General features: G+C 39.4%; 8 protein-coding genes and 1 non-coding gene across 32 annotated transcripts in view; 4 read left to right on the forward strand and 5 right to left on the reverse strand.

The window, feature by feature from the left end:
• Nucleotides 1–7,369: 7,369 nt before the first annotated feature.
• ATOH7 (atonal bHLH transcription factor 7) lies at nucleotides 7,370–9,016 on the reverse strand. The gene has a single exon (XM_087965868.1). It carries the CDS (start codon nucleotides 8,570–8,572, stop codon nucleotides 8,141–8,143), a length of 432 nt encoding a protein of 143 aa, XP_087821994.1. The 5' UTR covers nucleotides 8,573–9,016; the 3' UTR covers nucleotides 7,370–8,140.
• Nucleotides 9,017–29,010: 19,994 nt separating this feature from the next.
• On the reverse strand, nucleotides 29,011–48,093 carry PBLD (phenazine biosynthesis like protein domain containing). The gene is made up of 9 exons (XM_026672811.2): nucleotides 47,315–48,093; nucleotides 39,314–39,413; nucleotides 35,742–35,837; nucleotides 35,544–35,653; nucleotides 35,425–35,454; nucleotides 33,380–33,468; nucleotides 32,521–32,699; nucleotides 30,422–30,484; nucleotides 29,011–29,151 (listed from the first exon to the last, which is right to left on the reverse strand). The coding sequence occupies exons 1-9, from the start codon at nucleotides 47,396–47,398 to the stop codon at nucleotides 29,039–29,041; spliced, it is 864 nt and encodes a 287-aa protein (XP_026528596.1). The 5' UTR covers nucleotides 47,399–48,093; the 3' UTR covers nucleotides 29,011–29,038.
• Nucleotides 48,094–51,071: 2,978 nt separating this feature from the next.
• HNRNPH3 (heterogeneous nuclear ribonucleoprotein H3) lies at nucleotides 51,072–63,828 on the forward strand. Of its 14 annotated transcripts, none has more exons than XM_087964051.1 (11): nucleotides 51,072–51,220; nucleotides 51,428–51,811; nucleotides 59,133–59,251; nucleotides 59,733–59,871; nucleotides 60,389–60,573; nucleotides 60,920–61,006; nucleotides 61,264–61,379; nucleotides 62,814–62,949; nucleotides 63,056–63,136; nucleotides 63,217–63,306; nucleotides 63,512–63,828. In XM_087964051.1, exons 3-11 carry the CDS (start codon nucleotides 59,137–59,139, stop codon nucleotides 63,586–63,588), a joined length of 1,026 nt encoding a protein of 341 aa, XP_087820177.1. In that variant the 5' UTR covers nucleotides 51,072–51,220; nucleotides 51,428–51,811; nucleotides 59,133–59,136; the 3' UTR covers nucleotides 63,589–63,828. The 14 variants fall into 14 exon arrangements, with proteins under 14 accessions (XP_087820177.1, XP_087820178.1, XP_026528586.1 ...); XM_087964052.1 differs by having other exon boundaries at nucleotides 60,389–60,528; XM_026672801.2 differs by lacking the exon at nucleotides 51,428–51,811.
• A 4,581-nt stretch (nucleotides 63,829–68,409) lies between these two features.
• Nucleotides 68,410–100,425, reverse strand: RUFY2 (RUN and FYVE domain containing 2). 4 transcript variants are annotated; one of them, XM_026672800.2, is made up of 18 exons: nucleotides 100,282–100,425; nucleotides 98,010–98,183; nucleotides 96,827–96,944; nucleotides 94,999–95,100; nucleotides 93,497–93,620; nucleotides 92,712–92,773; nucleotides 90,655–90,720; nucleotides 87,863–87,932; nucleotides 86,581–86,682; nucleotides 85,019–85,135; nucleotides 83,688–83,855; nucleotides 81,472–81,569; nucleotides 76,235–76,354; nucleotides 74,759–74,888; nucleotides 73,054–73,148; nucleotides 70,939–70,987; nucleotides 70,284–70,361; nucleotides 68,410–69,862 (listed from the first exon to the last, which is right to left on the reverse strand). In XM_026672800.2, the coding sequence occupies exons 1-18, from the start codon at nucleotides 100,376–100,378 to the stop codon at nucleotides 69,719–69,721; spliced, it is 1,914 nt and encodes a 637-aa protein (XP_026528585.2). In that variant the 5' UTR covers nucleotides 100,379–100,425; the 3' UTR covers nucleotides 68,410–69,718. The 4 variants fall into 4 exon arrangements, 3 of the variants coding, with proteins under 3 accessions (XP_026528585.2, XP_026528583.2, XP_087820174.1); XM_026672798.2 differs by lacking the exon at nucleotides 100,282–100,425 and adding an exon at nucleotides 100,065–100,166; XR_015749339.1 differs by lacking the exon at nucleotides 68,410–69,862 and having other exon boundaries at nucleotides 70,228–70,361; nucleotides 73,007–73,148; nucleotides 100,282–100,419.
• Nucleotides 100,426–102,859: 2,434 nt separating this feature from the next.
• On the reverse strand, nucleotides 102,860–125,103 carry DNA2 (DNA replication helicase/nuclease 2). 2 transcript variants are annotated; one of them, XM_087964059.1, is made up of 21 exons: nucleotides 124,952–125,103; nucleotides 124,061–124,228; nucleotides 121,250–121,433; nucleotides 119,953–120,095; nucleotides 118,837–118,959; nucleotides 117,763–117,970; nucleotides 117,100–117,217; nucleotides 116,352–116,514; nucleotides 115,679–115,870; nucleotides 115,290–115,520; nucleotides 114,765–114,881; nucleotides 114,563–114,672; nucleotides 112,972–113,081; nucleotides 110,532–110,756; nucleotides 108,970–109,163; nucleotides 108,797–108,886; nucleotides 108,518–108,707; nucleotides 107,870–107,959; nucleotides 106,299–106,481; nucleotides 105,042–105,190; nucleotides 102,860–103,038 (listed from the first exon to the last, which is right to left on the reverse strand). In XM_087964059.1, the coding sequence occupies exons 1-21, from the start codon at nucleotides 125,047–125,049 to the stop codon at nucleotides 102,984–102,986; spliced, it is 3,141 nt and encodes a 1,046-aa protein (XP_087820185.1). In that variant the 5' UTR covers nucleotides 125,050–125,103; the 3' UTR covers nucleotides 102,860–102,983. The 2 variants fall into 2 exon arrangements, with proteins under 2 accessions (XP_087820185.1, XP_087820186.1); XM_087964060.1 differs by having other exon boundaries at nucleotides 124,904–125,035.
• Nucleotides 125,104–131,169: 6,066 nt separating this feature from the next.
• Nucleotides 131,170–154,437, reverse strand: SLC25A16 (solute carrier family 25 member 16). 3 transcript variants are annotated; one of them, XM_026672812.2, is made up of 9 exons: nucleotides 154,143–154,437; nucleotides 151,604–151,696; nucleotides 144,556–144,689; nucleotides 143,466–143,529; nucleotides 141,424–141,545; nucleotides 139,359–139,425; nucleotides 137,427–137,589; nucleotides 135,534–135,602; nucleotides 131,170–133,348 (listed from the first exon to the last, which is right to left on the reverse strand). In XM_026672812.2, the coding sequence occupies exons 1-9, from the start codon at nucleotides 154,243–154,245 to the stop codon at nucleotides 133,192–133,194; spliced, it is 972 nt and encodes a 323-aa protein (XP_026528597.2). In that variant the 5' UTR covers nucleotides 154,246–154,437; the 3' UTR covers nucleotides 131,170–133,191. The 3 variants fall into 3 exon arrangements, with proteins under 3 accessions (XP_026528597.2, XP_087820164.1, XP_087820165.1); XM_087964038.1 differs by having other exon boundaries at nucleotides 154,108–154,409; XM_087964039.1 differs by lacking the exons at nucleotides 151,604–151,696; nucleotides 154,143–154,437 and adding an exon at nucleotides 150,306–150,326.
• Nucleotides 154,438–175,892: 21,455 nt separating this feature from the next.
• TET1 (tet methylcytosine dioxygenase 1) lies at nucleotides 175,893–255,530 on the forward strand. Of its 2 annotated transcripts, XM_026672814.2 has the most exons (11): nucleotides 175,893–177,895; nucleotides 196,931–196,981; nucleotides 214,960–217,483; nucleotides 218,720–218,810; nucleotides 225,497–225,590; nucleotides 238,371–238,579; nucleotides 240,481–240,631; nucleotides 245,567–245,656; nucleotides 246,972–247,109; nucleotides 249,590–249,911; nucleotides 250,592–255,530. In XM_026672814.2, exons 1-11 carry the CDS (start codon nucleotides 176,000–176,002, stop codon nucleotides 251,701–251,703), a joined length of 6,678 nt encoding a protein of 2,225 aa, XP_026528599.2. In that variant the 5' UTR covers nucleotides 175,893–175,999; the 3' UTR covers nucleotides 251,704–255,530. The 2 variants fall into 2 exon arrangements, with proteins under 2 accessions (XP_026528599.2, XP_087820187.1); XM_087964061.1 differs by lacking the exon at nucleotides 196,931–196,981.
• Nucleotides 255,531–268,492: 12,962 nt separating this feature from the next.
• Nucleotides 268,493–288,358, forward strand: part of CCAR1 (cell division cycle and apoptosis regulator 1) — a 25,039-nt gene continuing 5,173 nt past the window's right edge. The window contains exons 1-21 of one of the 4 annotated variants that reach the window (XM_087964062.1): nucleotides 268,493–268,554; nucleotides 269,238–269,265; nucleotides 270,649–270,755; nucleotides 273,429–273,598; nucleotides 274,249–274,293; nucleotides 275,497–275,529; nucleotides 276,620–276,813; nucleotides 277,125–277,239; nucleotides 277,377–277,563; nucleotides 278,240–278,369; nucleotides 278,573–278,734; nucleotides 279,101–279,326; nucleotides 279,982–280,095; nucleotides 280,777–280,943; nucleotides 281,624–281,834; nucleotides 282,673–282,756; nucleotides 283,220–283,405; nucleotides 284,655–284,846; nucleotides 285,528–285,761; nucleotides 286,065–286,176; nucleotides 288,320–288,358. The exon at nucleotides 288,320–288,358 is cut by the window's right edge and continues 44 nt beyond it. In XM_087964062.1, the coding sequence (XP_087820188.1) occupies nucleotides 270,683–270,755; nucleotides 273,429–273,598; nucleotides 274,249–274,293; nucleotides 275,497–275,529; nucleotides 276,620–276,813; nucleotides 277,125–277,239; nucleotides 277,377–277,563; nucleotides 278,240–278,369; nucleotides 278,573–278,734; nucleotides 279,101–279,326; nucleotides 279,982–280,095; nucleotides 280,777–280,943; nucleotides 281,624–281,834; nucleotides 282,673–282,756; nucleotides 283,220–283,405; nucleotides 284,655–284,846; nucleotides 285,528–285,761; nucleotides 286,065–286,176; nucleotides 288,320–288,358 (2,674 nt within the window). In that variant the 5' untranslated portion in view covers nucleotides 268,493–268,554; nucleotides 269,238–269,265; nucleotides 270,649–270,682. The remainder of the gene's footprint in view (nucleotides 268,555–269,237; nucleotides 269,266–270,648; nucleotides 270,756–273,428; nucleotides 273,599–274,248; nucleotides 274,294–275,496; nucleotides 275,530–276,619; nucleotides 276,814–277,124; nucleotides 277,240–277,376; nucleotides 277,564–278,239; nucleotides 278,370–278,572; nucleotides 278,735–279,100; nucleotides 279,327–279,981; nucleotides 280,096–280,776; nucleotides 280,944–281,623; nucleotides 281,835–282,672; nucleotides 282,757–283,219; nucleotides 283,406–284,654; nucleotides 284,847–285,527; nucleotides 285,762–286,064; nucleotides 286,177–288,319) is intronic. The other 3 variants (XM_087964063.1, XM_026672816.2, XM_026672817.2) reach the window with 3 other exon arrangements.
• On the forward strand, nucleotides 280,469–280,531 carry LOC113415432 (small nucleolar RNA SNORD98). Its single transcript, XR_003371306.1, has one exon. It is a non-coding gene; the product is annotated as a small nucleolar RNA SNORD98 (small nucleolar RNA).

Below are 288,358 nucleotides of genomic sequence, written 5' to 3' on the forward strand. Positions count from 1 at the left end.
CCTTGTCCCAAGGAAACAAACACGAAACAGAGGTAACAGCAAAACCTTTTAATGATTCTTTATGAATTCCGTTCTTTCATGGTTAAAAGGCTATTTCAAACTAATTGTCTCTGATAAAAATGAGCCTTGCCAAGGTTGGGCAAGACTGCCAAGAATACTATTACTAAGAAATATTTCAAACACAAAGAGTCTCCAACCACCAACCAAGATACTCCAAATATCCACAAGGCTTGAGTGCAAAAACTTCTTTGCTTCCTGCAAATAACTCCGGTTTCTCAGCTGGCTTTTATCTCTTAAGGGAGGGGCCATTACCTTGCAGCCTTACTCCCAAGTCACCCGTGCTGCTGCAGCTGCTCTTTCCTTCCAGCAGTCCTGCGCACACATGCACTGGGCACAGGCTCCTCGGGGACCTCTGCATCACTGCTGCCAGAATCATCACTGGCATAAATACTTGCCGGTTACCAAATGCCTAAACTTTCATTATGTCCACAAGCACACTGTGATGATCGTAAGTGCAAAAGTTAGCATAAGACAATTTTTTCAGCATCGTTATAATTTTGAATGGCCATTAAGCACATGGTCATAGGTCGAGAACTACCTATATGAGATTTCCAATAACTGTTGACCCTGGAAATAATGTTTCTGTGACTTCTGTCATTTTTTTCCTAGTTATCAGAGGTCAGTATCTTGTTCCTAGGAAGGCCCAGTGCCCTGGAAAGCATCCTCTCTGCTTTGTTATAAGTGAAGCCAGAATCTAAATCTGTATTACTCAACCTTGACAACTTGAAGATGTGTGGATATCAACTCCCAGAATTCCCCAGCCAGCATGCTGGGAGTTGGCATCCACACATCTTCATGTTTCCACAGTTGAGTAATTACAGCTCTAAATTAATGTGTGATTGCCATGAGATCAAGCTGTTTCACTAAAATCCCAAATGCTCTTATCGAAGCAATTGAATCTTCCCAAGTCAGCAGAACATGAGAAGGGTCTTCTAAACTTTGATCAAGAGAATAGTACCATGTTCCAAACAGAGTTGTAAAATCAAGGATCACTTTGGACAGTTCATATAAAGAAAGACTTGAAGACATCCCTTAAGTATTAAAAGAAATGCTCTTCTTGTATCCAGGTAGCTTAAACAGAAATACGATGGCGGAAAAAATAGAAGGCATTATGTGACAACAATAATGTATTTCAGCAGCATACGGATTCAATGAAGTCATGCAAATCTCAAAATTTGGTAATAAAACAGTCTACTTTCATAGGGGAAATGTTCCAGGAGAAAATTTGAGTATGCCTGAAAAATCAGATATAAATTAATGAATATCACTGATTAGGTAAATGTAATTGTCATGTATTAATGTTCATTTGTGAAAACATGTATATTTCCTGTAGTACAGGAAATGTTCGTGTGTGTGTTTTCAAATTTAATGACTGAAAATATTCAGAAAAACATGGATATTTACACAACAGCAATTCCTTGCAATTTGATCAGTGTTGACCCATCGGAATTTAGCCAAGACAAACTTTAATTCAGCTTATTTGGCATTTAGAAAGTAGCCCTTCCTTGATATGTGTAATTCATATCAAATCAACTGAATAGGTAGATTTATGTGAAAAAAAGGCCATTGTGGCTATTGATATTGCTGAAAACAGTATCTTTCAGAATTTCCAGAGTTTTCTTCTTTCAGAAGACTGTTTCATTTCTTTTTATTTATTTCATAAACTAGAACCTAAACTTTGCACTAGAAACAAATTCTTTCGTTCTATGCAGCCAAAGTCATTCCTACAAATTTCCACAAGGAAAGAAAGCTCATGGAAGCAAAATAAATCTATTTTCTTTTGAAATCCTTGCTGACTTAATAAGGATGCTAAGTAGCGGTGTGCTTCCAAACCAGGGAAGCTAGGATAAATGGGTATCAATCCCTGGAAGAATATTCACTATCATAATCAAATCATCTCTTTCATAAGCCATTCAGTCTGCTTCAAAGAGGTGGAGCGTTATAGGATGAAGGAGAAAGAGGAGGCGGTGACCAGAAATGGATGCAGGATTGGATAGAGCCCAATAGCTTCTCAACCATGGTAACTTAATTTAAGACAGATGGACTTCAACTCCCAGAATTCCTCAATCAGTCATGCTGGATGGGGAATTTTAGGAGTTGAAGTCCACACGTCTTAAAGTTGTTAAGGTTGGGAAACACTGTTGAAGAGCATGTCCACATTCTTCTATGAATATATTTATTGGGATTCTGCTTCCTTTTCTGAACCTGCTAAATTCCAATAAAAGATTAGAGAATCCAAAGGACTCTTAAAAACATTTTTTACTACAAAGCAAAGAAAATGCTTCTGTGTTTTGAGATTATTTCACATACAGTATACCAGCCTTTTTCAATGAAACCATGCAGTATCGCTGTGAAAGCACAACTTCAAAAATGTAACAAGGAGGATATTCTGTGGAAATGTTAGTGAAAATTTGAAAAATTGATTCATCATAAATAATACTGGGAAGTCACTTGGAATCTCATGTTTCTCATATAAGTCAGCAAAGCACAAATATAATAAATAATAGCATTGTTATCTTCTTATTTCTGATGTAAAAATGTTTTTTTAAAAGAATAGATCAATTGATACACAACTGCTTTGTTGTAAACTCTTGATTTGTGTCGTAGAAAGGTACAGTATAATATATATAGGAAACTGCTGTAAAATTCACAGCAAGGTACTGTTCTGTGAAAAAAACGACTTCACCTACCCAGTTTAATCAATACGTGAATTAATATAGCAGGAAAATCAAATGAAATTTCCTACCTGTTAAATGGAGTATGTATTGCACAAGCCAATGGCCTTATATTCTACCAATATGAAGTTGTTATTTTTCCATTAAAATGGGTTTTTAATCCCAGTAATATATAAGGTACGTATCTTTGATGGAAAGAGGGAGGGTAATGAACAGTATGTTCTAAAGTATATTTTAAATGCATATAAAGAAAAATGCCAAACTGTTCAGCAAATGTGTTTTTCCTCATCCATTGAATAAATGCTTCAGAGTGGCATTATACGAATATCTCTCTGCCTGTTGTCCCTGCAGAACTGTTATCCAAAATATTACAGAGCCAAAGGCTTTTTTCCAGTTTGTCTTTACACTGCACAGCGATGCTAACAGATTACATCTATTGAAGCTAGCATGGAACACCTATGTTCTCCCTTAATGACGATGACTCACACTCCAAAAATGGTTTCTGTGTGTAGTTCTGAAGACAATTCTGTTGTCCTCAAAAGTCACGTGCCTGGATTTGCTATCAAATGTGAATTTGGAGATATTCTGCAAGGAAGTCTCATCACTGACTTCTTGAAGAAGAAAAGCTGCACCCAAACACAAAAATATATACCATATTTTTCCGTGTATAAGATGATATTGTTTATTTAAAATGTTTACCTAAAACTGGAGCCGCGTCTTATACACGGGGAGGGAGGGGCAAGAGGAGAACCGTGGTCGCGAAACTACTGATACTTTATCTCTGCAAACTAACCTCACGGACAAAATTTCCAATTGCTTATAACAAGGCTCTTCAAACTTGACAGGTTTAAGACTTGCGGACTTCAACTCCCAGAATTCCTGAGCTAACATGACTGGAAGAGGAAATCTGGGAGTTGAAGTCCACAAGTCTTAAACCTGTCAAGCTTGAAAACCCCTGGCTTAAAATATTGATTTCTGAATTTTGGGTAAGAAAAGGAGGGGCATCCTATGCATGGGAGCATCTTATAGATGGAAAAAATACAGGGCTCTGTCTGTCTTGTCTGCTGCTGTCCTTAGCAAATCAGTAACTCCGCCTTCCTTTTTCCCAACAACATACAGCATGAGGATTTATGGCTGCATTACCTTGGCTCCGTCCAAGGTAGTCTTCTATCTTGTACAGAGCAGCCAAAGCTTCAATCAGTTTCCTGATGTAATTTCATAGTAAATGTAAGCATTCCCTTGAGTCTAGCACAACTCCTGGTAACAAGATGGATGCACCCAAATAAGTTTTGGGCCAATAGCACAGAAATGTTGTGTGATGTCCTACTCCAGAGATGATTTTCTGTTTCTCACTGTAACTTGTAGCCCTGGAATTTTGTGGTGGCCTCACCCATTCTTGTACTTACAGGAGCAAATCTCTTGAGCGTCAGAGTCCAAATATAGTCAGCTTAGGTACATCTGTTTTAAATAAACAATTGCCATTAGAGAAACAAATGTGTCTTTTTTTTCCCTATCAAAGTGTTGAAAGCACCCTATCAGAACTTTTGCTGTTCTTTACATGCAACTCATCTCACCACTCTCTCTGACAAAAATGCATGTCATGTTTACAGCAGTATAAGAAGATTAAATGCAGATGATGTGCTTGTGGTCTGAAATTCTTCCTTGATTCCTGGCAAATATGAATGGAGGGAGGGGGGGGGAAAAATTAATTTTTTTAATTTTTTTTTTGACACAAGTAGAGAGGGTGAACTTCCCCTGACCAGTTGAGATGACTCTTCTTAATCCAGATTCTACAAGCAGCCGAGGAAGGGCAGAAGGGATGAAATTGTTTGCTTTGTATAGTCCTGGCTGGGATGAAGGAGAGGATTAAATATTATTCCTGTAACTTCAGAGCAATTGCATTGTTCTGTCTCTAGCAACAGGAAGACTGGACAATCACTACTTTTGAGGGTGTTTGAGAATTTTCAGGGGGACTGGCATCAAAGCAAGTGAGTGACAAATTCAGGGCAACAGAGCCAACATCAGGGCTGGGATTCTACCAGTTTGGACTGGTTCTATAGAACCGGTTGTTATGATTCTGCGCAGTTCAGAGAACCAGCAAATTGTGCCACTAGCTGGCCCTTCCCTCCCCACCTGCCCCTCCCTGCCCAGTCACTCCTTAGCTTGCATGTGCGCCATCCAACTTGCTTGCATTGTGCCTTTGCCTAATTTTTGGTTAGTTGCTATTTTTCCTTTTTTCTCACCTGACGATCAGCTGTTCTATCAGCTGTGCCGCACGATTTAGATTAGCTAGAAATCAGGAAATTGTCGGATTTCTTGCTTTCTAGCCAATCTAAATTGCTGTTGTACTGCTTCACCTTCGTCCAGGAGGCTTTCCTGAGGCCCTGTCATGGGTGGTATTCAGGGGGTTGGGGTTGGTGGGGGACAAGTGGTCTGAGAGCAGAGCTGAACTTTCCTTAGGACTGAAGCTTCTATTTTTCAGTGCAGACTCTGGCAGCAGATTGCAGAAAGGTAAATCTGTGAGTAATCTATGATTCTGTGAGCAATTCAATCTGCCTGCCTGCTTTGCCTGATTTTGGATAAAAGTTGCTCCTTTTTATAAAAAAATTCAATATTTACATAAATATTTACAATATTTACATACAAATCACGCCTGGCTAGCCATGTGACCACCAAGCTATGCCCAGTCAGCAAGCCACGCTCACCCAGTCACATGACCACCAAGCCACACTCACAAATTACACCATGCCCACAGAACTGGTTGTTAAGAAATTTGAATCCCACCACTGGCCAACATCTTCACTGAACTTCGATTTGGGCACAGCAGCCAGTCAAAATTAAAGTTGAGTTTTCAGAAGGAAAAGGACATTTGGAAGAACAGCTTGCTAACTTGGATTGCTTAGCCCATTTTAACCCCTCTGCCTTGCCCAGCTGCTTCAGAACCCTTTTTGTGTCTTTTCCCATGTGTTTGTTCATAAAGCTTCACATTGAAAGGTTGTTGTGTAGCCTCACAAGAGTTATTTTTCAAAAGCATATTTTGCAAAGGGGAAGGAGGCGAGCCTCCATCTTAGCACCAACAGCTTTGGGCACTACTGCCAATCACCTGGTGCTGCCAGAGATGCCCTGATGGCTACCAGGGAAAAACAACTGCTTTTCCCTTTTCCTGGTTACAGACATGGACTGGGTGGGGTCATAATGTCACCCCCACACTGAACATTTTGTCCTGAGACGAAAAATCGGCTTCAACCTTTAAAAAAAATAATTCAATAATATTGTTGTTGTTTAATCTCCGGTATGAAATACTATACAACACAGTCAGGAATGTCCTTGGGGGAGGAGGGAAACTCATACAAAAACTAATACGGCATCTACAACCATGCTGTCAAAGCTCCTTTTTATGTGTGTCGTGACAGAATGGCGCAATACAGATAGTCTTGATGGATGACCACAATTAAGACTAAAATTTGTGTTGCTAAGCAAGATAGGTGTTGTTTTGCCCCATTTTACAACCTTTCTTACCACAGTTGTTACATGAATCACTGCAGTTGTTACGTTAGTAACACAGTTGTTAAGTGACACAATTGTTGAGTGAATCCAGCTTCCCCATTGACTTTGCTTTCTCAGAAGATCACAAAAAAGTGATCACATGACGCCAGGACAGGGCAACTGTTGTAAATATGAACCGGTTGCCAATTGTTCAAATTTTGATCACGTGACCATGGGGGGGAGGTGCTGCAACGGTCATAAAGTGTGAAAAAAACGGTCATAAGTCACTTTTTTCAATGCTGTTGTAATTTCAAATGGTCACTAAACGGACAGTTTAAATTGAGAACTACTTATATAAGGACTTCCCAGGATCATCTAGTCCAGGGTTCTCCAACCTTGGCAACTTTAAGACTTGGGTTAGGGTTTGGGTTTGGGTTTAGGGTTAGGGTTTGGGTTAGAGTTAGGGTTAGGGTTAGGGTTAGGGTTAGGGTTAGGGTTAGGGTTTAGGGTTAGGGTTAGGGTTAGGGTTTGGGTTAGGGTTTGGGTTAGGGTTTGGGTTTGGGTTAGGGTTAGGGTTAGGGTTAGGGTTAGGGTTAGGGTTAGGGTTAGGGTCAGGGATATCTGCAGAGAGAACCAGTCCTTTGCTTTTTTTGGCTGGCTGTAGCTCTATGATCAGGTTAGGGTTAGGTTTAGCCAGCCAAAAAAATCAAAGGACTGGTCCTCACTGCAGACATCCCTGACCCTAACCCTAACCCAAACCCTAACCCTAACCCTAACCCCTAACCCTAACCCTAACCCCTAACCATAACCCTAACCCCTAACCCTAACCCTAACCCCTAACCCCTCACCCTAACTCTAACCCTAAACCCTAATCCTAACCCTAACCCTAACCCCAAGTCTTCATCCACAGCTTTAATTATTTACACCATGATTCCTCCAAAAAAAATAGTGCATTCCTTTTTTATATATGTTATCCATTTAAAGGAATTCCTCTTGTAGAGTATATCTAAATCCAAAATAGGATTTAGTAACAGACTTTTAATAACAGACATTTTATATGTGAAAAATGAGTTTATTTATACTTTACAAAATGTTTTACACTGTAAAAGAAATGAAACAATGTAAACAAAATCAAGCTTATTATGAATCACAAAATGTAAAAATTTATTTTCATGCAAGCATCTTATATCATCACGTATCATTGATTAAATTTCATAGCAGCATACAGAATATTCAAACACTCTAAAGACTATAAGTGAAATTAGTTTCATTCTAGGTTTACACTCTGAGAAACTGTGAGTTGTAATTAAGTGAAACTTGCACAGTTAGGTTTAGAAGAACCTATAGGGACAAACTTACAAAGTTTAAGGAAGTTGCTTCTTTGAGGACTAAAGAATATCATTTCTATTTTCTGTTGTATAATATACCATTAATGAGGAAACAAAATAAAATACATTAATTTAAGAATTAATGGAGATTTGAATATCTAATCATTCTGATTAAAAATTCAATTACATTTTCCAATAACCAAATTTGTCCATGCCATATATAAAACTGTATTAATTTTGTTGCTGTTACTGTTACTATTAATCCTGCTTTGCTTTCTTCAACATATTGTGAAAACAGAGGCATGGTAGGTCGGACACGTATAACTACCAAAAAGAATTGCATAATGTCAAAATGATGCAGCCTGAAGATATTGTACATATTTCACAGGTAACCACTAGGAAGGGGGGAAATTATCTCCCCCAACAAGCAGCAGATGAATTAGGTCAATTTGTTCCAAAGATGAAATCAAATGAGATCAAGAGTGCCACAACTGATGATTACCTGAGGCGGCTCTTCAGTTCTGGATGCCAAGTTTTACAAGAGTGAGAAAATGAGCCTGTCCCAGATCCACAGCAATCTAGTTGATCAGCTTAGAAGTGATCAGGCTGGAAGTGGAAAAGTCTGGGAGCATAGGGCTCGGTCTCTGCAGCTGCCTTCTGACTCGTGCAAGCGTGGAAATGCCCCTCATGGAAGTTAATCCAGCCTTTCTGTGCACTGAACCTCTCGGCTTCGGCCAGGATCCTTGTCAGGGCCATGATGTAACTCAGCGCCATCTGAAGAGTCTCGTACTTGGAAAGCTTTTTGTCTTGACCCCACTGGGGGACCACTTTGCGCAGATGGTCAAAGGCCATGTTGAGCCCCTGCATTCTTCTCCTTTCCCTGGCGTTGGCAGCCAGCCTGCGCTTGGCGGCGTTCTCCAGCCGTTCAGAGCTGCCTTTCGCTGCACAGCCTGCCTCACTGCTGCAGGGGAAGCCAGCCTCTGCAGTGGGAGTCTCCTTAGGGTTTGGCTTGCAGGATTTCATGGGGGAAGCTTTTGCTGAAGCTATCAGGAAAAAAAACTGCTTGCAATAGGTGGCCTTTAAGAGGAAATACTTCCCTCAGCTTCAAGAGGATGGACTCACTGTGAAAAGTACCACCTTCCCCAAATTAACACAATTCAATAGGTATGAAGTTGTCCCTGTTTTGGACAAACCAAGAGGGAAACCTGGCATTCTTCCCACATTGGCTTGGATCTTGGTCCTCTTCATTTCCTCTCACTTTGGAAAGGAAGCCAGCAGCATCTTCGCCTTCAAAAGGTTCCAACTTAAGATGGGAAGAAAATTACAGGGAGTGCCAAAAGCTCACTGCATCTCAAAGAGTTTTGGCGCACCTCTGTCCCAAAGGACCGCTTGTGAAGGCAAGGCCAGGTGGGAGAAAGCTCTAACAGCAGCAGTCTTCCATAGCAATTGTCTCAGATCCGTGGTGACCTGAAGCAAAGAGCAACAGAGGAGAGAACTCTGCTGCCTCTTCCTCCTGGGCTCTGAGCCCAAGTCACAAGTCAGGGAAGATCTTTATAGAAGCAGCAGCGGGAGCTGAACAGGTTGCAGCAGGTGGGTGGGTGGCCCCCTGCTTCTCTCCCGGCACCTTGCTGCCCTGGGAACGGGATGCACATGCGCACGCCCAGGAAAATCCTGACATTGCAATCTGGGTCTCCCAAAGCCTGGCCTGTCTGACTTGACAAGTTGCCATCTGGAGCAGCGTCTGGCCTGACCCCACAAGAATCACCACAACTAAGCAAAGGTCTTTGCTTCCCAGCTCAGCAAAAAGCTTTCCTGACACATTGCTGGGTTGCTCACTTGCCATAAAGTGCTGGGGGAAGGGGGTGGATTTGCAGAAGGGGCTATTATGTGTGAACTCAAGAGGACACAAGAGAAGCAGGAAAAAAACACAAACATTAGAATCTGGAGATTCTCACAACTCGCTTAACATAGCAGAGAGACAGAAGTTGAGAGACGAATAGCTGGACAATAGTTTTAAGGAATATGCTTTTATGGTATTACAAAAGCATTAAAAACAAGATTTGTCAGCCTGCTTTTTAAATAGTAGACCAATACTGTTTATTTGTCACAGGTGGGTGTTGACGGCAAAAGGTATATGATTTTCTAAATAAGAAACAGAAGATATTATTTTGTCCTTTCACAGCATATATTGGTCTTCTTAATAGGGCTTTTTTTTTTTCATCTTTTTTCTTTCCCACTTGAAAATGTGATGTAAGTTTAAGGTGAAAGAATATAATTTCCGGAGTAATTAAATGATTACTGAGCATTTGTTCACAAGTCATGTTTTCATTCGGTTTTGTAACACAGTATTTTGATCTAAAACTGTGGGTCAATTGTTCCAGTTATGACTCCAAAACATCACGTGATTGCAAACAGTTGATTAAACCTTCACAATGACAATGAATGGAGTCGAATAATCTGAAAACAATAGGATTCAATTGAACATTAGTGATATGCAGCATGACAGATGTTGAGCCCAGCCTGTTAGGCGCAGTTATTCCACTGTTTATATTCTGCTTCCTAAATGGGCTTGTTAATGGGAAGAGAAGGCTGAGCATCTCCAACTTCCAGCAGCATTTGTCCTGTTTATGAATGGCACTGCCCTTGTTCCCACAAGATAATTCCCGTGTTATCTTTATTTTCCTTCTATCTGGTCCAAAAAAAAACCCACCCCACCTGCTTCTAGGTTCCATATTATTTTCTCAGTGAGATCTGTAGCTGTGGCTGGTCATGTTGGTTATATGTAAAGACATAAAGCTGTTGATTTTTGTGAAGCTTCAAACTCGTGTTTAAACTCCAGTCAATTTTCCATTTGAATCAGTATTGTGGCTAATCAAAGTAAAAATCTTACTGTATTTAACTCTGTCCTTTGTTTCAATCAGTTTTCAAGCCATACTATTTCTGAAGAAATGCAGAATATCAGAGTTAGAAGGGACCTTGGAGGTCTTCTAGTCCAACCCCTGTTCAAACAGGAGATCTTGGCTGTCCAATATCTTTTTAAAAACCTCCAGTGATGGAGCACAATTTCTCGAGGCAAGCTATTCCATTGATTAATTGTTCTGTCAGGAAATGTCTCCATATTTATAGGTTGGATCTCTCTTCAATTAGCTTCCATCTGTTATTTCTTATCCTGCCTTCAGGAGCTTTAGAGAATAGGTTAGCCTCCTTTTCTCTGTGGCAGCTCCTTAGATATTGGAAAACTGCTATTATGTCAACTCTAGCCCTTCTCTTCATCAAACTAAACATACACAATTTCTGCAACCGTTCATCATTTGTTTTAGCCTCCAGTCCTATAATAATCTTTGTTGCTCTTCTTTGAACCCTTTCTAGAGTCTCAGTGTATTTTTATATTGTGGCAACCAAAACTGGATACAATATTTCTTATAATATTTTCATAGAAACTCTGCACAGGTTGAATTACTGGATCAAATCCTAGCTTATTGGCAATTGGAAGTGTTGAGAAGATAGGCTGTAAACTTATTATTATGATTATTAATCACAAATAACTGGAACAATCTACGATATTGCTGTAGTTGACATGGATTTTAATTATCATAGGAAGAGACTTAAGGAAGCCAAGGAAGAAGAGGAGAAGTTGTGTTTAAGGACTGATTGAAATGGAAACAGATCGGAATATTGAAATTGAAACACTAGTCAAATTTACACTAGCTATAAATGCTGGAATTTGAACTTCAATACATTTGGCGAGCATCAGGTTGGAAAACATTGTGCTCTGAGATTCCTGGGTAACAATCCTACAAAATGTCTGTATTAATTGTCAAGGAAAGTCTTAAGGTAAGGAAAGGTTATAGATCAGAAATCAATTGGTACTTTGGACTAGTCACTTCACACACATCTTGTTATTGTAAAATAACAAAATGAAGGGAAAGCTATCTTGATTTTACCATAATCCCAACAGTGTGTGTATGTGTGGGGAGGGAATTATAGAATTAAACAACAAGAAGCTAACAGGTTAACAGAGTTGGAAGGGACCTTCTAGGGCCATCCAGTCCAACCCCCCCACCCACCCAAGCAGGAGACCCTACACCATTTCTGACAAATGGCAGTCCAATCTCTTCTTGAAAGCCTCCAATGCTGAAGCTCCCACAACTTCCAAGGGCAAGCTGTTCCATTGGTTGATTGTCCTCACTGTCAGAAAATTTTTCCTTCTTTCCATGTTGAATCTCTCCTTGTTCAGTTTCCATCCATTATTCCTTGTCTGGCCTACAGGCTCTTTAGAAAATAGCTTGACCCCTTCCTCCTCCCTGTGGCAGCCCCTCAAATACTGGAAGACTGCTATCATGTCTCCCCTGGTCCTTCTCTTCCCTAGACTAGCCAGGCCTAGTTCCTGCAACCATTCATGGTATGTTCCTGCAACCGTTCTTCATATGTTTTAGCCTCCAGTCCCCTCATCATCCTGGTTGCTCTTCTCTGCACTTTTTCTAGAGTCTGAACATCTTCTTTATAGTGTGGTGACCAAAACTGAATGCAGTCTTACTAAGGTTTATAGAATGGTATTAGTACCTCACTTGATCTTCATCGTATCCCTCTGTTAATGTAACTTAGGATTTAATTGGCTTTTTTGGCTGACGTCACACACTTCTGGTTCATATTTAGCTGGTTGTCCACTAAGACTCCAAGATCCCTCTCACAGTCACTGCTATTAAGCCTGGTTTCACCTAGTCTATATGTGTACTTTTGGTTTTTCTTGCCTTTGTAAGACTTTATTTTTCTCTACATTGAATTTCATTTTGTTAGATACAGCCCAGTGTTCAAGTCTGTCAAGATAAAAAATCAACAGCTTGGCAACTGGATATGTTTATGACAGTTGTAGTATTGTCATGCCCCTGGTGGAGACTGACTCTGAGGGAGAGGAGGAACAGCCGGACAGATGGACAGCCGGACGGACAGATGGACGGACGGACAGACGGACGGACGGACGGACAGACGGACAGACTGACGGATGGACAGACAGACAGACAGACGGATGGACAGACAGAGGGACAGACGGACGGACAGACGGATGGACGGACGGACAGATGGATGGACAGACGGACAGACGGACAGACGGACAGATGGACAGACGGACAGATGGACGGACGGACAGACGGACGGACAGACGGACGGACGGACGGACAGACAGACGGACGGACGGACAGACAGACAGACGGATGGACAGACAGACAGATAGAGGGACGGACGGATGAACCGACAGACAGACGGACGGACGGACAGACAGACAGATGGACAGAGGGACGGATGGACAGATGGACGGATGGACAGACGGATGGACAGACGGACGGATGGACGGAGGGACAGACGGATGGACAGACGGATCCATCTGGATCTTGAGACTATCGTCTTGGGTGTTAGCTATTCCTGCAAGCTTAGTATCATCTGCAAATTTGGTAAGTTCCCCTTCTATTTCCTCTATAGAATAAACTATAGAAATTAATTAAATATATAAGTAAATACATAAATAAAATTACAATCGCCAAGTATTATACTAATATACTATAATATAGGTTTCAGAGGGGAGATCTACATGTGGGAGAATGAAGATCCTAATCACAATAGCTGGTGAGAAATACAGAATTAAAACATGGTAAATTTAGAATTGATATGCTAGCAGATATATGAGAAAGATTGGTTATTTTAAGTTCGTAAACAATAATTTCAAGATGCACTTAACTGCCTTAAGGGCCAGAAAATGAAGGCATTCTACTATTAGAACCAAGTATTTGCCAAGAATTCAAGGATTCTACTGAATAACCCTCCAGCTGAGCCTGTAATGCAGAGGTCTCTAAACTTGGCAACTTGGCAGCATAGCTGGCTGGAGAATTCTGGGAGCTGAAGTTCACAAGTCTTAAAGTTGCCAAGTTTGGGGACCCTGCTATAATATTATTCATATTCACTCCAACTCATTACAGGAGTTAACAACATTTTATTTATTGCAAGATTTATGCCCTACAACAGGACTCCCTAACTTTTCAGGCTTTGCGGACTGGCAGCAGCAATGCCCGCAGCTGCCAAGGGGGACAGAGGATGGTTTGTGCGCGCACACCCACCATTTGTGGAAATAGAGATTCCCTCACTGGTGTGCTCACCCACAACTGGTGCGGCCCTGTTTCCAATGGGCTGCAGACTAATACTGGGCCGCAGACTGGAGGTTAGGGACCCCTGCCCTGCAATACATACACTACAGCGAGAAGTGCCTACAATGGTAGGCCCATTGAGCAGCACTCTACACCATTGCCCCATCGCCTTCCACTTCAATAAAGATGGCAAGCGCCTGTGTGGAAGGCCGAAGCAAAGATAGCAAGATAGAATAAATGCGGATGTGAAAAACGCCCAGTTAGACCCAGATGTTGCGTTTGATCGCACAAATGTGCTTTTGGGTCCCAAAAACTAACTCTGCACCAGCAGAAAAAAACCACAATGATGATGACGAAGACGATGTTGATATTTAGGTCCCATCTTTATTTTGTACAGCTCAAGGCAATACATGCAATGCTCCATCCTCTACTTTCTGCATAACACCCCTATAAGCTGGGTTGAGATGAGAGAAAGTGATTGATTTCATTATAATTTCTATAAATTGTACCCAGATGGAATCTCTTACAGTGCAGTATATATTGATTTACTTTGTATCAAATGTTTCCAAGGAGAAGATGATGCTTTGTCAGATTTTTACTTCCAGTTCTCAGTACATCTGCTTGACATACTTTAAAGAATATTTGGGGACTTCCGGTTTGTCGGCTTCGGAGGCGGTGGGGTTTCGCGATCTCTGCGATCCCCGCCGCGCTAGTCGCGCTTGGTTCCTCCGACCCAGACGGGTCCGGAGGATAAGGTTGCCCGTAGAGGCAACCGAAGATAGGGAGGATCCGGACAAGGGGTTGGGGTATTCGCAGACCCCTTCCCCACCCAGCACAACCTCCTTTTCTCAAGTCAGTCCAGCGGCGGTCAGCAATGGCCGCCACAAAGAAGTCAGCAACCGGATAAGATCGTGCTGGAGGAAGAAGGAGAAATTTTTGAAGCGAAAGTTATTTTGGCTGAACTGGGATTAGAGGATATATTTAACACCCTGAAATCTGAGATTTGGTTTTTGTTTGAAAGATACTTTGTTTCCAGAAGAGATTGGCAAGCAGCGAGTGAAAGTGTTTCAAGTGAAAGTTTACTCTCCTTCCACATGGAATTAACGAATGAATGCTGAAAATACTACTATTCTATAAAAGGTAAAAATCTAAAGCTTCTGGTTATAAATGGGAAGGAGAGGACAAAAGGAACATTTATACTAAGATTCTGTTGAAGGAGATGCCTGGAAGTTTTTAGAGATTGGAAGTTACTGCAATAAGAACTTAAAATACAGACTGGCTTTCTTTTTCTCCCTTTGCAACTGATTTTAACCCAGGAAGAAGGGAAGAACTTTGTGCTTTGTTTGGATTGTTTGGTGACTTTGGGACTTTGGGACTTGCTTTAAGCTTGGAAATATCTTTGGCTGTTTTAAGAAAAAGAAGAGGATTTACAATGATTTTATCTGCTGATGAACTGAGAGAGGAATATGGCAAAATAAAGAAAGATGATGCGGGCAAATTTTTTGCTTTTAGAAATGGCGCTTGCTACTTATCAGCAAATACAACAATTGATGGAAGAAGATGAAGAAGAAGAAGCCATCTTTAATGAACCCATAGAGGTGCTTAAGAAAGAAAGAAGAAAGAAAGGGGGAAAAAGGATATAAGACTTAAAAAAATATTTAAGAAAGAAGAAAATAAGATGCAAAATCAATATGAGGTTAGAAAGCAAAAGGAAGAGAAATGCAACAGAGAGGGGAAGTTAAGGTAAAAAGACCAGATGGGATAAGACAGGGGGAAGAAGGGGGGAAAGGCCACGAGGGCATTAAACAAGATGTGAAAAAGAAATGGTTTTTAGGGATAAAGGGTAATATAATTTGGTTTTAAAAGGATTCTGCAAGGTACATATGATAGTATTGTAGTATTTGTATTAAAAATAAAAAATTATAACTTTATAAGATCTGAGTAAAGACTAAAATATTAAAAGTTTAATAATGGCAGAATTTAAGATTTAATAAAATAAGGTTTAAAATATTTAGTTTAAATGTAGAGCTTAATTGATTATTGCGTGGATGTTAGTATGAATATATTATTGTGATACTTGCTTTTGAAATAGATAATTGAAATGTTATGAGATTTAATGTTTGATGATATATTTAATTATGTTATGGATTCACTATTTTTTTCTTTTTTCTTTTGTAAGTAGTATGTACTAAGCAGAATCAAATAGGGAATTTGGAGTTACCTTAAATGTTAATTTAGAGGTGTGATGGAAAGGCATCATACTTTGATTTGTGATTTCAGGAGAAATTTTTTTATTTTACTATGGGGAATGAAATATATAGATAATTGGAAAATAATGGACAAAGGATAGAAATATAATGATTTAAATTAAGTTAATAAACAAAATAGAATTAAGAAGAGAGGAAAGCGGGGAGAAGTTATAAAGAAATTACAGAATGGTAATTAAGATAGGTAATGGCATATAAGATGAATATGAATTTAATTGAAGTCCATACAAAGAGTGGTAATCCAGGGCCAAGCTACTTTTTTGAAAAAGAAGTTTTACTTTATGTGTTTTGTGTGTTTCTGTTTATGTGAGAGCTGGTAAAACCTTGGAGGAAAGCGGGAGGAGAATAATTGTAAATAAGACAGAGGGAAATATGAATATGATGATTAAATTTAATGAGAAGAAATATTAAAATCACATTGTATAAAATATTGTATTATCTGCCTTGTAAAAATTCACAAGGGAAAGAGGTTTAATGTGTATAAGGTTTATGTTTTGTTTGTCTTTAAAAGCTAATAAAAACTTGTTTAAAAAAAAAAAAGAATATTTGGTAGCCAACGCATATACAATTGCTCTCCCCTCCCTCCGTTACCTTACTTGTGAACAGTGATGGGATTCAATTTTTTTTTTACTACCAATTCTGTGGGCGTGGCAGGGGAAGGATCCTGCAAAATCCCCATTCCCTCCCCAACTAACCTGCTTTCCAGCTCTGTTCTCCTGTGCAGGGTAACCAAAGAAGACCAACCGATCAGCTGGGACTCCATGGGAGGCAGAGAATAGATGGGGGCGGGCCAGTCAAAGGTGGTATTTGCCAGTTCTCCAAACTACTACAAATTTCTGCTACTGGTTCTCCAGAACTGGTCAGAACCTGCTGAAGACCACCTCTGCTTGTGAGACTAGAATTGAAATCCGTCACAAGGACCTAGACTGGGCAGGTGCTTTTATCGTTCCCCAGCTTAACCTCCAGTTACTGGACCTCCTGATTCATGTAAAAACTAAAGTTAACCTGGGAATCAGAGTTTAGCATTATATTCAATGCCCTGGCCCAGTGTCTGGCTTGTCATTCAGAGATACGTGATCATAACAGTATTGTGCTGGCAGATGACACAGACCTATTATTTTTTAATTCCAATTCATCTCCTTGTGCAAACAGGCATAAAATTACAACCTTCCACCCAGCATGTCTTATTGATTTCCAATTGGCACAGTATGCCAGATGTTGTTTGGTTGTTTGCTTTGACCTCCACTAGTGACACGGAGAGCTTTTCAGCTTGGCCGCTTAGGGTTTTCTCAGCAGGGAAGCCCCACCTTTGGCTGGAGGCTTCTAAGTGGATCCCATATGTTGGGTGGTGGGAGGGCCTGGCTGATGGGAATTAACTCCGAAGGGGCTTCCTTGCGTTATGGCTTGAGCTGGCCCAGAAAGTATTATACATGCTTCCAATCTAATTAAATATTTTTGCCTTCTACTGATGAAAAAAAGAAAACAAAGACAAGGAAGGAAGGAAGGAAGGAAGGAAGGAAGGAAGGAAGGAAGGAAGGAAGGAAGGAAGGAAGGAAGGAAGGAAGGAAGGAAGGAAGGAAGGAAGCAGGGTACCCCATTTGCAAGTGGTTAGATAAAGTTGATCCTGAAGTCAAAAGGGCATGTTTAGTAAGCTTCTATTGGACCAAACCAGTTATCTAAATAATATTTGATTGCTTTATGAATTACACAGTTGGTCCAACTTTGAGTTATTTCATTTACAGAGAAGCTGTACAAATGGACATGTAAATATTAGTAAATAGAAAGTAAATATTGATTTTCAGCAGAAGAACAGCAATAACAATAACAATAACAATAACAATAACAATAACAATAACAATAACAATAACAATAATAATAATAATAATAATAATAATAATAATAATAATAATAATAATAATAATAATAGAATCATCAAGAAAGAAATGGAAGGTTTAATACTTGCTGCTCAAGAACTACAAACTAATGCCATGAAAGTGAAGATACAAAAATCTACTGACAATCCAAACTGCCAACTCTGCAATGACAAAAGTTGAAACTGTTTCACCCTTAATATGTGAGTGCAGCAAAATCGCACAAACTGACTACAAAGCTAGACAAGATCAAGTTGCTAAATTAATCCACTGGTCCTTATGTAAAAAATATGCCCTACCTGTATCTGAAAAGTCATGGGAACATAAAATGGAAAAAGTTGTCAAAAATGTAATGGTGAAGAATTTGTGAGACTTTCGAATACTGACAGATGGCCATTTGGAACACAACATGCCAGATATTACAGTTGTCAAGGGCCAAAGCATACAATTTATTGATATCGCTGTACCAGGAGACGCCAGAGTCAAAGACAAAGAACTGGAAAAAATAATGAAATATCACAACCTGGCCATTGAAACTACACGGTTATGGATGAAACATGTAACAGTGATAGCCATTGTCAACAGGGCACTTGGTACCATGTCCAAGAATTTTAGAAAACACATCAAGAAATTGCAGCTTCTTGCAATAACACCAGCGGAGCTGCAAAAGACTGTGCTTCTCGGAACAACATATGTTTTATTTAAGAAGATATTTGGTTGATACCTAAGACGCTGGCAGCAACTTGTATCAACCATCAGAGCCAGTCAGTGATATATGTGATGCATTTTTAAATGTTCAGTTGACTGAATTTCATGTTTAATGAATAAAAGTTAATAATAATAATGATGATGATGATGAAGATGATGATGAGTATCCTGACATTGCAAAAAAACCACTCTAGTCAGAACTGCCTATATACTCAGATGTTACCTTAACAGGTCTTAGTTCCTGGGCTAAGTCTTGAACTGTTTTTACCTGTCCCAGACTGTGAATCGAATTGAAAGTTAAATATTAAATAATAATAGAAATAAAGACCTGTCCATTGAACTGAGGGATGATGGCACTTTGTTGTTGAGAGATGAATGCAGCCTTTCTTAATGCAGCATCATTTTCAATATTTCTCCTTCGCATTCACGCACAATCGCAGCACTTCAGCCCAAGTTAAAACTTTTTAAGCAGCCCTGGTAAGTGCAGCAGGTGCTTAACTTATTCCTGTTTTGCTTTTAATGGTTTAATTGGTCTGGTTCTGAACCACAAAACACTGTCAGCACTGAGTCCCTGTTTAATTCTGCCTGGATTAAGCATGGTTTCTTTAACATAATTTAAAATTTTGCATGAAATTGCTATAAGGGAAACTAAAAAATTAATTCGGTGATTTGAACAATGTTTTGCTGGTTTCTATAAGGACCAAAGTTGCTATGTAAGAACAACTTGGTATTACTTGTGAATTCACAAAAATGCATGTAACCAATATATACTTAACCAAGTGTTGGCTCCTTAGTTCAAATCCACTTATGAAAGGTTCAGAATATACAGATTCCCATTATAGTATCTTGGTCAAAATTTCAATATACTAATCTAAAGAATCCATAAATCTTTATGCCAGGAGAGTTCCAGCAAGGCTTTACGGCAGTGCCCCCCAACCTTTTTTGTGCCACGGCCCGGTACCAGCATCACAAAATGATCCGCGGCCCGGTACCGGCATCAGCACGCATGACAAGGCAAGGCGAGCCGAGCGACTGGCCAGCCAGCCGTCCCCCGCTTCTCCCCGCCACCTTCAACTCCTCCTTTGTACCTTTGTCGATGGGCTTCGGGACGGCTTTGGGACGGTCGCTCGGCTCGCCTTGCCTTGGGTGCTGAAAGAATCCTCGCGCCTTAGTTTCATTCGAAGCCGCCTCCCCCTTTGATGAAACTAAGGCGCGAGGATTCCTTCAGGACCCAAACACCACTTTCCAACCGGAAAAGCTCACCCGGAAGCACTTTCTCATCGAAACACTTTCTCATCGCCCAGCAAACCGGCGGCCCGATAGAAAATGTTCCATGGACCGGTACCGGTCCGGGGCCCGGTGGTTGGGGACCCCTGCTTTACGGTATCACTTCTTTGGCCAGTGCAGCTAAGCAATGTTTTGGGCTGGCAGCCCTATGGACACTGAATTCCAGAAGAGGTTCTGGTATCTGGGATTAATTTAAACTTTGCATTGTTTGATCTATGTTGCCCTGCATTTTAACTCTGGGGAATTATCTGGATGATACCAACTAACCCTTCTGTGGTATTCTCAAAACCCACTAACCCCACTGTCAACCCAGTTAAGTATGTTTTGGGAACAGATCCACTGTATTGTTTTTCTTAGTGGATCTGATCTAGTGCTCCTTCTTGCTTTACTGCTTACAGGAGGAAGTTTTCATTCTAGAAATAGTCCCTTCGTTAGCCAAGTTTGTTCACTGTAGATATATTTTTGAGAATTTTGGAAGAGTTTGAAAAACTGGAAAGTAAAATCCCTAATTAATTATCTTTCTGGTTTGCAGCCATGTACGAAGATTGCAGCGCATTAGAACAGAATGCTGGCTGCTTCCTGAAGCATCGCTTGATTTAAGATTAATGAAGAGCTGTTGAGGTCAGGCTTACAAATGTAAAACCATCTGCAGCCTCTCTTGGGGTTTAGGACCTGCCGCAGAGTAATTTTATAAAAAAAAAAAAAAAACAGGTGCTCATTTGATTTATTTATTTATTTTTATATATTTTTTGCTGAAAACCTAACTTCCTCAAAAATGGCTTTGGCTAATTATTAGCATTATTGGATGGGTCCTTATTGGTATTTTAATTGTGCCATTTTGTTTTAAAAGGACATACATGAAAATGTGGGTAGAGCTACCTACACAGATACTTATTTTTCTGGCTATGGATGATATGAAGTCTAGCCAAACATACCTGAAGGGTGCTACCTTGGAGAATGTTGCGTTAGCCCAGTGATGTTTGAAGACAGAGAAAGAAAGAGAAATGATTAATGAATTGATAAGACAGACAGACAGATAAATATATGATTAATGAATTGATAAGACAGACAGACAGATAAATATCGTGTATCTCACATAATAAGGCCGGGCCTTATTTTTTTTTGAGCCCCGAAAAAACGGCTAGGCCGTCTTTTCGGGGTGACTTAATTCCCCCTTGCATCCTCGCCAACAGCCGCTCCTAACGGGTAATCATGGCGAAGCGCAGAGAGCTCCCTACTCCCACCTTGCTGCAGACACCTTTGGCACCCGCCGCTGTTGCTTTCCCTTCTGCCCATTCAGCCACCACGTTTGGAGCTCGCGCCCATGTTTGGAGTGCCGCCACCATTTGGAGCTCCAAACGCGGAAGTGGCAGCTCCAAACATGACGGCGGGCGATCTTTTTATTTTGGTCCGCGTGAAGTTCAGAGCGAGCAAGAGAGGGAGACTGCGATGCCTCCATCCGAGATGGCAACCTCACTAGTGGATCACAACGTGGCTGGAAGCCCGAATCGGCGGGATACGATGGCAATCTTTTGGAGCGAGAGGAAAGGGAGAGAAGAGTTGCGAGGCGTAATTTGCAGGAGGAAGTGGGTGTACCCCACGGCAGGGAGCCCAAGGAAGAAGGGCCGTAGGCAACGGAGAGCGTCCCGTAGCTCCAGAAGCAGCCTAGAGACACGCCCGGGAAGAGGCGCAGATGCTGCCTTGTAGTCCCCAAACCAACTCCAAACGCGAACGGGTTCCAAACGCGAAGCTGGTCGCTAAAGAGACAGAAAGCAGCAAGGGCGCCAGGTGGAAAGGACAGGGTCACGATCACACGGAGATGCCCAGAGAGCATAACTAAAGGCGGCGCACGCAGTTGGTTTGGGGACTACAAGATAGATGATAAATGGATGGAGAGAGAGAGAGAGAGAGAGAGAGAGAGAGAGAGAGAGATAAATAGTTGTAGAGTCCTTGGTATACTTTGAGCATGGTTATTTTCTTGCAGACTTTCATTATCAAACTAGGTAACATCATTTGTGCTAGAAGGGTGTGGGATTTGCTATCTATTTTTGTATACCAGTACTAGTGACTCAGAGGTGGGATTCAGCAGGTTCTGACCAGTTCTGGAGAACCGGTAGCGGAAATTTTGAGTAGTTCGGAGAACTGCAAATACCACCTCTGACTGGAGTGACTTGCTCTGCCAGTGTCGTTGGGAGTGTTCTTGGTGGTTCGTTGATCGGGCTGTTGTTTGCTGTTAGCTTGTTTGTCTGCGTTGGTAGTTGTTTGACTGGGGTAAAGTTTACTTTTTGACTTTTGATCCAGTGTTAATCTTGGTGATAATCTCTGCTCATCTGGGTGTTGATTGCTAGCGGGAGATGTTTTGATCTTTTTGTTTCCTTTTTGACTTTTTTGATTCTCTTTTGAATGGTATGTAGAAGCTGATTATCTCACTGTGCCTGTTGATGGCAGATTTGTCTGAGCGCCAGGAATTTGGTAACATTTTTGGAGTTGGCTTGGTCTAGGATGGTCACCCTTTCCAGTTAAAACTACAGTTAAGTCCGTCCATGTATTGTGAAATTAAGCAGTTTTCCTCATTCACTATGCTGATAGTTTGTGCTTTGCTAATCTTCTGCAGAGGGGAAACAGGAATTATCTGTTCTATAACATTCAGTATAAGGACTGAAATAACCTTACCAGACTTCTGTAAACTGTCCTGCATAGTGGCTGTTACACTGTATGCTGTAGATGCACAATCCATAACTCAAAACCTGCACTAGGAACAAAGCCTCGCCTTCAAAGATTTTTAGAATCCTTGTAGGGATGTCAATCATTAGGGGGAAATGCTATTCTGGAGGGCAGGCACCTCAACAGAGAAGGCATGCTTCTGGGGTCCCCCTAGGTGACCTGGTTTAAATGAGGAGATCCATGCGCCCCCACTCTGCCTGATCTCACTGGAAAGCCAGAAATGATTGGAGACAGGCAGTCCTTCAAACAACCAAGTCCTGTGCTATGCAAGGCTTTTCAGGTGGCAATACTTTAAATGCTAATTTGCCTAGGTAGACTGTGATGACTCTTTCCTTCCTACGTGCTTGAAAGACTCTATTCATTATTTTTGTTTTCTTTCATTCAATCATGTAAGATTCTCAAAGACCGCCTGGACAAGTTCCTGCATTTTTTTTCTGGCAAGTTTTTTAAAGAAGTGATTTGCCATTGCCTCCTTCCTAGGGCTTAGTGATAGTGACTGGCCCAAGGTTAGTCAGCTGGCTTTGTGCCTATCCGGATTAGAACTCACTATCTCTTAGCCTTAAAGACTGGTGCTTATTGTCCTCATTATTTAGCACTTTTCAATCCCTTTCCCCTTACTTCACAGTGGTCAAATTGATATCCACAGATTTTATTTATGTGTTTATTAAATTGATATGCCATCCATTTCCCAATAGAGCAACTCTGGGGTTTTCCAAATGGTCTCCCATTTGCTCATTAAATGTGACTGCCACTGATACACTGAAGCTGCACCATGCACCCATAAATATATCTTAGCTTATTGATCAAGGATGCTGCTATGGTAGCAATAAATAATTTGTAAATCTTATTCCATTAAAAAAAAAATCAGCTTCCTAGTGCTTTAATGAGTGAGAAATGTGTATGTGTGTGTGTATTCTTCTATGGAAGTCAACTTTAGAACTAAGGACAGCTGAAATGTTATAACAAGATTTCCTATAGTTATATTGACATGTGGAAAAAAAAAAGAGCTGGCAGATCATCAGTAGACTGAATTCCAGAGTTGCGATAATACATCCATTTAAAACAAGTCTCAGAAATTACTTGTTTCTCATTTTGGTTTTTCTGATCAAAGCCTTCTAACTTTTACATCGTCAAACTGGACAAAATGTACCCCTTGGTTGCAGTTGTGTTTTTTTCATTGCTGAAAGCCGGTGTGTGTGTGTGTGTGTGTGTGTGTGTGCTGGGGAAGAGTCCAAGGCATCGAAAGAACTCTTGGCAAATAACATGCTTGACTTGTTGGGTTGATATTGTAATATTTTCTGAAGAATAAAGTTTCACAGCTCAGAAAACAAGTCTTTTCATTCTTGCCATTCTCAGCAGCTGAGAACTCATTCTGCATAGGTTGCATGCTTAATTAGCAGTCCTTCTGTAAGTGTCTGCAATTAGCACCACAATGATTAATAAAAGAACATCTTTAAGGCTCCGTTTAGCCAGCAGAAATGCAAAATCAGGAATAACTAATGCATCATTAATAAATCATGGCTGATTAGCTAATCTGTTGATTACAAACACATTTAGAGCTCAGATTCCCACCTGTGTTGGGCATCTCCAGCCTCCTCCTCCTGGCCCATCTCTACCCCAGACCTCTGCTGTCTGGAACATAATTTGAGACAAACAAAATAAATAAATTATGCCAAAACAAAAATTGCACCAGAAAGGTGGGGGAAAGCTGCATTCAACAGCAAATATGTTAGTTTCATGATGAAATTTGTGATGGGAAAATACTTATTAGGCCTGGGTGATTATTTATTCCCATAGGAAACAAAATGCTACCACTTATTTGTTAGGTTTGGACAAATGAACAGAATAATTGCCTTCTTAATGCAGCTCCAGGAATCCTACACACCTTTCACATAGGTGAATTATAAGCAGAAACACACAGCCTCCAACAATGATTAATTTTACTAGCCACAATCTCTCAGGGATTTGGTTTTCTTTTTCCACTTCCTCCAAAGCAGATCTGCTCCTTGTCTTCACTGCCATCAACTAATAAGGATACAGCTGAGACAAGGATATTTGCAGGGTCTGGTCAAAAAAGTCAAGATGGCAGCTACAATGGTTCAACTGAAGCTCCACCTCTTCCATATAAAAAACAGGTAATGTTTCAGTCAAGCATCAGGGCCACCATTTTTATTTTTCAGAACACATCTTATGATTTCACTTGAGCTAGACACTCAGAAGTCAAACAGTGCTCCATCTAGTTGACAAATGGGATGGAAAAAGACATCATTGAATCAGTTCTGTCCTCTAACATCTGCAGGTCCTGGAGTTAAAATAAATAATCCCTTCACTTCCAAATTGCACAAAAAGGAAATGAAATAAATGGCTAAAATACCATCCTGCAATGCAGCAGTGGTTAGAATGCAGCACTGCAGGCTACTTCTGCTCACTGCTGGCTGCCAGCAATTTGGCAGTTCGGGTCTCACCGGCTCATGGTTGACTCAGCCTTCCATCCTTCCAAGGTCAGTAAAATGAGGATCCAAATTGTTAAGGGCCATATGCTGACTCTGTAAACCGCTTAGAGTGGGCTGTAAAGCACTGTGAAGCAATATATAAGTGCTATTGCTATTGCTATCCTAGCTTTTCAAAACGTGATGGATGCATGTCTCTGGCCTTTTTGTGTTTTGCCAAAAATGGTAAGAAGTTATAACTGTGAAATATTTGGCTAGCTAGAGTATGTACACAATGAGACAAGTTTGCAAGTTAGTAAAGTTCAATTCTATGTACAGTCCTTGTCTTTAGTTGGTTTGACACAGTTCTTAACAGACCCCCACATTCCTCATGGAAAACATTGTTTGTTACTTCTAAGAATTAGAAAAACCAATCAAAGATACTCTAATTACTGGAAATATTATTCAGAGAGTCCCTCCCTCCTTTTCCAAAAAGAGAGCCATCATTCTGCATTTATGACACTTAGTACTGGCACATTAACTTCTGCAGGCTGGTCTTTCTCCCACCATGTGTGGTTTATATAATTTTGTTGAATGAATGAATGAATGAATGAATGAATGAATGAATGAATGAATACTCATTGAGGTATCCAGGATATAGCGGAAGTGCTTTAGAAGGGGTTGTAAATAACATGTGAAACATGATTAGTGCAAAACAATAAAATACAATTGTAAAGGCCATTACCTCCACTTAACTGGAGTAGCTTAAGTCCCCTCAACACCACTACCATCACTCCAGGAAAAAAAAAAGAAATGTTTAAAAAAGGGAGGGAGGGGAGAAATCAGAAACGAGCTCACTAAGAGAGAACAGCCTGCTCTAAGCAAAGGTAGTGGTTCCATCTAGACCAGGAGTCTCAAACACAATTTACCTGGGGGCCACTGGAGGCAGAGTCTGGGTGAGGCTGGCCCGCATAATATTATACTTTATATTATACTTTATATTTATATTATACACTAATATTATACTTTCATATCATGGTGGGGGCCACAGGATATCGTCCTGCGGGCTGCAATTGGCCCGTGGGCCGCGAGAATGAGACCTCTGATCTAGACTAAGGATGAGCTGGATAGAACTTTGGTCAATTTCACTCCTGCATATAGCACTTGCAGCAGTTTTATCTGTACGTGTGGTGTTTCTTGACCTCAGCATCTTTAAGATATGTGGACTTCAACTGCCAGAATTCCCCAGTCAGCCATGGGGGGAAACACTAAGCTAATTACTATACGGGCAACCTTTTTTTCCTCTTAGAATGCAGTACTGCGGGCTAATTCTGCTGACTGCCGGCTGGCAGCATTTCGGCAGTTCCATCCTGACTGCCTCAAGCTTGATTCAGCCTTCCCGTCCTTTCCAAGATCGGTAAAACGAGGACCCAGATTGTTGGGGGCAACATGCTGATTCTGGAAACTACTCAGAAAGGGCTGTAATTAAAACACTGTGAAGCGGTATATACCTGTATGTCTGTTCTATTGCTATTCTTGCTCTCCTTGTCATACAATACGAGTTTTTAAAAGTTCCTTTCTACTATTGGTTGATCAGCCAACAGTTCAACATATCTACCACATGATGGCAGCAAAGTGTTAGAGTTGCTCCTCTTTCTTACATGCAAGCCCTAAAGTCCTTCTAAAGTGGGTGGGCTAAGGAGACTTGTGGACTTCAACTCCCAGAATTCCTCAGAGAATGGCTGAGGAATTCTGGGTGGCTGAGGAATTCTGGGAGTTGAAGTCCACAAGTCTTAAAGTTGCCGAGGTTGGAGACCCCTGGGCTAAGGCAAACAGGTGTTTCGTGTAGTCTTGTCCTCTAAAAACAGTGGGCCATCCTCACATTGGGACAAAGAGAATGTGTGTGTGTTTTCCCCCCAGAAACAGAGCAAAGAAACACATTGTCATTGTGTCATTGACACAAATATGATAATTGAACTGAAGGCAAGCAAGCAGAGAATTCAAAGACAAAATGAACAAAATAGAACTACAAAACCAAACCAGGGAATACTCACAAACCAAGGGACAAACAAAGACTTCTGTATAACCAAAAAAAGTGCAATTTAACCAAATAATAAATATAAGGTTGAAATGCAGTATTCTCAAATCCTAACAATCTTGAAAAAGTTGCACCAATAGTTTGCTTGAGCCAACAGCAGATCATGAACAATCCAACCCATACAGTGTCCAGGTTACATTTAATAATCTTGGACAAAAATGATAGATAAGACCTGGACAAAAGTAGAACAAACTGAACAACACAACGAAGTATTGTTGTTGTTTTAATGAGAAAGAGAGGCATATTTCAGAATCTGGAAAAATACTTACTGGAAGAGAGTGATTTAATATAGTAGCCTACTAATGAGAACAGAGAAGGAAGAAAAGATGCGTAAAGGAAAGAAGACGAAAAGATCCAAACAGTTTGTACCATAAACAGCTTCTTGAACCCATTTTGCCTCCTGGTAAGATTTTATTTACAGCAGCTGAAACTCAAGAGCCCATGGAACAGTATCTGGTAACTTTCTGCCAGTGGGAAAACAGGCTGTTCACAAGTTTTACAGAGTTTTTACTATTGCAAAATGATTGTTCTTTGTGTGATTAGGTTACGCTGCAAGTGAGTCAGAAATAAATAGACTCAACTGCCAGTTCTGTCAAATTAATGGGATAACACAGATCTAGAGCTGCTTTTAAACTGGTTCATAGTCCATTCATGGAATTATCTTAGGCTGGTGGTAAGGCTTTGGTGCAGGTTAGCCAGCCTAAGTATTAAGAAATTAAACCACTGTTTATTATTCTATCTTAATAAGACAAACTTTCTTGGCTATGTCCAAGAAACTAAAGTGTATTCTAGATAGCCATAAAAAGTGATCTTTATATATAGTTCTTCTACGGGCTTGGCCAGACAAAGTGTGAAAGAAAGCTACCAGACATAGATATTTCTCTGACTTTGTTCAATAGTCCTTTTATTGAAACTTAGCTAGAAACTGTAAAGAATACTGTTAAATTTTCTTGAATCACATATAAGCAACTCCTCATTAGCACAGAAACACTATTTGTGTGAAATAATGCACATGAGTTCTCAGATATTTGCTAGTCTACCTTCATAATCAACTGGCATAGGATTTTTTATGTTTTGTTTTTCTTGACTATTTCTATCAGGAATAACTTCAGAATATTTTCACAGCCTTGATCAAATGATAACAAATCTATCTATCTTGACAAAAATATGGCATCCACATTGGGTACCAAAATGGGCAGCCACTTGTCTGGAATGGTATAGGACAGTGATGGCTAAAGATTTTGGGCTCCTGTGCCAAAACTTGTGTGCATGCTGGCACTCACACACTCACGCGCTCACGTGCCAGCACCCAGAAGGCAAGCCACACACATCCCACACCCCCTGCGCATGCACGCGCAATCCCCACCACCACCGCTTCCTTACCTGCACTGTGCCTACAGCTGATTTTCAGCTGGTTTGAAGTCTTTTTCGGCCTCCCAGAGGCTTGAAAAAAGCCTCTGCAAGCTTTGCAGGACGAATAATAGGCCCGTTTCATCACTTCCGGTATTACAGGAAGTGATGAAATGGGCCTATTATTTGGTTATTATCAAGGTTGACTCAGCCTTCCAACCTTCTGAGGTTGTATGAAGACCCAGATTGTTGGGGGAAATATGCAAATAATGCTTCTACATTTTAAACTGCCCAGAGAGTAAAGTTCTATGGGGCAGTGTATATATAAGCCTAAACAATATTGCTTAAGGGATTTGAATTGCAATTGAGAAGACCCGAGTTCCAGTCCTCCCTTGGGCACAAAAGCCAAATGGGTGACTTTGGATCAGCCATTTTCTCTTGGCCCTAAGAAGCTAATGGCAACCTACTTCTGAAAATGTGGCCAGGAAAACTTGTCCATGTATCAGGATCAAGACTGACTTGAACGCCCAACCATAATATTCTATGCAAAACACAAATCCGTATCAGCAGTGGGTCCAAAGAAACGGAAGCACGTAATTATTGAGCGCTTTTAATTGTTTTTCAGAGAGACAAAAAACCCTCTAACACAAAGCATGCTTGTCCCCCGATGTCTACTCTTCCATCTTGCCGGAGCAGAATCTTCAACTCTCCCCCACGACTGGAGCACTGAAATGCTAACCAATGACAGAATTAGTTAGGTAGGCAGGAAATATGCTTCTCTCTCTATCCAAATTAACAATGCAGACTTGCTGATGACTGCTGAAGAGCAGATAGATAAGAGAATTGAACAAAATTACCTACAATGCAAACACAGGCCAGACTGGAATAAAATTCAGGGGTCTCCAATCTTGGCCACTTTAAGCCTGGAGGACTTCAACTCCCAGAATTCCCCAGCCAGCTGGTTGAGGAATTCTGGGAGTTGAAGTCCTCCAGGTTAAAGTGGCCAAGGTTGGAGACCCCCTGGAATAGATGAAATATATAAGCAACATACAAGAAGTCCTCAATGTGCGACCCCAACTGAGCCCAAAATTTCTGTTGCTAAGAGAGATAGTTGTTAAATGAGTGTTGACCCTTTTATTCCCTTTCTTGCCCAGTTGTTAAGTGGATCACTGCAGTTATTAAATTAGTGAACACACAATTGTAAAGTGATCCGGCTTCCCCCTTGACTTTGCTTCTCAAAAGGTCTCAAAAAGTGATCACATGACCTTAGGACATGGCAACCGTCATAAACAGGAATCAGTTACCACGCATAAAATTTTTGATCACGTGACCATGGAGATGCTGCAGTGGTCATATGTGCAAAAAATGTTTTTTATAACGTTGAACGGTCACTAAACAAATGTTTAAGTTGAGGACTACCTATGGCCACTGATTTAAGTGCCAATGATTTGCCATAATCCTTAACTTTAGAATTAAAGCTACAGTAATTTCATTGGGTGGGCAAACTAGAAGAAAAGATTATGCCTGAATTGTTGTTTTCGTTTTTGTTTTAAATCTTGATTAACTTTGGCTAAATTTGTACCAATTGTACAGTATCAGGGCCAAAGTGGTTCTGACCAGTTCTGGAGAATCAGTAGTGGAAATTTTGAGTAGTTTGGAGAACCGGCAAATACCACCTCTGACTGGCCCCCATCTATTCTCTGCCTCCCAAGTCCCAGCTGATCAGCTGGGTCTTCTTTTGTTGCCCTGCAGAGGGGAACGGAGCTGGAAAGCAGGTTAGTGGGGTGGGGAGGGAATGGGGATTTTGCAGTAACCTTCCCCTGCCAAGCCCACAGAACTGGTAGTAAAAAAAATTTGAATCCCACCACTGATCAGGGCTACCCAATGAAACAACCAGGATCCTTGTTTGAGTTCCAGCGTTCAGGAGGACATTGCAAATAAAATTGTGGCAGATTATACTCAGAGACCTAAAAAGGGAAACTGTAAAATCATGGGAATTCCTACCGCATAGTTTGTCTTTCCCCAGTTGCTCTGACCAGTAGCTGCTTAGTACAGCATGGGCAGACCCTTAAGGAAACATAAGATGTAATAGCTGTGATAACAATGTTATAGCAGATCAGCATTCAAAGCACTTTACAATATCTTAACTTTAATAGTAATTATTGCAAGAGTGTATGCTACTGTGGTTTCTGAAATAAATTTCCTATCAGGGGTTTTCAAGTCAATGTATAGAACGCGAAAGATGTGTGTTTGTGTTTATTTTCACAGTCATAATGTACACCGAAGATGGTATTTAATTTCATTGTACAGGGTGCAATGACAACAAAGTAAGTAAAATAAACTAGCAAACAAAAGACATACAATGGAAATGTTCTCTCAATTGTTTGCTGTATTTCTGAATGGTTAGTCTCCCATTCTGTGTTGTAATCCCACCATTCTCAATGGATCAAATCTGTTTCAAGGACACTTTCATGAATATGTGTTGGGTTATAACAGCATCATCCCTGACCAGGTAGACTTTTAATCTAACACTTTCAGAAGGCACCAGGCTGTTAAAGGCTACAAGACACATCAGTAGTATTGCCAATTTTCTGATACTCATTTTAAGAATTCCCAGACACCCACTTATTCATCAACTGTTCTGACCCAGGCTTTGTCAAACTTAATGAAACACAAACTTATTTTAAAAGCAAAACCTATTTTAATGCAATGCTGGGAATTACTTGCATTCTCTGCCAGAACTAATTATAAACAGTTCCCCCAGATAAGAGCACGCCTTTCAGTGCTGTAGGATGCTGCCAAAAAACAGAAGTCCAATTAATTATAACATAAACCAACCAAAGTCCCAGAAAAAAACCGACCAAAATACACAGAGCTTCAGAATCTATCGAACTACTTTGCTTCCTGCAAAGCGTTCGTCATTGAGGTCTAACGTTTATCCCTTACGGGAGGGGCAAATCACCTCCCAGCCTTACTCCCGAGTCGCCCCTTCTGCTTCAGCTGTTCTTGCCTTCTAGCAGCTCTGTGCACATGCTCACTGTGGAACAGGCTCCCCTGGGTCCTCTGCCTTGCTGCTGCCAGACTCCAAAGGCTCCAAAGGCAGCACCCCACTGCTAGATGGTCCTGGCCCCATCCCTGCATCAGACGCAAGACCCTCATCCAAGTCCTCACCTGACTCCCTGACTGGTCCCCTTTCATCCTCACTGTCGAATACCTCGGCCGTCTGCACTAGCTGCCGGCGAACCACAACATAGACTAAGCACTAGAGTTGCGCAATGCTTCAGATTCAGTTCCAAAATTGTGCTTTGGATGCCTGCAGCCCTCTCTCTGCAATTCATTAAAACTGCCATGTCTCTCTCCAGGATCGTGTGAATGCTCCACAGGGTACCATCATGGAAAACACATGATGGCTTTAAACAGTTGCAGGCAGGGGTTACATTCAAACTTCTGTGGGCTCCAAAATGCTTTTTCTGCATTATTCCCAAACTGCTGCACAACCTTACCATGTACATAGCAAAGAGGGGGGGAATCATATTACCTCAAAAATATGTCATCAAACACAGTGGCCCCCAACCTTTTTTGTACCACGGACCGGTACAAAATGTACAAAATGATCCACGGACCGGTACCGGCATCAGCACGCACGACCAAGGCAAGGCGAGCCGAGCGACCGGCCAGCCAGCCGTCCCCCGCTTCTCCCCGCCACCTTCAACTCCTCCTTTGTACCTTCTCGCGATCAATGGGCTTTTCGGGCTCTTTCTTAATCTCCTCCTGAGTAACGCGAGACTACACCGCCATCGGGACGGCTCTTCGTTCAAAGCCGCCCCCCCCCCTTCGATGAAACTAAGCACCCAAATGCCGCTTTCCAACCGACGTCCGACAAGCTCACCCGGAAGCACTTTCTCAAGCGCAGTCGAAACAAGATGGCGGCGCCCAAGCAAAATAGGCAGCCTGGTACAAAATGATCCACGGACCGGTACCGGTCCGGGGCCCGGTGGTTGGGGACCCCTGATCAAACAGTCCTAAGGCACCTTAACAATAACAGTGTAATTATCTAATAATATCTAATAAAAATAGGAAAAGCTTTCCATACACAAACTTACCTGTGACAGGATCTTCAGAAATGCCATTCCATGGTGCAAAATAACGAGAGTAAAAATCATAGCTGCCATGATTTTTATGATGATCTCCTTTAACTGTGATTATTACTCCTTTTATTTTTCCGGTCTTGTCGGCCAGCAAAAGACGTTGGGGATCCACTTTTAATTTCTCTAGATCATACCTTGGTAATAAACATTCACCATTAAGGACTCAAAACAGATGTCTATACTCTTGAAAATGCAAAACTAAAAATACCAATCAGAACGATGAACTGAAGAATATTGAATTTTAATTACTATAATACCAATGGTCACTGTAAGCTTTAGCTCTGACTCTTGGCCCATTTTACATGCAAAATATAGATCTGAAACCAAAATATTAAGCGTAGAAGAAAAGAAGGCCAGTAATAAGAAGATTGTCCAAAACAGGATTCCCCAGTGTGGTATCCATTAAATCAGGGGTGTCCAATGACTTGTGGACTTGTAAACTTCAACTCCTTGTGAACTTGAAGACTTGTGAATTTCAACTCCTAGAATTGGCTGGGGAATTCTGGGAATTGAAGTCCACAAGTCTGCAAGTTGCCAAAGTTGGGTACCCCTGCCCTAAATGGACTAGGAATCCTCAGAAAGTAGAATTCTCCACCAGTTGAGAAGGACCAGGTATAGTCCAGACATCTGGAGGGCCTCAAGCTGGAGCAAGGTGAGCAAAGCAAAAATTAACAGAGAGGTAAAAGGAATGTCCTTTCCCATAGCTTGTGCAAAATCAAAGAAATGAAGGAAATCAACTAAGGAAGGGAGATGACGAGACTGCATAAACTTTACAGCAATCATTTAAAGAAATGTGCAGTTGAAATGTACATACCTTTCATACACCTCACTGAGACAGATAAGTAGCTTTTTTGTGTCAGGAGAATAACGGACCTCTTGAATGTTCATATCCCCCACTGCTGCCTAGTGATAAAATGGGACAGAGTTAGCCAAAGAGAGCTACTATATTTTTCTCATGTCCACATAGCAAGCTTTTCTCCATTAGCTTTTTACTACACCTGGCAACACCAGTTTTTTAAAATAAATTTTTATTGTGTTTTCCACCAATACAGATCAAATCATATTCACATTTTCAACAGCGTTTTGACATCTACAAGTATTATTATCTTATAAGCCCTAATATAATTAATATAATATAATTAATCCACCAATAACTTATCTTCCAGCTACAGTTAGTTCTATCTTATATACTTATATACTTTACATATCTACAAATCTTTTTCTTAAGGTCTCTTACAGTTAATCTCCTCTTCTTATTTCTTATATCTATTCTATAGATATAGAATGGGTAATTCATACCATTTGTGCCAGATTGAATAGTACTCGGAGTCCTCCTTCTCTTTCATTTTTAACGTGAGATGTCCATTTCCACATATTCCATTATTTTTTGCGGGACTAAGTCCTCTTTAGGAGTGTTGGGGCTTTTCCACATTTGTGCGAAAACTATCCTGGCTGCTATTAGAACATGTAAGATAATATATTTTATCTTTTTTGGATATTGATCTTTAATTATTCCTAATAGGAAGAGTTCTGGTTTAGCTTCAATTTGGTATCCTGTAATTTCCTGCAACCAATTTTTAATTTTAGTTCAATAGGCCCTGGCCTCGGGGCATAACCACCACATATGATAGAAAGTACCATCAACTTGTTGACACTTCCAACATTTTGGGCTTGTATTAGGGTATATCTTAGCCAATCTTATTGGAGCTAGATGCCACCAGTAAAACATTTTATATAAATTTTCTTTATATGTCGAAGATGTTGTTAATTTATAGTTTGTGCTCCATAATTTTCCCATTCTTCTGAATCTATATTATATCCGAAATTCCACGCCCATGCTTGGCAACACCAGTTTTATCCCTGTTCCCTGAAGTCTGGACTTAACTCCAGTCCATGATTTAAGCTCTTTGCTAAACCTCCAACGGTCACCAATCAGAGACTCCCCAAGAACGTCAGGAGACTTTTTAATGCCAGCAGTAACAGAATAACAAAGCTGGAAGACTCTTGAGGTCTTCTAGTCCAACCCCCTGCTAAGGCAGGAAATACCACTTCAGACAAATGGTTGTCCATTCTCTTCTTAAAAGCCTCCAGTGTTGGAGCATTTACAACTTCTGAGAGCAAGTTGATCCACTGGTTAAGTGTTTTCGTTGTACGGAAATGTCTCCTTTGTCCTAGGTTGGTTCTCTCCTTGATTATTTTCTATCCACCTCTTCTTCTTCTGCCTTCAGGTGTTTTGTAGAATAGATTGACCCCCTCTTGTTTGTGGCAGCCCCTTAAATATTGGAACACTCACAACACGTCAACCCTAGTCCTTAGAACCGAATTCGGGGATATTTGTAGAGCATGTTTCAAAAGGCAAGATGGCGTTGAGATGATGTGATCAAGGCTTTATCTTGTTTTTTTTGTGTGTGGCATATGTATAGAGATACAATTGCCTTTTGGATATATCCTGCAGACACCCTTGGCTGACTTCTATTGCTAAGGAGAAAGGTTCCATGTAGAATTTCTATTCACTGTTTTATTAAAAGTGAAGTGCACTTTCTGGAATGTTACCCGATGCATTAAAAAGGGAGATCAATCACAGCCATAATATTTAAATTAATAGTATCATCCGCATGCAATACAAAAGGGTTGGGATTTAGATGCAATTCCTTACCCATCATCTTACAGCTTTTGAGGCTGAATTCAGATTTAGATTAGCTGTTTAATATTTAATTTCTCACTTCATTTGTAGCATACTTAGACGTTGTTTTCATTTAGCTTGGGGATTAAATTTCACAGGTAGGAAGAATTTGACAGTGAGAAAACCTAAGGAAGGGTGGTAAATACAATGGAGGGTGGGGAAGCTGTGTAAATTACCTTTACCAACTCTTCTACTTCCTGGAAATCCTAGATTTAAAAAAATGAAAGTAATATGAAAATCATGTGTGCCTTTTACTTTTCAAAGAAATTTTCAAAAGGTACCAAGTAAAGCTAACCTGTGGATAAGTGAAGTAAAGTGGCAAATCCAAGACAATCTCATCTCCTGCTTGCCTGGCCTTTAATTCTCCACTAAGAGTTATGAAAGTGAGGGTGGGATTCATATTTTCTGTTTTTAAAATCAGAAATGTATAACTATCAAGATGGTTAAAAAAACATGGATTGGGTCAAACTACGAACGGTCAAATAGCACTTACTCCTATGGAATAATACAGCAGCAGATGCAAGCGTAGCATGGCCACACAGAGGGACTTCATTTGTAGGTGTAAACCATCTTAATCCAAAACAGGAACCTGAAAGAGGATGCTCATGAATCACTCTTATTTGAAATGACATTTCAACAGCAGAATTTTTTTAAAAAAGGAAGCAAAATGGTACAAGGAACAGAAAACTCAAATGTTTTTTTTTTAAAGCAGAAAAATACAATGAAGAAAATTAAAGACTGGCTTCAAGGTCATTTCTTTGGGGACGACATTCTGAAAAAGCATCATATATTTGAAAAATGCCTCTAAAGATGATCAGATAATCCACAAGGTACACACAGGAAAAGATCGCCGCCGCCCCCCACAAGCGACCTATCCTAAGCTATTTAAGAGATCCAGAGTTAATTTTATAGACTTTAATTGGGCTGTATAAAAAGACATTCTACACTAATGGAATAGCTACCTTTTAAAAATCAAATTTATACACTGCCCATCTCACCTATGTGGCTCTGAGTGGTTTGTAACATGACAGGAGCCAGTCTCTGTGGAAAACCACAAGTTTTGTGGGGGAGGGGTCTTTGGGGCCAGGTTGGGTTTTGCATAAGTCATTGTTTGATATCTAGAGCATTGCCCTGAAATCTCCCACTGAATCCTATAATCGGTATAGTTTTCCTGTATAGTTTAATATCCATATGAATCTGCGGGGAGGGGGGGGGCGGTCATTTGGAGTTTTGTAGTAAGGGTGCAGTGAATCTTGTATTTCTTACCACCCAACACCAAGGAAACAACCAGTATCCTTCAAGACTGCCATATCTCAAAAATGGGCAGGATGAGGGAGAACAAGCTGAAGTTAAGCCTAAATAAGGGGGAGGTTCTGGTGATGTGGAGAAAACTAAAAGAATTATTTGATTAGGGTTCTCACACACAGCAAAAAAAGAGTAAATTTGCAGTTTCAGAGGGGTCTATTGACTGAATCTGCAGGTGGAAGGAGCATGTTGTACAATATGGTGAACGGGCCAGCTGCTGAGTAGATTTGGAGACCATCTGCCTGGATTACCACAGCATTCTCTCCAATGAACAACCCTTGAAAACTATGCAGAATTTCCAACCGGTGCAAACTGCAGTGGCCAGGCGGTTATCTAGTCCGAGGAACAGGAGTCATGTAATGTCTGGATGGAAAGGACTGACTTGGTCATCCAGAGAATCACTTCTCCTGCCGAGTTAATTATGTCAATAGCAAAGGCATTTCCAAGAGATCCTCCCTCTGCCTGTAACTTCTCTACATGGTATACGGGGGGAAAAAGCCCCCTCCCATGAGACCCTCCATAGAGACATGCATTTGAAGCTCAGTATTTAGGAAAATAGCAAAAATGCATTTCTTCCACAGCTTTAAACTATGCGTTAATTTTAATGATATTGAATAAAATATTAAATAAAAATAAATAAAATTGATACTTAGATTTCAGTTTTGATTTGTTTTATTTTGATTTGAATGTATTGATTGTACTCTTTTAAATGCTCCATTTTAATTATGGGAATTATTATTAATTATTAAATATTATTAATTACCCTCCCATACTACCACCTCTTACAATACTAGACAACACAGTATCAACAGTAGAGACCTTCACATTTCTAGGTTCTATCATATCACAAGACCTAAAATGGACACCTAACATCAAAAACATCATCAAAAAAGCACAACAAAGAATGTTCTTTCTGCGCCAACTCAGAAAGCTCAAACTGCCCAAGGAGCTGCTGATCCAGTTGTACAGAGGAATTATTGAGTCTGTCATCTGCACCTCTATAACTGTCTGGTTTGGTTCTGCAACCCAGCAGGACAGACACAGACTTCAGAGGATAATTAGGACTGCAGAAAAAACAATTACTACCCACCTGCCTTCAATCAACGACCTGTATACTGCACAAGTCAAAAAGAGGGCTGTGAAAATATTTACAGATCCCTCACATCCCAGACACAAACTGTTTCAATTCCTTCTCTCAAAACAATGCTATAGAGCACTGCACACCAGAACTAGACACAAGAACAGTTTTTTCCCCGAAAGCCATCACTCTGCTAAACAAATAATTCCCTCAACACTGTCCAACTATTTCCAAAGTGTACACTACTACTACTGTTAATCTTCTCATCACTCTTTATCACCCATCCTCCCCCACTTGTGATTGTAGGACTGTAACTTTGTCGCTTGTATCCTTACGATTTATATTGACTATTTCCTAGTATGATTTGATTGTTGATTGTACCCTATGACTATCATTAAGTGTTGTACACTATGATTCTTGATTCTTAACGAATGTACCTTTTCTTTATGTATACTGAGAGCATTTGCACCAAGACAAATTCTTTGTGTGTCCAATCACGCTTGGCCAATAAAGTATTCTATTCTATTCTATTCTATTCTATTCTATTCTATTCTATTCTATTCTATTCTATTCTATTCTATTCTATTCTATTCTATGCTGAAAGAAACAGAAAGGCTAAGTACAATTTTAATAATACGTTAAGAGCAGAGGTGGCATTCAAGCAGGTTCTGACCAGTTCTGGAGAACCGGTAGCGGAAATTTTGAGTAGTTCAGAGAACCAGCAAATCCCACCTCTGACTGGAGATTTTACAGTATCCTTCCCCTGCCACGCCCACCAAGCCACGCCCACAGAACCGGTAGTAAAAAAAATTGAATCCCACCACTGGTTAAGAGAGAAAAATCAGAATATTCAAAGGCATCTGGTAGAAGGAACTGCCCCAAGGAATTTTGGAAAGTGTAGATTAATCTCTTGGTATTCCAATAAGGAACAATTTTCAGAACAGAAAGTTGGGCAACTTTTTCTAATTTCAGTAGTTCATGAGTATAGCAGCAATGTCTACAGGGAAGAGGTATCAAAAAGAGATGACAGGCAGATTCCAGGTTCTTTTTGTACTTTTTGTATCAATATTTCAACCTGCCCTTTTTGTTATGTTATATTATATTATTATATTATATTATATTATATTATATTATATTATATTATATTATATTATATTATATATTATATTATATTATATTATATTATATTATATTATATTATATTATATTATTATTTATATTATATTATAATATTATAATATTATAATATTATATTATTATATTATATTATATTATTATATTATATTATATTATATTATATTATATTATATTATATTATATTATATTATATTATATTATATTATATTATATTATATTATATTATTATATTATTATTATTATATTATTATTATTGGTCAACTTGTGGCAGTGAACATACCTAATATCCCTATCTCCTATTTTCCCCACAACAACAAACCTATGAGTATGATGGCATATGAATATAAATTGGAGGGACTTTGATTTGATTTGACAGCTGTACCCACCATCTGCAATTTCTTGAACCTTCTATGGATGCCATTCAGCTACAGGATAGAATCTTCCCCTTCATCTCATAATCTATCACAATAACTTCTTTTTCAAAAGTGCCTCTAATAATTCATCTTTCAGCAAAGCTATATTTAAACACACAAACCATTATTTACTTTTGGTGAAGTCATCTGTGGGGTGCAGTTTTCTGATGAATGCTGTTTCTGAGAGGTTCATTTCTGCAGCAATTTTTTGATGCCAACTTTCCTCCAGCTCCTAAAATGAACAACAACCGACTTAAATAATGATCTACAAATGCATCCCATGTAATGTTTCACATTTTTAAATAAATATTCTGTGTTAAATGTATCTTGTAAACCAGGGGTCCCCAACCACCGGTCCGTGGACCGGGACCGGTCCGCGGAACAACTCCTACCGGGCAGCTGGTTGTTAAGCCGCCATCTTTTTTGATGAAAAGTGCTTCCGGTGAGCTTTTCCGGTAGAAAGCTCACCGGAAGCACTTTTTCATCAAAAAGATGGTGGCGCCCAGCTGATGCCGGTACCGGGCCGCGGCGCCCAGCTGATGCCGGTACCGGGCCGTGGCATAAAAAAGGTTGGGGATCACTGTTGTAAACAACACATTCCTCCCAAACGAGAGGACCATTTCTATCTCCAAATTCCTTATTCAGCAGAGGTACAGAAGACCCATGAATAACAACATGAAAAAAAAAATCACTCATGTTTCAGTTCCTATATGAGATGATGCTCTACCCAAAATACTAATTCAAGGTGAGGTGTCTTCTTGTATGTACGGTGACCACATCTTCTTGGAATAAAATAAAGGACCAACCTCAAAAACGGGCAAATCTGAAGGAGGCTCATAAGGAGCTTTAAAAATTAATTGTTTCTGTTTTAACTTTGTTATAGAAAGGAAAATTCAAGGAGAAAACCAAAAATAAATAAATCTAACAGACAGCTTTCTGAAATGAAGTATTGTTCTTTATAATCATTGAATTCTTTATTGTCATTGTAGACAGTATACATACAACGAAATTCATGTAACACCCAGAGACCAGACTCAACATGCACACACACATGACAATCCTCAAACACCTCCCCACCCACCAAAATTCCCTGCCTTCTAAAAACACACAAGCCTCCACACAACAGATCAAGTAATACTGCCCAACAGCTTACTGATGGTGATCCTTAAGCTCATTGTTAAGTGCAGTTATAGCTCTGGGATTAAAAACTATTCAGAAAACATGTGGTCCAAGTTTTAATTGTTCTGTATCTTCTGCCAGAAGGCAACAGTTCACAAAGATTGTAAGCAGGATGGGAAGAGTCTCTGAAAATGTTGTGCAACAACAAGATGCGAAGATGTCATCCAGGGCTGGTAGCTGGAGCCCAATGATATTCTGGGCAGTTTTAATGATTCTCTGTAGAGCTATTTTGTCCACTACAGAGCTGCTCCCATACCATACAACAATGCCGTATGTCAGGACACTCTCAATGGTGCTGCAGTAATAGGACAGAAGTAGATGCTGAGATATATTTATCAGCCTCTTTTGTGCCTTCTTTACAAGCATGTTAACATTCATAGTCCATGAGAGGTCCTCTGAGATATAAGTGCCCAGAAATTTAAAGCTACAACCCTCTCCACCTCCTCGCCAGTTATGTACAATGGTAAATGTACATCTCTTTACCTGCTGAAGTTAATTATAAGTTCTTTAGTTTTTTGGGTGACAAAAAACACAGTGACAATAAATACCACTATATTTGTATTTATATTTATGTGTGCAGCTCTGAGAACAAAACAAAAAAAAAATCTTATTTTTCCTGCCCTCTAGTAATTGTGCACATTTTTGCAGCCAAACTCTGGTAGCCAAATACAAATACAGTGACTCTCTATAGGTAATCCTCGACTTATGAACATTTGTTTAGCAATGGCACTGGAAAAACAAGTGACTTACAACAAGTCCTTGCACTTACAATTGTCACAGCATCCTTACAGTCACATAAATAAAATTTGGGTGGTTGACAACTGGCATGTCATTATGACAGATGCAACAACCTGAGTTCATGTGATTGCCATTTGCGACTTTCTCAGCCAGCCTCTGATAAACAAATTCAATGGGAGAAGCCGGATTCATTTAATGACAGCATAATTCACTTAACAACTGCAGTGATTTGCTTAATTGTGGCAAAAAGGATCTTAAAATCAGGCTTGACTCAATTAACAACCACCTTGCTTAGTAACAGAAATTCTGGTATGAGCTATGGTTGTAAGTCAAGTTCTTTAAACCAGGGGTCTCTAACTTTGGCAGCTTTAAGCCTTGGCGGACTGGGTGAAGAATTCTGGGAGTTGGAGTCTGCCAAGGCTTAAAGTTGCCATGGTTGGAGATCCCTGGTTGAACTTGAAAGTTTAAAGTTTTTAGGCTTTTGTGCAAGCCAGAATATTGCTGGCAAGATATGGAAGGCCTGACTTCCGGTTTGCAGCGCTTCGGCGGCAGGCAGGAATCCGCAATCGTGTGTGGTTTCTGCCTGGGCTCACCGCTGGAGTGCCCTGAGCCAGCTGGCTTCGGGGCTAAGCCACCCTGTAGAGGTGGTGAAGACAGGGGAGGTTGCCAGAAGGGTCGAGGAGAGCCGCATCTCTCCTCCTCAGCTGGCCAAACTCCCTTTTCCGAAGGTGGTAAGAGTGGCGGTCAGAGATGGCTGCCCCAAAGAAGCACTCAACCGGAAAAGAAAGTGCAGGAGGAAGTTAAGAAGTGAAAGTTTTGGCTGACCGGGATAAAAAGCAACAACTAAGGTACCCTGGAATTTACATTTTATAAAAAGATAACATCGCTCCCAAAGAAGAGTCGGAAGCAGCGAACGAAAGTGAAACGGGAAAGTTTTTTTTCTTCACTCTCCTTCCTCACGTTGACAACAAAGAGAGCTGAATAAGAAATCGAAAAAACCTGCTTTGGCACCAATAGGTAACTAAACTGGAAATATAATTAAATGCCAAAGGGACAATAAAGATTTCTGAATACTAAAAAAATCCTTTTTTTTTGTTATAAGTGGGAAGGGAGAGGAAAAGAATAAGGGCAGGATTTGGAAGGAGGAGTCTGCCTGGAATTTATAAGAATCTAAAGTTAAATCTTAACAAGACTTCTAAAAGATACATTTTAACTGGAACTTTGCAACTAAATAGTAACCCCAGGAAGAGAAAGTGAAAAAAGAAGAAAGTGTTAAAAGAAACAGCTGGTGTGTATTCGGATTGCTTGGTGACTTTGGGATTTCTGGAAACTATATTTGAATGACTAAAAACAATTGGGTGGTTGTTTAAAAAAAAAATCTACAATGGCATCACCTTTGGATGAACTGAAAATGGAATTTAAAAAATATAAAGAAGAGACACAAGAAGGGAAAGGCTCCTTTGGCTCCGTTTTTCAATTCTTAGAAATGGCGATTGGTGTCTACAAGAAACAACAAGAAAAGACTGTGCAACAAGAAGACTGGGACAAAGAAGAAGCCATCTTTAATGAACAAGAAACTCTATCTGGGGAAGAAAGGGGAAAGGGGGGAAAGAGAATGAAGAATTTAAGATTTAAAAATACAGCCAAAAAAGGGAAAAATAATGTGAAAAGTGGATATAATGTTGGAAAGCAACAGAAAAGGGGAATACAGAAGAGGGAAATGGAGGTGGAGAGACAGGGGGGTAAAAAGGGGAGAGAGAAGAAGAAAGGGAAGAAGGAAGGGAAGAGAAGTTACAAAGGTTTGGAGCAAGAGGTAAAGAAACAGGACTTATTCAGAGATAATGGGTGAAAATTTAATTGAAAAAGGGATTCTGTAAAGGTACATGAGATTGTACTGTTATATTTGTAATAGAAATAATGTTAGAAAATTGGAAACAACATATGATTAAAAAGTGGGGTAAAACAGTCAGTGAAATTCAGTGAAATTTTGATAACAAAATAAATGAAATGAAATAAATGAGAGAATTGAATTAGGAAGGAATGGGAACATTTTAATTACTCAATGTTTTATAAAATATAAGTCGGGGGGAAGTAACTATGGAAAGCTTATAAGTGTTCCCATAGATGTATGATACTTATTTGAAAAGTAATGTGTAAAATGTTTAAGATTTAGATGAATATTAATATTAATGATAGTATTGAATTGGTATGGATTGTTGTTTTAATTGTTATATATTTATAATCTTTTCTTCTTTTAAAATACAGTGCGTAGTTTTAGAATGTACCAAGCAGAATCCGAACAGAAGTTATGTATTATATCAAGTGTTATAATTTTAGGGGAAAGATATAAAGGCGTCATACTCCAATCAGTGATTACAGGAGAAATTTTGTTTAATGAGAAAAGATAATAGACAGTTGAAACAGGACAGACAAAGAATATAAGTACAATGATTTGAATTGAGATGAAATAAATAAAATAAAATTAAGAAAGTTAAAAGAGGGGAGAAGCTATATAGAAAATGTAGAATGGTAATAAGATATGGAATGGAATATAAAAATGAGCATGAACTTGAATTTGTGTCTGTACGAAGAGATGTAACCCAGGATCATGCTGCTTTCAAAAAATATGTTTTATGTTTTTATGTTTTATGTTCTGTTTGTTTATGTTTGTTTTTAAAAATCAATAAAATTTTCAAAAAAAAAAAGATATGGAAGGCCTGATAGCTCATTAGAGACAGCAAGAGAGGTTTTCTTTTACTACTGTTGGAAGAAATATCCTTCTGGGTTCAGTTCCAAGTGGGGAAAAAGACACTGGAAACATGGAGGCTGTTTGGAAGGTTTAATGGTAGACAGGACTACATGGCCTGGAGCTCCAGAGTGAAAAGGAAGGATGATCACATGCTTCAATGTGAAGGAAAAGATCAAGAAAAGGCTGAGGTGCTGAGAGTGCCTGGGTTTTATACCCTCTGTTGAGATTTGAATTTGAGCTTGTATTCTGATTGGTTGTCAGACTCCCATTGGGCCCTGCAGGGGCAACTCTGTAGGCTGTCCTGAGTTCCAGGCTTGGTTGAGCCTTGCTGGATGATGATGCATTGAAAAGGCTTTGGGCAATTGCTATAGTTTTACCTGGAGATATTTGTTATGTAAAGTATTCTGGCCCAGGCCTTAATGGCCCACCCATTAACAAAGGTGGGGGTGAGATTAAAAGGTGGGGGTGAGCTTCTGCTTCTGAGGTGAGTTTCTGCTTCTGAGTTTCTATTCTTTCTAGAAGAAATATTCTGCCTTTTTAATATTTCCCAGGATATTTCATTTTTCTAGGAGAGGTGTGGGTGCCAACTTCCTATACTACAGTGGGAGAGAGTGAAAATGAGTGATGTGCTGCTTCTTCATGCAGAGAGCAGAAAGACCCCTCTTTGAGTTGGGGGATGGCGCTGGAGAGCTAAAAAGACAAAATAAAACATCACTTGAAGCTGCAGCTCTAGAAGCAAGATATAAAGAAGCCCAATGGGTGTCCAGCAGCCAGAATCTTGTATGGCCCAGCAGGAGAAGGCCTAAGAAAACTCCATCGCTGGATTTGACAGGAAAGGCCAGGCATGACACGGTGGAGAAATCACATTAAAAGACCTATCAAAAAGCCACCAGTGGTAGACCAGTGTTCTGTCTATGCAGAGGGTGGCTGTCAATGGCAAACCAGGCAGAAAGTGGCTGGGACAGTTTTCCAGGAGAAGCTGGTGAGAGGTGGCCCTCATGGTGGGAGAAAACCCCCAGAATCAAGCATGTACCCAGCTTTACGAAAATAGTTAGCTTTGGCAAGCATTTAGTTGATCCAGAAGTAAATCCTAGGATAGAACTACAAGAGTCCTGTAGGAAGTTATCACCCACCCCTCTCCTAGAAAAATGAAATATCGTAGGAAATATTAAAAAGGCAGACTATTTCCCCTAAAAAGAGTAGAAACTCAGAAGCAGAAACTCACTTCAGAAGTAGAAGTTCACCCCCACTTTTGCTAATGGGCCATTACTCTGGCCTAGGCCAGCCTATTTTACATAACAAAGATCTCCAGGTAGAGGTATAGGAATTACCTAAAGCACTTTCATTACATCATCATCCAGCAAGGCTCAACCAAGCCTGGGACTAAGGACAACCTACAGAGTTAGCCCCATGGGAGTCTGACAACCAGTCAGAATACAAGATCAAATTCAAATCCCAACAAAAGGTATAAAACTCAGGCACTTTCAGAATCTCAGCCCTTCCTTCTTTGGAGCTCTAAGCCATGTAATCCTGTCTACCATTAAACCATCTTTCCAAACAGCCTCCATGTTTCCAGTGTCTTTTTCCCCACTTGGAACTGACCCCAGAAGGATAATTCTTCCAATAGTCCCTATAGTTAACAGGGGCAAGTGAGGCAGGCCTAGAACAGTGTTTCTGAAACGTGGCAACTTTAAGGAGCATGGACTTCAACTCCCAAAATTCCCTAGTCAGCATGGTGGGGCTGGGGAATTCTGGGAGTTAAAGTCCACATGCCTTAAAGTTGCCAAGGGTGAGAAATACTGCAACAGATGCAGTGAATGATTTTGGGGGCCTAGGTGCAGTGGTGGAATTCAATTTCTTTTACTGCAGGTTTTGTGGGCATGGCTTGGTGGGTGTGGCAGGGGAAGGATACTGTAAAATCTCCAGTCAGAGGTGGCATTTGCCGGTTCTCAAACTACTCAAAAGTTCCACTACCAGTTCTCCAGAACTGGTCAGAACCTGCTGAATAACACCTCTGCCTAGGTGCATATGTCATGGTGATTCCCCCTAAATCTCTCTGACAAGGATTTGATTGCCACCATCCAAACTGGAAACATACTGGTCAAAATAAGTTTTAGGCTATATTTCAGGAGATCTTTAAGTTTGGGAGGCACATTTGAAATGCTGAGAACACATGGTCTCTCTTAAAGAGACTGGACTTCCACCTGTCAGAAATGGTGTAGAGCAGGGGTGTCCAACCTTGGCAACTTTAAGACTTGTGGACTTCAACTCCCAGAATTCCTCAGCCAGTGGCTGAGGAATTCTGGGAGTTGAAGTCCACAAGTCTTAAAGTTGCCAAGGTTGGACACCCCTGGTGTAGAGTCTCCTGCTTGGACTAGATGACTAGATGACCTACAAGGTCCCTTCCAACTCTGCTAATCTGCAATCTGTAATCCTTTCTCACACATACACAAAATGGCTGCCAAAGGTTAGCTAGGAAATCTAGTGTGATCAAACACGATACACTTGTTATGTCCAAAGTTTTCCATTCTCCAGCTTCTTTTTGCTTTCTTCTGTTTCTGGGCAGGTGGACAGTTTCAACCAAATTTATTGAATTTACCAAATGTAATTAATTAAACAAATTTTAAAATATAAAACAGTCCCCATCATGTTGCGTTGCAAAAAATGGCTGTGAAGTTAGAGGCTGCTCAACTCCCATTTTTCTCCCCACCCCTCTTTTTTTTGTACAAATTTTTTTTTCTTTTTGTTTTCATTGTTAGGGTTGGATGATCGTTTTTCTGTTTTTCTGTTTTGTATTTTATTCTTGTTGACAAACAAAAATCTGTTGAAATAATAAAAGAATTCTGAACAATTCTGAACAATTGAGGCAGGGATCTTAGAAATGATACATGGGCATCCAAACATCATCTTAATGAATTTATCAACCTAATTTTCTATTTTCCAAGCCCAGCTAAACAAAAGGAATATCCTGGTAACCATGATGTATTATATGTTTTTAACCATCGCCATCTTGTGGTAACTTTGAAATATAATACTGTGGTCTTTGTTCTCTCAATTTTGTATAATCAGCTCACTGTTCATACAAAGTTGTGGCAATATTTTTGATTCAAAAGAAAGTAACATGAAACTAACCTGCAAAAAATTCCAGTTTTGAAAGAACTGTGTTCTACCTTTGCAAAGCTTGGTTACAGATCATGCCACACTAAATGCAAGGCTGTATTTCAGTTTCAATTGAAAACCTTCCCGGAATACACACAAAATCTTTGGCAATCTATACTGGCAAAAGATTTTCTTAAGGACAAACCTCCCACCCACACCTCCACTTGTAATTTAAATAAGCAATATAGTTAATCTTTGTATAAACAGTCAAGTAAATTCTAATAAAAGGAAATGGCACCTCTCACCTCTCAAATAGTAGACATTGCTAATTAATTTTTTTAAACTAAAGGAATTTGTTAGAAACTTACATCTTCAAGAAGACAAACAGCAGCAGGATTCCCACCAAAGGGTTGGTTGGTAAATGCATCAATTATGAAAACTGAAATCTGCATTTCTTCCTTACAGAATTTTACAAGGCTTTTTAAAATGGCCCTTTGGAAATTGTTGAGTCTCTCTTCTTGTTATTGCAGAAATATCCAAGTTAATATTAAACTCAGCAAATAGAAAGAAGCAGTAGTCTTTTATCTAAATTGATTTGTCTTCTTTACCTATTTCAGCAACTACACAAAGACTAAGCAATTTGTGGCATTATTATTTACTATGGGATTTGGAAGTTATTTTTGTTAGATTGAGTATGCAGTTGCCAGAACAATTATGATTCTGTAAATTCACTCAGAAGTAAAACCTACTACATTGTTTAACTTTTCCATTACTTTGGTATCTGTAGAATTAATTTTTGCCATTCTTTAAGTGCAAAACACAATTGTGTTGGCATCTGGCAGCACTTTCTACCATTTCAAAGAAACCTGTAAGGACTCAGCTAACAAAAACTAAAATAATTCATATTCCATCCCCAAACAACATTAAGACAGCTACAAAACATTGGAATCAAATATGGGGTTTGAGTCAGAAGATTTTAAAAATTAGCATACAATTGAAGCTAGAGATTTTCCTTTTGGGGTTAATGGATGGAAAGATCTTATGGAATTTTGTTTTTATGTATAAAACAACGTCAAGGCTCCTATATGCACAAAGCTAAAAGGGCTTACAGATACCCACAAAGGAAGAATGGATGGCTGAGCTGATGGAATTGACAGAAATGACGAAACTTTGATTAACGAAGACTTTGACCAATTGTATTTCTACCTAGAAACCACTTTTTGTCTTTTTGCAAGAGACTGGTAGAAATGATTTTTGGATTTGATGATTAGAAATAAGGGATTATAGAAATAATGTTGTGTAGACTATTAGGAACTTTAGAGTCTGAATTTGACATATTTTTTATTTATTTCCAGACAAAGAAAGTTGAAAGCTATTCCTTTTCCATTCTTGTTTTGTTTTGCACTTTTATTTTGCTCTTTTCTGAAATTTTCTTTTTTTCAATTAAGTTTTCCTCTTGCTCTTTTTTTAAAAAATTGAAATTCAAGGAAGGTACATAAAAAACAAACCAAATTCCATTCCCAAATACAGAAAAATACAGGCAGTTGTGGTTTTGTGAATAACCTTTCCCTCCTTTCATCATTGCTTTTTCTCCCCCTGTAACCATTGCCTCCCTAACATTACATTAGCAGCACACATAATTCACCTTTGAGATCCATAATATTCCCATCAGAAACCACATTGAAAAATGTGGATGAGGAACATAATTGTTGGAGGTAAAGAGCATGGAGTACCATTGGCTTCTTGGTTTTTAGCTTTCCCTTAGATTTGCAATCCCAGTTCATCTGCTATGCGAGATTTTATAACAAGAAATGCATGCAAGTTGAAGAAATTTTGTTTCCCCAATATAGACATTGATTGTACACCTATGACAGTGTTAGCAACACTACCTACACTAATATTGCCATGTTGGATTTACAATGTATTGTTTACTTCTGTGTTGTTTGAATATGGTACATATTTTTAAAACTGTTTCTTTTGTACTATAAGATACTATAAAAGGTATAATTATACTCTTTTACTGTGGAATATATATGCAGTCAAAATATATGTTTTCAAGTCTCTACATGTGAGCACGTATCCTACCTGGAAGACCAAGCACCATAATCGAACTTAATTATGACGTGAAATTTTTAATTTAAAATTCATGTTCACTACAAAGCTCCCTATGAAATTGCCAAATTAAAGAAAGGATATGTAATCATAAAAAAGAATTGATACGCTTTGTAATTTAATTCTCGGAATTATCTTCTGATGGTAAACATGAAATAAGACAGATGTTTAAATGTGCATGGGGTGGTAAATGCATACTTAGGATTTTTATTTTTATTCTAAGCTGATCTTGATGTGAAGCAGAGCTCCTAATCATTGAGTTGCATTTCAATAATAAAATGCATACCTTAAAAACGAACACACTTAAGTTTTCTATCATATTGGTAGTCTTCGACTTACAACTGGTCGCTTACCAACCATTTGAAGTTATAACAGACCACTCCAAAGGTAATTACAACCCAGTTCCAAAGTATCAATGGCTGCCCCCCATCCCACTCCACCCGACATGAGACCATATGTCAGGTGTTCAGCAACTGGCCCATATTTATGGCCATTTTCAGCATCCTGCTGTCAAATGATGTTTAATTGTTTTTGCTGAAGATTGGCATTAACTTCCATTTTTCAAGAAAAACGGTTTCCATAGAAAACAACGGGTTTACTTAATGACCATGGGTTCTCTTTACAACCATAGTGTTCCCTTTACAACTACTATGGTCTCTTAACGACCACTGCAAGAATGGTCATAAAATTGGGTCAGTGATGTGAGTGACTCACTTTATGACCATCAGGTCTTATAATCATAATGGTTGTATGCTCCATTATGGTTATATGTCAAAAACTATTTGTAAGTTTGGAACATTGTATGTAAAAGTGATTTACACACCAATTAAGTCCTAATTGCTAAAAGAAAGACATAATGAAATGATATGGCTTCTGAATATATGTGCTATACCATTTGATGATTGATAAATGACATACATACAGATAAATAGAATGGTAAACTTGTCTGGTCACATTTTATTAACTCTTTCATACACCCGATTGTATCATTTTTATTTGTCTTTATTGAAGGTTTGGAAACTGTAAACATCAAAATATTTAACTTCTCAGAAAATCAAATTGTAACAAAATTAAAACCAAGCAATTATTACAAAAATTAGACTAAACATAAAATATACTGAAACCAATAAGAAAAACAAAGCAAATCTGGGATGTTGTTTTGTGACTCTGTATAATAGAGCAAAATAATTTGCCACTAGTACTTTTATATTGATATTGATAAATAGGAAAATTTGTTCTAGTTCAAAGAATTGATGTGAGAATCAGAATAATAAAGTACTCCACAAGAACACTACATAAGGTATATTCTATGGCTTTTATTCTGCCTACCGTTACCCAAATAGCAGCCCAAAAAAAGGGAACTTAATCTGAGTCTTGAAAAATAGAAGGATTAATTACTTATACTTTTTTTCAGAAAACTGGCACCTCCTTTGTTCAGGAAATCAAAACAGACTTGCAATCATCTCTGTTGGGAGGATTCATTGAAAACAACACAAAAATAAAATCTAAAGAGCTGGTGCCTTACATGCTGGCAACAACAATAAAAGATTGGATGGCATTTTTACTCCTAGATTAGCGTTTCTCAACAGCTGCACCTTTAAGAAGTATGGACTTCAACTCCCATAATTCCACAGATAGCATGGCTAGCTCGAGAATTATGGGAGTTGAAGTCTACGCATCTTTAAAAGTTGCCGGCTTTTAAGAAACACTGCGCTAACGGAACGTTTGTTTTTTAACGCGCTTTCTAACGGAACGGAACGCTTGCTTGATCACCGAGACAAACATCTTAATGCGTGGTACTGCATTCTTTTTTCCTAAGTTGTGCGGAGGCGGGCAACCAACGGAAAACGGACCCACATTGGTTATCGCAGACTGCCGCGGTAGAAGCGTTGCGCATGCGTACCACCCCGCCTTCCTCGTCGACGGTTTCTTCCCCCGCGCGAAGCGTCCCCTCGTTCGCCAGCCATCCCGCCGCGCACGCGCCATTTCCGCCGCTAGGCGACGGGAGTCCTCGCGAGACGCGCGCCTACGACGCCATCCTGTCTGCCTCAGCTGCGTAGCTTGTTAGTCGGCCGTCGGTTAAGCGCTTCCTTGTTCTTTGTGGGGAGTTCCGCGCAGCCGTTTGGGGCCGATCGCCTGGGGAAGTGGGTGAGGTGTTGCCGGTGAGTGGGTGGTGGGAAGCGACCGGGCGGCTTGTCCGGGAGAAAGGAGAGCCGAGGGGGGCGTACCCGCCTTCTCGCTCCTGAGAAACGGGCGAACTCCTCGGGCGGGGGAGGGGGTAGAAGGGGGGGGAGGGGAGAAAGGAAAGGGTTAAACGGCGTCGTGCGCACGCGCGCGGGAACGTTCGGCAGGTTTTTTTTTCCTCTCAGCCGCCATTTTTAACGTGACGGCCACAGCGGGGTTGGGGGCGGCGACGGCGACGCCTCTGGTCCCTTCGGCCTGCTTATAACGGTGTCGCGGTGCCTCTCGCTGGCCGCTGCTTGAAGGGGCGAGGGCGGCTCTCGGTAGGGCAAGCCCCGAGCGGAGGGAAGACGGAAGACGGCGAAGCGAGTCCCCAGAGCGTGACAAAAGAAGCGTGTGCGCCTCCGCCATTGATACCCCCTCCTACGCCGAGGACCACCTCTCCGGCGCTACTCCTTCCCGGAGGGCTCGTGCGCCTGCGCGCTGAGGGTTCGGCGTTAGCGGAAGGTTCAAGACCCCGTTGGAAGAGTTGGTTTCTCTTGACAACCCTGAAGCATCGCAGCTCCTCGGAAGTAAGGTGGCTTGGAGTCCGTTGGGACGGACGAGATGGAAACGTGCCGTTGAGGTGGCAGGGCTTGGTCAGAAAATACCGTAGCGCCGAATCTAAAACGGGAAAAGGGACCGTTGAGGCCTCAGTTAGGACTAACGGCGGTGATTCGGGCCTTCCAAGCAATTGAGATTTAAGGTTCAAGAGCGCAAGGTCATGGTGACCAGCGGCCCGGGGGGGCTTGCCTGCTTTGTGTCTTGTTAATCGGATACAAGGCCCTGCTATTGCTTTGTGAATGGCCATTCAACGAGGGCGTTTGGCTCTGCTCAATCCACTTTTGAGACCAGGAAAAGAAGGAAAAGAGTAGTAACTCCCACCAAGGGCATAGATAGCTGCTGGGGTTGAATGTTGAATGGATTTCAGAAATGGCAGGAGTAAAGTTATACTTAGCTGCTGGGTTCGTTCCAGTAAATCAGGAAAAGGAACTTGAATTTGTCTCTCTCCCTTTAATCACATTGGTGATGTAAGTGAAGAGACACTTCCTTGATTTAGGGCAGAGGTCTCCAAACTTGGCAACTTTAAGACTTGTGGACTTCAACTCTCAGAATTCTCCAGCCAGCATAGAATTCTGAGAGTTGAAGTCCACAAGTCGTAAAGTTGCCAAGTTTGGGGACCCGATTCACAAGTCGTAAAGTTGCCAAGTTTGGGGACCCCTGATTCAAAAGTCATAAAGTTGCCAAGTTTGGGGACCCCTGATTCAAAAGTCATAAAGTTGCCAAGTTTGGGGACCCCTGATTCAAAAGTCTTAAAATTGCCAAGTTTGGGGACCCCTGATTCAAAAGTCTTGAAAGTTGCCAAGTTTGGGGACACCTGATTCACAAGTCTTGAAAGTTGCCAAGTTTGGGGACCCCTGATTCAAAAGTCGTAAAGTTGCCAAGTTTGGGGACCCCTGATTCAAAAGTCATAAAGTTGCCAAGTTTGGGGACCCCTGATTCAAAAGTCATAAAGTTGCCAAGTTTGGGGACCCCTGATTCAAAAGTCTTAAAATTGCCAAGTTTGGGGACCCCTGATTCAAAAGTCTTAAAATTGCCAACTTTGGGGACCCCTGATTCAAAAGTCTTAAAGTTGCCAAGTTTGGGGACACCTGATTCACAAGTTGTAAAGTTGCCAAGTTTGGGGACCCTGATTCAAAAGTCTTAAAGTTGCCAAGTTTGGGGAGCCCTGATCACTTAAAAGTGTGGTTGTTTTTAGCAGTCTCTCTGTGTGCAGTACATGTAAGCTGGAAGCCAGTTCAAGCAGAAATATTTGTATATTCTACTGAACACAAGAAGGTGATGCTTAAGCAGGGCTAGGGTGTCCGTAGCCTTGTATTATTAACCTGTAGGAATATTTACCAAAAGTATATGGTGCCTGGCTCTAGGCAGTTTACCCTATTTCAGAGTTATTTATTCATCAAATTTATATAGCCATGCAGTATACAATAATTAAATCAAGAGCAGCAAATATATAACAAACATTTAAAACGTCAATGTTAAAAGTTAAGTAAAGTTATAATTATACAAGCCCGAAGCGGAAAGAGAATGGGTAGAGATCCACCTCAATAGCGGAGCCATCTAAATATATCTCCGGCCTCGTGACAAAACCAAAACATCAAGAGGAGTGAAGCTAATCTAATTTCCAGTTTAATTTATTATTTAAAATAACATAATTGATTTATCTAAAATAATTGTGCCTATACTAGGAAAGTTTTAAGGCAGTTTGTTAAATAGTAAACTATTTTTCAAAGCCTGCATTGATTGCACAATGTCATTTCAGTAAAAGGCACACCAAGTGCCTTTAAATCTGTGAGGCACCTTCTCTGCTTACATGTATGGGAAAATTTAATTTATTTTCATAAACAATTTATATTATTCTGTGGTTCTATAGTGCTTTACATGTTTTAATCTGAAGTTCAAAATACTGATCAGTATATCAAGAATTTGATCTTAAGTGGTACTTTATAGATATAAGTTTGGCAGTACAAAAAAGCAGTTGTTTATTAATAAGTACAAGAAGTCTTTACAGGTAGTCCTTAGCTTACAAATGCAATTGACCCCAAAATTTTGATTCTAAGTTCAGATAGCTATTGACTGGACCAGTTTTTTTTTAAGAATCTTTGTAACCTTTGTTTATAGTGTCAAGCAAATTACATTTATAAGCCCAAATCCATTCTCCTGAATGGGTAATTTTTTTGCAGGAAACTACAGAAAATGATGGAAACTGAACATAAAAGCCACAAGTTCCAGTCATGTGACCACAGGATATTGCAGCCAGTCTTAAATGTGAGCCGGTTGCCAAGTGCCCGAAATGTGGCCATTTGATTGTGATGAGATTCTATGACTGCTCAAAGTGCTTTACAGGCCATAAAACACATTTTCCAAAGCTGTTGTACCTCAATAGTTGTTATATGACCTTTCGCAAGTTAAGGACTACCTATAAAGTTTAGTTGTTTAAAACAATATTAAACATGGAAATAAACTTCATTGAACAAACTGGAAATTATTTTTGAGTAATATAAGATCTTACTGAATTAGTAGATATAAAATAGGAGATCAGAATGGTGGCATTTGGTAAGTAAAACTAATTGTATATACTGTGTAAATAACAAATCTGTAGCAATCAAGTTTAGATAAACAATTACAGGAAAGATATAGTAAAGTCCATTTACAGAAGTGATATCCATTGAGTTCAGTATTGCTTACTTTCAGGTAAGTGAGCACAGATTTAGTGTAAATGTGGTTTTGACAACATCTGTATGTGTTGTTTAGTTGAGACTAATTCATTAGTAGTCAAAAAAGGCTTAAGTTCAACTCTTGACCAAGAATTTATATATCTTTACTGGCTTTGTGGCTTAGGAAAGAAAAGAGGGAGGGTCAGGATGGGTGTCTGGGTGTTTGTGGAACATTACAACTGATGAGACCTGAACATCTAAATGATGTCTTTGGTCATCACAATTAAAACTTCTTGGATGAGAAACAGTATGATTTTGTTCTTCCCACTCAAGGAAAAAACAGACCAGTTACCTTTTGAAAAAGCACTTTTGATGGTTGTCTGGAGGGTTCTTTTTTACTCTGGCCCCCACCATTGGCTTGTTCCCAACAGATTGTTCCAGAGGAATTGCAATCTTCAACAGGAAAACAACTGTTTGTTCCACATAAATAGAATATAACTCTGATGTTTTAATTCACATTTTTATATTAAGAAAAATATGAATGAATTGGAAATTGTAAATGTATTTATTTTACAATGCCTAAAATTCATGTGTGTGTTGTAGAGATAGTAAAAAAATAATAATTTCAGATTTGTTAAGTAACATGTTCTTGCTAGTCATTTTGATTTCTCTTTTGTTCATTATATTTCTAATTAATTTTGTGAAACAATTGGGGTTTTGAACATGTTTTCAATGTACATTGCTAATTAAATACAATAAAGATATTAGTCCCAAAAAGATTAAACCTATACAGCAGGAAAGAGGGAGTGACTTTCTTTAATGCTGCAGTTCTATATTAATTGTGAGAAATGTCTTCATTGGAGTATGAGAGCGTGTGTACAGTATATCAATAACTCATGATTTGATTGAAAAGAACTACTAAAAAACACAGTGAAAGCAAATATGATTATTCCATGCCCAGGGCTGGAGTAAAGTGTTCTGCTACCCTCCACAATGAAACTTCATAGTTATTTCAGATTTTCTTAATTGGTTGGTGGAATAGAGCAGTTTAATTTGGGTGATTTGAAATATATATATATATATTGGGGGGGTGTAGAATAATTACAATTCTTTCAGATAAGTATGCATGTTAAATTCTGTATATAATATACTTTATCATACAATTCAATTTTCTCAAGTGCTTTTAAATATTTTTCCTTTATTACAGTCTCTTAAAAGAAAGTCTACATCTATGGGTCATGTAAAAATAATCTAGGTTCCTTATTCTGATAAACAATGGATATGTTTTTATTAACTAAGATACTATATTGGAAAGCTACAAAGCTGGTCTAAGAATACATAACACATTGCATTACCCCAAAGTTCTATTAAGGCTGTATGTTCCAGTGAATGTTTAAGAACCAGTAATTTTCCTACTGTTGTAGAGTTAAAGATTCTGCTAATGATAAACAGTAGGAAAATAAGGAATGTTCTGTTATTTCCTACATTATCAACTGGAACCATGTTGATTGTGAAATAACATCCAGCCATACCTGTACATACCAAAGATCCTATTTTTTAGTTGGTTTAAAACTATTCTTGCTATTCTTTCTAAGCTTTGTATTGGAAATGGGAGATTGATATAAGGAAGAGGAAGTCTGTGGAAGTCATGTTGTGGCGAAAACACCTATGCCTTATATGAAAAAAACCTGGGGGGAAAATCTGTTGATTCAGCTGAGATTTGAATTTATTTTTGAGTGTGTAAACTGCCTGGAATAAAAGCCCAGCCTAAGAATAATTCTGCATATGTGTGTGACCTTTTTTTTTGTTGTGAAAGACTTGAAGATCTCACTTTCAGGAAGAGAAAATGAGACTGCAGCTCTGGAATAACTACTTGCATCATAATATGCATTTTCACGACTATGCACTGCATAATGACTTTCAGAAGACGGAAGATGGAGAACCACAATTTCCTTCTGGTATTACCAGTGGCATTTGCTCCTCCCAAGTTTCCCCCTTCTTTGACCATCCCTGGCTGTTTTAATTGATTCGGTTTATCAACTTTTTTAGAGATAATGTTTAGAATGCATTTTGCTCTGATGGTGAAGCTCCCATTCATGTTGAACAAATGGAAAACTTTCAACGCTTTATGACACAGTTTTAGTTGAACTTAAAGATATTGAGAATAAAAATTGGTGCAGTTGACTTAGTATGTATGGGCTGCTGGGAGAGACTTGGCCTACACAGAACTTTGGTGAAAAGGGGTCTCTAAACCAGGTAATGGGTTTATAAACCAGGGTTTGGTAACATGTTACTAGCTGTAGCTGTGCTTTATTGGGTTTGTTTTTTTTCAAGGCTGTAAAATCAGATTTTTTTAGCGTGCTGCCACCTCTGCTTTGGGCATTTGAGGAGAAATTAAACATGTAAAATAGGAGCTGTTTAAGGTAAGACACCATTGTAGGGAATCTTAAAGAAGCATTTGTAGTGAAGTCTGATAAAAACGAATTTTTCCATTGTGAACTTCCTAAGTAGTAGAAATGCAAGTAGCACTTTCATCTAATTTTTTCATAAACCATTGCACTAGAGAACAGTAAAACTGATATGAATGGGTAAGTTTGGTATCTTTTGATGCTAATTGCTGTCTTCCTAATTAAACACTGTTCCAGTTATAAAATAGAAACAGACAACTCCAGTCACAGAAAATCTATAAAAAATTTCCCTAAGAGTACTCCATTCCTATTTTAATAGAGTTTAAAATCTTTCTGGAAATTTGGGTTGAAATCTGAGAACATTTCTAAAGAGTCTCCTTTGTTATCTAAAGCTAAACAGTCTCCTGCCTTTGTAATCTGGAAAATACCTGATAATATGTGTTACTTTAGTATGGTGGCTTTAGAAGGTATGGGTAGTCATGGAGACTTTAGTTTCAAAATGTAAGCTGCTGAGATTGGCATTCCACTTAAGCTTTTACCTCAAACTAAAATTAATGCCTAAGTCTAGCATTTTGCTTTGTGGCTTGTTTGGGTGGATGGATATTTTAAAGAAATATAAAAATATTTAGGTGTAGTGTGGAACTTGGTAGGTGCAAAGAGAACCCAGGGCATAGAGCTTTATTTTAATACACTGGTCAAATTTTCCCCTTCTCCAAGAACTTGTGGGATTAACATTATGAGTAATATAAATGAGGCCCAAAGAACCAGACTTTAGCAGGCTCTGCAAAATCTGCTTTGTAGCGACAGTGTTATGAACTTCTTGTACTGCTACCTTTTCCTCCTTATTGTCATTATATCTTATGCTGTGTATTACGGTGGGATACTTTTTCTACAAGAAAATTCACTAAAGTGGCAATCTTATGAAATGTTTTTAGTATGTGTAGCAAATCCATTTTTCCTCATTTTGTGAAATCCCCAAATGTGTGCGCTAAGAATATAATTTTTTTTCCTGATATCTCTAGTCTACCTTAGCGTGGGAAAAAGTCAAACTCTATTACAAGCTGAGATCTAAAGCACAAATTATTCTGGGCAGAATATTTTTCCCATTATAACTTTTCTTTAATGTTAGAAAAATCTACTCTTTCCTGTAGTTGTAGGTGGAGCTTCAACTCAAAATAAATTGTTCTACCCCACCAACCAATACTTCATAAACAAAATTGTAAATACAGTATTTTTAGATAATTTATACTGGGAACTATAGTCCAAAACATTTGGAGGGACTCTACTTTGGGTAAGAGTAAAGTGGAAAGATGCTGGTCTAATTGTAGTGGAGGAAATGTCTGCAGGTATGTGAATTGTTCTTTGAACTTACTAGCCATTGTATCATTAAATGTACTTCCTGGCTCTCTCCACTTGTGCAGTTTTTACATTGTATGTACACACTATGCATAGACATACTCCCATACAGACTACCGAGTATTACTTTGCATTTGCACCTTACCATTTCAATGAATTAAAAAAAACATGAACGTTGCTTTTCTATTTTGCTGGTGTTTTATGTTGCTGGGATAATGCAGCCTCTTGTGCACACAATCAAATTCATTTCCCTTCCCCTGTTAGCTTAATGTTATCTTTTACCTGTCGACCTCTGCCCCTAGAATTAGTTGTTTGACTGTCTTTCCATTTATTTAATTGTGAGAATTCTAGTCCTAAGCCCTGTAGGACTGCTGCCTTGGCCCTTGTAGCTGGCATTGGAATGAACACCCATGAGATTTGTATGCAGATTGAGAAGCATGCATTTATTTCATATGTATTTTTGGGAAACAATTTGCTGTGGCTTCACTGGCCTGCATTAGTATGAATTTAAAAATAGTGCCCTTTGCAGTGATTGAATATGTGTATTGAAATGGCTGGGAAAATGTGAGAGGGAGGAACTAAGTATTCAGTAGTAGAATTTGTCTTCATAGGTAGATGCCTATCAGTCGAGGTCTTGAGAATAGCTATGTGGCAGGTTGCATGAGCAGGTCATGCTAGTTCTGTATGAGTTCAAGACAATGGTAGTTGTAAATTATCACAGCATTATACTCTGAGCAGTTGTTGCATTTTTTTAAAAGTTCAAGATGTTTCTAATGTATACAGTCCTGCTTAGGAAGGGGTTGGGGGTGAATCGTCATTCTCAAATGCTAAATTTGCTGTTTATGTTTTTTATGGTGTTTGATTTTAAACAGCAAAATGGACTGGGCTGGGAAACATAATGGTCCAAATGATTCATCTAGTGATGGAACAGTACGATTGCGTGGTCTGCCATTTGGCTGCAGCAAGGAGGAGATCGTTCAGTTCTTTCAAGGTAGCTCTAGTGTTAATGTCAAGTGACTTTCAGTGTTTCTATGTCTGCAAGATTGATATTTGAAACAGCTTAAAATTTTATTAGTATTCTTGGGGGAGGGGGAATCAGTCTTTAAAATTTAGATTACTAATGTTGGTATTCTTTGTTAAAACTCTACTAAAAAGTAAAGAGTTTGCATTGGCAGGATAAAAATGTACACATTTAGATAGCTTATTAGGAGTTAGAATTTGGAGTATGTAGTTATGACATCATGCAGTATAGGTGGGTTCTTTGTGATGTAGCTGTTGCTGTGTAATCTGAACAAAGAGACAGTAATACAATGTCTAAATGAAAACTCTTTAGCCTGTGTATTTGGGTTGGGGGGAAGCTAAGCTATTTTCTTGCATTTGTGTAGATTTGCTTTAAGTATTTTCTACAGATGGGAATGTTTCAGACTTTAACACTCTTCCCCTTGATGGGGTTATTTGTCCTTGGGTTAAAGGGTTGGAAATCGTGCCAAATGGGATAACATTGACGCTGGACTACCAGGGGAGAAGCACAGGGGAGGCCTTCGTGCAGTTTGCTTCAAAGGAGATAGCAGAAAAAGCTCTGGGGAAACACAAGGAAAGAATAGGGCACAGGTGGGGATGGAGAGTTTGGGATGGTAAATATTTTGTGGGGGTTGGGGGTCAGAATTGCTTTTGGGGGGCTGGGGTACGTAAATCAACTGGCTATTTTTTTTAACAAAAACACCCTAAGTAACTGGGAGTAAAATAGATATGGTGGGAGGGGGATTGATAATACTATGTAGCTTGTTAAAATTGGGCTAGTTTTGTTTGTTTGTTTATGGAGGGTGTTCTACAATAGCCAGATTTTTTTTCAAAGAACTTTTTACTGGGGCAGGGGGGAGTGTGGTTCAGAGATTTGCTGTATTTAATTTGCAGTTAGAATTTTTAGTCAGTAAAGTAAATCACAGAACTGCTTGCTTTTGCATTTAATATCCTAAAATCCTAAAAGTGACACTAGAAAAAAGTGCTCACTTGCCTTCAGTGCTATATCTAGATTTAAAATTTTTAAAATGTGCAGTTATTGTATTTTTTCCAAGTGTTATATATCTGTATTCTTACATTTGTACATTGTAAATCTTTTTTTACTCAGATATATTGAGATCTTCAAAAGTAGTAGGAGTGAAATCCGAGGATTCTATGATCCACCCCGAAGAATGATGGGACAGCGACCCGGACCATATGATAGACCAATGGGAGGAAGAGGGGGTTATTATGGAGCTGGGCGTGGAAGTATGTATGACAGAATCCATCGAGGAGATGGTGGATATGACGGTGGTATGTGTATCTAATGACCACAGGCTCTTGTCATTTTCATGTTCCTGACATTTTGTCAAGAAATACAGAAATGACAGTATAATAATAATATATATCAAGTGTGAAACCTGGTCATCTTTCACTTTGTTTATACCAGGCATATGACTTGAGATTGAAAAGATATGGAGAGGCATCTGAAATGAGATTTTAAGTACGAGTGAAACTTGGTTTGCATGTCTTTGAGCCTGTTATATCTACATAGAAATGTCTATTTCATATCAAATCAGTTTGGTTCTATGCACTAAGCTAACATCCCTTTTGGTGTTTAAAGACTCTTCACAGTCTGTCCCCCTCTTAAATCTCACAGGATATGGTGGCTTTGATGAGTATGGTGGCTATAACAATTATGCCTATGGAAATGATGGCTATGATGACAGAATGAGAGATGGGAGAGGTAAGAAAAAATGTTACCCTGTTGTTCAGCTGTCTGTTGTAGACTCAGCTAGAGAAGAGGGCTTTGATGTTTTCAGTATCCTGTTTATAAACAGTTGGATACAAGAAATGGTATACACTGTCTCTAGTTCTATCGTTAGTACAGGAACTGATTGGCTCGCTTACGGTACCGCAATTGTAGTTTACTTTTTTAGAGGAGGCAGCACATATCCTCAGTCAAGAGTCAGTTATGCCTTCATGGACCTGTTTTGCTTTTAGGAATGGGAGGCCATGGCTATGGCGGAGCAGGAGATGCAAGTTCAGGTTTCCAAGGTGGTCATTTTGTTCACATGAGAGGTTTGCCTTTTCGAGCCACTGAAAATGATATTGCTAATGTGAGTATTGTTGAAAATATTTGTAGCTGAAACAAGCGTGTTTGTGGGGGAGGAGGGTTTTCCCAAGAGATTAAAAGTTTCACATCTGGAATCAGATTCAACTGTTTTAAAGTATCAAGAAGTTCCAGGAGTAACCTTCCTCCCCCCCGCCTTTCTTTGGAGAATTTTTTAAAAACACATAAAGTTATTAAATGTGTGTGTGTGTGTTTGTTACTTTTAGTAATTGAATGACTAGTGGTATTTGAAAGTAACTGAAGTGCACATTTCATGTTAGAATTCCCCTTGGGGAGGGGAGATTTTATATAATTAAACAAGGAGAAAAAAAATGCAAAAGAAAACCCCCCAGTATTTGATTTATATCCCCATCTTCTGTGACAAAAATATTCAGAAAGGTTAGTAAATTTGATAATAAAAATTTTAAACAGCTGTTATTACAATTAAAATGATACGCATATAAAATTACAAATACTGTAGTCAAAATTAGAGAATTTCTAATAGCAAATATAAGAAATTATTATAATTGCTATTACTATTATTCAATTTCTTTTAGCCAGCCATGTATATCTATTAGTTTAAAAAGTTTAAGATCTCTAAGTTGTGTGATTCTTCAATGCTGATGAATTTGTATTTTTCTTGCCAATGGAGCAGGAAATCTTCAAATAAAGAAGGCAAGCTTATAAAAGGGGCGGCTGTAATATAAATCAGTATTTAGTGGCTTAGTGGGAAGGATATTAAATAGTAGCAACAGTAGAATAGATAGGTAAATCAGCGAGAAGACTTGGGATGGGACCTGCTAATTGTAGCCAGTATACTGATGGGATGCAAGTTACTGAAAAGAAGAATATTTTGATTTGAAAATTACTGCAGGTTAATGTAAAAATGTAAATATTATTGACATACTAACCAAATGTAATCATGAGAAGTATACTTGAGCTATACTGGGCCTATAGTGTTAATAGAAGAGAAAGTAAAGCTGAAACCAAAACATAGGCTTGCCCATAAGAATTTGTGCTCCAAATACTTAATCTATATCAGCTCAGTTACTTCTGCTTGATATTTCAACTTCATTCCAGTGTATGGTTTACAGATATACAACCCAAAGCAGTAGTACATTTTTACATTTTTCTGTACACAAAAAGCAACTAAGGGAATAATTGCATATACTGTTGCATATTAAAGAAGTTATATGCTTTAAAACTGTCATGTGCTCTAATCAATACTTTCCCAGTCAGTTTGTTTTAATTTATTGGCTAACCAACACTAAGGGATTTCATAATGATAACTAATGAATCCGCAAAATCAAGATTTTTTCTGTAAAACGCATATGCATGGTAGAAGTGTGATTTATTTTACACAACTGTGTGCATCTTGGATGTGACAGACTTAAAATAATGGGTTAAATGTGAGGAGTTTTAACTTACTGCTTTCTTTTAGTTTTTCTCACCACTGACTCCTATAAGGGTTCATATTGACATTGGAGCAGATGGAAGAGCAACTGGAGAGGCTGATGTGGAATTTATGACACATGAAGATGCAGTGGCTGCCATGTCTAAAGACAAAAACCATATGCGTAAGTTACAGTAAATATGTCTGAAGTTTTGTACGCTTTCCCTTGATTTTTTACAGGTAATTGTAAGACTTGCATTTATGGGAGTAAGCTTTTTATTCTTTTAAAGAGCATCGATACATCGAGCTATTCCTCAATTCAACTGCTGGAGGCGGTTCCGGAATGGGTGGCTATGGCAGAGATGCCATGGGTAGGTTTAATTTCAGGTTTTTAATTTGATTTCAGTTTGTATAGGATTTCTAGAGACTAATGGTAGCTGCTCTTTTCCAGAGCAAGGTGGTTATGGTTCCGTTGGAAGAATGGGAATGGGCAGCAGTTACACTGGAGGATATGGTACTCCTGATGGATTGGGTGGCTATGGTAAGGTTTGGTTATGTTTAATATTAAGATATTGGTTTTAATCTCCCCCAGTTCTTTGCATTGCATGAAGAACTAAAAATGCATTCATGCTCGGAAGGCATGAGTGGCATCATAAGGGTGGTAAGATTTCTTTCATTCATATAGGTGGATATAAAGTTTAAACGATACTAACTACAGGAATAAAAGTGTTGCGGTTATTTTGTAGGTCGTGGCAGCGGAAATAGTGGTGGATATTACGGGCAAGGCAACATGGGAGGAGGTGGCTGGCGTGGAATGTATTGAAGAGTGTCATTGTGTCTCCAAAGCGTGTTGGAAGGAAACAGTACCTGGTCTCCTAGGCTTTCTTACAAAACTTAAAATTTCTTTTGTATTGAAAACTTTATAATGACTGAAGGAATGTGTTTTCCCATTATTTGGTAAGCATCAGATGGGGAAATCTGTTTTCATGTGATGGGGAAATCTGTTTTCTGTAGGTTTTATTTGTTGCATACTCTGACTTTAAATAAATTTTTTATATTCAAACCACTGATGTTGATAGTTTTTATACTACTAGCTCCTCCTGAAGATAGTTGCGTATCCTAGGATTTTGTTTAAGAAATTTGGTTCATTAAAAGCAGTTGTACTGGAAGATTATATTATTGATTCTGCATCTATGAAATGAAATAACCATTACGTTCATGTTACATTTGTTGAGGCTTGGAATGAAAGTAAGTGTTAATAAATTGTTTGTTAATGAAAACTAATTCAATGAAAACTAATGGAAGAATGTCTGAAAATAGTGTGGGACATGAAGGCCATGTGTTAAAATTCTGGAATGACCTAATGCACAACTGCTACATATGCTGTCAGAGCTATGTGTATGTCAGAATTTTCATAATATTTAAAATATATTGACAGAAAACATGGTCTGAATCTTCACTTTGTTTTCTTGGCAATTAAAGTTTGAGATAAGCTATTAATAGATACTATATGAGAAAGATATGGGAGAAAAGCAGAAAGCTATGGACTATGATAACATTGATAGAGAAGTAACTATTACAGTTCTTAAAAATAAAATAATTGACTTAAGGATGCCATTTCTATTGCTGTGAAGATACCCATGTAAGGATTGTGTGGCCAATCTGGCAACCAATAACATTTCCAGCTAAAAGTTTGACGGATTACATAAGTAGTCCTCTTGCTTTGCATTTTTAACATGTAAGATTGTTTGGATGAAATACTGTTTAGTCACTTAAGCATTTTCTATGTTTTGAAGAAAAGGTACTAATATTCAAGGATAATTTTTGTTTTGATTGCTTGTCCTCCAGATTCTCCAGAATAATTTGTCAAATGTGATAAATTGAAAGTTTGTTGCCTGTTTTTGCTAGTAATGTATGTAATAAATGTCTTGTGGGAGATAGCAAAATAGATTTCATTCTAGGACGTGTTGTGTCAATTTATCTAATTGAAGGGCAAACAATGCAAATTTTAATCTTTTCTAATTTGTACAAAATTCTGTAAAAAAGAAACACTTTTTAAAGGTTTATACTAAAAATGCAAGTAATTTAGATCCATAAGGAATGCTCTTTTTTGATTGAGCATATTTGTATCAAGGCTTGAGGCTCAATTGAGAGGTAAGTATGAGGATTTTGTGGGTCATAGAAAAATAGAAAAGATACAAATTTATATTCAATACTATGATTCCAAGCTAAAAATGTTAATTTGTAGATAAGTTTTATTCTCAGTAAAGTTTATACAGACAGCAGCCACGTGTGTCAGAATAGCCATATTTGATTCTGAAGATAAACTTTCCTGTTTGCAAATCTTAGGATCCTAAACAGTTTTACAAAATAAATGAAATAGGCAAAACAAAGGTGAGATCCATGATTTTAGTGTGCTTTACTCAATGCACTGTGTTTTCTAAGAAATGTACTAGGTGTTTAGCAAAATTAATTTTAATATTTTAAAATTAATGTCTTCAGGGAGGCTATATATTGAAGTAGTGTAGTCCTTATATAGTAAACCATCCTTAGAGTATTAACATCACTAGTTTTATCCTAAAAACTAAATTATGCCTTTTTTCCTTGGATCCAAAGGAGGGTTAAAATAGTTTTGCTTGAATACAGTGAGCAAATAGGAGCCTTAATAAGGAGCCTCCCTTAGTAATAGTAGTGTTGAACACTCAAGTGTTAGAAAAAATCCTAATATTCAAGTGGCATCTGCCTCTGAATTACTAAGCTTGGCATACTCCATGAGGCACTTGAAAAACTCCCTTGACATCTCCTAAGGCTTCTTCCCAGTCCCTAATCCGCATTGTCCTGCCGTTCCAGTTGTTTTCTGAAAACGTTTTTTCAACTGTGCCCCAAAGTAGACACTGTTCAAGGCATATGTTACTACAAGGAATGTACAGAGGGTAGTGTGTATTTAACAGCATCATGCAATTAGTTTCATAATGATGTGGCCATCAAAGCAAGATTCATAATGATGTGGCTATCATTATGTAAGCCTCTGATATATTGATTTTTTGGCTCAAACGAGGCAAATGGGATGGATCATCTTAGCATCAGTTTCACTCTTCATTCTAAACAAGAGTGCATTCTAAGATTATGCAATTGAATCAGGTTTTCACACATTCAGAGTGTCAGTGTCTGTATGGCAGACTTATTTTCTACATCAAGATTTCTTACCATGTTGTGGCATTAGCATGATTTATAACAAAACTTAGTAAGTCTCTTAATAAGATTACTTTTTGTAAACATTAGTGCTATATATTTTCTGGTCACGTGGGACCAGTATAGCTGTTATAAATATTTCCTAAATTTACTGGGAAAAATGGCTTTTTATTTAATGGCAATATGTGTGCATCAGCTGCTATTACACAAGCAGTAACATGCGTACCAAGTGCATAACAACAAAGTGAATGATTTGACCATCACCAGGGCAAGCTGAAAAATGTTGAATATTTTTTCCAATGTTTACAAACACTTGTATTTTAAATTAACCAAATTTTATTTATGGTCATTGACCAAAATTTCATGTAAAATATCAAACATCAAATGCATAATAAAGTAAAATGCTTAAAAGACAAAAACTTTCTGACATGGAACAATATCAGAATTATTAGATAAAATTATATAGTTACCCAGTGTTTCTTTCAACAATTGTAACCGAACACTACTTTCTTTTGAGATTTATAAGAATTTAGTAGCTGATAGTATAATATGCTCCATGACACAATTTGAGTAAATTACAAGAAAAAGTGATATTAATTCAGAGCATCATGTCCATACTAGTATGTGTGCTGGTGAGTGAATGACACCCTCCAAGCAATTCTTCAAGAGAAGAAAAGGTTGCTAGGCCTCCTTTCCAGAAATCTTGATGACTTGGCATTAAGCCTAGAAAGCCTAAAACAACTACCTGTGAAGGACAGTTGAGAATGTGGTGTAAATAATACTCTTTTCCAAACACCAGCAAGAAATTCTGATCCCCACTGTAAGTCTAGACCCGGAATGCATTGCTTGATGTCTTTAGGGACTCAAGGATTTCCTGATACTGGATTGAGAACATGTAGTAGTCAACTCTGAAACACTGCTTTTAAAAAAAATATTAAAAAAACCCTTTCAAAATATGCAGTCAGTTTAAAATATTCGCATTTTCCACCACAGAAATTAACATCTTGGTCTTAGACAAAGTTTGTACATATGAAATAGGTAATAAAATGAAATTTGATGATTCTAAGTTCATATTTCTTCAGAGGTAGATGGACCAAATTTATCACCTGAAATTGAAGAGGAGTTGATTGTACAGCCAATAAAATTACTCATTTGGAATTAGTTCCCCAAATATTTCAGAGCCTGTCTGCAATTATTGAGAGTGTGTGTGTGTGTGTGTGTGTTTGTGTGTGTTAGGATTGTACCTACCTTACAGACTCATGAGAGAACATACTTTAATTGTGACAGGTGTCATATCCAAAGCACAATTTGGGAATTTAATCTGAACCACTTCACAGCCCTGCTGATTAAGCAATAAAATTCAACCATCTCACAGCTGACACAGAAGGGGACGGAAATGATAAAAGATCATGTGCTATTTAATAACTCATGAGCTTGTAATTATTAGAACTTTAGAAAATTGGTTGTATAGCTGTTAAGGCTTACTTTGACATTTTGACACAAGAATTTCAGAATTGTCAAGCTGGAAATTACCTTTCTCTGCTAAAAGAGTCCTGCTCACTGAATAATCCAGTAAAGTAGAGCTTCTCCGCCTCAGCAGCTAGGAAGTGTGGCCCAACTCCCAGAATTCTCCAGCCAGTGCTAAGAATCCAGCCTCTCATAACTGAGAGCTCAACAATTCATGTGGTTGCCTGGTTCTACCACCAACAGCTTTTTACAGACGGAGTTCCCCAGTAATTTCTTGTACTATATTAAAACTATAAAAGGTTATGTTTTGGATTAGGGGTGTCAAACTTGTGGCATGCGGGCTGGATGCGTCACGCATTGGCCACGCCCACCGTTTTAGCGAAGGGGGAGTTAAGATATGTCACGTGATGATGTGATGCCACAAGTTTGATGCTCCAGTTTTAGATAATATCCCTTAAATGCTGAAAATTAAAGTTACAGAACAGCACATCACTACCAAATTTTATTGACCTCAGTAGTTATGTTTGCCTTTCATGGATCCTGTACTGTTCTTATATTGCAACTCCATATTTTTTAAATACATTTGGAAGGCACCCAGTTGTGGAAGAAGAATCAAAAAGAGGAAGATTCAAAAATGGGTGGTTGGTTTAGATCAGGGGTGTCCAACCTTGGCAACTTTAAGACTTGTGGACTTCAACTCCCAGAATTCCTCAGCCAGCTTTGCTGGCTGAGGAATTCTGGGAGTTGAAGTCCACAAGTCTTAAAGTTGCCAAGGTTGGACACCCCTGGTTTAGATCAAGGGGTGTCAAACTCACGGTGTCACATGACATATCGGGACTCTTCCCTTCATTAAACCGGGCTGCGAGTTTGACAGCCCTGATTTAGATCAATCCAAAGGAAAAATGCATAAATTTTGAACAGGTAATAGTTTCACATTAAAAACTGTTCTCAACATCTCTTAGAAATGACCCACCAGTACAAGAAGTCTACCATTTCTTTTTATTACACCCTCTATTTTTCAAGTAAAATTGTTAATTAGATACAGTGGTTTTTCAAAAAGTAAAATAAGGAATCTTTTTCACTTTCCTACAAGACAAACAAAAGCAACACTATCCTGGACTATTTGTTAACAATTCATTTGGCAATCTGCTATTTTGTAATTTATATTCTTTATAGATCATTTTGAATAACTTAATTTTACATTATAAATAAGTGCAAATAGTTTGTGCGTAAGTATAAAAGCTCTATACAAAAATTCCAGCTAGGCTTGTCTCTAAAATGAGTTATTGGAGACAATTTTTAAGATACATTCTTTTTGCAAGTCTACCCCAACCAATCTTATACAATATATGGAGAAATCTAGTTACTACTCTGCCCATCTTCTCATGTGGCATCACTTGTCTAACAACCACTGAATAGGAAAGAGACATCCCTCAAGTGTGCCTGCTACCCTTCCTTGATATATAAAGGATTATTTTGCAACTGTTGTACATGCTGCGTGTTATCCAGTTGGGGAAGTTAACCAAGTATTTTGATTCCAGAGGTTTAACACTATAACACTAACCTATCTCATCTGAACATCCGAATGGAAATCTTTCAGCCCTGAGCTGTCTGTTCTAGATGGATCCTGAACATGAATCTCCCCATGAGAAGCAAACCCTTCCATCTTGCTAAACTAGATCCTCCAAGTCCTACCTACTACATTCAATATAAACCTGCATGAACTATTGCCCAGAAGCTGGAATCAGAGGCCAACTTATATTTGAAAAGATTGTGTAGAAACACCAGAGAAAATAACTGAGTTCTGCCCCCTGTACAAATATATATTTGTTTTATTATTTGCCTAATTCAACTTTGCTCACACATAAGCAACAATGCGTTTTCAGTGGAAGTGTCAGGGAGGACATCAAACTACACAAATAGTGCAGTCGATGTAAACATTATCCAGCTCCAATTTCAGCTTCTCAGCTTCCCTGTTCTCAGCGTAAAGCTTTCATTACAAGGTCAATTCTGCACCCCACACTAGAATAGCCCTCTGACAACATAAAACAGCAGAAACGACTGCAAAGCAGATGCATTTCAATCATTGCCTCAGCACAACTGTACAAAACAAGATTTTGATTGCAAGAACAATGGCACAAAGACATAGTGACAAGTGTTTCCATTATTTTGACATTAAGGGCATTAAGCTGGAATTGCAGTAACGTATATATATATACGTATATATATATAAAAGCAGCCAACACGACAGCACTCATAATCGGTGAGAATGTCTTATAACTTCTGTAGAAGACTTAGGGCATATTGGAAGAACACCTTTGTATGAGTAGTGCATGACAGGAGTCACAGACGCGAACCGGCTTTGGTGAAGATGGCAAAGGCAACTCGTTGTCAGAGCAGGCATTGCAGAAAATTTCACCACAATTTCTACAATGGTGCTAAAAAAAAAAGATTTTTATGCCAATATAATTTGTGTACTAAGAAATAAGTAACCAATGATAACTTAGGTCTACCAACCTCGATACCTATTTTTGTGGATAAAAATAAATGTTCTGTAACAAACCTTGAAGATATATTATTTGGAAAATCATTACAGGAATTCTCCCAATTTATTGATTGCTACGTGGAGAACTGGTAAAATAGTTACCCTAAAATTTCTATAGCATATTTTCAGAGAAAACTGAGCAAGCCAAATGACTGATAAAAATGTCCATCTGGTGAGTGAAAATATGTCTTTCATAGCAATTGATACAATTTACTGCACATAATGAGCAGTACATCTTCTGGCACTTGATACATTTCCATCATTTTATCATTTTTAATTAATAAAAGACAAGACAACATTTAATATAAACTCACCTTCCTCTTGGAAAGAGAAAATTCTTTTTCACATAATTTGCAGTGAGTAGCTTCTTTGTCCTTCAACCAGACCAGGCCCTAGTGAGGAGAAGAGATGCTATCTGAACTGAACCACTGCAGGTACAAAACTATTATTACACGCCATTCACAATTCATGGAGTAAAACTTTCCTAAATAGATCAGAAATATTTCAGTAGTAATTGCACTGTTTAAAACAAGAGTTCAGAGAAAGGGAATGGACTTAACTGCAAAAACTATGTGTGAATTTGTTGATGCTCATCTAGAATATACTGAAATAGCATTTTTAAAAATTAAAAAACGAAGCTAGGAACAGAATAAAGATACCAAAACATTTAAAATTTGGAATGGGTATTCCCATCTTAACTGAAAGTTAAGATACTCTTCTAGAAAAATTGAAACACCCACGTAAACCTCCCAACACTTCTGGAGTAGCACAGGAACATTTCTGGTAACAGACCAACATTTCAAATTGAAAACATTTTGTACACGCTGGAATAGTACCCAAATGCGTAGTAACAATAGACAATTTATGCTCCCATTTACAAAGGAAGCTGTAAGCTTAAGGCAGAAAAATTCTTGAAATTAATGAGAGAACCAACTCAGGATATCGGTTACCACCCAAAATATTACTAACCTGAAGTGTTTTGTTTGCTTCTTTTATGTCTTCTATTTTAAGCTTTGATCTAAAGAGAAGACACGATTTAGAAATTACGGGCAATATAATAAGAATATAATTACAAATATAATACATAAAAATGTAAATAAAATAAAAATATAAAACAAATAAGAGGCACATACATCAGTACTTTTGGAGATTCTAGTCTGAAATCAAAAGGCACAGAAGCTCATCCCTTTTCCTACTCAGTGTGTACCTGTGGATAATACATTCTCCATTGTGGAGATAGCACCCAATCCTGAATGCTATCTCCACACAAAGAGAAAGGTCGTATCAGGTTAGGACCAACGACCCTTCACTAAAACCTTTGCCATTTCTGGAATTAACTAACTTGTGTGTTATCATGGAGGTTTCATCCCCTAGGAGTTCCAACCTGATCACAATTTACAGGTATTGATAAGACACTTTAGAATAGTTTCTCCCAAGTAGCCCAGAAAGATACTTTTTCATTAACCAAAATCATCTCTCTTTAAGAAGGTCTTCCTTATTTCTGGATGGGTTTCTTCACTGTGAGACTCCTATTTATTTGCATGGTTCTATTTATATTGAACTACCTCACATCCAGACTTCAAATATTGAAAATAAAAGGGTAACTATATACCCCAACATTTAAACTCTTGGAGATTTACAATACTCGTGGCAATGGACATGCTACTGAGACATTAGTATCACACTAATGTTTGAAGAGACAGATCCTGAGCCTGTGGATGGTATCAAAGAGAAAAGCTATGATGTGGACACTTCCTACAAACAAACTGGAAACATCATTCTTAGCAGCTTAGGAATATAATGCAAGAAACAGAAAGCACTGAGCAACAACTGATGTTTTAGACATGAAGTTGGATGCTGCCTGTTGACAATCCAAATGACAAATGACTATAATTAAACAATATATCCTAACTAGAAAACTGGCTATATAAAAATGGTAGCTTAAAAATTGACACTTCCTCTGATCAGTAAAAAAAAGCTTAGAATATTTGGGTGGGGCGGGGCAGGGAAGAAACTTATTTTTCTTTTCTTGGGAAATCTTACAAAGAGATTCTGGATTTTGAAAGTGATGTATTTTTCTTGAGACCATAATACCTAATATAATTACCACACATAATTGATTGCTTTTATCGGATGTCAATTACAAGGTACTCTGAAACCTAGAATTCCTTTAAGTGACCTATTTCACTGGTAGCTTGATTTGAAGGCAAATGAAGAACCTGGCTTTGCTTTCAGAATTTGTATATTCATGATTCCTATAATACTTTATGAATTTATTGCTTTACCCATTTTGTTATTTAAATAAGTACTTGTTCATTTTTGTTATAACAAACTGCTGGAGGTTCTGGTCACTTTAATACTTAAATTGTAATTTAGGATTCAGACACACTAAAGAATTCAAAATGAAAGCTCAGTGACATCAAGATGTGAAATAAAAGTATCTTATTGTCTGTTTTAGAGCCCAATCTTAACTGTGGGACCATTCAGAAGTAAATCCCATTCAGACTAGATATCTTGCAAGTAGAAAAAAACTAAGCAAAGTTGGTTTGTTGTTTTCAAAATATTTTTTCCTTAGATCATCTTATTTTTACTGTTTCTTTATAATATGTATCAATAAACTAATTTATTTCAGTTCTGAAATTCTGAGGCTGAATTCTTTGCTACTTAAAATCACACTAATATTCTTCTTAAGGTTTGATGGGCTGTATAAACTGTACATTAAAGGCTTATCTTGAATTAAATTCATAGAAGGTCCAATAATACCTGGAAAACAATACTTCCTTCTCCCACACAAGTAAGTGTATATGTGACATCTACTGCCTGCCCATGGAAGCTTCTGAAGATCTGGCTACCTAGCAAGCTGACTTGGCTGTTAACATATACAACGGTCTGAATACATATTGTGTGCCAATGGAGCAGGAGTGGGCAACTATGGCTCGGGAATCTGGGATTCCACAGGTCATGAAGTTGCCCACCTCTGCAATAGAACATGAAATGCTTGAATTATAAATGATTAGTCCATTCCACATTGGGATACCTGGATAATTATGCCTCTTCCCTTAAAAAAAAAAAAAGGAAAATTACTCGCTAAGTTTGCCGGCTAGTTCTTGGAGAGCTTCTTCTTGATCGTGACAAAGATTTTTCAACTGCTTGTTTTTTCCCTGTAAGTTTAGGAATTCCTTAAATAGAAACAAACATAATTAATTGATATATAAAGACAATAATATTTGACATTGAGAAATGTACATCAGGCATTTGTTTGGTTCAAATAGGCATTCAATGAAAGCTGGATTATCAAGTATTGATACCCACAAACTATTATTCAGAGGCAGTGAAGGAATAAGGATTCATTTTATGTCAAACAGGATAAATCATGTTTTTCAATCTTGGTAAGTTTAAGATGTGTGGATTTCAACTCCCAGAACTCCCCAGGCACTATGCTGACTGCAAAATTCTGGGAATTGAAGTTCACATGTCAAATTTGCCAAGGTTGAAAAGCATTGGGCTAGATGAAAAGTGTCTCAACTAAGGCACAATTGTTTCTAGTGAGGGATGTGAAATAATATATCTTCAGCCAGCACCCTGAGACTTTAAATCCAGAAAAAAAGCATGTGATTTCATTGCAAGACAGAATGATTCTGGCTTATCAAATGTTGAGATAGATGGGTGGATGGACGGGCGTACGGACAGAGATAGATGGATGGATAGATAGATGATAGATAGATAGATAGATAGATGATAGATAGATAGATAGACTGACTTCCATATAACTCAACAAAAATGTTTACGTTGCATTGTGGACAGCTAAACATAAAATACATCTTTGAATAAGACCAATCTTCCACCATGCTTTTCAGAGACACATGTTCCTTGTATGTAGAAGCCTCTTCAGAGAGCCATTGTACTCTTAGTCATAACAGGTAAAAAGCAAGGTGGGTGAAGCAAAAAAAAACAAAAACAAATGGAAGGAAGGGAAAAAAAGGATAAAACGATGACAACTTTGCTCAAGCTAAGGAACAGAACATAAGAATTTTTAGAGGTAGATAAAGTAAGAATAAATAAAATAATAAAATAAAATAAATAAAATAAGAAGTTCCAGGAATGCATCCCTGTTCAAACAGTTAGCAAACTCCCAACAGAGAGCATCTCTGTTTGAGCAAACCCAGCTTCTGTGAATCACAGCCCAAAAGTAATGGACAGATAACAAGACTATATGCAAAACAAAAGTCAAGATGGCTCTCCTCACATGACTAGGCTTCAATCGTGCAGTTGCAGCCATCTTTGTTTTTAATGGCCCCCTGCACGATGCCAATATATGGAAATTAAGAACCCCACATTAATTCTGTAAAATATCTAAAACTAGAAGGAAATGCTAGTACGCACTGATTGTTAATGTTGAAAGTTGATAGGCTTAGAAAAGTATACTATTTCTGAATAGTCACATTTGATGAAAGCGATTTCATTTGCCTCTCTGGGTGAAACAAAGACCCCGACTCCTAAACAAAATTTATCAGCTCACCTTATAAATGGCCATATCCAGACCCAGTTTTCCACATTTCCCCGTTTACCATGCCTGCAGCCTCTATCAAGAAGCTTTCGGGCAAAAAAAACCCCTCTTCTTCCAGCTGCCACTCTGGAGGTCTCCCACAGCCCACCTGATTGTATGGCAGCCTTTTGGCCCTTCACCCAGACCCCCTCACACCCACCTCATAAAGTGTGCAAAGGCCCTTTGCTGGTCTGCCCTGTCCCTCTATTGTTTTTAATCAGGATTCAAGTTTTGAGAAATTACTTTTTTAAGTGTAATGATTTGCTGAGTCTCTGTTTGTAGAAAACAAGTAGTTTCTTTTTCCTTTTTAAGGTCCTCTTCCATGGTTTGTCTCCATTCTCTTTCTATTTTCAAATCTGTCTCCAACTGACACCTAAAAACATAGAATATTTAAAAATTCATTCAAGCTGGAAGAATGTTTTCAGAGCATTAGCTTCATTTTAATTTATGTCATATTTTAATCAGTGCCATAAACCAGGGGTCTCCAACCTTGGCAACTTTAAGACTTGTGGACTTCAACTCCCAGAATTCCTCGGCCAGCAAAGCAAAGCTGGCTGAGGAATTCTGGGAGTTGAAGTCCACAAGAAGTTGCCAAAGTTGGAGACCCCTGCCATAAACTACATGATAAATACTTCATCCCCTTTAAATCAGCATAAATCTAATTATAGGTACTTGATAAGCTCAATAGACTTCAGTCTGGTTGAGACGTGACAGCCCTCTTCCCATGCTTCTCAGGCTCTCACAGGAAAGAAGCTGTGGGTTTATTCTCAGTAAGGCCCAAAGGTTAGGACAGGAACCGCTGAATGGGAGTCTTATAGAGGAAGACCCAGACTTGAAATAAGGACTTTCTTGGCCGCGACAGTTATAATACAGTGGAGCATCCTGATTCCTGGAATCATGGTGTCCCCAAAGGTTTTCAAACCAAGGCTGGGCAACAATGGTCCAAAATTCTTGCTCTGAGTAGAGGTTGAACTAGAAGACCCCCCAAAGTCCCTTTTGGCTTCCCCATTGAATCATTCTATGACTGTTCCAAGATACGTTATCGATGTACTACAAGACAGCCAGTCTGGTGTAGTGATGAAAATGTTGGCCTAGAAACCAGGCATGAAAGCCAACCAAGTGACTTTGGGCCACTCTCTCTCCCTCTAACTCACTTCACAGGTTATTTATGAGGGAAAATAGAGCAGAATGGATTATTATGTAGGTCCACTGCCCTATGTTATTTATTTATAAAGTAGTAAAGGAGGGACAAAAATGAATAAGTAATTCACTGAGGAGTAGAAATCATGGTGTTCTTGGGGAATTCATTTGAGAAAGGAAAGTGATAAAAGACAATCCTTGAAATGCATGTATGGATGTATTTATTTATTAGAGTGGTACCTCACCTTTATTTTGTTTAATTCAAAACAGAGGGTGTAATTTTTCCAACAACAGCCCAGAGATGGGTTGGGCTGGGGGAGAGAGGTCGACCTAGAAACATTCTAAGGGATGACTAGAAATTACTGTCTCCTGTTCCTAATCCTGCACCTTACTAATTTCCATGAAATACCTTAAAAGTATACACAAATTTCTGCAAAGAAAAGTACTGTACGCTCAGGACAGGGTATTGTTCTAAATGGTTGATATAGCAAAAGTATATGCTGACATTATATAAATATTAAAATGTTTATAAAAAATATTAAAAGTACTCCAGTTTCCCCAAAAATCAATGTTACTTACACTTGGTTTTCCTTTTGGGCAATTTCTTTCTGAAGACTTTCAGATTTATTCATATAATCTTGTTTAACTTTCTTGTCCTCACTGTCTGCTTCCATGTGAGCCTTCTCTGCTTGCTGCAATCTGGTGTAATTCAAATCAACTTTGGGTAAAACTGAAGCTAGAATTTGAATGTAAAGGATGAAGACAAATAAAAGGAAAAAAATGGGGAAATAGAACATTTCTAAATGAAAACAAAGTTTGGGGATAAACTCACTAACTCAAATGAGAGACCCAGACAATGCCTACAAATTCAAATTATGCATCTCACTATCACCACAAAACATCCATAAATTTCTCCATTTTTTTTATTTGGGATCCATGATAAACAGGCACCATCATGGCAAAGTGATACATATGTTAGGTTTTATACATACAGAGTGCTGACTATTTCAACTCTTTTATGGATATGATTTCTTTTTTAAAAAGGAAAAACCAAAGTTCAAGTATCTTGGCCACTTGACTTCACGAAAGAAAGAAAGGGCACAGGGACATCCTCGGGGCAGTGAAAAGAACCATAATATTGGCCTGACCATGTGGTCACAACCATCATCTTGACTTTTTAACTACTGACACAGAACTCTGGATGACTGAACTTAGGACACAAATAATATATTTAAGGCTCAACACAATACGTGCCAAGGAAAGTCGCTGACTGTCTAATACAGTGTGTCTCAACCTTGGCAAGGTGAAGATGAGTGGACTTCATTTCCCAGAATTCCTCGGCCACAATTCCTTGCAGGGGAATTCTAGGAGTTGAAGTCCACACATCTTCGACTTGTCACGGATGACAAACACTGGTCTAATGTGGCTTGTCTGGCATCAGTTCTGAGTCATTAACACTAGTCTAATATAATATCTATGGTATTATATAAATCAGGGGTGTCAAATTCGAGGCCTGGAGGCTGGATCCAGACCACGGGGTGCTTAGATCTGCCCGCGGGACCGTCCTGGAAATGGTGAAGGACCAGCCCGCGGTGCCTCTGCCAGTGTGTGGCTCTCCCAAGCTCCATTTTCGCTACTAGAGAGTTGAAGGACACCGTCGCAGCCTAAAACGGAGTTTGCAAGGACTGCGCGTGGCCCCCCAACCTTTGTTTTCTCTGGCAGAGGGTTGCAGGAGGCCATTGTAGCCGAAAACAGAGCCCAGGAGCCTGTTTTCACTGGCAGAGCGCTCAGGCCACCACAGGTGCCCCCCCCCGACATGAGTGATGTCATGCTGACCACACCTACCCTGATCCTCCGAGGTCAAACTCAACCTTGATGCAGCCCTCAATAAAATTGAGTTTGACACCCCTGATGTAAATAGTTGGATTCCCACCCAATTTTGACAGCAGCTAAGAACAGAGATATATATATACTGCCTGGCAGAGCAATCCACCTAGACTTTTCCTGTCACGTCTCTTCCAATCTCATACACAACTTGCTCCAAAATTTGTTTCTAAGGAAAAGGGAAACAGATAACCTCCCTATCTTCCCATGGATTATCTACATTCCAAGGACAAAGTGTGAAACGACTCTGCAATGAATGAGCTGTTTTAGGCATGGCACTAGCCTCACTTTGGGGTGGATGTGTGTGAATCTTGCTTTTGAAAACACTGCCTATCCCTAGATCAGGGGTCCCCAAACTTGGCAACTTTAAGACTTGTGGACTTCAACTCCCAGAATTCATCAGGCAGCGAAGCTGAGGAATTCTGGGAGTTTAAGTCCACAGCTCTTAAAGTTGCCAAGTTTGGAGGCCTCTGCCCTAGAGAAATGTGTAAAAATCATCCAGTAAACCTTCAGTAAAGAAGGTTGAAAGGGGCTTTATCTTGATTTCTAATGCAAGGATGTCTGTTACAAGGGGTGGGGGTTAGTTAAAATCTCCAATTCCAGCAGCCACTGTGCCATCAATATCCCGACCGCATCCCATGCATTCCTCATAAAAAGGGGGCAGGGCTTCTGTTGCATGGCTGTGGCTGCCATCTTGACTTTTCTGACCACCCAACACTCCCGTTCTAATGCTAATATGTTCCTAAAGCTCCCTCATCTGTAAGGATGATTCCCCCTCAGCTTTAAAGGCAGGGGCATAGGAGAAAGCCCTTTTCCAAAAAATTAATTGTAAAGCCTTTCTACCCAGGCAGATATCCGACCACAAACAAATAATTTCCATTCCATGATTGAATCCTATCAACTATAAACAAAAATTATTTCCATAGTCCCTCTTTCTTCTGTACCACAAAGTAGATTCACACGCATACGTTCCACTAAAAGAGGTTTTATGCTTTACCAATGCCCACCAATGAATTTTCATTTCACTACTTCTTCGGTTCAAAGCATGGTGGATTTCCAATTTCATTCCTCTTTTTAAAGCAAAATATTCTCCCAGCACAATTGTGGAGCACATCTAACACTTCTTAAAAACAACGTTGTGCAAAGATTAATATATTTAAAGATAATCCGGAAGACCATGTTTAACTCTTGTCCTTATCAAAACACCAAGAAAAGATCTATGTAAACAGAGGTTGAATTACAATCTGTGAGATCTTTTCTGAACGTTTCCCTTCTACCAGCTTCACTGTCATAAAAATAGTGCTAGCTGAACTTGAAGTCAGTCTCTGTTTATCATTTGCTAGAAAATAACACTGCGATTTTGAAAAGATCAATTCCAACGGGAAACTGCTAAATTAAGATTTTCTATTGTCATTTCCTTTCGGAAAAACAAAGCAGGAAATCGGTGTCAGAAACATGGTCTGATGAGAATACTACACTGACATCCCAAGTAAACCAAAATACATGGACAAGAGACTCAAATCTAAGCAATCATAATTCAAAGCTCATTTTCCTTGTGTAAGCGCTGCTGTCTGTTTGCTCCATTACAAATTGTTTTGCAAGATCCATGGCTTCAAAATGATATATCTTTAACCAGCTTGTACTGGGGCTGCCCTTCACGACTGGAACATTTCACCAATGTCATGGCAATAGTCCTAGTCTGCGTTAACAATTCCTTGTCACTTCAGATGTGCAATGGATAGAAATCAAAGACAAAGGCAATAAAAACATCCAAAAATGTGGGATAAAGGAGAAAAGAAAAAGAAAGAGGAAAAACGATGTCAATAAAAGAATATTCATGCTTACTAACGTTTTAATACATAATCATGTTTTTGTTCAATAGACTGGATTGAAAAAGAAAACAATGATGAGACTATGGATGTTTACATTTTTAAGCAATTAGAAAATCAACCATTTTTAACATACTTTTGGGATTGTGATTCGACAACTGCAGTAGTGTGCAAATTCAAAGGGCAGGATGTCAGCTTTGAAAAAAAAAAGGAATAAGTATTTTTGTGTACCTGATTCTAGCCCTCTTCACTTTCCTTCTCCCAGAAATATGAATGGCTAGGCAAACTGGAAAGCTCATTCTATGATATGTTTAGCATTACAGTTGAATCAGAACAACAAGTGTCCACAAGGATGTGTTGGTCAAAAATTTGTAATCAAAGCCCTATTCCTTTTTCTGTGCAAGGCAATGAAAAAGATGTAGGGCAATGGTGTCAAACCTTGGCAACTTTGAGACATGGCTTCAACTTCATGGCTGGCTGGGTAATTCTGGGAGTTGGACACCTCCTGGTTTAAGGGTATTGATGAAGGCTGATAATTTTTTTGACACACAAACTTACAGACATTTCCAATCAGGATAGATGATTTATTTCGCTATAAGCCTAGATTTACTTTTGGCTTCTTAAGGGAGAAATAAGATTGGCTTAGATCTGAGGCTCTGAATCAACCATGGCTAGAAACATCATGAGTTCTCTACTAAAAATTTCTGCTATCGAATGAAACCAAGTGAGAAATAAAGGGTAACGTGCCCTCAGAATGCCACCATGGTACCAATTCTCTAATTTTAATATCTAGAGCAGGGGTGTCAAATTCACGGCGTCACAGCAGCATCACTTGATGTATCCGGACTATTTGCCCCATTACAAAATCGGGTGTGGGTGTGGCCAGTGTATCCAGCCTGTGGGCCAGGAGTTTGACAGACCTGATCTAGAGCCTCAACTCTAGGGTTATTTTACGAGCACTTTAACCTCTTACGTACATCCTGCCTTACGTTTGATCTCTTTTCATGGAACTAATATCAACAAAAATATAACCTTCTTCTGAAACTACTCCATTTTATATGCAACCTGCTGCATGGATGAGGAAACCAGTTAACAAAAACATTCTTTGAAAATTTGAATTCTACAGCAATCAGCCAATCACAAAATATATGTGCAATCTGAGCTTCCCAGGGTTTTCTGACGGCCTTATAGCTGCTGGTATCAGGAGGCTGTGCAGGCCACATCTAGCAGAAGAAAAAGGGAGTGGGGGGGAGAACCCCTGGCTTGGACTCAAAACATTCCCTCTGGCTTTTCTATCTTTCAACTCATCCTTCAATGCATCATCAGTCTACAGCTGCGTTTAAAAGGAGATCCAAGCCTCACACTTTGCTGCCCCCAGCACAGCCTATATTTAGGTCAAAGAGAGCTTGGAAGAATTGCTAACAATATGGAAAAGTTAAAAGAGAGGAAAGTTTTGGAATAGCTAACTGCAGTCTGCTAAATGGGCTATAATGTGATTTAGAGTGGAAAGGAAGAGGATTCCCGCAACTTGGGGAGGCATCTTCTGTGTTCACAGAAATATGTGAAAGCAGATCCATCTGAATTATGGCTGTTCTTGTATGAACATGTATTTAAAGTTAAGAGCAAGTTAAATGTGAACAATTATGTCCTATTTCTTTTGCCACAATATGCAGGTAACTGAGTCTAGAACCTGCCAAACTGGCATGTAATGCTAAGCCAAGGTCTGTACCATGTTACAACTTACGTTGTAGCATAGGTTGGATCAAACCCAGTTTCTACTTTCCTCCCGCCACCACCTTCATCATAAGTTAGCCACACAGACTTTTGAAGTGTTTGTTTTGATTTTATTTTTTTTGCAGACGCTCAGCTTGTCAATGCACATGAAATAAAAGATTGTGGTTTTTAACAAACTGATCTCAAGCCATGGATTATGAATCTGGGCATTAAACTGAGCATGAAAAATAGTGGTGATTATATAAAAATATTATTAAAATTTGCCAAAGTTTGTACCTCGGAGGAAGATATAAGCCAGGGGCTTCTTTTGCACTAACATGAGCAAGAGAAAATGAGTAAGAAAAAGCATAAAAGACTGTGATGTTGTACCTTTGTTCCAGATGCTTCATAGTTGCGGTAATCTCACTAGTTTTATCCTCCAAGCGACCAATTATTTCACTCTTTTCTTTCATGGCTTCATCTGAAAACTATTATTAGAGATTATTCTATTACAGTATAGTAATTTTCATGCAATATAGCTCTTTCTTCTGCTGCTTTCTTCTCTCTGAACCAACTCTGAATGCTGAAATCTCTGTAAAAAGTAGCAGTACTAGCGGCCCTGTAGTGTAGGCCATGCAGGAAAAAACAATTTCCAGCATTCATCAGTCCTGCAAAACTACTGCATGTTTTTCAGTTCCAAAAACACTTCCATGTACTCAATGGACTTGGAAGGACAAAGAAGAGGGGGAAATGCAGCTGATGTCAGAATCATTTCTGCATCTGATTAGATGGCATGAATAAAATTTTTACCTTCAAGACGGGCACTGTTTTATCCATGTGCATGAATAGGGAGGCCAGTGACCAGTGCTTTTTATTTTCCTTTAACCTTTCTGGAAGGGAGAATACAGGGAGTTCTTGCATAACTAGCATATTTGGAACTCCCTGTGGAGATTCTCAGTCATTCCAGGTCATGGTTGTCCCAAAGGTGCTTTTTCAAGAGGCAACTGGACTTTCTTTTGAAGACGTTTTGCTTCTCATCCAGGAAGCTTCTTCAACTCTGGAAGCTTCTTCAGTTCTTCAGAGCTGAAGAAGCTTCTTGGATGATAAGTGAAATGTCTTCAAAGAAAAATTAGAAAGTCCAGTTGCCTCTTAAAAAAGCACCTTTGGGATATTTGGAATTGGCAACTCTGTTCTAAGCCATGCAGTTATTAACTAAGCCATCATGTGCCATGAAGGACATGAATCTCACCTTCGGCAGGCAGACGCGGCAGGTAGTCGTGATCTTTAGCTGGGCTTTTTTTTTTTTTTTTTTCAGCCCAAGGGTGGAGGAGGAGGGGGAAGGTACGTAGGAAATCACCTTGTCTCTGCAGCATTGGTCATGTGACTGAGTGGGTGTGGCCAATTAGATGTCACTCACACCACCTTGCTGAGTTGGCCATGCCCACCCAGTCACATGACCACCAAGCCATGCCCACCAGACAAGCCACACCCACAGAACCGGTAGTAAAAAATGTTGAATCCCACCACTGGAATAAAGGTTCTCTTAAGTTTGTGGAGACTGACTGTGTTTCTTTGAATCCAGTCCACGATTCAAAGTGAGGCTAATGAAGAAACAGGGTCTGTAATTGTGGCTAGATTTTGGTTAGTTTGCTTTGGTCTGACAGAATGCCTGAACCTGAAGTAACAAAGAGAGGGAAATGAAACTTGGCTCGCTTCTGCAACCTCATTTTTGATGCTCCTGGATTTGTTTTTCTTTTTCCTGCTCCAACTTCACAGGAAAATATTTTAACAAAGCTAAGGTGTTTCAGAAAGGATTTGCATCCCTAGCCCTGCATGCAGAAGCCGATCAGCCGTGAAGCCCTTGTGTTTTGTTCAATTAGCAAAGGATTCTCTTATCAGCTGGCCAGTCACTAACAGCTAAGATACCGGCTGCACAGACATATCTGCAAAAAGGGCTTCCAAACAGTGGTGGCATTGTGCCCAGTTCTGGAGAGCCGGTAGGAGCGGAGACCGAACCAGGTCTCTCCGTTGCTTTAATGGTTCTGCTGTTGGGCCCACCTGCCCTCCCTGGTTCCCATACTCACTTTTATCTGCTGAATTTGAAGCGCAGCTGCTTTGCGCGGCACAAAATAGTGCCGCGCGGCAGCTGCTGAAGCGGCCGGGATCGTGCAGACTTGTAGGAGGCGAGTTAGAACGCCTCCTGTCTGCGCAAATGCTTCTTTGCCTGTGCAAAGTGCGCATTTGGCACACGCATGCATGCAAAGTGTGAGCACGTGCGCAAAGCGCGCCCACCAAGCCAAACCCACTGAACCAGTGGAAACAATATTTGAATCCCGCCACTGCTACCAAACTATTAATATACAGTAGGATCGTTCACATGTTTATTGATGGCTGATGCTAAGCAGGCATGGCTTAGCATATCATATAAACCAAGTCCATTCCATGACTCTTCTTAAATGGCACTGTCAGCCCAGATAGAGAAGATGCTTTGGATAACTGCCAACAGTTGACCCTGAAATTCTAGGGGGGAGAATTACACCCCCAAACACCACCAGACTCTACTGCATTACACTTATTTTGGTTTCAAAACATAAATAATGAACTACCTGCAGTTTTTGGTACATTTCTGTGTTTATCACTTTGACTTCCTCCAGCTGTTGCCGCAGATTTATAAGAGTGTCTTGCTTTTCATGTATATCTTTCTCCAATAGCTTCATTGCGAGTTCTATCTCATGCTTCATACCAACCTGGACCATCAATTCATTCTCTATATCCTACAAAAGATAAAAACAAACACGCCCACATCTTCCCAAAATCCTGTGTTTCGTTTCAGATTGAACATTTCTAGCAAAAAGAGCATGATTGATGATTGACAACTGTGTGCAGCTACCTAAGTACAGGCAGTCCTTGCAAGACAACTGTAATTGAGCCTACCCATTGCAGGCATAACAGTCCTAAAATGGGTCTGTCATGCCCCTGGTGGAGACTGACTCTGAGGGAGAGGAGGAACAGCCCACAGGGAGTGGAACTGTGGCTCTGGAGGTTGTGGAGGAGGCTGGGGAAGGGCAGAGGTCGGCTGAGCAGTCAGAGGAGGACCCAGGCCCATCCCCTCTCCATCCTAGGGCATGCAGAGAGGAGAGGATAAGGGAGAGATGTGGTCTACTGGGAAGGAGAAGGCCTTGATCCTCTTCATGGGCTGCAGCTGTGACAACTGGATAAGAGGACAGACATGCGTACAGGCCAGTGCTGGAAACAAAGTGTGGAAATATCTCTAGTGTATTGTTCCTCTGCGAGTTTAGCACCCTTCCCAGTGTGTGTTCTGATATCTGTGGACGTCTTCAAGCCCTTATCTTGCCTAGTTTGTGTCGTTTTTTTACTCTTTATAATTTATAGGCATTTTCCTCTAAACGGCATTTGCTCCTTCTTGGAACCGCTCGTGTGGGAGATTTTTGTCTCCAGTCAAGGATATTTGGAGCTTGGAAGCAAAGTGAAGGAATAAAAGGGGCTTCACCTGTTTTCTGTGACTGTGTTTATTTTGTATCCCACCCTGGGTCATCACAGGGTCAGTCATGTCACCAGAATGACTTTATAACCTTTCTTGCAATAGTTGTTAAACAAATTGCCATGGTCGTTTGTGGTTTATTTTATGGGCACGGTTTTGCTGAAAACTGGAAGTAAGTGAAAGTTTTTGGCAAACGTATCATAAAATACAGTCACATAACTGCAGGATACTGCAAACAGCTATATGTGCAATTGTGTTGCCAAGCGTACAAAGTTCAGTCATGTGACTATGGAGGAGGCCCAATTGTCAGAACTTTAAATCTGAGCCATAAGTCCCCCTCTGAACGGTCACCAGTGGTAAGTCAAGGATTACTTGTATGTAACTCCAAGGAATATGCAGAACCAACCATTCACCATTGATATAACACCCACTCACTTGTCTTAACTGTGATTCTTCTCGAAGCTGTCTATGTGCTTCATTATACATTTCATCCAGGCTTTGTCGGGAATGTTTATATGTCTGAAGTTCTGCTTCGGCATCTACTTTATTCATCTACAAAGAAAATAAGGAAAATTATTGTACTTAAAAACTTTGGTACTCAGAAAGAGACCTCATCCTAGAGCTGGTAGGCCCAACCTTGACAACTTAAGATTTGTGGACTTCCCCAGCCAGCCATGCTGACTGGGGATTCTGGGAGTTGAAATCCAAGTTGCCAAAGGTACACACTAGGTAGCAAGTACACCTAAGTTTTCTTCGTGTTTGTGATGAGCTTGGGACAATGTGGAGCTATGCATGTGTCAAAAATGATTTAGACCATATATAAACTACAAGCACAATAACCATGTTAAAAGTATTGTAATATGTATAAATATTATTGAAAATGCAGAAAAACACTCCTTCTATAGTTTGCAGTCTGCCGTATTTGTCACTGCTCCTAAAATATTTCTTTTGGCAATGTAGTGTTATGAAAATTTCATTTTCAATAAACCAATGAAAGTTCTGAAGAACACCAGGTGAATGTTTTATGTTTTTAAAAATGAGAATCGGCAACAGATTCTTCTTCTAAAACCCCAGCGGTAACTTGAGGTACGCAAAATTTAGCCAGGCCTCATTAATTCAGTGTGTAGTGTCCATCATGAGTCTGGAACATCATGCTTCCACATTTCCCATGCACCAGTGGAATAGATGAGAGCAAAATTTGGGCACCTTCTTTTTTGCAGAGTAGTCTGCAAAAAATTTAAGAGGTAGAAATGTGTGTCTTGAGACTTGCAGTACTATAACCTTTTACCAAATATAGGGCAAACGTTTTCACCCTGTTTACTTCAGTGATGTCATGACATGATAGAATTAGTTGTTCCTCCATTGCCCCTTTTAATTTTTTACTGACTCCACTTATACATTTTTGAAATGGCCACAGGCTGTCCTTCTTTTGGCCTGCTGTTCTGGTCTTGGAATGGGCCATTTGTTAATTGACCCACTAAAATACCAAACGGTATTGCCACTTCACTGTCTTTTGACTCAGCTGCATGTCTGTTTTATTTGCTTGTCCTACTTCGTAAGGTTTATTTTTATCCCATGTTTCGGCTGTTTCACCATTTTTCAGTTCTTTTCTTTGAACTTAAACCATTGTGGTGACTTCTGCGGTTTTAAAAAACTCCCTCTGAATATTTTGCAAGTGGTTACTTTGTCTTTCTAGACGTTCTTCTACTCTGCCTACAAAACCTTTCTCATCTTACAGGGCTAATGTTAGCTCAGGTTAAAAAAAATGTTCCCCTATGTCCTGACTATCTTGACAAGGGGATGTAAATATATTTTGCAATGCTCCTTCATGGCATGGTATACTTACAAGTGATCTTCCAAAAATATCCCCCTGAAGCTCTTACCTAGCTAGATTCTTGAAGTACATAAAACGCTTAAATATTACATTTTTATAGAAAATTACATTAAAAATGGCAAGTTTTGACATACAAATCATGAATTATTTCAAAATATTATACCTCCAGATGATGTTGTGTTTTCATTAAAATGAGTGTGTTTTCACTTCGTAAATGATGGTTTTCTTCTTGTAGTTTAATTATGTTGTTTTTAGCTATCGCCAACTAAAAGAAAGATAGAATGCAAACATTAAAAAATCCAAAAGCTTTCAAACAGCAAAAAAACAAAGGTTCGAAACCCAAAATGCTTCATGAAAACATCACACTCTCCTAATCACATCACTGCCCCAGTTCAGCATACTTATCTAGGCCTTGTTCATTCAACCTTTTCTGTTGCCAACAAACAAGGACTCTTGGCAGTTGACGGGAAGCAGAAATCCTAAATTTGCAACTGAAGATATTAATCTCAATTAAAATCCAACATTAACAATAGCTAAGGAATGTTTAATATGCAGAGCGTCATGGGTTTAGGCACTTGTAAAAAGGCCATCTAGCAGGCAGGGCTATATCATCTAAACGAGCTTGCCACAAGGATTCCTGCAGTAAGCAATTTCCACAATTGCAAATACATTTATACACACAGACATACACAGAGTCTATAGAGATTCTCAGTCATCCAGGTCATGGTTGTCCCAAAGGTGCTTTTTCTCATCCAAGAAGCTTTTTCAGCTCTGACAGGATAGATCCTTCCATTCTTCACCATTCAGTCAGAGCTGAAGAAGCTTCTTGGATGAGAAGCGAAACATCTTCCAAAGAAAAAACAAGAAAGTCCAGTTGCCTCCTGAAAAAGCACCTCTGAGACACACACCAAAACAAATCACAGTTATGCCCCACTGCAGTTGTACACAGGCTCTCAGCAGCTAGAGAGAAGGTTCTCTCAAGCTGCTGAGAGAAATGTTTTATGGATTGCTGGATGTGGACTCTCCTTCCATACTGCTATCATGCATATTTTAGGTCCATTTCCAGGTTGTCCGTGAGGCTGGGGTCAAAAAGGTCAAGACTGCTCTGGCAGGGCTTGAGTGGCATGGTCATGGCCATCTTGACATTTTGGGTACCTTTACAGATGCTCCTGCTTATATGGCAAAAAATGCATGTTTGTACAGATGAACCAGGAAGGAGTTCATGGCGAACTGCAGCTGAGCGAAATGGAGAACATCCAAGAAACTAGGCCACCATCCTCCTGATGCTCAGATGTTCAGTAACACACAAGGCACCTCTGGCCAAGGGAAACATCTTGGCAAAACAAATCCCAAACTAAAATAAAAACCAAATCCCAAATGCAAACAAAGACTGCTAATTTCAACACATGAATGAAATTAAAATATATATTGTTGAAAGACAATACCTCTTCGATTAATTTAGTGTTTGACTTCTCTAGGGAATCAACACGGGTATGGAGGCTGCTGACTGTACTACTGAAAACGATAAAAAAAAATATTCTTCAGAATTATTTCTACAATTATGCAGTAGTACAAACATTTACAAAGCCTCCTAGCAGCGGCTTGGTACCCAGCAAACAAATGTATCAGAAGACACTTCCTGATACCACTCCTCAAAATGTGTTTTCTATCAGATTTTTTTACAGACTTCTATGTCCACAATACATCCCAATGGTCACCCCTTCTTAAAATCAAAAAGACCTGAGCCAGTATAGCTTTTTGACATCACCCAAAAGTGGCTATTATCCCAAAGGATAATGTACAGGTGGTTCTCAACTTATGATATGTTTTTTAATGATCATTCAAAATAAGGATGGCCTTGGAAATGATGCGTTATGGCTGTAAAGCACTTCCTACCATTATAAAACGTTAGTCTGCCCATAGTTACACGAACCGCATTTTTTGCATTTAGCAATCAACTTACATTTGCAACCAGTTTCAGCATTCAGAATCAGAATCAGACTAGAGCTGGAAGGGACCTTGGAGATCTTCTAGTCCAACCTCCTGCTCAAGCTGGAGACCCTATACCATTTCAGACAAATTGCTGTCCAGTCTCTTCTTATCTTCTCTTTGTGGCAACCTCTAGTCCTTCTTTTCTCCTTTAGACTAACCAAACCCAAATCCTGCAACCCTTCTTCGTATGTTTTAGTCTCCAGGCCTTTAATTATCTTAATTGTTCTTCTTTGCACTTTTTCCAAAGTCTCAACATCTTTTGTTGTGGCCTAAACTGGATGCAGTATTCCAGGTGTGGTCTTACTAAAGCTTTATAAAGCAGTACTAATCTTTCACGTGATTTTGATTCTATGCCTCCGTTTATACAACTAAGGATTGTATTAGCATTTTGGGCTGCTGCCACATGCTGCTGGCTCACGTTTAAGTGATTGTCCACTAAGACTCCAAGGTCCCTTTCACAGTTACAGTTTTTGAGCCAGGTTTTGCCTAATCTGTTTTTTCCTAATCTGTTTTTTGTTTTTTCCTGCCTTAAGTGTAAAACCTTGCATTCCAGTCACAACTGCAATTTGTGGTATTTTTTGCCATTTTCTAGCAAGAAACCACCCATTCAGAAAAGTGGATTTGCTTAACAACCATGTGATTCACTTAATAAGCACCATAAAACCAGTTGAAAAGTTGGGTCCAGTCTCATGGGTGCCTCAACTTATAGCTTCAATGACTTACAACTGAAATTTTCTTTCAACTGTGATTGTAAGTCAGGGACTAACTCTATGATTGTTACATTTAATTTGTTTTCCTCTTATGATTTGGAGAAGACTAATTATTACTATTAGCCTTCTTGATGGGTCCTCTTAAAGAATGTGAGAAAGTTCATATTACCTGAGGAGAAAGCTGTACACATTGACTTAGCCCTTACGCTTTTTCTAATCTACACTTGCTACAGTGAGTAAGTCCGGAATGAGATCTGAATTGGAGCGCTGCTACTGTTTGACAGCACAAAGCCCAACATGCATGAACAAGAACTTTAAACAGTCATGTCCAGGGGTGCGCTTAAAAAATTTCAGCAACGGGTTCTCTGCCTGGTTGCTGGATGGGCGTGGCCATGGTGGGCGTGGCCTAGTCAGCCTCCTGCATTTTTGCCTTCCCCAGGCTCCGGAGGCTTTCCTCGGGCCTCTGGGAGAGTGAAAACTACCTCTCCTGGGCTCCAGAGGCCCTCCAGAGGCCGGAAATGGGCCCGTTTCCAGACTTTCGAAGCTTCTGGGAGGTACGTTTCCCCGTCCCCCCTTAAGCCTCCGTGCAGGCCCTGTACTTACTTCGCATCCAAAACAGGCCCTGTGGAGACTCTTGGGAGGGGAGGGGCAGAGTGGGATTTGGAGGTTCGCCAAGCCAGCCACAACATTAGCTACAGGTTCTCCTGAACCCGGGCGAATCCGTAGCAGCCCACTCCTGGTCATGTCATATCAATTGGAAAGATACACAAGTCTTTAAGTATACCCTTAATACTTTAAAGAAATATATTTTACTTATTCATTTAACAGATGTCCTACGGAAAACACGTGCAGAACCACATGTCATCTGTTCAATAGCAACGGGAGTGTATTGTTAGTCCACCTGATAAGAGTAACATATTAAAAGGGAGCTATCATGGCAATATTAACTCCTTAATAGCTAATAAATTCCTTTTAGGAATCCCAGATCAAAAACATAAGCACATTTTTTATGTAAGCTATCCTAAGATATTTCTGACCCAAGATCTATCTGGGTGGGGATTAAAAGTCAAGAAGATGGTTGTGATTGCAAGGTACCTAGCTGGAAACCAGGAGACCTTGAATTCTAGCCCTGCTTTAGGCATGAAGCCAGCTGGAAGACTCTGGGCCAGCCCCTCTCTCTTAGCTGAAGGGAGGGAGGGAGAAAGGAAGGGGCAAAGGCAAATCACTTCTGAAAAAAACTTACCAAGAAAACTGCAGGGACTAACTAGTCCAGGTAGTTGCCAGGAAGTCACACACACAGAGAGAAAAAGTGTAATCATGTGTGCAATGAACTTGAAAAAGGGGCAGGGTTTGATCTTGTGGTTGTAGTCATCATCTTGATTTTTTAACCCCAAAAATGCATTTCACAGCCCTTCCCAACTTACCTTTTTTCTATTCATTAACCAATAAATACTAGTACTTTCAATAATTATCAAAGTAATTGTTGTTGTTTTTTTAAACAGAAGGTACCGTTCTCTAACACAACTTACGCTTACTTCAATTGCCGGTTTAATTCTTCAACATAGTTCTTCTGATCCAATATTGCAGCAACATGGTCATTTCTAAAAGAAATTTAGTTTTAGTTTAGAATATTTCATGTTTCATTAGACATTCGATCTGAGATCTGAGTGTCGAGAAATGCATGTGAAAAATTTCTATTTACTATTCCGGAAATATGTTGTCTTAATAAATGTTCTCCATAAATTAAAAAAAAACCAATATCTGACTTGGTTTGAAATTTAGAACATTCTGTGTAATTAGCACTAGTATTAACTGGATAACCACCATCAACAGACTCTGTTAACAAAAGGTTTCTTTTGGTTTTCTCAAAAAATTGGAAATTGAATATTGCTCTAAGGCTAGGATGGGCAATTATGGCCCCTTTATGATCTGTGGACTTCAACTCCCAGAATTCCTGAGCCAGCATGTCTACAGGTCATAAAGGGGCCATGGCTAGCTCAGGAACTCTCAGTGTTGAAGTCCACAGGTGATAAAAGGGTCATAGTTGCCCATATCTTCCTCAGATTTGTATTAGATATTGATAGGATGACTGTTCATTCATCAGTTCTGAATTTCTGAATTAAACAATCCCCTTTCATTAAACAAAAAAGACTGTTGTTGTTTTTTAGTTGTTCCATGCTTTCTGCTTTTTGCCCTTGAAATCTGTGGCCCCAAAATGTACAACTTTTTTCACAGTAGACTAAAATTTTATTATTACTATTATTACTTTCCAGACTCATAGAGATTTGCATAATGGAAGAGAATGTAGTAAAAATAAATACAGATGAAAATAAACACACACACACACACACACACACACACACACAGAAAACACTTATATGTACAGTCAGTAAAATAAGCAAGGGCAAATAAGAGTCACCTTTTCCAGGGAAGATGGGGACATGAAGTTTTACTAAATAAATAAATTGCTTCTGGAGTTTGTGCTTGAGATGGAAAAATGAAACTTTGACTTTGGTTTTTGCTGATTAGACAGGTTTGTTGTTATAGAAATGATTAGCTTATATTGTTATGTAAAAAAAAAATCATGCTATATGTTATTAGTAGAAAGTCAATGCTTTTTTTTTCTTTTTCCCCTATGCCTTTTCCACTTCCCTTTTTTCCCCTTTATTTTCATTTTACTTTGTATTTTGTATTTTGATAAATACATTTTTAAAAAGTAAGTTTGCCCTTTGCTAATTTGAAGAGAGAGTAGTTTGAGCTTGTGGTTATGGTGCTGGACAAGCCAGTCCCTCTCTTTCAGCCCTACCCTGTTTCTCCAACAATACGGCCTCCCCCAATAGGAAGTTCCAGCATGTTTTATGGGCATGAAATGAAATTAAGCCCCTCCCTCCAAATTAAGGCCTATATTAAAACATGCAAAATGGGGGGAATGGTGCGGGGGCTTGCCATTAGGAAGTACTTTTGTTGCACACCCGGATATGGTGCTGCCTGCGTTGACCCGGATACGAAGTGCCCCACCAACGCCGAGGTCAACATCCAAGCCGTCGCCGCCCACCCAAAGATGCAAGGGGGGGAGTTAAGTCACCCCGGAAAAGACGGCCTAGCCATTTTTTCGGGGCTCAAAAAAAAATAAGACCCGGCCTTATTATATGAGAAACACGGTAGGAAGGAAGCAATGGCAAGCCACCTCCAAACATGTCAAGAAAACTGCAAGGAATTAAAAGAAAACAAGAAAGCCAACCCTGAGAGGCCAGATTAACATTTACATGGCTGTTTCAGGCACAGCATAATCCAGCCATTTCTGGCCTCAGCCTTGTCCCCTTATGAAATCAGGGTAATAAGAGCAATTCATCCATTTGGTTGTAGAATGTGGTTACACAGGTATGTAGCATGTGTGAAGCCTTAGAGGGCTTGGAAAGTCGGAACTAGGTCATTAGGTACAACATGACATAAAATGAATCGCGTGTAAAGATTCCCTTCTGAACAGAAGGAATATTTTTCTGTGAGGGGAAGGACACTTTTGATTTGCTTGCAGGATGGTGGGTTTTTCAACCATTTAGTTCAACGTGCTAAACATTCTACTAAAACTCACCTTTCTTTATCTTCAGTGTCATCTTCATTCTTTAGATACATGGAGAAATCAATGACGCCAACCTTCAAAAAAATATATTCAAAATTTTGCAAAATGAAATTAAGGAAGCTTCATTCTCCTGGATATTTAATCCCAATCAGCAGAATGGGAAATTCCAGGTTTGATACTGATCACATTAATGGGTTGGATTATATTGACCAGTGCCATTTTGCAACAACCTGTCCCCTTGCATCTGCTCCCAGGGGTTAAAAACCTCCAGATCCAACAGCAATGGACCGAATGCATAATGGATTGAGAGCAAGGGGCAGTATCCACAAATGAGTGAAGGTGTGCTAGTTTAATTATGAATATTCTATAGATAACCCTACATTATAATTTATTCCAGTACTGATATTCTTTTCACTATTCAAATGTTTAAGCCATCTCATTGAGTTTACAATACTACGATCTAAAATATAAGCCAAAACAGAGATTTCATACGCATCCTGAAGAAAGGACATAGAACATTTTTTTTAAAAGGGAAAAAATAGCCATGGTATACTTGAAAAATCTTCCAGTCAAGAAACCTTTTTATTGTAAAATCTTCCAGTAATCTGCAGAAGCAGAATTACATGGATCTACAATATATAGATTTTCATAGTGCTTCAAAGAAAATAAATTGTTTGCATGGGAGAAAAACAGTTCCTAAAGAGATTGGTTGAAATGAATTGTTTGAATTATTTTATTCAAGATCTTCAGATTTGCTTGAAGGCTACATATTGTATAATATTGTGGCATCTACTTACTTGTGAATCCAAATCTTCTCCTTTTATGCACAAGTTTGCGTCAATGACATTTAACCCAACAAGCAATCCAACAATGACGGCTCCTTCTTCTTCCATCATCACTGCATGGTATTCATAAAATTCCCTGTAAAAGCATTTTCATATAATTTAAAGGACATTGTCAATTACTAGTCAATTTCATAGCTGACCAATGTCAAAATGACCCAATGTGACAATTCAAAAACAAGCAGGCTTCCTCATGAAAACAGATGCCATTTTTATAGAATTTGTTTAAAAGGATGCAAAGTCGCAAAATTGGGAGTTTAAAAGATTAGAGTTAGCCCTACTGCTTGTCAAAGTCCAAAACAAAGCATATCTCCTCTATGCCCCTTCCCCTCTACAAAAGCTTGCTGAGCTATAGTTAAATATTTCTTCAATTTCAATGGTATGACAGAATCCTTCAGACTTGTGGACTTCAGCTCCTAGAATTCCCCAGCTAGCTTGTGGACTTTAGCTGGCTGGCAAATTCTGGGAGTAAGAAGTCCACAAGTCTCAAAGTTACCAAGTTTGGAGACCTCTGCTTCACAGTTTCTTTAAAAAAAAAAACCTGTACAGTCCACAGAGATCTCATCTAACATCTTTCTTCTGCATCTTGTCCCCCTAATTCCAATGATGCACGAATATGTATCTCATGATTCTAACCATGTTGACTCTGTCACCAAAGATCAAGCACAGGCAGGTCACTTAAGCTGTATCCAATGTCAACACAAGTAGTTAACTTGATACTGGTTGCATGCCCCACTATGCAACCAATTGCAGGTGCTTGATCAACTAGCATCGGCAGCACTTTAGGTGATAATATGTCGAGAAAGAACACCCTTAAATAGCATCAAACACTGGATTTAATATTTGCACAAGGATGAAAAAGAGTCTCCCAGCAACAGAGGCTTTACACAAGAAGAGTAACATGAATAATATTCCTTGTCTAGAATTTAAAAAAAACACACAGAGAAAACTGCTTTTTTAAAAAAAGCTTAGTTCTGCAAGTATGAAATTAAATAGTATGCAAGTGCATTTTGTATATCCTAGGTATGCACCTTTTCCAACAGCTGGCAGCATGATGTAAATTTGCAGAATATATTAAACAGCAAAAGAATACATTATTGCCATTGTTGTGGTAAGTGCTGCTTGGGAAGGTCACAAGCATTATATTGTTGACTTCTGGTTTATGCTAGACTACTGTCAAAACCTGAATAATCATTAGAATGTCCTCTTTATTTTTTGTTCTAACAAAACTTTTAAAAATAAAGATGTCAGGTCAATAAATCAGAACATTTTATTGAAATTTATAATTCAGAAGAAAAGTGAAATGCTCCTGGCTAGAAGCAATGTAATGTCAGCTGTTTTATTTAGCTAAGAAAATAAATATTTTAGCTAAGTTCGAATTACAATACAACGCAATCAAATGTGCACAATTCACAATCAAAACACTGATTTTTCATAAAGTCTGGATAAGGGCTCACCCGAGGAGATCTTTCCGAAGGATGAGACATCGGAGATAATCAGCCATCTTTTTTTGCATAAGTGCCAAACGTAACCAAGCCCGAGCACGTCCTAATGAAGTCCTGGTTTAAAAACAGGAACAGTTCATAGCAGAGAGACAAATTAATCAGAGCTGTCATTTCTAACACTGCTCAACAGGCCTTCCAATAAAGAGACAGGGATTAAGCCATTGTCCGTCTTTATTTGGGACAGGGTTCTTAACAATTCTATATTCAACTTTAGCCACTTTACACTCTCAACAAAAAGTTTCTGATTTAAACATTTATTTGACAAAAGTCTTAAGACACAAAATAAAAGATTATGTCCTCTTCTGTATTTGTCTTGGGCAAATGCCATCCCATTTTGGTCTTTTCTGAGGAAGAAGAGATTAATGAATACCCTATGGTTTCTGCAATGGGCAGTTGGTGTAAGATCAAAGGCTGGGTCATTCCATCTAGGGGTGAGTCACTGAGACTTCCAAAGGAGACTATACTCCATAGCAGGGGTCTCCAACCTTAGCAACATGAAGCCTGGCGGCTTAATTCTCAGAATTCTGGGAGTTGAAGTCCTCCAGGCTTAAAGTTACCAAGGTTGGAGACTCGTGCTCCATAGGATTCTATTCTACTGAAAGCTTCAAAAAACTTCAAAAATATAATTTCTACTGAAAACTTCAAAAAGATTAAGTCTACTCTTGTAAGGCACCAAGAATGTCTTGTATGACATGGGTACTTATAATAATTCTTTATTTCAGTTCCTGGTTTTAAAATAGCATTTCTGAATCACATCACATTTAATATTCTAGTTATTACAATCTTCCCCTGATTAATTTGTGATAAGGACAATTTTTCACTGGGCTCATCCTCATGTGTTGTAGACCTACTCTGGTAACCAGATATTCCTGCCACGTCCATATTTCACCCCATGGCTGAACCACCTCATAGTCACTTTCTCTCAACACAGTTTTAGCATAATCCACCAGGAATGTGGTTCCATTCGTGATCAGGGCTGAGATCCACCACAAAAAGACAAGCAGACTTGCTGCCAGCATTCTCTTGCAGCACTAATCAAAGATGGAGTTCCCTCGTTTCCACTTTATCTAGCACCCCTCTTTCCCATTTACAACCTGTCAGATGGCTATTTGGGGCAACTGGAGGGATGATGGGATCTGCCATTTCAAGCACCTGTCCAGCTTGCCTCGTGTGAGGGAGTGATGGATGGTTGCTTCCCCATCAGGCAATGTCAGTTGAAACATGCAACAAAATCCCCCTTTAAAACAGGAACGCTCCGGTGTCTGGCCTTAATACCAGAGTAGTAGAGGGCTCAGGAATCAGAATAGCAAATTTTATACAACCAACTTTTCTGCTGGGTCAGAAATTGATGGATTGTACTTTAACACGAATAGTCCCATTGTCGGGTCCCCTTTTGAATACTGGCAGTTGCAAAGGAATACAGCTCAATGGGAGAACAGACCTCTGGATGAATAAGAACCCAGCTTCAAGTTTTGGCACTCTATGGTATTAATTGGAAAACGTTGCCTCAAAAATCTGGGAAAACTACTTCCAGTTTAGACAATAATGGACAAATAATCTGAATCTGGTAGAATTTCTATCTTACCTTATTTGCATCAGATACAACCCCATGTCTTTTGTTACAATTTTGAATAGCGATGTTATTTCACCTACAGAATATTCTATAAGGTTAAGAAAAGTTACATACATTTTAACTGTGGAAGATGGATTCTTGTTCATTTCATTCTCATGATTTATGTATGGAAAGCAGTGCAGAAAATATTTCAGTATAACAACTTACTTGAGACCAGGTAAATCTCTAACGCTAGCAGCGATCTCCTCAGCTTCTGGATATAATTTCTCTACAAGTTCCAGAGGGCCCCATATTGTTTTATTATAACTTAGAAAAGATTTCTTTACTAGGAGGGAAACATAAACACATTTTGACTTTTTACACTCTATTTTACTTTCTTGGAACATTTAATACATTTGTTCTCTAGGCATCTGAGATACTTACTGGACAGACACATACAAATACAGGTGGTCCTTAACTGACCTCAAAATTTCCATTGCTAAGCGAAACAGTTGTTAGGTAAGTTTTGCCCCGTTTTTACTACCTTTCTTGCCTCATTAGTCAAGTTTTTAAGTTAGCAACACAGTTGTTAAGTTAATTTGGGTTTCCCATTGACTTTGCTTGTCAGAAGGTCGCAAAAGGTGATCACATGACCCCAGGACATTGCAGTCATAAATACAAGCCAGGTGCCACATGTCTGAAGTTTGACAATGTGACCATGGGAGTCTGCAACGGTCATTAAGTGTGAAAAACAGTCATAAGTCACTTTTTTCAGTGCCTTTGTAACTTCAGTCATTAAACAAATGATTGTAAATTGAGGACTACCTGCCTTGGGGATATTTATAAACATTAATATTTTATTTATAGAGCATCCACAAGCTTAATTTAATGACATGTCAGTGATTATTTTTTTACAGCCACTGCAGCCAGCCATGAAACTATACTTACAACTGTACCCAATAACAAGTGAAGAAAAAGTAAGCAAAAGTCAAGATCACACTTCTAGACAGCCAACAAATAATGAGAACAAGCTGGTCAAAACAAATGAACCAAATTTATGAGTTGTTCAGAATCCAAGGAAGTAAAATTGGCAATGAAGTAAAAATTGCTCTCTTGAATACTGATGAACTCAACAGAGGAAGTCGTAGCTTCCTTCTGAATTGATTTAGAAAGGAAAGTTTGCACTAGAACTGCAGGACAAATAAAGTGAACACGGGTAGGCTAGCACACACACTGGACCAGTGATTCTTAAGTCCACATATCTTAAAGTTGCTGAGGCTGAGAAAAATATGCTGTGATTTAAAACAATATTTATTTCTCAATGCAAATAATGTAGCCAGTCCAAGTTGGCCCTCTCAAGTGGCCAAATATAGAACAAAAATGAGATGAAAAGACAATCACCCCAAAATACCTTTTAGGCCATGTTTGAGGCAATGTTCCATGACAACAAAAAACTGCTGGAGAGGTGGATAATCAGAATCAAGAGTTCGCCCAAAGCTTAGAGCAGATTCAATGAGTCCCTTTATACTCAGTTTAGCCATGTTCAATAGATTTGTTCTTTCAATCGCCAGGGGGTCTTTCACAGCTTAAAAAAAGAGAGAGAAAAATAATTGATTAAGGAACGTATTTTACTGATTAAGCCACAACAGCTATGTCTGAGTCTAAGAAAGTAAAAGGGTGGGAAACATCAAAGCAACAGACAGCACTGTGCTAAGAAAAATGGGGTATTTCCAGCAAAGCCAGCAGTAAGAAGTTGTATCAACAATGTTGCAATATTTGCTAAAACCCTATTCCAATTTAGTTCTGACAGCATTTTAACAATGACACATCATGTGATGGTTGTTTCCTAGAATACATCCATTTCACAGAATGGAGAAGCATGATTATTATTTTTTTGTTTTTTTTTAGTCGGTTTATAAAATTTAAATGTTGACATCTCAAAGAAGAGATTTATACTTAAATTGAGTGGTTTATGTTAAGGCTTTAAACTAAAACCAAGTGGTTAGGATGAAGTATTTACCTTGTGGCTCACAGTTAACCTAATCATTATGTTTGTAATGAAGAAAGGCATGTTTATCCACCTACTGAGTACTTCCCAAGAACTGGGATAGGCACATATTGTTTGATGGCAATGAAGATACCATCGCAAGGTTGTAAGCTGTTCCAAGTGAAGCTGCCTTTTGCAATTGACTGATGATGAATTGTCAACGAGGATGCTGTTTTAGTAATGCTTCAGATGTTTTGGGTTTCTTTTGCCACAGCCATTCTGCTTCTATCTGCAGATCTTTCTATTTTATGATTTTTCTCCAGTTCATTCTTTTCTATGCTGCTGTCTCTGGATACTGAAATGTTCACTTTTCAGACTTTTTTTATGATGATGATGATGATGGTGATGATGATTGTTGTTATTGTTGTTACTGTTGTTATTATTTATTATTATTATTATTATTATTATTATTATTATTATTATTATTATTATTATTATTATTATTATTAATTATTCCATATGATGGTTTATTATTTGCTGCTATCACCAATATGCTTATCATTGTTGTTGCTGAAAATAACCCTGGCCAGAACAGGAGACTCTGGTGGTGGGAATATTCTTTCCCACCCAGGCTTGGCACCCAGTAATCCACCAAATGTGATTTTGGAAGCTCTCAAGGGAAGGACGATGATTCCCTAGCAACTTGCAATTAAATGCACTCTGCTTGGGGTTTAGGGGACAATCACAACCACCTCAAAGTGTAGCCAGCAATAAGCAAATCTCCATGAATTGGCCCAGCGTCCCTGCTGGCCCTCACTGCATCAGATCGTTTTCCCGTTGGCAGGACAGGTGTGCCAGATCTTAAAACGCGTTGATTTGGGCTCCAGAATTGCGGTCGTGGGTGAGGACAGAAAAACAGATCTCCTCCCCCCCCCCCCTTCAAATCAGCATCCTCACCGGCTCAAAGCCGCCTCGTTTTCTCCCGGGGAGTTTTAAGCCGAGGAGGGCCGACCGACGAGGCGCACCGCTCTTTGCAAAGAGCCCCAGGCTTTGGGAACCATCCCGCCCAGCAAAAGCGACTTCTGGGGCTGCGGGGAGCCGCCTTTCTTCCGAGCTCCCGGCAAACGCCTCCGGCTCCCCCCTTTTTCGCTTGCCTCACAAAGTCCCTGCTGCTGCGGGGAGAACCACGCTAGGAAAGCGAGGCAGAAGGGAAAGTCCCCACACACACACCTCACATCCATATACACACACACACACACACACACACACAAACACGGCAGTGCCAGATCCTGCGACCGGGGAGATCCCGGGTCCGGCTGGCCTGGAAGCCGCGGGGCGAGATGAAGAAGGGCAGGACGCCGACGGCTGGCCAGGCGTTGCCGGCGGTCTCCGAGAGGACTGCGGACTTCGACCCTCGCCACGCAACCCCAGAGAGACACGCGCGGCTTCGAGGGGCTGACGGTGCCCAGGCAAAAGTACCTGCTGCGGCCGACTGGCTGTTGGTACCCAGCAGTGGCTGGAAAGGCGGCCTCGGTTGCAGCCCCTCTCCAGCCATTTTGCCGCCCCCCCTCTCCCCTCAGCCAAGCGGAGAAGAGCAGCACCGCCTCTGGTGCCTGGAGAATGCCGGTCGAGCCAGAAGGCTCCCCTCAGCCCTCCCGTCTCCCCGCCCAGCCCGGCCGCCGCCCTTGCGCCTTACCCATGGCCGGCGAAGAGCAGCAGCTGCCCGAGCAGCTCAGCGCGGATCCAGCCTTGGCTGCTTTCACCGCCCTTTTCCAGCCCTCTTCATCGCCCATCGCCGCCGCCTCCTCCCGTTTTTTCCCCTCAGCCTGGGTCGCTGCGCCTCTCGCGGCCGGAGGACCGAGATGGCGCAGTGCCCAAGACCGACGCGGCATTGCAAGGCGCTGGAGCCGGCGCGGGAAGAGTTCGGGTCCCGGGCGCAACCGGGTGCTGCTTTTAAGGCCTCCGATTTTGAACCTAAAAAAAAAAAAAAAAGGCACGACTGGCAGAACACAAGCCGCAACTGGCTCTGCCCTTCTTGTTTTCAAGGGTGCCAAACCAAACCAGTGTTTTAAAAAATAGGTTCCACACGAACCCAATGACACACTTTGTTTAGGAAAAAAACCTGGCAAGTGTTTGGCAAAGACCTGGTCAGGTACACACGTCTGTAGCAACCAGATGTTTGGTCTCTCCTGTAGCTTCAAAGGATATAGGTCCTTTATTTCAGAAAGCTACTCTTTAGATTCATTTTTTAAAAACGGACTTCTGTCCTTTATTGGGGTTTTGTTTTATTGCCAGAGATGCCACCTTTTCCAATTCTCCTCAGTGTTCAGTTTTTTAGAGTGGATTCTACCCACCAGGATTACTGCAAAAAGCAATAAAGGAAATGCCCAGCAAAAATAGGGTGTTTGGAAATTGTTCTGAAGAGAAAGTATAGTTTGGTTTTGTGAACTGCAACAGTACTTGTTTTTCAAGAAAAAGGTACATTGATGTTCTGTTGGTGCTTTTCTTCAGTGCAAACAAGACCCCAAAATACCTGTCAGAGAATCTCTGAATGATCCCTGCCTACAAAGAGCAACCAGCAACCTGTACTAGTTGTTTCTCTTACTCTAATAAAAATTTTCAGTTTTGTGTGCCTGGGGTGCAGGGGACATCTTAGATTGAGCAGATGGGTTTAAAAGGGAAAAGACAGATTTATATGAACTGAAATAATAATAAAGTTATTAAATGAAATACAAACAAACATGGCAGAGAAACCAAACTACGATGGGAACCAAGAAAAGGAAGATCGTCCTCATAAAAAAGCCTGGAAAACTCAGCAGGGTGGTGGCATTTGAATCTCGGAGGACCTCCACCTAGAGGGAAGGTTTTGCTAAAGTGAAGATGTCCTTCCAGGATCCTGATATGAAACTTGTAGGGTGCCAACCCTGCCAGATCAAACCAGTTGGGCAGACACTATGGGAGACAGGTGATCCCTCAAATCCTTTGGAAGGACTATAGGTAGTGACCAGCGCCTTGAATCATACCTGGAAGCAAACTATGGTAGCAGCCAGTGCAGTTTATGCCCATTATTGCTAAATTGTACCAGGTGAACCTTTTGGGTAGTCTTCAAGGGCAGCTCCACATAGAGTCCATTGCAGTAATCAAGCAATGAGATGACCAAGGCATAAATCACTGTCTGTAGAGTCCCCCACATATAGGAAACTATGGCCCTGTCACTTTTGGTATTGAGCCTCCCCCACAACTGGGATGCTGTCCCTGAAAAGACATCCAAGAGAGAATGCAATAAAGATATATTTGTTTAAAAGGGGTTTAAAAATCACCCACCAAATAACTTGCTAGCCCAACAACTCGTGTTTATCTGTATTGGTCATTTCTTCAACCATTTCAGAGGAGAGGCAAAAAAAAAACCTTACCTAGCTACAAAAAAGATTGTATGTTTTCATTCATTAGGAGTGGCTGTTTTTAACCATGTTTGGAAGGCTGCTATAGTCTAATGGCAGATGAGATTTATAATATAAGATATACCAATAAATGCAAAAGTATATGCCTATGTCAATTAATTTTATTACAGGTACTATAAAAACAGATGAGAATTTAAGAACTCAATACACAAGGTAAAAAATATTACAAAAATACGCGTAGAAAAGAATTTGATTTTAGTGCAGTTTGGAGCTTGATATAACAATCAAATCCAAAGGAAAGTTAAATATATCGTCCAAGAGGTAGCTTTAGTGTAGGATATATTTCCATACACATAAAATTGAATTCGTACACTGCTTCAATAAAATGGTATTAGAACATGCAATGAACTAGAGGTGCACAGTTCTATTTCCCCCCCAAAATTATGTTAACATTAGAAACGAGCATTTCAAACATCCTTCCTAAAATTACATCATTGCAATGCCAAATAAATATTTCTCTTAAAATGAATGTTTAACAAGGGCTGGGATCATTCTTAAGTGGGGATCAGGCTTTGAGACAACAATATCTAGAAGGTTTCTTGAATAGTTATGACATAGAGGAAGATATACTACAAACAAACCAATTTTAACAGTGGAGGAGTTAGATTAATTCATGCTTAACTGAAGTGAGAAGTGAAACCTGCATACTTTAACATTTCTGTATAAAAAGCTAAAGCTACTCACAACTTGTGAGCACAAAATCTCAATAAAAGGAATTCAAAATACTTAATTACATATTGTTTTTCAAAATGGGAAAAATACAAATAGATATACTGTGATAATGCTTTAAGATCTATTTTTAAAATGCCAAAGAGTTTTTTAAGGCATCATTAGTATGTAAAACAAGCTGGAACAATCCAGTTTAGCACCTTCTGGCAGAATTCAGTGTATCAGCTTCATAATAGTGAAGATTTTCTCCTCAGTGTTTGTTTGTTTGTCATAAGAGTTTACAATGTAAAACATGTTCACATGCTCCTAAAGGAATGTTGAAAATGTAAGAAACATTAAGAAAAACATGTCTTTAGTTCAAGTACTATGAAAATTGTGTCAGGTTTTAATGCTTAACCTATGTAATATTTAGGTATCAGACTTACACCATCCCATAGTTTGAATCATTACATATATAGGTAATCCACACTAACTGACCAATTCAGTGATCATTCAAAGTTATGGTGTCCCTGCAGTCACGTAACTGTCATTCAGGCACTTGGAAACTGGTGTGCATTTATGACAGTCACAGCAACCCATCATCATTATTTGCAACCTTCACAACTGGCTTCTAACAAGCAAAATCAATAGGGAAGCAGGAAGTTGCAAGTCACAGCTACATGATGTCACACTTAAGAACAGTGGGTGATGCACTTAAAGAACATAACCAGAAGTGACAAACTGCAATCATAAGTCAGAAGCAGCCATGTGTTTCAATTTACAACTATGTCACTTAGCAACAGAGGTGCCAATCCCAACTGCGGTCAGTAAGTGAGGACTACCTATAAAATGAAGCATGGAGCAAAAGAGGAAGCATCTTCTCAGAACTGTTAAATTCCCATCATTAATTTAAAAAAAGACACATAAGAAACACAATCTATTGTTGCCAATATGTTTAAGAAACTCAATCCCATGTAAGAATACCCTGGCCTGCATACTTTTCAGATCATTATAAACCCCATATTAACTCCTTTTATCAGCATTTGCAGTGTTTCCATCTCTATTAAGGGTCAACTTCTATTTAAATCCAATTTCTGTAACATTTAACACAGACGTCCACAACCCGCAGACTGTGGACTGGCACCAGCCCAAGGCCCACCAGGAACTGGGCCATGCAAGCAAATGAAGCCCCATCTGCATACGCACAGGATGCAGGCCGTGTGCAAAACCACACACACACACACACACACACGCCGTGGAAAAATCGCCCTCCATGGCCACCGGTCCCTGGAGCTTAAGGCTCCGGAAGAATGAGCAGACCATGCTAAAATTGCCTCCATAGATGGAAAGATGGATTTCAATGCAAATGCAATCTTGCCTTATCAAAGTCTTGTCTTGCGCATGAGTGAGTGCCACAAAAGCAAGGAAATGGTATTAGAAGCAGCAAGCAGTTTTTGCCCCAACTGCCATTCCCTGGAGGTAGTTGATGGGAGGAGTGAGGGAAGGTGGGGTTAATTAAGCACAGGTTTGTGACAGTCAAAATTGGTGCTGCATCTAAGACATCACTGATAAGCGTGCCAGCTGTCCAACCTTTCACCCCATCTCTTACACTAAGTAATACTGGAAACTCTCTAGTTAATGGGACATTCTTGGTTCCTTCCACAGGCATTTTGCACTATCCTAGCAAGCAAAAGGAAAGCAAACCATTTCTGTGCTAGGTGGATGACTTGGTCAGCAATAATTCCCCAGTAATAATTCCCCATTTGCTCACCAACTACAGTAGTGTCCTAAGAATAGTGTGCTCTAGGGCAGGTGATGTGATAGCACTGTTGCATACATTTTGGACACTGATTTGGTAGAGCATTTTGTCTTTCTCAAATTCTTCCTGCTAGCTAGACTAATAGCTCAACTTTTCCCTCACCTCCCAAAGCACCAGCAGCTCCAGAGAGATGATTTTAAAAAACCATTATCCTTTTAGCTAAGGTTTGTGTAGGGAGATAGCAGACAATATTCAAAACAGACAATCGCTTTATCTACTTTTGAGGCTCCGAGACCAAAAAGCAAGGGATACAATTCCCATACTATCCAAAAGCTGAGTCCCATTGTTCCTTTTAGCTAAATATTTTTATTTTTGCCTAATCAGAACACACTTTACTTCAAATTTTCTGAGAAGAGATTCCCAAATCTGGTTTCATTTTCTTTAAATGAAAGTGTTAAAGAAGCAACCTTGTCCTTTCAGACCAGATTTAACAGTTGATTAAATTTTCATCTTCATTTAGGAGGCCTGAAGTCTTCATCTAAGCAGTCTGGCCAAAAAGACAATAAATGAAAATGAAAAAGAAAGGATATCATAGCTTCATTCTTCAGATGATGAAGTAATTTCTTTAGAGGAGGATAGAGACAAAGGGACGGTACACAGCCCAGCATAACCAACTTATGCTTAGCTCTTGTAATGGCAACATTAAGACGTCTCCAGTCCTTCAGAAGTTCTCCAACCTATTATTTTTTTAAAAGGGAAGCACAAAGAATGCTCACAAGTTCTCCATTCCTTTCAAATAGTAATCATTCCTTTGCATTGGTTACATAGATCTCATCAATGATTAACTATTAACTAACCCCAGCAGAATGGTAACCCTCTGCTTCATTTAAAATCAGTATTTCTTTCATGTAATTTAAAACACTTTGTCTTAAGCACAAACGGCACTCCACTCTTTTAATACAACATTACAAACTGTAGTCTTTATAGACCTGGTCAAAGGTAAGCATTTTTTTACATATTGCCAACTTTTGATACTAAAGATGCTAAGCTTTGTTGGTGAAAAGTTGTAAAGAAATCAGGAAAATCAAACAATGTTAGTTGGATCACTCTTGTTTAAAATGTGGGCAGTTGTTGAAAAATTGATAGAAAATATTTTGAAAATCATTTGAATTCAAAATAAATATATTCAAATCTGGTCGCTTTCTATAATATATTAACATTTTTCTATTAATTGTTATTTGTGCAAATGCTATTCTGGGTAAAAAAGACCAAGAATGGATGTTTTAAATGATTGTATTCATCATTTTATCATATACATGTGTGCACAAAAAGAGTAAATAACTCACTCCTAATTATTTTTTTCAGTTTGCTTTTGTTTTTTTTCTTCCTTAACTCTGTATTTTATTTTTTGATCTGTCTTATTGTGCCTATTCTTATTCGTTTTATATCAAACTATTATTTATATCTCTTTTATTTCTAAGTCAGAGCACCACCGCAAACGAAAGGGGCATGCTGAATTTTTGGTTTGGCCACTAACAACTAAAAGAAAGCATCTCTGATGCACAGAGTATCAGTACAAAAACAGGACTACTAAGGCTACACTTACTTGCCCCACTGTCTTATCCATAGTGTATTTGGCTAGCATGCAAAACAGCCGTATATAAATATCCAAAATGAAAACCAATCACTTATATTAAGATCCAATTAGATTTCTTGTAGAAAAAAAAGAATTATACTAATTGCTAGTACATGAACCTTTTAAAGCACTGCACCGTATATAAGTTAAATGTTGGACAACAAACCTAAAATACTTGGAACTATGAACAGGTGTATGATTCTACTCACATTTCCATCCACATTGTTTCTTACAAAGGATACTATAATTATACTCTTGTCTCTCCCCTGGTATCTGTCCACAGTATTTACTTCCACATCAGTGAGGTACGAGCCTGCCATCAAATCGGTAATGATCTTCAATTGATGTCTATATGGAGATATGACTCCAATATCTGAAGGCTTACAACCAGCCTAAAAAATAATCCCAGCGTTAGAACTATGGAATCCCAGATGGCTGTGACAGAATGCATTCCAACACTCATCCTTTTAGGAGATTTAGGAAAATAACATATAGAAATGTTTTAAAAGGATCACATCCAATTTGTACTACCCACTGATGATATAATAGGCTAAATGAACTTCTCTTTCACCTCCACTAATGCCCTCTTAATCTAATTACTTTTGATTTTAATGCAACTTTATTCTTAGGTATCTTCAGTCCACCTTCTGCTTTTATCTTCTCTTAAGCCTGGAGTGAGCAATCTGAGGTCCACAAGAAGCCACTTCCTTCTCTGACATTGCTCCCATATTCCTTGCAACTGAAATAAATTAAGGAAATCAAATGTGTCCTCTAGCTGCAAAAACTATGCCCACTCACCCTATTAACATTAATTATTGGCATATTTTTCTCCCATACACTTTTTAGCTTATTTATCACAGAAATGTAGTTTTGTTGATAACTATCCCAAGATCTGGGTTATATAGGAACATATATAAGTTCTTTAGATATCATGTGAAATATGTGCTTTGTATCTCAGACAAGAACACAACACCTACTTGCCGTTCATTAAAGCATACTGACCCGCACAAGTTGGGGGAAAAACAAGATTCTGCTGCTTTAAAGAATCCAATCATTAAAGTAAATGCAATTCTCGCAGCAGCAGCTTGTCTTATCATGTTTTGCAAAAAAAAACCAGAAGTTTTTCTTCCAAATCATTTTTGAACTCAGTGCAAGCGTCTTCTGTTAAGAGCAAAATTCAGTGGAAGCTTTGCACTTTGCGAACATTATAATCCCAGTTACTACAATTACACCGTACAGTGATTTCTGCTTTAATTCTGGATATATGTGAAGATTGATCTATTATGCACTAAACCAGAGATAAGCCCCTTTTCCCACCTGAAGGCTCCTAAAAGGAGGAGGCTTTCAGGTGCTTTGTCCACATCTACGTATAAATCCTGCTGCCTTGCACCCCTACAAACTTCCCATTTTTTAAAGGGAAGAAAGAGGAAAACCAGATCTGCTTCACCACCACAGGAAAAGAAGGGAAACTGCATTCTACTTCACCTCAGAAAACTATAACAAATTGCCAGCTTTTTTTCTGCAAATAAAATGAATTTTCAACAACTTGTGATTAGAGGAAATTGGAAGCTTGGTCTTCACGTGTCATGAATTCCAAGGGACAAAACCAACTTCCAGGCATGAATCACCAACCTCATCACACCCCCAAAACATATTGAGGCCAGGCAATCTGAAGGACTGAATAATAGGTGAAGACTACTAGTATGCCTCTTTATTTAACAAGTATCTCAACATAAATGCATAAATAAAATCTCCATAATGTTAAATACAAGAAAAATACCTTTAAAAACATGGATGTGAGGAAGAACACCAGTCTGGCTTCAGTCATGTTACTTATACAACCTTTTTCTGTCTGTTCTGGGGCTTCAACCTAGATTAAAGACCAACATCATATATTACATTTAAATCCACAGCAATGAAAATCTCAAGCTGTTTGTTATTTTAGGAAGACTATATTGATCTATAGCAAAAACTGCTGCAGGTAGATTATATAAATATGCTTGAAGGGGACAAAGTTTACACTAATGCCAATCTTATTGGAATTGAACATTTGGACATTTTGTAAAGCAATCTGCTTTTAAATGAACCATTCTCAAGGAAGAAAAATAAATAATATTTAATTACTATATCAAGGGAAATGGAAAAGAAAAAAAGACAGGATAGAGGATAGAAGGAAGAAAGTAAAAATAACTGATAAGACTGTTGGGATAAGAGAGAGATTTGCACTGGATGAAACAGAGAGGCCAACTTTATCTTACTCAAAGATGCAATACCACATGGTCCCTGCCACTATTCTCCTGGTGGAAGTTAAAGCCAACTGTCAGAGACCTCTTCATATTAATTCTGCACCTTTAATTTCCTGAGAAACAGAACAAAACGCAACATCAAATTGCATTGTGGATGTGAAGAGAGGCCCAATAAAAGTTACCTTCTCTGTGTTAAGGAAACAAACGGGATTATTTGGATCAAGTGTTTCTTTTAGCCACGTTTCTGAAGAAGACTCTTCCAATTTTAGTTTTTTTAAGTTAGGCAAGTCAATGATAGCTTTGGACACCTTTTCAGAGCCACATTCCAGTTTACCATCGTACACCAGCTTGTTGCTCAATGACATAATTTTACTAAAGGGATTTAAAATGAAAAAAAAAAAGTTAGATTTTATCAGTCTTGTGGTGCAGTGAAACAATATGTTTCATGCTTACACACATACCTGTTCATTCGGTACTGGACAGTTAGATGCACAACAGCATTCTTATTTTGTTCTAGCCTTTTGAATAAACTTTCACTCATGCCAAGTTCTCTGCAATAAAAATTCAGTCAGTGACTTGCACATAGCATGGCTAACAGTAAGTGTGAATTCCTATAGCCTGTCATGCTGCCTACCTGGCTTCTGGATTTTGCACAAGTGGAGGCAACTGCTGATGGTCTCCCACCAGCACAAATCGAAGTGAATAGAAAAGAGGCCCAAGGCAGATGGGCTGGCTAATCTGAGAAGCCTCGTCCACTATGCAGAAGTCAAAACGTTTACGGGTGAAGATTGGGTGGTTTATTCCCATGCATGTTGTTGCAATGACTTGCTGGAAAAAGATGAGAAAGTATGACAAGACGGCACCTATTTTCAACCCTAAATCAGAAATGCATTCACATTCAAACAATACTAGATTGTGTTCCCTGTACAAGTTATCAAATGCAGTTCTTAATATCTCCCTGCTGTCAGAATTTGAGAGGGAGCCAAGTATAATTTATTATTCCAGCTCTGTATGGAGATTCTCAGTCATCTAGGACATGGTTGTCTCAAAGGTGCTTTTTCTCCAACAGAGGCAACTGGACCTCTTTTTGGGGTGCTTCGGAGCCACCGGAAAGGGGGGGGGGGGGGGGGGGGGGGGGGGGGGGGGGGGGGGGAGGGGGGGGGGGGGGGGGGGGGGGGGGGGGGGGGGGGGGAAGCTTTCTGGGGGGTTTGGGTGTTCCGTTGCGGTCCGTGGCGTGGTGAGGCCCTGATTTAGGCATGGTGTCTCAAAGGTGCTTTTTTAAAGAGGCAACTGGACTTTCTGTTTTTTTTTCTTTGAAGACATTTCGGTTCTCATCCAAGAAGTTTCTTCAGTTCATTATTCCAGCTGTCTATATACCTACCTATTTTCCCTCCTAACTTTTAAAGAAATTGGTGGCAGGGAAATAAAGTTGATCAAAAGTGAAGTGGAAAGGTTAATCTTTCTCTGAAACCATTTATCAGTCATGGATTTTTTAACAGAAATTTAAATGGTAAGATGTTGGTATGTTTGTTGATAATAACCTCTGAGAATTATTTTTTATCTTGTAGAATATATAACAGGCTGGCCAACCTCTGCATTCTTTGGACAACTCTAATTCCCTTAAATCCTTAGGAGTATACATTTATTATCTCACAAGCAGATCCTAAAGCAAACAGGTTCCATGTTAAAATTTGCATCATCTAGTGGCAAAGACGCCCAATTACAGAGCCCCAAAGTGGCTTTTGTTATTTGCAGGGATTCCTTTCCAGCACAGCAACTGTGGATTACGTTACAGATCCTGAGAATTTGAAGGAAAGTCGTTTATGAGTGGGCGAATCCATCTTCTTTTGCACATCTATAAAGCAAGAAAAAGCAGTCCCCAAACTGCAAATTTATCAAAGTCTTGACCATGGATGCTGAGATCAATTCTCTTTTTCAGCAGTAAAATCATGCAGAATGGAGCTATGGCTAAAAGCCCCTTTGTAAATCATGTATATATAATATAAAAAAATAAATAAAGATGCAATATCTTTGTTGTAAATATGAATGCATCTTTCCTATCCATCTGATTAAAACATGATCTCTTAATTAGGGCATACATATTATGAAATTAAAACAACATAATACCACCAACATAAACTTCCCAGTAAAGATACTTTTTAGTAACACTAGACTCCTGTAAGGCATTTTCCTTACCTGACTTTGGTATAGTTCCTCCAACTGAGCCACAGTTTTAATGCACTTTGATCTGGAGATCTCTTCTTCTGTAAACCTCTTTATGTCTGGATGAACCTTCTGAGCTCTTCCTAGCCTCAAAAATCCTACTTTGAACTTGGCTAACTTAAGAAGGATATTGTCAACTGCTGTATGGGTAAAACTGGTTAAGAGAACGCTGAAGCCACAAGCAGAAAGAATCCGAACCTAAAACATGGGGAAAACAACCAAGGAAAAACCAAGTTTAACCTGCTTATTTAGTTCCCCTGCACTGATTTCTATCCCACCCCACCCGAGTAATATGAGAGAAGATCAGAAGGATCAACTCTTACATTCAGAAAATGTTTTTAAGAAAGTCTACAGAATTATACAGGCCAATCTCACCCTGATCATTTTTCACTAGCTGCCAGGTACATATTCAAATTGTATATAAATGTATTTTTTTAAAAAATATTTATTGTAGGGAATTTACATAGCTACCTACTTGCTCACAGCAACTCTAGGTGTCTTACAGAAAATAAAAAATACAATGTAGAAAAACAAAAATAAAAAAAAATATAATAAATCCCCCGCCCCCACTTGACAACAACAACATGCACTCAAATCACTCATTTAATGGGCTCCATCCCATTCTAGGTTCCTCAGGCTTGTGGAGAAAACCACGTCTTCAGGGCTTTACAAAAGAGTGTCAGAGCAGGAGCCCGTCTCATTTCTGGAGGGATGATGTTCCAGAGGAAGGGAAGGTCCTTCTTCCAGATCCCACCAGGTGCTCCTCCTTAGGGGACGGGACTCACAATATTCCTTGCTTCTCCACTCTAGTGGATTGAGTGGATGTGACCAGCAAGGGACAGTCCCTCAGGTAACCTGGTCCCAAGCCATGAAGGGCTTGAAAGGTGATAATCAGCACTTTGAATTGCAATGCAAGCTCTCACAGGAGAGGTGACACATGTGCATGGAGAGCTGTACAAAACCACGTGGGGTGTTGCATTTTGAACCAACTGGAGCTTCCAGATGCATTTCAAAAGGGAAGCCCCATGTAGAGTGAGTTGCAATAGTCAAGATGGGAGGTGACTAGGGCATGAATGACCATATCAACTCTTGGAAGTATAGATTTCTTCCACACTGTAGGAAATCTGAGTGGAAAAACAAGAGAACTCTATTCTCATGTCTCTGGCAAGTCAGGGTCTATGCACTATGTAAGTTCAGGGGTGAGCAACTTTTTGATAGTCAATAGCAGTGTGAGTGCAGTGGGTAGATTACAATGCAAAGCAGATGGCAAGTAGGAGAACGTGATTTAAATACAGGTAATCCTTGTTTAGCAACTGCCTCATTTAGCAACTGCGCACAGCAATGATGAAAAAGTAAGTTGTTGAGTGGACAATTTCAATTTAAATTGTTCAATTGTGGTTACTAAACCTATTTCAGGTCATATTTATTGCTTACCATCTTAAAGTGACCAAACACGGTCATTAGTTTTCAGCAACTATAGTCAGAGATGGCTCTGCAGGCCAAAAATAAAAACAAACAGGAATTCAAGAAATTGCAGTTGCTTTATCACTGGAGACTTTCAAAAAGCGACTGGACAATCATTTGTCTGAAATGATATAGAGCCTCCTGCTTGGGGGGTTGCACTATAAGACCTCCAAGGTCCCTTCAAACTCTATTATTCTATGTTCTGTGATTGCCCATTCTAATGTAGACAATGAAGATTATGGAGGGTTGGTACATTTATTCACAATCAGAAGCAACTAGCCCATGTGCTCTGACATATTTTTTGCCATATTGGAGAGGGTTTGGAACTTCCCTATTGGTAAAATGTGAAATTGAATTTATATATGCTGCAAGTATACAGATCTGAAGTTTTCAATGATTTAGGGGGGTGGGGGGGGGGGGGGGGGGGGGGGGGGGGGGGGGGGGGGGGGGGGGGGGGGGGGGGGGGGGGGGGGGGGGGGGGGGGGGGGGGGGGGGGGGGGGGGGGGGGGGGGGGGGGGGGGGGGGGGGGGGGGGGGGGGGGGGGGGGGGTTGACTGTCAAGAATTCATTCAGTGGTGAGATTCAAATGTTTTTACCACCGGTTCAGTGGATGTGGCTTGGTGGGCGTGGCAGGGGAAGAGATACTATAAAATCTCCAGTCAGAGATGGTATTTTCCGGTTCCCCGAACTACTCAAAATTTCCGCTACTGGTTCTCCAGAACTGGTCAGAACCTGCTGAATACCACCTCTGAATTCATTGCTTCGATAGATATAATGTCCACATTAAAAACATAGTCACATCCTGGTTTGTTTTGTTAAACGTTTACATTTCAGAAGTTACAATTTGAGTATCAAAATTATCATATTTACCCTAGCATCAGGTCCAACTTTTAAACAAAGGGACAGTTGCTAATCCTTTTTCAAAATCAGAGGCTTATACAAGACCTTACCAAAGCACAAATCGTCGTAGTCTTTCCTGTTCCAGGCATACCAACAATCAGGGTGTAATCCTTTGAAAGGAGAACTTGTTTCATTGCTTGTTTCTGGGGTTTATTCAAGCCTAGGATTTAGCAGACAAAGAGAAAAACAATTAACCCTCCATGTTAACTAAAACTGTACTTTATTTCTTCTCTGTAAACAACATTACTAGAGAAAGTATTTGAATATCCATGCTAGAATGTTATCTTTAAAAGTCCGTTTAGTCTTTGTTCCCTATATAGAGAAAATATATTTCCATCTAATCCTATAAGTCAGTTCCAATGAATACAGTACAGGTAGTCCTCAACTTACAATCATAACGGGGACTGGAATTTCTGTTGCTAAGCATGTCGGTTGTTAAGTGAGTCACACCCAATTTTACAACCATTTTTGCCATGGTTGTTAAGTCAATCACTGAAGCTGTTAGGTGAATCATGTAGTCATTAAGTGAAACCAGCTTTTCCCCCCATTGACTTTGTTAGATGGAAGCCAGCTGGGATGGTCACAACTGGCTACCCTGTGACTCCTGAGACAGGGCAACCACTGTAAACACATGCAGGATGCCAAATGCCAGGCTTTTGATCATGTGACTATGCTGTGATTGTTACAAGTGCAAGGACCAGGTTGCAAGTTAGTTTTTCAGTGCTGAAACTTCTAACAGTCCCGAAAGAAATGGTTGTAAGTTGAGGACTCCCTGTATAGCACTCTCCAAAGAAGACGGCAAAAGGGTTCTGCTAGAATAGGCATGTCTGTGAGGGAACCAGGGAAAACCATTTACCTCAAAGTCTCATAGTCTTTTTTTTTCTACTTGCCAAGAATTGAACCTGGAACTAATTCACTGCTGTTGTAAACATATTAGAGTCATGTAATCACTCCCTTGTGCTACACTTGTTCCATGCAAGGGGAAATTTGTAAATTAAATGTTGTCTCTATTAATTTTCTGACAATAATATTAGTAATAAATGCTCATTTAAAAAAACACACACACATCGGATGTTCCACTAGTAAAAAAGTGCTTGACAGAGAGTACTAGTTGGAGAAATAACCGTGGGCTTCCTTGTAGTTACTTTACATCTGACCACTAAGTCCTGATATTTGCAAAAAAGGTAGAAATGTGAACCACCGTAAAGAAACCAGGCAATAATTGGCTCTTTAAGAGAAATTCAAAGTGCTTCTTCAGCCCAGAAAATTCTATATACGAATACACTTAAAAATCCAACATAAAAAATTACCCTCCTTCATATAGTATTTGTAAGAATTACAATTACAACATATGAACTTGGAATTTAAATTTTGCATCAACACCCTGTATAACTTTTCAATACTGTGGCATTGATATTTTTTAAAGATATGCCTGCTTATGAACATTACTGAATAAAGTAATTATATTGCGGAATGAGATTATTGTTGAAGGTATACAGATATTTGTGTCAAAAGAATTTGCAGCTGGAAGGTATTAATTTAATGCTCTGGAAACTAGATTATTTTTCCCTCTATGAGGGAGATGGGCAATTTTTAAAAATGATAAATAAATTATAAGTAATAATCATTTGTCCCCTGTACCTTTCAGAATGTTTGCAACCGTGTCCTTCGCTTCTGGAGGAAGGACGGAACTCAAGTATTGAACAAATTGTGGCTTGCAGAAATCTATTATTAAGCTACGAAGCTTTTCACTAAAAGAGAAGAGAGGAAAGATGAAACAGTCAACTGTAGAATATTTCTAAGAGTAATGTTACTTGTGTGGAAATAAAGACCAGAAAAATACCTGACAGGAGAATTTTCCATTAATTTAGAAAGATTTGCTAAAGGAGCTTCTATGCCAAGTGCTCCTTCCTCATGATCTAATCTATATACAGTATCCCCAGAGAGATGAGATAAATTCCTGAAACACATTAAACAGAACCAGTAAAATTCCACAAAAAGTTCAAATACCATCTGTCCATACAAAATATATTTTAAATCTTTTGGCCATTTCAACTATGATACAGTAGCTTCTATGCAAGTCCCATTTCTCACCAGGAACATACCTCATCCTGACATTCGCACATCTCCAGAGAAAAACATTTTGCTAAATGAAATCCGAAGTACAAGTAGTATTGATACTTAACAAAACAGCTTCAATAGACAGACATGCAAGTATCTATATACAGATCTGCTAATGTCACAGTAAATAGAAATATCACTGTTTATTAGCGGGGACGTGTAATCTTATTCCGCAATTATAAAATGTTGCTTTTTAAAATTCTCAGCAAGTGAAATACAAATGCAAGCAATACAATGCAATTAATACCTATCCAATAAGCAGGAAAGTTTGGTTCTATTAACCTCCTGAATATAGCCAGTAGATAAGCCAAGCAAACTGTTGTCTTCATCACTTAGAACAATTCTGTCCCCGACCATCAAAGTTGTGATTGGCACACAATCATCTCTACGCTGGAACCAATGCAGATACTGTCCATCCGAAACTTCTACTACGTTTTCTATTCTGATCATATTTCCAATGCAGTCCCCATGTTTTTCTCTGCAAATATCAAGAACAAAGAATAAACTGGGTTTGGATTTCTTCCATTAGAGAAAAACTCAAGCTATACCATTTCTTTTTATTGTAGTGTGTAGAATAAAGTTTATAAATGAGCTTACAAAATTCACTGTTTATACTTGTTCAAGTCTTTGTCTTACCTTTCTGCAGCAGGCAGCATCCATATATTTTTACGCCCTTTTTTCCCATCTTTATACTGGGACTCTAAAGTTAGCATTAGATACCAGAGATGGAAATATTCCAAGTGAGAAGGCTTTAAATGACAGATCTCCTTTTCAGTAGCAGCCACCACATCTGGAGGTATTAAGACATCTTTCTGGTGTTCTACAGCCCTGAAACACAACTAAGCATGAGTCCACCTGAAAAAAAATATCTAGATTGCATGATTCCTGCTTTCCTGTTCAACCCTCTATTAGAGGTCTCCAAACCTGGCAACTTTAAGACTTGTGGACTTCAACTCCCAGAATTCTCCAGCCAGTTATGCTATACTATGCTGGCTGGAGAATTCTGGGAACTGAAGTCCACAAGTCTTAAAGTTGCCAAGTTTGGAGACCCCTGCTCTATTACATGGTTCCTTATACCCAGTGGTAGGATTCAAATAATTTAACAACTGGTTCTCTGCCCTAATGATTTCTTCCAATGACCAGTTCACCAAACTGCTCAGAAAGTTAACAACTGGTTCTCCTGAAGTGGTGCAAACTGGCTGAATCCCATCACTGCTTATATCAAAGCCAAGAATGATTCTTGTAATTATGGTATCAGCCATTCTGGACTAAGGCACACTTTCATATAACCTCTTTAAAAGAAACTTACCTACTATAAAGTATACAGTTCTGCTTCTGAGAGCAATAGCTACATGCTTGGCTATCATTAATCAAAGGAGGTAGAGGGGCAAGCTGTGTTTGCTTTTTTCCTATAGATTTATATGTGTTGTGGATTAAATAGAAGGCCAGCTGATTTCTCAATTTAATCAGTTCTGCAAAGGAGAAAAAGAGAAACAAGTTCAGACATTCTCAATTGTAAAGGGCATGAAAAAAAAACATACAGCAAAACTTGGGCATTTAGTATATTTGAGGACTGGCCCTATGAATTCATTCCTCCATTCACCCGAACATGAACAAATTATTAAGTACAGTTCCATCATGGCTCAAGTCAACCTCTTTATTAAATATAGTTCTGCGGGCTAACAGGACAACTTTGAGAGTACAGATTAACACCCCCTGAAAGATTGCTGGATTGGTGAACAGAAGGCTTCTGGGCCCAGTTCAAAGTCCTGATCATTATCTATTAGGCACAGCCCTGTAATATATGAAGATGATTTGCCATAACTCAGGTGTATCAAACTCGATTTCATTGAGGGCTGCATTAAGGTTGTGTTTGACCTTGAGGAGGGGGGAGGGGTTAGGGTTAGGGTGTGACCAGCTCGATGTCACTCGTGTTGGGGGTGCCTGTGGCAGCCTGAGCGCTCTGTCAAAGAAAATGGGCTCCCGAGCTCCATTTTTGCTGGCAAAGGGTTGCAGGAGGCTGTTGCAATAGATATTTTTGCTATCACAAAGGTTACCTCTCCTATCCATACGACTTCCTACGACAGGAATCATATTGCCTGTTTTCAAATATAAGAGAAATCCACCTTCAGGATCAACTCGCCTTTCTTGACACAGCAAGGAATACAAAATAACCTAAAAAAATATTTAAAACAAAACCGAAAATTAAACATAGAAACAAAGTGAAGACATGTGCAGCATTTTAGATTACTGAGAAAGATTATTAAAACTACAGTAATTCAATATTCAGTATTTTCTGATTCATGACCATCCTAAGATCATCAATACAGAGTAAGTGCTATGTAAATTCTAACCCCAGAAACAATCTCATATAATTGCATCAGAAGATGGCTTGCCGTTGCCTAGATGAAAACATTCCTCCCTCAAAAATATTCTAACCATTATACTAAACAGACTCCAGTAGTTCACTGTTATAGGTGACACATTCTTCTCCTAACTTGCCAGGAATGTCAAATGAGATATTCCTGGCACCTTTCAACTATGAAGACCAAAAAGGCAATGTCAGGAAATCATGGAAATAAAGTATCATTCAGCCCAGCACAGAAGATTATCTACAAAATGCGTTGCAAGTATGTCCATTAGGATGCTCTTATATATAGTATAATCTTATATTCTTCATGTATTTAAACTTTACATTCCGTATATATTCCAACATGTACCTGACTTCTATGTTCTACAGAGTTAGATTCTTTTCCACTTTTAAGCTCCAGTGGTATTATTTTTGTCTGAGTTTTAGATCTTTCATGAATGGTTACTCCAGCTGTCACATCGATCTTGCCCTTTAAGCCAAACCTGGGGCACCAGATATTCTCCTCAACATCCAGGATTTCTGTAACTTTGACACTATAACAGGACTTAGCTCCTAGCCTGTCACAAAACAATTTGTATATGTTAATTTAAACTGTTAACTATGCATTTCATGAAAGACACAAGGAAGAACAATTAAAATCCTTCATTCCTGTTCAATAGAAGACTGAAATAGTACCGCAGCCTAAGAAAATGTGTCTAAACAACTTGGGCTATTATTAGTCTGTGTTTAGCTCCTGAAATAAAGAACACATCAGCATAAATATGCAGTGCATTCATAAACAGAACCAGCCTTTTGTAAAGATCACAACAAAAATTGGATATTTTCTGGAAAAGATATAACCAAACTGCTTCTAGTTTTTGACTACTAAATATAGCTCGCCTACAACATCAGCAAAGCTATGAATAATACAAGCTTGAAAACGTGTTGTCATTGGATAGTTCAGGTGACACAATATTTAACAATTTGTATTTGTGGGGGGGGCAAGGAATTGAAGACATGTATACAAATTTGTGCTGTGGTGATTTGCTTACATTAATTTATTGAATAAAGCACAATTGGATGGGTTTATGCTACACTAAGCCATAATACATACAGGCCACATCATGCCTTGTAATATAAAACCAAACTGCAGGATAACTTAGTGCAGCTTCCCCAAGACCCGCTCAGGAATTTGGAAAATCAAAATTATTTGCCAAATAATAAAGATATTTGAAGAAATTTAAAACACTCATTATTTATTGTTAAAATATTTAATGGGAAATATTTATGTTAATATCTAAGGGTTTAATATTTTTACATGTTTCAATAATCAAATTCTATGAATGCATTCATTTTAATTTTTAATGTGGTAAATATTAAGGCTGGGAAACATTGCACTAAAAAGCGTGTTAAGTTTGTTTTTGTTCAATTAACAATTACTTACGGTTTTAACTGCACATTATTTTGGCTGTGTTTGTATGTATAGACCTCTGCCCATTTAATAAAAGATGGGAAGTATTCCTCAATCTCATGCATTATATCCTTTTGCTCCAGATTTAACTGATACCTTCAGGAGCGAAAGAAGAATGTTCGATAAGTTTACATAAGGTAGACAAGAAAGATTATTTGGCTTTTTTCATTTAGCGAAAAGTCAGCAATAAGAAATTAAAAAGGGGTCAGGATCATAAAATAATGTTATTAATAAAATGATAATTCAATTTTTTATTTATTTATTTGTATTCCACCTTTATTATTTTTATAAATAATTCAAGGCAGAAAACATATCCAAACATATCTTCCTCCTATTTTTCCCACAGTAACCCTCAGCTGCACTGACAGTTACTGGCCCAAAGTCATCCAGCTGGCTTCCATGGCTAAGGCAGACTTGAAGTCATGCTCTCCTGCTTTTGAGGCTGGTGCTTTAACCACTAGACCACACTGGATCTATGAAACCAAGTAGAGTTAATAATAATTTCCAAAGGAACTCAAGGATCACACCCAAGGTTTTGGGTGACTGAATGGAGACCCGGGTCCATGTTTTTTTCTTTTCTTTGATGACCCTGTAATTCTTTGCTTCAAGATGGGGTTGTGGTGGCTGAGTGAAGCTGAGAGTTTACTGGCCGGATGCTCTTCCTGATGCCTTTCCAGAGTTCACAGCAGATATTTTCTCTTTGCACTCTGATAGAGAAACATCTATTGCTAACCTAGGTCTTCACCTTTAGAGCACCACACTGCTCTGGGTCCTTCGTGTATTCCAGATCAAAAAAGAAGGGAAAATAGGAATGTGAAAATATGAAAAGTATTTTAGCATACATTCCCAATCATGATAATGAGAAGGAAAATGCTTCACTATTGTAAACTGAATTGATAGCTGAATACTAGAAACCTGGTAACCGAAAACATTTTCACAAAGTGAATCTTTGATTCATAGAGTTCTAATGAAACAGCTTTCACATGGTCAACAGTAGCAAAGCACAATAACACTACACAAACTAGTCTCCACTAAGTATTAAAACTAAGAAAATATAGTTCTGAAAAATTATTTATTGATAATCCTTACAGTTCTTTTAAATACTTTGGTCCATGAACAGCTGAGAAAGCAATTTCTTTCACTTTTTCCTGTGTAAAATTTATTCCCACTTTCTGGAAAATTTCATGCAAAATTGTGCCTACCAGCATTGCGCGTGAAGTACGTTCACATTTCTGTAAAACAAAACAACCACTTTCAAAATATTTGCATAAATTTGTCTTACATATCAATTAATCTGCAAAATTCTATGCTCCCCTTACTATGCTCATACTAAGGTCGAGGCCTGTACAATACATACACTTACTATTAGTATGTCACTAAACACAGTTACTTATTTCTGAGCAGAGATAACTAAGGCTCTGCTTGAAATAAGCCAAGAAAGCTAAGAATAGAAAAACATACAACATATAGCAAAAAAGAATATTAAAAAAACTAAGGAGTGAATGTGCTATCTTGTATTATAAGATTATAAAGACTGTTTCTTAGTTGAGTATTATTTTTCTACAATTTTTCTATTATTCTAATTATAAATCTTTCAAAAATAACAGATAATTGAAGTCTGAATGTACATTTTTATCAGTATCTATAATCTCCAAGTGCAATAGTGCTGTTTTTGTTATATTTTTAGAATAAAGAAAAAAAACTGTAAAGATGTATATTTTGTTTCCATGAAAATATTAAAAGTCTCATGGCTGATGATTGGAGCATAAAGGGCTTCTGCTGGCCCAACCATATTTTTTAACCATATTAAAAAAATAAACTCCCAGATATTATGATCTTTTCAAACAAATAATATGGGAACAGCCATATCACAAAGTTATCAAGATAAAACAGTCTGCCACATGCTTTAATCCAGGGATGTCAAACTGGTAGCCCACGGGCTGGATGCATCACATGCAGCCACGGCCACCACAGCTACACAAATGGGGAAAATGTTGTGAAACATCATATGACAGCAATGTGACACCCATGCTTTAATCCAACAAAATCACAGCTGTCATGGCAGATGAAACTGATAAAACACAGGCAAGTACTGCCTCTATTTACTGCCTTATAAAAGAATCAGGGTCCATCACCTCCAATATACATGTGGAAGTAACAAAAGCATTCAGAAGACCTCTATCCTTATAGGTTCACTTGTAAAGTAATAATATATGAAGCATACATTTAATTAAATGTCATCTGAAACTACAGCAAATGAATCCATCCAATAATCCAGCACCATTTTGGAGCTAAAGTAAATTGTGATTTTATTTATGATAAAAATTATTAACATGACAGCTGCTTTTAAACATTTAGAAATCCAATATTTATTTATTTTACTTACCCGGAATTTTTCACTCAGTATAGCTCTTCTCATGCACTGAATGCTCTTTGATACAGTTGTGCCAGAAAGTAACACATCTGGATACAGAATTAAGTATCCTGAATCTGCATTTATTATCCAGATACCAGAATTACACTCTCCTTCTAAGTGAATTATATCACCAGGCTGGACTGGAACAGAAATCCTTTAAAAAAGATTAAAGGGAGCAAATATGTTTGGAAACAGAAGATAAAGTAAAGAAAATAAACTATGGTTTCTATGAGTGATCCACCTCTTCTCTGTGTATGTGCACATACAGATCCCCACATAAACAGGACAAAAAAAATTTCCCCGTTATGTGGATTTTTGAAACCCAAATCTGCTAGCCTAACAAAACTGGATAGTTTACTGGCTAAAAGGCATAGATTTATCTACATTCAAAATTGCTTAGATTAGAGCCATTTTAATTATAATTAGCATAAATAATACAAATAGTGATATTATATTCTATTGCTTGGAATATCATCCCCTCAGAGATCAGAATGGCATCAATCCTGCTTATCTTTAACAAAACCTAAAGACATTTTTATCACTGAGATTTGTGAAATCAAATGTGTGGAGCACTCTGTCCAATAGTTATACTAATTTGTTGGTGGTGGTTCTGTTTTTTTATCTCAACTGCTTATAATTGTGTGCTGTTTTTAGAATTATGTATTTTATTATGTTTTTAATTGTGGTTAGCCACCCAGAATCATGAATGGAGACGGTCAACTACATACGGTAAATTGAAATTATAAAACAGGGCACGGGTAAGTAGATATGAAATGAAAAAATATGTGAAAAAATGTGAGCAAAAATTAATACAAAATAAATACTAGTTACATAAATAAATAATACGACAGAAGGGTGGCTAAGAGAACTAAACAGCATACTTTTTCCAATTTGCTTATGAGTTATGTTCACAAGACATGTTGAATCACAAAACCGTTAATCATATTTTATGCTAACCCACTATGTGAATCCAGCCTTTGTGCTTAGCCTTGGTCCAACACACCCCAAAAATATACACTGCTCAAAAAAATAAAGGGAACACTTAAACAACACAATGTAACTCCAAGTCAATCACACTTCTGTGAAATCAAACTGTCCACTTAGGTAGCAACACTGATTGACAATCAATTTCACATGCTGTTGTGCAAATGGAATAGACAACAGGTGGAAAGCATAGGCAGTTAGACATCCCCAATAAAGGAGTGGTTCTGCAGGTGGTGACCACAGACCACTTCTCAGTTCCTATGCTCTCTGGCTGATGGTTTGGTCACTTTTGAATGCTGGCGGTGCTGTCACTCTCGTGGTAGCATGAGACGGAGTCTACAACCCACACAAGTGGCTCAGGTAGTGCAGCTCATTCAGGATGGCACATCAATGCGAGCTGTGGCAAGGTTTGCTGTGTCTGTCAGCGTAGTGTCGAGCATGGAGGCGCTACCAGGAGACAGGCCAGTACATCAGGAGACGTGGAGGAGGCTGTAGGAGGGCAACAACCCAGCATCAGGACCGCTACTTCCGCCTTTGTGCAAGGAGGGACAGGAGGAGCACTGCCAGAGCCCTGCAAAATGACCTCCAGCAGGCCACAAATGTGCATGTGGCTGCTCAAACGGTCAGAAACAGACTCCATGAGGGTGGTATGAGGGCCCGACGTCCACAGGTGGGGGTTGTGCTTACAGCCCAACACCGTGCAGGATGTTTGGCATTCACCAGAGAACACCAAGATTGGCACATTCGCCACTGGCACCTTGTGCTCTTCACAGATGAAAGCAGGTTCACACTGAGCACGTGACAGACGTGACAGGGTCTGGAGATGCCGTGGAGAACGTTCTGCTGCCTGCAACATCCTCCAGCATGACCGGTTTGGCAGTAGGTCAGTAATGGTGTGGGGTGGCATTTCTTTAGGGGGCCGCACAGACCTCCATGTGCTCGCCAGAGGTAGCCTGACTGCCATTAGGTAGTCAGGGATGAGATGAGATCCTCAGACCCCTTGTGAGACCATATGCTGGTGCGGTTGGCCCTGGGTTCCTCCTAATGCACAACAATGTTAGACCTCATGTGGCTGGAGTGTGTCAGCAGTTCCTGCAAGACGAAGGTATTGATGCTATTGACTGGCCCGCCTGTTCCCCAGACGTGAATCCAATTGAGCACATCTGGGACATCATGTCTCGCTCCATCCACCAACGCCACGTTGAACCACAGACTGTCCAGGAGTTGGCGGATGCTTTAGTCCAGGTGTGGGAAGAGATCCCTCAGGAGACCATCCACCACCTCATCAGGAGCATGCCCAGGCATTGTTGGGAGGTCATACAGGCACGTGGAGGCCATGCACACTACTGAGCCTCATTTTGACTTGTTTTAAGGACATTACATCAAAGTTGGATCAGCCTGTAGTGTTTTTTTCCACTTTAATTTTGAGTGTATCTCCAAATCCAGACCTCCATGGGTTGCTAAATTTGATTTCCATTGATAATTTTTGTGTGATTTTGTTGTCAGCACATTCAACTATGTAATGAACAAAATATTTAATAAGAATATTTCATTCATTCAGATCTAGGATGTCTTATTTTTGTGTTCCCTTTATTTTTTTGAGCAGTGTAGTTTATTAGCTCACAGGAGGGTTTCACCAAGTATAAGTATACAGTAAGAACAAACCATGAGAAAGTTTCCATAAAACCTCTGACCATTATTCTTATAAATTTATCACAAAATTAATTTTTCACAATAGGGATATAGTTAGAAATTTGCCAGGCAAATGTCCACTGTCTGTATTTGCCCAGGAATTACCAGTCATCCTGAAGGATGCACAGCTCTCTCTCTGAATCGTCAAGCAGGGAAGAAATGATTGTCAGATGTTTCTCACGTTCGTCATCCTGGACATGTACAACACAGTATCTGTTGTTCAAACCTCTTTGAAGTACAGTATCCGGGAAGCCAATCATTTTCTTTGGAAACCTAAAATAATTAGGCAGGCAATTATTTTTAGATGGTAAAATAGATAATTACACCTACAATAGAATAACCATGCACATTTTCCAGCTGAAGGACCAGGGCAGGGATGTCACTGCTTATTAAAAAGGGGGCAATATTTCAGTGCTGTGGTTGTGGCTACCCCTCTTGCCTATTTATGCTTCCCTCTCAAAAGGACTCAGAAGGGATTTCAAGTGAGAACCATTATCTACAGCCAAAAGGTCAAGCCCAGGAGGGAACCATTACATTTACTACTTTTCATTTTGAAAGAACATCCAGGCCATCAGAGATAGAGATGATGATGATGATGATGATGATGATGATGATGATGATGATGATAATAATAATAATAATAATAATAATAATAATAATAATAATAATAATATAACAACAACAACAACAACAACCAGAGGTGGTTATCATCATCATCATCATCATCATCATCATCATCATCATCATTATTAACTTTCACATCGGGGAAAAATTTGTAACCGTCTTGATGATCCTATGGAGCCCCTTCCCAATTGGAAGCAGAAGAACCGTCTTGCTTCTCTGAGCTTACTTATACGGTACCGTGAACTACATTTCCCTAAACCACGATCAAACCAGGCTGCATTTAAGGTATTAAGCCGGGGGATCCCTCGCATTTCACACACACACCCCCGGCGCTCTCAAGCCCCCCGCTTCAGCCTCGGCCGAGACGACCACCTTTCCGCCGGCGGCTCTTCCACGAAGCTGCTCTCCATCAGCTCCTCCAGCGTGGCTCCGTCCAGCCCCTCCAGGGCTTCCTCCTCCCCTGCCGCCATGCGGAAGACCGGGACTTTCGGCCGCGACAGCCCGCCAAATCCGCCGCTCGCCTGGCCCGCTTTGCCCCGCCTCCGCGCGCCTTTCGAAGAGGAAGGGGCGAGGCTGCCGCGGCTCCCTCTGCACAGGCGGCCTCTCGCTGCTTCGTGGATGGGACCGCCGCTTGCTCGGAAGGGGCTTTGACCGGCAGGCCCGAATTTTTTTTTCCCCCTTCCCTCTGGTTCGCGAACCGGCTGTGACAACGGAGGCTTCGTTCTTGGGTGGAAATATTAAGCCAGGTGGAGAAATAGAAAAGGAGGCCAGAGGATGCGGATTCCTCTGTGTTGGTGGCCATTTATTTTATTTGTTATATTTTTATCCCACTTTTATTACTTTATAAGTAAGTGAAGTCTGCAAGCGTACCTCATAGGCCTCCCTCCTAGTTTCCGCACAACCACCACCCTGTGAATTGAGAAAGTCACTGGCCCAAAGTGACCCAGAGGACTTTCATGGCTAAAGTCAAAGGTCTTCAAACTTGGCAAGGCTCTTCAGACTTGTGGACTTCAACTCCCAGAATTCCCCAGCTAACATGACTGGAGGAGGAATTCTGGGAGTTGAAGTCCACAAGTCTGAAAAGCCTTGCCAAGTTTGAAGACCCCAGTCTAAGGTGAACTCTATCTCCAGTTTCTAGGCCAGCTCTTTCACATACAGTATATGTGCTCCCTGCAACTTCTGTTCTATTGGTTATTTGTTCTCACTGTCAGAAAATGTCTCCTTACTTTTAGGTTGAATCTCCCCTTAAATCAGTTTCCATCCATTATTCCTTGTCTGGCCTTTAGGTATTTGGGAAAATAGTTTGACCCCTTCCTCTTTGTGGCAGCCCCTCAAATATTGGAAGACTGCTAACATGTCTCCCCTGGTCCTTCTCTTCACTAGACTAGCCATGCCCAGTTCCGTTCTTCATATGTTTTAACCTCCAGTACCCTAATCGTCTTTGTTGCTCTTCTCTACATTGAATTTCATTTTGTTAGATAGGGCCCAGTGTTCAAGTCTGTCAAGATCCATCTGGATCTTGAGCGTTATTATCTAGGGTGTTAGCTATTCCTGCCAGCTTAATATCAACCGCACATTTGGTAAGTTCTCATTCTGTTCTCTAATTTATGAAGATGTTGAGGAGTACTGGGTGTAAAATGGAACCTTGTGGTATGGTTTACTTCCCTCCATGTAGATGTAGTACCATTCTGCACTACTTGTTAAGTATGATTTGTCAGCCAGTTACAAATCCATCTGGTGGTGATGCTATCTATCCCACTTTTTTCTAGCTTACCAAGAAGTAGGTTGTGGTCTACTTTGTTGAATGCCTTGCTGAAATCTATTATGTCCACAGTATTTTGTTGTTCTACTAATTTAGTCACTATGTTGAAGAATGAAATAAGATTGGTTTGGCATGATTTGTTTTTTAAATAAACCTCATGCTAACTGCTAGTCATTACTTTACTCATCTCTAGATATTGACAGATGTTTTTTATCTTTTACAGTTATCTTCTCAGCTATTGATGTTATGCTGATTGGCCTTAGCAGGGGGTGTCAAACTCATCTTTGCAGATTCTGGCTATCTGCTAATATTCTGTTTTAATTATCTGACCCCCCCTTTCCATTTTTGTACTTATCCTTTTTGTCTTTCAATTTGTCAGAGATCTTTGTGTAGCCATGCTGGTTTTTTCTTGGATTTCTTGTTTCCTTTTCAGTGGTATTGTGTTAGCCTGGGCTTTTATTATCATATTTTTCAGTTTCCCAAGCTTCTTGAGTTGTTTTCCCCTTTAGGATTTTCATCCAAGGAATCTTTCCCAAGTTCTGAGTTTGTCAAAATCAGCTCTTTTTAAAATCTAACACTCTGGTGTCATATTCTATTGCTTGTGTTTGTGTTATGTTGAATTCTAGTATGGCATCTAGTATGACATGGAGGCATCCAAAACAGCTTTTGTTCATATGTGTTATATTTACTATATTAAGAATTAAGATTGATGCAGTTACAGAATATTGATTTATTGAATCTAACTCAATTTAGTTTATTGTGGTCATAAACCAGTACAGATGATAAAATTGTTTAAGCCAGAATTAAAACACATTTGTAAAACTAACATTAAGTCCAGGATACAACCTATATTAAATTATAATGTTAGGTTTATTAAATCATGTAAAATAACTATTAAGTCAATTAGGTGAAGAAAGTCTATACTTTTAACAAATTAAAGATATAGGAAAAAATAGTTTTAAATGTTTGCAAGTATGTTTAATACCTGGCAAATGATTTTGAGGACCCCCAGAGGCCTTCAGTCACACTTTAAGAAAAGCTATACTAAGCTTTTTTTAAATAACAAGGTTTTTATATTCTTGATATTATTCTGTTGTAATCTCCTGAATCGCTCAATCCTGAGATGTGCAACAAATACATTTCATAAATAAATATAAAAAAATAATGGCTTACTATTACAAATCCGCTCAATCATGCTTTATTCAATAAATTTAAGTAAACAGATTGCTAAAATTGCAGCAAAAGGAAGCTAATTCCACAGAACATAAACAGACCAAGCACTTGTTTCCAAAGTTCCAAGCAGATGGGGGCAGGTGAATTTAACTCCTGAGAAATTGTAAATCCATTTTCAAACTACATCAAACAAGATGTAAGACAGTGTTTCTTGACATTTGAAGATGTGTGCACCTAATCTCCCAGTTCCGGCTGGGGAATTGGAAGTCGTTACTTTAAGTCCGAGGCTCAAAAATTCTGAAGTAAAAAGTATCTTGTACGTCTACAAACTTGGCTCTTCCCTAGAACTGCCCCCAAAGGATAGCATGATTTTTCACCCATCCCTCTTGATTCTCAAAAGCAAATATATAGATGCCAATCTATGAGGTCTGGTCATACAATACTTTTTGGCAAATGGATAGCTAGCTACTTTTGACTTAGTGGTTTATTGTGAACCAGAACAGCTGGATTCATTCATTTATTCAGTGTATGTATTGTGGATACATCTAGAAAGCAATTTCCATAAGAAGGCAGCTATTAGAGGTATACTACAGCACTGCATAGAAACTAGAAGGGCATAGAACTACTGTTACTTTTAAAAATAGTTTTGCATTAATTTGTCTATTAACAGAACAGCAATGTAACTGAATAAAGACTGGTATTTTGTAGCCTGAACAATGAACAAAACTATAAGCCTAAAAAGTTGCAAATTCACAGTTAAAATACTTGCCCACTTAACTGTGGAATAAATTTATGGCTCCAGGACAGTAATATTGAGTTTTCTCATAGTTTGTATGTTTCCAATCAGGTGACACCAAAAGCAAATCAGAGATTCATGTTGCCCCAAAGGAATTAGGTTGAAAATACAAGCAAGCAGCCTCATCAGGAGTATCTTCTACTTAACATGCTATAAGCCACTGGAAGAGGTTGCAACATGATATGCTGAGTTCCCCTTTACTTGTGGCCTTTAAATAGAGGCTATCATGCAGGGGTGCCAAACTCTATTTCATCAAGGGCCGCATCAGGGTTGTGTCTGACCTGGGGGGCGTGGCCAGAGTGGGTGTGGCCAGATTGACATCACTCGTGTGATCAAATGCCACTTTTGCTAGTAATTTGTTTTGCTAGCATTCTGCCAGCAAAAAGAGTACTTGTGAGGGCCACCCGCAGCCCTCCCAGGCTCCGTTTTCGGCTGCAACGGCCTCCTGCAGCCCTCTGCCAGAGAAAATGGAGCCCGGGAGGGAGTTCCGTTTTCACTGGCAGAGGCATTGCAGGCTGGTCCTTTGCTGTTTCCAGGGCCAGATCCAAACACTTTGTGGGCCAGATCTGGCCCGTGGGCCTTGGGTTTGATACCCTCCTTAAGTGATAGATTGGATGATCTCTCATGATCAACCTGGGTTTTAAACAAAAAAAAAAAAAAGCCTTTATTCATCCTTTTCTGATGTGGCTGTATTTGTAGGCAGTATTTAATTTGAATGCCAGCTTTTTATTGTTTTAGGGATTTCTGGGTAAAGTTATCAAATTCATCCGGATCAGTTTATTCCTTCCTTAAGAATTCCTTACTTGATGTTCATTAATAATAATTGAAAATGGGAGGAATATACTGTAGAAATGTTAAGGTTTGAGGGGGAAATATAAAAGTACATATTTTTCCTAATTTTATCCCTTCTCCCATACTGAATTTTTTAAAAAAATTGTTGGGAATACTCTGGATAATTTTATTTTAAATTTAAATTTCACAAGTATATGTGATTTACCAAATTTATGGTAAATCACAAATACTGCACTGCATGCTCTTAAAATTACAAAATGCACTAAGATCTGTAAAGGGTTCCATTTTTATCACACACTCCTTTTTTCTGCGACTTTAAAATTTCCAAAAAATTCCAGAGGCAAGTAATTTCAATAAAAAGTACTTTCACCTACTCAAGAATCAGCCAAAAGTTTACAAAGGATTGTGATAAACTCTGCCCCAGAATAGGTCCTCCAAAACAATAGCAAATCAATTCCACACACTTCAAAGCAGCAATCAAGCTTGGTTTGGGGGCATCACTTTTTTTTACCCACTCATCCACATAGCAGGAGCAAGCTGCAATGAAGCATTTCTAAATGGGTTCGAAAGGAGGGTTCCTCGTTTTCAGTGTGAAAGGAAAAGGATGCTTCAATTGTGCAGGGATGGTACTTAGTACCTCTAATCAGATGTGCTCCTAGGACCATGCTGCAGCTGGCTGAGAAAAGACAATGCTTTAAGGCAGTGGTGGCTAACCTTTTGGGGCTCCTGTGCCAAAAATTGCACGCACACCAGCGCACACGCACTTGCGTGCCAGCTCTTAGAATGCAATGCGCACCATCTCTCCCCACACCCCCTGCACATGCATGCGCAATCTCCCACCCCACCCCCTTACCTGCACTGTGCCTCACAGCTGGTTTGAGGCCTTTTTCTGCTTCCCAGAAGCTTGGAAAAAGCCTCTGCAAGGCTTTTCAGGTCGAATTATAGGCCCGTTTCGTCACTTCCGGTATTATAGAAAGTGACGAAACAGCCCTATAATTCGTCCTGAAAAGCCTTGCAGAGGCTTTTTCCAAGCCTCTGGGAAGCAGAAAAAGGCCTCAAACCAACACCCCCCCCCCAAAAAAAAACAGCTGTGAGGCACGCGCATGCGCAGTGAGGTAAGTTTGCCTGTGGCTCGCATGCCATAGGTTCACCATCACAGTGGTGGCATTGCCATTTAAGGCATTGCCGAGAGAGACTATTAGGGGCCCAGAACCTTTTTTAAATCGAAAGTTCTGCAGGGCCTCAAGGGTGAATATATGATCAACTTCATGCTCAGAAGATCAACCAAAAAGCTTTATAAGCTACAAAGTCAGCAGCAAAAAAAGCTAAATACAGTCAGGTTGATAAACATGAGCCCACTAGGTAATGCCAATCTGTATGCTAGAGTGGAAAGTTGTTAGCATCGTGGAACTGGGCAATAGCAAGTCAATTTGCTTGTTGCTAAAAAGGATGTAGAATCCCATGTAGTCCCTAGTCAAATTAAAGGGATAATTTACCTTTCCTGAAGTAAGATTGTTACATATATACATTGCAACAATTTCTTGGAATTACTTCTATTGACTAAATGGCAATAATATAAATGACAAAGATACTGCAATTCAATTTCTATTTATAAATCGGCCCCACTGACTCCTAGGCAATAAAGGCATTATTGTATTGCAGGGGTCGCCAATCCTTTTGGTTCTGCAGACTGACGGTGGCCTTTTCGGAGGCAAGAATCGTTTCACAAGTGCGATCCAAATCGCACACATACGCAAATTAAGCTTTGCAAGCTCACCCGGGGCCCAGTTCCCAACAGGCCATGGCCCAGGAGTGAGCCGTGGCCCTGGAGTTGGGGACCCCTGCTGTATATTGTATTTTGATTGCTACTTTCAGAGAGCTACCCTTTCAAATCAAGTACAGAACCAACATTCAGAAGTTACAGAACGTTACATCAGCATTGAAACATTGCCCAGGAAGAACATATAACTACAGTTCTGTTTAATCATTCATCAGGATCTTATAAATCTGCACCAAGGGAAAACTGTAATTCTAAAGACATATATTTATATGCTTGCGATATTCATGCATGTTGTTATTCAAGTCATTTTATTAAAAAAAAATAGGTACATGTTTCTGCCCCGAAATATATCAAATTACATATTTAAAGGTATATGCCTTCAATTATCATTCAAGTCAAACCACAGAATTTCAGATGGTATGTCCTATGTACAGGCCATGAGCAATACCCAGTTTACAGCTATTATTTTTTGGCAACATAGCCATTTTCAGTTCATAATACATACTATTTACAATAAATAAATAAAATTACTTTATATTAAAACATTGAGAAGGATGTGACTTTATAATTTTTAAGGGTGATTATCAGATTTCTACTTTTATAAAGTCCATGGATCAAATAAATCCTTAAACGACATTCTCAATTCACTATGGGCAAGAGGAAATAAAATTGGAGGAATGGAGAGTCTGATGAAAGACGAAGGCTAGTACAGGAAAATAATTTATCCATGACATCATCCAGATAAAAAAGGGTAGGACTGATTACTAATATAAGCAAGTTCCCCTGAAAATGAAATAATGACATCCAGGTGTGGGCTGTCAACTTGCAATTCATCATCATAGTACAATTTGAAAACAACGACTGAAATGCTCCAGTTTCATTCTTGTGGCAGGCTCATTTAAAAAGGTTTAATAACACAGCCCCCAATTAGAGAAGTTGTAAAGTCACACATAAATCACCCAAAGGTAGCAGAATGAGCTATCTACTTACAAGCTGCATCTATGCAGATACTGAAAACAGGCTGCAAAGCAGATGAATTGTAATTCCTGCTTGAAAACTGTTTTAGGAAAGTAGACTTTTAGCATTATTTTTGTTTTTTATTTTAATTATCTTCTCTCTTGTAGATGGATGTACATCTTGATCAATGTGCAATTCACGTAGATACACTATTTTATCTGCCCAAACTAAAGACCCTAAAAGACATATACCCTAATTTATTTATGTAAGTATTTTATCTAATGCTATAAAGTTGCAAAAACTTTCAGCGTTGTCCCACATGTTCACAGTGTCTTCTGCTTCTCTGTATTTTTTTAGTTTTAATTGAACTCTAAGTGAAATCCAAACAGTAGCTTTGTGAAGTCAAACAATTTTCCTTGTAAAGTAAGTTTCTTAATAACTTCATTTATAAAATATGGAAGGTTAAATAGTTTAGGCTGAGAAGACATATACAATATTCATTTTAGTGCTATTGGAAAATCATTTAATTCTTTTTTGTACTTTTTTTTTCAAATGTAGGGACAAACTAAAAATGGATTGAGAGCATTATCAGATTCTATCAAAAGGATTGCACTTAATTTCAGAATGCTATATAGTTGAATGTCTGTGTTTGTGTTATAAACCCACCCATTCACCCACCTACTCCAACTTTGAGAGTTCAAAAGTTCAATAATACAGCATGATTCAGAGGAAAAACATCCAATAGTTAAGAGGGCTAAACTAAATTATATAAGAACCTAAGCACCACTTTTGATTCTAGTTAAGGAACAATGTATCATAAAGTATGAGCTATTTTCTAATTATTACAAAAATCTGAAAGCAATGTTACCCAATACACTAATCCATGAATGGGCTCTCAAAAGCAGGCTCTGAATTGACTTTCTACAGCAGTGGTGGGGACCCCTGTTCTACAGCACTAAATGATACATCATCCCTAACCAAATAAGCAAATAAGCATTTTCAATTCAATTACATGGAATGTCATTTGAAGTGTGCCTACAGCTTATATTTTAGCTAAGGCATACAGACATCTTTAAAAAAGAATCCTAAATTTAAAAAAGTGATCAAATTCTTAAAGTTGGACACAAACATACAGTATTTTGGAACCACATAGACTTCAGTTAAGTAAACCATATATCCATTCTTACAAAATACATAGTAAACTTTGCTAAGTTTTGTTGAGCTCCTTCAATTTTTTACTGTGTTTTCATATATTAAAGAAAACACTTTAAATACTAGTGATTTCTCAAATATATTCTGAAACTTACTGTTCAATACATTATAAACTGGGGGGGGGGGGTGATCATCAGTCTTTAATTGAGGTGTAAAAACTGCCTCATAAATTCATAAGTGGTGAAGGCAACAGCTTGAGAAGGAATACAACGGATGTAATTCAATGATAATCCACGGTACAATCCCCTTCGTATTCCGTGGTTTCCATAAACATATTTCAATGTTTGGGTCATTGTACTAGAAAGAGAACAGAATAAGTCTTTGTAAAACAATAGATTTTCCAACACTTTACTTCAAATAACATTTAAAAAGCAGGAACTTTTGCAGTACCCAACAGAGGTCCCGCCATTTCTTAATCAGATTACGGGCAGAGGCCATTTTATTATACAGAAGTCATGCTACGTTATTGCTAATGAGACTTAATTATTTTGCAAGATTTTTCTTTACATATAAAGAAAATACAACCTGATATCAAGATTTTTGATTCTTTTATCTGAAAATCCAAATTCCACACTAATGAATATGAAGCTCAGTTCACAAGAAATTAAGTTCCACTGTAATTAATAAAAGTTTTGCATGCATGTTAGGTTTATGTTCTCATTGTTTTTACTGTTTTATTACTTGTTCAACTGAGATTGTGTAATCACTGACCATTAAAATATTCTTCTCCTAATAAACCATTTGAGGCAATTAGCCTACAATTAGGCTGCCCATCGAACAGGTAAATTTTAACTCTACATAAAATATGAAATTAGGGCTGCCTAGTATTAATATGCAGTGTGGTTTGCTGACATTTGTGTGACCACATACTGAAATAATATCCCTTTATCTGGGATAAATAGCCTGATGGCGGTGAGTTCCAATGGTCACAGCCTCATCTGCTTTTTCCTTGATTTTTTTTTTCCTTTTTAAGAAGCTGGCTTGCTGCCAAGCACAGCATCTGCCTGTTTCTACTTTGAGTTCATATTTATTTGCACCCATGCTTTTAGGCTCAGAACAAACCCATAGGGTCAACAGAGATTTGGGGGAGAAGGAGGTGCGGCTTAACTTCTGATAGAAAGGACTATTGTGGTTGACAATGTTATTGTGACAGTCACTTTATGCGTGTATACACCACACAATCTCAACATTCCTAATCTAAATTCCCTCCAAAGATAGCTGATGCCAGTGCCAGCTTAATATTGTAACTTCTGTCCGATGAAATCCACTACCTGTATATCAAAAATAACAACTAAAAGAAGGAACCTGACCTACTAGACCGGGTGTCAGCAACTTGTGGCTCCAGAGCCGCATGCAGCTCTTTGGACCCTCTGCTGTGGCTCCCTGTCCCATCACTGGCCTTAGAAGGTAATTGTGATGGCGGGGGATGGAGAAGTAGCTGGGGCTGATTCTCCAGCACCTCACTCTTGCTGCTTGTTGGTGCTGGTGTATCTTCCGGCCCTTGTTGGTGCTGGGCGTGCCTCGCAACCAATGCTGTCCTCGCTAATACGAGGGCTGGTGGCATGAGAATGAGATCCGGGAGGATGGGATGTCAGAAATTGTGACGGGCCCACAGTGCCCAGCCACGGCTTTAAGAAGCTCAGGGCAGCAGGAAAAGGGGGCTGGCCCCGCCAAACCTCACACCCCCACCCTGGGGGTCAGGCTAGGAGAAGCGCTCGCCTGTCAGCCGGTCTTCCCCCCCCATGACTCTGTGTGTGTGTGTGTGTGTGTGTGTGTGTGTGTGTGCAAGCTCTCTTTGGGGCTCTTGGTTATTCCTTTTATTTTTTCTTTCTGGAAATCTGGGCTGGCTGAAGAACGATCACCAGCCATGGCAGAAGCTTCTCTTTGGGCGACCCTCCTCCCCCTCTCGCAACCTCCTGGCTGGCTGTGGCATGGCTGGGACGGTGTGCACGCGTGGGGAGACCCCCCTTAAACGAGCAGCCACCCACCCTTTGGCCGAGCCAAAGAGGGAAGGGGGAGAGAGAGAGGAAGATAGGGAGAGTGGGAGAGAGAAGGGGAAGAGAGATACAGAGAGAGGGGGAGAGAGAGACATAGAGCGAGAGAGAAGGATTTTGTGACTGGGTAGGTGTGGCTGGGTCATGTGAGTGGGTAGGAGTGAGTGACATCAAGTTGGCTACGCCCACCCAGGTTTTGTGGCTCCCAGTGGGTTTTTTTCTGTGGGAAACAGGCCCAAGTAGCTCTTTTGAGTATTTAAGGTTGCAGACCCCTGTACTAGACACAGATTTTAACTTAAATGTATTCCTCTTATTTTGAAGTGTACTATAACTTACTATGAAGCTATAAATGCTTATGCTTACTTTGCTAATTATATAATACACATGAACTAAAGAACAAAAAGACATTGTTAATGTTTTAGAGCCAATATGATACAGTTGGTAGATTTTACTTTAGCCACATATTTAATCCAAGAGATGAAACCTACCAACATTTTTCAGAATCAGGAAGTATGGCTCCCAACTGCATTCGTCTACGAGTGACATCTAGAGGGTATCTGGGGAAGTGAAAAAGCATTTTCTTTCATGGCAGTTACAAATATCACAATGCAACGTATTTGTACTACAAAATAACAATTAAAAGACATTTACACAATGAACATGTGGAAAATACAAAGCTGCCTTATATTGGGTCAGATTAGGAGCTGACTTCGTCAGAATTACCTTCTCTGGCTGGCAGCAGAAATTCTAGCATTTGTTTTTATTTATTTATTTTATAGCCATGCTAAAATATTTGGGACTGCATCTTTCTGCATGTTAGGAATATAATTCGCTGGAGAACAATGAAACAATGCCTTATGAGAAAAATGAATTTATTTCATTTTTATTAAGCATATATCTCACATTTCTTACCAAAAGCAGCGCTAAAGTAGCTATCATAATGGACAGAATACCAAACTGCAATTGAAAACAAATGAATTAGGAGAATTCATAAAATAAGAAATGCTAGGGCTTTTAGTGTAAGATTTTAGAAGAGGATATGTTCACTGTATTCAAAATAAATCATATGCTTTGGCTTATGTTTTATTTTGTGGCAGTTGCAGAATACATGAGGTTTAACATTGGAAAATCAATTACCAAGCTCCATACTTGAATTGCCAGGAATAATTTCTTCAGGCAGTATCACATGTTTTCATATGAAACGTTAAATAAAAATGGTAACAAAAATAAAAATAACTTTAACCCTCAAGAAATGTTATATAACAGTCTAAATCTTTTTTGTAAAAATTGCCCATCACACAAGAATGATCTAGTAGTAGTATTAATTCTGGATGGATGCCATCAACCCCCAAAATTGTATGAATTGTTTGAAGTAAACCCCAAAAGATGGCAATCCAAAAACCAGAAAGCATTTCTTTTCCTTTGATTTCAATAACAGTTAAAAAGACATGTTTTTTCACTGATATTAGCAGAACACTACTTAGATATTTGAAAGAATTATAAACATTTGCCCAGCTGCTAAGTGTAAATTGAATTGTTTAAATTTGAAAACCAAGAAAAAATGGAGGTTACATGCTAAAGCTGTATGAAAGAGAAGTAACTTGTTTTCAGCTATGCATGATCTTTTTTCTTAAATGTTTAATTCTAACCTATTTCTATTTCTGTTTAATCACATGCTTCAACAGGTGGTCAGAGCCACTCATAAATCTCATTTTTAAATTTATCTGTTTGTTGTCTTACAAAATAAGAAGTAAGTAGCCCCTGTCAGTTTTAGCAGAGAAAAAAGCCAAGGTATAACTGAGTTGGCACAATATGCACTATATATCTTCCTCCAGTACTTTCATGTAATTCAAACCATGTTAAATTATAATTATGATAAATATGTATTTTTTTACCCTAGCTTTCTAGTGTAACCACTAGCGTTCTGGTGGCATTCAAATGGTCTCTGCCAATTTAATACTTTGACAAATGCAACCCTATCCTGCATTGTGGTTGTATTAAGGCTACATTTTTTCAAACTGCATCTAGAGTAATAGTTTATATACACACAAACCTCCTATAAACTGACAAAGAAAACAGGAGATTGGGGGCTTTGTAACACATAAGCAAACTAATCCCTTCAACTGGTTTTAGAGAAATGGCCTCCTGGGCAGAGCCACAGCTCTTCTCAGGATATTGCAGACAGAAACTGAAAATTTGTCTTGTCTTGGAGTTCTGCCAGTTGCCTGCTTTTTTAACCTGTACAGTGAGCTTTCTTTGCAGACGGAAAGTTAAATGATGTTATATTTCATGATTTATAAAGGTGGAAGGAAATAAAATTCCTAATACAAGCTATCCTAACATTTCTTCATTAAGTGCAGTAAAATACTAGAATAACTTACGATATTGTTTGTGCTATGGCTCCAGCTATGCCACCACACAGCAAATTTACATGAGTTTTCAAAACTAAGACATCAGGATTATCTAAGCAAGGCCTCCCGAGCAGGGTAGGCGCTTGAGCAAGTCCCACACTCTTTAAGGTACCAAAGGTAAAAAATGAGAAACCTGAAAGGAAAAAAATTATCTTTAATTGAAATATTACCTCAACAACAAACTGCATAGATACTATAGGCACAATTCAGCCAGAGAATGAGCTCATTTAAATCTACTAACAGTAGTGCATGTGCCAAACTCTGTTCCATTATATTATCTCTTACTTTTAAGTCCTAAATTTTAATTTGATCATCAAATATACCATAACATTGTCTCAATTTTTTCAAACTTCATTTTTATCGATCACTTACAGCTGACAGTCTTGATATATACCTGACATATTCTGGTATATGGGCAACAAAATTACTTGAATGTTATAGATTGTCAGAAAGACATAATAATCCTCACAAATGTATGCACTGTGCCTTATATTGGAAAGTTAACAAAATTTCCCTTTGAAAATAATCTTTTTAAAAAGATTCCTATGTTACACTAATTCTCTTTCTTTACATAATATTGTCCTTGTGTTTACCATTATCTTGGACATTAAAGTCCTTACAATAAAGGAACTTCTGATCTACAGAGTACTAAAATATGGCTGCAATAAAAATAACTTTTAAAAAAAACAAAAAAAATTTGAAATAGCATTTATGATTAAAACCAAAGAAACAGAATAGTCTAAGCAACAGTAAACCAAGAGGACTTAAGATGCTTACAGAAATACTGAAAGCATTACAACTTAGTGCTGAGCTAAACCTTTAGGATTTAATTAGTGTAGATTACTAGCAAAGTTGAAAGAAGAACATATTTACATCCCTCAATCATAACGGGTTCAAAGTGCAATCCCAAACCAGAATTTCAACATTTAAACTAATTAAAACATATACAGAGATAGTGCTTAATTGAACATCAACATTTTGTTTATTAGATTTGGATTGTGACTTCTACTGCAACTGACAAAAAATCCATATAAGAACAACCCAAGCCATATACCAAGGAAATTATATTGTGTTGTGGAAATTCTGAAGATTGTGTGCACGTGCATTTAAAAAAAAGGAATATGAAGTCCTTCAAGAAAAGAAAAAGAAAAGAAAATGATATAGTTCCCAGCCAACAGTTTTCAGTCTATCCTTTAGATTAGACAGAATCTTCCCCATTAGTGGAGGGAGAAAGAAGACAAGGAAACATAAATCACAGTCAAAGTTAAATAATTTTTGACCAAAGATTGACACCATATATCAGAATAGCATACTGAGGCAGACAGAGATAAGGCCTATAAATATCTAGAATCATGGATCTCAAAAAGCAAACAACACGTGTCACAACTTTATCACCTAAATGCTGTGATTTACTTATTTATGCAGATGTTGGGACATAAATATATAAACGAGGCAACTGCAATGATGACACCACAGAGATCGCCATTGTAACATAACAGTATACTGCAGAAACTACTGTCTTCAGTAAGGATAAATGTCAACAGTATTGCTAAAAATCAAAGATAAGCATGTAGTTATTTTAAATGTCATTTTTATTTTGATGTTTTAAAATACAGACATCTGCAATTAGAGTCAACAATAGAAAATGTTTTAGTAGATGACTTTACATTTATGGAACTGCCTGAATTGAGAGCACGTCCAACAAATTTAAAAATATTGGAAAAGACAACAGAAAGGTAAATCATCATGCGCTATGACCAAACTTCATTTTCTAGTAGTTCCTTCCTTGAATTGTTCATGTGAAAAATGTATTTTTTATTTTAAAGGAAGCAAAGAGTTTTCAAATCAAGATTAAACCTAAAAAGGCTCAGCAAAAAACAATCATGTTCAAGTTGTACTCACCCGCATATGGAGCCATTCCGACTATTGTTGGCATAAGTCCACGATAAAATCCTTGCATACCACCTTCCTTTGGCAAAAGCCAATAACAGTAAGAAAACAGAAAAATAAATAAATTTAGGAGAATTATACATATGAATACAGGAAAGTTTTGAGAGGAAAGATCTAATTTTCATTTTTTTCATATACTATGTTCCAGGACTACGCCAATTATTTGAAAGAGATATCCTACAATGCAGCTTGAATCACTAAAGCAGTCAAAACTTTTTTCACAACTGCCTTTGGCTGTCTGCACATACATGTGCATGCACAGCCACTTCAAAGTAGCTGTGAAGGCACATGCAAGCACCAAAATGCCACTGAAATCAGAACCTGACCTGACCACAGAAGCAATAATAAACTGGCTACTCAATTTCTGGATTTTTCCATTCAAATGGCATGCATTGAATCTATCCTGTATCTTTCAACACAACTTATTAAGCTACCACATCAATCTTACTATCTCAGTACAAGTTTGCAAGATCGTGTTAAAATGAGAAACATATTCCTTTACTCTTAAGTCTACTTGTATTTATAGTACATATCAAAAGTTGGATAAATACAGTCTATCCATCCCTCCCCGCCCTGACATGTATGCATATATATGGTTACAACACTCCTCATTTTCACCCATCATGACCAATGTGCGCTGGAAGCTATGGACATCCAAGGACTCTGTTGGGAAGACCTGATTAAAAGCAGCCAATTCATATATTTTCACCAGAGCATTTCTGACTCAAAAGCATACCTTCATCAAAAATATTTAACCCCTCACTATACTAGAACTGATTTAATTCAGGTATCAGAAAATTTTGTCTATCCACAATCTGACAATAAAAAATAACACTATGATGTCTTCTACTTTCCATTTTTCTCTTTTCTAATATCTAGAGCACGTGGTGTCTAAATTAATATACTACACAGTCAACCTATAACTGGTTGTTCACAACTATTCCTGCCATCACACCCTCCCCAACTCATGTGGGCCTCTCATATCCCCCCCTATATCACCAACTCCCATGGTATCTCTTATTATCCAAAGCTATATAGGCAGAGACCTAATTTTTAAAAATAAGCATTAAGCAAAGTTTGGATCCCATAGATTGTGTTAGTAGTACCGGTACGTGTTTTTGAAGAAACTGGAAAAATCAAGCAATCTTTAATAATGAATCCCAGTGATAGTTCATCATTCATAATTTTAAGACTTACTAACTGCAACAGCATTAAGTATTTTGGGAAAAGAAACAAAGATTTTATTTCATTGCTAGTACCACAAATTGTTTTGGCTGAAAAATCCTATAATGGACACATTTATTCATACCTGATCAGCATTTTTACAAAGCATCACTTTTTCTGAGGGGCTGCCATTATTTAAACAAATGGATACTAATTTGTCAAGAGTCCTTGGTCTACCCTTTTTTATAATTACCCTTTTTAACTAAGAGGACTTAGCAATACTGCTGTAGATTCCAATTTAAGAGAGGTACCCTATACAGTATGTGAAAATAACAGTGCAGGAGAGAAGAATTTACCGAACTGGACAGTTGTATTCATTAGTTCAGGCTTTGCTTTGGGAGTCAATCCCACCTAGAGAAATGCACGCTCAAATTCCAAGTTGAAGAAAAGTTAAGCTGGTTGTCTTTCAGAGCAATGAAATTTTCACAATTGCATTCTTTGACTTGTTTTGCCATTTTCCAACTTATTTCTTTGTACTAGGTATTACTGCTCTATTTTGTAAATTCTGCAAATATCACAGATAATTTTAAGAACCCCTTTAATTTGGTATAGTCAGTCACTGTTCTCCTTTCTTTAAAATTATGCACATTTCATCATAAAACACCAATTGGGATAGGAGAAGCATTAAACAGAGGAGCAGCTTTATTATTCTTATTTGTTACCCTTATAAACATACACTGAGCTTGCAGATTCATTTTTCTTGCTCAGTTTTCAATTTTCTGCTGAGAACTGTTACAGAACATTAACTGGTTTTTGTAAAGCCATAATGCTGAAGAAAAGCAAAGACAATTACCTTGGTGTAAATGGTCGTGAATGCATGAATAATTCCCCTGTACTTATGATCCCCCTTTACTTGGAATGCCAGCCGTGCTCTCACCATATCAAGGGGGTATGTACAGATCACTGCTGTTATACCTTCCAAAAATTAATAATTTTAAAAAATCAGCATACAAACAAGTCAAAAAGGCTTTAGAAATTTGTTTTTTTTATTTCTATTTATTGTATGATGGAAGCAATACATTAAAATTAAGAGGACAGTCCACATGGATAATATGCCAAACCTTGAAGGATTAGGTGATTTAGATTGCTCACAAAATTACACTCCATGTTGCTCAAATCAGTAGACCTACAAAAGGATGGTAATTTTAAAAGTTTTCTTTCTTAAACATACTTTTTAAAAAAAAGCTAGCATAAAGGGAAATAGTGTTCAGTGTCTTTTTTCTGTTTTGCATTTGTAAAGCTTAAATTCTTCTTAAAATGCCTTTAGAAAGTGATGGGGGATAAGGAACTTACATTTTAAATAATTGAAATTAAGCTTTCACCCCTCTGCTTCAACCTTTTTATTTCCTTAAAGGAAACTGAAAGGCAATTATCTACCAATGAAGCGTTACTACTCAGATTTGAATTACACAAGGCACAGGAAATCCAGAGTTGAAAGTTCACACCATAAAGTTTTACCTTTGCCAATCTGAACAGCCGCATTACAATAGACTTTTCAAGGCATTTTCCTCAGATAATTCTTAAACTCAGTGCCTTCCATTGCCTATGTTTGGTCTTGCAAGCACTTACTGTAAAAAGCTAATTTCCAACATTTCTCAACTCTTTTAAAGTGCAAAATTACACTAGCACCACAAATCAAGTTAATCACAGAAGGTAGAAAGGTATTTCAATTGATTTTTCATTCTCCATACAACACTTGGTGCTCATTGGTTCTTATACTGTAGTTATAAATATGGAGACGTTCCACATATTTATTGGGTGGCATGATATTTACCATTTGTTCTAGATATATTTTATCATCACTTTATTAGGTCAACAATAGCTGCAGTAAACTTTCTTTTGCAATAGCTTCCATTTCTTCTCCCCTCTTGCTTTTTTTCTTATTTATTTTCCAATCCAGTCCATACACTTCAATAAGCTTAAGCACTGTAACTTTTCATAAAACTTTTCATAGCACAGAAAGTTTTGTGTTAAAATCTAACACAAAACTATTCTTTTGTGTTAGATTTTCACACGCCGTAAAAAAGTTACTATGGCCAACAACCACCCAAGTGTTCGCATCGCTTATCAGTGGCAATCTGAACTGTCCCATCTGCAGTCATAACCACAGGACCATGAGGGTTGTTAAGCAAGAACAGGTGGATGTCCCAGGCAAGGAGTGCAAGGGGGAGTGATGGGGTTCCAGGCAGGCACGACAGAGCTGGAGGGCAGAGGGGTAGAGTGGGGCACACATCCTATGGAGCATGGGCAGTTGAGAAGTGCTACAGAGTAGTCTTAGATCCCTGGATCTTGTGCTCCAAAACAAAGCCCCTTGAGAGAAAAGCAGTGGGAGAAACTTGCAGGAGTGACATGAAATCACCCCTATCAGCTTCGCAATGAATTTGCACGCGGGAACCTGACAGAAAAAGTTTGGTGTTCAGGTGACCAAGGGACATCCCAACCATCCTAAGCACCAGGTGGTTAATTGCAATCACATGACCACAGGTATGTGTGACAGCCAGAATTTTGAGGACTAGTCATAAGTTCCACTCATTCTATAGCATCCTAAGTTTAAAAGGTCAATGAATTAGCCATAACTTGAAAAATAACTGTTCCCCCTCCTAGCTGTAACAAATGGAAAGAAACCAGAAACTCTCAAGCCCCAGTATCAGTCTTCAAAATCTTTTACAATGGTTCCTTTACCTGTATTTTGTATTTTTTTTTAAACTTTTTATCTGATTAAAATTAATTTTAAGGCTGGGTTTTAACTACTTTAAAAAACCCACAATTGTAGAAATTATAGAAAAGGATACATATACACTAAGAGAAAAAGAGAATGAAAAAAAAGAGGAATACCTGCTAAGGATCCAGCCATTAACCGATGAATATGACTAGAAATGCCAAGCCTGTTCTTTATCACCTACAAAACACAATTACATTTAAAGTGTGGAAAAAACTCTTAACATACCAAAGATAAAAGTTCATTACTCCTCACCAAATGCCATAACAATTTTTTAAATACAGTAATCACACTACACCCAACTATCTTTGTGTTAGCTGCTGTTAGATTTTAGTGAAACGTGATGGTTATGTATACAATGTTAAGCAATAAATCATGATTACACATTAACAAACACAAACAAACCATATTATGGCTTAGTCTTAGAAACATCTGGAAATTATTATGAAATGGTAAGTTTCAAGACAAGTCGCTATTAAATGCATGACACATAAAAACATGACTGGAAATCAATCATATTGACTTTATTTAATGTCAATGAAAGTTAAATGCAGATGAAATAAAATTAGATTATCTGCTGTACCTCCTGATTTCTGGAATAATGACAATTAAAAATTCTGTGAGGGCCTCAACCCCAAAAGGTTGTTCTCTTTTGATACATAAATACAAGTCAAGAAACCATGACATATTTCAAGGCAGTAAAGGAGCTTGCTCTTGGGTTTTCTTCTTGAAAACGAAAGTACTATGGAAAGGATTCACCTTCTGTCCCTCCCCACTAAAAGTTGTGATGCTGGGCTAGGATGTCAATTGAAAACAAGGGATTCTGAAATATCCTACCACAGAATTAATGAAACAGAATTGGCCCACTGCCCGAGAACATCATTTTCTGTGAAGAATTATTCCTATCTAAATAAACCCATAATCATTGTTCCGCTATTCTTCCTTTGTTTTAATAGAGTTCTTGGTGGAACCTTTGGTAAACCACATAGAACCTACAAACACAAAAATAGGTATTTGCAAGTATTTAGATTAATAATAGAGTTTTTGAATCTTTTTTAGCAGCAAAAGCAATGCATTTTCCTTCCCACATGCATAAAGAATCTGTCAAAAAAAAAGGTTATGATAGAATCCTTTGTCAATTTTAAAGTTTGAAACTATTTCATAACACATACCAGTAGATGAAGCAACAAGACACAGGTTATTTACCTTTTTATATTGACCAAATGCTGTAAACTGAATTGCACCGTATGGAAAGATTCGAATCATCATTGCTCCGTTTCCTTTATAATATCCTAAGAAGCCTTCTTTCTTTGGTACAGCGCAAAGTGTAGAAATCACACCTGTCACATTACAGATCAGACTAACGTTACAATTTTTACCTCAGCATTTTACATTGCTCACTTATGAGAACTATTCTACAAATCTAGAAAACTCTGCTGTCAAAACTGGAAGTTCCTTGTATGTGACTATAGCACAAATACCTATAAACACTATATTTAAAATGAGAGAAAAACAGAAATTACCACATATTTCAAAAGTATTGCCATGTGGTATATATAGCCCAACTCTTGAATAATGTACATACAGAATGAATATTAAATACACAAAAATTACACAAAATGAACAAATTGGGTATTGTAGTAGAATCAGAAAGAATCTATAGCAGCCTAAATTTAATTGTAATGTGCTCATAAAATAACAAGACCTAAAATACATGTTGCTGTTTAGGGAAGGCAAACAAAGCTGCTTGGAAAAGTGTTTAATCATTAACTTCCTCTTCACTTTACTCCAACCAATGTGCAGTGTTTATAAATGTTTAAAGCCCCTATTGGATTTCCTGTACATATATAGTAAAGGAAATTCAATAAAAGGGAATAGAAAGAGAAATGTAAAAAGTAAAAACAGGAGACCGACCAGCAACTAAAACACATAATTTTCAACAGTCACTCAAACAATACAATTGTGTTAAAAAAGGAATAATCTCAAATTCAGAAAACACATATTTTTAAAAAGTTACAAATAGCCAACAAGGACTTTGTTTAAACAAGCTTTAAACAGACTTTTATAATTTGTCATAATCTGACAAAAGTTACAATTTAAATAAACATGTTTCAATTGGATAAATATCACTTTGAATGTGTGAATTTAGGATATTAATTTAGAATTCTTGGAAAATATATTATCAAATGAAGGAAATACTTGTATAATGGTAAATGAAAAAAGCTATTTAAAGAGATAAGCAAACATCCCACCAGAAACTGCTAAAATACAATTCTTAGCTATTTTAGCCAGTGTTGCCAATGCTATCAGATAGTTGATGAGAATTGCCAGTTCAGCAACAACATTGGGGTGGTTCAACACCATGATTTTCCATGAATACTTTTGATTCTACTAGCACATGCATGTGGAGTTAGATCTCAACTTACAACCTTTTGTCAGGTAACCAAAGTTATATCATTGAAAAAAGTGACTTAGGACTGGTTTCCACACTTACGACTATTGTAGCATCCCCATAATCACATGATCAAAATTTGAGGAGTTGCCAACTGGCATGTAGGTATGACAGCTCCGTTGTCATGGGGTCATATGATCACATTTATAATCTTCTTCCATGCCAGCTTCTGACAAGTAGTTGAGGAAGCCAGATTCACTTAATAACTGCATGATTTACCCAACTGCAAAAAAGGTTGTAAAATGGGACACAACTCACTTAACTCTCTTGCTTGCAACATAAATTTTAGGCTCAATTGTGGTCATGTCAAGGACTACCTGTATTTTCAAAGGTTGACTACATAACATAAATCATGATATCCTTAGGAATTTTGTTTCTTGCCTTATCTTAATGTGATTCTAGCAAAAATAGAAACAATACTGACTTGCTTCAATCTCAGCACATACATGCCATACGTGAAAAAATATTCTAAGTGCTCACTATTCGGGATCGCTTAAAACAATTCAAAAGTGTTTTTTCCTTGCGTTTTTTCCATGGATACAATCAGGTATTTTCCATGGATACAATCAGGTATATCCAATGCTCTTCTCCCCTCTGATTTCTCTTACATTAATTTTGTGTTGATGCCATCATTATGTTATTTGTATTCACCGTTGGGTTTGCTCCAGTTACCCAAATCTCCCACCCTCGTAGTTCATTGTTTTCAATATTTCTGTAAACCAGTGTGCTAGAAGTTCCAATCAAGACAGAATCATTTATGAGCTACCTTATCAACTGTTCAAAAAATTTCAGTGAAATTGAAGATTTCCTGAGCTGCCTGGAATCCAGAAGGATTCACCCTCCTCTGTAGATAGTTCAATTTTATTTGGTTTCTGCCCTAGCTGAAGGAAATATATTGCATCAGTCCAAAGCTCTGTTAGGCAGAATCCATGATAATTCTATCTCTTCTAGAACCGCAGACACAGATCACTCTGCTCTAAGACAAAAGCCAGATCAAGGATATGATCTGCCTCAAGGATAGGTTCTGAAATAATCTCCGTGAAGCTTTGGATGCCATGAAATCTTGATGCAGACCTTTAAAGTAGCTTCACCATTAATGTTGATATCCCTGAAGACAAAACTCCCACCTCAGAGACCATATTCATTAGCTCAGTCAGGGATTCTGTAGAACAGCAATACAATTAAATATACCAACAAAATCCCGTCTTACATAACTTGAAAAGAAAGATAATTTCCCAGATTATCCAGAGCCCGAATAGTAGTGGTCACACTCCCGATTTGGTGTTCTTGTCAGAGCAGTGTCTATGTGACCTGGAATTGGTAGACATCTCCTTGGTCCCCTTGTCATGGTCAGATCACAGTCTGGTGGCAATGAGTTTCTCAAAAGCTGCATCCCCCCGCAGGGAGGCAGGACCTATTAGATTGGTCTGCCCCCATCGACTAAAGGACCCAGGTAGGTTCCAGAAGGAGCTGGGGGTTATAACTACAGATCTATTATGCAGTCCAGCCGAGTTCGTAGTCACTGTTTGGAATAGGAAGGTGACTGAGGCTCTGGATAGGATTGTACCCTTGCAACCTCTCCTCACCCGTAGACCTCTCTGTGCCTCATGGTATACAGAGGAACTGACAGGGATGAAACGCATGAGATGTCTAGAGCGCCGCTGGCGGAAGACAGGAGATGAACTCGATCGAACACGGGTAAGAGCTGCTACTAAGGCCTACCGTATTTGCCGGCGTATAAGACGCACTGGGCGATAAGATCGACCCCCAACATTTCCACTCAAAATATAGAGTTTGTTATATACTGCCGTATAAGACTACCCCTCTTCCACACACCTTCCACTTTTGCACTTTTTTTTTTTTGACGCACTTTTCTGCTTTGGACAATTTTGAAATGAGCTAATCCAATTTTGAACCAAGAATATGCAAATAGCTATGGAGTTTAGAAATGAGTTTTAAAAATATTTTTCATTGCTTACCATTAAGCGTAAAATATGTTGTAAATAAAATGAGAACACAGGAAACGTTCTCTTCTCAATACAGCTGATCTCTCTCTCTCTCTCTCTCTCTCTCTCTCTCACACACACACACACACACACACACACACACAAAAAACCCGGACACTGAAAAGGCTGCCAAGGAACAGTATATTCAATGCCTTCTCTTTAATCAAGAAACAAGGAATTCCTTAGAATCTTTTTTTTTCCCCAAGTGGCCCTCTTTAAAAAAAAAAAATGGAGGTAACACTTTCATTCAAAAAGTCTTCCAGTATCTGGAGTCGCTCAGACATATTGAAGTGAGGCAGGAGAGTAAGTGAAATTTGAAATGATCCAGCTACCGTTTTCTTCCCTCCTCGAAGGCCATTATCTCCACGTCCAAAACGAACGAGGGAGGCAAAGAAGCCAAACACGCTAAAAAGGATCTCTTTATTTTCCTACACAAGGTCACACCTACTTTTCCGCATTCAAAGGACAACCTCTCCTCACCACCACCACACACACACCCCAATACCCGCAAACAATGTTCTGGGCATTAATCACCATTGCTACATTAACCTGGTAAATTTATACCCTGCCTCCCCAGTGTTGCTTTGACGGCAGGATTTCACACAGCGGGCGCCGCGCTTCTCTTCTCCGCTCCCACCGTTCGCACATGTTGGAAGCACCGTAAAACCTGATAACCCACCCGGGGCTCCCCATCCTTAACCTACAGCCGCCCAGCATGCAAACCTGCGTGCAAAAAGAAAAAAAGAAAAAGAAAAGTATGCCGCACGTGAGGATCTTGAATCCTCTCCTCCCACACCGCTAAGGAAGGAAGAGGGGAAAGGTTGCGCAGCGCGTGGCGCAGTGACACCCACCACACACACACACACACACACACACACACCGCCCCCCCAGCCTCCCTCCCGGCTGCAACTCAAGCTCAAGTGGAGTCGGAGTCCTCCCGGCGTATAAGACGACCCCCCACTTGGAGGCATGTTTTTCAGGGCAAAAAGTCGCCTTATACGCCGGCAAATACGGTACCTTGTGGCACCGTGAGGCGAAGTGTAAATAATTCTCCACATTAATTGTGTCTGCAGATAATCGCCCAGCGACCCTCTTTAAAGTGAGTCGTCTCCTCTTAGGGAAGGAGGAAAGGTCCACCTGAAGGGGTGCGCTGAGGAATTTGCGGGTTTTCTGGAAGACAAAATCGCTCAACTTCGTTCCCAGTTAGATGCCGGCATGGTTGCTGATCCGGTGGAAGCTTCTGTGGCAGGTTCTTGCCCTGTTATCTAGGAATGGTTTGACCCTGTTGCTCCTGAGGAAGTGGACAGGATCCTAGGGAGTATGCGCATGAGCACCTGTATTTTAGATCCATGTCCCTCCTAGCTTGTGAAAGCTTCCCAGGAGGTGACAGGTGGGTGGACTCTGGAGGTGATTAATGCTTCTCTACAGGAGGGGACGGTGCTCCAGCACTTTAAGGAGGCTGTGGTCCGCCCTCTTCTTTAGAAGCCATCGCTGGACTCCACCCGGTTGGATAATTTCCGACCTGTCTCCAATCTTCCCTTTTTGGGGAAGGTTGTTGAGAAGGTGGTCGCGCAGCAGCTCCAGAGGTTTCTGGATGAAACGGATTATCTCAACCCCTACCAATCAGGATTCAGGCCTGGATATGGACGGAAATGGCATTGGTCATACTTTTGGATGATCTCTGGAGGGAGCAGGATGGGGGTAGTGCATCCAACTTTGCTCTACTTGACCTCTTGGCAGCTTTTGATACCATTGACCATGATATTCTCCTGGGACAGCTTCAGGGGATGGGAGTGGGAGGCCTTGTGCTGTCTTGGTTCACTTCCTTCCTCTGCGGCCGCTCTCAGTCAGTGTTGATAGGAGGTGAGAGATCCAACCCTCGCCCATTGCTTTACGGGGTTCCGCAGGGCTCGGTACTCTCTCCGCTCCTGTTCAACATTTATATGAAACTGCTGGGTGAGATCATCCGTCCCCATGGACTGAGGTATCACCAATATGCTGATGATATTCAACTGTATATCTCGGTCCGTGGTGAGTTAAGAGTTGCTGTGTCCTCCCTCTCGCAATGCCTGAAGGTTGTTAGGTGCTGGATGGGGAGCAACGGGTTGAAACTAAACCCATGCAAGACCGAGTGGCTCTGGGTCTGGGGTTCGTGGGTTCAGGGAGAATTACCACTTTTAGTCTTAGATGGGGTGGCACTACCCCAAACAGACCCTGTGCGTAATCTGGGGGTTCTCCTGGACTCACGACTCTTGAAGAGCAGGTGGCGGTCGTGGCCAAGAGGGCCTTTGCGCAATTGCAGATTGTGCACCAGTTACGCCCTTTCCTGGATCAGCAGTCCCTACCCACAGTCACTCATGCCCTGATCACTTCCCGCCTTCATTATTGCAACGCGCTCTACATGGGGCCGCCCTTGAAGAGCATCCGGAAGCTCCAGTTGGTGCAAAATGCAGCAGCCCACATGGTTTTATGCAGACCCCGGTGTGCACATGTATCACCTCTCCTGCAGGAATTGCATTGGCTACCAATTTGCTTCCAGGTGCAATTCAAGGTGCTAGTTGTCACCTTTAAAGCCCTTCATGGCTTGGGTCCGGGTTATCTGAGGAAACATCTCTTGCCAGTGACATCTACCCAACCCATTAGAGCAAGGAGGCAGGGAATGCTGTGGATCCCACCCTTGAGGGAGATACACCTGGTGGGATCAAGAAGAAGGGCCTTCTTTGTGGTGGCTCCATCTCTCTAGAACATCATTCCCCCAGAGATTAGAATGGCCCCCTCATTAATACTATTCCGAAAGGCACTGAAGACCTGGTTTTGTCAACAGACCTAGGGAACCCAGAGAGGGATGGAACCCATCAGATGGCTAGTGTGACCAGCTGTCGTTGGGATGGGGGGGGTGGAAGTTGGTTTTTTTGTTTTTGTTTTGTTTTCTCAAATTTTGTTCTATTGTACTTTACTAATTTATTTGATTCTTTTTGTTAGTTATTGTTTCTATTTTTATTTTTTGTTTTAAATATGATTTTACATTGTGTAAGTTGCCTTGAGTTGCCATGGGCGAATAGGCGGCAATATAAATCAAATAAATAAATAAATAATTTCTATATGGGCTACTGCAATAAGTTTGCACTAAACCCCTTGATGTATTGTTATTTTTAATTAAAGACCAACTTGGCATTCAACAGAAGTTTCATCAAAATTTTGATAATGCAAATAATCCAATTAAAAAGGTAGAATAGCAAGGACAAAATAAACATCTCACGTCCATGTTTTAGGAACATTTTGACTTAATCCTAATTTTAGAATGAATGTCTGATGTGATTTTATATTTACTGTTATTCCTGAGCTATTGTGAACAATAACAGCCTCATAATAAAGTACAGTTAGAAAAATAGTTGTAAAAGATTAAGTACACCTACAAATCATAATTGAATTAAAACAGATCCAAAGCATTAAAAGACTGAACACTATTGTTACGTGCTTTCTATTGTATGTGTTTGTTTTCACTATTTTGTATTATTTCAAAACTATTATGTATTCAAAGTTCCAACCAACATTTAAAAAATCATTTTTACTTATTCAAAAACCAGAGACAGAACTTAATCCTAATTCTTGTTCCAATATAGCTTTCAACTTAGAATTTAGCTTTAAAATATTAAAGGTCTAAACACATTAATAACTTCAATTGATATATTTGATTATTGCAATTACACAAGCAAATTGAAATCTATTTTCTTTACCAATTATAAAAATCACATATAATAAGCAATATTAGATCCCATAATATGAATTTTCTTACCTAGATGTTTATAATGCTGATTGTGAGCTTGCAACAAAATCTTTACTCGATCTAATGGTGCAATGGTTGACTTGGCACAACATCCAGCAACACCTTTCCAACAAGCAAAAATAGTACTATTTACTAACTGCTAGACATTTAGCAAGAATTATTTTTAAACTTTTATCTTTTCAAGGGTCATCCTGCAACAGATAAGCACTGCTTTCTCAATCAACAGTTATCTCTGCTAAAAAAAAAATACTCATGTTATCTCTCAATTTTTGATGAAAGAGAAGGTACACTGAGAAAAGAATGAAATCATTAAGAATCCCTCTGGTGTATCTAAAATCTAAAAGGACCTTTCACACACAATAGTTTTCTAAAGATGTCTATGGAGTTTCTCATTCATCCAGGCCATGGTTCTGGACAGAACAGATGAAGCTTCTTGGATGAGAAGTGAAACATTTACAGGAAAAAACCAAGGAATTCCAGTTGCCTTTTGAAACGCACCTTTGGGAAAGTTTTCTAAAGAAATATCAGAGGTTGACTCAATTAACAGTTGAGCAGCCTACAAATTTAATTAACTACCAGAAAATATGAGAATTTAGTATCTAACATCTTGTGTTTAATATTTAAGAGTTTCATTCAGGAAATTTCTAATTCAAGTTCACCTCAATCTAGTACATAAAGTAGTCATCTTTCACACCTGTTTTTAACTATTTATAGGAAGCAAATCTACAATGCTATTTAAAAAAATCAAAGCCAAGTTTTGCTAACATAGCTGTTAGAAGTGAAGCAGCAAGTGGGGGGACCTTTAGCAATCCTACAGTTTTAACTAGTTTTATAGCAAAAAAAAAAAAATCCAGAGTTTACCTTCCTGCATTTGTGAAGCAAGTACACAAGTAGCCTAATAGGACTGTTATTACATGCATAGTTCTTTGGGAACACAGCCACACAGCATTGCTAAACATAGTAAATACTAAAACAGCTATTAGCTGAATCTGTCAGCTGTATAGAAACACTTGAGAATCAGTTCCTTAAAGACATAAAATCCTATAATTCATGAACTGGTATGACCTGACAGCCCTCCCTGAATTACAGTACTCAGGTTTCCATGTCCTACTCATTTTCTTTTGAAAAAATCGTATAAAGATGAATAATTTGTATTTTTGCTGATTTAGACAGGAAGCAATTACAGGAGCTGGAATGATTTCTAGGCTTTCATGTCTACCCTCATTTTTGTAATGAGATTTTGGAATTGCCTGTGCATCCCTTAAAAAAAAATATTGTGAACATATTGAGTATAGTGGTTGAGTATAGTAGTTAAGGTACTGGCTAAAAAACGGGGAATTGTAAGTTCTAGGCCTCCAATAGATATGAAAGACAGCTGAGTGTCTATGGGCCAGATTTTCTTTCTTGGCCAGGACTACCAGGCAGGGTTGCTGAAAAATAGAAGGCAGGTGTTCATCACCTTGAGTCATATATGAAAAAGGATAAGATATAAATATATAAAGTAATATGAGAAGGAAAGCTTTTATGGAACCCCTGTGTTTCAAACAACCATATAATACAGCAACAAAATTCTCTTTCTTGCAACATAGAATTATTTCTGGCTAAATCACAGTGCTGTACATTTTTTTTTCAAACATCAATGCCTGTCTTTTTACTTTACCCATTTCAGGTCTCCCCTCAAGTTTTAAAAATCAGTACAAATTATGTTAAGAAAGCCAATTTTATGCTTCTAGGCACTAGGCTGAAAAACGGGGAGATGGTAAATTCTGGTCCCACTTTGAGCACCAAGCCAGCTGGGCGACCTTGGGCAGCTCTCTCTCTCTCTCAGCCCAAGGAAGGACGCAATGGCAAACCCCTTCTGAACAACCTTGCCAAGAAAACTGCAGAGCCTTGCCCATGAAGTGAACACTCTTGACTTGAAGATGGAAAAAAAAACCTAGATAAAAAAATTCATAATCCTCGTAGGACGCTTTTCAGCTTTCAATACTCCCCAGTAGGAATTATATTGATATGTTGTTAGCTATTACTAAACCAGGAGAAATGGACACCCCAACTTCACGGCCCGTGGTCCAAGAACCATCTGAAACCGTTTACAAGGCAATCCGGCTTTTACTTAGGTTGTTCATTCTTTCCCAGCAACTTTTCGCCGCTGACATTCTTCCCCATTTTTCGACCTAGGAAAAAGGCAGGCGGGAACGGGAAACAGACTGGTAGGGTTTTTATATTTGGGGCGGGGAGGCAGAGCTGGAGTGCAAGGTGCCAATTCCAAACCCCATTTAGCCGAGGGAGGAAAGGGAAGATTCCTCTAGAGAGGAGCCCACGGAGCACTTCCTAAAAATAAGGGAAGTCAGTCCCAGCTAGCGGCCCTGAAATTTAGCCACGGTTTGATTTCGCTTTTAAATGAAGTTTTAAGAGCCTGAAGCCGCTTCTGAGCACAGGAGACTTCAAGGGCCAAGACAAAACCGAGGCCATCCCGTTTTGGCCGCGAAGAGGATGTGCCCTCCGAGCCGCACCTGGCTCCCACCGCCGGCTTCTCCTCCGGACTCACCTCCGGCAACGAAGGAGCGCAGCCAGTAGAAATCTCGCTGGGTCGGAGACGAGGGCAACCGGGCGCCGGGTCCCGCGGCGGCGGCGGCGGCTTCCGTGGCCATGAAGCCGACAGCTGGCTGGCCTTTCCGAACACCCAATATCAGGAAGCGGCAGCGGCGGCGGCAGGAGCAGCAGAGCAGGTTCAGCCCATGCTAGCGCCTGCAAATGAGGCCGGGCGGGCCGGGCCTCTCCGCCCAGCGAGCCCTAGAGGCGGAGCTACCGCCATGCTTCCTCGGCCCGCGGCGCCCGTTGATGACGTCATGGGCTGGCTGGGTCAGCGCCCAACCTTTAGTATTTGATTTGTCAATGGCTTACAAGATAATAGGTATAAGTAAGAACAGTTATGAATACATGGATACATATAAGAAAAATAAAAAAGAAACAATAGGACAGGGACTGTAGGCACGATGGTGCGCTTATGCACGCCCCCCTACAGGCCTCTTAGGAAAGGGGTGAGGTCAATAGTAAACAGTCTAAGGTTAAAGTTTTTGGGGTTTGGGGAAGAAACCACAGAGTCAGGTAGAGTATTCCAGACATTGACCACTCTGTTGCTGAAGTCGTATTTTCTGCAATCAAGTTTGGTGCGGTTTACCTTGAGTTTGTATCTATTGTGTGCTCTTGTATTGTTATGATTGAACTTTTAATGAAGTGGCAACTGGAGGATGGTTGGATCCAATGGTTGGGATTCAAACTCAAGCTAGCGATCATGGCACGCCGCAGCTTTTTCAGCGCTATTACAGAAGTGGTTGGTGGCTGACTTCTTCCAAGAATTGTCCAACTTCCCAGTTAAGCTAGGACTTCCTTGTGGTCTCCCATCCAAGTATCAGACTGCTAGACTGTTCAGCTCTTGAGCCCAGTCGGAGACTGCCCCAATTGGAGGGTCAGGATGGATGGATGATTTCATTTTGTACAGCTGCCCACTCGGATCCAATTCCAGGCGGGTCACCAGAGTTAAAGACAACCTGATAGTTAAAAACAGGAATAAAACAGTTGTGCTGGGGGAAGGAAACTGTTCATCATTTAGGCAAAACCCTATTTTAATGGGTGCTTCTTATCATCCTATCCCAGGTCTTCAAGATACTCTGACAATCAGGCTGATTCAGGGTTGTGTGGTTCTCTGGGGAGAGGGCAGTTGTTCCAGATGGAACTGGGAAGGGAAGGGTGGGCTGCCTGGTTCTACTCAGTGGGCTTCAAGAGCATTGCATAAGCAAGGACTCGCCATTTTAATCAGCATCTGTAGAGCAGACTCCCACTCTTCCTACCAAAACCAGCCTCAAGTATGCCTCTTACAAGCCCCACCCCTTTGATTGTCAATTGTGCTCAATTGTCAATCACAACTTCTCCAAAAGGGGCAATTTGTAGCACAAGGCTGCATTCATCACTTTGATAAAACCAGCAGCAGCTGAATACACCTCAATCAGTAGGAATAATTCCAAGTTTTTTACTTAAATGGGCTAATTTACAGAACATCCCCAAATCCAAAAGCCATTACTCCTGAGGGACGGGAATAAAATTTGGGAAAGTTGTGATTGCTTCAGTGCTGCTGGCTGTTGCTGAGCTGCTACTGTGATCCTGCACATGATACAATAGTTTCCCAGCAGGTCTTCCAGTCTCTTACTCCCTCCCCTACTACTTACCTGCCTGCTGGAGAGGGAAAGGAAGGAAGGTTTCCAATTGGGAAATTGTAAATTGTTCCTGCTCCCACTGCTTTTTTCCCCACCCTTGGTCATTCTATTTGTCTGTTTAGTTAAGAAAATATCTCTGAAATGACAAATAAGACACAGGTTGTCTAATCCTCTACCAAATGTATTAGCTTGTTTCCAGTGAAATGAAAATCCCTCAATAATAATTTGTCTGAAGCCTTTGGAACTATCCATTAGTTTTCCTCTTAATTTTAACAAGAATAATTCCTATTTATGCTTCTTTGTGTCTTTTGCGTATGGGTTTTTATGATGGTCTTTTCTTCACATTCCAAATGGAGAGGAAGGGCTTGCTTTTTAGAAGGAGCATTAATTCTGTAGCTTCTCACATCTTCACTTTCTTGGCTCTCTTGGCATTTCCATTGTCAGCTGTAGTGGCTAATATCTCTGTAAACTTTGTATTGACAGCCGGGATCAGATGGACTAGATAGAAGATACTAGAGTAGACCAAGAATGGTGAATCTGGTGCTCATTGAATACAAGAGGGCTTTGGAAAGATTGGGAAAGGGCTCTTGAGTAATGACATCAAATATATTGTAAAGAGGAGTTGATATATATGTGTGTCAGAGAACTGAGGAAATGAAGGAAAGAAGTGAGGAGGAAGGTAGAGAAGAGTCAAAAAGGTTATAACACTGAAAGACAAGTCACTGAGCTAAGCATGCAGCAGCATAGCACAGTTGATTTTAACCATGGGCTTCTGAAGCTAGGACAACAGAGAGGGGAGCCTGCCCAGGGTTCTTCCTGCTGGTGCAGTCACAGGAGACGTCATAGCAAAAACAGCCTGAGCCTGATGTGGCAGAAGCTGAGATATCATGCCAGGTTTCTCCCAGCAGAATTCTGCCTGATGGACTGGTGAAGGGTCTGATACTTGCTGTCAAAGCACAATTGTACTAGATGAGGTGATGCCAGGAAGTTTCTGTAAGTGGGTGTGGCATAAAGGCATAGTGTCTTCATTAGTCAGCAGCTGCCTGTTAGAATAGAATGAATCATAGAATGATAGAGTTGGAAGGGAGGTCATCTAGTCCAACCCCCTGCTCAAGCAGGAGACCTTTACAGAACAGAGTTGGAAGGTACTTTGGAGAGCATCTAATCCAACCTCCTGCCTAGACAGGAGAACCTGGCCTAGACCATTTCAGATAAATGGCTATCCAATCCTTATTTTTATTTTTTACCCTTATTACTTTATAGCAACTCAAGGTTCCCAACATGCCTAACCCTCCTCCCATTTTTCCCACAATAACAACCCTGCAAGGTGGGCAGGACTGAGAGGGAGGGGCTTGCCCAGATTCTTCCACTCCCCCAGCCTAAGGCAGGACTCAAACTCACAACCACTCAGCCCTTTTTCCCCACTCACTACACTGAGATGCCCAGTAGTGTCGGAAGTCTGAGGCAGTGGTGGTTGCAGAGCAGCAAAGCTTGCCCGGATGTATAACCAGCAAAACACCCCTAATTGCCCCCCTGCAGCTATCACCCAGTCTTCCACAAGTGGGGCAGCATTTATCACACTTTGTGGGGTGCTACAGATTGCTGTTTTAGCTGTACTGGCTGTTTTCTGTGTTGTCTTCCTACAAAGATAAGGATTTGAGACTCTTGATGAATGTATCTTTTCTTTTATGTATATACTGAGATTATTTGCACCAAGACAAATTCCTTGTGTCCAATCACACTTGGCCAATAAAGAATTCTATCTATCTATCTATCTATCTATCTATCTATCTATCTATCTATCTATCTATCTATCTATCTATCTATCTCAATTGCAGACCTTGAATCTAAACTAGAGCCTGGGATATTGCTGATGCCCCGTGGAATCAGAGTTGAGCAAACTTTAAACTCATTTCCAATTGTCAGATGCTGGCAACAGTAGGAAACTGTTAATATAAATGGCTTCAGGCATTTCAGGTGTGTTTGATTGCAGTTAGCTCTGAGCGGGGGAAAAATAAATCAGCCTCAGTGTGTGCTTCTTTTTAGCTAAGTGTTAGAGACAATTCACAACCCCTTTCACTTTACAGAAAAGGCAGATCTACAAACGATCTAAGCCCCAGAGCTCACTGTAACACATTGTCAAAAAGGCAACCTTATTTTGTGAAGCTTCTTCTCCGGTAACATTGAATTGTTAACTTGGGCATACAAAACCTTTGGCAGACTGCCAAACCCACACTGTATATCGGACATTAACACAATTGAGCAGGTTCAGAGGTATTTCTTGAGAAAAGTTCTCCACTCCTCCACTCACGATAGAATTCCCTGTGCCTCCAGGCTTGAAATTTTGGGCTTGGACAATCTGGAATTGCGCCGCCTGCAGCCCGATCTAAGCATTGTACACAAAATTGTCTGCTAAAACATCTTGCCTGTCAACGACTTCTTCAGCTTCAACCACAATAATTACACCGGCAAACACCCGCTCCAAACTCATTGCAGAAAATACGACTTCAGCAACAGAGCGGTCAACGCATGAAACATCCTACCCAACTCTGTTACAGCTTCAACCTCTCACAGCTTCAACCTCAAACTGTCTACAGTGGACCTCACCACATTCTAAAGAGGTCCTTAAAGGGGTCGTGCATAAGCGCACCAGCGTGCCTACCATCCCTGTTTTACTGTCCCCATTTATCTGTACTTCCTTTGTCCATGTTTATGTTGATACCTATACTTGTTATCTTGTACATGTTTGACAAACAAAATAAAATAAATAAAAACTGCAAATAATAGTCGAAAAGTGCAATGCATATTTTATACCTTTGCAAAACGTTACTCTTAAGAGATCTATGATTTTTTCACTAGCAATGATAGAGTAGCTACGAGTGTTGATTAATAGGTAATGGAATTAAAAAAGGCTCTTATTAATATGTAAATTTGGATAAGTGCAGGGACAGCATGAGTTCAGCCTGAATAAAGCAGTAAAAACAGCCAGACCAGAACAAACCTTGATGCGAATGTTGGGGTCCTCCATGGTTGGGGGCAAAATCCATGGTTTGTAAGTCAATGAAGAGTTGACTGCTTTGTCAGTTAATTCAGCTTTAGAGTTGACCCTTTATCTACAGCCTTTGGGCTATAGAAACCCACTGGCTATGTCAATAGCTAGTAAGTTTCCAGCTGGAGTGAGGTCACCTACAAATGTTTTGGAAAAACTCAGCACTAAGAAAGTTACCCAGTGCTGGGTGGTATGTATTATAAAGGCCCTTGCACATATCAGCAGGCAAAAATGTGTGAAACAAAGCAACTCTCAGCAAATAAAAAGAAACTAATATGCTATATGTGGGGTTTTTATATATTCAGAATGTCAATATACCAGTAAATGGGAACAATCCATGACATATACCAGTGTATCTCAACTGGCCACTTTAAAGTCAGACTTCAATTTCCAGAATTCCCCAGCATTCTGGCTGGGGAATTTTGGGAGTAGAAGTTCACATACTTTAAAGCTGTCAGGGTCGAGAAACACTGATATAAACTATAGCAGTGTCTGGAATACCAGTGCTATTAATGCAACCTAATGTTCTTCCTCAGCAGATAACAAAATTATGAAGTTGGTAGTTCTAGGAGAAAATGGTCGTGCTTTGGAGGGCAGGGCATGTTTTAAATTGGAAAGTGTGTTTCAACTCATTCCAAAACAGCCATAGGAGAACCTGATTTGGATTTTTAGGTACGAGGCAGAAAAGGTTGCTGTTTCTCCACCTGATACTTCAAGGGATTCAGCAGTAAGTCAAAGATACATGTTATAGTATCTGTGAAGTATCAGCTTTATATGATCAAGCAATTCATAGTAAGTTTTCCCAAAAGAAGATAATATAGCTCAGATGCAGTCCTTGGTGTTCTCTGAGTTTGATTGCTTGCCTGTAGACATTTTATTACCCAACTAAGTAACATCATCATTGCTAGTGGTGTAAGGTTTGTTCCCTGTGTTTGTATAGTAGCTTGGTCTCCTACTGTTTTCTAGTGTAGTTTTCCTCTTGGTAGTTCCTTGATTAGGCTATTGTTTTCTGCTTGATTGACTGGTATTAATCCTGTTTACATGGCTTGGAGAAGATACATTCTGCTCTTTTTGTTTCATTCTTAGCTTTTTTTTGTCTCTTAAATGGTGTCTAAATGTGGTTTATTTCTATGTGATTATTGGTGGCCAATTTGTATGATGGCTAAGCTTCTAGGAATCCCCCCCCCCCATTTTTTTAAAATTTAGCTTAGCCTAGGATCCTCACAGTTTCCCATTTTAACTGGTTTTGAGTCTGTCCTTGTGTTCTGAGATGAAGGGATTTGCATTTATATCATCTGACTACTACCTGCTGCTCCGCTAGTCTTCTGCCTATGTCTCCTACATCAGGGATCGCCAACCTTTTGGACCTCAGGGACCACCAAACTCATAATTTTAAATCCCGTGGACCTGGGAAAATCCCAAAAAAGGTCTGCAGGAAAATTTCCCACTCCGTTTTCCTACTAATCGATTATTCTTTGTTTGGGATTGCTGGATAACGTTTCCAGCCCCGTTCTCAGGGGGAGAGAAAGAGAGAGAGACTTTTGGCTTTATGCAAGGAAAGCAGCAGAAGCAGCAGAAGTCTTTCTTTCTCTCCCCCAAACTCTGCCATAAATGAGTCTTTGTGAGACTTGTTGCGCCGGCACAGCCTTTTGGAGTAGGATGACTTGCAGGGTCCCAAAGACTCATTTCTGGTGGAGTTTGGGAGAGAGGAAGAAAGACTTTTGCTGATATTCTTGTATGCAGCCAAAAGCAGAAGAAGAAAGAAGCAGAAAGAAGTAGCCTGGTGGCCAGGCCAGGCACATGGGGCGAGTGAGGCAAGTTCCCCCTCTCTGCCCTTTCCCCCCTCCTCTCACTACCTTGTGTTGTTCGCAATGCAAGTGACGTAAACCTTGTGTTCCCACAGGCCATGTGGGCAGTGCAGCCTTGTTTTCCCGCACAGCCTGGATTAATTGCTTGGGAGGGTGCTTGGGGGTGATATTTCACTGTGGACCACCAAAATTTTCTCGCAGACCACCAGTGGTCCCCAGCCCACTGGTTGGCAACCACTGTCCTACATAAGGGTTGCTACAGCCCTGACAATGTGTGTTGCAGGTGACTTGTGTTTTTTTTTCCTTGGGCCACTGGATGTTTAGCTATAGCCAGTTTTATCAGCTGCTTCAGCACAGCAACATATATGGCCTATGTAACCTAAAATCTAGGCTTCCTCTTGAGTTTCCTGGGTTACCTTGCATGAAAACAGCTGCAGATATCTTTGAGATAAGAGAATGTTTGCTTTTACTTATGTATTCCAAATGCCCAGAAATATCTGACTCTGCTGAGACTATTGCCAAGATAAAATCTTTATTTGCACACATGGAACTCCAAGTGAGCTTCTTGATGACCTTTGCAAGTCACACTATGCAAGAATTTGCACATAAGTTGGGCATAAAGGTCATCTATTTTAACCCTTGCAAAACAGTCGGCTCCTGGTGTTCAGATTGGCATCAACGTCCAAAAAGTTGTCAAAATGAAGGTGTTTCTGTTGCCCAGTGTTGGAGTAGCACTGCTTAAATGTGTGCTATGACTGTTGTTTTTAAGTATTATTTCTACATTGGCTGTATGGAAACCATGTTGAAATTTTGCCTGCTTTGTTTTCGTGTTTTTATGAAAGCAAACTACTGTGAGATATCTGAATTGAGTGGTAATGCAATGAAAATATCAGTTGATCCATTGGCCTTAAAGCAACAATCCTTTTTAAAACTTGCAGAGAAGAAAGATAAATGTATAATAGTGAATTGTTGTCGTATAGGATCTAAAGTGCATCTGAGGTTTTCTTTTTTTGGTTTGTTTGTTTTTAAGTGCAAGCTATTCTGTTGGCCAGTCTGCATAGTTGGAAGCAAATCCCACTGATTCAAGAAGTGGCTACAGGACCATAGCCTTAGTCAGGGGTGGGATTCTACCAGTTCGCACCTATTCTCTAGAACTGGTTGTTAACATTCTAAGCAGTTCGGAGAGCCGGTTGTTAGAAGAAATTACTGGCCTAATCCTGTAAGGAAGGCAGGAAGGAAACATTCTGGTGTTGCTTACAGAAACTGCCTCTCCATTAACCCTTATTACATTCTTGGCAGGACTAGACTTCCTGTCTCAGGAATGTCTCTGGAGTTTTTTTCCTCCTTTGCTGGTACTTTGCTTGTGTGGAGTGACCATTCAAAGTTACAATGACACTGAAAAAAGTGACTTATGACCATTTTTCACACTTACAACTATTGCAGCATCCCCACAGTCACGAGAGGCCAGGTGAGAAGATGCGTGTCTCGATGTGAGTGATGTTGAGTTGGCCACACCCAGCCATCACATGATCACCAAGCCACGCCCACCAAATAAGCCACACCCACAGAACCGGTTGTTAAAAAATTTGAATCCCATCCCTGGCCTTAGTTGAAGATTTTGCTTAGATATAGGTTTTCCTGATGGAATTAGTTTTTCCACAATAACCAAAGTAGGGTGTTTTTTTTCCTTTCCCAGAATTGTATCCTTAGACAACTCTTTAAAAACTCAGGCGCAGGATGAGGGAGACTTAATGAGTTCTGCCATCCATTATTCAACCATAGGTTTGAGGGCTACTCTCGGGTGGGCCCTTGTGAGAATGAATTCGCCATGCACACTTCTTCCATACAGAGAAAGCCACTTATCCAAGTATCTTTAACCAGGTGTCAGAGGTCTCCAAACTTGGCAACTTTAAGACTTGTGGACTTCAACTCCCAGAATTCCTTAGCTAGATGGCTGAGGAATTCTGGGAGTTGAAGTCCACAAGTCTTAAAAGTTGCAAGTTTGGGGACCCCTGGTTTGTGTGAACATACCTCTATGCAAAGGCCTAATTCCCAATTGGACCTATACCAGAATAGAGAGTATCATGTGCAACACCCCCACAATCATCCAACTGGGTTTGTTTTTCAGTTTTTTTTAAATGTTGCTAAAAAATAAAAAATGTAAAAACATTCAACAAGATTAAGCATTACCCTCAAAATGGGCAGGCATAGCAATTTTTAAAAAAGTTGTGGGGAAAGGGTAGGGCAATGAGGTTTAAACAGAACCCTTAGAAATGTTGACTGTATTACTGAAAAATTGGGTACATACACACGCATATATATGTGCATGTGTGAGTTTTCTTTTGGTCTCATATTGTTACAAAAAAACTAATTCAAGGGTTGACAAACAAAGCATAACAACCACCTATTATTGCAAAATTGCATAGATTCCATCCATCCATCCTCATAGTTGACATACTCAGTTCTTGATATTTGATATTTTTATTTGTATCTGACCTTTATTACTTCTTCCTTCTCTTATTTTCCCCATAACAACAACCTGTAAAGTGGATTGAGCTAAGAGAGAATGACCTGCCCAAAGCCACCCAGCTGGCTTTCATGGCTAAGGTGGGACTTGAACTCACAGCCTCCTATTTTCTAGCCTGGTGCCTTAACAATAGAACCAAGAAGAGCATGCTTTTTATGTACAGAAATTAATCCTAAATCACATAAATCTTTATTCATTTATTTATTAAAAGTATATGCTGGCCATGTCACCCAAAGGTGACTCAAGGCGGCCTATAGTCATTAAAACACCAATATTATATAAAACTTAAATGTTAAAACAATAATTATATTACATTTGATTGAAATTGACAAAGATGGGGGCAGAAAGCAAGATGTACATGGGGAGGAGGTGGGGTCTTATTTGTTTGTTTGTACCCCACCTTTATTATATTTACAAATTCAAAATGGTGAAGATATCTAACACACCTTCTGCCTTCTATTCTCCCTCAACAATAACGCTAGAGGGGTTGGTTCTGAGAGAAAATGGCTGGCCCAGGATCATCCAGCTGGCTTTCATGCCTAAGGTGGGAACAGAATTCACAGTCTTCAGTTAAGAGGTTAAGGCACCAGGCTATATTCCTAGCCTCGTGCCTTAACCACTAGACTGGGGTCTGCAACCTTAAACACTCAAAGAGCCATTTGGACCTGTTTCCCACAGAAAAGAAAACACGGGAGCCTCAAAACCTGGGTGGGCTTACCCAACTCAATGTCACTCCCACCCAGTCACATGACACCTGCCATGCCATGCCTCCCCAGGTTTTGTGGCTACTGGTGTTTTCTTTTCTGTGGGAAATGGGTCTCTCTCTCTCTCTTTCTCCCTCTCATTTCTGTTTTTTGTGTTTTACCTTCTCAGGCCAGGAGAGGAGTGATTGGGAGGGGAGGATAAGGGGTAGGATCACCCAACAGGGAGCCACAGCAGAGGGCCCAAAGAGCTGCATGTGGCTCCAGGGCCATGGGTTGCCGACACCAGCACTAGACCAAGCTTGCTCTCCTTACCTCAGTCTACTTCCAGTATGACATGCCCCCACTGGGGCTACAGGCCAGTTGGCAGATCTTCAGGGCCTTTTGGGATGCTAAAAGGGTAGGTACAGATCTCACCTTGTGGGACATGATGTTCCAGAGGGCAGAAGCCACAGCAGAAAAAGGACCCTCCAGCCAGAATTCCTTGATGGATAGGGTCTGCAGTATGCCCTTTCTGCCAGGGTTGGTGAGGCAGGCCAATCCCACTGGGGTGAGACAGTTCCTCAGGTAACCTGGACCCATGCCATTAAGGGCTTTAAAGGTGATAACAGTTCTGGAGAACCAGTAGTGGAAATTTTGAGTAGTTCAGAGAACTGGAAAATACCACCTCTGATTGGCCCAGCCCCCATCTATTCTCTGCCTCCCAAGTCCCAGATGATCAGTTGGGTCTTCTTTTGTTGCCCTACACAGGAGAACGGATTTGGAAAGCAGGTTAGTGGGGTAGGGAGGGAATGAGGATTTTGCAGTATCCTTCCCCCAGGAGTGAGGAGGGAATGGAGATTTTACAGTATCTTCCCCCTGCCATGCCCACCAAGCCATGCCACACCTACCATGCCACACCTACCATGCCACGCCCACAGAACCAGTAGTAAAAAAAATTGAATCCCACCACTGTTTAAGGTGTGAAGACTTAAACTCCCAAAGTTCTGAGAGTTGAAGTCCACACATCTTAAATTTGCCAAGGTTGAGACACCATGATTTACATGACATCCTGAGGAATAAATGAAATTCCAGTTGACTGGAGATGCATTACATGCAGCAGTGTCCACAAGGAAGGTTTGAAATCAATAAGGTGGTTTCTTCCATTTTTTTGCCTTTCTCTTCAGATGCGAATGAACACATACCCCTATTTTCAACAAATTTTAAAAGGGGAACTCTTAAGGCATGGGTGTCAAACTCACCGTGTCATGCTGCTGGCACGTGACAGTTTCGTGACATTTTTCCCTTTGCGGAGCTGGAGTCAATGTGGCCTATGCAAGACGTATCCGGCTTGCGGGCCACCAGTTTGACACCTCTATCTTAAGGGAAAGGTTAGCCTAAGACAGTAGCTGGGTAGATTCTAGAACAAATAATTATATCACTGATTTATAAATACTTTTGAAATCACTGTGTTAATTATGAGAAGTTAGCAGGGATTTGTCAAGAATACGTCTTGCCAGACCAACTATAACACATTTTTATAGGGTAACGTCCATTGCACCTCAAGCAAGGTGGTATTCAGCAAGTTCTGACCAGTTCTAGAGAACCGGTAGCAGAAATTTTGAGTAGTTCAGAGAACTGGCAAATATCACCTCTGACTGGCCCCACCCCCATCTATTCTCTGCCTCCTGAGATCCAGCTGATTGGCTGGGTCTTCTTTTGTTGCCCTGCACAGGAGAACGGAGCTGGAAAGCAGGTTAGTGGGGTGGAGAGGGAATGGAGATTTTACAGTATCCTTCCCTTGCTATGCCCACCAAGCCATGCCCACCAAGCCATGCCCACAGAACCAGTAGTAAAAAATTTTGAATCCTATCACTGACCTCAAGATGTTCTGATTAGCAAGCCGGTATGATATGGGTGTAGTCAAGTTGTTAAGATTGAGAGGCAATGACATACGGTAAATGTTTAGTAAGACTTCCAGATGCTCAGAATTATTAGGGTCTGCAGAGTGAAATTCATTAGAGGGAATAGTCATCATGTTTGTATCCATGTCAGAGTTCATTCCTGCTTCTTTATTCTACTTTAAAATTCTTACTGAATACATATCAGTGATTTATTGTTAACCCTGTAGTTTACAATAGCCATATGGCGATAATAGTATGGTAAAATTGCAGCAAACTACGGTGGTACTTCGGTACTCCTCATTAATTGGTTCTAGGAGGTGTGATTAGTACCAGAAATTATGAATATCAAACATTTTCTTCCTGTGAGAAGTAATGTAGTAAGTCACAAGGCTTACCAACAAGTTCTAGCTTGTGTATTCAGTACCAAACAAATAGGTACTGGAACAAAATTTCCATATCAAAATATGTCAAGTATCAAATTCAATGAGTTTCAAAGCTGTTGAGTACCAAGATACCACTGTGCATTAAAAGTCTGTAAAACAAATTTTTCAAAATGTAAAATAATATATAAGTACCTCTACAGGCTTTCTGAAACAATTCTATTGTTGAAAGCTTCTGGAAAGCCAATAGCATAGTTGGATCTAATGGTTAAGGCACCAGGCTAGAAACCAGGAGATGAATTTCTAGTTCTACCTTCAACTGGGTAACTTTGGGTCAGTCACTGTCTCTCAGCGCAACTCACCTCACAGGGTTGTTGCTGTGGGAAAAATAGGAGAAAGACAGAATATTAGGTCTGAGCGCTGCTTGGAGTTATTTATAAAAATAATAAAGGTGGGATAAAAGAAACTAAAACTAAAAGAAAATAGAATATATATCACGTATAAAAGGAATCTTCTTCAGTACTATCTCACTATCCTATTTCCAGAATTGTGAAGAGGAGAAGGAGGAAGAGGAGAAGGGACTGCAGTGTATGCCTCAGTAAAAAGTTTGGCTAGAAATCTACTTGTAATGCAATTGAACCCATCAAGGAGAAAATAGGACTAGTTCCATTTTCCATCACCCTGCTATGTGTCCAATCCTATCTAAAGTTGGGTGTCCTTAAAACTTTATTAGGTTTTGTTTATGTAGTCAGATTTCTTCTGCTGCTACATTTCTTTTTTTTTTCTGTGTTGGGATTGTTTTGAGATATGTTTTAGCATCTCCTTTGGGGGAATTTCTTGAACACGTTGTTTTATCCTACCATGGCAACTTATTCTAAACCAGTGTTTCCCAACCTTAGCAATTGTAAGATTTAAATTCAAAGTGTGCCAGCTGAGGAAATCTGGGAATTGAAGTCTTAAAATTACTAAGGTTGAAAAACACTGCTCTAAATTATTAAAATCTATGTTTTTATAGTTTAAGATACTATTCTGTTACATTGGGTGGACTGTTTCTTCTATGAAGAAAAAAACCCCCCACTGTGTATGAAATGTTCACTATGCAGACCGCCACTTGAGAATTGGCCAGGGTGCAAAAAGGGAGAGACCCTTAATCAAAATTAAATTAATTAAATTAAATTAATTAAATTAATTTCATTTCCTTAAGATTCCTGTTTCCATTAATAGGCAAGAAATCCAAGCTCAGGTGGGTGCAAGTCCCTGGGCTGAAAATATTATTTTATACATACATACATACATACATACATACATACATACATACATACATACATACATACATAGACAGACAGACAGACAGACAGACACACCGATTCTGTCACAAGGGAGGCTCTGGCTAAATCCGCTGCTAGTCCATTTCGGAATAATGCCTTGGCTTGCACTGGGAGAAGTAAGCAATCCCGCTCCGAAGGGGGCAGCGGAATCCAGGTCGCGTTTTACTTTCCGCTCCAGGGCTCCGGCCGGCCGGAGAGCGCAGCGCCGCGCGGAGTAGCCTCCCTCCCAGCGGGTCTGGCCGGGGAAGTTTACCAACTATCCCGGGGAGAGCACGTTTTATTTGCCCCCTTGCTTGGGGCCGGGGGTGGGTGGGTGGGTTTTCTTTTTCCCTTGGAGGGCTTTTTTTCCCCCCTACCCCCTCCTCTCCTGTCCGCCAAATACAAGCCATGGAAGTTTCCTTGCTTTTCTGCGCTGGCGGATTGCAAAGCCATGCCTCTTCTTAAGGCTCTTCTTCTTCCTTGAAAACCCAGCAAACCTGGTGCCTATCAGCAGATCGAGCCCCGAAGGAGCCGATCCTGCGGGGAGGAGGTGGTGAGTTGCCGAAGCTCTTTTCGCACGTGAAAGTTGTTTGCGAGGTTGGGATGGTTATAAGAGACTCCTTTCCTTTCCTTTCCCTCCCCAAAAAAACTTGGATCGCCTTTCCTGCTGCAGAGGAGGCAAATTGGAAGTTGGCCCTTCGTCTCCCACGCTGCCAAAAAACATTTTCGGCCGGGGGGGAGGAAGGCGGAAAATTGGGACGTTTGGCGTCGCTGGAGGAAAATCCCGGCCCGATGTAAGAGATGTTTTTTTTTTTTTTAAATAATTTTTAAGGGCAACCAAGAATCTGCAAAAAAAAAAATTGCCTTTAAAGCGACTAAAAGGGGGAGAAGAGCCTGAGGGGGGGGGGAAGAAACCCCGCCGGACAGGCAAAGTTGTTTTAAATCTCCATACAAAGAGAGAACGATTTAAAAGGACGGCGGCTGGGTGGGTGGGAAATCTTAAGCTTTCGTTTTGGAGGGCGGAAAAGAAGAAGGAAAAAGGAAGAAGAAAAAATTAAACAGCATCTTCTAAACTTCGCTTTAAACAGAAAGCGGGGTGGGGGGGGAGGAAGGAAGGGCGTGGAGGGTTTGGGTGAAATGGCTATGAAGAGGCAGCGTGAAATAAGGTATCGAGTGTGTGTGTGTGTGTCCCCCCCCACTTCCCATTGCTGCATTGTCAAGAAGTTTAAAATGGAATTTAACTTGTTGACTGGCTATTCAGCCCCCCCCCCCCTTCTCAGGCGAGGACGTGACTCCAGGCCACTTTGGGCTACTAAATCCTGGAGGTGCGACCCCTCCCTCCCTCCTTCCCTCCAGGGAGCCATCTGCTTGAAATGAGAATCGAGGCCTGGATTGGTCTTCTCTCCCCCCACCTCGCCCTCCCCCTCAAAATTGCTGATAGTTGGAGGGAGGAAGGGAGGATGTCTATCTCTCCCTCTCTCTGCGGTTGCTCAACCGCGGGCTCGTTCTCTGAGGCAGCAAGCTTGGAAGTTGAGGCCACCGCAGTTGGACGGATTTCTTGTTTTTTTGTTTTTAATTTGCGCTTTGTCGTTTGAAAACTTTTTTTTTTTTTTGCTGCTGCTGCTGCAAACTCCCAAGTAGCTGAAACAAGTTAATTAAGGAGGAGCCCGTTTGCTGAGAGGGAAGAAGCTACTTCAGTGCTTCAAACACCTCCCCCAAAAATAATAATAATAATAATAAAAAGGAGCCCAAGTTGCCATTACTCAACTTCCAGATAACTCTATCCAAGATGAGTGAGAATCTTAACCGGCATTCTAGGCCAAGGGCCTCCAACCTTGGCAACTTTAAGCCTGGGGACTTCAACTCCCAGAATTCCTCAGCCAGCTTTGCTGGCTGGGGAATCTGGGAGTTGAAGTCCCCAGGCTTAAGGTTGGAGGCCCCTGGCCTAAGCAGCAGTTTGGAAGAATAAGGCAGCCTTGCCTCCCTCAAGACCTGGCCCTCCACCCCTTTGGCCCTTGTTCCTTCTGCCCCTTTTGCAGACCATGTGGCCAAGTCATAACGGTAATTTCTGCTTCCCTAAAATGCCCCTGGCTTCGTCCTGCACAAGGGGTAGGAAGTGAGTAGAGAAGTTTCTGAAGGGCTCTTTCTTGAAAACCAGGTTTGAAGAACCCAGCCGAAATAACAGTGCCCTGGCATGCCAGCCTGATTTCTTCAGCCACGGTGCTGGCGGGGAGAGCAACTTTCAAGTCCAAAAGTTGGCTTTTTGAAACCAATGAAGTGGGGTCGACTTTAAAAAAATGTGAACTTCTTGTTGCGATGCGCAAGTGGTTGCATTAATTGCAGCAATCCTTGTACCACAACTGCATCTTCACCAGCCAGCAAAGATTCCTGAGGAGGAGTGACAGATGTTTATCCAAATGTGCAGAGGAGTAGTGGTCAATCACAGATCACAAGTTCTCTCTAGCGTATGGCTCCCTCTTGCGCATTACAGTTGCCTCCTTTAACATTAAGGGTTACTGCACCATGGTGAAAATGTGCATACCAGCATTCCTGCATGCAACGTGCTGTTGCTGGCTGGATTACATGAGGGGTGTCAAATCTGGAAGAACTTGTTAATTTAGTAATGCCATAAATATTGTGAATGCTTCTGACCTGCAGCTGCTGGAATGTTGAAATGGGTCTTCTGAGTGCATGAGCAATAGCATTTCTGGAGGTTACCCTTCAGAGTGCTTATTTGAATAAAGTGGGCAGCTGAAAAGTTCTCCCTCTTTTATCAGTGTTATTGCTGGTATTTGACTCGATGTGTGAAGTTTTTCTTAAGTATTGTGCAACAAATCCATTGTGGAGGGTGGGGAGTGGATGGTTTCAATACAAGTATTCCTTAACTCACAACAATTCGCTTAGTGACTGTTTGCAGTCACCACAGCACTGAGAAAAAGTGACTGGATGACTGGTTTTCATACTTGGGGACTGTTAACAGCATCCCCATGGTCACATGATCAAAATTTGGCCATTTTGCATGTATTTATGACAGTTCCATTGTCCCCGGGGTCATGTGATCACTATTTATAAATTTCCCAGCCAGCTTCCGACAAGCCAAAGTCAATGAAGGGAGCCAGATTTGGTTAACAGTTGTACGATTCACTTAACGACAGTGATTTGCTTAATAACTGTGGCCAAAAAGGTGGTAAAATGGGACAAAACTCAACAACTGCCTTGCTTAGCAATGGAAATGTTGGGCTCAAATGTGGTTGTAAGTCCAGGACTACCTACCTGTAGCAGACATTTGTCAAAGAATCTGCCAGTCATTTGGAAGAATGCTGATGTACAATTGCATATTTCCACTTATTTAGTGACAACAGGCAACTCGCCTCAGAATCTTTACAGAATATATGCCTGCTTATAGATAGCATTTTTCTTGTGTAAGTATGCTGCCTCGTGTGTGGAACGTTACAACAAATCCAGATAAAGTTATCTTCTGGTTAGAAATATCTCTCTCCACCAAAAGCATTAATAAGCAAAAGAGCAGTATTCTTGTGACTTTTCACAGAAGGCTGAACTAAAGCCCTTTAGGAGCAACATCCTGAGTCTTGAAGCAACATATGGTGCATTTGTCATATTTCCCAGAAAAGAATGGTTTTAATAGAAGGTATATGTAGTTTAGGGTTGAACTGTGGAGTTCCTGGTGCTCTCTGAGCCTCTTGTTTGTTTGCAGTCATTCCACTATCTGAGTAGTGGGGGGGTTGGGGTGGGCTTTGCTCTCTACAATACAGTGGCTTGCCCTGCCAGGATTCCCAACCAAGCTTGGAGAGCACCAAGGATTCCTCAAAAATGGTTTTATTGGCTGCAGTCCAATCTATCAGGCTTCATGTACACTTAGGCTTTTTAGCAGAGGTTAACGCCAGTTTGAAATCTACACAATGCTTGAGGAGGCCTCATCAAGGTGTTGAAATATATAAATGACTTGTCTTGGCTGGACTGAGCATGAAGGAAACCTTTCCAGACTTTTTTGGGAAAAAATACTGAAAGCCCTAAGTCAAGTTGATTCTTGGTGGCCCCTTGAGCATGTGGATGCATATTTCTTGAGAACAATGATGAAGAGGTTTATTGTCTTTTTTTCAGGGATATGTTCCTAAGTGATTCCCAGTTTGGGTACTGTTCAGGCCAGTAGAAGAACCATGAGTATAGAAGTAGTAATGTGATAGTTACACTAATCATTTCGTCATCTTGTTCTGAGAATCAACTCTCCCATTCTTGGGCTGCCTATATCTTTTGCATCCAATTTTTATTTCTATTCAGGCTGTATTTAATTTTTCTAAGTACTTTAGGGCAACGCAGAAACAATTTCCCCTTAAGCATTTTTGAAGGCCTACAAGGAAAAAAAATGATGTTGTCTTTTAATCCCCAATTTTCTTTTCTATTGCCTCTATGTTGTCCCTTCTAATTGCTTTTATATTGTAAACAGTTTAAATGAAAGGCATTTTTCAGCTTTTTGCCTGAAAAGTGTAAAATGTGAAGTAATTTGATAGATAATTCCCGAATGAATAAAATTGAAATTGGATGGATGGATAGATGGATGGATAGATAGATAGATAGATAGATAGATAGATGGATAGATTGATTGATTTGGGAGAAAGCCTCACTGAATTAATTGGATATTACATATTTTTTTTATTTTAGACTTTTTATTCTGCCTTTATTATTTTTAGAATAATAAAGCTCTGGGTTGTGAACAAATATTCTTTCCTTCTCTTGTTTTCCTCTATTTTTATGCTTTAGGCAGGACTAGAATCACAGTCTCCCAGTTTCTAGTCTGGAGCTTTAATCACTGGATCAAACTGGTTTTTTTTTGTTCCAAATTAGTTCGCATTTATTGGATCATATAACATATTGTATATAATACAGAAATTGTAGCCAATAAGTACTTTTCAGATAACTTTGTTGGTAATGCTGTGTCCTGTATGAATCGTTGCACCACTTAGCTGAGCGCTTAGCAGTGTGGTTTTGACTGACAGCTGCCCTAAGACCAGAAATATTCCCTGGTCAGCCTTTAGCCCAATGTTAATCCTGTCCTCCTGAAGAAACAGTGTGCTACCAATACAAGTCATCCTATCTCCGTGATGGCGAAACTATGGCAAATGTGCCGGAAGTGGCATGGGAGCTGTCACCCCAACTCAGTTTCACTGAGCATGCGCACATGCCTCCCACCAGCCAGCTGATTGTTGGCTATGTGGGGGGGTGGGGCACATGCAGGAGATGCATGCGCAGGAGGACGGGGAGTACGGGGGTCATGCGCGCGTGTGCAGGGGGATGGGGAGCACGGGGGGTCACGCGCACATGCGTAGGGGTCGGGGGAGCATGCATGTGCATTGCATTATGGGCGCAGGCACACGTGCACATGCACGTACTTTTGGCACGCAAAGACAAAAAAGTTAGCCATCACTGCCCTATCTCATAAGAGATAGAGAAAAGCTGCATCAACATAGGAGTGGAGTCTGCACCTCTGCGGCACTGTATAGATATAGAAGGTCCATGCAAAAGTGCAGAGCAGTTTGGACATAGAAGAGAAATTGATTCTCTCTCTAGATATTCTAGGACAGGGTTTCCCAACCCCCGGTCTGTGGACCAGCACTGGTCCGTGGCATGCCAACAACTGGACCATGCAAACAAATGGAAGCCCCATCTGTGGGATGCAGGCAGCACACAAAACCATACCCCTTCAGTCCACAGAAAAACCTTCCTTCATGGAATCCGTCTCTGGTACCCTAAAGGTTGGGGGCCAATGTTCTCTAGAACAGGATTCTGCAAACGTGGCAATTTAAAGACTTGAGAATTCCAGCCTGAGGAATTCTGGGAGTTGAAGTCCACAAATATTAAAGCTGCTAAGTTTGGAGAGCCTTGTTCTAGGAGCACAGATGTAAAGGCAGCCCATACAAACCACAACTTTCTCTATAAGCCACTGCCAAATTCCAAAACAAATTTCAATACCCCTGGAACATTCAGGTTAGACAGAAAGCTAGCTTTCACCTTGATAGGTTTATCAGTTGTTAATATGGCATTGATACTTGATCAGTTATCAATAGGGCATTTGCTATGGGGCTAAATAAGTGCACGGTGTTCCTTGCCATTTCTGGAAATCACAATTCAGGAACCTTTTGAGGTTCTCTTGGTGCAACAGATGTCAAGCAATGTAAAAGATGTAAAATAATTGGAAATTTGATGGTCATTGTGGGCTACTAGATATGAAATTGCAGGATCCAGTTTGGGTCGGGAACAGAGTTTTAGTCTTCTGAACTTTTGGACTTGTATTGGAGCCCATCCTCTCTAGGGAGAAGTCCCCGGAGGATGGGTTCCAGCACGAGCTGAAAGTTCGGAAGACTAAACCTCTGGTTCCTGTGACTGACCCAGATTGGATCCTGCAACATTATCCTGGGACATGTATATTTGCCTTCATTTGTGAAATACGAAATTGTTGTATGCCAAATTAGGGGAGTTAAGGGAACGCCCATCTGATAGGCACTGTGTTGAAGATGGTAGCTTTCGCTGGATGTATTTATTTAGGAAATTCATTTGTTCTCCATCTTGTATCCTACGAATCTAGAGGTGAACAGCAGAGCTAACATGAGTCAAACACCGTGTGAGCCTGGCATTTTGGTGTTCTTTGCTAGAGCAGAGAGAGGCAAAAGGGTTCCCCTTTGGCAGCTGCACATCTGGGACCCAACCGGACATTTAAAAAAAAGGATCAAAATAATGATATAGCATTATGATATCTGCAAAGCAAAAGACCAGCAACTTAATTTGCAAGAATTCCTCAGGATCTCATATAGACATGACAGGAAGTTTAAAATGCGGGGTAGGGAATGCAATTGCACCCTATACTTTATTGCTCAAAAAAAAAAGGGGAGGAGAAAAGTAGGGGTTAAAAAGCATTCTTGAGGCTAAAGGAGAACAATTTTGCAATATTTTGCTTTAGGATTAATTGATGAATTGTGGTTGACTGCATTCATAATGGTGGCTGTTTTGTGAGCAGGCAATGCTATCTCCAGCAACCATTTTGTAAAGGTATCCAAGGTATGCTCTCAATTCTTCCAGGTTTTTTTAAACTGGCCATAAGTTTGCTTACCCCTCTGCTGCCGAATATTTTTTTTTTCTCATTAGCACATTATTTTGTACTCCTTCCCTTCGAAGCCACTGGTAGTTGTACCATCAAGAAAAACATATCTTGATGAAGAGATTTTCAAAGTCGGGCAACAGAGACATCTTTATCTAAAAGTCAGACGAGGTTTCAACCAACCAGTATTATCTGCCCCAGTCACAGACGAGGTTTCAACCAACCAGTATTATCTGCCCCAGTCAAGAGATCTGATCCACGTGACTCAGTATCCTGGGCAAATGAATGAAATTTGCTCTGCAAGATCTTAAAATGGAGACCAGCAGAAGTCTGATGACAGTGAAAGCTACACTCCAAATGTTTTGCCTTAGGGGTTTAAATGGTTTGGGCCTGTCCTGGTCACACCTAGCAAGGAAATGAACATTTTGGACAAGCCAAGAGTCACTAAAAAGAGTTACTAACACATAGCAAGCACTGCGTATTGTCCCAGACCCAGATAGGGAGGGAAGAGATAACATTTTCCTTTAGCAAGGAGCTACTTCTGGATATCCATTTCTGTAAGTTCTGCAGATCTTCTGCATTGCCCTCTTGGCCTAACAAGGGAAAATAAATAGTGAGTATATGCCATTAAGCAAAGCATGTGGTGTGTAGTTGTTGGGCATAGAAGTTAGTGGTGCTTCCTACCGGCATTTCAAAACATTTTGGGGCTTCCAATTTCTTATCTCTAAAACTTGCCAAGACTGCTTTGAAAATCTTAGAGAAAGGGGATGTTGCAACTCTTCGTGTTGTTTGCTTTACTATTCAGTGCTTGTCAGTTTAAAGTGGGGGAGGAAGCTTTTCTGTTCCATTTATATTGGTGTTCAGTGGATTCAGTGCCTATCAACCTTCTGTTTTGTTTGTTCTCCAGCAGTACTTAAGATTTGGGGGAAACCCAGACCTTCCAAAAGTAAAGCATGATACACAATACTACAAACAATTAAAGCACCACCTTCAGAGGAAAGAAAAATCAGCTTCCTCCAGAGTTCGCTGCCAAAAACATGTGCCACTTTTAATATTATTCCATAGCATAGAGGTAAACAAACTGAATTATGAACAGGACAGTCTTGCTCCATTCCCCCCCCCCCCTTGCCTTAGGCAAGCTGCTAGCTATATCACTATTCCTCTTAATTCTCAGTCTGTGCAGCTTTTGATTCATCTTGCAAGTTTGATATTAAAGCTACAGAGTTATAAAAAGTGACACGAATGTTTTAAAGCTTCTGTGTGAAATCTAAATTTTTTCACAATACTTTATTGCTCTTTCTTTCTATTTCAGCTCTACTACACAGAGAATGTCCTGACAAATGTGCAGGTTTCTCCTGAAATGAAGAACATTTGCAAGACTCCATGAACTCTTAATTCCAGTGACGCATCTAGAGTTTGATAGAAATGGCCCGGGATGCCAGATCTTCACGATTAATTAAAAAAGAGGAGATAAGCAAAAAGAAACTGAGTCCTGTTAAAAAGAAATCTTGCCAAGGAATAAAAAATGCCAAGAAAGAGTCCTCAAAGAAAGAGTGTCCTACAAGCTGTAGAAAATCAATAGAAAACCAAAATGATGGCAAGAAAAAATCCCAAAGATGTAAATCTCCATTAAGTTCGCCATGCCGATTTCTCCGGAGCAGCGTAACCAAAGCCTTTTCTGGAACATCTTGGATGAACCTGGAATTAACTGATAATGTTCTCTTCCACAATCAGCCTCCTTTGAGCTACGGTGGGTTTTCCATGACTCTCCGCAGGAAACCGTTTTCCCACAGGCTGTTTCAAGCATCGACAATCACAAAAGCTAAGAAGAGCGGCCCAAGAAAAAGACAGCAAGTCAGATCAGGAATTTCCTCTGCACTAGAAAGGAAAGAAGTTGAACAGACTACAAGAGCCTTTGCACGAGATTTAAACTTGAATAGCGAATTGCCTTCTCCCAAAGGAGACAAGGCCCCATGTTCTCAGGAAACAGGCTGGTCCTCCGTAGATGATAATCAAGCCAAAAAGAGAGGGATAATGCACCCCTCGAAAATTTCTGTTTCTAATAATGGTGTGGTGGATACTTGTAATTCAGGAATACTAGAAGAAGAACACAGATGTGAAGAATTTGTTTCCAGTGAGCAGGCCCTGGAAGATTTGTTTACTAATACCTCAAATGAAATTTTGTCTGAGCCTCTTCTCCATCAATTACACCTTGACTTTGACACTACTTTAAGGGTACAGGAAGATGAATTGGGGACACCTGTAGAACCATATGCAAAGAGTAACCTGAATTTACCTCCTGTCCCCCCGGAGCATTTATGTTCACATTCCTTTTCCATGTTGAGCCTTTCCTCAGAACAAGACCTGGCGTTGCCTAATAAAAGTCCGGAGACTTCTTCTCTGGAATCTCATTCCAAAACTGAACATGATATGGTGCTACATCCCTGTGTATCTGATGCTGCCATTTTGATTACCTCTGAACTGATCTCAAAATTGCATCTGGATGACCCGTCTGCACTGCCAGAACCCCTGAACAAACCAGATGCTGAGCCTCTGATTGCAGAAGAGAAGTGTTTGCAGGGTGACTATGGACCAGAAGGTTGCTTCAAAGAACCAGGCCTTGGAGGAGAACCCCCTACACCAGAAGACCTGGCGCTGGTGCCGTGCAGCCAAACACTTGATTCTTCTTCTTCCTACTATAGCTGTGAGCCACCAAACGAGCAGTCAGTCTGTGAACAGATTTCTAGCATTTCTTTGAGTAATTTCGTCTTGGATGACCTTGAACGGACGCTTGAAAGGATTGCTGCAGAAGCATTCGGTTTCGATCCAGCCTCTGCACCCTGTAATCCAGAAAGAAACGCCACTAGTCCAGTCAGCAGGGAAGTGTCTGAAGGAAGTTTTTCCCAGTCCCCTAATGCAAGGCTGCCCTTGGCTACAGGAGAGGGGGAAGAGCCAAGGACAGCGCCACCTAGCAAGTCCGTTCTGAGGCACCCGGATCCCTTGCTACAGCTGGGAAGAGATGGAAAAATCACCAACTGTCTCCAGGATCCCAAGAAATGTGACACCAACACAGCGGTGGCATCCGAGCCCTCCCCTTTTGAATCTCCAACTGGTGGGTGCCTCGCCTCTTTGCAACCTGTGGTGGAAAAGAAAAAAAGAAGGCGCTGTGGAGTTTGTGAACCTTGCCTGCGGAAAACTAACTGTGAAGAGTGTAGCTGCTGTAGGAAACGCAAGACTAGCCACCGGATATGTAAAAAGAGAAAATGTGAAGAACTGAAGAAGCCCCCACCGTCCATTCCACCTTCAAAGCAGCCTGCAGAGGTAAACGGATTTGTTTTGATATTGCTTGAATTACTGGAATGTACGTGTCTGAAATTTGTTTGCCTTTCATGAGAAATAATGGTTGGATTTCCGATTGTATGAGGTACACTGGAATCAAACTACTTAAAGCAGGGGTGTCCAAACATGGCCACTTTAAGGCCTGTTGGACTTCAACTCCCAGAATTCCCCAGCCAGCACATGGCCAATGTTAGCAGGCATTAAGTAGAATGCATTAAGTTCACATAATTTTTGAACAGTTAAGAACAGGCGTTTCAAAAGAGGTGGTCAGTTGAATACCTTGTTATCATTCAAAATATCTTTTGGTATTTAATTGTGATTAATGTTTTGAAGGTGATGGTTAACACTCCACTCTCTTCTAGAGTAGAATAGAAAAGATGGAAGGGACCTTGGAGGTCTTCTAGTCCAGCCACCTCCCTGCTCAAGCAGGAGAACTTATACCATCTCAGACAAGTGACTGTCCAGTCTCTTCTTAAAAACCTCTAATGATGGAGCACCCACAATTTCTGGTGGCAAGCTGTTCCACTGGTTAATTGTCTTCACTGTTAGGAAGTTTCTCCTTAATTCCAAGTTGCTTCTGTCTTTGATGAGCTTCCAACCATTGTTTCTTGTCTTGCCCTCCAGTGCTTTGGAGAATGATCCCTGTTCTATTCTAATAACTGAATGTTGCTGGTTGGATTTATTTCAATATGTTAATGCATTTCCCGTATGGACCGCATTCAGAAAAACTTTTTGCCTTGATTTCAAAACTTTTCTGTTTCCTTTTACATTCTGTCTTACAACCGTTGTCTTGTAGTCTCTTAGAGCAGGGCTCCATTGTCAAATCTGTAGCTCCAGAATAACTGGAAGAATTGCCAGTTATTATGCTTCCTTTCACCGTCTATTCTGTTGGAACTGTAGGTAGTCCTCAACTTAGGACCAAAGTTGAGCCCAAAATATATGTTGCTCAGTAAGACAGTTAAGCTTTTCTTGTCATAGTTGTATGTGAATCACTGCATTTGTTAAGTTTGTGACAGGGTTGTTAAGTGAATCTGGCTTCCCCATTGAGTTCACTTGCCAGAAGGTCGCTAAAGGTGATCACATGACTCCATGTTCTGACCCAAACCTTGTTCCAAGTCAACAAACCCCCCAACAGAGATAAAAGCAAAAGCTTTTAATGCTTCTCTGCGAATTCCATTAATTCACGGCTAAAAGGCTATTAAAACTAATTGTCTCTGATAAGAATGAGCCTGGCCAAGGTTGTGCAAGGCTGCCAAGGACACTAGATAAAGTTGCCAAGAAATATTCCAAACAAAAAGTCTTCCAACACAAATCAAGATAGTCCGAACTTCCACAAGGCTTGAAGGGCAAGAACTTCTTTGCGTCCTGCAAAGAACTCTGGTCTCTCAGGCTGGCTTTTATCTAGTAAGGGAGGGGCCGTTACTTTGCAGCCTTACTCCTGAGTCGCCTGTGCTGCTGCAGCTGCTCTTTCCTACAAGCATCCCTGTGCTTACACGCCCTGGGCACAGGCTCCTCGGAGGCCTCTGCATCACTGCTGCCAGCCTCCACCATCTCCAAAGGCAGCACCCCACTCCCTGATGGTCCTGGCCCCATCCCTGCATCACACACAGGCCCCTCACCTAGTCCTCGCTCTCTCAGACCTCAGATATATCCACACCTGCTGCCGGCGAACCACAACACTCCAGGACACTACAACCTGTCATAAATATGAGTCAGTTGCCAAGTATTTGATTATCTGTCCATGGGGACCATGATGGTCATAAGTGTGAATAATAGTTATAAATCATGTTTTTCCAGTCCCTTTCATATCTTCAAATGGTTACTGAAATAACTACTTGTATGTCGTTTCTTGCCTTAGTCTAAATTTTAAATGCAACCTTTCTACTGCATTGCTACAACCAATTCAAGGGTGGGAAATCTAGAGCTTTCCAGGTGTTGCTGGACTACAACTTCAGCTTACTTGCACCATTGGCTAAGTGCAGAGATAGATCAGCACCACCTGGAAAAGACGGATGTTTCCCACCTTTGAATATTACTCCATGCTAAAAAAAAACAAAAAACCAAACCCTTGATTATTTCTGTTAATTAACAACCAGTCCTCTGGCATCGTGATAACTTAGTCACCAGAATTTTTTTTAAAAAGTAAAATAATAAAATACCATACGATTGGAAACCAGAACAAATTTATTTGGTTTTTAGTGCATCTTCATTGCTTTTTTAACGAACTCAAAACAGTGAAATATGCAAAAGACTAATAATCCTGAAAAGAGGAGAAAATATATGTAACTAGCTCGATACCCATGCTTTGCTGTGAAACTGTGTGGTCGGGCTTAGTTTTTGGGGAGGAAAATAAGGGGGAAAAAATTCTGCTTCTGCCTACCAGCATCCATCGGTATTCATCTGGCTAGCGTCCTGTCAGTGTGCGAGAGAGTTGAGAGCTGTTTGGAAACTGAAACAGTATTTGCTGTGTGAGCAAGGAGCTTGGGTGTGGCTTAGCTCAACTGTTCTGTCCTAAAGCTGCTTGGTGCTCTGAAACTGCAACTCCTCTCCTCTGCTTGCGTTTTGCATTTGGAACAGATTTCTTTTCAGGTGGGGAGGAGGAGTAGAACTCCTTAGCATCAGAGCATGTTAATAACAATATATGAAATACTAATGCTCTGTGATAGTCATTTTGAAAAAATCCTTTCTTAGTGAGCACCTAGAAACCAAGAGGAACATACGTGCCAAATTTCAAGTTTGTAGGCTTTACGGTTCTGGAGATTTTCTGACGGTGTGTGAGTGGTATTTCACTTTTATATATATAGATTTCTCTTTTTTTCCTGAAATGAATCAGTGTAATGTTGTGGTTTATCACAGTAAAAACAGCTCTCTTCAAACAGAAAGAATTTATGTACTTTGGGGCTACTCTGAGAGGGAATCAGATGTGATTCTGTGGCATATTGCAAGCCTGGGATATCTCAGAGATGTCAAGCAGAAATCCAGGCTGCCTCTGAGTTTAGCCACAGGATGGAGCTATAAGCAAATTGGCCAGACCAGCAGGAAGCATTTAGCCCAGACAATAATGTTAGAAGGGAAGCTGGTTTTAGTTTCCTTTTCTAGTTTATTTTACCCGTTGCCAAACAGAACCTTGAATTTTTCTGTTCCCTGGGGGTCAATCCTGTATATCAAAAAATGTTTCACAGCAGATCTAGGAGCCTGAAAGACTGGGAGCATCCCTGAACTTTGATGTCGTTTAAATTCAATCTGAAGTATTTTGGAGGAAAAATATGTTCCTATATTGATATTAATCTTTTCATGTCTCGGCTGAGGAACTATTTCTTCCTCCTTGCACTTGAATAGGCTATTTAGCTGACAGGAAATGTAGACTTATTCGATTTTGAGTTTCCTTCAGCATTGTAGAAGCTCTTAACGTCTTGGGCAGTATTCAAAGACCACTTGTGATAATGCAAGGCTAGGGTCTGTCAAATTGAATTGTGTGATTGTAATGGTTGATGGAAAAGAATAATCTTGCCTCTATAAAGGGTGGATCAGCTCTAGGACCATTCGTGAATGGGACTGTTATACCACTTTACATGGGTGCATTTGACATTACGATAAACCAAAAAATTTTCATTCAATCAATTTACATTGTTGCCCACATAACATATGACTGAGAATAGTGTACACCTTAAAACAACATATTTATTTATTTTAGATAATTTATATAAATTTATATTATTTATATTATCTATATTATAATGGGATAGTATCAAGATCACATGAAGGGTTAGTACTGATTTATACTATGTACTTTGGTAAGACAGCACCTGGAGTACTATGTCCAGTTTTGGTCATGACGAAAGGAAAAAAGATGTTGAGACTGCAGAAAGAGTGCAGAGAACAATTAATTGGTGAATGGCTTGCCTTCAGACCTTGTGGATGCTTCATCACTGGAGGCTTTTAAGAAGCGACTGGACAGCCACTTGTCTGGAATGGTATAGGGCCGTGATGGTGAACCGGTGGCACGCAGAGCCATTTGTGCGGGCATGCAAGCGCCAGCCAAACTTGCCTGCACTGCACATGTGTACACTTCCCAGCTGATTTTTGGTTCATTTGAGGCTGTTTTCGCCCTCCCAGAGGCTCAAAGGAAGCCTCTGAAGCCTCGGGAGGCCGAAAAACAGGCCTTCTGGAAATACCGGAAGTGCCGAAACGGGCCTGTTTTCAGCTTCCCGAGGCCCCAAAGGCTTCCCTCGAGCCTCCAGGAGGGCAAAAACGGCCTCAAACGGGCTGAAAATCAGCTGAGAAAGCACACTCATGTGCAGTGCAGGTAAGGGGATGAGGCAGAGGTGTTGCGTGCGCATGTGCGGGGGGGCGGGGCATATTGCATTGTGGGTGCTGGCACGCATGTGCATGCTTTGGTCACACCACAACAAAAAGGTTCACCATCACTGGTATAGGGGCTCCTTGCTTGAGCAGGGGGCTGGACTAGAAGACCTCCAAGGTCCCTTCCAACTCTTACATAGTTACTGTTAAAATATCATAAACTATAATAAGACAAAAAGACAATTTCACCAGAGCCAATTCAGCTACACCACAGCCAATTCCGCAAACAATCAATCTGGATAGATTTACAAGACTCCAAATCTTACGAGTGCTGTAGCTGCTACCTCCTGTTATATTTTGTTACATAAGATTATAATTTCAATTATTTTTCCTGATTGGGATTGCAAAGTACAGTTGTTCTAAAACACAATATATCCTTGAAGAACTTCAGGGGTCACCTGCAAAGGTGCCAATTGGACCAGGCCAAAAATACAATAAAATATGGCCAGTATTCAAAGCATACTGTGACAGAGATTTGAGTCCAAATGATTTATATATGTTGCCTTATTACAGTCCCTAATGAAAATAGACAGATGCCTAAAGAAAGACACTGGAAACCATGGAGGATGGTTTTAATGGTGGAACTGGACCACATGGTTTATGTTCCTGGACAAAAATGAGCACAGGTGTGAGAGAGGGAGAAAGATTTATACTCTCTGTTGGGCTTTGAACTTACTTCCTGTTCCTGTGGCAAGAAATGTATCCTGATTGGTTGTCAGACTCCCCCTGGGTAGCTTGGTTGAATCTTGCTGGGTGATGCAAGCTTCCCAGGTACCATGTGGTGAGATGGGTAGAGGGCTAATCCTATCATGTCCTGAACCCATCACCCTGGAGCTGGGTGGAGGGGGCAGGGAGCTGCTTTGTCTTTCAAAACATGTTTCTCCTTTTCTCATCCAGGGAAATATTATATTCTGCCTTTTTAATATTTCCTAGAATATTTCATTCTTCTAGGAGAGGGGTGGGTGCTAACTTTCTATAGTATCACTTTTAATTTTAAAAGGGGTTTTGGATTCTTATCTACTTTCAGAGAGGCAGCTTCTTTTTCCTAGCTAATTTTATGAGCTGATGCACCTTAAAGATTTATAAATTCTGCATCTTCCAGAAATCTTGTCCACACCATCCAGTATGCCTAGTTGCTCACTCACATCCTATTTTCTTGAGGTGCAAAACTTTTATTGAAGCCAAGGGAATGAAGTAATACACATTTAGGATTGACCAATCTGAGAAGCAGAGTATAAGAGTGGCATGCACACTTTCTGTGGTTCAGTCTTGCTGTCTGCCCTAAATTGTACGCCAGTCCCTTGAAGTAGCTTGTGAATGGTTGCCCTTATCTTTCCTAATATCCTGAGTGTTGTAAATAAGCTGTTGTCAAATTGCAGTTGTAATACAGGTGTATTAAGATGCAGGATTTGAGAGTAAAATGATGAGCAATGTATTGGTTAATCCTTTTTTCTTAATTCAATATTAAGGCCAGGAATTATATATCATGCATTTTTACTCGAATTTGAAAATAGACATACATGAACATTCCGTTCTCTATACTTTCAGATGCTTTAAAACTTGGTGTAGAATTAATGCTAATTTTATTACCGAATGAAATCTCAAGATAAGTTGTAGACATTATAAAATACAAAAATTAATGCAGTATTTTCAACAGAGTAAAACTGAATCAAGTCCAGGCAAGCTCATCTTGCTGAAAATGTAGTTTACGTTGCCTTACATTCAAGAGTCTGATATTAAATATATAGGATACTCACTCACATTAGATTGGTGTTTTTTTAGGCTTGGCTTCTTGAAGATTTGTGGGCTTCAGCTCCCAGAATTCCCTAGCCAGCATGTTGGCTAAGGAATTCTGGGAGTTGAAGTCCACACATCTTCAAGTTGTCAAGGTTAAGAAACACTGCATTAGATTGTTTTATCAAATGTGTTAACAAGCTAGAACAAGCTATACTTGTAAGACATATTGTATTATAAGCTAAAACAATGTTCTGGTTACTCAGGTAACCAGGAGTATGTGGTTTAGGTGCTAAATTAGGGATCTAGACAGGAAAAAAATACCAACAGGAAAAACATTTATAAAGATTGAAAGTGCAAGAATAGGAGAAATGGCTTCACTTCAGTCAAGCATTAAATTCTTAACCACAGAGGAGTGGGAAGAAACATGCATTGCATCCTTGTAACAATATCCTTATAACAGTGCCATGAACCCGATGACTCTAATCTACTTTTTCCATATTTCTTGATTGCCTGAAAACTCCCAAACTAAGATAAGAACACAATAAATTATCTCCTTCCCCTCTTATTGTTTTCATTATTATAGAGATTGATCTTGCTTTTTTATATCCTTCACATTTTGTTTATATTAACCACCAATTTTCTGTAACCCATTATCAATAATATATCCCATGACGTGCCATAACTCTCTATGTATTGGGGAACTGATTATTTTGAACTGATTTAAAATTATCCACAGGGATTAAGGATCCCAGACTCACATGGAAGAACATTAACTACATAAAACCATAGAACATTAACCACATAAAACCATACACAGCTAGATGCTGGTCACTGTAATGTTAGTTGCCTCACAGTGAAGGATTATATTTGGGCACACTTCACACTGCTTGTAAAACAATGCCTAGAATTTCAGTATTTTCAAGAGAAGGATACAGCAGCTATATGATCCTAAACACTCTCAGATAAAAGCTGTGCAACTAAATCTCTGCCAAGAAAACATTTTAAGGACAGTTGGTATAAATAGTGCCTCTCCAGAATAAAGGCAAGATCATGGAGCTATGTCTGATTGGGGGCATTTTGGACAGTATAATATTAATGGGCCCAACGCTTACCATAGGACTGATCTTTTGAGAGCAGGCAACAGAATTTCCCTTTTAATGTGTGCCAGTGTGCTCACAGTAAAAAATGACAATAAAGATCATCTTATCTACTATCACCAATATTTAAGATTTTAACTTGCTCTATCAGGTGTCCCTTGAGCTGCCAAGCAAACAGAAGGATCCTAGTTTTGGAATAATTGATCTTTAATCTTGACAGCATTCAGCCAACTTGCAAAGAGTTCCTTTTAAATCAATGGATGTATAAGACAACAGTACTATGTTATTCTCATCCACGCTGCAATGAGAGTCCAAGAATGGGATATGACTCCTCCCTCTGATGTCATAGAGCTGACTCTGCCACTATAAAAAGCCGGCCCCTAGCTGGCTCGCCATCTTTTTGACTCAGCTTCTTATCTTTGAGTCTTGTCTCTGGAAGGAGTCTTATTGAGCTAAAAAGAGAGTTTAGCAAATAGTGATTTCTGTAGCAAGGTTTCTAGTCTTCTTACTGCTCCCGGGGCTCCGGTCGAGATTTAACACCAGGAGAGCGGGGATTGCGGACTCGGGGAGCATTCTGCAGAGTCTCCCACGCAGTCCCAAAGATTGTGGAGACTTGCCGTTCTGCTGCTAATCTAGCTGCTTTGCAGCTGATTCCGAAGCTCAGTTCTGCCACTTCGCGGCTGTTCCTGGCTATTGCTGATTGCTCGGGGCCTGGTAAGCGCCTAAGGGGCGAAGGAGGAAGTGAGGCCATCCCAGGGCTACCTCACGTGGTGGGCGGGCATTTTGAAAGTCAGGTGGCCATTTTGTTGTTTTTTTTAAAAAAGCGAAGCCTCACAGCTTCCACAGCTCACCTGGCCCACGCTACAGACAGTACTACCACAGGGGAAGCTCATCTCTTATCCCTGCCCTGTTTGCGGAATGGAGAGGGAAGTCACCCAGTCAGATCCCAAGGGCCTGGAAGAAGCCCAAGATTCTCAAGCCCCTATGGGGAAGAAAAGAAGACAAAGAGGCCATTCTGCAAATAGAGATGCTGCAGCTAAGATCAGGGTCAAGGCCCTGACACCCAAAAAGACTTCCAAATCGGAGCTCAGGGCTGAGAAGAGAAGGCATGCTGCTTTGGAAAAGCAGTTTGCAAAGACTTTGGCACAGATGAGGGACCAGATCCAGCAGGCTTCTCAGTCAGGGGAGGTGCAGATTTGCCCAGAGGTTTCTATAAGGTGGGCGGGAAATGCTCCCAGCTCTGCTAGCCACCTTTTAGCTTGGTCTCCAGAGAGGGTGGAAGAAGAGCTTTTACCTCAGGATTTAAGCAGATCAGGGCCCTCCTCTAGACAGGCAATCTGGGGCTCTGGTTCCTCTTTCCCCATAGGTCAAATGATTCAAGGGGACCATAGGCCTAGGCCTGAGGCAACGTACATTCTCACTGCTGTGGACTTGCATCCAGTCGACCCCCTCCCCAGGGAACAGGCCTGATGACATCAGAGAAATAGTCTCAGTGGTCATAAGGCAGGGCCTGGCTGAGGGATTTCAAGAACTCCTTCGCCCACTGGGGGGGCAGTTCTTGTTCCCTAATTTGTCCCAAGGGGTCTCTTCATCCCACAAATGCCTTCCCAGACAACAGTTCAGTTTCCAGCCTATCCTATCAGATTGGGGCAAGGATGAGGAGAGGGATTATACTAACCCTTCTAAACACAGTCGCTCCTCTCATTCTGAGGAGGAGGAAGGTGAGATCAGAGATCCTAATATGTCAGAGGAGGAAGAATTTAGATCTGATCAACCTCCCCCAGCAGTGGTCTTTAAACCTTCCTTATTTAAATCGCTCCTGCACAAAGCTTTGGTCACGGACCAGCTAACCCTTGAAGAGGTGGCTTCAGAACCACAGGTGGCCTCTTCTAGCCACAGTGTCTCTCTATTCTCCAAGCCAGTGGTCCATAAAGAGGTACTCCCTTCTCCACTGCCACATTTAATGCAGTCAAATTCTCGTCTAGAGCCATAGCATCTCACGTATCAGCACGGAGACTGCTATGGCTCAGACATTGGCAGGCAGATACCAAGGATAAATGCAAGCTGGCATCAGCCCCAATATCGGGGGATAAATAATTTGGCAGTGTCTTGGAGCCCCTGCTTATTGAGAATAGAAACAAGAAAAAAGTGCTTCCCCCTCTTTTTCGGAGGTCTGAAAACAGATGCCCCAGTTGTTTAGAAGAGGTTCCTTTCGGACCTACTATCAAGGCCCATACGTTCCCAGATCGCAAAGAACATCAGGCTACAGACCCAGTTTTAGACAGGATAGGTCGGAATCTTCCGACAGAGGTCAGCGGGGAGGCCAAAACAGAAGAAATCCCAGAGGTACCGGAGGGTGATTTTTTCGTCGCTTTAAGTGAGTCCTTGACAGCAGCTCCCATTGGAGGGCGGCTAAAATTGTTTGCTGATCAATGGGACAGCTCCACCTCTGATGCGTGGGTCAGGGACTCTGTTAGGTTTGGTTTGGCGCTAGAGTTTCAATCCTTCCCTCCGAAGTTTTTCATTAGGCGCCCTAGGTCCACGGACCCCATTAAGAGAGTGTTGATGCAGGAGGCTATCAATCATCTTCTGCATATTCGGACCATTAGAGAGGTCCCATCTGAACAACGGGGTCAAGGCTGTTGCTCTCTATTGTTTGTGGTCCCAAAGAGTTCGAGGGGCTGGAGGGCAATTCTGGACCTCAAACGTCTGAACAGATCATTGGTTTATCGAAAATTCAAAATGACTACTCTCCAGTCCATTCTGCTCAGCATCAGAGAGAACGATGTCCTGACCTCTATAGATCTGACAGAGGCTTATCTACATATGCCAATTAGACCTGCTCACTACAAATACCTTAGACTTTGCTATTGTGATCGCCACTATGAATATATCGCCCTACCATTCGGTCTGGCTTTGGCCCCTAGGACTTTTACCAAGGTCCTAGCAGCTTTGGCTGCCTCCCTCAGGATCAAATCTATTCATTTACAATGTTATCTGGATGATATTTTAATTTTGTCATCTTCCAGACATCAAGCAAATTTGGATACCAAGATTACTCTGGAGACCCTTCAAGGTCACGGCTTTTCCATAAATTGGGATAAAAGCCATTTGATCCCTTCAACTAGGTTAGTTCATTTTGGGGCAGTGATAGATACCGTGGAGGGCAAGGTTTTTCTTTCTCAGGACAGGTTGAATACTATCCAGTCTTTGGCCAGAGAGATCAGAGTCTTAAAGAGGGTTTCCCTGGCAGTTCTGTCTCAACTGTTAGGGAAACTGATTTCTTGTATTTCCATTGTGCCTTGGGCTCGATTCCATTCTAGAGATCTGCAATGGTTCCTGCTACCTTTCCAACGATCCGGAAGAGCCACTTCCAACGTCCGGATAAAGGTACCACACAGTGTTCTCCGATCACTCCGCTGGTGGTCGGAAAACACGATAAACAAGGGGTGTCATTTCAAGGAACCTTGCAGGGCAACTATCACAACCGATGCCAGCCTGATAGGATGGGGAGCTCACTTCCAATCCCACACTGCACAGGGAAGTTGGACTATTTCCGAACAATCACAAAGCATCAACCTGTTGGAGCTGCGAGCAGTTCATCTGGCGTTACGCAGTTTTCTACCCCTTTTCCAATCACGCCACGTTCTGATCTTGACAGACAATATCACAACCAAGGCCCACGTAAACAGACGGGGTACCCACTCCAAACTTCTGATGCTGGAGACGGCCAGGTTGTTCAAGTGGGCCGAGGCCAATCTGTTGTCGCTCAAGGCAGAGCACATAGCAGGGGCCTTAAACACACAAGCGGACTGGTTCAGCAGGGCCTCGATAGATCAGGCAGAGTGGCGCCTACACCCGTCTCTCTTCCAGGAAGCAGTGCGGAGGTTTGGGCAACCGGTGATCGATCTATTTGCCTCTCCCCTCAACGCCCAATTGCCCCGGTATATTTCAAGGTACCCGACTCAGGGGGCGGAGGCTGTCAATGCTCTGCGATGTCAGTGGCCTCCCGGACTTCTATATGCATTTCCTCCACTCCCTGTAATACCCAGGTTGATCCAGAAGTTATTGGAGGAATGAGCGGAACTGATATTAGTCGCCCCTTACTGGCCCAGGTGAACGTGGTTCACGGACTTACAGGACCTGTCGAGAGAACAACCTTGGAAAATTCCACCGTCGAGGGTTTCTCTCTCGCAAGGGCCGGTACTTCACCCGGACCCACAATGGCTCAGCCTAGCCGTATGGAGGTTGAGCGGAACCGTTTAAGGACCCAACAGATTTCAGAGGATGCCATTGCCACCATACAAGCATCCAGACGGTCCTCTACAAATCGTATATACGAGGCCACGTGGTCCGCTTTCTGTCGCTGGTGCCGGGGGCCTAAGATCGACCCAACTGCCCCATCAATAGGACAATTATTGGACTTTTTACAGGAGGGGTTGACCAAGGGCCTATCTCCAAATACTTTACGCAGACAGTTGGCAGCCTTAGCCTTGGTGATATCCTGGGGTGATCTTCATTCCATAGCGCACCATCCACATGTCCGCAGCTTTCTTAAGGGTGCTGCAAACTTACGACCTCCTGTAATTCACCGCTATCCCACTTGGGAGCTCAACAAGGTGTTAACTGCACTTACAACTGGCCCGTTCGAGCCTTTAAGAACCGCTAGTCTCAAATTCCTGACATATAAGGTGGTCTTCTTAATTGCGATCACATCAGCAAGGAGGATTTCCGAGTTGGCAGCATTGTCGATGAGAAAGGACCTGTGCGTGTTTCATGCGGACAGAGTGGTTCTCAGATTGGATCCATCATTCATCCCTAAAGTAAATCCAGCCTTCCACAGAGCGCAGGAGTTGGTGCTTCCAAATTTTTGTCCGAAACCATCTCATAGACTGGAGCATCAATGGCATCGATTTGATGTTCGAAGGGCGTTAAGCATCTATCTAGACCGCACGGTGGCATTTCGAAAATCTGAGGCTCTATTCCTATCCTTCAACCCATCCACTTTAGGACACAGGGTGTCGTCGACGACCATTGGTAGATGGTTGAGAACCACCATAGCTAAAAGTTACGAATGCCAGTCCATCTCAGTTCCTAAGGGCATTACAGCCCACTCGACAAGGAGTGCGGCAACATCAGCAGCATGGGCCACTCGGGCTTCCATAGACGAAATCTGCAGAGCGGCAACTTGGGCTTCACCATCACCCTTTGTCAGAAATTATAAAATTGATGTCTACGCCTCAGCGGATGCTTCATTTGACAGAAGAGTCCTGCAGAGGGTCCACAGAGTTTAGGAATGGATTTCAATCCAGACAGAGTCCCTCCCTAAGGACACGCCAAGCTTTGGTATGTCCCACTTCTGGATGCTCTGAGCAGCTCATGGGAGAAAGGGCGTTGGTACTTACCTGATACACCCGTTCTCTGTGAGCTGTAAAGAGCAGCCAGCCCCACCCATTTCTTTCCGTCTGGTGGGGTTCCGTTCTGGTCAGGGATCTAGATTAGGTGATGAGTTCCAGACTTTGGCACTCAGTCTTCGCAAAACTGGGGGACGCTGAGGAGGTGTCCCGTGGAGGAGGAGGAGGAGCGTCCCGGAGTTTTAAGCCCAGCCTTTCCAGAAGAGACTGAAGGACCTCTCCACTTCTGGATGCTCTTCACAGCTCACAGAGAACAGGCGTATCAGGTAAGTACCAACGCCCTATCTCTGAGGGATAACAGAGAAGAAGGCTTAGCTCCAAAGATCAAAAACCAACCATAGATGGGGGACCATAAACTAGGGCTCCTCAACAAGTTTTTAACATGGCTGCACTACAACTCCCAGAATTTCCCAGGCATTAGGTAGGGAATTCTGAGAGTTAAAAGTCCACCCATTTAAACTTGCTTATGTTGAGAAATACTGCCATAAAACATTCACAACTACATGTATTATCTGTTCTTATATGAGCTATGGTGGTGCAGTGATTAGATGCACTATTGCAAACTAATTCAGCTCACTGCCAGCTCAACCTCCACTAACTCAAGGTTGACTCAGTCCTCCATCCTTCAGGTCAGTAAAATAAGGAGCCAGGCTGTTGGGGGTAAACCGCTTACAGAGGGTTGTAAACCGCTTACAGAGGGTTGAAAAGCACTGTGAAGTGGTATATAAGTCTAAGGGTTATTGCTTATTTGGGTTTGACTATTTAACAAATCTCTGCCCAAGTGGCTAAAAAAGAATGATGGCAGTTTAAAATGGGAAGCAATGAAAACAAGGAATTAAAGTGACTCCTAACAGGATCCTGTTCAAGAAAAGGAGGAATTTTAGCATCTCTGCCTGTCTTTTTCCAGGTTTCTTTGATTTCTCTTGATCTCATTGTAGAGTGAGGTTTTGCTTCTTCATACACTATCTTTTCCTTCTAATAAACAGCCTCCTCTTCTTTTAACTTCTTTCTGGTGTTTTGTTTTAAGATTCATTTTCTTGGGCATTTTGATACGGAGAAAAGAATTTTGCAACTTGAATATACAGTACTGTTTAATTTAATACTGTTTCCTTTTCTTTTAATTGCATCAAGAATGTACTTTGTTCAGTCTAATTCTGTTGATAAAATTATTACCCGTGCTTGGCTTTTAAGGCCATTGAAATAAACTGAAAAGGCCCATTCAGGATAAAAATACTGTACTTACCTCTGGATCCTCATTATCAAGAATGCCACGTGTAGTTATGAAATTGTTAATATTTAATTTTCATATCACTGTGTTTGCAGTTTGGTATAGTAGTTAAGGCATCAGGCTAGAAACTGGGAGATCATGAATTTTTTTGGCTTAGAGAATTTGTAGACTGAAGCAATTCTTAAAAATTATAAATACATTTTTAAAAAACCTTGAAAGTCACACTCTCACTGCAACCCTGGGACAGCTTGAAATTCTGTGCAGAAAGGTTTGGGCTGCCTTTGGCCGCCCTAATTTGCACATTAGTTGATACTTTACACTTGAATGAACAATGTGTGTCAAAACCTCAAGGCTTCCAGTGTGATTTGTCAAATTAGATTAACCGTGCAGTCCGACACAACTTGAAAATAAGCTTCATTGTCTTCAGTGCTGCTTTTTACCATGCAAGTTTTTCTAGGTTTTTTTTTTCATGCTAAGAGCAGATTCAAGGGTGAGAATTGGAGTCATCTAGTATGACTCTTTACCCTTCTCTCTCCATCCTCAAATATTTTGGTTTCCTAAATAGGCTCCACCTGCATTTGAAGGCTTTGGAAGAAAACCAACCTGGTTTTGTTCACTGTCAGATGAAATTCCATCAATTGGTATTGACTTTCCCCCTAACACTGTAATCCTTTACACCAGGGGTCTCCAATGTTTCTGGGAATTGAAGTCTGCCAGGCTTAAAGTTGCCAAGGTTGGAAACCCCTACTTTATATGGTTGAAAACAAATTCCCTTAAAGAAAGGCCTGATGATTAAGAAAGTATGCATACGATTGGGTTGCATAAATTTTCAGTTTTGTCACAGCAAAAACAAAGAAACAAAAATGTTACATTATGCCTTCTTTCTTTTCTTTCTTCTTACAAAAACTTGGGTGTTTTTTTTTTTTTTGAGGGGGTGGGTTATAAATCTTAAGGCAGCCAAGCAATTTACAATATTTTAGGTTGTAAAACTAAATCAGCGATTTTTGATGCCAGCAATGCTAGATTCTTTATGGATCATCACAGAGATTTGGGAATAGGAGGTGCTGGTTTGACATTCAAGGTAGACTTCCAAGTGATGTCATTTTGAGAGAGTTCTTCAAAATGGTATCCCTGAAGGCTCAATTTTGTCTCTAGGAGCTTACAGTGCTTACATAAAATTGGGAAATCATTAAGAGATCTGAAGCTGGATGATGATAGATTTAATGTTAGTTAAGTCTGGGCCTCTCTTGAATGTCTGCCTGCAGGATAATTTTGTAAAGTGAGATTGAATTTAGATAATACTAGACAACCTGTGACTCATCAGGTCATTATTTCGGAGTGATTTCCTTACCAGATTCCTCAATGTCTTCAACAATGGCAATGCATCCAGTGTGCTTCCTTCACTGGAACAGTTTTTTTTTTAAATCCAAGGACATATTCAGAGTGACATCTGCCTTGAAAATAGCCCATGTTCAACTATACAGCAAACTCAGGAGTTGACCACAGGAAATGTCTCATAACATTTTGTATAAAATGTCTTAATGATATTTTTTGTCATAAAACATTTCATAAAGTGTCAAATTTCAATTCCACAAGAATCATGGGTCCTGTATTTTGGATGGATTCTGTAAGTTAGCCCATTTGAGGTATCTTGATTCAAAAAAATTAATATAGTCCTTACATTCACACAACATTTACTGAGATAATTTGAGGAGCCTTCTCTGTAGCCTTCCAGGCCTGTGAATGTTCTCCCTTCTATTGGCTCCTTACTATTCTTATGAAAAAAAAAAATTGAAAAAAAATGGTGAAAGAGGGTTTTCATATGCCAGTATTTAACTACAGTTCTATGTTTTTATTGTAAACTGTTAAGTCACTTTGGTAATTGGGGACTAATGAGCCTAATATCCAATGTGTGCATGCGTATGTGTTGAATGTGTGTGAGAGAGACATATGTATATTTATTTGCAGCAAAATGTACTTAAGCACTTGTTTCATGTTTCTGTGTACATGCTTTTGCCAACATGCAAATGCTTTTGGTTGAGGAAGAACATAATTTATGAAGTGCCTTTTTTGCTTTATAAAAAATATTCAAACAATTCACCAGATGTCACAAACTGCCAGGCTTTCTGCAGACTGATTTAAAATGCCTCGTAGTCCACTCGCCAACAGAATAAGATAATCTTGCAACATGCAGTCGAGTATGCATCCTTATTCTTTCTGAATAAATATTAATATTTGATTCTCTGTAGCTATTGCTACAAACAACAAATATTATTTTGAAGTTTGTATCGACTATCTGTTTTAGCACTTTACCTCAGGGCTGTCAAACTCCCAGCCCAGGGGCTGGATGTGTCACGTACTGCCCAAGCTCACGCCTGGTTTAGAGAAGGGGAAAAAGTCCTGATACACCACATGAAGCCACTCTGACTATGTGAATTTGACACCCCTGTGATACTAATCTGACTTGTTAAGACTTGGCAGGTTTTACCTTTGGTTGTGCTCCCAATGGAACAGCCATAAATTTGTCATGGTTCTTAAGTCACTTTCAGTGTCAGCCATTAACTAGCAATCTTTGCCATGATTGTGCATTCGTGTTTTAAAGAGGATGGGAAATGGCCATTAAAAATCATGTGGTTATTGAAGGTAGTGCTGCTCTACAAGCACTTGGAAGGCAGAATCACCTCCCACCCAACTGTAATGTCTGTTATATCTCTTGCAAGAGTACAAGAGTTGAAATACGAGGTAAAAACAGTAGAGCAACCCTGTTTTGCAGCCAACTCCTTTTTTCCCCAGTTTCTTTATTTAGAATCCCAAAGGAGAGGTTAATAATATGTTTACCTTCCCATTGAGGTTTGCATAATGCATACAGCCATTGTTCAGGTAAGATAATTTACAATAGATCAGGGATGGAAATCATAATTGAGGGGTTTGCTGTGGTCTTGATTTAAGCTACTGTTAAAGCTTGGATTTCACACTAAGCACATTTTGCCATGATTTAAAGCAGTGGTTAATATGAACCCAATCATAGTATCATAAGCCACAGATTATAGTTTAGTGTGCTATATGAATAGAGCCAGTTGTACTTGATTCAATAAGCCATCGCTTTGAGTTGTATTAAACAGTCCAAGATTGATATGCTTGTTTGTCTAATAAGCTTGAAAAGACCAGATTCAGGGACCTGCAATTACGGAAGTTGTCTTACAGAATGTATTCTTGAAATGATTTATCAATGCCACTTTAGATAAGAGACTATAAATATTTATGCAGTTGGTTTGCACAAAACATTAAAAAAAAAAAAAGCCACCAGATTAGTCTGGACTGCACAACACATTAGGCTAAAATGTAAATAGCCGATATGTGACTGTATGCGAGTGCCTCCTCTGACCTTGGGTGTGATAAGATTAGTTACCTTCGGTTGCAATGGGTTGGGAAGAGCAGCCTTATTTGAAAGGGACCACAATGGCAAAAGGCGATCTAATGTAGACATTCTGTTTAAACCACAAAAATTTTGGAAGTTAATTGAACTGATGATCGTTCACCCTTTTCCAGAGCTTGGCTAATAAATCCCATGTTCGGCATGAAGTCTTTATTCCAAGCCCTCACTTTTTATTCCTTTGCAAGAGTTTGTCGTAGGCGGAGAATGGGTTGCAAATGAAATTGTACTGCACACCCGTATTCGAAAAACCACAACGTGTAGCAACTAGATAACAAAGAGGTCTCTTCTCTGGAGCCTGCTGCCTAAATGGCCGACCCCGCCGTCTTGGGTCGCGTTTCGAGGCTGGCTGTGTGACAAACACAGTGAGTCACAAAGTAGCCCCGCGGCAGTTCAGCCTCGCCGGTTTACGCCAACCCGGGCGGTGCGCTTCAAACTCCCTCCTCTCAGGGAGAAAGGCAGGCCAGCAAAGTGAGTCCGTCCATTCAACCCCGTATCCAGGTAAACGTCAGCTGAGAACCCGGGGCCGCTGGGGAAACCTGTTGAGCCCTCAAGAGGAGGCCGCCTCTCTCCACCCTGCTCTCCCCGGGGCGCCGCCGCGCTCTTCGTTAACCTCGAGGCGCGCCCCCCCCTCCCCGGAGGGAGCGCCTCCTGCCTGCCTGCCAGGAGCCCCCGCCCCGTCCCCATACCCCCCGGTACTGTCCTCGGCTCACCCGCGCCGGAAACAGGACGGCGGTGCAGCCCTCGCCTTATAAAGGCAAAATGCGCCCGGGGGAGGAGGAGGAGGAGGAGGGGGCCACCCGAGCCTCTCGTCGGAGCATCGCCCCCGCTGCGCCTTGCGCCGGTGCAGCCAAAGACGGGGCTTCTTGCTCTGCTGCCTCGCAACACTTTCCATTTTAAAAAAGAGAGAGAGAGAGAGAGAGAAAAAAACACGCAGCAAAACACTTCGCTTCCGCCTCGTCTGCTTACAACCCCCACCCCCTCCTTGATTTCCCTCTGGTCGGATCCGCAGGCGAGGGGAGTCCATGTCGTTGCTTGCGCCCGCCCTGCCGTTCCCTTCCTTGGCTGCGCGCAAAGCCCACCTAGGAGCCCCCTTTGTTTGGGGGAGCCGAGCCCGAGCGCTTTGGACACACAGCGGGCTTGCTTCGCTTTGTCATTGGCTCGGCCTTTTCTGGAGGTCCCTTTCCCACCCTCACCCCCCTCTCCCTTTTTCTCATCCGTGTGCATTTGTGTGTGTGTGTGTGTGCGTGCGTAGTAATAATCGCGAGGCATGCCTAGCACGTCCCTAGCGTTGGCAGGCAGGTTTTGCTGCGCTCTCCGAGCGGCCGCCGCTGCCGCTGTGGCTGTGAAGCACCATGAGCATAATTTTGCCAAAGCGCGCTGAAGAAGTGCACACTCCTCACAGGGCTTTTCTGCAGAAGGAAGCAAGATGGCTGCTACCCTGTGGCTTTTCGCTGTGAAGAATGCCGAGCCTTCCTCAGCCCCGACTTTTGAGCTGGGGGAAAGGTGGTTTGTTTATTTGGGGGTTTCCCCCCCCCCCTCACCTCTTTCCTGGTTAACCCTCTTTTCCCCGTGGTGGTGTTGCGGCTGACTTGCTCCTCGGTCCCCGTTTTAAGTCGCGGGAGAAGTCCTTTTGCGTGGTGGTGGTGCCCTGTGAAGTCTTCCGAGAAAGGGGAAAACTGGTTTTTGTTTACTTGACTGGCTTATTCACCCGGGTTTATTTTGCCGTTTGATGTCTTTCTTTAGGTGCTAACTGAAAACAAAAGGCCTCAGAGAAGGAAGCGAAGAGTTCCAAAGGTAAAAAAAAAAAAACAACCTAAAAAACAAACAAACCCACCCCTATTGCTTGTTTTATTAATTGCATTTTTAGAGAAACTGGTCTGGCTCTTAGGATGGAATGAGAAAAGGGGCATGACTCCCCAGATGTTGGTATTTTTAGCTAAATGTAAAAAGCTCACAATGTTTCTCTGTTTCCCTGGGATATGGAACACGGACACTGAATGCACAAGCTGCCAGTTAAAAATCAAGCTGTTCTTGATATTCCTTCTTGTTCTATAAAGGCTGCAGTGGTAAAGATGATTATGATGGAGTAAGCCCTGCTGAATTAATTCAGAATGACTGCTGAAGTAAATATGCTCAGGGGCAGCCCTGGAAATGATGCCTCTGTCCCAAAAAACGACCTTCTTTCCAGGCTTGCACCTATTTTATACCGAATGTTGAAATAATTGTGCTAATGTTCATTTTACTTATGTTCATTAAAATCAATTGTCCCTTCCGTAAAGTTGACACGTTTCGGACAATTGGGGTCTGAAACTGGTAAGTTATCTTAAAGGGCATGTTCTTCAATAAATGAGTGCTGAACTGAAAATGTTTCAAATATTGTGGAGTCATAGAACTAGCAAGTGGGAAAAACCCCAGGACATGTTCCATGTTCTTTGCATGCACGTAATTGACCTCTATAAATGGCTACCTTGTTCTCTTTCAGTGATTCAGGGAATTCCTGCACACGTGCTGAGGAAATCCCTGTTTACGATGGGGAATCCCCACCCCATAATAGAGAATTTGGGCCCCTCCCATGCTGCGTGCTATTCTAGCCTTACAGAATTCTAACTCTTGGCCAGGGTGTTTCGTGTAGCGCTTTGACGGTAAAAATGTATCGCACCCAATTGTTGGTATGTTTTCTTATTGGGATGTTTGCCTGGGTCTCTAACGTCATGGTATGGATTGCTTGGAAGCGTGCGTTAAGTTTAAGGCTTTAAATCCTAATGACTATTAAAGTAGTTGTTTTTTTTTTAGTAATGATACTTTGTTAAAGTGATGGAATACAGTAGTAGTTATGAGTATTTTTTTGCCCTTGCCACTTGCAAATCATTGTTTAAAAATTGTGAAAATAATTCATTGGGCAAAATAGATAATACAGATATAAAGCAGATATTCTTTAAAAATTTAAGATAATGCCTTTGCATTCACTAAAATCTCCAGATACGGCTGCAATTTATGCAGACTTATTTAGGCATAACATATAATAAGTGCACTGGGGCTTATAAGTAAATATGTATTAGACTGTATTGTTAATTAGTGAAATTTTCAGAGTTCCATTTTCAATGTGAATTGGGAAATACTGCATCTAAATTTCTAACATGTTGTAGCTTTTACTGTGTTCTTTTCTGAATTTGATCAATTTACCTGTTCTTTTAGAGCTGTGATTTTTGATTGATTTATTTAATGAACCAAACAACAAACAACAATTTAAGGAAGAAAACAATAGATTCCTTGTTCTCATTCAACAGTTTGCTTTGCTACCAAGAAAGAGCAAACTAAATAGTAATTAAGTGAATTAACTTTCCTTTATCCTGGCGAGACAACATTTGGAATAATGTATCTGGTTCTGAACACCAAAAGGGATGGAGAGAAGTGAGTGAATTCACAGGAGGAGTTCCAAGGTGGTGAGATTATTGGTAGCCCAGCCTTACGAGAAATTATTAAATGACCTGGGTATTCTTATTTATAAGATTTTTAATCCTGTCCTGATTTTCTTCTTTCGCCTCCTGTTTTCCCCATAACAACTCTGTGAGATGGGTTAGCCTGAGAAAGAATGAATTGCCCAAAGTCGCTCACTTGGCTTTCATGCCTAAGGTGGGGAATGAGCTCCTGATCGCTAAGTCTGCGCCTTAAACGCTACACCAAACTGACTCTCTAGATAGCCTGCAGGAGAGAAGCTGGATGGGGGGCTATGTAGCGTAGTCACTGGATATCTGAAAAGTTCTCATGTAGAAGGGGAAGGAGATATTCCCTGTCCCTTGAGGGAGCAGGACCAGGACCAGTGGGTTAAACGTTGCAAGAGTTTCCTGAATGTACAGTATAAGCTTTCAATCAGTGGAACAGACAATGCAGGAGGTTGGACTAGATGACCCCTGATGTTCATGAGATTGTAAGAAAACAGAGCTCATCCCTATAGCCCTGTTGATATGAATTCTGCTACCTTAGCAGTGTACTACTTATTGTTTGCATGGATCAAACTTAGTAAAATTGCTGCCCTTAATATGAAGGCAGTGATGTTCAGCTGTTGCTGCTACTCTTAACTGGGAGTAGTAATTCCAGAGTCTTGTGGAGTTGGATGGTCTTCTAACCCAATGAATAAATTAATCCCATGCTCCTTAAGAAGGAGTTCCTGCTTCTGGTTCCCATGCTTTTGTTTCCTGTATCTGCTTGCTAGTGTAATATTGCATTGTTTGCAATATTTGATCTCAAGTTGTGGGATTGGTGGGCTGATGAGCCTTGTACGACATTATTAGTGACTGAGGCTTTGTACATGACAACCATTATGAATAATTAGACAAATTAATCTCTTTGGTTTCCTGGTTACATAGTAATTGGAGCCGTGAGCACATTGCTGAACATAATATTTTGCAGTGACTCCACTTTGCTTGTTGACTCCATTCCATTTAGAATAAGTGCTTGCAACTACTGGAAAAGCAGGTATTCAAACACAGGTCATGATCTACTCATTGCAGCTTCTTCAGTAGAAATGTCAATCTGATGGAATGTCTTCTGTTAGTTGACATTCCCCTGATAATAAGTAGGGTGTCTTAAAATTAAATTTTGGTCATGTGGTTAAGACACCAGGCTAGAAATTGTGAGACCATGAGTTCCAGTCCCACCTAAGCCATGAAAGCCAGCTGGTTGACCTTGGGCCAGTCATTCTCTCTCAGCCCAACTCGCCTCACAGGGTTGTTGTTGAGGGAGAATAGGAAGAAGAAGGTGTTTTGGGTGTGTTTGTTGCCTTAAATTATTTGTAAAAACAACGAAGGCAGAATACAGGCAAACAAACAAATAATAGGATAAATGGATGAACGCACAATTGATATTGTTAGATTAGTCTTATTATGCATAGAGGCTGCAATCCAGTGTTCTTGCAGTAGCCAGGTGGAAAGAAATGTTAATAATTGGGCAATAATTGAGTTGAACCCTAACCTTAGCACAAGGCCTGAGTTCTTAGAATGCATTCTAGAATATGAACATAAGCAAATGTCTGGTAATTTCTATTTAGCCAAGCTGGTGGAAAAAAGCACTAATTCTGTTCTCCAGGAACTCCAGAAATTGAATCTAGCTGTAAACTCCCTTCTAAATAGCTTCATTGTGTGATGGATGATCTGTATTAAGAAAGAGATAGGGGAATTTTGACCCAGTTGTCATCTTTGATTTCTTAAATGGTTTTTTATTCTATTGATTGTAGTATTTTTTTAGATGCTTGACGAAAATAGACACGGCACTGCTTTTAGTGTTGCTTTTTTATTCATTTGAATAATGGAAAGTTTTGCTTGGCCCTTTGGGAATTATTCTGTAAGGGGCATTATTATTTAGGAATTGAGAAGAATCATGCATGGATTTTGTGCTAAGTGCCATTAGTATTCTGATAGTACCCAACCTTAAAATGTAATAGTTTAGGTGGTGAATAAGTACTTTTGTAAGATGTCACATCCCTGGATTGGTTGCACTGATAGTTTCCAGGAATAGTTCAAGTCTTCACTTCTTATGATGTGGGAAGACTTCTGTAATTTGGGCCTTGTTTTGCAAGAATGTCTACATCTGTGTGATCTGTCTTAACATTTAGATGTTCAGTGGAGTACCACACATCTGCTTAACAGCAGCAGCTAAAATCTATTTTTTAGATTTTGGTGGAATTTGGTGCTGGAATTTGAAGCTAGCACTCAACTGGCTTTAAACTTTCTGTTTTAAAAAGTTCTTATGAAGTTTTTTTTAAAAAAAATAGTTTTGTAACTTAGATTTTGGTAATTTACTATTCATATTCATATTGTATATGAATATCTGTTAACTATCTAAAAGCACTAATAGCAATAGCAGCAAATAAAATTTAAAAAGCATTTATTTGTTGAAGGTTATTGAAGTAATACTTAAGTTTACATGATATAAAGTACTTTTATAGGATGCAGTAATTTTGAATTTGTAAGCAGGGTGAGTTTTATTTAAATAACCTACATTCTTATTTGCATTGTGATGTAAATCAGTAACTAAGAAAACCTAATATGTCATAATTCCTAATAAATGCAGTCTTGCTGCCTAATGTAACTAATGTAGCTATTCCTATGTACTGAGATGGATAAAGCTTTTATAATAAGAAGTTGATACCACATATAATACTTACTTAATAAGTTTATTTCAGGTTAATTTTCATTTAATATTGAACCATGATCATAGCAGGTGTTTCCTTATCTTATTGATGAGCATAGTAATATCATTAAATTACGGTGTGTTTTATGGAGTCTACTTTTTAGATCAGCAATACAGTAATACAGTATCTTCAAAGCCTCAGGACCATATTCTTTATTTTTGATTGACTTTTTATTCCTCTTGCATTTGTATCCATTTTTGCCTTGATAATGCCACCACCTCAAATTCTCTGTTCAATAATCCTAATGAGAGCTCAGTTACCCCTTTGGTTAATCTCTCCTACCTCCATATTAATAAGAAGCAAGTTGTTTGTGATATAAGGCTTTTACCGTAGTAATTTTAATTTAATTTCCAAGAAAGTAGCTATGTTGATCTATTGCAGGAAAAACAAAATGTATCTAATGAAATGAGCTGCAATCTACAAATGTTTTATGTTATAATAAGATAAGAAGAACTGAAGTTATCAGAACAAAGTTAAACAAACAACTGGGCAGATATGAACTGGTTAGATATGAACTTTCAGGGCATTGAAAAGTATGGCTAAAATTCATTTTTTTGAAAAAGGTGAGAAAAAGCTCTAGGATTTCAACCATAGGTTAGTCAGTAGGTCTGTCTCTCTGTGATGACCCGGGGCATGGCACAAAGGCAAAACAGTCAGATAATCAGTAGGAGTCCCTTTATTAGCTCCAACTTTGCCCTCAATGTCCTGGTTACCTTCTGGCTGGAGAAGAACTCTCCCAGGAACAGCCTTTGGTTGCAGAGAATCAAGTCCAAAACGTGGTCAACAAAAACTGTAAATATAAGTCCAATCAAGGCAAAATGAGGTAATTAGTCCAGTAGGGCAGGAGCAAGAATTCTAGACGTGAAGGCACGGCAGTAACTCAATACAGTTGGGAAGACGGAACACAGATAACTAAAGTCAACACAAGATAAACTCAAGTTTGTTCCCAGCAGCTGCTGCACTCAGCATGAATTTCTTTTAAACTCTCATTCCCAGGTGTGGCTAATGAAGGGAATCAAGGCCCTTTCCTCCCCCATAAGCCCCGCAACCCACATTGCTCTCTTCTCCATTCCTCCCTGCGTGCCCTAGGATGAAGAGGGGGTGGGCCTGGGTCTTCCTCTGAACTCCCTCTCCCTTGTTCTACCTCTTCCCTACTCTGCCCAGCCGGACTTTGCCCTTCCCCAATTTCCTCCACAGCCAACAGAGCCACACTCCCACTCCCTGTCAGCTGTTCTTCTTCCTCCTTGGATTCAGATTCTGATGGGCATGACATTCTCTTCCCCTTTTCATTCACACCCAAACACTCACACACTGAGATACCAGCACACATATCTTGAATCCTGCCAACTGATATTCTTTGGGTGACTTCTTTCACGTCTGCAATAAAAGCCAGCCATGATGTGTTCTTGAAGTCTTCAGTCAGCTGCCTAAGTGATTGATTCAGTTTCTGGACTAAGAACTTCATTACTGTGACTTTGTGAAGTCCTGCAATCTATGGTACTTATCTTACATAAAGTAAACTGTATAGCTGTGCTCTGACTTGAAGAGTAAATGACCACAGATTCCCTAGCAACTGCTTTGTCAGGGCATTGAGTCACCAGTGCCTTGCTTCAGTAGTAGAAATTAGCGGTGAGCCAGTTGGACCAGTTAACAAAGATAATAAACTTGATTGTCCAGCAGTTGGGACAGAATCTGCTACAAGTATTAGCCTCTTGTGTTATCGTGATCCAAGATTCAGCAGTAGTTGCCACTATATCAGCAATTGTTCTGTACCAAGCACTGGCATCGGAATTTGACAGCTACATCCATTTTTAGTACTTTTGAGAGCTAACCTCAACCAATTCATCCAACTTTTAATAATCCCTTCATCCAACTGATAGGGAGAACTAGGAAGATGGAGGGACTAAGCTCCGAGGGGAAATCAGAGCAGACAGTTTCAATAACAAAGTAAGATGTCAATCACTTCCTGTTGAAAAATGGCTGGCTTCTGTACAATGAAGTACATAGGTGGGAAAACAACGTAAGATTAGAACTATGTAGCTATTATTTGTTGGTGTTCTCTGTGTGTGTCTGTCTCTTTCTCCCTCTCAAATTTTAATTGGTAGTTCTTCATTTTCCACTTGAATGACAGTCTTTCAGCTCTTTGATAAATAACACTAACTTATAAAAAAAAACATGTACTTCACTCTCTGCCCACAAGCCTTGAAGCTGGAGTAGTGATCTGAATGAACCCGTACATGAAGTGCTCTGTGCAAAAACATCCTTTTGACTTCAAATGCTAGCACAGGCTGTGGAAGGAGCTTAACTGCACTGTTAAGTGAAACATGGGACAGAGTACTTTGACAGGGCTTCCCTTATCTTCTCTTTCCCCAGCATCACAGCCACTGTGCCTATCTATGTTCTTCCTTCTGTGAGAGAAAAAACTCCTCAGTGACCACAACAGCCAGCCAGCCAGCTGAGTTCTGGAGGATCTAAACTGACAAATTACCTTCTCTGTGACTGGTGTGGCGTTACATTAAAGTTGATGTCAAGGCCCATGTTTCTTCCCTGTGCTAGACTTGTCCCCGTGCCAGGCTTCTCGGTGTGAAGCTGGCTGGTCTGTTTCATCCTCACAGGGTCCTTGGGACAGTTTCATTGGACTTTGTTATGTGTTAAGAATAAAGCCTAGATGCTGTGCTGGTGGTAGTTGATTTTCTTTAAGATGATTTTATGCCCCCTTCCCCCAATCTATTAAATGAATGCAGAGTGTACGTTCAGTTTTCTATTACATATTCTTTGAATACCACTGCCCTTGTTCCACCCCAGGAATGTAATTTGAACTTCTCATGCAGGAAGAACAGATTGGAATATTTGGTTTGTTGGAAGAGCAACCTGGCCACCATTATAAATTACCTGCCTTGCTAGTTGGCAATACCTAGCCAATCTTAACTGATCTAAAAAGCTAAGTAAACTTGCATTTTGTCAATCCTTGGATAGGGCACAAGGAAATCCCAGGAATGTAAATTAAATTAGGAAGTTGAAAAGGCATCCCAGAAAATTAATAAATGGCAAACTATTTTCTTCCCCTGCCAAGAGAACGGTATGAATTAGTCACCTCAAACTGACCTTTACTTGAATGTGTCTTTTCTTTCATAAAAATTGCAAGAATAATCTCAAAAATGTTTAAAATGAAACAGTTTTGACCAAAGGAAGATAGTATCAATATGGCTTTGCCCCCTGGTGGACAAATGAAATGTAATTTCTTTGGTTTGCCTTTCCAAGAGGAGACTTTAAAACTGTAGATAGAGAAATGTCAACAGATGTGTGCCAGATTTCTTTGTTCAAAAATCTCTGAGCTGGTTGAGTAATAGAAATTCCTACAAATCTTAAGCTTAACAAGAGAACTATTTCAAATGAATTAATTGGCTGCCAGTTTGTTTCCGGGTCCAATTCTAGGTGCTGCTTGTCACCTTCAAAGCCATACATGGCCTGGGACCAGGTTATTTGAAGGACTTAAGCTTAGAGGCAGGGAATGTTACACGTCCCCTCTCTTAAAGAGGTCCATCTAGCAGGACCAAGAAGTGCCTTCTCTATGGTGGCTCCCTCCCCGTGGAAGCATCATCCCCATGGAGATAAGATTGGTCTCCACTTTGATACTCTCTGACAAGGCCCTGAAGACATAGCTTTGCCAACTGGCTTGGAGACCCAGAGTGGGATGGAACTCATCAAATGGCTCATTTGATTGTCACCAGGGAGATGGGGGTGAGAGGGTTATTGTTTTTTATTGTTTTTATCCTTGTAAAGCAACCTGGAGTCACTGAAAGTGAGTTGGACGGCCATATAAATTTTCTTAAATGAAAAATAGGAATAAATTAGCCTTCATTGAAATTTGTTAGGATGAGCAAAAATGCTTTAACTTGTCCAGGTCTTATGATTGGATATACAGCTTTAGAAATGCAAGAACCCAATTCTCTCTCTCTTTTTTTTAATGAAATTTTTATTGAAAATAAACATTTAAAAAGTCTTGAACATGGTGGACTTTCTTTGACTTACATATCAATGTTTACATTATTATACTAGAAAGAATCATTAAACGATATATGCATTTATATACATATATATTTTTACATTTGGTCTTTGTGTCATTTTATATCTTAATCATTATACTTCATGTTCAGTTACATCTTTAAATTCTAATTTACATTTTATAGACTTCCTTTCATATAGAAATTGTTCCATACTTTATAGTATTCTGATACATCTTATTCTTTCAATTCCAATGTTAGACTGTCTAGTTCAGTGCATTGAAAAATCTTATCTATTATTGCATCGTCATTTGGAATATCTTTTGACTTCCAAGTTTGGGCAAGCAATAGTCTTGCTGCTGTAATAACATGATTAATTAGGTAAGTATCTACTTTGCTAAAATTCTACAAGAATCCAATTCTCAATGTACTTGTAACATTTATCCAAATGTTTATTATTTTAAAAATGCTTCTCATTGTGATTGATTTGCATTAGGTTTTCAGGACTTCTTCAACACAATATCTACCATACCTAATTTTCATGTCTTGCCAGAAATATATTTTATATTTCAGATCATGTTTCCAAAAAACATTAAAATCATAGTTTATGTTGAATATACTTACTCTATGATGTTGTCATCTATTAATGGTGTGTTTCTACCAAATTTATTTTTGATATGAAGATATTACAGGCATCCAGTGAAGACTGTAAAAGCAGAAGTAATTTAAACATACCTGAAGGGCAGTGTCTTTTTATTTACCGTATTTGCCGGCGTATAAGACGACTTTTTGCCCGAAAAACATGCCTCCAAGTGGGGGTCGTCTTATGCGCCGGTATATCCACTGCCGGCTTTGGATGCTTGTTGGACGCAGCGAAGGCGCCTCTAGCTTCCTGGATCCCCTGCGTCGCTTCCGCTTCATCCCGCCGCCTCGCTCCGCCCGAGGCTGCAGCCTTCCCGCTCTTCCCACGGACCCTGGCACTCTGCCCTGCCGCTGCAGCCCCGGGATTTCTGGAGGGCGTTTCCGGTGGTGGTGGGGGTCGTCTTATACGCCGGGTCGTCTTATACGCCGGCAAATCACGGTATCTCTGTTTCTTATCCAATAGCATTAAAAAAAACCATTCAGTTTATGTTTATAAAGCCTTTTATTTATGTTGGAGAATTTTCAATCAGGATAATGTAGTGATGTACATTCAAAAATAATTGTGCTTTGATTGCATGGTGCATAGAGTCTTCAATTTGTACACGAGAGGGAGGGAGAAAGCAAGTGAGAGAGCGCTGGAAACATTCTGTGTATACATCAAGATGCATTTTTGACTGGAACATCAAATTCTCAGAATTTCTCAGGAAGATAAAAATACAACTTATATAAAGAGTAAATATAAGTAATATATATAGTACTTAGAAAATATAAATAGGCATGAAAAAACAGTGAGTCCCCCCCCCCAATCATGCAACATTGAAAGGCCTGGAATGTTTTTCCCCTGTGAGTGTTCTCTCTCCCCAGGCATTGACATCTCAGTTCAAGAACAGAATAAATTTGTATGTTCTCTGAAGCTATATATGTGTCATTTTAAGGGTTTTTTTTAACGTATAAAAGGCATAATTTTAAAAATCTGTGTAGATATAATGGACACAGAAAAGGAAATGTGGACTAATAAAAGCAGTAAGTTTAGTAGTAGAATTTATATGATCAAGAGATTATCTTGAGTAGAACTATGAGTCAAATAAATTATTATTTGTATGAATATAGAAAGGTTCCCCAAGAGTTTGCAGTTATGCCCCTAAATATCTAAATGATGGTTAAGTTTTTCTAAGAGTTTTGAATGGATTAAAAGTTTGAAACGAAAGGGCGGTTATCCTGACATTAGGATCAGAATGTAAGATGGTCAGTCAAAGTGATTTTTTTTGGCTATCTGTTAGTATATTATCATATTTATTTACTTCAGTCTGTTTTTGTTTTGTTCTTTTCAATTTTGCTGGTCTTTGACCAAATATATAATATGATTGATTGATCGATCGATTGATTGATTGACTGATTGAAACTAATATGAGCTCTTATTTTACTCAATTTCTTCTGCCACTTTTGTAATGAAAAGTAGTTGTTCAGATGAATTTAAAATGTGAAGAGGCATAGGTTTGCATCTCTCTCCAACATTTTAAAATTGTACTTTTTGTGTGTGCAATTAATTTTTTATATATTAATTTTGGGCCCAGTGTTTTTAAGTGAAACTTATGGAGCGGGTCAGATGGAAATATAAAAAAAAATAGGACTGTTTCAGATGAACTTGGACTTGTATCCTAAAATTAACCTTTCTTTCTAGAATACATGGTTATCTTCTGCACCAGGCAACCAGTGCAGGAAGCAGAACAACTGCTTGACAAATATTTAATTATAAAACAATATAAAATGGGACTATAATTGCAATAAAAAGAAAGCTTGGTGAAGATTATGGCAAAAGATATCTAAATGGTCAAATATGCATCTTTAAATCCTGCAGAATTAATTAATAGGCCTGTATTATAAAATATATGGAGCATTATACAGCTTCTGCAGTTAGATGTCACATCATCCACCACTCTGAAGATCATCAGTAGGTGTTGTAAATTGGTAATAAACTTTCTAGTTAATGACTACCACCTTAACTATAATTGTTTGAATTGCTTTTCTCTTGCATAATGTGACTGTTTTGTGTGCCCACGTGCTGGAGAGAGAGTTTCCCCACATTCAAGGAATTCATCAGACTTGTATAAAACAGCTAATGAAATGCAGAAATCAAATTACAGGGCTACATAGAGAAGATTTGTTCTTAAAAGTATATTTCTTGGAACAAACTGGAAAGCAAGTGGTTGAGAATATGATAAAATGAATGAATCAATATTACCCTCAATCTTTCTATTGTTGTTATTTAAAAAAAAATGGGTTGCAAAGCTTAACTGTAGAGATAAAGAAGACCATAAAGAAAACATATAGTTTACTTTTCATAGTATAGTGTTAAATTAATCTTGCAGCTTACACAGCAATATGTCCAGAAAAAGAAAATAGGAAAAAAAGGTCAGACAAAAAAGCAAGATAAAGATGCAGAAAGAAGGGAAAGAAGAAAAGCAGGGCTTTCAGCATGCTTTGACACAGATATAGATAAAAAAATATGTTAAACGTAACAATAGCCTATGTTACTTTTACAAACCCATGTATTTCTAATCCTCAAATCACCAAATCAAAATTTCATTTCTCTCAATTTCTCACAAAAATCAAAGAATAGTTTCCAAGTAGAATTAAAATTAGCCAAAATTTTATTTTTAATCAAAGCTGTCAATTTTGTCATTTCCATCATTCCCATCAGTTTAATCATCCATTTTCCCATTGTAGGTACAGGTGGTTCTCGACTTATGACCAAAATTGAACCCCAAATTTCTATTGCTAAATGAGACAGTTGTTAAGTGGGTTTTGCCTCATTTTATAGCCTTTCTGGCCACAGGTTGTGAAGTGAATCTCCCACAGTTGTTACAGTTAGTAGCACAATTGTTAGGTGAATTAGATGAATGACTTCCCCAATGACTTTTGAGCAGATAGCAAAAGATGATTACATTACTGCAACCTTCATAAATGTGAGTAATTTGCCATGCATCTGAATGTTAATCATGACCATAGGGATGCTGCAGCAGTTGTAACTGTAAAAAACAGATATAAGTCACTTTTCCAGTGCCATTGTAATTTTGAATGGTTACTAAACAAACTGTTGTAAATCAAGAATTGCCTGTACTTGTAAATCCTATCTTTACACATATAAAAGTCCTGCTGTTGTTATCATATATAAAGTTCCATAAGTTCTCTCAATTTGCTTGTCCTTTAACCCCAAAAGAAAAACCTCTAGTTTCAATTGTAATTTTTTCAAATCAAAATACATATTTGGTCCCAGCGTTTTCTAGCTTTGTTACATGTCCACCAAAAATGAAAAAATATACCTTCAGATTAGTTACATTTCCAACAAATATTTGAAATTTCCATTTTTGACAGCACCTGATGTCAGATATCAGCGATACATAATTTTATTAAAGTAATTTTTAAGATTAAAGTTCAAAGTAAATGTCAATCCTTCCATATGCTTTCCCATTGATCTAACAATATGTTATATCCAAAATAATATTCTTATCTTATACACTTTAACTTATTCACCCTGTTTCCATTTTCAGTAAAAATGTATATATAGATCTTGGCAATAATATGAGCATCATTTGTACACAATTCCACACCATATTTTTACCAATTTCAAAATCATAGTTCTTGTTCTCTTGTTTTTAACTTAAATTCTCCAGAGAAAGACAGTACATCCATATAAATTAACCAATTTTGTTTAAGTATCCTCTTCTAAAAATGCTTCCTGAGGTGATAACAATAAAAGTATATTAGGGAAAAACCCTTGTTTTATATCTTAAGTATAATCACATATAATAAAATGATTTTTTTAAATCTACATTCTTAACTTTTTCATTCCACAGATAACATTGCTATCCAAATTTTAAGCATGTCCTTCCAATTCTAATGACCCCCTATTTTTCAAAGTCAGTCATTCTTTCATCTACACTAAACAACAATCTGCCAAGTACAATTTCAAATATGGTAATCCTGCCTTCTTTATTTAGCATCTTGCAATAATTTATATTTAATTCTCCATTTCTTTCTTTGCCAAACAAATTTGAGGAAAAAAAATCCTGCATGCCCTATTTTGAGGTCCATAAATACAAGCAATATACGAGCAAAAGCCAGAACTGTTTAAAGAAATGCTGGGATATTCTGACTCTAATTTTCTTCTTGTATTAATGGTATTTTAAAGTATGGGATATGCCTATATAAGCAGAATGAGAACAATTTAATAATATACTAATCATATTGAAGACATACTATTTGTGAAATTTAATTTGTGGAAAAGAAAGTACTGGCAAGGGCAAAAATACAACATAGATAAGATTTTTTTTTTCATCCTTGCATTTTCCAACAAGTACAGAATTCACTTTTTTCAGATCAGTTGACTATTGTTGCATTGGTTGTAACAGCAGGCTTGTTGCCCAAGCCCATATTATGGGTTGAAAGAGAATTTTGCGCTTGCTTGCTTACACTCGCGTGCTGGCATACCAGCATCCAGAAGGCAATGTATGCTGGCCCCTTCATGTGTGTGCAACCTCCCCTCGTGCGCTGTGCGTCTGTGGATGTGCACACACCTCCCTCATGCACCGCACATCTTTCTGCATGCATGCGTGATTCCCCCTCGTCTTTGCGCATGCGTGCATGAGAGGATATTGCGGGCCTCATGTCTGCACATGTGTGCACGATTCCCTCCTCGTGCACAGCATGTCCCTGCGCATGCACACACGTCTCCCATGCACGCCCCCTCTTCCCCCCTGCATATGTGCGCCAGATACCCGACATGCGCAGTGGGGCTCTTCCTGGTGACCTCTCACGTGCCAGAAGAAATGGCTCTGCATGCCACTTCCGGCACGCGTGGCATAGGTTCACCAACCCGGGTCTCCTGCTTGGCCTGGGCGTTGGACTAGATGACCTTATAAGATCCCTTCCAACTCTGTTGTTGTGTTCTGTTCTGAAATAAACATTCTTCAAGATCATGAGAAGGGTTGATGATAAGACCAGGGGTGGGTTTTGCATCCAGGAGTGGACAGAAAGCTAGCTTAGGGTTTTAAAGGGATGTTTGATAAGAAGGGGACCAAGATGACAACTGAAGAAGAGAGAAGTTTACAGAAGTCCGTGTTAGAAATGATATGTTTGTGGGCCAGAGCTTTAACTGTGGGACCTAATAATGTTTTAAAAGGGGAAGTAGGTTTACTTTTCTATGTATAGTTAGTCATCGATTTACAGCTGCTTGCTTAGCGACCATTCAAAGTTACAACGGAATCTCCCTGGGGGTACTTACAAAATGGATTCAAAGTTCTGATGGTGTTCATGGTCATGTGACCACACTTTGGGCACACAGCAGCCAGGCTGCATTTACAGCCATTTGTCACATCCTGCAGTCACATGAACACTTTTTACAACAGTTTTACTGGGGGGGAAAATGGGAAATTTTCATATAAGTAATCCTATTCCAGTAAAAATAAATGTCCACTGCAGGTGCTTCCTGCAAAATTCCAGGCATAACATAATTTTGCATTCACTTCTATCTACTGTATTTTTCAGAGTATAAGACACTTCGAAGTATAAGAAGCACCTAGCTTTTGAGGAGGAAAACAAGAAAAAAAAGATCTGCCTCTGCCTCCGAACAGTTTGCCTCTTTGTAGCCAACAGCAAACAGCCTGTTTCAGTTTTGCAACAGCCTGATTAGCACATGATTGTTGGTTGGATCTGCCTCCTGGATGATCAGCTGTTTCAGGCTGCAGGGATGGCCCTAGCCTGTTGCCGCCTCCATACGCCCCATTTTTGGTCTCCGCATCCCGTTTTCAGCCTCCCCACGCCCTGTTTTCAGCCCATTCCGTCCGGCAGGGATCGGAATGGGTGGCAAATGGCTGAAAATGGGGCCAGCGGAGCCGGCAATACGCAATGGCAATCCCTGCAGCCTGAAACAACTGATCCGTCTGGGAGACACAATTGACCATCAGCTGCTTATGCTACTCAGGCTGTGCTGAAGCTGAAACAGGCTGTTTGCTGCAAGGAGGCAAATTGCTGGGAGGCAGAGGCCAAAGGTGGGGGGGGCGGCACTTCAGCAACATTCATTGTATAAGATGCACAGACTTTCCACCCACTTTTGTGGGTGGAAAAAGTGTACCTTATACTCCAAAAAATACAGTAGTTCTACCTGGATTGAGAAAGTTAGCTTTCTAGTTTAGACTTCATCTCTCTCTTTTTTTAAAAAAAATAGATTTTTATTATATTTTCCACAAATACAAATCTCATACAGTTTTGGCAATGGTTCGGCATCGACAAATATACATTTTATATATCTTAACATATACATTTTATTTCTATAAATCCACAGTATCTATTGTGTCTGTCTATAGTTACATTTACCTTATATACCCTGTAGTCTATATATCTAGCCTATTATTCTCTTAAGGTCTCTGGACTTTATGGACTTCACTTCTCCTATGATAGCTGTTACAGAATTTAGGTACAGTTTCTGATGAAAAGTTCTCATCTATCTTTTAATTACCATTAATATCACTGGCGGGTGTAATAAATAATTTGAAAGGTATTTGGAGAGTTTTTAAAAAACTATATCTGTGTTAAACCTCCACCTTTTCTATTGCCTTCTGTGAATGGACAATACATGTTCATTTGGAAATTCAGGAAGATACTTATCTGCTGAAGAAAGTAGACATAATTAAAAGCTGTTAAGCATACAAACATTTGTATATTGAAAGTAGACACAATTAAAAGCTGTTAAGCATACAAACATTTGCATATTGAAAGTTGTTAATCATCAAAGTGAGATTGAGTTGTACATGTTGTACATGAAGCTTTCTCGCTAGCTGTTCTAAATTCATCTGTCTAAATGTGTTGACCAACCTGTTTGAGAATTATTAAATGCATCACATGTAGAGGACAACACTAATATGGCCATCAATGCTTTTTATAATACAGACCAGGCAGCTGTTGCATATAAAATGAATACTCATAATTTTTACCTGACTACTGTCGTATAGCCTTCTCTGTTTTATGCATTGGGCCAATTTTCACGGAATAAGAAACCAGGATTGTTGTAGAATTATGGTTTGTTTGGTTTTTTTTGTCTTCTTTCTTGCAAATCTTGTTTCACTTGCAGAAGCTGTTCAGGTTAGACCTGAGACAATATCAACTTTCGAACTGAATGACTCCATTAACAGTATTGTTGATATGCTCAGACAGAAGTTACTAGAAATTGAAGTCAACCACTAGACTATAGACTGAAAGGGTACTTTAATGGGGCCAAATATGTAGTCTTTTTTGAGAGAACTGGTATAGTTTCAGTGATTATTAACCTGAGTTGCATTAGGAATTGGAGCTGAATCTAGGGCCATCTGCACAATAGTTTTGACCCCTGACTATCCTGCTATATACACATGTTGGGGTTTTTGGTGGTCTTGTTGGCTTTCATTCATAGAGTTGGCATGTTGCAACTCAAACTAGCCTCAGAAGTTTCAGTTACTTTTACTCTGATGGCACTCAGACCCAAAGTGCTTACAAAATAACTAACTCTTCATAATCTGCAGAATTTAATTCATAGAACTGTCATAGAACTGTCTCACAGCAATTCAAGGTTTGCTTCTTTTCATGGTCTGCTAGGAAAAAGAGGGTGTTGTGAGTTTCACTTTTTCCTAGCATACCATGATAAAAAACAAACCTTGAATTGCTGTGAGACAATTCTATGAATTAAATTTTAATATACAGAATACACACACAGACACACACACACACACACACATTTCCCTTGTGGTTTTGAGGGCATATAAAATGGAAAACCAAAAGAAACATTCTGTAAGCCAATATTTTAATGTTGCCAGGTCATTACCAGTTTATGAAATGGCATTCTTTCCGAGGTCATGCTTGAGTTACTTATAGTTGCAGCTTAACATAATACATCCAGTTCATTCTGACAAACAGCTCATTTGGGGCAGCTGTAATTCTACAATTTTGTTATGTAGTCAGGATAAATGCCTCAGTTATTTGGCTTTGAATTTTAAAGCTAGAGAAAATGTATAACTTCAATTCCTGTTCATGGATGTCTTCTCATTCTTTTAGTCTGGTCTAATATTACTAATAGTTTTGTTCTGTGGTCAACTTAGATAGAAGCATGATAATATACAGTGTGCCAAAGATTACTTTGTCCTTGTTTGAAGCATAATTCAGGGTTTTTCTTTTCATAACTGGCAAAAGTAGCAAACAAAAATAAAAACCCATAGCATCAAACTGTCAATTACTAACTTCTTGGTTCAATTCAAAAGATTTATTCTTGCTTCTGAAAACATTTCTGCAATGTTTTGTATTTGAACTAAGTATAAGTATTCCGTCTTTTTTTTTGCATTTTCTGACTTGGTGTCTCCGAATTGTTGTTTTCCTCAGATTGTGGGCTACCAGGTCAACCTAAAGATACACATTTAGCTAAGCATTTTCCATGAAAAAAAAGTAAAAGACAAGTGTATATTTATTTGTTCATTCATTCATTCATTTCCTATGTTTACATTTTTTTAAAAATAAATAACTCAAAGTGATTAGAGTTCACTGTTTCCCAGTTTCTAGCTTGGTACCTTAACTACTAGACCAAACATCTCTTTCTTTTATTTGAAATTATTGTTATTGTATTGTCTCTTTTTAAATACAAAGCAAACAAATCTTTGGTAATCATTATTTTGGTTGCTTTTTGTACAACCTATTGATTTTAGTATAAATTAGTGATGAAACAGTTGGTACCTTGTTCTAGAATCTGCTCTTGGGTAGCACTTATTTTGAAATACATCTAGTCAGGTAATCATTGTAAACTTTCTTACGATATTGCCACTTTTTCTGCACTGTATTGTCCATGAGAACTACTAGTGTTTATGAAATCTCATGGTGAACAGCATTTGTTAAAATGTGTTTGTACTGTTTTGCAGGGAGATCTGAAAAGCAAACTAGTAAATGGCTGCAGAGCAGAGCTTCTGGAATATGTTGCATATGGCCATGGTGAAAAATACAAGTTGAAAGCAAACTACTCACTGCCCTGGGAAGATGTGCAGACAAATGAAAAAGGAAGTATGGCCGGCTTAGAAACAGAGAAGTGGGTGCCGAATGAAAATCCATCACTTAACATCCATGTGAATGGAGATGTCTATAACGCTGAAACCAGGGATGAGAACTTAACACATTTTGAAAAGGACGCAAAACTGGTTTATTCTTCCAGCATAATAGATGAGGCCCCCAAGTTATTTGCACATACAGCTAGAAATGGCATTAAAATCTTACCGCATTCACCAGCAGAATGTGACACATCATTGAAATCAGATGTGAGCACACTGAAAAAAGCAGATGTGAATACTACTGCAAAGCTGGCCAACAGCTGCAATCACAGTAACTCCAGTGCCTCCTGGAGTGAAGCGGCTCAGCTGAACAGCATCTACCCTTTGGCAACTGGAACATATGGTGCTATTCCAGAAAAGAAGGACTGTGTTGTAGGCCACCAGACAGAAAACCCAAATGCCATTCAGGAAGCCGAAAACTCGCTATTGCAAACCATTTCACTTTTACATTTGCAGGACAAGCCACCCTGTACTCCAGTGCTTGAAAAGGGTGCTTGTCTCGATGATGGTGCTTCAAATATTCCTAGTAAGGATTCCCAACCTGAAGATTTGCAACTTCAGTCAACTTTTTTATCTCTGATTAAAAATAGAAATTTAACTGTGGAACAGGTGGTAGCTATTGAGGCATTAACACGTTTGTCAGAGGCCCCTTTAGGCCATTCTTCACCAGCTAAACCAGAAGGTGTAGAGCAGCAAACGTCGCATTTGCTGAACAGTTACAAAAAGGATAGCCCATGTCCCTTAAAATCATCTGCACTGAAAGTAATAAAAGGGACTTGCCCACAAAAAGATCAGCTTTTTCCTCATCCTGCCTCACAGAGGAGAATCCACCCTAAGGGTCTTTTCCACAAGGCTCAAGGTGCTATTTCTGAGTTCCCCGGTAAATCTTCAGGTCCCTCTAACTTACTGCGTAGGTTGCATTGCACCTCAAAAGACACCAGACCTTTCTCTGCTTTAGTGTCTGGTGGAAATTCAGGTATTGCTACCAAGAAATGCCCTCTTCATCATAAAACTGCTCTCGGGCCATGTTCCAAAAACTCAAGTACCGTCAGACAGTGGTGGAACAGAGGAGAGACGCTTGGCAAATGGGAAGGAAAGGCTGTTCACAACCTGAATTTAAAAAGCAGTTCTGTATTTAAGGGTGGGGTTCACAGCCAAGATGAAGAAGAGGTAGCCACCCAGTTAACTCAACTCGCAGCAATAATTGAATCAAGCAGAACCAGCCCCAATCCGAAGACAACGACAACCCTTCTCGGTCGATTACCACCTGATATGCAATCCAAAAATAAGCAGGATCAGTGCCTATTACAGAAGAAACAATCGGTATTTGGGAGAAACAATTACAGCTCCTTGTTAGTCAAGCAAAGGCAGCCCCCTCGGAAGAATGAGAAATCAGTGCCGAGGGCTAAAAGATTGAAGAAGAAACCTCAAGTAGCACTAGACCAACCAAGTCAGCTACAACAAGAATGCCAGTACAGTGAATTGCAGGACATACAGAAAAAACCTTCCAAACTGCGCAGGCTTGGGCGCATTGTGTCACAAGATGCAAAGCTGTCAGCCTTGGGGAAAAAAACTTCCAAAACCAAAGGACAGAAGGGTCGGAATCGGAGTGCTTTGTCATCCCAGCAAAAACCAGCTGTATTATTTCTTCCGAAAACTCAGATAATATTCCATCGGCCTTTACCGGCTTCAATACAAGGCAAAATAAGAAACAAGCCATTAGGCTGTGAAATGGTGCCAGAGCCCCTCAAAACAACCGGCTTTAGCGATGCACAAGGCGCCAGCAGCCAGAGTGGGGTCACGGGGGCTCTTCAACATGGAGCCCCGCTTTCTAGTAATCTGCTGACTGTTCCTCAGTTAAAAACAGACTTTTGCATAAAACAAGCAAGTGAAAACGGGCAGATGTTTACAGAAAAAGGCAAGAATTCTCAGGTACAACAAACCATGAATATCCCTCAGCTGCATCCTTTTCCTCAGATCTTCAGTCAGAGAGCTGATGGTGACATCTGCGAGGAAAGCCAAGCTAAACCACAGGACACTGTGGAACAAAAGGATCAAAATCTGCAACTGATCTCTCATAATGGTGGCGATGGCTTGCCAGGGGATACCATGCACACTCTTAGAAATGTGGAGCATGTAAGTGAAGCTACATTTCCAACATTAAGAACTTTAGAGACTGAAAAGCAACAGGGTACTGGGAACTTAAGGTGTTCTCCAACAAAGAATACACTCAGTAGTTTTCTTGAATCTCCCATGACATTCTTAGATACCCCTACAAAGAATTTAATTGATACACCTTCAAAGAAAGGACAGAGTAATTTTCCAACCTGTGACTGTGTGGGTAAGTGTCCTGTGGTTTATTTTTGCATGGTTGAATTTTGAAATCTTTTCTGTCTGTACGGGTCATGTTGCCTAGTCAGGTAATGAAATATCTGCAAGCAAAAAAAAGGCTCAGAGAGCACCAAGAACTCCATAGTTCAACCCTGAGCTACAGATATTCTCTTCTTTTAACAATCTTTCTTTTTCTCAGAACATCCCCATAAACTTGCAAATATTTATACATGCCGAAATTTCACGATTTTTACTCCATAACAAGAAGATCCTCTACATTTATCCAGATTCTGCGCAGATACCTTCTTGACTATCTGGATTTCTTTAATTTTCTTCAAATTTAAAAGTTGTTAATGTTGAGCTTTGTCAAATTGTGAAATCAGCTGGTAAAATTCCCAACTATATTTCTTTCTTTTCCACAGCTTACAATGAAAGGAATTGTTTTATTTTGTTCAGAATTATGCAGAAATTGTGACTAACAGCTTTTATTAATGCTGAAGTTAAGCCTTAATCCATAGGTCTCTTACTATATGTTATTAGCCAACACATTGAATTCCAGTGGCAACATAATACTCTGTCTAATTTTATTTTATTTTTAAATGGGAAAGGAAGAATCAAAACTGTATTTTTGATAAGTAACAAATTCAACTACCTGCAGAATTATATGGCAGTATTACCAATTTTAAATTAATAACCAATGTTGATAGTGTTAGTACTGTCTCTTCGTTCATGTTGAAGTGTGACTCGGTTGCTAATCCCATTCCGGCATTTCAATGCCAAAATTATATAATAATGAGTTTTATCTAATAGAAGTGTTTTACAGATAAGTCCTTGACTTACGGCCACAATTGGGCTGGAACTTCTGTTGCTAAGTGATTCGGTCATTAAGTGAGTCACATCCAATTTTATGACCTTTTTGCTGCCATTATTAAGCAAATTGCCACAGTTGTTAAGCAAATTGACTGGGCTTCTCAGGAGTCCCCTCGGAAGGTGCAACTGCTATAAATACCTGCATATTGTCAAGTGCCTAAATTTTGACTACGTGGTTGTTGCAGCAGTCATAAGTCAGAAGACCAGTTATAAATCACCTTTTTCAGCATCATCATTCCAAATGAATGGTCATAAGTAGAGGACTACTTGTTTATTGCCAAAGAGACTCCATTTGATTTAAGGAATTTAAGTGCTGTTTCTGAATGTTCATGCAATATTTTTAACAGCTTATTTAGAACTTTTGTTTTTTTTGCAGAACAAATTATAGAGAAGGATGAAGGTCCATATTATACACACCTTGGAACGGGCCCGAATATTGCTGCAGTCAGAGAAATAATGGAGGACAGGTGAGGAAATAAATGTAAATGCTAATAAATTAAAAAAACAATTTGACACATGGATGGCGATAGTAGTTGTAGTGTATCTGGTGTGTTCTTGTTATGCTTTGGCGGGCTTCCTTTGCTATATTGGATCTGAACAATAGCCCTTGTATATGAACTATACTAGAACACTTATTCATAACAAGTATGAGTCTGTTTTAGAAAATGAGTTTGAATATTCTAATTTGCCTTTAAGTGGTTGTTAGTATTGGGTATTGAGTAGAAAGTCTCGATATGCTTTATGCAGATGTGGAGATTTCGTCTCTTGTTAATTTCTAAGCAGTGTAATCAAGTTGCCAAGGGTAATTGAAGACTGAACTACGCGAGAATTTCATGGGGAAAATTCAGATATAATCCCTGCAACAAGCTGTTCAAATTATAATCTAGGTACTCAGCCTTTGTTTTGCGCATAGTGCTATAATTGTATCAGAGCACCCGGGCTTGGTATGTACCTATAGGCTTACATGCCTGCAAGATGTTGGCTACCAAAATCTCCACCACCACCACCCCCATCTCCTGTTTTCCTATCATAAGCCTTGGAATTTTTTTTGTCTACTCAGTGCTCTGCTTTTGCACTAATGAGAGAAGGTATGGAATGCCTAGAGGTCTCACTCAGCCCCCTTCCCCAAATTCATATTGCCACCCTTTAATATATTAAAATATGTTAAGCTGTGGTGACGCAATGGTTAAATGCAGTATTGCAGGCTGACTCTGCCCATAGCCAGGAGTTCCATTCTGACCTGCTGAAGGTTGACTCAGGCTTCCGAGGTCAGTAAAATGAGGATCCTGATTGTTGGGGGCAATATGCTGATTCTGTAAACCTATTAGAGAAGGCTGTAAAGCACTGTGAAGTGGTATATAAGTCTTAAATGCTATCACTGTTGCCATCTCACATTCAGTTAGATTGCTTCAAGTGCCATAGGAGGTGGAGGTGGTTGTTCTTATACTTATTCCTTCATGGTCTTATGAGAACAAATACCAAATAATCAAAACCAGTTTTTTATTCCGTAAAAAAAGAGGGTAAGCTATCCTTTCAGCACCATTAAACTGCCACTTTTTTCCTCTTCTCGAAGGTATCATTCAGAAAGTCATACTTTTCAGGAATTTTGTTAAATATGTCTTAGAGTCCTAGGAACCAAGAAAGACTTTCTCCTCTCAAGCACTTTCTCCACTTCCTCCTGCGCATTCTTACCCGGCTGCCAGCTTCTTTGTGGCGGCCATTACGGACCGCCGCTGCACCGTCCTGGGAAAAGGGGGTTCTGCCGGCCGGGGAGGGGGTCTGCAACACCCCCAAACCCTTCTCCGGATCCCCCTACCTTCAGCTGCCCCTGCAGGGCAGCCTAGCTCCGTACCCGTCTGGGTCGGAGCCCCAAAAACGGCTAGCGCGGTAGGGATTGCGCAGCTTCGCAAATCCCTGCCGCTCGCGAAGCCGACAAACCGGAAACTCGTATCCGTGGAGGTGTATACACCCAGAACAGTTCTGGAGTTAAGTGACTTGAAATCAAATGAACAAGCACAAATTCTTGAATTTTGGGGAATGTGTGCTGGGTGGGAGACATTCACCAATCCCATATTTCCTTTGTGCATTAGATATATTTTATAAAGATAGACTTCATAGCCTTTATCTAAATTCCAAAAACATTCAAATTGTCTTCTACAATTTGCTTCCTTCCAGATGAGTTAATTGCTATAATTCCAATACATTCACTGAGCACCAATTGAGGGAGATTGATTTAACCTTTAAAGTTGTTTTAAAGATTGGTTTAAAGTTGATTAGACAACCTGTGAACAGTTGGGTCACCATTTCAGAGATATTTAAATACCTAATACCTAAACAGAAAAACAATAACCAGAGGCAGGCAAAAAAGCAGGGAGAATGGGAGCAATCTCCAACTTCCTACCAACTTCCCCATAGACTTTCCTTGTAGAAAGCTGGCAGAAAGCATTGGAAATGATTATTACTTGACTACGGCTGACCATGCCAACTCTGAAGTGGCCACAACTTTGTCAGATTTCAGTCCCTCAGGGGTCATGGTTCCAAATTTTGGACACATTCTATAAGTCAGAGTTCCCCAATCTTTTTGACTTTGCAGACAGGTGGAGGCAGAGGGGATGGTTCCACAAGAGCGGCGGTCAAGCCCGCAGGCTTTCCTGCTGCTCATGTGAGTGGGGATGCATGTGTGCTCGCCCATCACTTTCATGGCCTGGTACCACAAGGCTCAAGGCCTCATAGTGGGACAAAGTCCAGGGATTGGGGGCCCTGCTGTAAGTGAGGCCTTGAAGTAGGTTGATTCAAATATTGTTGCGCTAGGACTGTGATGCAGATGGCACGCAGAGCCATTTGTGCCGGTACATGAGCTGCAGGCAAACTTACCTCACATGCGTGCGCTTCACAGCTGATTTTCGGCTGGTTTGAGGCCTTTTTCAGCCTCCTAGGGGCTTGGGGAAGGCTTCTGCAGGCTTTGCAGGCCGAAAACTAGGCCCGTTTCATCACTTCCTGTTTTTCCAGAAATACCGGAAGTGACAAAATGGGCCTAGTTTTCGGCCTGCAGAAGCCTTCCTCAAGCCTCTGGGAGGTCAAAGAAGGCCTCAAACCAGCCGAAAATGAACTGAGGTGCAGTGCAGGTAAGGGGGCAGCAACGGGTGGGGGGATTGCGTGCACATGCGTAGGGGGCATGGGGGGCACGCATAGCCTTCTGGGTGCTGGCACACGAGTGTGATCGTGCAAGCATGTGCACAATTTTTGGCACAGGAGCCCCAAAAGGTTAGCCACCACTGCCCTAGGCTGTACCGTTTCATCCAGTTGAAGGTTACAAACAATCAAACAGACACAAGAGATTTAGTAGTGTACAGACAGTGCTCTGCTTACAAATAGGTTATGTGCTGAGCATCTATAAGTCTATTTTGTTCACAAGTTCCTGTTTTGTGCACATAAAGTAACCTTTTCCTCGATTCTGGGACCTTCTAAGCTTGGAGTCGTGAACAAGTTTGTTTGTATTGGTCAAAGTTTGTAACTCAATAGTTTGTAAGTAGACTATAGATAAAGTCATCCTGGATTCGTTCAGCGTTTTGTACCCATATTAGCCAATCTGAGGCCTCTGGAAGCTGGTGAAGTCTCAAATCAGGACGAAATTTTAGATAATTTTATTGACATTGCACTACTACAAGACACTTCCTGGGCGACGTGCTCAAATTAATGCACTTAATATGAACAGAGCAAGTGATAGGAAAACTTTAGCTTAAGCTGTCAGCATCATAAACTATTTTTAGCAATACTTAACATCAGATACATTTGACTTGTATAAAGATCTGTTTCACATAAGGCAATCTGCATTGCAATTTCTCCATTCATTTTCTTGCTGATTTGTTTTTCCTGCAATTTGTTTTTCTTCCCTCCAATTGCTTAGCTTCTGTAATTTTGAGGGGTTTGGCTGTGATGAAACTTTACTCACAAAAAAAATTCTGTTTACTTCTCTGCAACTTGTGTTTAAAAGATTCCAGTGTTTATTTATTTCAGTATAGTAGAACCAATGCCATTTTTTTTCTGCCACGCTGCATAGGTCCAGCCCACCTGTTATGGCATGTTCCTCATCATTTAGGATTGCTTTAGTACCATGTTGCTTACCCGGAACAGGGAAATGATGGAGCAATTGGACACTGTAACGGGTAAAAGGAGAGCAAGAAAAAAGGAAGCAGGACATTTAAATGCACCATGTGGCTAGATGATAACCCTGTGTAAACTTGAAAAGAAAAAAAAATGAATTGCAACCTTTGCAAATAATATGCCTTCAAATCCATATTGCATATTTGTTCTTACTTGGCGCTGGCCTGTTCCTACCTAGCAGGATTTTTGCTGTTTTCTCATTTCTTCAGCTTTAGTAACTACTTGCAAAAATGGTAGAGACAGGGCAGAAAATGCTGTTTTTCTTTGGGTTCCAAGATTAAAATGGAGGAAGTTATGCAATTCTTTGTATTGTTTCTTGTAAAAAAAGATTTGTCTAACAGCAACATTAGGTCAGAAGCCTGGTTTGAAAGCACCTGCTCATATTTTCAAACGGTACCATCAGGAATTTTGGTAACAGCATCAAACAAAAGATACAGAGAAAGAAGAAGGAGGATTCAGCATAATTTATGGCATGTAGATCTGAAAGAACAGCTTCTGCCCCAAAACAGACCAAGAAGGAATGAAAGTGTAAAGAAGCCATAGAACATAGGTAACTAGAAACACTGCAGGCAGCCCTTAGACGTATGGCCACAATGGGGACCAGGAGCTCCATTGTTAAGTGAGTCATGTTTGATTTCACAACTTTTCTGCCATGGTTGTTCATTGAATTGCCCCTTGGAGTTAACTGACTCACAGAGTAGTTAGTGGACCCAGCTTTCCCCATCGCTTATTGGAAGTCAGCTCGGAAGGTCAAAAATTGTGATCACGTGATCCCAGGAATCTTCACAATGGTTGTAAGTGTGAGGACTGTTCACAAATCATTTTGCCCAGTGCCAATGTAAGTTTGAATGCTTTCTAAACGAATGGTTGAAAGTTGAGGTCTACCTATATTTGAAATTGGGATCAGGGTTATCCCTCAAGTCCTGACTGTAAGCATTTATTTATGGACAAGATGGTCAAATAGCAGTAGCTAACACCAAGGCTGTTTCTGGAATCATTCAGTTAAGAAGTTTTCTCTTTACTAAATTGGTGATAATCAAAGACTTAAAATGTTCCTGGATGTAATCTTGTCTATCTTTTGTGCTCTGTGACACTTTTTCTGGTTTGTTTCCATGTTTATCTTTGGGGTTGCTTGTGATTTCTTTGTGTTTTGTATTTTTCTTGGATTTGTTTTCCCATTTCTTTTTATTGTCAGCCCCCTAGGAATTAATTAAGGACCTGAACTAATAAAATCCATTTATCTGTACTCCCCATTAGAGAGTCGAGTAGCATAGATACTGTATAAATAATATTTTTTAAAGGAGTTGATTAACCGAAGCCAGTTTCAGCTAGTTTACTTCCCTCCATGTTGGACTGTGTTTGTAGTCCTAATTACAGAGAAAAAAAATCTGAAAACTGAAGATTGCCTGGGTTAGTGAAATGTTTTGATTGGAACTCCACTGTTTTGATAAATTAATTGCTTTAACCAATTAATAGTTTTATTAATTGACTTAAAAGTGGACATTGTTAGTTGGATAGCAGTTCTTATGCACATTGTACAAGTATTTACACAAACTGCAAATGGCAAACTCTTAAAAAAAAGTTGTCCTTTTCTTAAAGAAGGAATGCCTCCTCATGGTGATAGCTTTTACTTGAAAATTATTGCATCTGCATGGCACAGTTTTGAGAGCAAAGTGCTTTTGACTCAGTGCTGACTCCTGGTGTCTGCCTGGACAGGTCCTTGCAGCTTTCTTGTCAAGATTGCAGAGGTGGTTTGCCATTGTCTGCTTCTTAGGGGTGAAAGAGAGTGATGTCCATAGTGGAAAAGGGTTTAGTTCCCCACACCTCTTAAACCAACAACCACAACAACAAACCTGGAGCATTGTTGCAAACCTCAGATGCCACAGTAGCAGTCTGAGTACTGCAGGATACTTATTTGATTTATTTGTATCTCCTCTCTTATTATTTTTACAAATAACTCTAGGCAGTGGAATTTGAACTCTCAGCCTCCCGCTTTCTAACCTGGTACCTTAACCACTAGACAAAACTGTCTCTTATTTGCAGTAAAAGGAGGATTTATAGCATTTCTGTATGTTGGAATGGATCTTGGAAATCCTCTAGTTTGGCCTTGTCCAATTTAGGCATCCTTCCAGATGGTGTGGATTTCATCATAATTTTCCAGCCAAGTTGGGGGAAAGCTGATCCATAACCCTGTTCATATTACAAAAAAACGTAATGACAACATCTTGGGTAGTATTTTCAAGGCTACACCTAAGGAGTAAGTAAGGTATCCTTGACAGGGATATGCATGATCTGTTGCCTAGGAAAAAGGGGTTGAAGCATTACTAAGTCACAATGAGGTAGAATTTGGAAGTGGCTCAGGCAGACGCCTCTCTCATTCATTGCAATATAAAAAGGGGGAAAGAATCATCAGACTTGCAAGATTTTGTTATTCTAGCCAATCTCAATACAAGACTTCCTGTGGAAATGCTTTCCTGAGCTACTGTACTTTATCTAATGGAGCTGATATCATTAGGTAAGAGGTATTCAAGTCTCCTGTTGAAGAAATTTATTCAAATGTATAGATGAAATTTAATTCCTTGAAGTTTCCATCCTTTCATTTTAGCTTTCTCTTTGTAAGTGCACTAGACTAGCATGCTGTTTTAGAGCCCTGGGTGTCCCTGGGAAGATACGTTGGTGACTACCCTTAAATCTTCAGGTTTTTGAGGCTCTTCAAAAAGAGAGAATATGTCATTTTTAGAGGCAACATCAGGGCTTTCTCTTTGTGCTAACATATGATGCCTCAAATTTAATGTTGTTTAAAAAATCTAATCTGTACTTATTTTATTATGTTATCCTCTCTTTTGGTAAGGATTAGATGAGTCTGTTTCAGAGAGTATTGCCTTCAGAAATGTCTTTGAGTCAATTCAGAATGGATTGCACAGTAACTGTTGCTGTCTTTTGATCATCAAGTATTCAATCAAGTATTTTTCTGTTTCCCTTTGTGCAGGTATGGAGCAAAAGGAAGTGCTGTAAGAATAGAGGTAGTGGTGTATACAGGCAGAGAAGGAAAAAGTTCCCAGGGGTGTCCAATTGCCAAGTGGGTGAGTTTTTATTTTTTAGTAATGTAAGATACATTTGTGTTTACTTCCACTATATTTTCCTATAATATTGATGATGCTTTATGTTCATAAAAATATTTTTCATATTGCTCAAAGAAATTTATCTTACTAATATATCCCACTCTAAACTAAAAAGCACTGTTGTATATAAACATGAATATCAATAGGTATTACAAAGAATACAATTACTGTCCAGATAGTCCTCACTTACCAACTGCATCATTCAGTGACTGTTCAAACTTATACAACAGTGCTGAAAAAACTTTGTCAGCAATACCTGCATTTATGACCTTAGCAGTGGCTTTCAGTTTCGGACCGATTGCCATACGTTCAGTATGTATTGGCTTATGTTGCCCTGCTCTTTGTCCTGGTTTCCCTCCTTGTAGATCAGAGAGATTAGAGGAAGGATTACAAGAGAGTAAGCAGACATACAGTGGGGAATATACTGTACATCGAAAGCAATATGCCATCAGCTGCAAGCATACTATGCACACAGCCCAGTGTATTTCTCATTGTGTGCCTTCTTACTTTCTTTTAACCCCTTTCTCTCCAATGTTACTCAGAGAGAGGGAGAACAAGTTAAGCACAGAAGAAATTGTCATAGAAATTGCTTATTTTTTATTCCTCCCACCCACACTTTTCAGACTGGAGAGTTTGGAGGTGAAGGGATTACAAAAAAGTAAGTAGGCACACAATGAGGCTGTTTGCATAACACATTTGCAGCTGCCGATGTCACTACATTGTTTTGATGTGCTCCTACTTTCTTGTAATCCTTTCCTCTCCAACAAATGTAAATGCAAACTTTTTTTTTCTTAATTGTCCCAAGTGAGCATTCCAAAGAGTGGGGGAATGGTTTAGGAGGCAAACAAAAGCTGAAGGTATGAAACTGATTAGTTTTGTCAATTTTGAACTAGAAAGCACAGCCCGGACCACATGATTTTCCACTTTCTGATCCCTTCATTTAGTGATTGAATTGCCAATTCCACATAGTCAGTAATGAAAGGAATTGAATAGGCAACAAAATGAAAACCAGGAAGAGAATTCAAGAGTGTGTTGAGGAAACACCACGCAACAGAAACCCATTAGTAACAAAACCCCAAAAGCTCTCCGAAAGAGAACAACATGGCATTAGTGTCAGGAGAGGGATCATCAGAATGAACTCTGCAACCTTTCTCTCAATGAGCAAGGGTTATTTGTCAAACCAGTAGGAGGGCTGTCAATGATCAGAGCAGGGAACCGATGAGGACTGCCTGTTTCCAGCCCCTGGACAAAAAAGTGCAAGGAAATGCACGGCTTTTGCAGCTCTAAATTGGCTACATAGGGATCTCATCTGAAAGAAGCTATTGCTCAAATTCTTGATGGTAACCTTTAACTTTCTAATCAATGCCATTGATCTAAGCAGTTGCATAAATCTTTTAACAATTTCCAGTCTAGACTGCAAGGAGTTTGGCACATTATTTTGAAAACCTCCCTGTCCAGGGAGGGCCCTCACATGTCAAGGGAGCTTCACAGCATGGGCTGCAAGGGGGCTCTTTCAAATATAGACAGACTCCTAGAGAAAGAAGTGGGCGCAGGCTACATGAAGCTCTTTCTGTGGGTTTGATGCAACTAGTCCTTACGTTACCACCACTCATTCAATAACGGATCAAAGTTGTAATGGTGATGAATGAGGGGGGACTTACAAGGGGCCCCTTGGGGTTTCAGCTATCATAGCATCCCCACAAACAAAGTCATTGCAGAAGCTGGTAGGAAGTCAGGTCAGGTGATGTCTTCGTTTAATGACCCACATGATCCTCACTTAACAGTGGCAACCAAGACTGCCAGAACTGCTGTCATGAAACTACATAGTCGTGTAACATTGCACTTTATGATTGCCTCCCTTGACAATAGTAATTCTGGGTAGCAAGCCCACCTGGCTACATGCCCCATCCTCCAGGATGGCAAGGCCCTTCACCGTGGGCATACTACCCTGAGGCTGTCTGGGCTCCTGGCATGGGCGTCACTGCAACCACCACCTCCTCCTCCTCCTCCTCCTCCCCCAGCTGCACCTCCTGCAATGAAAGCCACCTTCAACAGGGACCCAGACAAGATATTATCGTTTTAACCCAATTACCTATATTGGAACCACCCATATTATTGATTGCAAAATATTGATGCAGATTGTCACTGAATTTTGGCAGTAAACCACATTTCTTAATTCCATGGCAACTGCTTATTCTCCCCAGTGCTTAGCTCTCAACGTCTACACAAAGGATTTGGTGAAATGAACCCTGACAATTTAAAAATACTTTGGATGGTATGATAAGTCTTAGGTTATATACAATTATTTCTGAAGTATTTTGGAACTATCCTGCTTGACTTGTAGATTGTACCTTCAAATCTTGACACTCCTGTACCTGCAAAATATGCTTTGTGTCTGTATGAAGTTTAAAACCTGGTTCAGACAGTTTGCTTTTTACAGTAATGTAATTGGGCAATGATGGCAAACATATGTATATGACTAAGCACGTTGTGGTTTTCATGCTTTTCTTTTTGACCTTTAAAAAGCATTTAACTGGCTATTGAATGCAGTAGAATATTTATTTTATTCATATATATATATATATATATATAGTTAGTCCTCATTTAAGAACCATGTTGGGACTAGCAACTTGGCCATTAAGTGAAGTGATCGCTAAGTGGAACCACACTGTGCTTTATACTCTTACTTCAGAGTGTACTGCACTCTTTCCTTTGCTCCACAGATCTGTGAAGGGCACAAAGTTACTTTTTTGCCGCTGTTGTAACTACGAATGGTCACTTGTATGAGACACTTTCTAAATAAGGACTCCCTGTATTGAATTGATTATAAATCAGTTTTATAAATTATTGGTTATAAATCAATATTAATACCGAATTGGGTAACACTAAATATTCATAAATTTCTTAGTGGTTCCTTCCCCGTTTCTTTTTTTGGAAAGGAAAATTACGATGCAATTAAGTTTGTTTCATAAATACATTCATCAGCTGATTGTAACTCTTGTTGTTATGAACTAGCTGTTCCTTCTTTTTACACAGCAGATGGGGAGGATTACAATAGGATAGCAAAATAATGGATTAGAATGCAGATGTCTATAGGCCGGTGGATTCTCAATACGGTTTCATTTCTTAGGAAACATTTCCTGCAGTTCATGCCAGTGTTGCAGTTTCCTGATTTATGCTAAAATTCAAAATTGTGTGTCAGGCCTGCTCCAGTTTGGTCTTCTAGGAAAGAAATACTCTCGATTCCGTGTGTAGCAAAGAGAATTATTTTACTAAAAAGCCAAGTGGTTACAATAAAGCAAAGCCAGAACTGACTTTTTGCATGCGAAAGCCTTCCGGTTAACTTTCCCCTTTTCATTCCTCCTCCCTGTTGTCCAATTACATTTGAAGAAGGTGTTTTGGTAACTAAGGTGAGCTGGATTGTGAGCCATTACATTCCATTTCCGGGCCTGTGGCCTTGGAGTGGTGAACTGATGTCTTGGGACAGCATGGTGTTTAATTTTGCTTTCCCCCAGCTCCCTCCCACCATAGTTCATGGCAGCCTGGCATCTAGCGAAGAGAAGCTGGACCAAGGGATGGCAGTCCTGTCATTGTGCTGGAAATTTAATTTAATTCTAGAAAAAATAGTGGTGTCCTATTTGTCCTTAAAACAAACAATGTTCATTGTTCTTAATAAAAGTATAAGGCAATTCTTTAAGAAAAGTTTAGCTTTAAATATGTTTGACAGGTTTTTAAAAAGTGTATATATTCTATATATGAGTTACCTATGACAGTGGTCCCCAACCTTTTTTGTGCCAGGGACCAGTTTCAAGCACAAACACTTTTTCAAGGACCAGGGGGGAGAATCCGAGTTTGGTGGTTTGCTTGCAGACGTTTCATTACCTGACTAGGTAACATCTGATGTTGTTACCTAGTCGGGTAATAAACGTCTGCCAGCAAACCACCAAGTTCAGGAGCGCCTCGGCCCTGCCTCCCTCAGCCTCATCCCTCAGGTGTCTCCCTCCCTCCCTCAGGTGTCTGCCTCGTTCCTCTCTCAGTCGCTCTCTCGCTGCTCCACCAGCCCTGGAAGAAACTGCTTCAAAGAAGCCGGGGGTGGTGGCTTTTCCTGTCGCCACAGCTCCTCCGAGCGCCCGTTTACCCCCACCCCGCCCGCCCACCCGCCCACGGGTTCAATCCACAGTGCTCCGTTCTGCCTGCCTGCCTGCCTTCTTCGTTTCGGAGCAGCTTCAGGCTGATAAAAAGGGCGAATAGTTATTATTGGTGGACCAGCGAGAGAGCGACTGAGAGAGGAACGAGGCGGGAGGAAACCGAAGCCGCTGAGCCAGAGAGCAGGACAGGCTTCGGTTGCTTCCTCCCTCCCCTTCTTTCATTTGTGTCCTTGATCCCCGATCCCAGCAGCATTCACCGAAAGCGAAGAAAGCCGCCATTTTTTTTTATTTTTTTTTATTTGCGGCCCGGTACAGAGTGCTCCACGGACCGGGACCGGTCCGCGGCCCGGTGGTTGAGGACCCCTGACCTATGAGTTTCTTATTGCCAGCTCTGCAGAGTGTGATTTAGTGTGCGTTAATGTTGGCTTGTTCCATGGGTTGTACAGTTTCCATTGTGTCTGCCTAGATAACTGGTGCTTGCTGTGCCAGCGTAGAACTGTTTACTCTTAAATTAAGAGGTTGGCCACAGACACGCAGAGTCTTTGTGCCTTGGTTGGGTTTGGGATCATTCGACTTAGCTTTAGCCCTTATCTAACAGAATCTTGAATGAAACAGAGATGTGGTAGGAAAGAACTTAATCCTGAGACAGGAAGGCAGACAGTTTTTACTATACTGAGAGGTTGGCCCTTCAAGTACTCTTCCTCCTCATCTCTCAGACTAAGAGCTCCATGATCAGTCTTCAACAAATACCAACATGTGGTTTCATTAGCAATAGCACTTAGACTTATATACCACTCTGCAGCCCTCTCTGAGTGGTTTACAAATGTCACCATATTGCCCTCAACAATCTGGGTCCTCATTTTACTGACCTGGGAAGGATGGAAGGCTGAGTCAACATTGAGCCAGTTAGGATCGAGTTCTTGGTTGTGGGCAGAATTAGCCTGCAATACTGCATTGAAATCATACGATATGTTATACCATTATCTTTTGCATTAGCTGCAGCTTCTGAATGCTCTTCAAGGGCAGCCCTGTGCAGAACTTATTACAGTAATCCATTCAACTGATAACCTGGGCATGAGTAATTGAGGACATAGTATCCCAATCCAGGAAAGGCTGCAGTTGATGCACAAGTAGAAGCTGTGCAAAGGCCTCCCTGGCCACACCAGCAGCTGTTCTTTGAGCAGGAGTTGTGAGTCCAGGAAGACCCCTGTGTGCAGGGGCCATTTGAGGCAATGCCACCCTATCCAGAACAATGGCAATCCCTGGAACCAGATGCCTAGAAGCCATTCAGTCTTGCCAGGGCTGCAATGGGTTATTTCATCGGCAGCTTCATGTAGATGTTACATGAGTGGAGAAAATACTAAATCCCGAGGAACCCTGTAAAACAGGGATAATTCCAAGAATAAATGGTGGTGAGAAATTTGTAACATATAGTTTGTGTTGGTGAATCTGGAAAAAGATTGGTTGAAAGTAGGTACTTGGAGAGTTGCTGTTACTCTGAAAATAAAGACATTAAATTATGCACAGCTTATTGCATCGGAAACTAGCAACTGTCTGGTAAAGTAGAAAGTTGAATTCCAGAACTCTGTATTGGACACTGTAAAATCCCATTTTCCTTGTCTTGTGAAAGTGAATTTGAGATATATCACACAACACTGTTCTGTATCACAGTAGAGTTATATAGTATAATTTAATATAATTTATTAACCTTTAATAAAGGTTGCATGCATTTAATGCAAGAGTCTGTTGCTTATGTAATTCCAACCTTGTTCGTGTTTTTCTTTCTGCAATCTAGAGCCGTCCTTAAAGATGTATTTGGTGGTAAGAATTAAAATGTGCTGAATTGCTACAAAATACAGTTAAGGCAATGTTTCTTAATCTTGGCAATTTTTAAGATTTCTGCTCAGAATTCCCCAGCCAGCAATTCCATGAAAATTTAGCATAGAAGATTAAGAGTTCCCTATTTTGGGAATTTCAAGACAAGGATGTCCACTATGTATGTGTTGGTGGGTGTGGAAATAAAGAGCTAGGTGTTGAAATCAGTGGGCTGCTTCGTTTGGATTATATGATTCATTTGAAACCTGCAAGGGGGGAAGGAAAGAGACATCATTCCAAAAAACCTTCATCTGAAATTGAAGGACGAGGCTTAATGTGTTAGGAATTATTATAGATATCAGATTATTCCTTCAAAAGGTAGATATTTGAGATCCCCAGGAAACCAGCCTGAGGCCAGACATATGTTTTAGCTTGTAAAGCAAGGAAGTCGCTCGTTTGAAGTTGGTTACCCAATACTTTGAAGACAACCATAGAAGCGAGGAATTTGAGACCAGATTCCTTTTAATGCCTAAGTGCTAACCAATTTTACTTCTGAGAAACAAGTGCTTCTCGGTCTGTGATAATGTAATGAAAGAAAAAGTGGTAGAATTTGGATCTTGGTATTGCTGTATAAAGGGTTTAGAAACCGTATAAAGGGTTTAAAAACTACCATAGCTGGATTCTTCATTAGCAGGAGCTTTTCTAGAATAAAGGCATCCTTTCAGAGCTGTGTCTTCAATGTCTGACTGTAAGACTTGGACTGGATGATGCTAACCACTGCCTCTCTTGGCTTCTCTGCAACTACCTTTTCTTTCGGCCTTATGATTAAAGTGCATTCATTGGAATGGGCGGGGGAATCGTGGGTTTTCGGTGCTCTTCTAAAAGAACAATCCGAAAGGCTTGGCAGAACGGCAGGGAGATCATGGTACAGATTTAGATTGGGCCATGCTCTCATGTTTTGGGATTGACATGAAGAGGGGGGATTTATTTTTACACAATGTGTATATATCCTTTAGTGCTTGGATTATAGTGACCAGGAGGCACTTCTACATTCATACACCTCTCACTATAACAAGCAAAGGAAATGAGGGGGGGAAAATGGATCTTACACATTTTAAGATTTATTGCTTGGCAATTTCTGATCATCAACTGAGTATGATAATGAAAGGAAATATTCTATCAATTTTTGGTTATTTGAATTGAATGGGGTGATCCAGAGAGTGTTTACTATTGTTTACTGTTGGAAGGTTAGGATAGACCATAACACCTACGTGCACAACAATACAAATTTGCACAGTGAGAACCATGCAGGCAAAAATTCTCTTCACATTATTTGTATCAGCATCTGGTGTTGAGTGCAGTCATGGCTGAGCCAGAAATACAGTAAAGTTATTTGTTATTGTATTTTTCTTTGTTAATTGAAAAAAAAAAAGCAGGCTAGATGTAATTTCCAGCAGCATTTCAGCATCTAAATATATCACTTCAGTTATATACCGTATTATTCGGACTATAAGACGCTCCAAAATATAAGATGCACCTAGTTTTTGGGGAGAAAAACAAGAAAAAAAGTTCTGCCTCTGCCTCCCAGCAATTTGCCTCCTTGCAGCAAACCTGTTTTCGGCCTCCGTGTGCCCTGTTTTCAGCCTCTGTGTCCTCTGTTTTCGGCCTCGACATGCCCCATTGGGCGCGTGGAGGCCGAAAACGGAGGGCGCAGTGGTGGCGATGGATGATGGCGATCCCTGCAGACTGGAACAGCTGATCGCAGGTATTCCAGGAGGCAGATCCAACTGACAATCAGTTGCTCATGCTAAATTTTGCTGTTTGCTGCAAGGAGGCAAATTGCTGGGAGACAGAGGCCCAAAGGATGAGGCCGTCGGGCGACCAGGGCTTCAGCAACATTCGCTATTTAAGACGCAGTGACATTTCCACCCACTTTTGTGGAGACGGGGAGAGTGTGTCTACTGAAAAATACGGTACTTCAGTTGGAACAAGTTTATTATAGTGTATGGTGTTTGGCTTGCATCATTGATTTATTTTTGATGCTTTGCAGAGCAGGCTTTCTTTACCAGTTTCATTTATGGTTCTTTCCACATTGCATTGCGTTGTAAATTTCTGCAATATTAGCTCAAATTGGCCTAGTATCTGGGCTGACAATTGTGGTCACTTAAAGTCCTCGTTTTGCTGTAATTTAAAGAAATTTAAAGAGAAATTCATTTTTCAATTCCTGAGCATAATTACTACTATAGTGTGAGGTCATTTCTGCATTTTTAAACATGCATACTAGTTAGTTTGGCTAATTTTGAAGGGACAATCTGCCTCAAGCAATCTTTATTCACAGAGAACTTGTTCCTTATTCCAGAGATCCTGCCAAGGGTTGAGACAGTTGCTTCACCAATCTAAGAGAAATATTTCAAGTAAGTAGAATCCAAGCAATTAAGTTGCTCTAGGAAATATGGTTGCCGGTGACACTAACTTTCAAAAAACATTTTGGAGATAAAATTACATTCTTTTGCATAATTGGAAACGATTATTTACATAGACTTTTATCTATATATTAACAAAGGAATTAGATATGTACATGATTATACAACATTATAAAAATGTTCTGGAATAATCTCTCTTCTTCAAATGCCATCATTGAATCAGCAGCATAGTACAAAGGTGTTTGAACTGGGGAAGATTTTTTTTTTTTAATACACTCCCTGCTCATTTCAAATGAAAGAAATTTAAGGTAGAGAAATGATGCAAATCCCATTATCCTCAAGATAAATTTGGGCCAAGGCTGATCCCAGAGAACAGGAGCAGGAATGTGGTAACTAAAGAAGGTCAAGTGACCGAGGTACAGCTAAATAGCCCATCGATCCTTCATTCGTGGACTGTGTCAGTTCAGACTCCAAATATACCTGTGGGATCCCATGATCCCTTAAAAACAAAGCAGGTCTGTTGTCCGTGAAACATTTTGTAGGCCAGCAATTATTTCAATAGGCCTTTTCTCATGAATTTCTGAAGCATACAAATAAGTAATTACTTTTTCCTCTTTGTCTCTACTCACCCTCAGGCAGATTGTAGTAAAGTCTATGCCAGGCACACATCTGAATCAGCCTGTGACTTTCATCCCTGATGCTATTCACAGTGGTAAAAGGGGTTGTGGGTTAACTATACAATACGTTGAATGAGTATGATTATGCAGTATCAATCTAGCTGAACAGAGAAGAGAGGTACAAATATATCGTAATACTGGAATATATAAATATATGGTAGAGGTTAGTTTAGTCTTTTATTTCTGTTTGTATATTAAAACATTTTTATAACAAGGACAGTAATTGAGTGTGTACTGATAGTATGTATTCAAACATCATGGTTATCTAAGCTTATGGTTAGGCATTAAATGTATTGCATTCATGCCTTCTAGCTCCTTGTGCAATACCGGGAGTAAAATGTCTAGGGAAAGTGAAGAAAAACAGAACAGGATTGCTTGTTGATTCCAAGGGGAGACTGTGTGAATTTCATGGGGCCTCTTGAGTACTATGACAGAAAAGCTGGAGTGAGAATGTTTTTTTTCTTAATTAACCTGACCCAGAGTTTGACTATCTGAACCCCTCTAGTCATTTTGGACTTTAATTTCCATCAGCTACAGTGGCAAGAGTATATGAGAATTACAGTTAGAAAAAAAAAATCCCCCAGTCTACCATAACCTAATCTGTATTTCTACTTTCAAATGATAATATTAAGTAATTAGCCTTCCTCCCCAAAGAGTGAGTTAGGAATAAACATCCTAATGCTGCCCTGCCTACACAATTATTTTAGACGAGAAGTTTGCCAAATACAATGATGATAAGGCAGCGATTGCTTTTTGTTCCAAAAAGAATATGTTGTATTCAGCTTTGGGATAGAAGTGTGCCGTTGAGTGCTGCACTCTTAGATCTAAGGCGTGATTACTGGTGCTCTATAGGGACCGACTGAGATATATATTATTTCATATGCCTTCTTTGTAAAGTTCTTTGCTCTGTATAATTGTTACCTGAAGTAGATACGAATAAGTCTTTTGAATCACATCAAAAGTTAACAGGTACTACATTACTGGGAAAACTGAATTGCATTGTTAGAAATACAAAGTTAGAGATGAGAGAGCAGCTCAGAATTGATTCCCCATTTGCATAATTTCTTTCTATATTAGGATATTAGGAAAACGGATGGTTCATTAAAAAGTTCATTCGCAATGTTGAGAAAAATGATAGCTTAACATTTTCTATCATTTATTAATACAAGTAGTTCTGACTGTTCAAAGTTACAATGGCACTGAAAAAAGTGACTTATGACCGTTTTTTAAGAGTTACAACCTTTGCATCATCCCCGTGATCATGTGATCAAATTTAGATGCTAGGCATCTGACTCATATTTATGACGGTCGCAGTGTCCAAGTGACTTTCTGGCCAGCAAAGTCAGTGGGGAAACCAGATTCACTTACCAGCCTGTCGCTAACTTATTCACTGCAGTATTTCACTTAGCAACTATGTTGAGAAAGGTCGTAAAATAGGGCAAACTTAACAAATGTCTCACTTAACATAAAATTTGAGTTTAGTTGTGGTCATAAGTTGAGGATACTTGTAATATTTATTCTAGACATTTATTTTAAAATGATAGTAATGCACAGGCATGGAAAATATAGTTAGACACTTCTGAAATAATAATATGGGGAAATATAGGTAGTCCTCGGCTTAAAGACCAGAGTTGAGTCTCAAATTTCTATGTCTAAGACAGTTGTTAATAGCAATAGCAACAGCACTTAGACTTATATACCACTTTACAGTGCTTTACAGCCCTCTCTAAGTGGTTTACAGAGTCAGCCTATTGCCCCTAACAATCTGAGTCCTCATTTTACCCACCTCGGAAGGATGGAAGGCTGAGTCAACCTTGAGCCTGATGAGGATCGATGTGCCAAATTGCAGTCAGCCGGCAGTCAGCAGAAGTAGCTTGCAGTACTGCACTCTAACCACTGCGCCATCGAGGCTTAAGTGAGTTTTGCCCCATTTTATGACCTTTCCTACCACGATTGTTAACTGAATCACTGTAGTTGTTGAAGTTAGTCATGCAGTTGTTAAGTGAATTTGGCTTCCCCATTAACTTTGCTTGTCAGAAAGTGGCAAAAGGTGATCAATCACATGACCCCAGGATACTGTAGCCATCATAAATATGAATTAGTTGCCAAGCGTGTGAATTTTCATCACGTGACAGTGGGGATGCTGCAATGTAAGTCCAGGACTTGTATGCATCATGTAATTTTAAATTTTGTTTATATTTCTCTTCAGTGATAGATTTGTTTCTGTTTTTTAAATGAAGCGTGGGTGAAATAATAAGATTGCAACCTGCCTTTTCTACAAAAAGGATGGCAAAAAAAATGGAAAATCCTGGTTCCTTTTAGATGTTAAGGGAAATGTAAGGCATTTTAAAAGGGAGGAAATTGTATTGGAAGGAGAGCTATTGAATCCAGGGATGCCTCTCTGCCCTCTTATTGAGAATTACCGTCCTCCCAAAGAGATACAAAATGAGAAAAGCTGTCCCAATTCTGCACATGCTTGCTAAACACTGTCAGTGTGAAAAATTGTCTGAAGAAATTGCCATCACTTTAGGCAAATCTCATTTTGATTCGTTGCACTTCTGATGATTCCAGCCATTTTGTGATCCAGCAGTACTGAATACCCTGTGACCTTTGTCTTAAATGTGATTTATCCTCCTAGGCCTGTCTGGTTTAATTGCAAATCTTTTGTTACTGACTAGGTTTAAAGGATAGCATTTTGCAAATGGTTGAATGGTAGAAAGATTTTATCAAAGACAAATGAAAAATGTATGTAGTTGAAGCGGCCTTTCTCCAGGTTCACATCTTTTTTTTAAAAAAGTCTCTTTCTAAGTTTTAACATTTATTCTCTAATAAGCGAGTAGATACAGCAGTATGCAAATGGGGTTGAATAAATACTTGAGGATAAAAAAATTAGTGGATACATTTACTAAACCAAAATTTTGTCTACAGAGAAAAAGAGGTTTGCTAAGTGTGTGTGTTACATTGCAGTTTTGTATTTTGTGTGTGTGTTTTGACCTTATTTTAGGAAAAACTAAATAGCAATAGCACTTAAGAGTTATATACAACTTCATAGTCCTTTACATCCCTCTCTATGCGGTTTACAGAGTCAGCCTATTGCCCCAACAATCTGGGTCCTCATTTTACCAACCTGGAAGGATGGAAGGCTGAGTCAACCTTGAGCCTGGTGGGATTTGAACTGCCAAATTGCAGGCAGCCGACAGTCAGCAGAAATAACCTGCAGTATTGCACTCTAACCACTGCGCCATTGAGGCTCTTATAAATTGGAATTTCAGAAATAAGAAAAATCAAGGGATTTCAAGCTATGTTGTCTTCTGATTAATTAACCCGTGGAAGGGTGGTGAAATCCATAAGAGGGGGAAAACTTGTGATAGACAATTACAGCAATAATATTATCTGCAAAATAAATCTACTAATTTATCTGGACTGTCCTTGGGATGGAGGAGGTGGGTGTCAAAAAACATAAAAGTGGCAAGTGTGACAAGGTGATCAAAGTCCTACCTTTTAATGTGCACTATGGGGCTTGGTGCTCACTTCATTCTCTCATCCTCTATTTTGAACTTGCACATCCTTGTATCATAGCTCTTTCTAGAGAGCCAATAACTGTAGGGAGATAATAGCTACCTTTCCATTTTAGGGATGTTCATGATTAACCTGCAAACCATTCCTTTATCTTTTCAGGTGATACGGAGAAGTAGTGATGAAGAAAAATTGCTGTGCTTAGTTCGTCAGCGTGCAGGACATCACTGCCAGACTGCTGTGATTGTGATACTTATTTTGGCTTGGGAAGGGATTCCTCATCTTCTTGCTGACACGTTGTACAAGGAACTGACCCACAGTCTCAGAAAATATGGCTGTCCAACTAGCCGTAGATGTGCATTAAATGAAGAGTAAGTACGCTTTAAAATATTTTTAAAATATGAGAGGATTTTAAAATATAAAGGATGTATGAGAGATAGGTAATCTTACTTGACTGACAGTCTTCTGCACTATGGTCATTAACACTTGAGAAAGATACTTAACAATATTTTTTTTTTTTAGTAGAGTGTAGATAGCATTCTGAGTATGATGTGTTAAAAGAGGACCAAAATCAACTTTTTTCATTTTTTATTCTGGCAGAAACAATTTATATGAAAATAGAATTTTTCTTCCATTTTTTAAAAATGTCTTCTGTTACCCACAGCTTTCTTACTTTGGTGTCTTCTAGACTTAATAGAATAAAGCACACTTTTTTCTATATTTTTTGTAGATAACAAAATACAAACTCAGTATAGTTGAAACTCTTTTATTGACAGCTACTGCAGTTAAACCTTACAAAGTCCTTTTCAGGCTTGTTTAATAGGATGCCTGAAATCAGGCTTGTATCTTATGCCTATCCTAACAAAACTTCAGTACTTTGTTCTTGGCACTCACATCTGATTCGGAAAACAAGCTTGAAGAAACCTAATTATCTGATGTGGATGTTATTCTGAATAACTCACATAAATGTATGTTATTTACTTAGTAACTCCTACTGACTGGAGCAAGCAAATTAAAGTATGTACTCATGCACTGACTTTAATCCTGGAAAGGTTGATGCAAAATTTTTCATTCCAGTCAGGAATTTTTTTGATGTTCCCTTAAAACGCCCCAATTTGACAATTCCAGGAATGGTCAGTCATTGGGTCTTCTACAACAGAAACAGACTTGCTTTGTCCTTGACATGTTTGAGTCTTCCATAATACTAGCAACTAAGTATGGAAGGCAATTTGAAGCTACTCCAGTGATTGGGCAGTCATTTTTTTACATGGTCTAAAATGAAAAAAATACACAGCCACAAAGAAGTGCACTATTTATTTCTAATAAAGACAGTTGACAGTATCTAGGCCTCTGCCTGAAGGTACTCCTTGACTTACAACAGTTAGTTTAGTGACCTTTCAAAGTTACACTGGCACTGAAAAAAGTGACTTATGACCATTTTTCACACTTACAAATCCCTCTGGTCACATGATCAAAATTCAAACACTTGGCAACTGATTCAAATGGATGACAGTTGCAGTGTTCCAGAGTCATGTGATCTTTTTTGCAACCTGACAAGCAAAATCAATGGGGAAGCCAGATTCACTTAACAACTGTGTTACTAACTTAACGACTGCTTTGATTCACTTAACAACTATGGCAAAAATATCATAAAATAAGGCAAAACTCCCTTAACAACTGTCTCACTTAGCAACAGAAATTTGAGGCTCAGTTGTGGCTGTAAATCAATTTGTGCAATGGTAGCTACATTCAAGCTTCAGAAAAATGTAGTAAAGTTGATTATAGACATTTTTGTTGTTGCTTGCACAACAAAAATTATAGATAGTAGTTGTTGCTTGCACCCATGATTGATTGGGAAGCTATTATTGTATTGCTGAGGAATCTGATGTGACAGCAACAAGGTATTTGGCAAAGCCCTGGAGCCTGACATGTTTAGTGACTGCCTACCCTGCAGTGGAAAGAAGAAGAAAAAATAAACACTTTTGAGCCTGCAGTATGAGATTCATCAGATCTGATTGATTCTTACACTGGTCATAATCAGAAGCAGCCAATGGTCACATCATCACGGCAGTGTCACGTGACGTATCGAGACTTTTCTTCCCTTCGCTAAACTGGGCCTGGGCATAGCCAGTGCGTGACGCATCCAGCCTGGGAGATTAACAGCCCTGGTCTACATGTGTTAGGTTGACAGAAGTTTTGGGGCATCAATTTGCTGAAGATGAGGATCTTGGCCAACTAGCTGATTACCTACCTTTTCGGTTAATTTTTCTAGTCGTACTTGTGCCTGTCAAGGTCTCGATCCAGAGACATGTGGGGCATCCTTTTCATTTGGCTGTTCTTGGAGCATGTATTACAATGGCTGTAAGTTTGCCAGAAGCAAAATCCCCAGAAAATTTAGACTTCTCACAGATGATCACGCCCAAGTAAGTACTCTTCCTTCCTTCTTCCATAATACAATTTTTAATGCTACGGTTTAAGCGCACAGGTATTATAAATGTTTAAAGCTGTTCAGAATTAGTGGAATCATATTAGATTACATCCTTTCTATATGGCTTAGATGAGCAAGCTAAGCATTACTATGAGCAAGTTCTATTCATATACAGTAAATCACTTGTACTGACTTGTATTACACAAAGATGAGCACATAAAATCTCACTTCCTGTCACCTCCAGAATGCCATGCTTTCATTCCTCTGATAACTCTTAGCCATCCACCATAATTTACCAATTTATATGCATTGAATTGAATACTTTATTTGGCCAAGTGTGACGCACAAGGAATTTGTCTCCAGTGCAGAAGCTCTCAATGTACATGCAAAGCAACAAATTAATGATAATCATAATAATAAAAACACCAGTAAGAATACCAATAAGAGGGGAAAGTATGAAGGATAATAAGTATAAATAATAATAATAATAATAATAATAATAAGGCTACAGCCATACTATTTGAGTAAATACATACTGACATTAGGCAGCAGTGTGAGAGTGATGGCCCAAGGGAAAAAACTGTCCCTGGGTCTAGTTGTTTTGGCTTGCAATGCCAGAGGAGAGAAGTTGACATGGTTTATGTCCAGGATGTGAGGAGTCTGCAGATACCTTCTCAGCCCTCCTCCTGACCCACGCAATATAAAGGGCTGTTGTGGAAGGCAGGCTGGTTGCAATTGTTCTTTCTGCAATCTTAACTATCCATTGGACAGTTATAGAAGAACATATGACAGACTTAATAATTCCTCTTTAAAACTGTATCAACATCTCCCGAACTTCCTTGAGTTGATGCAGGAAGAATATTCCTTGGTGTGCCTTTTAATGGTGGTTCTAATGTTAAGGGTTCGTTTCAAGTCCTAGGACAGGGGTGTCAAACTCGGGGCCTGGGGGCTTCCTCCGGCCTGCGGAGTGCTTGGATCTGGCCCATGGGGCTGCCCTGGAAATAGTGAAGGACCAGCCTGTGGTGCTTCTGCCAGCAAAAATGGAGCTCACAAGGTTTGCACATTTCCATCCCCCCCCCCCCCCCAAGTTCCATTTTTGCTGGCAGAGGGTTGCAGGAGGCCATCACAGGAGCCTGTTTTCGCTGGCAGAGCGCTCGGGACACCACAGGCACCCCCAACATGAATGATGACATGCTGGCCACACACACCCTGCCCACATACACCCCTGCCCCCCACCCAGGTCAAACACAGCCCTGATGTGGCCCTCTATGAAATCGAGTTTGACACCCGTGTCCTAGGAGATTATAGAACTCCAAAATTTGAAGGACTCCACTGTTGATAAGGTGCTCTTGAATATGGTAAGAGGTGGTAGAAGAGAAGGGCTCCTCCTAAAATCCATTCTCATCTCTATAGCCTTAAGCATATTCAGTTCCAGATTGTTTCAGCCGCACCACAGGGCCAGGTTTCACAAGTGTCCATTCTCATGTACACAGGTTTGCTAACTTCTAGCATACTACACACTCCTGAAGCAGACACTTGGTTGTACAATGATTTTGGATGCTCAAAAAGTTCATAGAGCAAACAAATGAAAGTGCTTCTTGTCATTGTTTTTACTAGAACCTTCTATTTTAGCTAAATATTAAATATTGATCATTTTACAGATGACATAAAGCTAGGAGGTATAGAATGCAAATGCAGAAGAAGATAGATTGAAAGTAAAGACAGATATGGATCATTTGAACCACTGGACGGAGTGAGATGAGGTTAAATGTAAAGAAGTATAAAATTATGCTCTTTAGGTAAGAATAGCTTGTAGTATAGAGATAAAACTAGAAAAATCTATTGTCTAGAAAGTAGTCCAGAAGAATTTTTGGACAGGTAACACACTTATATGGATTTGTGCTATTGTGATTTACTTATTCTAATCTGCTCAATAGTGCTCAAGAATGAGACACAAGAAGTGGTTGCCCCATTGCCTTTTCCCTCTTCAAAGAAGAATTTAAAGCTGCTCTTTCATTTCTGTTCTGGTTAATTATGACTTGCTGTGCTTTTCTAGCACAACAAGTAAGTTAACTTTGTCCGTGACTTGCTTGTAGCATGCCAGGTTCAAAGCATTTCGTAGGATTATGGTGAGATATTTTATGGAATGAATGAATCAAATCAGTCTATAAACTGCAGATTATGGGTGGTATGATTCAACAACCCACATTTATGGTTATTCACAGCACAGGATCTGGATGAGACAAACTGAGCGCTCAGGTTTTTGTTCGTTTGTTTTTTATAGTGAAAGTGTAACCATCTAATGCAGGGTTCTCTAACCTTGGCAACTTTAAGACCTGTGGACTTCCAACTCCCAGAATTCCTCAGCCAGTTTTGCTGAGGAAACCCCTGATCTAATGAAATGAATTCAAGGGTTACAGCCAACACTGATAGTAAGTTATATCAGCTTGAGAAATAGGACTCCTTTGAACATTGTGGATAGGTTAAGGAGTAAATCCATCTGTGTTATTGTTCTGCCATTTTTAAAAAATTACCTCATGATTTAAAAAAAATATGGTAGCCTTTGGTGTCTGAATGAGTGAGTTTTGGAGGAATGCTATTTATTACAGTATTAATGGACATTACTCTGTTTTTAAACAATGGAATATTTTGCAAACCTAAATATGTATAATGTAAAAGTCTTTTTGAGTCATTCACTTCCAGAGTTGAATTTATGGGTGCATTTCAAGAGTTCTTTTGGGAGTAGTAGAGGAATAATCCTTCTTTTAATGTGTGTTTTGAATTTCCCAATCAATCTTACAGCCCTGGTAAGGTTTCCTAATATTCTCTCATCTAAGTATTAGCCAGGTCCATTTCTACTTAGGCTAATGAGATTAGTCATGTTAGCTACCTGGGCACCTTTGTGTATTGTCTGAATCTCATACTTTCTAAGGCTACTATATTGATCTGCTAAACTGATATATTGGCTTTAACAAGTACAAAATGGGCCACCTACATGTTGATCTGCTGTTAACCAGAATCCTAACTTAGTAATACATTTAAAGCATTTATTGTAAGAATTTCCCAGCTGGGAGTTGAAGTCCACAAGTCTTAAAGTTGCCATGGTTGGACACCCCTGAATTATTGTTTGTTTTGTGTCTCTTTCCTTTTTGATTCTTTCTTGAAAAACCTTGATGTATGTTCTACTGAGTCCCCGTTGTTTGTTTTTTACTCAAAGGTTATCTTTGAAGAAACTCTTGTTTATCTTCAATCTTATGTCTCTTCTCTGAGGATAGTAAAATAATCATCTTAGGACAGAGTAGTTATAATTATTTTTAACACAATATGAAAATGAACAAAAGAGAGTAAGTTTAATAGCTGTATTGTCAGTTATGCAGTAAATTTTAAAATTTGATACAGGTAGTCCTTCATCTATGTCCATTCAGTGACCATTCAAAGTTATGATGGTGCTGAATGAATGATGGTTGTGACTGATCCTCAGAGCATTTCTGACCTGGTGCTGCACCCCATTATCACACACACATCGCTGAGGTAAACCTCCCCCACCTGCACAGCCTCCAGCAGTAGTTCTGTGCTGCCACTTGCATATCCTCCCTGACCTTTAACCCTTCTGCACCCTATCCAAGCCTAACAGCCACCCTTGCACGCCCTTAATTCGCAGCACAGCCCTGAACACCTTCCCTGACCCTTGCTACACTCCCATGCACCGTCCCTCACCTGTTCCTCTCACACAACACCCAAGCCATCACACACTCACCTTAACCTTCACCCTGCCTGGGATTGTGCAGGCTTGCAGGAGGTGAGTTAGAATGTCTCTGCACCTGCGTAAAGTGTGCGTTTGGCACGTGCACGCACGCAAAGCGCGTCCACCAAGCCACATCCACCGAACTGGTGGTAAAAATATTTGAATCCCACTACTGATCTACACACATTTCCCAAGCTTTACTGTATCTTCACACACACCCTCACATTCTCCATGAATTGGGTTACACTCCTGCATACATAAGCTGCCTAATGCTGGCCTAACCCTTGTGCATCATCCCTGGCCTTCATGTTCTTGCCCTGAGCCACACTGTGACTCTCGGGTATCCCCTTGAACTTCTTCCCCCACCTGTCCTTCACGCTTGCACAGCCTCCTCAAGCCACATTGCACCTCTAGCACAACCCCCCTCACAACCTCATACATTCTCCCCAACCCACTCTGCACCTTCCTACACCACATGTCACACACATACCTTCGCACCCTTACACATTCTCCTGATCCATGCCACAGCCTCAAGCACATTCCCAGATCCATGCTATGCCTCCATGCACACTTCCTGATCTGCATGCCTTTCACACACCCTCTCCTACCATCACACCATCTCCCCAAACGTCACCAGGCCTGCCCTGCACCCGCCTTCCCCCATCCATACTCTCTTCCCCCACCCAGCAGAAGTCACTCAAATGCCTGCTGGCCTGGGATTTGCGACTTCCTGCCAACTTCTTCACCAATTGTGCTTGTACGATCCCAGCAGGAAGGTGTCTCACTGAACACCTGTGGGATTCAGTTTACAATGGTAATTGGGACTTCAGGGATAACTGTTGCTAAGAGTTGTGGTCATGCTTTATGACCACATCACTTAGCAATGGAAAATCCAGTCCTAATTTTTGTCATAAGCTAAGGACTACCTGTATTCAGTATATTGAAGGAAGAAAACTCTCTATTTCATTGCCAGTCTGATAAGCTTTCTAACATTGTTAATAGCTGTTGGGCTAAGAAATGGTGTCCTTGCAAAGGGGAAAGAAATATTTCCCCCTTTGTCTGACCAACTTTTAAATACGTGGATAGTTTTACTATTACAGTAGGAAACTGAAATATAAGCTGCAATTAACATTGCTTTATTCATAAACAATACAGTTATGGGGTAATTCCTTTCTCTATTTCCAGGAAGAAAATCTGGAAAACAATTTGCAGACTTTAGCTACTGATGTGGCTCCATTATATCAAAAACTTGCCCCTGATGCTTTCTACAACCAGGTAGGATGATGAATATTTCATGATGTCTCATCATATCCTTTTCATGTGATAGAGCAGTGACATGTCCCCAAGAGGCATTTACTTACTAGCAGGGTCCACAGATCGCAGTATTGTTTCTTGGATTTTAAGCTAGTACGATGTGTGAATTCTCCTTTTATGGTTGATAAACAATGATTTACAGCTTTGTGCAGGAATGGACAGGTTGCTTTTTGCTGCTTTTATAAGCCCTCTCATATTTCTATCTTTCCATGTTTGTTGAAAACCAACAGCACCCATTGAGGTGGAAAACAGATAATCCCAAAACGAAATGTCCGAAGTAATCATAGTTAAAGCACAAAAAGCAGCCCCAAACCTCCCTTGCAAGGCCAGCCTTGCCCACATGCTTGTAATGCCCCCTCCTTTTGTGGCCCTCTGCAAATGTTGTATCATCTTCAGCTTCAAGCTTAGTGTAGTATTATGTATAAATTCATCGGTTTTGATATATGCAACAAAACACAGTCAAATTGAATTATAGCTAGTCCTCACTTACCAACCATTTGTTTGAAATTATAATGGTGTTGCAAAAGATACCCCATCTATGAAGTTTAAGCCATTCCAGCACCTTGCAGTCATGTGATCATGATCTGGCCACCTCACAAGCAGCTCATGCTTACAGTGGTTGCAATAGCCTGCAGTTACAGTATGTAATCATCCTTTTCTGCCTTCACTGTTGGCTTCCCACAAGCAGAGTCAATGGGGGAGCCAGCAGGAAAATCACTCACAGCAGCCCCTACTTGGCAGCAGTCACACCTAGCCACACCATGCAGCACTGCATCTTACCTGTCTGCTGCTTGCAAGCCACCTGAGACTTACTTAAGCATCCACAATCCTTGTTCAGTGACCGCAATGGGGAGTGCCAGGACTCTGGTCCTAATTATATCATTAAGTGAGGATTATCTGCATGGTTTCATGTATGTAAACCCACTTGTTTCCTGGTGGAAGCAGGTATTAGATATGAGAAAGAGAACAGGTTGAGGATCCTTTCTGATTTTTTAAAAACTAGATTAAATATGATCATAATCACATTTCACACTTTTTAAGCTGGAGGGCAGCAGATGCTCCCTGGATTTGGCTATTGTACCGTCCCTGCTATATGTAGCAATTAAAAATGCATAAATAAAATAACAACCATCAGGAAAAAAAACATGTTTTCTAAGCAACAATTCATGGTACAATTGTAAGTCTGTGTTTTCTCCAATTTTTGATTGTAAATAAAATGTTGACAACAAACTAAACTCTATTCTTGAAATAAGACCTGATTGCCTTGTTTTCTAAGGTGGAGAATGAGCATCTGGGGCCTGACTGTCGTCTTGGGAGCAAGAAAGGCCGGCCTTTCTCTGGTGTGACAGCTTGCATTGATTTCTGTGCCCACGCACACAAGGATACTCACAACATGCACAACGGAAGTACTGTGGTAAGTAAAATTTGGGGTGCTGTTTCCTTTTCCCAATGTAGCTGTGTCATAGTTGCATACCCCTTTTTACTTGATTTCCTTTCTTTTTCAGTTTGGGTCTCCAAACGACATCTTTAAGACTTGTGGAATTCCTCAGCCAATATGGTTTGGTGACCCATGCCACAAATGATATAAAGTGCAATGAGCGTATGATAAATTACAATTTTCTTGGTTACTGAGGTTAAACATTGCTTGAGTTTTAATTTTTGCAGTCTCGTACAAAATTCACTTCTAAATCTTTAGTTGCAATGCCATAAATTGTGGAAAATAATTCATCAGGGCAGAGATTCAGTCCCCTGAGCTTCAAGCCCAAAAAGTGCATGGCAGAAATATCATTTAAACAAGGGGAATGGGTGAGCAGCACCTGGATCAGAATTCAGTGGGAGTAAAAAAGGATTGTCACTTTCATGTTGACAGAAGGCAACCAACTATTTTATGGCTTCTTCCTAGCAGGCAATAAATCTTCTTACCTAACACTGTATGAGTTCTTAGGTCCTTAGGTTGGATAGAGCTTAGTCAAGCTGTGCTAAGTCAAGTATCCAGGAAATTCCTCAAGGTCTTAGCAGTGAGCCTTGAAATTCAGCTCCCAGCCCTGAGTTGCAGGAATGTTGCCTACCTTCTCCAACTGGATAGTTAACATTTGCTGATCAATCTATTTCTTAGGGGTCTCTCCTGACATTATGGTGAAAACCTGAAATGCAGGCCACAGTCATAGAAGCCGGAGTCAAAACAGCCTTTCTTGAGGACTGTGGTAGGAACCTCTAGCCCTCTTTTATAAATGAGTGCATTAAAAAGAAATCTCTTCAAATGTTTGAATCTCTTGTCCTTCCCTGAGCTTTTGTGCAGCCTGGGCTGAGCTGCTCTTCGTGAGATAAGCTATTTAGCAGTGCTGATCCGGTTGTCCTTGCAGGCTTGTGATTTGAAGAATGGAAGAGTGTTGGGGAGGAAGAAATGACACATCCAGCCTTTTGTCTACCATTATAGTAAATGACAGTTTTTGGCCTGAGTTCAAGTCCCAGATGTCTTGCCTACTTGCCCACCCCTCCCCTAAGCCCCCTTTGCATTTTCCCTTTAGAATCACTTCCTCTTTAAGGATTATGCTACTCTAGGCAGCACCAATGCCTTCTTAATTGCTATTGTTGGGGAAGAACTCGGGGCTTGTCAGCCCAGGAGGACCTTGTGATGCACCAAATTCTTGTATGTATATTCCATACAGAGACTCCAGGTTTGGTCAATTTGGTTTCCATTGGGCCACCAAACCAGCTTGATGCATTATTCTTTAGTTTTAAGAAGGGAAACTGTAATCCTTTGCCTTTTCAGAATTGCCATCACAATTACTTGCTTTTGAGTTCGGCGGCATAAGGGAGCCCCAGTCAAGGCAAGGCATGTTGGACAAGTTAACTCTCACCATTTTTCTCACAAATGTGTGTCTTAGTCACACCATTCAGCAGGAAATCTTACATTAAATGGCCATCATTATCTCAGCTTCTGTAGGTGAGGCATTTTTCTTTTACAGTATAGGTTGGTTCAAGACAATGCAAAGTTCCCCAGCTCTTCAAATGTATTAGATAGTGTATCAGGACTGGCACCCAGCACAGGATTTGGGGAATTGTAGTCCAGCATTTGAAGAGTGCCAGGTAAAGATGATTGGATTTTGGTGATCCTGTTGAGGCATATTCCTTCTTATGATCAAGCCAATCCCCCTTGTTTTCTAAAACAACAGAACTCTGTTTCTCATTTCTTCAGTTTAGGTTGAAGAAATGTTCTGCTAAAATTAGCAAATACATTTTTCATGAGATCTATATTGGATTGTATTAATGTCATGCTACATAAACTATAACCTATTGTTCATGTATAAGAAACAAATTATATATAAATAGTTCTCAGCTTACAACCACAATTGAGCCCAAAATTTCTGTTCCTAAGCAAAACAATTTTTGTTTTGCCCCATTTTACGACTTTTCTTGCCATGCTTGTTAAGTGAATCACTGCAATTGTTAAGTTAGTAACGTGGTTGCTAAGTGAACTTGGCTTCCCCGTTGACTTTGCTTCTCAGAAGATTGCAAAAGGTGCAATCTTACGTGACCCCAGGAGACTGCAATCATCCATAAATCCACGCCAGTTGCCAAGCGTCCGAATTTTGATCACTTGACCAATGGGGGGATGCTGCAGCAGTTGTAAGTTTGAAAAATGGTCGCAAGTCACTTTTTTCAATGCTGCTGCAACTTTGGTCACTAAACGAATGACTGTAAGACGAGGACCTTCTCTGTGTTAGTTTAGTTGTGTTTAATGTGTTGGATACATAAAACCATGATAAGAAAGGTGAACTAGATTATCTTTGCAACCTTTTATCCTAAACATTCACTTATAGTTTTCACTGAAGTTGATTAAGTGTGCCTGTGTATTTCTATGTAAATATTTTTTTTCCCCTTTCTGGCTAGGTTTGTACTTTAACAAAAGAAGACAACCGTACAGTAGGTGTGATACCAAATGATGAGCAGCTTCATGTGTTGCCTCTTTACAAAATATCACAAACAGATGAATTTGGCACAGAAGAGGGGCTGGAAGCCAAGATTAAAACGGGGGCCATCCAGGTGCTAACTGCTTTCCCCCGAGAAGTGAGGATGTTAACTGAGCCACGTAGGGCAACCAAGAAAAAACCAGACGCAAAAAAGCAAAGTTTAGCTGAAAAAAAGCATTCTGCGCCTGTAAGGGGAAAAAATGGACTGCCAGAAAATACTAAGAGAGCACCACAAAGTTCAGGTAGGTACAACAGGCTTCAAATAATATCTGATAGTGATAGATATGGGCATGTTATAGAAGTTCACATTTGTGTGTCTAAAATGCAAAGTATCAAGATGGAACAAAGTAAAATATAGAGAGCAAAAGCAGTACTATATACACAGGTAGTCCTGGATGTACGACCACAATTGACCCCAAAATTTCTGTTCCTTAACAAGGTAGTTGTTAAGTCAGTTTTGCCCCATTTTATGATCTTTTTTGCCACATTTGTGGAGCAGTTGTTAAGTGAATCATGTCATTAAAGAGTGTAAGAGTGCTATTATAATTTGGAACAGTAACCAACTGAACTGTTATAAGTCAAGTATTAACTGTACCTAGTTGAGCATTATCTGTATTTTACCTAGTATAAAAGTATGTTTGGTTTAAATATGTGATGCCAAAGCCCTACAGCTGATAACCCCTGTACAGTGTGCAAGCTCTTGTTATTGAAGTTTTGAGCACCTTCATTTTCACAAAAAGAATTTGTAATTTGGGTAAAAATATATTTGAAAATGTCATGGCAAATGTGTCGCAAAACTGCAACATGTCTGCATTGAGGAGGAATTAAAGTGGATGGGTGAAACGTATGTATTTATCAAACATCTGTGGGGGGGAAAACAGAACTTTATATTTGAAACCAGCTTATTTTTTTCTCTCTTTAGGGGGCAAAATGAATATAGTGCAACCTGAGACAAAAATGGAGACAGCTGAATACTTTTCTAGCATAAAACCTAATTTAGGCATTACTACCGATTGCTCTCTGTTGAAGCAACGTGCTCCATCCTCTCCTTTAAAACTGGATAGTTTATCCTCTAGCTCTCAATTAAGTTGTGGTCTAATGCCAGTAACTAATAGCCAAGAAGATGTTTCTACTCCCTACGGGTATTTACAATGCAGTAGTAATAAACCTCATGTGACATCCAAAGGTGGTAATAACGTTGACATGTCCTCTCATGATTATACTGGAATTGTGATGGATGAGAAGAGAAATGGTGTGCCCCTGCTTCTTCAAGACCTGACTACGTCCAGGCCCACAGTCAACAGAGATAATCTGCCCTTGACCACTGAACACAAACTAGCTAACAAGCAAAATTGTGAAGTTAACTTAAAGTCCTCTTCTGCCTCCCAGGTAGCTAGCTCTTGTGAGTCAGTGTTGCAACTGGACAACATTGAAGAAGATATCTCTAGTAATGGTTCTTCCCAAGAGCACCCAATGCAAAAGAGTGGATTACAGCAAAGCCCAGGTTGTGTAGAAAACGGCTCCAATGGCCAGCTCTTAAAACACGCAGATTCTGAAGAAAAAGCAGAAGAAATGTGGTCTGATAGCGAGCATAACTTTTTGGATAATGACATTGGTGGGGTAGCTGTAGCGCCATCCCATGGTTCCATCTTGATTGAATGTGCACGGCGCGAACTGCATGCCACCACACCTCTTAAAAAGCCCAACAGGAATCATCCCACGCGGATCTCTTTAGTCTTTTACCAACACAAAAACTTAAATGAGCCAAAACATGGGATAGCCCTGTGGGAGGCCAAAATGGCAGAGAGAGCAAAAGAGAAAGAAGCTAGAAAATCAGGAACTGAAACCACCGGTCTGCCAGCCACTGACAAGAATGCAAATCAGACCAATGCAACCCAAGAGATTTTCTACAAAGAAAATGAATTCAACCAAATTCCATCTCGCAGAGCATTAACAGTAACTCATGATAATATTCTAACGGTGTCTACTTATGCCCTCACGCGAGTTGCAGGGCCCTACAACCATTGGGCATAAGCTCTTATAGCAACAACACAACTATTGCCTTGGAGCAGTGTTACACAATCCTAAAAGGTGCTGTTAAAGAACAAAGTCTCATATGGTTTACTCTTTGTTCATCTCAACCATTTTGAAGGCTGAGGTAAAAATTATTTTGTTTTTAAACTGTGACTTTATATATTTTAACATCTGGTGATTCTCAAGTGTGTGTATATAAATGTGCATTCACATGCATGCGCACGTGTGCACACAACATTTAAGAAAAATTGGCTAGGTTATTAACTGATTGAATTACTTGGTTTATTACCTTTTTGGAATTTATACTTTGGTGCTTTGAATCGTCTATTTATTATAAATGGGCTTTTCATAAAGATTTTAACTGATTTCATCTTTTATTATGTAAAATCAAGTTAGACAGTATTAGCTATACACAGATCTTGGTGCTTAATCATATTGAACAGTTAAAAATAAGCTGATTTTATTTCTTCATGGTGCCATTGCTCTTACAGCTTCCAATCACTTGCTGTGAATCCCAGCTTACGGAGAAAGAACCAATGATGATTTATTTGTATATAGATTTTTCTCATGTATGTATAGTTTGTGTGTGCATGTGTGTATGATCCACATGCATTCACATGCAAATAAATATCACTAGTAATGATTGGAGGTTATTAATGTAAATACATATAAATATATATATTTAAAAGCACTTTCTATTTTTAAAGTTAACTTGAAATAGTATAAGGATCACATTTGTCTAAGGTTTGTGCATTCTCTACCAAGGAATTTATTTTTTCGTACTATATAAAGTTCCATATTGCTACATCAATTCATAGATGTTGAAAATACTTGGGTTTTAGGTTCTTCCTTTTTCTTTTTTCCATTGCTTTTGTTACTAAATAAAAAAGGTGATAAAGTCCAGAAATTCATTATTTGCAAATATAAATTAAGTCACTTATCTATACTTGTATTTCTAGGGTCTTTTTTAAAGAATTTATAATTTGAGCAATAAGGGCAAATGTTATCTCATAGGGGGCATTCCAAGTTTTATGGGACAATACAATCGAGCATCATCCGGGGTGTAGTTCCATACATCTTGAAGTCACCCTATTAGGATTTTTTTTTTTCTGGGGCCTCAATGCGTAAATTGCAATGCCTTGTTAACATGTTGGATTTTAAGAGATCTGCCCTATCAGCAGTGTAGGAATACATCTGAATTTATTATGCATCCAAAATGTTCTTCAGTGGTGAACTGGCCATCAGCCTGATCTAGGCAGGTTTACTTGAAGCCCAATCCCATTGTGTTCAGTGGGCTTTCTGCCAGCGAACATCTGATTATTGTATGCAGTTTTTTTCCTCTCCTTCACCTCTGAAAGACACACTGAGATATCAAAGTGATTAATTCTACAATGTGCATAGTTCCACATCTCACTTGGTCTCTCCAGCCAGGAAATAAGGTCTGTAATGGGGCAGCGGTCTATGTTGGAGACCCATCCAGAGTACAGTATCTGACCTCTTGTTGTAACAACATGCCATTTCCACTTTGCATCATACTCTTTTCTGAATGGTAACTAACCCATGCAGCACTACAGGGTCAGAGTTTGCAAATGTTTCCGACCTGGGAACACTGTTCATTGTTCCAGCTTACACTTTCATGTGCCCAGAGTTTGTTAGTTGAAAGTGCAATGGCTGGATTGATCAACTCAAGTTTTTGTTTCAGTCAACAACCAGGGAAAGCAACTGCAAAGATATAATCAGTCTAAATAAGGATTTGGCTGAAGAGATTGAATTGTGCAAGGCAAAGTTCCATTTTGTAGATGGAACTTAACTAGATTGAAGTTCCCAGTTCAATACTAGAGGCAGAATGATGTCTTCCAGCAGACCTGAAAGCTGCCAACTAGCTTAACCAATATAACATAGGCTCTATGTAGGTTACCTACGGCTGGGGTTTCCTAACATCTTGCTGCCACTTCTCGTTTCTTAGCATCTGTTATTTGGAGTGGCCACATCTTTTGTTTAACAGAAGTAGCATTAAATGAGCCAATACTCACAGAGCTTTAATATTAAATACTGAAAAACTCAAATGGACACGGCAGCATCTGTGTGATAAAAACTGCTTTTGTCAGTTCTGATGAGAAGCAGGACTATTAAAATATAGCTCAGGACTTCGGGCAGCTAGAACCAGGAGAATTTGGTATATTTGGAATAAAGAAAAGGGAAGAAGAAATTTAAGTAACAAGATCATAATTTAGACAACTGGATGCCAGGGATTTTATCAGTCTTAATGATTTCCATGGTCTAAATCAGGGGTCTCCAACCGTGGCAACTTTAAGATTTATGGACGTCAACTCCCAGAGTTCCTCAGCCAGCAAAGCTGGTCTAAATTACATAATGTTATTGAAGCTAAACCAGTGAGTTTGACCAGTCCCAATTTGAGTAGAGCTGTGTGTGTATGGGAACATTTGATTCCAAATAATAAATTAATTAAATCACCTTGCATCCATTTGTCCCAATGGCATCATCTTAATTTTAAAAATTATGGGACTATCTCAGGCTTTTCTTTTTTTATGGTGTAATTTGAACTAGCCAGTTGCTATTATATTGTGAGCTTTTGGGAGTAAACATACCCTGTAGTTTATATACAAAAATGAAGCTATTTACTAATAATCCAATTTAATCAGGGCAGTCATGAGGCTAACTCTTGATTTTACATCTCTCTCTTTTCTTCTCCGTCTCCATGATGTGCCACCAGGATAACCAGAAATAAAAGATTTGTGATAACATACTTGATAATATCTTATAGTGGTGCTATAACAAATAAATTTCTAGATCTGCTTTTTTAACAAAATCTAGACATGGTGCTTTTACTATTAAATGTCTACCCTTCTGTATTTAATTTGAAAATATAATTCAGAAACGAAGAAATAATTGATTTATATAGCTTGTCCCAGCTTTCTCCAAATAATTTGTTGAATGGTGGTTTATTGGAGTGGAAGTAAAAACATATTAAAGACACTAGCTTGGGGAAAACTGGTTCTTTGTCACCTATGATTCTGAAGTTCAGAATGTGGAATTTATTCCAGTTATTCACATAGTCCATTTGCGTAATATTAGACATTCACACTGGTCTAAGCTTCAAGGCAACCATCATCCACAGCACTCCCATGGTAGACCACCTGCATTTCATCCATCCAAATGGGCAATTACCCATATTTTCATCTAGTAGTACAAATACATTTTAGGCACAGTGAAGACAAAAACAGCCTGTTCGAATGCTGCTTGATGTCTTTCCCTTCTCCGTCTCTAATAGGTGATTGAGGCCATTATTGGTGATGCTGATCATGTTAAATGATACGTATGTATGTCAGACAAGGCTGGTTGCTAGATACCTTTTTGTTTGCAAGTCACATTTCCACTTTTGACAGCTGAATACACACAGACACACAGAGACAAAATTCAGCTTGCAGAAGCTGTAGATATTAGAGAAATTTTCCTAAGTTACTGAGTATTAAAATTTAGAGATATTTTACTAAAACCAGGAGTGTGCAATCCAGCCAATTTCATTGATTGTGGTGAGGGCTGAGAAAGGTTGATGATCTATAATTTTACAAAGAGGTACCCTACAAATATTGTCAAACATGGCTTTCAAACTTAACTTTAGATCAGATCTTCATATTTAGTCACGATACCATTAGCAATCTTTATGCAACAGCTTACTGAGCAACCTGAGTCATAACATTTGAGAATAGTATGTAAAGAGAAAAACCCAATCTTTCTATTTTTAAAACAAACTTTGTAAAAAAAAAAAAAACCAAACCCATATGCTGCATTTTTCTTAGTTAAAAGATTATGATTAGTTCAGATAGAGAATATGTAACAATTGTAAATAATAAAAGTAAATCTATCATTTTCTACCAGCAGTTTTCTGCTTCTTGGATATACATTAATTGGTATGGTAATTTTGTGTGCCTTAGATTTGCATTTTAAGAACTGTATATTTTTTGTGAACCTAAAATTTATTAAACATAGCTGTCATTACAATAAGTAGGGTGAAATCATCCAGCAGCTCATCTGTACAGTTTTTTCTAATTTAATCATTCATTCTTGTAATTCTGAATTGGGGGGAGTCCTGGGATAATCCTTCACTGTATGTGGAAAACATCTACACTTCATCCTAGTTTGACAATCTGCTTATGCTTATAATAAGTCCCATTGAACATAATGGGTTGATTTCTGAATGAATGTATGTAGGATGGTATTGTTACCACTTGACATTTATAGGGCATACACTACTAATAAACTGTTTAGGATTAAATTCCTTTTGATTCCTTTTATATAGATACCACAGCAGAAAATTCAGGTGGTGGCAATAGTAGAAAAATAAAGTTGACTCAAATTATGAAGATTTGGCATTTTCCCTAATAGAAGATCTCTAATTACTGGAGTAGTTTAGTGTTTTCCCCTGTATACCTATAGAAAATTTACTGCTATATTTGCTAGCAGATACCAGCTCTTAAACAACAGTGCTCAATAGGGAAATCACATATGTCCACCTGACAGTAAGGAATATAATCTATTACTTGGAAGTCCACTGATGAGGTTCCATAGGGCATATTTGCATAGAATGCATTAAAATGGAAATGTATGATTGTTTTTAACAGCTAATAAATGTTTCATTAGATACATCAGATTACCCAAACATTGAAAACATACTGCTGAAATTAAGAAATATTGTTAAAGTTTTGTCTGGGTTCAGCCATATATTTTAATTATCATAAATTTGTAAAAACAATACAGCTTACAAAATGATAGCTGCATCTAAAAGGTAATGTTTCTCATTGTACTATCTCACTTAATTGCTGTTTTACAAGCCAACATCCATCAAGCATGCATGCAGAGTGAGAATATACTGTAAATACAGCTGTAAGTTATTTATTGTAGCATTTCAAATATTTATCATAGACGCTGATGTGCTTTGTGAATTAGCTTGTAGCAGCAAAGATTTATGATAACTTTACCTATGTCGTAAGAGCAATTCCTTGGGCAGTTACAGTAGCCTGAAGATCTGTATGGTCTAAGGTTCAATCTGGCTGTCTGGAGTTGCCAGGAAATAAAATGCATAGTTTTCAAGATTTTATTGAAACAACACTCTATTGATGAAATTGTCTGTAAAGAATATACTTGAGGCATCTAATGATTTTGGTCCTGTGTTGAATGCAGGAGTGTTACTTGAATTTGACAAAAAACATTGCAAACATTCAGTGTATGGCCCCTTTAAATGAGAAATATCAAAGCAGTTAATTGTCAGAACATACTAGCATGTCATTAAAAATGCTCTATTAAAAAAAAGATTTAAAAAACCCAGGAGTTACAGCAACATCTCTAAAGCAGGTATTTTCAAACTTTGCAGTGCCATGTACTCAGAATCTGCATTAAATAATACAAATTAACAAATGGAAACCCTTGAAAAATGTAGTGATTGTGACTAACAGAAAAATATTTCCCACATAAAAAAAACTCCCTTTGAAGAGAATGAAATTCTTGGTACTAAGATGTTGCATATGTGCTCCAAGTTGCTTTAATGAAGAGGTAAGGAAAAATAGCTTGAGATCCTTGGGTAAGCATGATGACAATAGGAATGCTTTAAAGAAAGCATTTCCCTTTTAAATTTCCTATATACTATATAGATGGTTAAAGCAATTTGAAAAGCTTCCCTAGTTAAGCCATTAACTGCAATCTTAAACTCACTAGCCACATTTCCGTGTAGAACTTGTTGACTCAATGTAATATTATACATAGAAGCATCAGTTACATGTATCAAGATCTACTAAATAGGAAACCATAGAAGGTAGAATTTTCCTTAGGAGCTTAAATATTCTTTGCAGTCAGATAGAACTTTGTGTTAGATGACTTGGTTGTTTCAAATATTGGGATGAACATAGGCATAGTGTCTGTTGTATCCTTTACAGACTGGCACTAGGGTATTTTTAACCTTGGTTTGGTACACTCAGATGAATGTGACAGCTGATATTGTTAAGTCTCTCCATAGAAATAGTGTTTTGTTACTGTTTTTTTAGCTATTTCCACCTGCCCTACTGCATCTTTTCCATTCTGCTTAGAAGTATCCTTGCAACAGGCAGAATGTTTTCTGGGTAGTGTTTCCAGAAATCATCAGATATAGGCATGCTGTTATATCTCCTATGTATTAAACGCCTGTTCTTTAACTTTGTTTTGGCACATTATTTCTAAAAAAAACAAACTTAAAGCATTACAAATTTACAGATTATTATCTAAATTCAGCCACGGATAAGAGTTTCAGCAGTCTCTACAATTACTGCGTATTACCACCTTTTCAAATTTATTTTGATCTTCATGATTTCAGTCTAATCAAAGTGAATACACTAGTTAAAAACTAAGAGGATCAATGGAGTTTCAGTTAATCCTGGCATTGACTGCATTGAGAGGAAAATATAATTTGGATCCAGCTCTGGATCCAGGTCTACAGTAATACGTTATTTGTTTTGAGCAGCTTCCATTGTTTGAAGACCCCAGGTTTTCTCTCTTTGTTAGCGATATAGTACCGGTTTTTGGCCCTTCAAATGTTAGATTTCAGTTTTCATCATTAAGACAAAGGAGGATAGAAAAGCTGCTTCTACCCCATCAATACATTGTTCAAGTTATATGTTCACCATTATATTATTAACTGCATTCAGATGTAATCATTTCCTTTGAGCCTTGTCATTCAGTTATGCAATGTGTTTCTTATGGCCCTGATTAAATAGCACAGTGACATTAATTGAATCCACATTCACAACTGTAGTCACTAATCCACTGTCATGTGTACATTTACTCTCAGAATGGGACTTTGCACTTCACTATTTCCCTGAATTTATTTTAGGTTGTCCTCTAACCCCCCTGAGCAGATTTGAGGCTTAGGAAAGGTCAGAGTGAAGGGGAACAAATTGTTCTCTTCACTCACTGACCCAAAGCTTTGCTGATATTTGAACAGATTAAGTGGTTAAGACGGATGAAATGTTGACTCTTTTGAGTGTACAAAATCCTTGCTTGTTTTGAAAGGAGAGCATTTGGTGCTTGGAAAGTATTCTTTCACCCTCTTTCTTCAAATTAAAGGCTATGCACCTAGATTCTGTCATTTTTCTTATATGCCTTAACTGTATGAACAGCAAAATACTTGTCTTACTAATGTTTTACATCCAAAGTTGAAGAAGAATCTATTCATATTAAAACTGGGTGAATGTGTACCAGAGAAGATAAAATTTCATATACTTGTTATGGTAGTCTGCAAATAAGAGCATAGTAGAATAGCCAAGCTCCATTGCTTTCAACTGCATAGGGGTATGCACTGAAAGGATAATAAGAGTGGATCAAACCAGGGTGGAAATTTGAAATTGAAAAGCTAACAGAAAGGCCATTCCATATTACAGGAAGAAAGATGGGGTGTTAAAAAGTTAATATATCTGCTTTTTCTCAGTACCACTGGGGCAGCTATATTCCTTTATCCAGAAATATTTCTCAGCAAAATCCAGAATGACAAGAAACTAAATATGTGTGTGTGTGTGTGTAGGTTTCCCTTCATGAAGTTGGCAGTTGATGAACATTTTAAACAGCAAAGAAGATTCCCCCCCCCACATCCCATAAATTGAATGAACGTAAATTATTAACTAACAAAAGTACTCTCCATGCCAAAACAAATAAGATTTTTATTCTTTTGTTGGACATAACTTCATAGGGGTTTCTTCCAAATTACCTGTACAGCTAGAGATAATTGAAATTGTAAACCTATTGTGCATAGATAGACCTCCATTGTGCTACTGACATATTTGTAAATCATCAACTATCAAGAACAGTATAGCTGCAGATCAATTTAGGGCAGTATGATCATAATCCCATGTTACTGTAACACAAAAACAATTTTCATACACAGTAATTTACTACAATTCATGTAAGCCTAAGAATGTAGAATTTTCATTTATAAGCATCGGTTATCTTTATCAAATTTCCAGGTCACTATAACAGATACCTATAACATTTCCATCTTAATATCCAGTTTGAAGGTTTCTAGTACGATTGCAATGCTGAAATAATATAAGAAGTCAGATGTGCAATCCATAAGGGATTACTTTCCTTAATAGTTTTTGTTCCCATCTCTTATCAGATAGATTTCTCTCTCTTTGTGAAAATTAAAGAGATTAAAATCAACTCAAAACATAGGTTTATTGCTGCAGACATATAGACTGCTTTGCCGACAGAACGAATGTGATAATTGATTTGTATGCAAGATTGTTAATAAAACCATACCAGTAGAATGTGGATTTTTGATGAAATGGATATGCTGCCAATAATGTCTTCTTGATTATATCCCCCCCCCCCTTTTTAAAAAGAAATAGGATTTATATCACAGGTGTCAAACTCGCAGCGTCACATTACTGTCACATGACGTATCACATTTTTCCCCTTCACGGACCTGGGGTGGGCGTGGCCTATGCATGACGCATCCAGCCCATGGGCCGTCAGTTTGACACTCCTGATTTATTTTATTCATGCCCTATTGTGGTAAAGGTAAAAAAGAAAAGTAACTTTCATGCTGTTCACCCACTGATTTCATACGAGATTAATAACAATATATATCTATACATACATGTATAGGTATATATGTTTCTTCTGTCCCTCCAGACAGCAAATCATGAAGTGACTGTGATCTGTCTTAAAAAGCAAAATACTGCTGATAAAGGATTGCTCCAAAATTTTTGTATATTCAGGTATAAGCCTCTCGCATGAAGCTGCTTTATGTATTACTCCATTGCTCAATTCTGGGGAATTTCTATGTTATACAATTAATAATGGGCCCAACTCTCACTTTGCCTTTCACATAACTGCTTCTGCATGTAACCATCATATGTAATGTTCTAAGTATTCTAAATAAAGCAGAATCCTGGTCTTGTAAACAGGAGTTTCATCCTAGTAAATATATTCTTGCTGAAAGTAGAATTAAAACTTGTACAGAAGTGGCCTAGATTTGCAAGTACAAGCTCATTTAGTTGAACGGTTTCTGAGACGACTGAAATCTTTCAGTGGTCGAAGTTCATTTGAAAAAGGAATACAAGATTAGAGTGGTATGTAGTTATAAAAAGTACATGCTTTATCGTGAGGTAGTGCCTATAATTAGGTTCCTGCTATAATTCCCATATGTCATAAAAGCTTTATATGGCAAAATGCAAAACTAGAATAAAGTATGAATGTCATTTAATCATTTTAGCAAAAGATGGCAGATTTGAAGCTTTGTATTTTATGTCCTCTAACGCTGAATGTATTTGTTGCCTAAGACTCTAAAACAGGATGTGTTGGTCATGCTTTGTAATATATGCATTATCATTACAAGGAAATATTTTATTGGATTTTTTTAATCATATATTTCAAGATATTGGAATGCTTTTTTTTTAATCAAATGGTGGTGTATTTCAGAAGTAGGGTTTATAATCTAGAGCAGGGTTTCTCAACCTTGGGGGCTTCTGAGATGTAAAACTGCTACGGTTGAGAAACACTGATTTAGAGAGGTAAGGGGAGCAAAGCTGTTCAAGTTTCAGAAACTCTTGAGCATAAAAAGAGGTTCACTGGATTGTATTTCAAATAATCTGAGCTAAATGTGCAGTCTGGAAACACGAGTAGTGACCAACAGCCAAATAAAAGCATTTTTAAGCAAAATGTGCAGTGGGGCTTAGTAATTCTCAAGGGAGTATGCTTAAGAATGCAGCTATGCGATTGGATCTGCTACATTAAGATTCCCCAACCCCCAGACCATGGACTGGTCCCTGGCCTGTTAGGAACTGGGCCGCACAGCTGGAGGTGAACGATGAGCAAGCAACCATTCCCCTCCGCCCCCCAGTCTGTGGAAAAATTTTCTTCTACGGTCCTTCATGTCAAAAAGGCATGTTTACACATAGGAAAATCCCCTCAAGGTCAGTGGGACTCACACTGGAGTAATTGTCCATAGGATTCCATTTTGCATCTGTAAATGAAGTTGGGCTTACATACAGTATATCTAGTTAAGGGGTATTCCACACTAAGATCTTTAAGGGCGGAATCTGAAAAGTGTTTGATGAAGGATTTAGTTTGACTTGCTTTCTAGTTGTGTTGAAGAAATGCTTTCTTAATAAAAGTGCATAGGATCGAGGTGTGTGTCCCTTTGATTTCAACTGAATTTAGCTGTGACTAATCTTCGCTAGACTGTCTCTAAATGTAAACTGATATTAATGGCACGAGCAGTAACTTCAGTTCAAATAACGGTTAAAACATTAAACTGGAGAGTACTTTGCTAAATAAGAAAAAAAACTGAGCTCTGCTGTTGAGTAATATCTCTTGTATTTGTGTGTATGTGTGTGTGGTACGTGTGTTTAAGAAAACTGGGGTGCATATTTATTTTTTATCATTTACAGTAACTTAGACTTCAATGATTTTTTTTTCCTTTAAACAATCTTCTATATTAAGAAGATCTAATGGTGGAAAAATGAAAAGGCAGACACATTTTTACCATTTACCATTGTATTTAGTTAATAAATGGAAGAAAAGCACTTCATTATTTCACAAAACTTACCGGAAAAAGAAACTTATTTCATTACTCTGGGAGAGAAATACATTTTCAGACAAGGGAACATTTACCAGCAGTACTTGAAAAGTGTGAGTTTTGACTGCATGTTACTTGAAAGATCATACTAAGCTACTCTTTGGTGCACAGCAGTTGTATATGATTTCTTGTTTATGTAGCAAGATGCATTGAAATTGTATTGAAACATACATGTAAGAATTGTTATTGTAGAGATGGTTTGTTCTGTTTTTTATTCTTGTGTATGTCCTATCTGTTTAAACCTTAAATGTTTCTTTTAAAATGACCTAAAAGGCAAGATAAAGTTGATATCATTGCAAAATGTATTTTAATTTTTGTCATGGCTTTTTCCAAAAACAAAATTACAAACTGTATCATTCCTGATAATGCAGAACATTGTGGATGGTTTCAAATAAATTTTATACTTCTATTTTGCATGTGATTTTTAATTTTTCCTTCATTTAGAGATAACTTCTTTCTACAAAAGGAATATATCTAAAAGCATGTTCATATCAGTGTAACAAAATGAAACTTAGCAATAGCAATACATTCCCTTTGAATCATTAGTATTGTTATTTGAATCTTGTTCTAAGAGCAGTGATCTGGAGGAATTAAATGGTGTAAGTGATTAGTTATCTCTGTATTGTTAATTATGATGTCTTTGGTTCAGCTCTGTTTAAAGAATGGGCCAGTTAGGTTTGGTCAGCTGGGAACACTGGTACTAAGGTTCTTATTTGTATCTAGCCAGACTACCCACAAATACTATATATTAACATGAAAGTATGAATCTCAGTCACTTTCAAATGCCAGTTATGCCAGAACAAGAATATAATAGAGCTGTGTCCTAGGAAAGTCTGCTTCATTAATATAGACATGTAGTTCTGTTGGCAATAATTGAACTCATGATTTTGAAGAAGGAAGTTGATGCCTTCTTCAGGGAGATGTTTATATATGGCCAAATGCTGAGGAACTTTTACATATATACACGTGTGTGAGCACAAATGTACCTATTTCCTGGTGGGTCCCATCTAACTCAACCTTCCTTAGCTTTTTTTGGATTAGCACAATTGAGCCCCAAATTGCTCAGAAATTAGCAAAATTACCAATTGCTGTTGCCAAGAAAGAGTTAAATGAGTTTTGCCCCATTTTAATGACCTTGTCATAGCTGTAAGTGAATCACTGTAGTTGTAGAGTTCATAACATGGTTGTTGAGCAAATCTGATTTCCCCATTGACTTAGCTTGTCAGAAGTTTGCAAAACGTGATTCCAGGACACTGCAATCACTGTAAATATGACACTCTTGCAAGTGTCTGAATTTTGATCATGTGACTGAAGTTGCTACAATGGTCGTAAGTGTGAAAAACTCGTTATTTTTTATAGTGCCGTTGTAACTTCGAACAGTTACTATACAAACTGTTCTAAGGGAAGAACTACCTATAGTGGGGGTTTTGTACTGAAGACTATTTTACAGGACAAGGATGGAAAATGAGACGCAAAGTAAGTGCTAAACCTGTAAAAGATGCAATCTACTGAAAAATGCAACATCCCTACTTTTTCAGAAAACTGAAGAGGACAAGTACCATAAACAGCAAATGTGAGTGAAAATGTCATCAGCGCTTTTTCCTCAACCAACTTTATAACAAAAATCCATTTGTTGCAGCCCTCAGAAACTGATTTTTAATCAGGTGTGAACCTTGGATTAACCCAATGAAAAATAATCTTTCTTCAGCTCATTGACTGGCCTACCCCAGTGACAGGGTCTCTTAATGTTTTGAGGTTCATGGGTGTTTTGAAATTTAATTAAGAACTCTGACATCAGTGAGCATCACAAAATGGCTGCACAGAGAATGAAAAGTCAGCATCCTGAAATAGCTGTTGAAAAGACAAAACAGTAAAAGTTGGACATAAGTAAAAAACAATGTGCACTCTTTTGATCCCATGCAACACCATCTAAAGTTACATTGGTTGGTACTTCATGTAATGCACAACATGAATAATGTGCAACAACATGAATGGGTGAAAAGCAAGGAGAAAAGCAAGGGAGAAATTTCCTCACAGATCAATTAACCAGCTTGCCTTCAGAAACGAGTGCTCCATCACTGGAGGCTTTTAGGAAAAGACTGGATTGTCTGGAATGGTATAGGTACTCCTACTTGTACAGGGAGTTGGACTAGACCAGGGGTGTCAAACTTGATTTAATTGAGGGCCACATCAGGGTTGGGGGGCTAGGGTGGGTGTGGCCAGCTTGATGTCACTCATGTCAGCGCCTATGGTGGCCTGAGCACTCTGCCAGCGAAAATGGGTTCCCGATCTCCGTTTTCGGCTGGGACAACATCCTGGGACAACATTATGCCAGAGAAAATGGAGCTCGTGAGGACCACACACAAAGCCAAGCTCCATTTTCGCTGACAAAGACACCACGGGCCAGTCCTTTGCTATTTCCAGGGCGGTCCTGCGGGCCAGATCTAAGCACCCCACAGCCTTGAGCTTGACACCCCTGGACTAGATGACCTTCAAGGTCCCTTCTAACTGTTAATCTGTTAATAAAAATCATAGATTTTAGACATTTTTGTATGAAGGGCCAGTAATGATACAATAATAAAATAACACATTTCTATTATTTCAGAATTAATGGAAAAATAATGTAGGAAACTGGACATTTTTGGACTTAAAAGACGTTATATTAATGTGGCCTTTTTCTTAAAACTAGTACATGACGTTCAATTTGCTGTATGGTTGCCAAGAAAAGAAGCTGAAGGGTCACCTCTATATACTGCATTTTTAAGGTACTGTCCCTGCAGTTTTTCTGAAATACAAGCATGAACATGAACTTGAGCGTACTTACATATTTTGCCAAATACTCTGCAACAAATTTAAAAATGCCACACATGTAATTTAGCCAAATATAATCCCATTCATTTCAAAAATGGAAGTTAATTCATTTATATTTCTACCTGTGGTTAAAGGCGCTTTTACAGTCAATATTTGCATGATGTCCATATTAATATTGTAGTTATTAACTCAAATTTCTGGATGCTGATGTGAGATACTGGTGAATCTGTGGTGGCGCAGTGGTTACAATGCAGTACTGCAGGCTACTTCTGCTGACTGCGGGTTGCCTGTAGTTCGGCAAGTTTGATTCTCACCGGCTCAAGGTTGACTCAGCATTCCATCTTTCCAAGATGGGTAAAATAACCCAGGTTGTTGGGGGCAGTATGCTGACTCTAATCCCCTTAGAGAGGGCTGTAAAGCACTTTGAAGCAGTATATAAGTCTAAGTGCTATTATTATTGCTAGTTGCACATATTGGAATAGGCTAATAATACATTATGCAAACCTAGCCTCGGATGGATACATAAACATGCTCCAGTTGAACTGCTTTTTACGATCTTTGCTCCATTTACCTGTAAAAATAAGTGGTTTATATCCTGAGATAGCTGAAATGATTAATATGCATAATGAGGATGTCCTTTAAAAAATTATAAAAATTGCAAAGTTTCAGTGGAAAGCACCGTGGAATTATGTTGTCAATGTCTGGAATACTCTACCTGACTCTGTGGTTTCTTCCCCAAACCCAAAAAACTTTAACCTTAGACTGTCTACTATTGACCTCACCCCTTTCCTAGGAGGTCTATAGGGGGCGTGCATAAGTGCACCAACGTGCCTACTGTCCCTGTCCTATTGTTTCTTTTATTTTTTTAGTTTTCTTATATGTATCCATGTATTCATAACTATGTTTTTACTTATACCTATTATCTTATAAGCAATTGACAAATTTTTAAAAAATTACATAACACATCTTATAAGAATTTAGTACTACACCAGCTACAATTTTATCCAAGTTTGGGATGAGAGTATCTGTAACAACATTTTCCCCACATGCACTTCTTTATTTTAATTATTTTTTATTATATAATTTTCTTGGTTATATATAAAATTTCTATAGAGTATACCTTCTGGATACAATCTCCATTAAGTAGAGATAATAAATCTTATACACACAATAATTATGACTATTATTCTCAATACCTATTCAACATCATCTTCACTTATCCTTATTAATTTTTTTGTGTTAAGCCCTCTGTTCATTTTTATCAGTTAATATCAAACATTATAAGACATATAAACACATTTATAGCCATTAGCCTCCAAATAACCATACAGTTTACTTAATTATTCAATGTTCATTATTCAATTACACAAATTGCTTCATCTTTGTTTACATATCCACATATCTAACTGCTATTTTTTTAACCATTAATAAAATAGTTCCCAAATTAAAAAAGCAGTATTTCCCCCATTTCTAGTTTCTATCTTTATACTAATTCTTAATAGTAAAACCCCCGTGTTAAACAGTATTCTGCATTTATCCCTCATCTCTTGTCTGTCTTCATATCTCAACTCTTATTGACTTCTTGGCACATCTCTCATACTCCTCCCTTGGGATCTTGTATATCTTCTTGTCTCGTTTGTGTTTGATCTAAGTATTTCTTCTATCTCTGCCGCTTCACTCTTAAAATCTCAATACAACTTTCAATGATCTTTCTGTGCATCCCCTTCTAGTTTTTGATCTCTTAAAGTGTAATTTACCATTTCTATTTCAGCTTTTACTATCTCTTCTTTTTTGTCTCTTTGTATCATTTGTCATTTTCCCTCCCCTGTCCTTTCTTCTGTTCTTTCTATTTTCTTCTCTACTTCCTGAATAGTGTCTTTTGGTCATAGTTTTCTGGTCTCACAACTACATCATGTTTCAATTCTTTTATCTCCCTATGATTCCTTGTCATCATTTCCTGCGTACTTTGGTGCATCAATATTTCTTTCAGTAGTACATTTCCCCCTGCAGTCCCATTTTGCCTTATTTTAATAAATGTAGAAATTTACTCAGCAATCTGTCAAAATTCCAATGTCCCAGTTATATCTACCATTTCTTTTCTTTCCTTCAGGTCAAACGAGGAGACTGCGCTCACTTTGTGACCACCGAAGCATCCTCTCCATCTTCGTCACTCCTACAGGGTGAATTTTGGCCCCATGGAGCCTCCAGACTGAAGAAATTGGCAGGACTTTGTGGAGCTACCACTCGTCCACACCGCTTCACCGCAACGTTGGCTGCCTTCCTTGCACTTCTGAAATAGATGATGTCAATAGAGATACTACAGTCCCTATTTCTCAGGATTTATTTCCCAATTCTTTGGGTTTTCTGTTTAAATGTTTCTTAATTATTTTAATTAACTTTAATGACATGATAATGTTTCTTGGTTGCTTTTTTCCTGTAAACTTTCCACTTGGAATTAATGCAGTTTTAGAACTTTATGAACATGACAAATTAAGGATCTGTGATAACTAATTATTCAAATGAGACACAATATCAAACAAAGACAGCAACATTTTAATATTGGTTCTAATTGTGAATGCATCTGTGTTTAGAAGAGTATTTAATAATCATTTAATGAGCATAACCACTATGTCACCTAGCTAAATAATCGTATCTGTTCAAGGTTTCACTTTCTTCAGTTTCATTTATTTGGTCCATTTTGCATCACAGTTGCAGAGTTAAAATCGTAATGTTAAAACCATGCCATATTTTAAAAGGAAACACTAAACAGAAACAGTGACATAAAATATTAGCACAAAAATCCCGTGTAAGGGATTAAAAAAGCAGAAAAGCATGTATTTTCACTGGAGGATTCTCCTTAGAGCATTTTTTACAACCTGGGCAGCTTTAAAATCTGGGTTTCAATTTCCAGAATTCCAGAGCTGACAATTCTGGGGGGTTGAAGCCCACAATTGGCCATGTTGAGCAACATTGCCTTAAACGAGCCCCTATGTTCTTGGAAGTGTTAAACGCCCTATAAGCAGTTGTGCAAAAGCAACACCTTTTCCTCTGCCCGGAAGTAAAATACACACTTATCACCTGCCCCGTAACAAGATGGCGGCAAAATATACGCCACGCAACCTCATTGACAGCTTTTCCCTTCGCGTTCGCTCGAGGAAATAAAAGACACTTCTTTCGGCGCATGCGCCACGCGACTCCATTCTTTGTTTTGGAGCCCGTAATCCCAGCCTCCCGGAGCACGTGCACGAGGGCGAAAGCGGCCTGACTTTGGAACGTCACTCTTGTGCGCGACGGCGAGCTCGCCCAACTCCCCTCGCATCTCGCGCGTTCTCTGCGCCTGCGCCGTCGCTCTTCGCCTGAGGGGTGCTGGAGGAATTTGAAATGGCTTCTCCGTGTCCGCCTTCGGCCCTTTTCAGGTAAAGAGAGCGGCGCGATTTAATTTGCGCGGGAGCGGGGAGCCGGGCCCGTCCTTTCGGGGAAGGGGGAAAAGCCTTCGTGTTTCCTCAGAGCAGGCTTGGGTGAAGAGTGCGGGAGAAGCTCTCCTGGGGCGGCAGGCCTCAGCCCCGCGTTGTGGACGGGCCGTGGGGAAGCGGCGGGCTGAGGTTCTTTCCCCTCGCCACTAAGGATGCTTCCCTGAGCAAGGCGGAGGCCGACCGCTCTGACCCGGGACCCCAAGAGGCCCGCCTTTGCCCTTTCGCGGAACCTTTGCCGTTAAACCAGCGGGAGAGTTTCTTCTTTGTTACTATTCTCTCTCGCAGTCCTTTGCATCCCACAAATTCACTATTGAGCACCTTTTCTTTGTGTGGGGTTGATTCCACGCGCGTTTTTACTCAAAGGGGGAATTGGGACTGAGTGAATCAGCCTTGCTATTCTGCTTAGGCCAGGACAGCCCCGTTTAGCTTTTTCGCAACGAGCGTGAGAACTTCCAGTTCTGGATCTGAATATTTTTTTTTGAACGCCTGTTTTGTTTTTGTTTTTTAATTTCTCTTCTATTTGTAGGACTGTCTGGCAGTGGATATTGTGTTTTCATGTATAACCTGGGTGTGATGATGTGCTTTCCTTAATGCCAACTGCTTTCTTGGTTTATTTTTCTTTTCAGCTCCACTTTCTTTTGTTGAGAAACTTCTGTAAGTCATTTGTCTGCACTAGCAATTTTTGCTACGTCCATCTGGGTGACATATTTGCTTTAATTGCCACACCATTATTATCCACGACGGTACTGGCGGGATTAATATGGGATGCTTAATGACTGAATTAATTTTCTAGATTTGCATGACATATCAAATCACCAAGTGATCACTTGGGCTTCATATACTTGGTTACATGTATTTGGCTGCCTTGTTCAGTGTCTGTTGTAAGCACAGCTGCTGGATCATACTGGAGATGCATTTTCTTACTAGAAGAACAACTGAAAAGTGTTCTTGATGAGTCACTCTGTTTGAAGATGGACTATATATACTCTACTTGTTACTGATCAGATTTTGGTGTGTTTGTATATAATAAGTAGAGCTAATAGATGAAATTTTGTGAGAACCAAAGTTTATTTGTATTTTTCACGGGAAGTATTTACTATCGCTTCCTTTCTCAAGACATCCGGTTTGTCATGGTTTCTCTTATTAGAGCAAGCAGTTGTCTCAAAGGTGCTTTTTTTTCTTCAAAAGGCAACCGGACTGTTTTTTCCTTTAAGAAGAAAATTTTTCACTTTTCACCCAAGAAGCTTCATCAGTTTTGATGGAGGGCGGTGGAAGAATAAATTTGGAGTAATTCAGTTACTATCCTCCTTCCATTTGCCCCCTCCCCCACCATCTGAACTGATGAAGCTTCTTGGATGAGAAGTGAAATGTTTTTTTTTCTTCAAGGTAAAAACAATCCAGTTGCCTTTTGAAGAAAAAAGCACCTTTGAGACAACTATGTAGTGGATGACTCAGAATCTCCACAGACATAGAATAAACATAGTTTTCATCTATAAGGATCTTCACATACTGGCCAGATCATTTGTAAGACTGCCTATCTCCAATTGCCTCAGCTTGTTCCAAGAGAATCCAGCAGGAAGGCATAGTTCAAGTCCCTTCTTTCCTGGCAAAACCTAGGGGACAGACCTTCTCTATTATGGCAGCTGTCCATAGAACATCATCCCTTCCCTCAGAGGTTCAGATAGTCCCTATCCTGCCGGCACTGTGTACAGTAAAATCCTGAATACTTGGTGCTTCCCCTGTCATTAGCCACTGTGCAAGATGAAACTCTTTACAATAAAATATTTTTGAATAGACTCTACAATGTCTGGCCGTGACTGACTATTCTTTTTCCTTTTTTATTTCATTGTTCTGTTTCTCTCTTACTTTCCTGCTTCTGTACAATTGGAAGATGTCCAGAATTGCTTTATACTTGGCAGCCATATAAATCAAATGTAAATGCATATGTATGTCACACATAGATAGCTAATTTTGTCCATGATCCAGGAATTAGCTGCATGTTAAAGTGCTAATGGTCAGGGCTTTTTTTTTTTTAAGAAACTAAACAGGCAGAAGAATTTTACCTCTCACAATGGCACAGTTTGGAGGACAGAAGAATCCCCCCTGGGCTACTCAGTTTACAGCTACAGCAGTTTCTCAGCCAGGTCAGTTTCCACTTTCTTAAACAATTACTACTACTGATTCCTTTCTGATTGTCTGAGTAAATGGAAATAAAACAAATGTAAAAAGATTAGCTTTGAAAAACATTTTAAGTGGATTGAAAACAATGCAGATATTAATTTTGAATAGGAAATAAGTTACACTTTCATATGAATGAATGACTAACATTGTGGAGAAGCAGTTGTAAGCTTTTATATCAATATGTCTGATTGCTTTTTTCTTGATTTTCTCTGATCAGGAAATCTCTGAAACATACATGCTATTTTTAGTTATATTTTTCCCTATTTTATTTTTACAGTCCCCCTCTTTTGTTCGATTTATTATGTAACAAAAATATGCTTAGCTATCTTTTAAAACATCTATTTTTGGCTTCATATCTATTTTAGATAGTGATATTCAGTTATACAATTGAATCTTGTCAAATATATAACAACACAAGCTGTTCAACATTCAATATTCTTGATGAACTGCTTAAAGTCTGAAGGCTGTGCAAGTTAAATTTGCTGAATTGTGGTTTGTTTTAACAAGTATTTAAGTCATGGTGGCTTAGTTCTAGCCTTTAGTCTTTAGGAAGAAGAGAGTAAACAAGAACAGAGAATTTTTATCTGGTACTGCTAAATTTGTGAAGCTGTTCAGATGCATTTAAGGAGAGCTGTTGACTTATTGGGTTAGACCAGGGGTGTCCAACCTTCCACCTTCCCTGGGCCACATTAGAAGATGAAAATTTGGTTTGGGCCGCACATATAATAAATTATTATAAAATAATTATATTATAAAATTATATAATAAATTATAAATTATTTTTATTATTTATTATTAATTATTTATTAAAATTATTTCTTTTTTATTAATTTGGGGGGGGGGGGGGGGGGGAAGAAAGCTCGCCCGCCTCGCGCCTACCTCTCCTCCTGCAAATGGCCCGGCTGGATGCGGCAGGACTGGAAGGCGAGGACCGGGAGGCTCGGTGCAGCAGCAGCGGCGGCAGGGGCAGAAGCAGCGGCAGCAGCGGCGGTGGTGGGGGCAGAAGCGGTGGCGGGGGGGGGCAGAAGCGGCGGCGGCGGCAGGGGCAGAAGCAGCAAAGGCGCCGCCCGCCTTTTCTGTTGCTGCTTGGCATGGCACTCACCTCGCCCCGCCTCGCGCCTGCCTCTCTTCCTCCTCCTCGCTGGCTCTTGCCAGGGTTGGGGTGGGCACTGGGCCGCATTACGAGGTGACCTGGGCCGCATGCGGCCCGTGGGCCGCGGGTTGGACAAGCCTGGGTTAGACTATTTTTTTCTGCCTGAGTAACTGACCCACCTTCCTCAGGCAAAAGCTTAGTTCTGACCAGCAGTCCTGAGGCATGGTGATGCCTGCCCGGTGCAAAGCTTATTGTTATCATGACAATCTAGATGGGAGGAGTAATGAGTTTTGTATTGGGGGTCTTTGTATGCTGCCTTGAGTCACTGTGAGCTGGGCAGCCACATAAAACTCCTTAATAAATATAAAAATAAACTGCCAGGCTAATTCCCAGGAGAGGGTAACGGTTGTGTCAATCCTCTCATTTACAAGCTTTTTAGGTTTGTAAAACAAGGGAAAGTTGAACTCGGAGTGTAAGCACAATTGTGGTTTTTCTTGGTGACTGTTTCACTTAATGACCAAATTGTGGTTGCTAAATGTATCGGCAGGGGAAGCATATGTCATTTCCTGCTTACAAGCACCTGTTGTAAAGTATCATTTTGGCCCCTGATAGAAACAGAATTTTGGAATGAAGTATGCCTTGGTCTGATCCAGCAGGTTTAATTATGTTCTTATGGTTCAGATCATGGTGAATATAAACCATTATTTACAGAGCATAATGTTTGTGTTCCAATGATGTTGATTGGCCTTTCTTACATTTTATTTCTTAAGGCCTACAGTTAACTATTTGAAGGTTCAATATTCAGCAAAGAGATAAATAGCACAAAGGGCAATTATATACAGTGTACGAATGTTTCTGGAATCATTTTAGAAGGTGTTCATAGGTGAACACAAGTACAATATTTAATGAATACTTTGGAATTTTGTGAATTAGAAAAAGATCTGTCATTTTATGCAGATAAGCAACAACAGGAGAGAGGAAGCCACACATTAACATGAAGTAGATGAATAAAAAAGATTATAAAAAGATGGAACTAATTTCAGAAAGCCTATTTAATTACTTTGGAGCAATTTTCTCTGCTGTGATGCTCATTTAAAATGTCAAACGCGTTCCTAAACTAAGATGGCAAGGCTATTTGGCCTTTTGTAGCATTTCCATCAGAAAGCAAGTGATTTGTTGAAGTAAGATCTTTCTTCTTTATCAAGGTACTGTACTCATTGGTAAGAAGAATTGAATTCTATGTGATCACCTGAATTTATACAGAGTGGTCATTAATTCTAATGTAAAACAGGCCTAATGTATTAAATTTGCATTCCATGTTTAAGTAAATACATATTTTGCCAGCATTGTATATTCAACACCGTCTATTTGAAAGGAAATATTTTTGTTTCAATTTAAAACTGCAGTTGCACCTTTCAAAATGCAAAGAGGAATCAGTTGTTCTACAAAATCTTGATGCTGTTAAAATCTATAGTGCTGGATTTGACTTGCAATCCCATTAATCAAAATTAGGATTTCCTAATGCTCAGCTCTTTCCTTTCAGCTGCTCTGGGTGTACAACAGCCTTCATTACTTGGAGCATCTCCTACAATATATACACAGCAAACTGCATTGGCGGCAGGACTCAGTACTCAGAGTCCAACGAACTATCAGCTCACTCAGACAGCTGCTTTGCAACAGCAAGCTGCAGCTGCAGCTGCCGCATTACAGCAGGTAAAAGGAACAGCCTTTCACCCAATGTAGCCCATGATAACGTCAAAGAATAAGCAGCAGAATTGGATAATTTTTATTTTGGAGGAAGTACTGCATATTAAGTCTGTACATGTACAATAGAGATCCTCTGTACATTTGGGGAAAACATATTACACATTGCTACTTAATAGGACTCTGCAAGTTTCATCTAATCTGCTTTGAAGATCCTATTTTGAGCCAGAAGTAGTTTGAGCCCACAATTTGACTTGGTTCATTTAGAAATGTGATTTTGGAAATCAAGAGCCATACACAAACTTTAAACAAAAATATTCAAGCATTTGATTTCCTTCTTCCCAAATAAGTGATGTAAATGAAAACAGAATTAAGAGGGACTGTTAAATTAATATTTATGCTTTTGGGCAACTGCTATTCATTTTATTAAATTGAGTTCCATACATATCCATTCATGTTGTAGAATCTAGAGTGATATTTGAGAAAAAATATTTCTGTATTTCAGTTCAGTTTTATGTTCCTAGGAAAATATTACCAATGTTTTGTTAACTAGAGCAATAGCTTAATTTTATTTTACATGTAATTATCTGAGATTGTTATGTGGCAATATATTTTTGTGTATATATATTTTAGTTATTCCCAGTTTGTATGTTTTTCAGCAATATTCACAACCTCAGCAGACCCTCTATAGCGTACAACAGCAGGTTTGTGTAACTCTTTATAGTTTTGTTGTGTCTGAATTGGGCTTTTTTTAAGGACTAGGCAGAAGGCCACAAAGTATATTTTAAACAAAGCATGTTTGTATTGGTGTCAAAAAAACTACATTGACAAGTTATAGGAGTCCAGTGTGACCCAAAGGAGACTTTTAAAGTTAAATACAGGTAGTCCTCGACTTACAACAGTTCATTTAATGACCCATTCAAAGTTATAATGTCACTGAAAAAAGTGATTTATGATCTCTTTTCACACTTACGGCTGTTGCAGCATCCTTATGGTCATGTGATCAAAATTCAGATGCTTGGCGACTGACTCACATTTATGACATTGTAGTGTCCCGGGTCACCTTTTGTGACCTTCTGACAAGCAAAATCAGTGGGCAAACCAGATTCACTTAACAACTGTGTTACTAATTTAACAACTGCAATGATTCACTTAACTGGCAAGAAAGGTAATAAAATGGAGCAAAATTGATTTAATTTTCGCTTTGCAACAAACAATTAGGGTTCAATTGTCATGTTGAGGACTACCTTATGCCTTTAAGCCCATGAAAGGCTTATTAATATATATAGCACCATTGCTTGCTGTATCAAGAAGCATCATTTGTCATGGATTTAGTCACTTTTTATATACTATTTAATAATGAATGCATGAAGTAGATATATTTAGCTTATATTGAACGTAGAAAAATATATTGAAGATTTGGAAAATATTGCTATTAGTTTGGATAGTTGGAATATCTTTTCTATAAAAATAAAAAAAAGGATAGCTTTATGTGAATAATATAGTCTGGGTGCATATACAGTTTTATAGGCAAACCAGCTGTCATCAGCATCATTGAATTTCTTCCATATAGAGTAGTAAAGGGAGAAGCATGCTTTAAATAACACAAAAAAGGAAACATTTTCTTATCCTTTAATGAAAGATGTTCTTATTCCTTTGTATAATTTTCTCCTTGAAGAGGTTGAACAATTCAACATAAAATGGGAAATGTTAAGTTACATAATAGTGTTTAAAATGTTATAACATAATAGTGTTATACATGTTTTCATGGAATTTGTAACCTTGCTATGCCAAGGTAGAAAGCAGGCATAAGCAATGTAATATTTTGCAATATTTTATGTATGTAAATACAGGTGGAATCAGAAAGTGTGCAGTATAAAAACTAATTATCTTGTTTATTTTTTAAGTTGCAGCAGCCTCAGCAAACACTTTTAACTCAGGTAAGTTAGCTTTTTAAAAATTCTCTTGTCATAAAACCTAATATGTGTAAGTATGATAGATTTTGCAGTTACACACACACACACACACACACACACACAGAGGGAGAGAGAAATATTTTTCTAGGGTAATATTTATTTATCAAATTTATATCCCATTTTTATTTTGTATATAATGCTTTCTCTTTTTTTCCATTACACCGTTACTTGGAAGAATTAGTAGTTTTATGTTGGGTAGTTCATATTTTAAAATAAAGTATCAGATATATTTGGTAGTTTTACATTTTTAATCCAATGGAATTAACTTCAAATATGTATGCTTTGAATTTCAAACAATATCATTTGAAAATATTTTAAAGTTGTTTAAAAAATGAAATTAGTATTTTTTTTCAGAGCAAATTGCTTTCACTTTCTAAATAACAGAATGCTTAATGGTAAAAATAATTATTTTGATACATGATACATTAAAAAAATACAGGTGCATCTTTACAAAGCTGGGTGAAAAGGCATTTAGGCGACTAGAATGAGTGTAAAAATTACAATATATTGTTGAATTGGCAGTAACAAAATAAAATAGGGAAAAATTTGAAATCTGAATGTGCTTTTATATGGAAGATGCTTAAGATGACAAAGATTAAGCTTCCTTTTTAGCTTCCAGTTAATTATTAATACTGGTTGTCTTTTGTCCTAAGACAAAATTCACACAGTGAATATCTCATATAAGATGTTTATTTGCTTACAAAATTAAATGGAAGTATCAATGGATGCGTCATACACCCATCCTGCTTACTGAACAGCTGTTTCTTCAAAACCATCCCTCTACCTCTTGCGTTGGTTTGGTGGAAAAGGCTGCCTTATGTGCAGGTTGGATTTCTGATGCATTGGTTAACCTACCTGAGATTCTTGTGGTTTACAGATAGGAAGGGGGGGGGAAAACCCTTTTTAAGATGGTCATCTTGCCTTCTTTGTGCTTCTGACAGATGCCATTCCATCACTTGGTACCACTCTTTACCAGAATATTGGTTAGTTCCTAACATTTAGCAAGCTCTGAATGCTTATAAGGCTTCCCGCTTCATTTTTTTTTTTTATTCAGCCAGCTGTGGCATTGCCAACAAGCCTTAGCCTCTCTACACCTCAACCAGCAGCACAGATAACTGTTTCGTATCCAGCACCACGGTCAAGTCAGCAGCAGACCCAGCCCCAGAAACAGCGGGTCTTCACTGGGGTGGTTACCAAGCTCCATGACAATTTTGGTTTTGTTGACGAAGATGTGTTCTTCCAACTCAGGTAGGTTAATCTCTGGTTTGTACATAATTGATGGCAGCATGAATAATGAATTGTATTTCAGTAGTGAACTATGCCCCAGATGCTTCCAAGAAGATGTAAACAAAAGGTTGCAGACAGAAGTGTTCTTTTTTTTTTTTTTTTAACTTAATTGGTTTGGTTTTTAAAATCCTCAACTAGTCCCATGTCTCTTTTTCTGAAACCTATTCCACCCAGCAAATATAGCTAGATTTTTTTTTTTAGTTTAAGAATCAGTTTTACCTGAAGAGAGTAGTGGCATAAAGCCAATATTGTGGCCTTCTTTAATTCTGCAGCGCTGTTAAAGGGAAGACTCCTCAAGCTGGAGACCGTGTTTTGGTAGAAGCCACATATAATCCTAATATGCCTTTCAAATGGAACGCACAGCGAATTCAAACACTACCAAACCAGGTACGCTAAGCTCTTGTCCATTCATTTGTCCAAATTCACACAGCCGCCCATTTGACAAAATGGACTTTCCAATCTATTGTTATTGGCACCTCTGAGGTGAAGCTGAGCCACATGATGTTCTTTTTTTTCCTTACTAGAACCAAACTCAGACCCAGCCTTTACTCAAGACTCCTCCACCAGGGCTCCAACCCATCGCCCAGCAGCCTGCGTTCAGCGTCCAGGCGCAGCCCCAGCCTCTCTTGCAGGCACAAATATCAGCCGGTTCTATAACACCTTTGCTTCAGGCACAACCCCAGCCGTTATTGCAGCAGCCACAACAGAAAGGTATTCCCTGAAGCATGACTTGGGACTTTTGGTTAATATGAGGTACAGTATGTTTTCATGTGCTGCTCGGGAACATAAATGGGCCAGACATTATCATCATCAGTTTGTGTTTTGTCATCGGTGGCTTGAACAGAAAACTTCTCTACTGCCACCTGACCGGGAAGGGATCAGAAGTTTATTCTAAAGTTCCCAGGTCATCTGTTAGCAACGTCCCTGCACTAGAAGGGAAGAACAAATTGTTTCCCTTTGTATGCATTTATCAATGTAAACTCATGGGTGATGTACAAAATTCCAAACGATCCCCATATGAGGACCCAGATTGTTGGGGGCAATATGCTGACTCTAAACAGCTTTTATAGGGTTGTAATGCACTATGAAGCGGCATATAAGTAAGTGCTATGGCTATGTTAACTATTGCTGGATCCTGCTGTTGGCATTTGCAGCAAATTACAAGCCACAACTGAGTTTGTTATTCAGTATATCCATAATAAATTGTTTCATCCCTGATGTGTTAAATCTGGCTTAATGAAGGCTTTGATTTATTAGAAGGTATTTCTGCACCTTCCCGCCTTGAAAATACAGAAAGTAATCCAATAGTTTTGTTTTATTAACACACTATTATGAAAAAGTTTTTTAAAACTTGTGGTTTCCTTCCCCCCCACCCCACCCCAAAAAGCTGGTTTGCTACAGCCTCCTGTTCGAATAGTTTCACAGCCTCAGCCAGCCCGAAGATTAGATCCACCACCTAGATTTTCAGGCCGGAATGACAGAGGAGACCCCATGGCTAACAGAAAAGATGATAGAAGGTGTGTTATAAAATTCCAGTTAATTTTCTTTCATGGATAATTATTTAAAGATAAAAGCAATATTTTGATAAAAGGAAATGTATAGGAATATTATTTAAATTTCGTTGGCAATTCCTGCTGCTGGAATGATAGACTGTGTTTGGTGCATTCCTAATGTCACAGAGACTAAAATTAAAAAAAATGTATTTCATGTTTGTTTTAAGTCGTGAGAGAGAGCGTGAGAGGCGCAGGTCACGAGAAAGATCACCCCAGAGGAAACGTTCTCGAGAGAGATCACCTCGAAGAGAGAGAGAAAGATCCCCTCGAAGACCCCGGCGTGTTGTGCCTCGTTATACAGTGCAGTTTTCCAAGTTCTCGTTAGATTGGTATGTTGCTTAATGCATCTCATTTTTACTTTTCTTTATGGAAAGAGACTGAAGTATGGAATAGGTGAGGCTAAGAATCTTCATTTTTATTCATTGTAATCTAAGAAAGCATCCTTTCCAGACTTGCAGCTCTATTTACAGCCCCTAAAATTCTACCCAACTGTCCATGCTAATGAAGACTACACAAGTAATAATAAAAGGCTGCTATTCTGAATATGGTCTGTCAAAAAGCCTTAAAAATTACAATTTTCTCTAAAGCCAAACCAAACTGACTGTTTATACTCAGCTCTATATTTGGTGAGAATGAACTTTTTATACGTTTGGATGTCTTTACATTTGTAAAATAAATATTCTTATCATTTAAAGCCTTAGTTGTGATATGATGGAACTGAGGCGACGATACCAGAACTTATATATTCCAAGTGACTTCTTTGATGCCCAGTTTACTTGGGTAGATGCCTTTCCTATGCCAAGACCATTTCAGCTGGGAAACTACTGCAATTTCTATGTAATGCAAAGAGAAGTCGACCCCCTGGATAAGAACACAGCTGTTCTGGACCCAGCAGATGCTGATCATCTTTACAGCGCAAAGGTGTGTGTGGCATCCCAGGTGCCACATCTTCTTTACAAATCCAGGGAGAGTTTAGTTCTATCAGAAGCATTTATGCCCTGTGTTCTTTATTTTTAATAGAGGGCTCAGGAACTAGAGCAGGTCTGGATTCAGCCTTTTTCTCTATCTGACCCTGAAATAAAGAGTAACTGCATCAGGATGATTATAAAAAGAATTGATTGAACATCACATAATTTATTAGAAAACAGGAATGCAGTTGACATTCTGAGCACTTAATGTTTGATTTTCAAATTGATAGGAATACACAGTTGATTTGTATTTGTTTATGGACTCTTAGTGGGCCTTTGAAACTTATATGTAGAGTGTAAATGCTTTTAAGGTTGTAATTTGAATATCTAAAGAGCATTGAACCAAAAATTAAGCATTTAAGTAATGTTGAGTTTCTTAAATTGACCACTTTAAAATATATACAGTATGTAAATATTTTTTCATATAGGTCACTCAGATTTGCATCAGTTTTTGTCCATTTGTTGATGGGTTGGCATAAAAAAGCAAATCAGACCCTCCCCCTTTCACATCCCAAATGCCTCTTCAATTATCTTTGGGGGGTCAGGTTTTGTACTATGTTTTGTAGCATTGCTTATTTCACATGACACTTATCTTGCTGTTCTAACAGGTGATGCTTATGGCTAGTCCAAGCATGGAAGATCTTTATCACAAATCATGTGCCCTTGCTGAAGACTCACAAGAAGTCCGGGATGGTTTTCAGCACCCCGCTAGACTTATAAAGGTTAAAAGAAATTCTAGTAAAAACATTTTCTTACAAAGTCCTTATCCAAGTTGGGGGTGTGGCTTTAGTTTCCATCATTCCTCACTAGCGATCATGTTGAATATATGGCGGATGAGAAGTTTAATTCCACTCGTGGACATAGAATTTCTGTGTTGACTTATCTGGGTGCATTTGAAACATAATTGCATTCTTGTGTCTTAAATCCAGATTGCTGGTCAAGTTAGCATTTGCTTCTTTTTAGCCATGTAAAATATTTTTAAGCCTGTACTCTACACTAGCTTTCACAAAGTTATTTTATTAGACTATTTCCATCTGTTTTGTCTGCAGCTTCTGTCCAATGGCAGAACGTATACAGGGATCTTGCAAAATTAATGGGTAATGATGTTTAAACCTATTCCATTGCTGAAACATATTGTAGAAAACAAAAGCTGAACTCATCTTTTTTGCAAGACTGCTACTTTATTATAGGTCACAGTCTCATCAACTCTAAAATAAAACCAAATTATATTCACGTGGAATTTGTCATATAGGGCTGTGCTATAAAACCTACAAATCCAGTAATACTTGCTAATGCAGAGAAACCAACCAACACTCCTTTAGGATTTCACTTTCATTGTTTCGCAGTTCAGAGATATTTTTCTTCTTGTAGCTAAGTATTAATTAAGTAACTTTCTTGTCTAGTTTTTAGTGGGTATGAAAGGGAAGGATGAAGCCATGGCTATTGGTGGACATTGGTCACCGTCACTCGATGGACCTGACCCAGAGAAAGACCCATCTGTGCTGATTAAAACTGCTATCCGGTGTTGCAGGGCCCTAACAGGAATTGATTTAAGTGTTTGCACACAATGGTAAGTATTGTATTTTTGGAATATTCTGGAGAACTTGAAGCATGAATAAATTGAAATGATTTTATCCAAGCCAGCCTCTTCCTCTCTTTATCAGGATCCAGTAGTTATCCAGGTAAACTACTCAAGTTGCTGTCCTAGTTAACAATGCAAATGTGATTTGGTGCCAAAGGTTTGAAAAATGAGCTTTTAAAATCATGTATTTGTTGTGTGAATTTTGCAATGCCTGTATGTTAAAATATTTTTCATTTCACGCATAGCTGGAGGAGATCGTCAAGGAAACTTCATTTCATTATTCTTGTGTTACAATTAGATGTTTGGGGTAGCCATATCTTCTGTTGGATTTTCTAGTTCAATGTTAAATCATCTGTCTATGCTTTGCAAGCAGTTGGACACCAAATTTAAAAGATAATTCTACTAAACCTAAATTCAGTTCCAATGCTGCGCATTTTGATATGGACTAGCCAATGCATTGCCTTTGGCAATTAATGTACATTCTTCAGCAGCTGTTTTAAAATAAGTTCTTCAAGTTTTCCAAAGAGAATATATGGCTTTTTTTTTTTTCTTTAAAAATATTCAGGTTGTCGCAGCAAAGTTTCTTTACTTGATGTGCTGCAGTGAACTAGGCTCTATAAAATGTGTTCTAGAATTTTTTTTCCAACATGCTTCTTCCCTTGCAACAGGTACCGTTTTGCAGAGATTCGCTACCATCGCCCTGAGGAGACCCACAAGGGGCGTACGGTTCCAGCTCATGTGGAGACAGTGGTTTTATTTTTCCTGGATGTTTGGCATTGCCTTCCCACCCGCTCAGAGTGGGAAACCCTCTCCCGAGGATACAAGCAGCAGCTGGTCGAGAAGCTTCAGGGTGAACGCAAGGAGGCTGATGGAGAACAGGCACTGAACGCTAATCCCTTTTTCTATTTCTGCTTCTCACAGGCGCAGGAACACAGGCACAAAACGCACATCACATGCTACACCACAAACATACCTAGAAGGAACATAACTGGTAACAATGACTGGTAAACCAGCTTTCAGCAGTGTAGAATCCTTTTTTGTTTAACTTCAGCTAGTGTACTAACTTAAAATGGAATTATGCGGATGCAACAGGTGGAATTAAAACTGTGCATTGAATTCACAAACCTTTGACATCTTAGAATTAGTTGCTGGAATCTGGGACCAGTTGAGTGAGATTCAGTGTTAAGAATTGTGTAAAGCAAAAAAAAAAAAACCTTGAGTTTTTTCTCATATTTTAGCCTTTAAAATATATATATATGTATATATATATATAAAATGGTACTTGAAAATAGGCAAAACGTTGAAATTACATAGCCTTTTCAGGCTGTATGGCTGTTGGCATCTTGGTTTCTGTAAAAGGTCTAACGAAATGAGAATATTTTGGGTGGTTTGAAATTTGGGGAAAATCACAGGCTATGTGGTTAGTGGTGACCAGAAATGTCTGTGTATCCCTGATGTTTGTTGTTTGTTGGGTTTTTTTTATCACCCTTTTGTGTTTCACAGAGGAGACTCTTATTGGCTGATGAGAGAGGCACTATGATCATTATTAAAATAGCAGAATGTGGTATGTGGCTTTGTTGAAATGGTAACTTTAGGAGAAGACTATCTGAGGAAACTGTTGTGACCTTGCCCATTTCAGCTGCAGAATTTTAAAAAGACGGATCTTTGTTTTAATACTTTCCTGAAGAAGAATATTTTTCTTTGATTTTTTTTTTAGGATGAAGAGGAAAAAGATGATGGGGAAGCTAAAGAAATATCTACTCCTACTCATTGGTCCAAACTTGATCCTAAAGCAATGAAGGTAAGTGCAGTGAAGACTAGATCCAGTATTAAGACAACCATGTGCAATGAGATGCCCCTTTCCTTTATCCCTCCTGAACTCAGCTCCAGAAGATCCTTAGGAAGAAGTGAAAACTTAAAGGTTTCCTACCGTGCCAACTTCAGCTCCTAGAATTCCCCAGCCAGCAATGGTGGCTGGGGAATTCTGGGAGTTAGCGTCCACGCATGAAAGTTGCCAAGGTTGGGAAGCCCTGATTTAAGGCATAATTCTTAAAAATATTGAAGGATGTTTTTGTTTATTTTTCTGAAATGTTGGAAAATATACGTTTGCTTTTTTTTTAGGGGCTGTCTTAAAATTTTATCATATTTTTTGTTTACTTGCTAAAGTTTAATTTCATTATGTTTTAGAATGAATGAGGATATGTTCCTCAAGGTGCTTGATTGTATAAAAGTACATATCTGATTTATGTATTTAAATTAATTAGGTGAATGACCTACGCAAGGAATTAGAAAGCCGGACTCTTAGCTCGAAGGGTCTGAAATCCCAGCTAATAGCCCGGCTAACAAAACAACTAAAAGTGGAGGAGCAAAAAGAGGAACAGAAAGAATTGGAGAAATCTGAAAAGGAGGATGAGGAAGAAGAAGAAAGGAAGTCTGAAGACGATAAAGAGGTGGATAGCTAGTAAATTAATGTTTATGTGCTGATCCATAATGTGTTAATTTATAATTAAGTTGAATGGTTAAGTGTGTGAGAGAAGGACAATGATGTCAAAATCAGCCTTTACCTGTCTTGCTTAATCTTTTGAACTCTTAAAATTCACCAGAACCTGGGCTTAATTGTAGTGGTGGATGCTCCTCTCTCACAGTTAGTTCCTGTTGGTAAATCTACAGAGCAGAAAAATATTTGTTTCCTTGTAATTATTTGTATATCTTCAGCAAGGATGATGAAACCATAAAAAGGAACTAAGTCAATTATATTTACATTTATAATTTATATTTACATTTATAATGTAAATATAAATCCATGCGTGATGGCACAGTGGTCAGAATGCAGGCTGACTCTGCCCACTGTCTGGAGTTTGATCCTGACTGCTCAAGATTGACTCGGCCTTCCATCCTTCTGAGGTCAGTAAAATTAGGACCCAGTTTGCTGGTAATATTATGCTGACTCTAAACAGCTTAGAAATTGCTGTAAAGCACTATGGAGCAGTATATAAATCGAAGTGCTAGTGCTACGTCTATACTAATCATACTTTTTAACATAATATATGTTAAAATGTTAATGTTTTGTTGCTTGACTCCAAATAGTTTATGTTGTCTAGGAATAATCTCGGTAAACTCCAATAAGCAAACATGCAACAATCTAAAAATATGCCAGAAATACAGGAGTGTAAAAATGTCAGAATGATTGCCCACATTTGCCATAAAAATCAAAACAAAGCTTAAAAACCTGCAAATCAAGTATCAAACCTTTCCAAAAAGCCCACTCAAAGCCCATTCCAAACCATCCTGACAGCCTTCCAAAAAGCCATTAGGCAAGGCACTATACGCATCTCCAGAGGGACAGAATCCTACAGCTTCAGGTTCATCCCAGGCAGGGATTGTCTCCGGGTCCACTTTCCTTCCAATTGCTGTCAGACAGGAACCTAAACCTCTACTCCAGAGACATGCCCAGAATTATTCTGGAGGAGCCAGGTCTCCTAGCACTACTATTTCAATGTTCAAATGTTTTATGGCTAAATAAAGATTTCAATTTACACCCAGATTTATTTTATTGCTTACATTGCATTGGCTATCCACACAGAGAATGCAGGGAACACAGAGATGTTCCCTTCCCAGTAATGTGGTGGGCTAAAACTTTCTCTCTTTTTTTCTTGTTGAGATTATAGAACATTCAAATTGTTTTTCTCCATTCTTTAGGAAGAAGAGAGGAAACGGTTAGAAGAAGTAGAACGTCAGCGTCGAGAGAGAAGATATGTTTTGCCTGATGAACCTGCAATCATTGTGCATCCTAATTGGGCAGCCAAAAGTGGGAAGTTTGACTGCAGTATTATGTCTCTTAGTGTTCTTCTGGATTATAGACTGGAAGATAACAAAGAACATTCCTTCGAGGTAACTCTTTCCTCATTTTGGTATTGCAGGAATTCAGATGTTTGAATTCCACCAGCTTCCATTACATTGGGTGAATGTTTCTTTTTAATCTAAAAGTGGACTCTTTTATTTTGATTTTTAATTTTATTCTACAGTTTTGTATTTTTAATGAGAGAGTTCCTGATGCCAGATTTAGAGAGAGAGAAAAGGATTCTATTAGGAAGTTCAGATTTCATTACAACTGTAGTTCAATATTTGTTTAATTTTGACTGTTCTGTTTTTTTTTTTACAAGTATGGTAATAGGTGGTAGAGGTTAACCACACCCTATGACCACAGTTGGGACTGGAATTTTGGTCACTAAGCTATCAATCATTAAGCGAGTCACACCTGATTTTACAAACATTTTTACTGAAATCATTAGGCACATAACAATTGTGTGGTTATTAAGTTAATCAAGCTGTCATTAAGCGAACCCATCTTTCCAAATTGACTACTTGTCAGAAGTCAGAAAAGTCACAAATCACAAAAGCAAGCCAGTTGCCAAGCATCTGAATTGTTATCACATGACCCCAGGGGTGATGTGACTGGTCATAAATCACTTTCTGAAGTCATTGTAATTTGAACAGCCGTGTGGAGTACCTATAATATTTTATATAAGTATATAAAAGTAATGACTAGTTCTTTCAATATTCTTTGTTCAGGTTTCATTATTTGCAGAACTTTTCAATGAAATGCTTCAGAGGGATTTTGGTGTACGAATCTACAAAGCATTGTTGTCTCTTCCGGATAAGGAAGATAAAAAAGACAAAAAAACCAAGAAAGATGAGAAAAAAGAGAAAAGGGAAGAGCGAGATGATGAAAATGATGACCCTAAGCCCAAGAGAAGAAAATCTGGCGATGATAAAGATAAAAAAGATGATAGAGATGATAAAAGGGTTGGTGTCATTTTCTGGGGAAACAATTTGCCTCTTTTGTATGTGTTTACTATTTTTTTTTCATACACGTTAACAAAATGAACTTAAGCTGATATTGACAGTATTTTCAGATTTATTTGGTAGGAATTCCCAAATATATTTCCCTTTTCAATGTTAAGTTTTAAAAGTGGTATATAAGAAAATGCAATTATTATTTGTTTGAGAGTTTTAGAACCGTATTTACATGCTATTAACTGGTTCCATGGGGATTTAAATAATTTTGCCCAATCATGGATTGTATTAATGTTTTGTGGTTATTTACAGAGGGAAGATAAAAGGAAAGATGATTCTAAGGACGATGATGAAATGGAAGATGACAATAACCAGGAAGAATATGATCCAATGGAAGCTGAAGATGCAGAAGATGAAGATGATGGTATGTTGAACATATTTTTTAAGTTAAAAGGAAGCAGAACTTCCAATATTGTGGTATAGTTGCATGTTGTATGTGGAAAAAATGCTTAACATTCTATTTATTCAAGGAAATTTATATGGCTGCCCAATTCCCCCTCAGTGACTCTGGGCAACTTACAAATATAAATATAAAAATCTCGTATAAAAAACAATAAAAGTGATAACCCCCATCTCGCTTAACATTGAATTAAAATAATAAAAAAGAACTAGTATATTTTTGTTTTTTCAAATGGTATCAGTAGAATATTTTTTTCCTTTTGTAAGGGAAAAGTCCATATCTAGCTGAGAAATAGGTATATCTTTGGAGATACTTAACAATGTACAAAGAATTAAAAACAAACAGCGGAAAGGAAATATATCATTGTATACAGTCATGTAGAAAAGAAAGTACACCCTTTTGAATTTTATGGTTTTATGCATCAGGACATAATAAAAAAACCATCTGGTCCTTAGCAGTTCTTAAAAATAGGTAAATACAGTCTTAGAAGAACAACACCGCATAACATATTACACCATGTCATCATTTATTTTGCCAAAAAAAAAAGGGCAAAATGGAGAAGCCACATGTGAAAAACTTAGTATATGTTGTGATTCAATAGCTTATAGAATCACCTTTAATTTGAAGTAATTGTTTTCTGTATGACTTTATCAGCCTCTCAAAAATCATTGTTGAGGAGTTTTGGCCCACTCTTCTTTACAACTTTGCTTCAGTTAATTGAGGTTTGTGGGGATGAATTTATGCACAACCCTCCTGAGGCCCTGCCTTAGCATTTCAGTTGGGTTGAGATCTGATCTTTGACTGGGCCATTACAATATCTTGATTCTTTTGTGTATGTAGTTTCTCAGTCATCCAGGTAATGTCCCAAAGGTGCTTTTTTCAAGAGGCAACTGGACTTTCTGTTTTTTTCTTTGAAGACATTTCACTTCTCATCCCAGAAGCTTCTTCAGCTCTTCCAACAGTCTGTGTCTGTGCTAAACAGTAAAGGAACACAGGGCACAGCTCCAGAACTGAAGAAGCTTCTGGGATGAGAAGTGAAATGTCTTCAAAGAAAAACCAAAAAGTCAAATTGAAAAAAGCACCTTTGGGATGATTTGATTCTTTTCTTTTTCTGTGATTCTGTTGTAGATTTTCTGGTGTGCTTGAGATCATTGTCCTATTGCATGACCTAGAGTCAGTAACGCTTTAGCTGTCAAACAGATGATCCCACATTTTATTCCAGAATACTTTTATATACAGAGGAGTTCATGATCTACTCAATGACTGCAAGATGCCCAAATCCTGTGGCTGCAAAACTAAACCCAAACAACCCCCCTTCACCACCGTGTTTGACAGTTGGTATTGAGGTGTATATGTTGATATGCTGTGTTTGGTTTTCACCAAACATGGCACCGTGCATTATGGCCAAACATTTCTACTTTGGTCTCATCTGTCCAAAGGACAACGTTGCAGAAGTCTTGTGATTTGTCCAGATGCAACTTTGCAAACCTAAGGTGTGCTGCCATTCCTGGCAACCCTTCCAAACAAACCATATGGCCTTATAACCTTTCCTAGATTGATGGGCAGCAACAATTGCTCTTCTAAGGCCATTGCTGACTTCTCCATTTGGGTTTCTTTTTATAATATAAATTATGACATGGTAATATGTCACATGTTGTTGTTCATCTGAAGTTTTATATTTGCCTACTTTTAAGAACTACTCAAAGACCAGATGATTTTTACTATGTCCTGATATGTAAAACCATAGAACTCAAGGAGGCTGTACTTCCTTTTTCACATGACTGTCTATCAATTTATATTCTTAAAGAAGGATAGAAACATTGTAAACTTCCTTATTCATTATTTCTACCAAATATAGCAGTTATGTAGCCAACTGTAATAAGAAAAAATATTTAATATATGCAAGAAATTATGACTAATTAATTTTTTTAACCAAAGTAAATTCCCAAATATTTAAAAATCACAGATCCAAGTTTTTCATGTTTTCTTTTTGTATCTTTTAGTTCTGATGCTATTTGTTCAATAAACAATATTAAGAAATAAAAGTATATATTTGATAGCATAAAATGTTTTGAGTATGTAAAAAAACTATTATCTGTTTTTATAGATAGGGATGATGAGGAAATGAATAGACGAGATGACAGAA

This window comes from Notechis scutatus, chromosome 4 (genome assembly GCF_049901735.1).
Source record: "Notechis scutatus isolate UNSWTSFEM ecotype Mainland chromosome 4, rNotScu1.2, whole genome shotgun sequence".
Lineage (NCBI taxonomy): Eukaryota > Metazoa > Chordata > Lepidosauria > Squamata > Elapidae > Notechis > Notechis scutatus.

Excerpts from the sequence above, each read along its gene's own strand:
- HNRNPH3 (XM_087964051.1), top strand. The coding sequence starts at position 59,137 with ATGGACTGGGCTGGGAAACATAATGGTCCAAATGATTCATCTAGTGAT. Across the intron at positions 61,380-62,813 it reads CTGAAAATGATATTGCTAAT|TTTTTCTCACCACTGACTCC; the intron begins GTGAGTATTGTT and ends GCTTTCTTTTAG. Across the intron at positions 62,950-63,055 it reads TAAAGACAAAAACCATATGC|AGCATCGATACATCGAGCTA; the intron begins GTAAGTTACAGT and ends ATTCTTTTAAAG.
- RUFY2 (XM_026672800.2), bottom strand. The coding sequence starts at position 100,378 with ATGGGCGATGAAGAGGGCTGGAAAAGGGCGGTGAAAGCAGCCAAGGCT. Across the intron at positions 76,355-81,471 it reads ATGAAGCATCTGGAACAAAG|ATTGCAGCAAGCAGAGAAGG; the intron begins GTACAACATCAC and ends GAATTACACCAG. Across the intron at positions 69,863-70,283 it reads TTTCTCTTTCCAAGAGGAAG|CACCATTGTAGAAATTGTGG; the intron begins GTGAGTTTATAT and ends TTTTTTTTTTAG.
- ATOH7 (XM_087965868.1), bottom strand. The coding sequence starts at position 8,572 with ATGAAATCCTGCAAGCCAAACCCTAAGGAGACTCCCACTGCAGAGGCT.
- SLC25A16 (XM_026672812.2), bottom strand. The coding sequence starts at position 154,245 with ATGGCCACGGAAGCCGCCGCCGCCGCCGCGGGACCCGGCGCCCGGTTG. Across the intron at positions 143,530-144,555 it reads CATTTGGTCAATATAAAAAG|GTGATAAAGAACAGGCTTGG; the intron begins GTAAATAACCTG and ends TGTGTTTTGTAG. Across the intron at positions 135,603-137,426 it reads GCCATAGCACAAACAATATC|ATACCCTCTAGATGTCACTC; the intron begins GTAAGTTATTCT and ends TCACTTCCCCAG.
- DNA2 (XM_087964059.1), bottom strand. The coding sequence starts at position 125,049 with ATGGCGGCAGGGGAGGAGGAAGCCCTGGAGGGGCTGGACGGAGCCACG. Across the intron at positions 110,757-112,971 it reads CTACGACGATTTGTGCTTTG|GTTCGGATTCTTTCTGCTTG; the intron begins GTAAGGTCTTGT and ends CCCATGTTTTAG. Across the intron at positions 107,960-108,517 it reads GTTTCCTTAACACAGAGAAG|GTTGAAGCCCCAGAACAGAC; the intron begins GTAACTTTTATT and ends TCTTTAATCTAG.
- PBLD (XM_026672811.2), bottom strand. The coding sequence starts at position 47,398 with ATGCAGATTTCAGTTTTCATAATTGATGCATTTACCAACCAACCCTTT. Across the intron at positions 35,654-35,741 it reads TGCTGTATTATTCCATAGGA|AAAATATGAATCCCACCCTC; the intron begins GTAAGTGCTATT and ends TTTTAAAAACAG. Across the intron at positions 32,700-33,379 it reads CTCAGTGAGGTGTATGAAAG|GTATGATCTAGAGAAATTAA; the intron begins GTATGTACATTT and ends TTTATTACCAAG.
- TET1 (XM_026672814.2), top strand. The coding sequence starts at position 176,000 with ATGGCCCGGGATGCCAGATCTTCACGATTAATTAAAAAAGAGGAGATA. Across the intron at positions 247,110-249,589 it reads TGCACAACGGAAGTACTGTG|GTTTGTACTTTAACAAAAGA; the intron begins GTAAGTAAAATT and ends CTTTCTGGCTAG. Across the intron at positions 249,912-250,591 it reads GAGAGCACCACAAAGTTCAG|GGGGCAAAATGAATATAGTG; the intron begins GTAGGTACAACA and ends TTCTCTCTTTAG.